Consider the following 288,358-nt stretch of genomic DNA (forward strand, 5'->3'; position numbering starts at 1 on the left):
CCCCATATCCCTTGATTCCGTTAGCCCTGAGAGCTATATTTAACTCTCTCTCTTGAATACATCAAGGTGCACTGATTACCACAAACAGGTTCTCAATATGGGCACTGCTTTCAACTAGAAATCTCATAAAATTGACCTGATGAAATCATATGTTCTTGAACAACGAGATCGTGCTAAATATAAGAACATAAGAAATAGAAACAGGGACTTGCTATCCAAGTCGCATGCTTGCTCTGCCATATGATGTGATCATGGTTGATTTAGACTTTAGACCTCAGTAAAACAGCACAGAAATAGGCCCTTCGGCCCACCGAGTCCACGCTGACCAACGATCACCCTGCACACTATCCTACGCACGAGGAACATTTTTTTTTAACAACTTACCCAGTCTCGTGCCCAGAGTCGGTGAATCGAGGACCAGAGGACATAAGGTTTAAGGTGAAGGGGAAAAGATTTACTAGGAATCACAGAGGTAACCTTTTCTCACAAAAGATGGTGTGTGTGTGTGTGGAACAAGCTGCCAGAGGTGGTAGATGAGGTTGGGACTATCCCAACGTTTAAGAAACAGTTAGACAGGCACATGGATAGGACAGGTTTGGAGGGATATGGACCAAACGTGGGCAGGTGGAACGAGTGTAGCTGGGACATGTTGGCCGGTGTGGGCAAGTTGGCCCAAAGGGCCTGTTTCCACGCTGTATCACTCTATGAATCTATGACCAAAGCCAATTAACCTACAAACCTGCACGTCTTTGGAGTGTGGGAGGAAACTGGAGCACCCGGAGAATACACACGCGGATGCTCTGATTAGGGTCAATCATTACTGGATTTACACTTACAAACCCTTTTAGGAATTTTGTTTGTTTTCTTACTCATTCTTCTATATTTCTGCAAAATGTAGACCGATACTGCTTGAGAAACCCCTCTGATGACATTCTCCCATCTCAAGAATCAGTCTGGTGAACTCTGGTATTAATATTGATTCTGACCACATCAGTCTGAAAGAAATAACTTCATCGCCTGCTGCTCAGTAGTTGGGGTGAACATTTTTCATTGATTCCTGCCAACTATTCCAATGCATCATTGTCAAACATGCTTCATTGCACTGGCAAATTCACATCAATCAATGATATGACAACTAAGTTAAGCCATCTTAAATTTAAGATTAAAAAGACAGACTTAACTGACTAGTGCAGTTTATTTCCATCTTCAAAATATCGCTCTTTGAACACCAAAGGCTGCCAAAATCAGGATCTGAGCCCTTGCTCCAAACAGGAATGCAGCAATCTCTCATCTGGGATCATGTTCAATAATTTCCAATCATTAGATGTGAAACAATTCTGTTTGTTAGAACATAGAACAATACAACACAGGAACAGGCCCTTCAGCCCTCAATGTCTGTGCCAAACACGATACCAAGTTAAACAAATCTCCTCTGGCAGCACATGATCCATATCCCTCCATTTCCTGCATATTCATGTGAGCCACTGCATATCAATTGTCAATGTGATTGATATTCAAGATGACATAATCTTGTGTAGGTAGGAACTGCAGATGCTGGTTGAAACCGGAGATAGACACAAAAAGCTGGAGTAACTCAGCGGGACAGGCAGCATCTCTGGAGGGAAGGAATGGGTGACGTTTGGGGTCGAGACCTCTGAAGAAGGGTCTCGACCCGAAACATCGCCAATTCCTCCTCTCCCAGAGATGCTGCCTGTCCCGCTGAGTTACCCCTGCTTTTTGTGTCTTTCTTTGACTTGTAATCTTTGTCCGCTCATGAATGAACAGTTCTGTTGCAGTTCGTTAGATGTTAGCTCTGAACTAGTGAAAATGTTCAGTTTGATTTGGTATCCAAAAATAGAACAGCCAGCAGCATTTTTCCATCCATCATCACAAATACGATTTAATCTGAATGTAAATAGTTGAGTTCGCTGCCCTTTCGCCTTGCATCTCCAGAGAGACACATAAGAACTGCAAATAATCAAAAAGCATAGATGAACATTTTAAATGAATGTTTTGCGACTCCGTTGACATGAATGCAGCCATGCTGAATGTTTCAGATGTGTCGGGTTTAGTTTAGAGATACAAAGAGGAAACAGGCCCTTTGGCCCACCGAGTCCACGCTGACCAGCAATCCCTGCACGCTATCACCATCCTACACACACAAGGAACAGGTTACAATTTCACCAAGCCAATTAACCCACAAACCTCTACATCTTTGGAGCTTGGGAGGAAACTGGAGCTCCCGGAGAAAACCCACGCAGATCACGGTTAGAACGCACAAACTCCGTACAGACAGTACCCGTAGTCAGGATCAAACCTGGGTCTCTGGCGCTGTGAGGCAACATCTCTACCGCTATGCCACCGTGCCACCTATTTACGTCTGGTCCGGTCTGGATATGTCTGGTGGGTGGCTGGGGGATCAGGCATGTATCTGGCTCCTGGGGTCAGCAAGTTAAGGGACATTTGTTGATATACCCACATCTGACTGTGTAAACCATGTGCTCACATTTTCCCTCTGCCTTAACAAACATACTCTGTCACACTTCATCCCACACCATGATCAGCGGTATCCATTGACTTTACACGCATATCCACATCACTTGTCGTGTCCAACCACTACCACTTCACCCCGTTAATATGCTGCGTTAATTATCTGCTTCAGGCAGCTTCTCTAAACGCGCAGAGAGGAACTGAAGATGCAGGTTTATACCAAAGCTAGACATAAACTGCTGGAGTAACTCAGCGGGTCAGGCAGCACCTCGGGAGAAAAGGAATATGTATCTTTTCGGGTTGGAAGTCTTCTTCAGACTGAAAGATAGAGAAGGTCAGAGCAAAACAGGGCCAGCAACTGATGACCTCAGGAAGGATGGAGTCCATAATAGGCCATTTTTGGCTGGGGAAGATGGGCTAACAACAGGGAGACAAGGACTTCCATTCCCACACTGACCTTTCCGTCCTGGGCCTGATCCACATGCAAATTGAGGCCGCATGCAAATTGGAGGAATAGCACGCCATATTTCGTTTGGGCAGCCTACAACCCAGTGGTATGAACATTGATTTCTCTAATTTCAAGTAACTCCTGCATTCCTAATCCCCCCCCCCCCCACCCTCCCCAACCCTAGTCGTCCTACTAGTTCCACTTCTTCCCCTGCCAGCAACGGGCCAATATGGACTCCACCCTTCCTGAGGACATCTATTACTCGTCCTGTTTTGTTCCGGCCTTTTCTATCTTTCAGTCGGAAGAATGATTCTGACCCAAAATGTCACCCATTCCTTTTTTCCAGAGATGCTGGCTGATTCACTGAGTTACTCCTGCATTTTGTGTCTCACTTCAGTAAAATGTTCAGCATCCATTAGGTAAATGTTTGTCCTTCACTTATTCACGTGTTCATTCTGACGCCATTTGTAGTTGAAAAGAGGATAGACACGGGGAAGCAGACAGAAGATCCACAGCATTTCTGATGGTCTTCATTTGAAGGGTTCCAATTATTTGTAAAACTATGTGGTTTTTAAGAATTATGGCCAAAATATTTGCCAGAGGGAACTAGGAAAGGTGAGAATGCAAATTGAGGTACTATCAGATCATCCATTATCTTACTGAATGCTAGCAGAGTCTTGCGGAACCAAATGCCATACTCATGCTCTTAATTTGTATGTTACACATGTCATGTTCATAAGTTCATAAGTTGTAGGAGCAGTATTAGGCCATTCAGCCCATCAAGTCTACTCCGTCATTCAATCATGGCTGATTTATTGTTCCCTCTCAAACCCATTCCCCTGCCTTCTCCGCATAACCCCTGACACCCGTACTAATCAAGAATCTATCAATCTCCACCTTAGAGAATCCATTGACGGCCTCCACAGCCGTCTGTGGCAATCAATTCCACAGATTCACCATCCCCATGTCATGTTCCTATGATAGACCCCAAGTGCTGGAGTAACTCAGTGGATCAGACAGCATCTCTGGAGAAAAAGGATTGGTGACATTTCGGGTCGAGACCCTTCTTCAGACCTATGTTCCGATGGATGTGTCTGAAAAAGGAAATGGGGCTTTACTGAAACGGGTTGTTAAATTTTAAACACCTCCTTGAAATGGCATTCGAACCAACTTCTGTTAATTGGCAAGAATTGTCTTCTCTAGGAAACCCATGCTGGAGATGTCATATTAATTGAAAGCCCTGGTCTTCCTCCAGAAAACTAGGCAGAACCAGTGGAAGAGAAAGGCGTCTGATGAAAAGCATTGGCCTGAAACAATTAATTCTGCTGCTTTCTCAAGGAATGCTGCCTGACCTATTGAATATTTCCAGCATTTTCTCTAGAATCTGGGGTATTTTAGACACTTTAGAATTCAAGAGATTATATAATTCAGTTTGAAATCTCCTCATTACCTCGGGTTAATAGTATAAATGACTGTGTTAATTCCCAACCCCTCTGCCCTCATGCTTGCACACTCACTAGCAAGTTGATTATATACAGGCCCAGCCAAATGCCCCCTGTTAAACTCAGAAGTGGGAGCATTGGACGAAGGGTTAAGGACATGTAGTAAATTTCTACACTGTTTACCTCTCACCATCCTCTGCCAACTAATTTTTTATTTCAGCGTTAGAAACCAATCTTCAATTATTTTGTGTGCTGCTGTTGCTGTTGATAATGCACTTGGTTTTATGTGACACCTATAGATAAAATGTTTTACTTTCAGTTGAGAACGTTGAATGTTAAATTAAAACAGAATGTGTAAAATATCTGAACAGTAAATAATAATACTATCATCCAAGCAGCTAAAGAACTGAGGATGAAGAAAAATAGAATGACTGAGAATGATCAGCCATGATCACATTGAATGGTGGTGCTGGCTCAAAGGGCCGAATGGCCTACTCCTGCACCTATTGTCTATTGTCTATTTTTGACAGGCTGGATTGGGTAAAAGAACCATTTTCCTTTACTGCTGACTCGAGCGAATCAGATGGGATTCCATGAACACTGTTACTCCTATTAATATTTATTCCTTCTTTATCACATTTTAAATATGCCAGCTTCTCTGGTGGGATTTGAGTGTATATCTAGATTAATCATTTAATTTCCCTTTAACAAAGGCAGATAAAGCTTGCGAACATAGATTTAGGGTGAGGCGTAATAGATTTAGAAAAGATCTGAAGGGGAGTGTTTCTTATCCAGAGTGGTGAGTATTGAGGAAAAACTTGAATCACCTCGACATAGAAGGCTACGGGCCAGGTGCTGGACGATGACATTAAGCTGTTGGAATTCTGTGAGGAAATTAATACAATAAACCGACCTCTTTATAATGAATAGGTGTAGGAAGGAACTGCAGATGCTGGTTTAAACCGTTGATAGACACAAAAAGCTGGATAGGCAGCATTGATTTCTCTAACTTCAAGTAACCCCGGCATTCTCTCTCTCTCTCTATCCTTCCCCCACCCAAGATGCCCTGTTGCCCTGTAAGTTGCCCTAACAATGCCCTGTTTCTTTTATCATCGTTACTTTTTTGCATCTCTTTCATTCATTATTCTTTATCTCTCTACATCATCGTCTATATCTCTCGTTTCCCTTCCCCTTGACTTTCAATCTGAAGAAGGGTCTTGACCAGAAACATTCCATCCATTCCAGTCACCCATTCCATCTCCCCAAAGATGCTGCCTGTCCCGTTGAGTTTAGCTTTTTGTGTCTATCTTCTCTTTATAATGAATTTCGGTTACAGTGGACGGACCTACCGAAATTCATTGGCATTGCCACCCCCCGACCCACACTGCCTCCCTGGTGGTTTCCAGGCAGGCTGCTGATGCCACCCCTGTAGGCACTGCCTCTCAGACTGCTTCCAGGCTGGTCCTGTTTACCATCACTGCCAGGCTGAGCTGCCGACGCAGGCTCGCACCATCACCCCGGCCACTTCCAGGCCAGATCTACTGGCACCACCAGAGAGTGATCAGCCATGATCACATTGAATGGTGGTGCTGGCTCGAAGGGCCGAATGGCCTACTCCTGCATCTATTGCCTATTGTCTATTGTCTATTGTCTATTGTCTATTGTCTATTGCCTTCCTGATGTGCCCATCTCATGTGTTCTCCATCTTAAAGTGTACATTAACATCCCTTATACTCCCTAAGGGATTTGTTTAATTCCAGCTGTCTCTACCTGACATATACCTGACAGAAGTTGTGATCAGAAAAGGATGAATTAGTGAGGGAAGGCTACACGCACAAAACAGAATATGGTTTCTATGGTTTCTATTGCTCACCGCTGTAGTCTGCTGCGTTGAGAGGACAATACCACCTACATGGAACAAAGAAAGTGGGTGAGCAAGCACCCCAGCAGCAGATTACATCACCAGCACCAGTGCGAAAAATAGTTTAGGTTGGTTTAGAGATACAGCGCGGAAACAGGCCCTATGCCCCACCGAACCCACGCCGCCCAGCGATCACCGCACACTAGCACTGTCCTACACACTAGGGCCAATTTACAATTTTTACTGGAGCCAATTAGCCTACAATCCTGTACGTCTTTTGGGTGTGGGAGGAAACCGGAGCACACGGAGAAAACCCACATGGTCACGGGAAGAACATACATACTCCGTGCAGACAGCACCCGTAGTCAGGATAGAACCCGGGTCTCTGGCACTGTAAGGCAGCAGCTCTACCGCTGCGCCACCGTGCTGCCCACATGCCCACAGAGGATTGCAGCCTACAGTCTACCTACCCCTAGCGTTAATATAATAGCAGTAGATGGAGACTAATGTTAGATCATAGAATATATAACAGTACAGCTCAGGAACCGGCCCTTCAACCCACAATGTCTGTGGCAAATATGATGCTAAATTAAACTAATATCCTCTGCCTACACATAGTCCACATCCCTCCATTCCCTGCAAATCCATGTGCCTATTGAAAAGCCTCTTAAATGCCACTATCATATCCGCCTCAAACACCAGCAGAGCATTCCAGGCATTCCAGGCATCAGCACTCACTGCTCTAAAACCTGCCCCACACCTCAATAGAGCTGCTGCCGCACAATGCCAGAAGCCCAGGTTTGATCCTGACCTTGGGTGCCATCTGTATGGAGTTTGTCTGTTCTCCCTGTGGACCGCGTGGGTTTCCTCCTGCTGCTCTGGTTTCTTCCCGTATCCCAAAGCCATGTGGGTTTGTTGGTTAATTGACCCGAGTGTGTGGGAAGTGGATGCAAACGCTGGACAACACAGAACTAGTGTGAACAGGTGATCAATGGTGGACTTGGTGTACCGAAGGGCCTGTAACCATGCAGTATCTCTAAACTAGTCTAACCTATGCCTCTCATAGTTCATGAGTTCAGAAGGGGCCCAGTATATTGCCCAAGTAAAGAGGTGAAGTTAACAGTGTCTGAATAGATTGGGGCAATGCCCAGTTGAGCTGTGAACTATTGCTGTTTTCCATAACCATCAGTGGGAAAGTGGTTAGGGTTAGGGTTAGGGTTAGGGTTTGGGTGACGTTTCGGGTCAAGACCCTTCTTCAGACTGAGAGTCAGGGGAGAGGGGGAAACAAGAGATATGAAAAGGTATATGGACCAAATGTGAGCCAATGAGACTAGCTTAGATGGGGCATGTTAGTTAGCGTGGACATGTTGGACCGAAGGTCCTGTTTCTGTGCTGTATTACTCTATGACTCAATGACTCTATAACTAATTCATGATCCGAGAAGCCCATGACATATTTTCCTATTAAGTCGAAGAGACGATTCCAAATCAGTTCATCTCTCCAAGGGCCAGAGAGAGAGCAACCAATACATGTGGTCATATGGAATTCATCTTTTTCATAGAGTGAAGTTGGAATTCCAAAAAGCATCCCCATACTCCCACATGCTTGTTCACATTGAGGGCAACAAGAAAGATTGGAGGCAAAGGTGACTAAATGAATTTCTTTCTCTTGCTGACATAACCAGAAATCCAGAAATTGAGTCATTCAATTGTGTCCAATCATGAGAGGAATAGATTGGGTAGATGCACAGTGTAGGAAAGAACTGCAGATGCTGGTTAAATCAAAGGTAGACGCAAAATGCTGGAGTAACTCAGCGGGTCAGGCAGCATCTCTGGAGAGAAGGAATGGGTGACGTTCTGGGTCGAGACCCTTCTTCAGACTGATCTTCGGACAGACTGAAGAAGGGTCTCGACCCGCAATGTCTCTCTAGGGTGCAAAGAGTCTTCTTAAGGATAGCGGAGTCAGGGGGTATGGGGAGAAGGCAGGAACGGGGTACTGATTGAGAATGATCAGCCATGATCACATTGAATGGCGGTGCTGGCTCGAAGGGCTGAATGGCCTACTCCTGCACCTATTGTCTATTGTCTATTGTCTATTGAGTCTCTTGCCCAGAGTAGGGGAATCGAGAACCAGAGGACATAGGTTTAAGGTGAAGGGGGAAAGATTTAATACGAATCTGAGGAGTAATATTCTAGGAAGCGCAAATAACGCAAAAGGTGGTGGGTGTATGTAACAAGCTGCCAGAGGAGGTAGTTGAGGCAGGGACTATCGCAATGTTTAAGAAGTAATTAGATAGGTACATGGATAGGACAGGTTTAGAGGGATCGGGCCCAAGTGGGATTAGTGTAGAATGGGATATGTTGGTCGGCATGGGCAAGTTGGGCCAAAGGGCCTGTTTACCAGGCTGTATGACTATAATTGCCATGTGTTTTTGATACCCCACTGTGAGTATACTATTCATGCCTGAGTGCATAACAACCAGAAGAAATGAAGGTTGGTTGCTATAGACTTGCAACTTTTGACAGCTATTAAGGACAGTTTGTAGCTTTGGTACAAATGTTTAGTAAAATTTGTTTAGAATATATTTAGTACAGCTATCTTTCCGATGTGATTGCTATTTGAAAAAGATGAGCTATTTAATCAGCTTTAATAACACAGGATATATTCCATTAAAGCTATCTCTTTACTCAGTAATAACAATCATTTACAAGCACTGCTCCTTCGAAATGATAGCAGAAATAGAAGGAATCTGCTGAATGAAAAAAAAACCAATTGAAATCCTTCTCTGTCAAAATTCCAAATGCCCTTTAAGTGAGATCTACTTGCGCTTCCTAGAATATTTTCCACAAATGCTGTCCTTGTTATGTTTTATCTTTGCCAGCTTGTTGTTGTTTATGCTCCCAATCACCTCTGGGGCTCACAAGAAGCCCTTGAAGGAGGAAGCTGAAGAGCTGCATCCTCTAGGAGTGCAGCAGAATGAGATAAGCAGTACTGTGCTCAGGCAAGCCTGAACTGCCTTCATTCGCAGTGCCTGATAAAAGTGAGGCAATCGAATCACTTTCCTGGCACCTACCCGGCTGCACAGTGATTCCATTTCATAATGAACTCTGTGCCGTGACTTAATAGGTTGTCATGTTGGGGGATCAGAAGTGGATTTAGACACTGATGCAATACATCCGTGAAGAGGCAGGAAAAAAACCAACAACCCATCACCTGGGCTGCAGGGAGTCCCACCGTTATCAACTGCTGAACAGTTCCTCGTCATTTCACAAATGACTGTTAGTGTGGAGAATGGAGAAAAGCAGTGGTACTGACTAAGCAGATTTAACAAGCTGCTGGAGCCAGAGTACTGCTTCATTGTAGGTTCCCGAAGATGAAAAATAGGACAATAGCTGGTTTTTCCGTCACCAAATGTTCTGCATTTCAGTTCTTAAAAAAGCGGGTAAGAAATTTTTAATGTTGTTACGATCTCTGTTGTTATTATTGTACTGTTCCCCGAAAGAGCAATTACTTCAATGTCATTGCTTTAATCTGACAGCTAAGACACTGGATCGGAATAACTGGGTTAAATATAAATGTCAGGGAATACAGTTACAAAGGCCAGTACTCTCAGATGTCAGTTAAAATTAAGGGTATGTTTTCTAAAAAAAAAAAATCGCCTCTGATGCAACACTATTTCAGAAATAGTATCATTATTTCGAACAATGTCTCCTACAGCTGATCTGTGAGAATAATTTTCCTTGTGAAATCTTTCAGAACTTCTCAGCATTAGAAGCACTTCATTTCAGGCAATCTACATCCAACTATTCAAAGGTTATAATTACATTGCAGTTTCAGTTATATTGTCCCAGGTTAATGTTGCCATTTGTGGGAACAGATCTGAAAGTAACAATTAAATGTATTTAAATTGCACCAAATGGCCTGCGGAATGTGAAGTACCGTCGAACTCTATTAAAAAGAAGCATAATGTATTAAAATAGAACATTGCCTTATCGATGACTCATGTGGAAGGTCTCATCTAATATACACTGTTGCATTCAATGTACTCTTTTCCTGCCTGTCCTTGTTTATATTTTCATCTATTGTGATGTTGCAGGTTCATGAGCTTTGGGTTTCAAACTGACACATCAATATTGCTGTAAAATGTCCATTAGTATTTTTTTTTTAAATCAGAATTTTGAATGCCTGCTGGATAGCTGGTTGCTTCTCTGAACATCATATCCATAAACTATAAATTAGCTGCACTCTGCTCAATGAATAAAATATTTAAATGATTTGTTTTTATGGCAAAACTTACATCTCATTGCCTGAGTCGACTAACTCATATTGCAGATGAAAGCAGTCGCACTTTTCTTTTTCCATGAACGAATGCTGTAAAGACTGATCAAAATTGGTATTCGCTACAATTGTAAACTCCGCAGGTTTTTTAACTACGAGGATAGATTCGATAAACTCGATGCATTTTCTTTGGAGGCTGAAGATACTGAGGTTTCTAAATTATGACAAGTCTGGATAAAGTAAGTGGGAAGGAGCTATTTCCTTCATCAGAAGGGAACAAAACCGAAGGGCATGGTCTTAAAATAATCGGTAGAAAGATTAGAATGGATATGAGTAATAGTTTTTCCCCTGAAGGTAGTAGGGGTTTGATCAGGGGTAATGGGGTTGAAGGCATGAGAATGGGGTTGAGAGGGAGAGATAGATCAGCCATGATTGAATAGTATAAGAAAATAACTGCAGATGCTGGCACAAATCGAAAGTATTTATTCACAAAATGCTGGAGTAACTCAGCAGGTCAGGCAGCATCTCAGGAGAAAAGGAATGTGTGACGTTTCGGGTCGAGACCCTTCTTCAGACTCATAATTGAATGGTGTAGTAGATGTGATGGGCCCAATGGACTAATTCCGCTCCTATCACTTATGAACTTATAACGTTGTGAAGAACTCACTGCCTGAAAGAGTGATAGATCAGGAAACCCCTTTGCATTAACACAATACTTGGACATATACTTGAAAGCAGGGCTGCATGTTGATTGCTGGACATTGGGATCAGGGTGAATGGCTCTTCTTCAGCTTGCAGTGACATGATGGACCAAATGGCTTCATTTCATACCGTATTTATCTTGTGATTCTACGAGGCATAGATAAGGTAGACAATCAGAACTTTTTCCCAGGATGGAGATATGTAATACTAGAGGGTATATCTCTAAGGTAAGAGGTGCAAAGTTTAAAGGAGAAATGTGGGGCAAGATCTTTATACAGAGGGTAGTGAATGCCTGGAACACATTATCAAGGGTGATGGTGGAGGCAGATACGATAGTGGCATTTAAGACACTTGGAAAGACAAGTGTGGATATGCAGTGAATGGAGGGGTATAGATTATGTGCAGGCAGATAAGAGTTGGTCTTGTCATCATGTTCGGTATAGACATTGTTGGCCGAAGGGCCTGTTCCTGCACTGTACTGTTCTGTATTCTATATTTTATGTTCTATATTCTATGTTCTATGGTCTTGTTGCTTTTGATTTGATCCCTTATTCCAACATCAGACAGCACCGGATGTTCGGAGCAAAGATGTTGCAGCATCTATAAATTACCTGGCGTTGTTTTGCATCAGAAATAATAGAGAATCATAGCCTTAACAGACATTTTTTTATTTTATTTCAGCACTAGCATTTAATAGCACAGAGAGAGAGATGAAGGCAATCTTATTTGAGATTATATCTTGAGGGGATTTGAAATATGTACCAACACTTCTGCAAATCAAAGTAAAATCTCATACTTATTGTAATATGCTGATTCAACAACAGATTTAATTTATTTTTTCAACATATGCTAGAGCTATGTTTTGTAATGGAAATGGTTATATGGCTGTATTTCTGTAAAATGCAACAAAACTACAACGTGCACAGTGATAGACTTGGAGGAATACACATCCACTGTGCTCTCCTACATCAACTGCTGTGTGGAGAATGTCACAGTGGACAAGGAAACAAAGATGTTCCCAAACCGGAAACCATGGATGAACAAGGAGGTACAGAATCTGTTGAGGGCACGCAACAATGCCTTTAAATCTGGTGACACTTCAGCATACAGTGTTGCCAGGTCAAACCTGAACAAAGGTATAACAAGGGCCAAAGACACCCACAGGCAATGGGTGGAAGACCACTTCAATACCACGGACACCAGAAGCATGTGGCAGGGTGTCAGGGACATCACTGACTACAAGAGCAGCCCTGCCTGTCCCCACAGCAATGTCACACTAACCAACGAGCTTAACACCTTCTTTGCCCGCTTCGAAACTGGCAACACCACCATGAGTGGAAAAACCCCAGCCGAGGCGGAGGGACAGGTCTTAAAATTGAGCACACAGGAAGTACAACGCGCTCTGCGAAGGGTCAACCCACGCAAGGCTGCAGGCCCGGATGGAGTTCAAGGAAGGGTACTTAGGGACTGTGCTGAACAACTGGCTGAGGTATTTACCTGGATCTTTAACCTGTCGTTATCTCTGGCTACGGTCCCCAAGTGCCTGAAGTCGGCTACCATAGTGCCGGTGCCGAAAAGAACAAAATTCATCAACCTGAACGACTACCGTCCGGTTGCCCTAACTCCTATAGTCATGAAGTGCTTTGAAAGGCTGGTCCTCTCACATCAAATCCAGCATCCCTGACTCACTGGACTCGCATCAATTTGCATACAGGGCAAACAGATCCACAGAGGACGCCATCTCTCTGGCTCTTCACACTGTCCTGACTCACCTGGAGAGACAGGGCACGTACGTGAGGATGCTATTCATTGACTATAGCTCTGCCTTCAACACGGTCATCCCCACCAAGCTCATCACCAAACTCCACCAGCTAGGCCTCAGCTCGTCGTTATGCGACTGGATCCTGGACTTCCTGCTGGAGCGACCGCAGGCAGTGAGAATGGGCCCGCACCTGACCTCCATTATCACCCTGAGTACCGGCACACCACAGGACTATGTTCTGAGCCCCATGCTCTACTCCCTATTCATACACGACTGTGTTCCTGCATTTGACACCAACACCATTGTCAAGTTTGCAGACGACACAACGGTGATCGGGCTGATCACCAACGGTGATGAAACACACTACAGAGCGGAGGTGCAGAACCTGGCGGACTGGTGCTCGGATAACAACCTGTCCCTAAACACCTCCAAGGAGCTGATCATCAACTTCCGAAGGTCACATAATGGGGAATACGCTTTATCAATGGGGACAGTGTGGAGAGAGTGTCTAGCTTCAAGTTTCTGGGCACACACATTTCGGAGGACCTCACATGGTCCACTAACACTGCTGCGCTGGTCAAGAACGCTCAGCAATGACTGTTCTACCTGAGAACACTGAAAAAGTCTGGTCTACCCCAACAGCTGCTGACGACCTTCTACCACTGCATCATAGAGAGCATCCTAACACATGGCATCCCTGTGTGGTATCTCAGCTGCATGGAGGCAGAGGAAAGAGCTCTTCAGCGGGTAGTCTATAGAGCTCAGAAGATTATCGGAACACAGCTAACAGCCTTGGAGGGCATCTACAACACACGATGCCTCAGAAAAGCCACCAGCATCCACAAAGACTCCTCACACCCCTGCAACAGTCTGTTCGAACTTCTACCATCTGGCAGACGCTACAAGGCCTTCTACGCCCGCACCTCCAGACTCAGGAACACCTTCATCCCCAGGGCCATAGCTGCTCTGAACCGGTCCTGCTGAGTCGGATGGTCACATCGCACAGCGACCCGGCACAGATCTACTTGCACTTTATTCTGTTTTAAAACTGTTTCTAATTTTGTTTCACTGGGTTGTCTAAATTTATGTTGATTAGCTAATTAATTTATTGCATCGTATGGGAGGCGCATTCCCAATCTCGTTGTACCCCTGTACAATGACAATAAAGATATATTGTATTGTATTGTATTGTATTGTATTGTATTGTACTGTATTGTGATACCGACTAAAAAGCACATCTTTGAATTTAAGGATTTAAGCTGCAGAAATATTTGTTTACTACAAATAATGAGCAAAATGCCAGTATCGTGTGCTACATGAATCATACTTGGCCAGAGTCGATCTCCTTAAATGCTCAGAAGCAGAGGTTGTGTCTTTTAAACTCTGAGCCAAAGTGCACGTCAATACAAGGAAAATAAATGTGTAACGTTCTCCAAAGCGATCTACAAGTGACGAGGTCAAGTAGAAAAAACTGCATGATGCATCATGGTCGCTGCCTCACGGTGTTAGTTGGATCCCATTTGGTTCCACCGTTATTCTGCACGGCAAGTTTTCAATGGTACAAGAATTTTGGGCGGCACGGTGGCGCGGCGGTAGAGTTGCTGCCTTACAGCACCAGAGTCCCAGGTTCGATCCTGACTATGGGTGCTGTCTGTACGAAGTTTGTATGTTTTTTTCCTCGTGACCCTGCGTGGGTTTCCTCCCACACTACAAAGATTTGTAGGTTAATTGGCTTGGTATAATTGTAAATTGTCTCTAGTGTGTGTAGGATAGCATTAATGTGCCGGAATCGCTGGTTGGCGCAGACTCGTTGGGCCGAAGGGCCTGTTTCCATGCGGTATCATTAAACTAAACTAATAGCTAAACTGAAGGTAGGGTTGGGAAACCCCCCCAGGCTTAGGTCTGATGTTGCTCCATGCAGACAAAGAAACAAACCATCAACGAAAATATTTTTACCAGTCAATGTGTCCTCTCAAGTGGATGGAAAAGATCCCATGACAGATTTTTTTTTTGAAGATAAACAAGGGAATTCTCCCTGGTGTCCCTGCTAATTTATGTCTCAACCAATATCTAAAAACAACTTACCCTACAAACACTGCACTGTTGTTGATAGGGTCTTGTTGTGCACAAGTTGCCAACCACATTTCAGTGTGTATACTTCAAAAGCACTTCACTGGTTAGGACTTCACCAGGTTGGGAAAGATGCTGAACAAAGGTGTGTTCATTCCTCTTTCCATTCGGGCACACCCAACATGTGGCTCAATGATTAGATTGACAATGATGCTAAAGAAGACGTGGCATTAATTCATCCATCTAATGGAGGATTTGTAAATGTCCTGAGATACCAAAAATTTTGGACAGAAGAAATAAAATCTCATAAGTTCGTAAGAAAGGTATTCAATTTTGGGAGCACTAACATGGGCAGAACCTACACAGTGAATGGTAGGTCTCTGGGGAGTGTTGTCTGGGGAGAGCAGAGTGATCTAGGAGTGCAGGTACATAGTTCCTTGAAAGTAGCATCACAGGTAGATACGGTGGTCAAAAATGCTTTTGGCACATTGGCCTTCATCAGTCAGATTATTGAATAGAGAAGTTGGGAGGTCATGTTGCAGTTGTATAAGACGTTACTGAAGCCGCATTTTGGATATTGTGTTCAGTTCCTGGCACCATGTTATGCGAAAGATGTTGTCAAGCTGGAAAGGGTGCAGAACAGATTTACGAGGATGTTGCCAGGACTAGAGGGCCTGAGCTATGGGGAAAGGTTGAGCAAGCTAGTACTCTATTCCTTGGGGCACAGGAGGATGTGGAGTGATCTTATAGAAGTGTATGAAGTCATGAGAGGAATAGATTGGGTAGGTGCAGAGTCTCTTGCCCAGAGTAGGGGAATCAAGAACCAGAGGACATGTTTAAGGTGAGGGGGGGTTTAATAGGAACCTGAGGGGTATTTTTTTACATAAAGGGTTGTGTGTACGGAACGAGCAGCCAGAGAAGGTAGTTGAGGCAGGTACTATCACAATGTTTAAGAAACATTTAGACAGGTACATGGATAGGACAGGTTTAGAGGGATATGGGCAAAACACAGGTAGGTGGGACTAGTGTCGATGGGACATGTTGGCCGACATGGGCAAGTTGGGCCAAAGGGCCTGTTCCATACTGTAAGACTCTATGAATCTATGACTAAGTCATAGCAGCAGAAGAAGGCCATTTGGTCCATTGAGTCTATTCTGCCATTCAATCATAGCTGATCGATTTTTCCCTTTCAACCCCATTCTCTTGCCTTCTCCCCTTAAGCTTTGACACCCTTTCTAATCAAGTACCTGTCAACCTCCGCTTTAAAAATACCCCAAAACCTGACGTGAATAACATGTAGCTTGTTGGTGCTCGTTTTGTTCAAGTGCCTTGAGTCAAAATGACCTCTGCAGTTCAGGGAGGAAACAGTTAGGTACCAATTTAATGAGGTGTTGAGGGGTGTGGTTTCCATCAGAGTATGAAGATAATCAAAAAACCTTGTACATCTAGGGTGACATGATCTTTCCTGCGTAAGCTCTTTTTGTTGGCATCATGAACTTGGATGTGTTTAGTGTGTCATTATCAACAATGTGGTGTAAGCTATGTACTAGATAGCGTAGGATGAGTTTTCATCTGGTAATTGCTGTCAATATAGTCAATCAATATCAATAGTCAATTGTCGTTTATTTGTCACATACACATAAATGTGTAGTGAAATGAAACATTACCTGCAGTTCAACAATAAGACCAATAAGAATAATCAATAAAAATGCAATAACACATACAATCATAAACTAACACCAAACAAAAGAAACATCCATCACAGTGAGTCTCCTCCAGTCCCCTCCTCACTGTGATGGAAGGCCAGAATGTCTTTTCTCTTCCCCTGTCGTCTTCTCCCGCGGTCAGGCTGTTGGAGTTGCCACATCGGGGCAGTCGGGGCTCCCGACATTGAAGCCCCCGCCGGGCGGAGAAAATCCTGCGGCCTATTTCAGGCCACGCCGGACGGTGAAAGGTCCGCGGTGGGCCGACCCAAGCCCCGCGATTTGGGGCGGGTGAAGACGCTGCCGCTGCCGCTGCCGGAGCTCCCGATGTCGGCCCCCATCCAGGGGCCTGCGGGCTTCCGACGTCCAGGCGCCCCGCGCCGGAGCCTCCGGAGACGAGTCGTAGCCGCTCCTGCAGCATCCGCAGGCAACCAGCACCGCAGGTGGTGAGTCCGGGCCGCGGGCTCTGCGAACCAGAGCCCCAGGTGGTCCCAGGTGCATGGCCGGTGGTAGGCCGCAGCGGGAACGGAGACACGACACAGAAACAAAGGTCGCGCCTCCGTTCGGGAGAGAGAATTTTACAGTTCCCATTCCCTCCCACCCCCCCACATAACATACAAACAATATACCATATTAAAACTACAATTCAGACAATAACAACAAAAAACACAAAAGACAAACGGACTGCAGGCAAGCCGCAGCTGCGAGGGCAGCGCTGGCTCCTCCTTTTAGTATGGACACAAATTGCAATTGCTGAGTACAGATGAGGATTTGGGTCAGGAACCCCCATTTGGACAAATACGAGGACAAGCATTTGCACAATTCTGCCTTTGTGAAGAACCCACCACAGAAAGGTGCAGATGTACAGACAAATTGCCAGTCCAGTTTAATGGTTTAGTTTAGATATACCGCATGGAAATGGGCCCTTTGGCCCACCAAGTCCACGCTGACCATTGATCACCCCGCTCACACTAGTTCTGTTATCCCACTTTTGCATCAGGCAATTTACAGAGGCCAACCAACACACAAAACCAACACTCACACAAGTTTGGGATGTGGGGGGAAACCGGAACACCGGGGGAAACCCCAGGGAGAACATGCAAACTCCACACAGACAGCACCCAAGGTCACGATCGAACCTGGATCTCTGGCACTGTGGCAGCATCTCTACCAGTCATGTCAATGTGCTGCCCCTAACATACCAAGTCTGATGAATGACATAATTTATAAAACGCCAATCAATCAAAATAAGTTAATATTTTACTGACATGTTTTTCACCAATAATTCAAAATTTAGACAATGTAGATAAATGTTCTATATTTATCGCTAACTTGCAATTACTGAAACTTGACAGTGGATGTTCGAAATCTGGCCCTCTGATTTGATACTGGTGCCAGTGCCCAAGATGGCTTCCAAGATGGCGCCCAACCCAGGCGGCTATTTGTGTGCGAGCCACAGAAGCAGATCTGCAATCACATATTACAATCGCGCCACGCTTTTAAATCTCTACTCCTACACAAAAGTTATTCCCTTATCATGTATCTATACACTGTAAATGGCTTACCTGTAATCATGTATTGTCTTTCCACTGACTGGTTACCATGCAACAAAAGCTGTCCACTCTACCTCAGTACACGTGACAATAAACTAAACTAAACTAAACATCAGACAGTCAGAACTAAGAATCCAGGCCTAAGGCGACGCGGAACCCTTGCAGTGATGTCCTATTGTTGAGATAATTGATTTCTAATTACCTCAACCATCTTCCTTCATGCAAGGTGTGACTGAGCATTGGAGTATTTTCATGATGCCCCTTGCCTCATTTTATTGCAGAGTTCCTTGATACCTCTTTCGATCAAATGCTGCCTTCGTGTCAAGGATATTCACTCTCACCTCACCTCTGGTTTTCAACTCTTTGTTTATGTTTAGACCAAAACCTGTTTGAGGCCTCGAGTGGAGTGAGAGTCCAGGTGAGATTCAGATTGAACAGATAGCATATATTTTGTGAGGACCAGTATGTAAAAACAGGGATGTAATGCAGAGGCTTTATAAGGCACTTAGAAGGCTCCGCATTTGGAATATTGTGAGCAGTTTTGGGCCCCATGTCTGAGGAAGGATGTGCTGGCATTGGAGAGAGTCCGGAGGAGGTTTACAAGAACCGATAAGTGAAAGGCCTGGATAGAGTGGATGTGGAGAGGATGTTTCCACCAGTTGGAGAGTCTAGGACCAGAGGCCTCTGGCCCAGAATTATAGGATGTACCTTTAGGAAGGAAATGAGGAGGAATTTCATTAGTCAGAGGCTGATGAATCTGTGGAATTCATTGCCACAGAAGGCTGTGGAGGCCATCAATGGATATTTTGAAGGCGGAGATTGATAAATTCTTGACTGGTATGGGTATTAGGGGTTATGGGGAGAGGGCAGGAGAATGGGGTTAGGAGGGAGAGATAGATCAGCCATGATTGAATGGCAGAATAGACCTGATGGGCTGAATGGTCTAATTCTGCACCTACAACTTGTGAACGTATGAACTTCAAGTGAGTCTCACTTGAAAGCACTTCCTACTATGTGGTCTAATGATTATGCTTGGCGGTCTTCCACTCAACAGTTCTGGCTGAAGGTCACAGCCAATGTCTTTGCACTTAAGCTGGGCAGATCCACTGCCGAGAAAGAAATTGTTCATGCAACCTCTGGCTCCTGCCAGCCATTTAAATATCCACCACGATCCTTGACTGGCTGTGGCGAGGCTGCAGGGCGTTCATTTGATCAATTGATTACGCTGTTGCTCCTCTGTGTCTATTCCAATCTGCTTTGGTGTTTAGCACTACAGATTTCTTGAGTACTAGCGTCACTGGCCAGGCATTTCACTTGCAGTCCGTGTGCTCTGTTGCTTCCAGCATTATTGAATGTCGTGATTTTTTTTCATCTCTTTCCATTCCTTCGGATTAGCAATATAAGCTGCGGATGTTTGAAAAAGTAACCAAGGTCTTCATTTAAGGAATATCAGTACTGAGATGGGGCAGGGTGGTGTTAAATATGGAATGGAATGGAAAGGAATACTTTATTGTCACCTGTGACAAGGCACAGTGAAATTCTTTGCTTGTGCCCCCAATAGCGGCCACCTACGGCGCTGACAAAATTACACAGCGGTTCCCCCACGCTGTGTAACCGGGTCCCCATTGTCTATTGTTCTCCCCCCTCAACCCCCTCCCCCCCCATTGTCCATTGTTCTTTCCATCCCCCCCCCCTCATGGCGGTCCCCCCACGCTCTCATCGACCGCCGACCCGCAGGTTGACCAACGAGGCATTGACGCCAACGCAAGGCTTCACCACCTCCGAGGCCTCACCGCTGTGAGGCTCCACCACGCCAGTAATTCTCCCCATAACCCCTAATACCCATACTAGTCAAGAATTATCAATGCGTAGGGATAAGGATTTCTATCCATTTAACTTATAATCATGAACAACCAATGTTAGATAAAGGATTACATCTGCAAAATACAGGAGCTGGTGTCTTAATTATAGAGTCATAAAGTCATAGGGTTTACAGCGTGGACCAGTCCCTTCGGCCCAACTTGCCCACACCAGCCAACATGTCCCATCTACACAAGTCTTACCTCCCTCCATTTGGTCCATATCCCTCCAAACCCTATCCTATCCATGTACCTGTCTAACGGTTTCTTAAACGTTAGGAAAGTCCCAGCCTCAACTACCTCCTCTGGCAGCTTGTTCCCTATACAAGTCAAGTCAAGTTAAGTCAAGTTTATTTGTCACATACACATACACGATGTGCAATGAAATGAAAGTGGCAATGCCTGCGGATTGTGCAAAAAAAGAATTACAGTTACAGCATATAAATTAAAGTTAATACAGAAAACACAAAATTTAGTCCCTGGAGTCCTGATGGCCTGTGGGAAGAAACTCCGTCTCATCCTCTCTGTTTTCACAGCATGACAGCGGAGGCGTTTGCCTGACCGTAGCAGCTGGAACAGTCCGTTGCTGGGGTGGCAGGGGTCCCTCATAATCTTGCTTGCTCTCGATCTACACCTCCTGATGTATAGGTCCTGCAGGGGGGGGCGGGTGTAGTTCCCATGGTGCGTTCTGCCGAACGCACTACTCTCTGCAGGGCCTTCCTGTCCTGGGCAGAGCTGTTCCCACCACCCTTTGTGTGAAAAAGTTACCCTTCAGATTCCTATTAAATCTTTTCCCCTTCACTTTGAACCTATATCTTCTGGTCATCGATTCCCCTACTCTGGGAAAGAGATTCTGTGCATCTACCCGATCTATTCCTCTCATGATTTTATACACCTCTATAAGATCGCCCCTCATCCTCCTGCGCTCCAAGCAATAGTGACCCAGCCTACTCAACCTCTCCCTATACCTCACACCCACTAGTCCTGGCAACATCCTTGTAAATCTTCTCTGAACCCTTTTAAGCTTGACAATATCTTTCCTATAACATGTTGCTCAGAACTGAACACAATATTCTAAATGCGGTCTCACCAACGCTTTATACAACTGCAACATGACCTCCCAACTTCTATACTCAATACTCTGACTGATGAAGGCCAATGTGCCAAAAGCCTTTTTGACCACCTTATCTCCCTGCTACTCGACCTTCAAGGAACCATGCACCTGCACTCCTAGATCCCTCTGCTCTACAACACTCCGCAGAGGCCTACCATTCACTGTGTAGGTCCTGCCCTTGTTAGACGTCCCAAAATGCAAAACCTCACATTTCTCTGTATTAAATTCCATCAACCATTCCTCAGCTCACCTGGCTAATCGATCAAGATCCTGCTGCAATCTTTCACAACCATCTTCACTATCTGCAAAACCACCCACTTTTGTATCATCAGCAAACTTGCTAATCTTCCTTGTATGTTCTCATCCAAATCATTGATGTAGATGACAAACATTAACGGTTCCAGCACTGAACCCTGAGGTACATCACTAATCACAGGCCTCCAGTCTGAGAAGCAACCTTCCACCATCACCCTCTGCTTCCTTCCATGGAGCCAATTTGCTATCCATTCAGCTATCTCTCCTTGGATCCCATGCGATCTAACCGTCCAGAGCAGCCTACCATGCGGAACCTTGTCAAATGCCTTACTGAAATCCATGTACACAACATCTACAGCTCTGCCCTCATCGACCTTTTTGGTTACATCTACAAAAAAGTTAATTAAAGGACTGGGGAGGGAGATGGTGCTTTAAATTAAATATATAGAGAGAGAAATCTAAAATGTTGAGGAGAGAAAAACAAGGAGGCAGTGAAGGAAAGGGATTGGGGAAAGATGACTAAATTCTGTCAGGCAGGGCCAGACTTTACAAACAACAGAGCAACAACTACTTGCATCCAGGGAAGAAAAAAATGATAAACAAATAAGTAAATAGGACTATTGACCAAAATTGTTCAGATATCAAAAAAAGTTAAATGACAAATCTAAATGTACTGTAACTTAATAAACAACGCAACCAAAATCAGGTGGATGAAGTGAATATAAACAGATACAAAATAATTGTTACCCTAATAGCATTGCTGCAGGGAGCTGAATATGCAGGGTATTTTTGCTGCTTAGGAAAGATGAGAGAAAAGCGAAGGGAGGTGGTGAGACATTTGTAATTAACGGATGAAAACAGTGTTAGCAAGACTGAATAATGCTTCAGAAAAAATCAAGGTATGGAATAAGTCTGGATGCAGCTACGAGGATCAAAGGCAGAAAAGATTGGTGGTAATTGACTATATGCTCCTAAGTGCAGTGATAATGTAGGGGATGGCAGATAAAGACTTTAATAAAGGAGGAAAAATAGAATATTAGAGTAAATTTCAAAGGAACATTAAAAAGTCATCTTTTAAAGCTTTCATGCACAAGAAAAGATGACAGGAAGGATGAGAGGGGATCTTATCAAAACATATAAGATTATTAAGGGGTTGGACACGTTAGAGGCAGGAAACATGTTCCCAATGTTGGGGGAGTCCAGAACCAGGGGCCACAGTTTAAGATTAAGGGGTAGGCCATTTAGAACGGAGATGAGGAAAAACTTTCTCAGTCAGAGAGTTGTAAATCTGTGGAATTTGCTGCCTCAGAAGGCAGTGGTGGCCAATTCTCTGAATGCATTCAAGAGAGAACTAGATAGAGCTCTTAAGGATAGCGGAGTCAGGGGGTATGGGGAGAAGGCAGGAACGGGGTACTGATTGAGAATGATCAGCCATGATCACATTGAATGGCAGTGCTGGCTCGAAGGGCCAAATGGCCTACTCCTGCACCTATTGTCTATTGCCTATTGTCTATAAATTCAAGCAAATGGAACTCAGATCCGAAGAAGGGTCTTGATCCAAAAAGTTGCCTGTCCATTCCCTCCCCAAATGCTGCCAGGCATGCTGAGTTCCTCCAGCACTGTGTGTTTTGATCTAGATTCCAGGACCTGCAGTCCCTTGGATCCCTTTGAAAGCAAATGGAAGTCTCTTACAATTAGAAATGGAAACCTTTGTAATGGGGAAAACAAAAAAAATGGTGGAGCAATTCAGCACATCGTTTAGGTCTGTCATCATTGAAGTGCAATACAAATAATTTATCAGAAAAGCTCAGGAACCATGAGCTTAATGCAAAGGAGGAATTAAGAAAGAAAGGCTGCATGGTGGCGTAGTGGAAGTTTCTGCCTCACAGCGCCAGGGACCCGAGTTCAATCCTGATTATGGGTGATGTCTATATGGTGTTTGTACATTCTCCCAGTGACCACGTGGGTTTGGTCTGGGTGCTCTGGTTTCCTCCCACACCCCAAAGACCTACAATTGTCCCTAGTGTGCAGGACAGTGCCATTGTACAAGGATCATTGGTCGACACGGACTCAGTGGGCCGAAGGGCCTGTCTCTGCGCAGTATCTCTCAACTAAACTCGTACCGTGTTAGGGAACAATACTGCTTTAAAAATGAAAGGAGTGAATACTGGCTACACCCCCAGGGGATGATAATTTGGAAATATGAATAATATAAGAAGTGCCTTTGGAAATATTGGATGCTCTGGTTTTCATCTTCCAAAATTCGATAGATCACAAAACCGATCTTACAGATTTGAGAGGGGTGATTGTAACCCCATGATATTAAAAAAAAGTAGGGGGAAAGAAAATAAATAACTGGGGGTCAAATTGCCTTGCATCAATGATAAGAAACTGTAAGTATATTATAAAGAATGTGATGTTGGGGCACTTAGAAAATATTGGTGTGGTTAGACAAAGTCCCATGCTGCTCTTCTGATGAAATGCAATGTGGATTTATGAAAGAGAATTTGTATTTGACAAACCTACTCAAGTTATTTGAGGATGTCACTGGTAGAATAGATCAGGGAGAATCAGTGCATGTCGTGTATTTGAAATCTCAGAGGCTTTTGATAAAGTCTTACTCAAGAGGTTTGTGTGCCAAAGTGAGGCATGTGCGATTGGTGGAATTATACTTGCACGGTTAGAAAATTGGTTGATAGAGTGGGAATAAGATTGGGCCATTCTCAGGGTCTCAGGGTAAGGGCCCCAGGCAGTCACCGATCAATGCTTGGGGGCCCAGCTATTCACAATGTGGACAGCAATTTGGATAAGGCAAATACATTTAATATTTATGTTGTTATAATGTTAATATTTATTAACATTTCTACATTTGTCAATGACTTGAAACAGGCTGTGATTGTGATGGGAATTGAGTGTTAATGCTGTCCTTTGGAATTGAGAATGACTCCAGTTTTGTGGGTTCTGAGGTGGATAATGCAGCCAATGTGGGACTCGCAGGGTTTTCCACAGATGGGGCAGAAGGTGGCTGCAGGACAGGCAGGTGAGAGGTTTATGAGATGGTGCTGCTCCTTCCACAGCTAACTAAGGATTTTTGTATGTTTCCAGTTCGTGGACACGCGGTTCTCAATGCCGTCCTGAATGCTCCTTCTCCAATTTGGGCAATCATGGGCCAGAGATCCTCGGCAGTCAGTGGGGATATTGCATTTCTTCAAGTAAGTTGGAGCACGCCCCTAAATCTTGTTCTCTGCTCGTCCAGTAATTTCCCCACCTCGACAGAACTCGCAGTGTTTGTTTTGGGGGCCTGGTATTGGGACTGCCTATCATAGTTGACTGGGAATAATAGGGCCTCAGTGCTGAAGATGCTGGCCTGGGTGAAGGTCTTTCCAGTAAATCTGGACCATTCTGTGGGCATGGGTTTCCTGGCATTTTTCCAGAGCACATAGATGCCTGCTGTAGGTAGCCCAGGACTTGGGAATATATGGGTATGCAGGCATCAATGCTTCAAGTAGACCTGTTGCCAGGTCTGACACTCTTGATCTTCAATTACCATTTCCCTCAACTGTTGGCACATTGAAGACGGTGGTGAGTTTGCCACAATTGCCTTTGGCTCCTGAGATGTAGTCCATGTTTTCCTGGGTCTTAGTAATGAATCTTTATTTTTGGAAGCCAGTCTGAGTCAAGGTATCAGATGTATTTTGGCATGCGGGTATTGAGGGCGTGGCCCGTCCTCTCACCTTCTTCAGTCAACGAGTGGAAGATGTGGTGGAGTTTGTGTGCGCAAAGCAAATGTCAGGTGGGAGGTTTGATGCTCATTTGGTGCAACATTGCAGCAAGAAACATTATGAAATGCATTGGGGCAATGGTGCAGCCTTGTCTTGCTACCAGCCTTCACTGCGATTGACTCTGTTGTGGATCCGTTGGGTGGTGTCATGGCTTGAATGTCATCATGGAGTGAACATAAATTGGATCTGTGTAGGAAGGAACTGCAGATGTTGGTTTATACTGAAGATAGACACAAAATTCTGGAGTAACTCAGTGGGTCAAGCAGCATCTCTGGAGAAAAGGAATAGGCGATGTTTCGGGTTGGAACACTTGTTCAGACTGATGCTCTCCGACCCACTGATTTACTGCTGCATTTTTAATCAATCTGCACATAAATTGAAGATCGATTTCTCTGGGCCACTCATTTTTGAGGAGGGTGCTCCACTATCAATGTCGAAGAAGACCATGTATATTGACTGCTGCTTTTCCCTGCATTTCTGTTGGAGTTGATGTGTGAGGAAAATCATGTCTATTGTTCCTCTAGGTGGACAAAATCCATTTTGTGATTCAGGGAGCCGCACGTCAGCCGCGGTTTGGAAGACCTTGACAATGACTTTTCCTTGTCAGACCACAGGGTGACCTCCCTTTAGTCAGCATCTTTCTGCAGATGGTAACATTTGCGCCATCTCAAGAGGTCCTTGCCACCAGTCACTGAAGGCAGATATATAGACACGATAATCTACGGAGAAGACAAGTGATACGGCATCCTTCATTACAAGAGGATTTGGAAATAGGAGGAGGTATGTTTAACTCAGCGGGACAGGCAGCATCTCTGGAGAGAAGGAATGAGCAACGTTTCAGGTCGAGACCTTTCTTCAGACTGCCTGAAGAAGGGTCTCGACCAGAAGCATCACCCATTCCTTCTCTCCAGAGATGCTACCTGTCCCGCTCAGTTACTGCAGCTTTTTTTGTCTGTCTTGGGTTTAAACCAGCATTTGCAGTTCCTTGCTACACAAGGGGTATGGTTTACTGGGCATTGGTGAGACCACAGATGGAATATCATGTGCAGTTTTTATTTTCATGTAAGCTAGAATATGCTTGATAAAGGGGAATTGCAGTAAAAACTAATTACCAGATTAATTCCTGGAACGGCAGGATTGTCAAAAGTCATCAGGTTGCCCCCAGATTCATTCATTGGAATGAGAGGGAATCTCATTGCAACTTCTAAAATCGTGACAGGGCTGGGTGGACAGGACATGTGAAGGATGTTTCCCTGGCTGGGGAGGGGTTAAAATGAGTGGGAAAACTCAGGAATGAGTGCCCCTTTCTAATGGAAGATAGACACAAAAGGCTGGAGTAACTCAGCGGGACAGGCAGCATCTCTGGAGAGGAATGGGTGACGTTTCGGGTTGAGATCCTTCTTCAGACGGTGTTTCCCTCTCCTGTACAGAATGCTACTGTCTCCTCTTCCAGAGGAAGACCCAAAGTGCTGGAGTAATTCAACAGGTCAGGCAGCATCTCAGGCAGAGTCCCAAGAAGGGTCCCAACCCGAAACATCAGCTATCCATGTTTCCCTGAGATGTTGCCCGACCTATTGAGCTACTCCTGCATTTTGTATATTTGTTTTGTAAATCAGCATTTGCCGTTCCATGTTTCCACATTCGTCTTCCAGAGACTCGGTGTGAAACTGAGTGGTTTGCAGATCCTTGGTGGTGACTGTAAAAATATCAATCCCCTTTGACCTTATCCTAGCATCGTACCTATCTGATCACAAAATGCTGGAGTAACTCAGCAGGTCAGGCAGCATCTCAGGAGAGAAGGAATGGGCGACGTTTCGGGTCGAGATCTGAGATCAACACACATATATTTCACAGACCTCACACGAAATTCATTCTTATGCAGATTAATAGGTTTTCTTGTGCAAGAATGTTTATTACCTGTAACTCTTGTAGTTATGACTACCTGCAAACGGCAACAAGGAAAGAACGTAGAACAACAAAGGAATATCAGTAGCTATTTAGTCTTTCAAACATGTTCTGCTTTCTAACAAAATCTTGGCTTATCTGTGACCAAGCACACAAACCTAACCTTTCACCAGATTCAGAAAAGGTTTTGGTTAAAATTAATCTATCAATCTCAGAATTAAAAATTCGCTATTAACCTGGCAATGTTTCCGATTTTGTGTGTCGGTTCTAAATTGTGTGCAGATGTTCCTTCACTCCTGACATATATCTTTGTCCCAGACTTACCGTAGAGCACAAAGTTGTTTATCTTTGATCATTTAGTTTTATTTAATAGCTTCAAAACCACAGTTAAATCACCTACAAGGAATACTCCAGATTTTGAAAGATTTTTTTGCGCACATCCTCGATGTTTACTTCCACTAAAATTAAAAGCACGTTAACAGTAGTTTGACTGGCACGATAGCAAATTATTCCAGCTGGTTCTGAAGCTCAAAGCCACGTCTTTTGAGGGTTACGTTTTCCCCGGCCGTATCCAGGTTCAGTGCGTTTATTGGAACTAAGTCAGAAATCAGCTCCCTTCCAGCTGCGGAATCATTCAAGAGGGAGAGCTAACACACAGCTGGGGAAAGCTGGGCCCTTATGAAAGAGCACACTCTAACCAAAACCAGACTTCCATGACTTCCCTCTTCACCTTGTCTCACTTGTTGCTATAACATGACTTCGTTTTTTTCAGGTATCTGCATCGCCCTTTTTCAGTATGTCTTTATTGTATACCACTTTCACATGATGTGGTCGGTAGTAATTTGGCAAGCTTGGTCAGAGGTGTATAAAATTATAAGAGATGTGTAGATATGTGAATGCAGGGAATCTTTAACTCCGGGTCTGGGTGGCAGCGTGGTGCAGGGGTGGTGTTGCTGCCTTAGAGACTCAGGTTCGATACTGATTTACGGGTGCCGTCTGTATGGAGTTTGTGCGTTCACCCTGTGATCAAGTGGGTTTGCTCCGTCCGGGTGATCCAATTTCCTCCCACACTCCAAAGACGTACAGGTTTGTAGCTTAATTGGCTTCAGTAAAGTTGTCAATTTTCCCTAGTGTGTAGGATAGTGCTACCTATTCCCTAGTGTGTAGGATCCGCGCCAATTTAGTGGGCGCAGATCGGTGGGCCAAAGGCTCTGTTCGTGCTGTATCTCTAAAGTCTAAAGTCTAATATCTAGGGAAATCAAGAACCAGAGCACATGGATTTGGCTTCAGTAAAGGCGAGGGGGCAAGATTTAATAGGAACCTGAGTGGCAGCCTTTTCACCTAGAGGTTGGCAGGTAGATGGAACAAGTTGCCAGAGGAGGTAATAGAAACATAGAAACACAGAAAATAGGTGCAGGAGGAGGCCATTCGGCCCTTCGAGCCAGCACCGCCATTCATTGTGATCATGGCTGATCATCCACAATCAGTAACCTGTGCCCAACTTCTCCCCATATCCCTTGATTCCACTAGTCCCCAGAGCTCTATCTAACTCTCTCATAAATTCATCCAGTGATTTGGCCTCCACTGCCCTCTGTGGCAGAGAATTCCACAAATTCACAACTCTCTGGGTGAAAAAGTTCCTTCTCACCTCAGTTTTAAATGGCCTCCCCTTTATTCTAAGACTGTGGCCCCTGGTTCTGGACTGCCCCAACATTGGGAACATTTTTCCTGCATCTAGCTTGTCCAGTCCTTTTATAATTTTATATGTCTCTATAAGATCCCCTCTCATCCTTCCAAACTCCAGTGAATACAGGCCTAGTCTTTTCAATCTTTCCTCATATGACAGTCCCGCCATCCCAGGGATCAATCTCGTGCACCTACGCTGCACTGCCTCAATTAGAAGGATGTCCTTCCTCAAATTAGGAGACCAAAACTGTACACAATTCTCCAGATGTGGTCTTACCAGGGCCCTATACAACTGCAGAAGGAGGTAGTTGGCAGTTTCTATAACAGCATTTAAAAGACACTTAGAAAGGTACATGTGTAAGAAAGCTTTAGAGGGATAGGGGCAAACAAGGAGCAAATGGGACTGTTTCGAGGGGCCATCTTGATCGGCATGGAGAAGTTGGGCCGAAGGGCCTGTTTCCCTGCTGTGTGATTCTATGACTGTTTGACTTCACTTTTATTTTGTATCTGGCTTCAATCACAACCTTTCTACTCAAGTCACCCGTAGGATGAAGCAAACTCGGGTCTGATCACTCTATAGCACGGCACATTGGAATTGCATACACTCTCCTGAGCATGTTTGTGAAACTTGCAGCACAATGGACGTAGGGTCTGCTTTTGATTACTGAGGTGGTACTAGCCAGCAACGACAGATTCAGGCTGCCTCTAGTTCCATATCATGTGATATGCTTTACATCCAAACAATGGGCAGTCGCTGGCGTTGATATCAACAGCGCACTGTTGAAATCACTGCAGTGGATGGCAGAATGGCCTTGTGTGCCAAACGTCCACGTTACCTAATGATCATCCTGCAGACAACTGTGTGCTGTTTTGCAAAGCATGTGAGAAAGCAGTGAATCACGATAAGAAATATTTCATCTCCCAGCATGTACAGACAGCTAAACACATTTTTAACCATATTTTGGTGGTGGAAATACGTGCCTTTTTTATGCCTTTTTTTTGGCAATAAATGCCTTTTTGGTAATTTTATTATGCCTATTTGCCTGCCTATTTCAGATATTTTTAGCGCCTAAACATCCTGGCTCTACTGATCACATTCAATTCCTGAAAGATCAGATATCAGGATGCTGCAAAAGACCATTTCACACACTTACACTGGTGATCAATGGAAGTACATCTACACGTATGACAGGGAGGTCTCTGAAAAGTGACGTAACGTTGATTCACAAAGGCTCATGCCAACTCGATAGAATAGTCAATGAGGGGTGAAATTACATGTGCAGAGACAGAGAGAGAGAGAGAGAGAGACGCTGATAATTTTGACGCAGAAGGAAGACAGAGGACCCCATTGTTTTTATTCTAAAAGTGCCATTCCTCACAAACTCTGGGAAAGGATTTTGTAACGTACCTTGGGGGAGGGGGAGGAGGGACACAAGGAGTGACATGGATGGGCAGAGATATATTTGCACATTTTGAATTCAATTCTTACCAGTCTTGAGCATGCTATAATTTTTAACCTGGTCCAAAATGCTCAATTTAAACTCGCTGCAACACATATCTGTGCATGGCAGCTTACAGGTATTTGCTGGCAATATTGGTGCAATATTGGTTAATGTAAACACTATTCCTTTCTTAGACACAAAGTGCTAGAGTAACGCATGGGTCAGGCAGCATCTCTGGAGAAAAAGCATGGGTGACGTTTCGGGTCGGGACCCTTCTCCAGACAGAGATACATTTCCGGAGATGTGTCCTGACCCGCTGAGTTACTCCAGCACTTTGTGTCTATCTTTGGTATAAATCAGCACCTGAAGTTCTTAGTTTCTACGATTCCTTCCTTCCTTTATTTTAGCAATCTGATTAAATTTAAACAGGCCTTCAGATGCAGCCAAGTTGCAGGTTCATTATTTTTTTTCCGTTAGTGCCACCAACAATAATTTTCAGGCTCGTGATATTTGTGCGCATGTCAACATGGTTCATTGCCTCATTCTTAATGAAGGACAGCATTCAATGCTCCATTAACATAGCTTTAGATGCTTAGGAGCAATACATGGCACAGTGCATTTAATAATAATAATAATAATAATGCATTACATTTATATAGCGCTTTTCATACACTCAAAGACGCTTTACAGGGATTTAAAGAACATAGGGAAGTGAATAAATAGATAAATAAGTAAACGAACAGAGAAAGGAGACAGAAGGTGAGGTGACCTTCAGTGGTTGAAGGCAGTACTGAACAGGTGAGACTTCAGTGATGTTTTGAATGTGGTGAGTGAGGAGGAGTCTCTGACGGTTTGGGGTAGTGAGTTCCATAGAGTGGGAGCAGCGATGGAGAAAGCCCTGTCCCCCCAGGATCTGAGTTTGGTCCGGATGGGGGGGGATAGGAGATTGGCAGCAGCAGAGCGGAGGGTGCAGGTGGGAGTGTGCCTGTGGAGGAGGTCAGTCAGGTAGGATGGGGCCAGGTTATGGAGGGCTTTGTAGGTCATGAGGAGGATTTTGTACTGGATTCTCTGGGGGATGGGGAGCCAGTGGAGTTTGTAAAGGACGGGGGTGATATGGTCACGGATCGGGGTGTGGGTGAGTAGACGGGCAGCGGAGTTTTGAATGTATTGAAGTTTACTGATGATTTTTGAGGGTGCGCAGTATGCAGTTCATTGATTCACTGGATTATGGCGAGTCCGAAAACTTGTTGGTTGTAGAAGAAGTTTATTGCAGCCGCAATATTCGAATACAGAGTTAAACAACAAGGTAAAGGACAACCATCAAAAACTTACTGTCTTCTTCGAAGACTTCGCCGAACTGAACATTTCGGGCGCCAAAAGCGCACATGACCACGCTGGCCAATCAGCGATGTCGCTCCCTGGACCAATCAGCGATGTCGCTCCCTGGACCAATCCCCATGGTCGCGTTCACACGTGACCTCGCTGGCCAATCTGAGGGTTCGACGACCTGGACCATTCTCTATGGTCGCTACATGACCCCCCCCCAGAACCCAAGGTACGGAACCTAGCAGGGAGCCGGATTTCGCGACCATAACGAGTACGGAGAGGGACAGCCTGAACCACAGGAGCCGGGGGTTCCGGACTTGGAGGAACTGCCGGAACGGGGGGTCCTGGAGGAACTGCCGGAACGGGGGGTCCTGGAGGAACTGCCGGAACGGGGGGTCCTGGACCGAGCGGAACTAACGGAGGTCGGCCTCTCCTAGGGGTTTGACCGACCAGGACTGGTTGATCCGGATCCAAGTGTGCAGGTTTGAGCCGGGACACCGAGACGAGCTCACTCTTGCCGCACATGTCTAAGGTGAAGGTAGCCGTTCCCTTACGCAAAACCCGGAACGGCCCTTGATAGACCCTCTGCAACGGGGCGCGATGGGAATCTTTTTGCAGAAAAACAAACTCGCAGTCCTTCAGGGAAGGCGGTTCATGTACCATGGGACACCCATGACGTGAAGTCGGAACTGGAGCCAGGGAGCCCACCCGTTCCCGGAGAGATGCTAACACTGATGGGACTGTAGGCAGCTGATCTGAAGGGTCTGGAAACAAATCTCCGGGTACTCGAAGTGTCGAGCCATATACCAGCTCCGCGGACGATGCACCGAGATCTAGCTTAGGAGCAGTCCGGATGCCCAAAAGAACCCAGGGGAGCTGGTCTACCCAGTCCGGGCCTTCAAGCCTTGCACTGAGGGACGCCTTAAGTTGACGGTGGAACCTTTCTACAAGTCCATTTGCCTGGGGGTGATATGCAGTAGTGGGTTGTAACTTGGAACCGTACAGTTCTGCGAGCGCGGCCCAGAGGGACGAAGTGAACTGCGGCCCTCTGTCAGTGGTAATAACTGCCGGGACCCCGAAACGAGCTACCCAATGGAGGGCCAAAGTCCTGGCACAAGACGCTGACGAAATATCAGACAATGGGAAAGCCTCTGGCCACCGGGTGAACCGAACCACCACCGTGAGGAGGTGGGTGTAGCCCCGGGAGGAAGGCAAAGGCCCGACTAAATCCACGTGGATGTGGAAAAAACGAACTGCTGGGACCTCGAAATCCTGTACGGGGGGCTGGACAAGGCGCTGGACTTTAGCGGTCTGACAGGGAACGCAGGAACGCGCCCAACCCACTACCTGTTTCCGTAGGCCATGCCAGACAAACCGAGCTGCTACCAAAGCAGAGGTGGAGCGGATGGACGGGTGCGCCAGCCCATGAATGGCATCGAAAACCCAGCGCTGAAGGGCGGGCGGTACTACCGGCCTGGGACGGGGAAGAGAAACATCGCACCAGACTTTTGTGCCTTCCGACCCACAGGCTACCTGAGCCAACTTCAATCCCGAAGTGGTGGACTGGTATGCCGAAGCGGTATCCGCTAGAAGCTGTGCCTCCGCAAGCTCCTGGGGATCCACCTCGCAGTCCACCGCCGAAATAGGGGAAAAAGCAGGTCTAGACAGGGCGTCAGCAACGGCATTAAGCTTACCCGCGACATGACGGACATCGGTGGTAAATTCGGAGATAGCAGTCAGGTGCCGCTGCTGGCGGGCCGACCATGGGTCAGACAATTTAAAAAATGCAAATGTTAATGGTTTGTGGTCCGTAAAGGCCACAAATGGGCGGCCCTCAAGGAAGTACCTGAAATGACGAACAGCTAAATAGAGGGCCAGAAGCTCTCGGTCAAATGCGCTATACTTCAGCTCAGCCGAATTTAGTTGCCGGCTGAAAAACGCCAAAGGCTGCCAATGGCCACCGACCTGCTGCTCCAAGACCCCGCCCACCGCCACGTCAGAGGCGTCAACCGTCAGGGCCGTGGGGGCGGAGGGGTTCGGGTGGACCAACATGGTGGCGTCTGCCAAGGCTGCCTTAGCTGCTGTAAAAGCCGACTCTGCGGCCGGGGACCATATCAACTCTACCGGTTTTCCCGCAAGGCACTGGAAAAGCGGGCGCATGACCCGCGCAGCTGCCGGAACGAACCGATGGTAGAAATTAACCATGCCTACGAACTCCTGTAGTCCTTTTACTGTGGTGGGCCTGGGAAATGCCCGGATAGCCTCCACCTTCTCGGGCAAAGGGGAGGCGCCGGCAGGGGTAATTCTGTGCCCTAGAAAATCAAGAGAAGGGAGGCCGAATTGACACTTGGGGGGTTGGATAATGAGCCCGTGGTCTTGGAGCCGCTGGAACACGGTCCGCAAGTGGACCTGGTGTTCCTGCACTGAGGGGCTGGCGACCAGGATGTCATCTAAATAAATAAACAAAAAGGGTAAACCCCGGCCCACACGGTCCATCAGTCGTTGGAAAGCCTGTGCCGCGTTCTTTAAACCGAAAGGCATACGCAACCATTCAAACAACCCGAACGGAGTAATCGTTGCAGTTTTCTGTATGTCCTCCGGTCGCACCGGAATCTGGTGGTATCCTCGCACCAAATCGATTTTGGAGAACACCACCGCTCCTTCCAGCCCAGACGAAAAGTCCTGTAGGTGCGGTATGGGGTAGCAATCAGCCGTGGTGACAGCATTGAGACGCCGATAATCGCCACATGGTCTCCACCCCCCAGATGCTTTGGAGACCATATGCAACGGCGAGGCCCACGGGCTGTCAGACTGACGGACAATTCCCATTTCCTCCATCTTCCTAAATTCCACCCGTGCCACCACCAGTTTGTCTGGCGGTAGTCTCCTGGCCCGAGTGAAAACGGGAGGGCCTTCGGTGCGGATGTGATGGACCACGCCGTGCTTGGCCGAAGGCGTGTCAAAACGTTGGATGAGCAGCTCTGGAAACTCCGCCAGGATCTCAGCATACGAGTCAGGGGCCGCGACGACGGCCTGGACAGTAGGGCTGGGCGGGGAGGCGATTGTCGGAGCGACGGGCTCCTCTCCGGCGGAGGGTCGGAGGTCGTTACCGCGGACATCAGGGACCAGTGAAAAAGCCCAGAGAAAATCTGCGCCCAGGATCGCTTGTCTGACGTCGGCTATGATGAATGGCCATTCGTACGTGCGGAGGCCTAACACAAGGGACATCTTTCGTATACCGAAAGTGCGAATGGGGCTGCCATTAACCGCGATGAGGGTGGGACCTGTCTTACCCGTTCTGGTTTCGAGGTCGGTCGGTGGCACTATACTGACGATGGCTGTCGTGTCCACCAAAAATTCTGTGTCCGTGAATCGATCATGGACGTAGAGGCGTCGGTTCTGGCCAATCGTAACTGTCCCTATGTACGATCGGCCGAGGCATTTCCCGCGAAGGTACAAGGTGAGCGGCAGTTGCGGGATTCGCTACCCCATCGTAGGTGATAATAGCACCAGCCGCCCTTGTGCGGATCTTTTTGGCGGGCTTTCGGAGAATTGGCGGGAGACGCGGCGCCATCTTGATGTCGCTGTGGCGTGGTCACTGATGTCGAGACCTTGTTGATCGAACCGCTTGCCTTGTTTTTAGCCGCTATGAGCGCGTCCGCTTTCGCTGCATATGCTTCGGGGTCCTTAAAAGAACAATCCGTGAGCAGCAGTCGGACATCCTCAGGAAGCTTCTCTCGGAATGCCTGTTCGAACATAAGGCAATCCGTATGCTCACCGGCTAGCATCATCATTTCGGACATGAGAACGGAAGGCCGTCGATCTCCGAGATCCGGTAGGTGCAGAAGTCTTGCAGCGCAATCATGCCTATTAAACCCGAAGGTTCGCAGTAACACTTTCTTCATGGCCTCGTACTTGTTTTCCGCAGGTGGATTAACGATGAACCGCATCACGCGTGTGGTCGTCTCCGGCGATAGAGCGCTGACGAGGTAGTAATACATCGTGGAGTCGTCCGATATCTTCTTTATATGAAATTGAGCTTCGGTGTGGATAAACCAAGATTGCGGTGAATGTGTCCAAAACAACGGAAGGTGAACGCTTACCGCGCTTAACTCCGGTGTGCCAGGCGCGGCAATCAACAACGAGGCGTCGTGTTCCTGCATAGTCGGTGATCGTCCAGATCACGTCGGGGTCACCAATATGGCGAGTCCGAAAACTTGTTGGTTGTAGAAGAAGTTTATTGCAGCCGCAATATTCGAATACAGAGTTAAACAACAAGGTAAAGGACAACCATCAAAAACTTACTGTCTTCTTCGAAGACTTCGCCGAACTGAACATTTCGGGCGCCAAAAGCACACATGACCACGCTGGCCAATCAGCGATGTCGCTCCCTGGACCAATCCCCATGGTCGCGTTCACACGTGACCTCGCTGGCCAATCTGAGGGTTCGACGACCTGGACCATTCTCTATGGTCGCTACAGGATCTCAGTTAACACCACAATGCACAGAACCAGCTGCGATCAGCACATTTCAAAGCTAAGTATAAACACATGTGACTGCCTTATGAGTGACTGCAGCACTGTGTATCTGAAACGGAAACGACTTTAGTGAGGATTTGAATTCTCGTGTATTTGTTGGCTTTGAATGCTGAGGCTCAGGTTTTTCTGAGTCACATTAGCTTAATCATTCATCGGGGATATTCCTGCCAAATAGTTTCAAGTAAAATGGTCAGTAAGTGATTTCTAGTTAAATATTTTAACATACCATTAGATTTTGTTGGACTGTTTTCTGAAATGATTTTCTGAAAGGGAAACAATTTTTCATCCTGTGGTAAATCTGGTACATTTCTGACAACAAAACCGCTCAGTACTTTGGAATGGTATTTTTTTTTCATTCACCCAGGGGATGTCAGAGTCAGTGCAGTGGGTTTTTGGTGGCAGGGTACATTATGGTTAGTGCTGTTGGCAGTGGATGAATTTCTTGTCAAATTGCCCCATTACGTTTTAGTTCCACTTGAACAAACATTTCTTCCAGTAACTCACGGAACCAACCTTTAATCGTGTGTGTGATTTGACTTTGTGTGTCAGGATAGAGTCATAGAATCATAGTCATGGAGTCATAGAATCACACAGCACGGCAACAGGCCCTTTGGCCCAATTGGTCCGTGCTGACTAAGATGTCCCATTTACCCACGTGTGGCCCATATCCTTCTAAACCTTTCCTATCAAGTATCTGTTCAAATGCCTTTTAAATGTTCTTATTTTATATGCCTCAACTACTTCATATGGCAGCTCGTTCTATACACCCACCACCCTCTCTGTGAAAAAAAATCCCCTCAGGCTCCTAATAATTTTTTCCACTCTCACCTTAAACCTAAGTTCTCAAATTCTTGATTCCCCTGCCCTGACAAAAAGACTGTGCGTTCACCTTATCTATTCCCCTCATGATTTTATACCTCCCTATAAAACCAGACCTCAGCCTCCTGTGATCCAAGGAGTAATGTCCTAGCCTGCACAAACTCTCCCTGTAGCTCAGATCCTCGAGTCTGTGCAACAACCTCCCCTTTGCTCTTTCCAGCTTAATGGTATCTTTCCTAAAGCAGCATGACCAAAACTGAACACAATGTTCTAAGTGCGGCCACAGTAGCATTTTGTGCAACAGTAACATAATATCCTGACTTCTTTACTCAATTGTGTAGAAAGGAACTGTAGATGCTGGTTTACACAGAAGATAGATACAAAATGCTGGAGTAAATCAATGGGACAGATGCTGCCAGTCCTGCTGAGTTACTTCTTTACTCAATTCCCTGCCTGATGAAGGCCAGCATGACAAGAGCCTTCTTCACTACCCTATGTATTTGGGAATTGGCTTTTAGAGAACTATATACTTGGTCTGAAGAAGGGTCTCGACCAGAAACGTCTCCCACTCCTTCTCTCCAGAGATGCTGCCTGTTCCGCTCAGTTACTCCAGCTTTTTGTGTCTATCTTTGGTTGAAACCAGCATCTGCAGTTCCTTCCTACACATTTCATGTACTATGCCTTACAGCACCCTGTAGGGCCCTGCCCTTAACTGTGAAAGTACTGCCCTGGTCTGACTTCCAAAAATGCAACTCCTCGCACTTATCTGATTTGAACTATATTTGCCATTCCTCGGCCCACTTGCCCATTTGATCAAGGTCCCATTGTAATTCTTGATAGCCAACCTCACCGCCTGTGATACCACCTATTTTAGTGTCACCAGCAAACTTACTAATCATGCCTAATACATTCTCATTCAAATCGTTAATATAGATGACAAACAGGAATGGGCCCAGAACTGATCCCTAAGGCACACCAATAAGCACAGGGCTCCAGTCCAAAAAATAATCTTCCATCACCGCTCTCTGTTTCCTATTGGGAAGCCAATTGTCTATGTAGTTAGCTAGTTCTTCTTGGAGTACACACAATCTTACTTTCCAGAGCAGCCAACTGTGCGGAACTTTATCAAAGGCCTTGCTGGTCCATATAGACTACATCTATGGCTCAGCCCTCTACAACCCTTTTGGTTAATTTTTTTAATACTCACTTAAATTTGTGAGACATGATCTCCTAAGAACCAAACCATGCTGCCTATCCCTAGTCAACCCCCGTCATTCCCAATGCATGTTTGTCTTATCCCTTAAAAATCTCTCCAGTAACTTTCCTACCACAGTTGTTAGACTTACTGGTATGTAGTTCCCAGGTTTTTCTTTGCAGGCCATCTTAATTAGAAGCCCAATCATTACCCACCCATCAATCTTCCAACTTCTCGCCCATGTTTAATGTGGGCACATATATCCCAGCCAGTGCTCCTGCAATTTCTATAGGTCCTGCTGATCTATCTTTCCCTCTCGTCCCCAATCTCCTTGAGGACATCCATCACCTTCTCGACTGTAATACAGGCTGCCCTCAAGGCATCACCATTAACTTTCCCCAAGTTCCCTCGTCTTTATGTCCTTCTCCACAGCAAAAACAGTGGAGAAATATGTTGTTGAGGACCTCATCAATCTCCTGCTGCTCCATGCACAGATGACCATTTTGGTTTGTGACTGGCCCCAGTTAACCCTTTTTCCTTCATTATAATACAATATCTCCGGATTCTTTTTAATCTTATTTGCCAGAGTGGGACCGCTGTGAAGAACAATGGGGACCCAGCGTGAGGGGGGGGGGGGGATCTCCGTAAGGGATGGTGGGAGAACAAAGGGGGGACCGGTGTGGGGGAGGGGGGGCACTCTAGTTTAGAATCCTCTGTGCAGGGGATAGGTCTGCATTCGTATGTTTGTCCGTTTGTTCCGGTGAAGGCACTGTGCACAGGGCAGCCAGCCAACAGTCGCTTGTCTTTTTCTTTTTGTTTTCACTTTTAATTTCAAGTCTTTGTGTACCTTGTGTGTTGTGACAGTCGGCAGACCAATTTCCCTCTGGGGATGAATAAAGTTTTATCTTATCTTATCTTATCTACTCCAGGGGCATCTGACTGTGCAGAGGCAGGTAATTGTTCTTCTGTATAAAACATGAGTGGGAAGGTTACCTCATAGAGGTCTTTCAATTCAGACAGATGGAGAGGTTTCCACTTCTTGGAAGCAGTGAATCTAAAGGCAATTAAAGGGAAGAAATCAAATTAAGAATTCAGAAGAACTGTCTACGTTCAGATGCTGGTGAGATGCTTAAGGGCCTGTCCCACTTTAGGCGATTTTAAGGCGACTGCCGGCGACTGTCAAAGTCGTAGCAGATCGCCGGACTTTTCTTTTACCTGACGACAATGACCACGACAATGCCGAGTCAGGTGGAGATTACACCATCTTTGGAAACATCGCGAAATTCCCACGCTGTCAATGCTTCTCCGGCGTCCTAATTTTCGCTGAAATCACTGACGAGTAGGTAAGTATTTGAGAGTTTTGAACTATAACATCTTGTATGGGTTACTTAAAAACCAAGCATCACTGTAACAAGGAATAAATTGGATTTACTTCCAGTTTACTAATAGCTGTATTAAAAAAAAAATAATTAAAGTGGTTAAGTGGATTTTTGTGAAAAGTGTGTGGGCATTCTTTGTAAATGTACGGGAGATGCATATCTGGTTTCTGGGTTGCATATCTGGGTTGGGAGCTCACCTTAAATGTAATGGCTGATGGCCATAAACATCGCAAAAATTCCCACGCTTACCTGACCGTCAAACTGTCGCCTCCAATCTACCTGTCAAATGTCCTGACGGTAAATAAATTGGTTAAACACAAGCATTTTATGGTATTTTGAAATGACTTTACTTATTTTAATATAATGTGCTTCTAAATGCATCAAAGAGAACCTAGCAAACCTGGGGACAGCATGAGACAGCGACCGCAATAAGCTACGATACCTGACGACAAGCCAGCTGTCGCCGAGAAATTTCAAACCGGATGATTTCTCAGTGACACGCTGAGATCCACTACGATTTTTGGAAGACTCCTCACGATCATGCCCGCGACACCCGGCGAACTGACGGCAACAGCCTAGTTGCCGGCAGTCGCCTTAAAATCGCCTAAAGTGGGACAGGCCCTTAAGACTTTGATTTAAAGTTTTTGATAGACTTGATAGATTTGATAGAGAGTCAGGGGTTATGTGGAAAAGGCAGGAGAATGGTGCGGAGAGGAAAAGATAGATCCGCCATGATTGAATGGCGGAGTAGGCTTGTTGGGCCAAATGGCCTAATCCTGCTCCTATTACATGAATTTATGAACTTGTGAACTTGGATAAGAGAAGATGGGAGAAAGCATGGGTGGAACAAAAGTGCTAGCGTGGATAGATTTTGGCCCGTTTCATTGCTGTGTTTTCTCTGTAATTCTAGATAGCTGTGTGTAAACACTGCTGCAGCTGAATTGCCCTCTTTTATCATCTACACAGTGAGTTGCAGCCAGAATTTTCATTAAGACGGCATTGAAACTCTTAATCATTTTCTGCTTCCTAATTTATAGTAACAGAATCCTATTGTGCCCTATTGGCAACACGGACACTGGAATCCTACGTGAAAAACAAACTGCAGAAAGAACTCGGGCAGAGGCCGGCAAGGTGGCGCAGCGGTAGCGCTACTGCCTTACAGCGCCAGAGACCCAGGTTCGATCCTGACCACGGGTGCTTGTCCGTGCGGAGTTTGTACATTCTCCGCGTTACTTTTGTGTGTTTTCTACGAGTTCTTCGGTTTCCTCCCACGCTCCAAAAAAGTACAGGTTTATAAATTAATTAGCTCGGTATAAATATAAATTCTCCCTAATGTAGGACAGCGTTAGTGTGCGGGGATCACTGGTCGTTGCGGACTCATTGGGCCGAAGGGCCTGTTTCCACCCTGTATCTCTCAACTAAATTAAACTAAACTCAGCTGGTCAGGCAGCAGATGTGGAGGGAAATGGACAGATGGCATTTTGGGTCAGAATACTTCATCCTGGCACACCACAGAGATTTGAATATAAACGATTCAGAGAGCACTGTACCCAATTTGATAAATGGTCACTAACATGGGATTTAACCCTGTTTCTCTCCTCACAGATGCTCTCTGACCAGCTGAGTATTTCCAATTTGTTTTCTTCTTACTTTAGGATTCCAGATTCTGTTTTATGTTGCTGTGGTCTGGCCCCATTTTAAGACGATAGTAAAGCTATGAATCATTGAATGTTCTACTATTTGAATTACAATTATTATCTTTCAGAAGTGTTATAATCAAAAGAAGGTGTCCCAAAGGGAAATATTTAGTATGATTCGTTCATGGTTGCAAAGTTAATTGGAAGGCACCTTTGTTGTGAAATATTCTATTATCAAGATTCTAGGTCACTAAATTGTAAGTAGCATATATTTTTGGCATTTTGATCAACTAACTGACAGAAAATGTTGATTGCACTGAGATATTTGCAACCAATTTTCTGAAATTATCCCAGTAACCGAGCTTCAGGTGCAAATTTAGATGAGCAAAGGAGTTAGAGGGAATGGCGATCATGAAATTCCGTAGGTAGGTAAGGAATTTTCTGTTATAAATCGCAGATTAATTAAAACTGATTGAGTGGATGGAGTTTGTACGTTCTCCCCGGGACCACGTGGGTTTCCTCCGGGTCCTCTGGTTTCCTCCCACATTCCAAAGGCACCCGGGTTTGTGGGTTAATAGGCCTCTGTAAAATTGGAAATTGGCCCTCGTGTGTAGGATAGTGCTAGTGTACGGGGTGATCGCTGGTCGGCATGGAGTCGATGGGCCTGTTTCCACGCTGTCTGTCTAAAGTAAGGTCTAAAGAGTGATAGGCTGTTACCACCACTATTAAGCTGAAACATACTTTGCACTGTGGCTTTTTGAATGTGTGATCTGATAAAGATGCATCGAGGGATCAGGGCTTCTGGAGCTGCTGAGAGATGCAATTTGTGCAAAACAAACAGTGGAATTGCAAAATCTCCAGCCAACTTCTGAAGTTTCATCAACTCTCACATCTGTCTATGGCCAATTTAAACATAAAACATGATTTGCCTGCCGTTGGATTTCCAAAGGATTTGAAAGGAAAACAAAAAGGATCGGAAGAAAGGATTCACATGTGGGTCCAGAAGTCAAGTTGTTTAATTGTCATTTGTACTGACAAGGCAACAATAAAATTAAATTGACAGCTGGAAGGTAAAGTGTCATGGAGGACACACGGTTTATTAATTTCGGACGAGTCTCCCTCAAATTTGTATTAGGCCCAATGCACAGGATGCCTGGCTGAGAACCCTTAGGATAGTTGATTGCCTGAGGTTGTCTTGGACATTGTATTGTATTGTACGTATTGTACCTTTATTTGTCACATGGACCGAGGCAGATTATTATTTCAATGGTGTCAGATTTGGAAAAGGGGAGGTGCAACGAGACCTGCGTGTGCTTGTACATCAGTCACTGAAAGTAAGCAGGCAGGTACAGCAAGCAAATGGCATGTTGGCGTTCAAAGCGAGTGGATTTGAGTATAGCAGCAAGGAGGTCCTACTGCAGTTGTACAGGACCCTGGTGAGACTACACCTGAAGTATTGTGTGCAGTATTGATCTCCTAATTTGAGGAAGAACATTCTTGCTATTGAGGGAGTGCAGCGTAGGTTCATCAGGTTGATTCCCGGGATGGTGGGACTGACATATGATGAAAGAATGGATAGGCTGGACTTACATTTACTGGAATGTAGAAGGATAAGAGGGGATCTTATCGACACGGTAGCGCAGCGGTAGAGTTGCTGCTTTACAGCGAATGCAGCGCCGGAGACTCAGGTTCGATCCTGACTACGGGTGCTGCACTGTAAGGAGTTTGTACGTTCTCCCCGTGACCTGCGTGGGTTTTCTCCGAGATCTTCGGTTTCATCCCACACTCCAAAGACGTACAGGTATGTAGGTTAATTGGCTGGGTAAATGTAAAATGTTTTTTAAAAATTGTCCCTAGTGGGTGTAGGATAGTGTTAATGTACGGGGATCGCTGGGCGGCACAGACTTGGAGGGCCGAAAAAGGCCTGTTTCCGGCTGTATATATATGATATGATATGATATGAAACATATAAAATTATTAAGGGATTGGACAGGCTAGATGCAGGAAAAATGTTCCCGATGTTGAGGGAGTCCAGAACCAGTGATCACAGTTTAAGAATAAGGGGTCAACCATATCGGACTGAGATGATGAAAAACATTTTTACCCAGGGAGTTGTGAATCTGTGGAATTCTCTGCCACAGAAGGCTGTGGAGGCCAAGTCAATGGATATTTTTAAGGCGAAGGTTCTTGATTAGTATGGGTGTCAGGGGTTATGGGGAGAAAGCAAGAACGGGTTGAGGGGAAAGATGGATCAGCTATAATTGAATGGCGGAGTAGGCTTGATAGGCGGAGTAGGCTAATTCACTGGATGTTTTCGAGAGAGTTAAGGTTTCAAGGTTTCAAGGTTTCAAGGTTTCAAGGTTTCAAGGTCAGTTTATTGTCAGAGATAGCTCTTAGGGCTAACGGAATCAAAGGATATGGGGAGATAGCAGGAACGGGGTACTGATTTTGGATGATCAACCATGATCATATTGAATGGCGGTACTGGCTCGAAGGGCTGAATGACCTACTCCTGCACCTATTTTCTATGTTTCTATGTGTAGTGAAATTCATTTTTGTACACAGTTCAGTACAAGTACTTTTACCACTATATATATATATTAGATAAGCATCGCGGATACAGTACAAGTGTATAGCAGTAGTGCACTGAGACAGAACACAGTGTCACCAGTTTGATGCCATTTTCAAGTCCCAGTTACTGTAAGTGCAGAGATCTTGGCCTGACCATGGTCATGAAACAGGATGCTTCCAAACGTTTTAACTTCGCTGAATGGGAACTAAGAGCACTGGCCTTTGAATTGCCTCACATAACTCAACCAAGTTAGGTTTATTTTGCAAGGTATCTTTTTCACCAGTGGATCACAGTGAACTAGGTTTGGTTTCTGCTTATCTTGGATAAAGTCAAATTATTAGCAGCTCTTCATTTGACAAATTGTTTGGGTAACATTGGGACCAAGTTAACTTGTTATTTATGGGTTTGCAGCTTTCATTGTTTCATCTGTTAAACAAATCTATTAAACTTATTGTCAAGCATCATGGACGGAAGGCAGGATGTTTTCACTAATGGGAGGGTCTGGGTCCAGAGGTGAGAGCCTCAGAATAAAATCACGTACCTATGGAAAGGAGATGAGGAGGAATTTCTTTATCAGAAGGTGGTGAATCTGTGGAATTCATTGCCACAGAAGGCTGTGGAGGCCAAGTCAATGGATATTTTTAAGGCGAAGGTTCTTGATTAGTATGGGTGTCAGGGGTTATGGGGAGAAAGCAAGAACGGATTGAGGGGAAAGATAGATCAGCTATAATTGAATGGCAGAGTAGGCTTGATAGGCCGAACGACCTAATTCTGTCTAACGTGGCTAAACTCATGAAAACCAAAGGGTACATTCATTTCACAATCCGAAGAAGGAACCCAACCTGAAACATCAACTATCCATTCCCTGCACAGATGCTGCCCGACCCGCTGAGTTACTCCAGCACTTTGCATTTCTTTGTGTCTCCTGTGTCTTCATGTCACTATGGGTGTGAGATCTCCTCTAAAATGGTGCTGCGTGATGTCTATCAAAGTCATCATTTGAATCCTTTACCCAATTATATTCCTCTTGTGTGAGCTGATATCCCACGCACATACATTATCTCTCTGCAAGTAATCTCATGATTCTGTGCTTCAGGGTTATCTAACAGCTGTGAAGCACATTACACACATTTACTTCTGTTCAGTCGAGCACTAAAGGGGAAACAATTCCATGGGCCTTCTTCCTCTCGCCTCCCACGGCTTTGGTCAAAAAGCTGTGAAAAACACCATCAATTAAGCAGACTGGCTTCTAAATGAGTTATAGATCCACTCTGTAGATCATTTCACTGACAGTGCAGTAAGGTTTAATGGGAACAGTGTGTCTAATGCAAGTTTCAGGGAGTCGCTCCTGGGAGTAACGGGAGCTCTGCCCACTTTGTTACCCAACTCAGAGGATACACAAAGTTTTCAATCGTGCATAAGTCAGACTCTGGAAAGATCAGAAATACCTCTCTGGGCCACATAAATGAATCTGAAGAAGTGTCTCGACCCGAAACGCCACCCATTCCTTCTCTCCAGAGATGCTGCCTGTCCCGCTGAGTTACTCCAGCTTTTTGTACCTATCTTCAGTTTAAACCTGCATCTGCAGTTCCTTCCTATACAGTGAATCTTGAATACTGCACTGCTGAACATTAGTATAAGATGCTGAGCCTTGCCTTTTTGGATAACAAAAAATAATCTATTTTGTTATTTCAAACAAGTACATGGGGTTTACCTTGGTGTATTGTCAAATATTCCTCCCTCCATTAACATTGCTCTTGGTAGGATCTTGCTTTGCACAAATTGACTGCTGGGCTTCAGGTATAGTGCCTTCAGGTGTAGACCAAATGTTAACGTCTGTATCATGGATAGGCGGGGGGAGGGGGGGAGAAAGAGTTGCAAAGTTAAAACAGCCAGGATTGAAGTCGATGGGAACTGCCCTCATCAATCACCACAGAAATAACACATGCACCAAATTAAGGAGTTAGTTTATTTCCACACCTTCTACACCACTTCCTTCCCTTTGAAGCATCAGCAGGTATGAAACTGGCACTAGGTTAGCATTTGACACCCCATTACATAACGGCAACACTGAGAAGCACAGCTGCATAAAATATTTATAGAGTTCCAAATGGTGCTTATCTTGGCAACATCTTTCATTTCCTTACTTCTTATGTTGTAGTAGCACGGGAGGATGAGGGTTGATCTTATAGAGGTGTATAAGATCATGACGGGAATAAGTAGCAGGGATGCACAGAGTTTTTTTTACCCAGAATAGGGGAATCAAGAACCAGAGAATATAGATTTAAGGTGAGGGGAAATATTTAATGGGAATCTGAGGGGCAACTTTTTCATACATTGGGTAGTGGATAGATGGAACGGGATGCCAGAGGAGGTAGTTGAGGCTGGGACTATCCCATCGTTTAAGAAGCAGTTAGACAGGTCTATGGATAGGACAAGTTTGGAGGGATATGGGCCAAATGCAGGCAGGTGGGACTAGTGTAGCTGGGACATGTTGGCTGGCCTGGGCAAGTTGGGCTGAAGAACCCCTTTCCATGCTGTGTGACTCTATGAATCTGCTCTGTATGAGGGGAGGTGGGGTGAGAGCAGAAATGTAGGAAATGGAGGAGATGCGGATGAGGGCTACCTCAACTACAGTGAAAGGAAAGCTGTGTAGGAAGGACCTGCAGATGCTGGTTTACAATAGACAATAGACAATAGACAATGGACAATAGACAATAGACAATAGACAATAGGTGCAGGAGTAGGCCATTCGGCCCTTCGAGCCAGCACCACCATTCAATGTGATCATGGCTAATCATTCTCAATCAATACCCCGTTCCTGCCTTCTCCCCATACCCCCTTACATCGAAGATAGACACAAAATGCTGGAGTAACTCAGTGGGTTAGGCAGCATCTCTGGAGAGAAGGAATGGGTGGCGTTTCGGGTCGAGACTAATGATACTAAGCTGGGGGGTAGTGTGAATTGTGAGGAAGATGCAATAAGGCTGCAGGGTGACTTGGACAGGTTGTGTGAGTGGGCGGATATATGGCAGATGCAGTTTAATGTAGATAAGTGTGAGGTTATTCACTTTGGAAGTAAGAATAGAAAGGCAGATTATTATCTGAATGGTGTCAAGTTAGGAAGAGGGGATGTTCAACGAGATCTGGGTGTCCTAGTGCATCAGTCACTGAAAGGAAGCATGCAATGTTGGCCTTCATAACAAGAGGAGTTGAGTATAGGAGCAAAGAGGTCCTTCTACAGTTGTACCGGGCACTGGTGAGACCGCACCTGGAGTACTGTGTGCAGTTTTGGTCTCCAAATTTGAGGAAGGATATTCTTGCTAATGAGGGCGTGCAGCGTAGGTTCACTAGGTTAATTCCCGGAATGGCGGGACTGTCGTATGTTGAAACGCTGGAGCAATTAGGCTTGTATACACTGAAATATAGAAGGATGAGGGGGGATCTTATTGAAACATATAAGATAATTAGGGGATTGGACACATTAGAGGCAGGAAACATGTTCCCAATGTTGGGGGAGTCCAGAACAAGAGGCCACAGTTTAAGAATAAAGGGTAGGCCATTTAGAACGGAGATGAGGAAGAACATTTTCAGTCAGAGAGTGGTGAAGGTGTGGAATTCTCTGCCTCAGAAGGCAGTGGAGGCCAGTTCGTTGGATGCTTTCAAGAGAGAACTGGATAGAGCTCTTAAGGATAGCGGAGTGAGGGGGTATGGGGAGAAGGCAGGAACGGGGTACTGATTGAGAGTGATCAGCCATGATCGCATTGAATGGTGGTGCTGGCTCGAAGGGCTGAATGGCCTACTCCTGCACCTATTGTCTATTGTCTATTGAGACTCTTATTCAGACAGCGGTCTATATATAAGCTCTGACTTGTAGTGAATGATCTTCTGTGCAGTAATTGCTTTGTAACAATGTAGAATGTAGAATGGGATGCAGGCACTGAGCCCTGAGCGTTCAGACCCATTGTTCATTTTTTGTTCATTTTGTCTTTTACCAAAGGTTATATGATATATATATGATATGAAAGTTACAAGTGTAACAAAAATGATAAAGCATTGCGAAATGAATGTGTTCGGCATAGATTGTACTCTCATTGTTGATTCAGCAGAGTTAGATTTTATTGCTTGCTGTATTGATCTTCCACCAGCCCTTTATGGCATTATTATGAAATGCCTTGAAATAATAGTTCATTTTTGGGAGTGCACGCAGCAATTGACGGTCATGGGTTTTTTCCAGGTTTGCGGAAATCATCATTCTTAACAGATATCTCAGCTTCGCAGGGGAACGTCCAGTCCTTTTAACTTTTTGTCCTTAGCTGTTCTGCTAACGTAGACGTGCTGGTCAGTGTGTGCTGTTTGAAGGCAGGTGTAAGATAGTCTGGGGTAGAAATGTGATATTTGCTCGCTGTGATAAATGCGAGAACATTTGGCCTTGCTTGTACTTGCACCACGCACTTTGATCTCTGTTGATTTCTCTGGAACTGAATGGCAGGAGGCAAATACAACTCACAGCCGATATTCGAACATCTATTTCCCACCCATGGAAACGTGTATCCAGAAATTCATCCCTGGGCATTCATACCAAACATGATTTATCAGTGCAAAGGACTCCTCTTTGGAAATGAATTTCAGAACAGAGTACAAATTGCAATGCACAAACATTTAGACAGGTATTTTTCCTGAATTTCCAAATGAAGAGACGTTTAGATATTAAGAAGCATTTAGACAAGTGCACGGATAGGGTAGGATTAGAGGGATATGGGCCAAATGCAGGCCGGTGGGACTAGTGTAAATGTTAGTCGGTGTAGGCAGGTTGGGTCGAAGGGCCTGTTTCCACGATGTATGACTCTATGACATTTGACTGATTGAAAAATAAGGCACGGAAACGGGTCCTTAGGGCCACCGAGTCCACACTGACCAACGTCGTTGGCAACGATCACCCGTTCACACTAGTTCTTCATTAACACACCATTCGCATCCACACCGACATACTAGGGACAATTTACAGAGGCCAATAAACCTACAAACCCGCAAGTCTTTTGGATGTGGGAAGAAACCAGAGCACCTGGAGGAGTTCCACACAGTCAAAGGGAGGAAGTGCAAACTCCACACAGTCAGCTCCTGAGCTAGGATCAAACCCTGCCACCCTGTGAAACAGCAGTTCGAATAACTGCACAACTATGCAGTTGCCAGAGAGTGAATCTCCAGGCAATAAGATCATAGAATGGCCAAACTCATCTTCAATTATTTACACCGCAGAAAAAAAACATACAGGGAAAGAAAATGGTTGAGATAAAAAGGGCAACTTTGCCTAGAAATTCATCTTTGGTCAGCGACAGTGAACGTGTTGATACAGTTGCACGCCACCTTTGACTGACCATGAATGAATTTCTTGGTGCATGTTTATATTCAAAAGGTGTACATCCTCTTGTTGGAGGCAATGGTGGCAGGAGCAGAAAATGGGCAAAGAACAAGCAAAGGGGTTTCAGTGGGGCCACTGTGATGTCAATGGGACCTTGATGCACTTTTAACTGAGTGGATGGATCACAATCGGATGTCCAACAACAAACACAGTAAACTGGTATGAATGAAAGCTGTATGTGAAGGGACTTGGCTTCTGCGGGCAGCTGCAGAGAATGCATTCTGAACTGACAGGTTTCTGGATTTATTTAGGGTTACAAGATTTAGCAGGTCCTGTACAAGGGTGCCTACACTATCTGCCAAATGACAGTTTTATTGCTGCATGCTTTACGATCAGACCATTGGTCATGCACACTCTGTTTTACTCCACATCCTCTTAAATTCAGTTTTGGTTTTAAGTTCTGGTTTACTGTTGTCACTTGTAGTGAGACACAGTGAAAAGCTTTGTTTTGCATGCTATCCAATCCAATCAGATATTAATCTACATAACATGCATAAATACATTGATCAGTCTGAAGAAGAGTCTCGTCCCGAAACGTCACCCATTACTTCTCTCCAGAGATGCTGCCTGTCCCGCTGGGTTACTCTGGCATTTCGTAAGCAGGAACTGCAGATGCTGGTTTACACCAAAGAAGAGATACAAAATGCTGGAGTAACTCAGCAGGTCAGGCAACGTCTCTGGAGAAAAGGAATGGGTGACATTTCGGCTTGAGATCCTTCATCACTCTGACCCTTCATCAAACACGTGCAATAGGTCGAGCAAAAAGGAAGATACTGTGCAGAATACAGTGTCCGACATTGTAGCGCAGCAGTTCCACACACAACGTCCAATGTCCGCAATGGGGGTACAGGTAAATTGGACAGTAGCTTGGCTTATGGAAAAACTATTCAGACGCCTGATAACAGAGGAGAAGAAACTGCGTGGGAAAGAACTACAGATGCTTTAAACCAAAGAGAGACACAGAAAGCTGGAGTAACTCTGGAGAGAAGGAATGGGTGACATTTTAATAGACAATAGACAATAGACAATAGGTGCAGGAGTAGGCCATTCAGCCCTTCGAGCCAGCACCGCCATTCAATGCGATCATGGCTGATCACTCTCAATCAGTACCCCGTTCCTGCCTTCTCCCCATACCCCCTCACTCCGCTATCCTTAAGAGCTCTATCCAACTCTCTCTTGAAAGCATCCAACGAACTGGCCTCCACTGCCTTCTGAGGCAGAGAATTCCACACCTTCACCACTCTCTGACTGAAAAAGTTCTTCCTCATCTCCGTTCTAAATGGCCTACCCCTTATTCTTAAACTGTGGCCCCTTGTTCTGGACTCCCCCAACATTGGGAACATGTTTCCTGCCTCTAATGTGTCCAATCCCAATTTTGGGTCGAGACCACTTCTTCAGCTGTTCCCTTTCTTGCAGATAAAGATGTTGTACTTGTGGTTTATTTCTCTGTTTCAAAGCTATCCTATAAAATAAGTATCAGGGACTTCTGCTTGTTGCTGCATCGTTAAGTGGGAAAAGAAGCCCTGGGGAAAATACAGAAAAGATTCAAGAAAGCTGTTTCAAAGCATGAAGCCTCACTTTTGAAAATCTGGCATTGCCATCTTTAGAGAAGGCCAAGAGTATGTTTAATAGAAGTGTTTAAAATCATGAAGGGAATAGATAAAGGGAGATTGCTGTCAGCGATGAAAGGCAGAGATTTGAGTTGAATGGCAACTGATAAAGGATGGAAGAACTGAGGGATATAGGAGTGGGGGTAGGCCACCAGGCACCTGAAGCCTGCCTACCATTCAATCTGATGGCTGATCTCTGCTGTTTAGTTTAGTTTAGAGATTAGGGTTGCCAACTGTCCTGTATTAGCCGGGACATCCTGTATTTATCGGCTAAATTGGTTTGGCCCGTATGGGACCGCCCTTGTCCTGTATTAGGCCCGGGGGAGTGCTGTAGGTCCGGAAGCTGTAGGCCCCGACGCTGTAGGCCCCGACGCTGTAGGTCCCGACAGTTTAGGTCTCGACACTCTAGGTTTCCGACATTTTAGCTCTGGACAGCGTCGTCCCGGAGGCCCGGGCGCCGCCTAACGGAAGTTGCATAGCAACCCGCCTCCCGGCCCGGGCAGCCACCATTGGTGAAGCGGGAGCACGTGGCCGCTGGCTGGGTGAGGTCACGTGGGGCACGGGGGGGGGGGGGGGAGGGTGACGTCACCTTGTCCCATATTTGGGAGTGAGATAGTTGGCACCCCTATTAGAGAAACAGTGCGGAAACAGGCCCTTCAGCCCACCGAGTACCAGTGTCATTAACCTTACCTCACTCCGTCTAAAAAAAGACCTGCGATTATCTACTTAAAACTCCAAGAAAGCTCTGCGGAGAGTAGTGCGTTCGACTGAACGCACTATGGAAACTACACTCGCCCCCCTGCTGGACCTATACATCAGGAGGTGCAGATCCAGCGCCAGCAAAATTATGGGGGACCCCTACCACCCCAGCAACGGACTGTTCCAGCTGCTACGGTCAGGCAAACGCCTCCACTGTCACGCTGTGCAAACAGAGAGGATGAGACGGAGTTTCTTCCCACAGGCCATCAGGACTGTTAACTCTCATATCACCAGGGACTAATTTGATTTACTGTATTAATTTATTTTTTGTGTTAACATTTTTTTTTCTATTCTGTTTTGTAGTTTAGCACAATGTGCAGGCATTGCCACTTTCATTTCACTGCACATCTTGTATATGTATGTGACAAATAAAGTTGACTTGACTTGACTTGATAATAGAAAAGCACCCAGCAATTAGCTGGCATGAGAGTTGAAGCATTTCTTCATACTTATTGAAACATAAAATGGTAGCGATCCCCGCATGTTACCCTACACACACACTAGGGACATTTTTTTTTACATTTACACCAAGCCAATTAACCAACAAACCCATACGTCTTTGGAGTGTGGGTGGAAATCGAAGATCTCGGAGAAAACCCACGCAGGTCACGGGGAGAACAGAGAAGCGCCCATGGTCAGGATTCGGCTTGCATCTCTAGCGCAGTAAGGCAGCAACTCTACCGCTGTGCCACCGTGCCACAGTCCTCACCTCCTCTTCCGTGCCAGTTCCCCGGCACCCTCGAACCCTCGATCTTTCAGATATTTATCTACCCAGACACGATGAGCCAATTGACTTTTCTTTTGTGCGGGGAATATTTAGTTAAACAAACCGTGGTTAGATTCTGCAAAAAGACTGTCGGTAAAAGTGACAGTTGCAGAATCCAAAGCAGTCAACAAAAGGAAAGCACATAAACATATACAATATGCAGGAGAAATAATGCAGGAATCTGTGGACAAAGCATCGGAGTGGAATTTTCTGCATTGTTCTTCAAATAAATAATGTCCCCCTCTCCTTCGTTACATACACTTCATTTACTTAAGGTGAAATTATTTCCTAACATTGAAGAAAACAAAATGGGAGTTGAACTGAATTTTTGATCTTTTTTAAATTTCAATCCTTGAGCACGGTTTTCAATCCTTGAGGAAGGTTGGAACTCCTGCGATGTAGGGAGAGCTAGATGACTGAATATAGAATTGGCTTCATGGAAGGAAGCAGGGGGTGATGGAGGAAGACTGGAGGCCTGTGACTAGTGGTGTGCCTCAGGGATTAATTAGGCGGCACGGTGGCGCAGCGGTAGAGTTGCCGCCTTACAGCGAATGCAGTGCCTGAGACTCAGGTTCGATCCTGACTACGGGCGCCGTCTGTACGGAGTTTGTACGTTCTCCCCGTGACCTGCGTGGGTTTTCTCCGAGATCTTCGGTTTCCTCCCACACTCCAAAGAGGTACAGGTATGTAGGTTAATTGGCTGGGCAAATGTAAAAATTGTCCCTAGTGGGTGTAGGATAGTGTTAGTGTGCGGGGATCGCTGGGCGGCACGGACCCGGTGGGCCGAAGGGCCTGTTTCTGCGCTGTATCTCTAAAAAAAAATCTAAAATCTAAAAAGCACCACTGACCATTTAAACTTGATGCCCTACTAAATTGCACATAGTTTGCATTACTGATTAATACAGTTACTCCCCAGCTTACTAATGTCTGACTTATGTGCAGCCTGTGCAGACAAACAAGCATTAGTTAGACTGGCAGGATGGATTTACCACCTTCAGCAGGGCTGAAGGCATCTTGTGGGAACGCGGGTTTGCATCAATATCTGAACAGTTGAGTCTTCTCCTGTTGCTCGTCTCTTCTCTTGTACATGTTGCTCTTCTGCATTTCTGACTAATGAATTCAATGAATTCATGATTCGGTGATATTTTATTGTCACATGTACAAAGGTGCAATGAAAAGCTTTGTCTTTCATACAACCCAATGAAATCATGTAGCATGTAGCAGACCGTATTGGGGCAGTACACAAGAGTTACCACGTTTTGGCACCAACAAAGTTACAAAAGTTCACCGAACAGTCCTATTTACTGCCTGCTGCCGCACTTGGCAGCAGGCCTCAAGCTGGGTTCCCACTTCATTCTCAGTGGCCCTCCTCGCTCTCCGATGACCCTCCACACTCTACGAAGGCCCTCTTTGCTCTCAACGGCCCTCTTCGCTTTCGACAGCCCTCTTCGCTCTCTGAAGGCCCTCTTCGCTCTCTCAAGGCCCTCCATGCTCTACGAAGGCCCTCTTTGCTCTCCAAAGTCCCTTTTCGCTCTAGAAAGGCCCTCCTCGCTCTCAGTGGTGGCTCGCATGTCCCTCCTCCCTCTCATGGCATAGATCCCGTCGACATCCACAGTGGGCAAGCCGGGCCTACCAGGCCCACTGAAAGGCTTGGCCCCGCTCCTTGTTGGGAACACTCTTGTGAACCCCCGTGAACCCGTGCATAAACTGCTCTGTTTACGGACAGTTCTCAGGAGTAGAACCCTGTTGTAACCTGGGGAGGACCTGGACATGAATACAGGCACCATTTTGTAGCAGTGATGACAATAACTGCTTTTATGATTTCATTATTATAGTTTAATAGTCATCTGATGAGCTGGAATGAAAATACTATTTCCTAGCATTTCTAAATTTCCTGTAAAATTGCAGTCTGTTTTGGTTTCCCATTTGACTCTTGTCCCACCAAACCTTGGATGGCCTTCACTGCATACCATGTTTTCAATGATATTAAATCTGTCTCAGTTCAACTGTATCTATTCCATTTATGCAAACATGAGTTGCTTGGGTAGCTAAGCATTAAGAAATAAGTATATTGCTCTGGGTGAATATGTGAAGTATTTGAACATCATTTGTTGCCAGGACCAAAGCTGTAAAATAAGCACATTCTGTCTTTGTAAGGGCTATTTTATTCCAACTTGAACGTTATCCTCCTTAATTTTAAGCATTCACTGTACAATCAGTTAAATTATTTGATTTGTGCAAAACTGTGGATTCTATCTAAAACCTTGGTCGCCATGGGAAAGTTGGACCAAAGGGCCTGAGTCCCTGCTGTATGACTCTATGGTTGCCCATCCATTGATCATCCTAATGAGATGGGACATCCATCCATGGGCATGCTCCTCAGATTGGATTAGTCACTCAGCCACTGTCCATTATCCTGGGTAGTTAATCTGTGGAATTCATTGCCACAGAGGGCTGTGGAGGCCAAGTCAATTGATATTTTTAAGGCAGAGATAGACAAATTCTCTGTGGTTCTTCTGCAGTTGTACAGGGCCCTAGTGAGACCGGACCTGGAGTACTGTGTGCAGTTTTGGTCTCCAAATTTGAGGAAGGATATTCTTGCTATTGAGGACGTGCAGCGTATGTTTACTAGGTTAATTCCCGGAATGGCGGGACTGTCATATGTTGAAAGACTGGAGCGACTAGGCTTGTATACACTAGAATTTAGAAGGATGAGAGGGGATCTTATCGAAACGTATAAGATTATTAAGGGGTTGGACACGTTAGAGGCAGGAAACATGTTCCCAATGTTGGGGGAGTCCAGAACCAGGGGCCACAGTTTAAGAATAAGGGGTAGGCCATTTAGAACAGAGATGAGGAAACACTTTTTCAGTCAGAGAGTTGTGAATCTGTAGAATTCTCTGCCTCAGAAGGCAGTGGAGGCCAATTCTCTGGATGCATTCAAGAGAGAGCTAGATAGAGCTCTTAAGGATAGTGGAGTCAGGGGGTATGGGGAGAAGGCAGGAACGGGGTACTGATTGAGAATGATCAGCCATGATCACATTGAATGGCGGTGCTGGCTCGAAGGGCCGAATGGCCTACTCCTGCACCTATTGTCTATTGTCTATTGTCTATTCTTGATTAGAATGGGTGTCAAGGGTTTTGGGGAGAAGGCAGGAAAATGGGATTGGGAGGCAGAGACTTGATCGAATGGCAGAGTAGACTCGATGGGCCGAATGGCCTAATTCTCCTTCTGTGAACTTGTGAACTTGTGAACTTTTGAACAGACTAGTCTCAAACGCTCCTGCCCCCACACTTCAGAGCTGATAGATCGCCCGTCCTAATCTTTTCCTGAAATTAAATGCGATTATATCATGAGCTCACAGAATTAATTGTTGAAACAAAGATTGTTGCCAAAGATTAACTTGCACTTTTCTGCACTGGTAGACTGTGAACCACATTGCACCAGGGCACTGGAACTATCCTGGCAATCTCCTTTGCAGATTCTCCCTGGCCCCAGTCTCAATCATGCTGAAATGCTGATGCGCCAATGCTCGTGATGATAACACTTGGTGTGAAACCCCTATTCCTGCAAACAAAAGGACACTAGTAGGCATAAAATGTGATATGGAGCTTGAAATTTGAATACAGACGCACAAAGCTGCAGTAACTCAGCGGGACAGGCAGCATCCCTGGAGAAAAGGAATAGGTGACGTTTCGGGACGACACCCTTCTTCAAAAGGTTTCAAAGGCAAAGGTCTTTTATTGTCACGTATACCAATTAAGGTACAGTGATATTCGAATTACCATACAGCCATACTAAAAAAAAAGCAACAAGACACACAACTACATAAAAGTTAACATAAACATCCACCACAGTGGATTCCCCACATTCCTCACTGTGATGGAAGGCAAAAAAAGCCAAACTTTTTCCCTCTTTATTCTCCCGCTGTCGGGGCAGTCGAACCATCCGATGGGGAGATAGAAGCTCCCGCAACCGGCGGTCGAACCCCCCACGCCGGGGCGATCGAAGCTCCCGCGTTGGGGTGGTCGAAGCTCCTGCGGTTGGAGCTCCCAAAGTCGGTCGCTAACCAGGGACCGCGAGCTCCACGATGTTAAAGTCCACAGGCTCCCGCGGTTGGAGCTCAGAGGTCGATCCCTGGCAAAGGGATCGCGAGCTCCGCGATATTGAAGTCCGCAGGCTCCCGCGGTTGGAGGTCGCAAATCGATCTCCAGCAAGAGGCCTCCAACTCCTCGATGTTAGGCCGCAGTGCGGACGAAGATACGATACGGAAAAAAAATATTGCATATCCGTCGAGGTCAGAGATTTTAAAAAGTTTCCCCCAACTCCCCCCACATAAAACCAGCTAAAGAACTCTAAAACATATATTTAACACACACTATTAGAACAACAACGAAGGAAGGGACAGACAGACTGTTGGCGAGGCAGCCATTGCTGGCGCCCGATGGACTGGAAGTCAGGGAAGAGGTAAAATTTGAAGAACTGCTCAATGGAAGAATATGTCAGTTATTATTTGTGTTATGCATACATGCACTCATCTATTCATAAAGTCATGTGATAGCAGCAGAATTAGGCCATTCGGCCCATCAAATCAACTCCGCCATTCAATTATGGCTGATCTATCTCTCCCTCCTAACCCCATTCTCCTGCCTTCTCCCCCAAACCCTTCACATGTGGCAATTGTACAATTGTACTCTGTGGCAAATCAATAGTTTCATTTTGTCTGCGGATAAACGAATGAAACATTTAAAACCCAATTGGTAATAAAATTGTGGCATTTGTGGAGAGAAAGCAGATTTAAAATTACAGCTTGAGAAGTTTTTTTCATCAGAACTAAGAATTTCCGCACTTTCAGTTTTATTTCGGATTTCCAGCATCTGCTGTGTTACCGTGTTGCAATTGTCAATTCCATCTTTTTTTCATGGGAGCAAATGTGGGTGGGATGCCCTTCCCACTACCCAGGCAAAGGTTCAACTATCTGCATGGTGGCACAGCGGTAGAGTTGCCGCCTTACAGTGCCAGAGACCCAGGTTCAATGCTGACTACGGGTGCTATCTGTATGGAGTTTGTACGTTTACCTCGTGACCTGCGGGGGTTTTCTCCGGGATCTCTGGTTCCTTCCCACACTCCAAAGACTTACAAGTTTTGTAGGTCAATTGGCTCGGTAAATTGTCCCTAGTGTGTGTAGGATAGTGTGTAGTGTGTGTAGGATAGTGGGGGGTTTTCCGGGGCTTGTTGGTCGGCACGGACTCGGTGGGCCGAGGGTCCTGTTTCCGCGCTGTATCTCTAAACTAAGCTAATCTGTGTCTGGTGCCAATAATTGTTTCACTTGCCTGCTTTTAAGACTGAAGAAATATGTTCCAAGTCTCCTGGTCTTGCAATCAATTAACCTTATTATTTTTGCACAGGTCAGAAAGTGGAAGAAGAGCGACAGATTCAAAGCAGAGAAAATGCTGGTAATAAAAACAGATGAGCCGGATTCCCATGTACCCAAGACGGGCAAAGCCCCTGGCCTGGCAGCTCAGTCATCCAAAGTGGAATGTCACTGTTGCCAAGGGAATACTACCCATAAGTCCACTGGATCGTGGGAACCCAAACGGAGTTCCAAGGTAAATCAGTTAAAATTATACAAAGTTATTTTTTTAAAGTGAAACTCTTCTGATTAAAACTGTTAGACTTACATTTATTTGTTCGGGATCGGAGGACCTGTTACATTTTTACCCTGCTGATAACTGCTCTCGAGACAACATTGTGGAAGAATGTTATTTTTCTCATCGGTTCAAGAGTTTGTAAACACTAAAACAGCCACATTTATTAACTATCTTCATTCCTTTGCAATGAACTCACTGTTGATTTGAAGACAGGTGAGCAGCCACTTTATTCACAACTGAGCTCAAATATAGTAAATCGAGATAAATAACAAAGTCAGTTAAAGTTGGAATGCGATCCAGTCTCTTGGCTGGTTATGATATCAGGTGATGGCGTAAAGTGGACAATAATGATTCAACCCCACATCACTTATCTCTCCCAATCTTCACCTCAATTGAAAATATTAAACGTAATTCAGGCATAATATGTAATGCACAGCAGTATAAATTGCCCTGTGAAATGCACCATCAACTTTGCTCCTCGCAGTGCATTCTCAATGTATAAGCCACTAAGAAGAAATAGTTAACTTCAATATTATCATGATATCCAGGCACTGTAACTCTGCAATACTTCCTTAATGCAATACTCCCTCAACGATCTCGTCTAGCAGCTCGTTCCATCCACCCACCACTCTTTGCGTAAAAAAAGTTACCCGTCAGGTTCCCATTAAATCTTTTCCCCCCTCACCTTAAACCTATGTCCTCTGGTTCTCGATTCTCCTACTCTGGGCAAGAGACTCTGTACGTTTACCCTCATGATTTTGTACACAGGCCAAGTCTGAACAGAAAGTAGATCCGATGACTTTGAGGCTGAGAGTGGGAACTCTGCACTACAATCTATCCTTGAAACAACCTGGAAAAGCCCTACCAACAATTTTTTTTCATAAAATAGTGTCCTCTTTTCGGTTAGGTATTATGTTATATGATTTGCTTCCGGCTTTGTTAAGTCAGCATATAGGGATGGAATTGTTCATATTGTGAGCCCCCGATCGTCAGAAGTGAATTTGGAAATTGGGGATAAAACAAAAAAAAAAGAGTTGGATAAACAATAGACAATAGACAATAGGTGCAGGAGGAGGCCATTCGGCCCTTCGAGCCAGCACCGCCATTCAATGTGATCATGGCTGATCATTCTCAATCAGTACCCCGTTCCTGCCTTCTCCCCATACCCCCTGACTCTGCTATCCTTAAGAGCTCTATCTAGCTCTCTCTTGAATGCATTCAGAGAATTGGCCTCCACTGCCTTCTGAGGCAGAGAGTTCCACAGATTCACAACTCTCTGACTGAAAAAGTGTTTCCTCATCTCAGTTCTAAAAACATTAATCATTGAGTATCTATCTGGTGGAAACTAGGGTCTCGATCCTGGGTCAGGGACCCAGCAGGGTCTGATGAAGGATCTTGACCCAAAACATAACCGATTCCTTTGATGCTGTATGTTACTCCAGCATACTGTGTCTATCTTTGGTGTCAAGTGCACAGGTCAAAAAGAGGTCTGAACCATTTCAAGGCTCTGCCTTCAATGATATAAGTGGCTGTCTTTGGACACCCCAAATGTGGGCGAAAGTTTGAGTGCCAAGACAGATAAACAAAATGATTCCCGATTGCATTTTATACCGGGATACGGAGCCCATCAGGGTACTATCGCGGTTAGCAAATACATCTCCACCTAAATAAATGAAAGCTGTGCTTTTTATTTCTTTTTTGATGGTAATTATTTTAAACTCTCAAATCCTGTCAGATTGGTCTTGTCGAGTATCGGGACATGTAACATGGAGTTCTTATTAAAGAACGGAGGAAAGCAACATCCTCTAGCTGGGTTACATTTCTTTCATGAATGTAAATTTGAAATTCCATTTAATGTGGTCGGCCACATCATTATAACCCAATGCAAGTGAAGTCTTGGACTATTACTCAAGCTTAATTGCAGAATCCTAACATTTGTTTTACACAAGCTGCTGTGATAAGATTGGAGATCTCATGAATAGTTTATTTATTGCCAAACAATTCTGGTAGTAATCTAAGTTATACTTTGAGAGAGGGGAAATATTCAGTGTGAATTCAAATGCTGATATGTATTGAAGAATCCTAATGTAAACCTGGTGCTAAATTTATCAATTATGTCATAGCGTGGAAACAGGCCTCTCGGACTGCTGACCAACATGCCCCATCTGCACTAATCCCACCTGCCTGTGTATGGCCCATATCCTTCTAAACTCCTATCCATGTGCCTGTCCAAATGCCTCTTAAATGTTATTATAGTACCTGCAACAACCATCTCCTCCAGCAGCTCGTTCCATATACCCGCCACTATTTGTGTAAAAAATCACCCCACAGGTTCCTATTAAATCTTTCCCCCCTCACCTTAAACTTATGTACACTGATTTTCGATTCCTCTGCTCTGGGCAAAAGACTGTGCGTTTACCCGATCTATTCTGCTCATCATTTTGGACAGCTGTATAAGATCACCCCTCAGTCTCCTGCACTCCAGGGAATAGTTCTAGCCTGCTCAACCTCTCCATATAGCTCAGGCTTTCGAGTCCTGGCAACAGCCTCATAAATCTTCTCTGCACCCTTTCCAGCTTGACAACATCTTTTCAATAACATCTGACCTTTCTGTCATGGGCCTCCTCCAGTGCCATAGTGAGGCCCACCGGAAATTGGAGGAACAGCACCTCATATTTCGCTTGGGCATATTTCGCTTGCAGCCCAGCGGTAAGAACATTGACTTCTCCAACTTTAGATAGTTCCTCTGCCCCACTCTTCCCCCTTTCCAGTTCTCCCTCTATCTTCCTGTCTCCACCTATATCCTTCCTTTGTCCCGCTCCCCTGACATCAGTCTGAAGAAGGGTCTCGACCCGAAACGTCACCCATTCCTTCTCTCCTGAGATGCTGCCTGACCTGCTGAGTTACTCCAGCATTTTGTGAAATAAATCTTTCCTATAACAGGTGATTAATGGCAGCAGCAAATACTTTATGAGAATGATCCCAGGAATGATTGGGTTAACATATGATGAGCGTTTGACACCACTGGGCCTGTACTCGCTGGAGTTTAGAAGGATGAGGGGGGACCTCATTGAAACTTACTGAATAGTGAAAGGCCTGGATAGAGTGGATGTGGAGAGGATGTTTCCACTAGTGGGAGAATCTAAGCCTGAGGCCATAGCCTCAGAATAAAAGGACATACCTTTAGGAAGGAGAGGAGGAGGAATTTATGTAGCCAGAGGCTGATGAATCTGTGGAATTCTTTGTCACAGAAGTGTGTGGAGGCCAACTCAATGAATATTTTTTAAGGCAGAGATTGATAGATTCTTGATTAGTACAGGTGTCAGAGATTATGAGGAGAAGGCAGGAGAATCGGCTTGAGAGGGAGAGATAGATCAGCCATGATTGAATGGCAGCGTAGACTTGATGGGCCGAATGGCCTAATTCTGCTCCTATCACTTATGAACATGTATATTTTGAAAGACTAAAGCAACACTAAAACAAAGATTTTAACAAAGATATCCTTTGACTAGCCATGTATCAGCACTTGGCTGAATGGTAACATGGAAAAAAACAGACGGCTTGGAGCTTCGTTAGGAGCTAAAATGTAAAGAATTTGGGGCTGGAATCAAGCTCACCAAATGCATCCTTTGCAACTTTAAATGGAAGCAGGAAAAGCTAATGCGATCTTGGGAAGGAGATTAGTTATATAACTTTTATGTTGATGTTGCAAGAACAATTATTTAATGCTAAAAACACCAATACATAGTGCTGGAGTAATGCAGCAACTCTGTGGAACATGGTTAGGTGACATTTCGGGTCGGAATCCTTCCTCAGACTGATTATGGGGTGGGGGGGGGGGGGGGGGGAGATATGTGGGAGTGAGGAGGGGCAGGACAAAGGTACAGTTAAAAACCTTTTGTTGCATGTTATGCAGTCAGTGAACTGACTATCCATGATTGCAATCAAGCCATCCACAGTGTGCAGATACAGGATAAAGGGAATAACATTTAATGCATGATACAGTCCAGTAAAGTTTGATTCAAGATAATTTGAAGGTCTCCAATAATGAAGATGGTAGGTCAGGACCACTCTCTAGTTAGTGATAGAATGGTTCCGTTGCCTGATAAAAGCTGAGAAGAAACTGTCCCTGAATTTGGAGGTATGTTTTTTCAAACTTCTGTACCTCTTGCCTGATGGGAGAGGGGAGAAGAGGGAATGACTGGGGTGAGTATCGTCCTTGATTATAGTTATATTAACTTCTTAATACTCTTTATGTATATATTACGGGTACGGGTGTCAGAGGTTTTGGGGAGAAGGCAGGATAATGGGGTTAGGAGGGAAAGATAAATCTGCCATGATTGAATGGTGGAGTAGACTTGATGGACTGAATGGCCTGTAACGTTGAGTGCAAGGTCAAGTCCAGTAAAGTCCGATTAAAGATACCAATAAGGTAGATGGAAGGTTAGGACCGCGCTCTCGTTGGTGAAGGAATGGTTCGGTTGCCTGATAACAGATTCCCAAGGTCGCAGAGTGGTGCAGTTAGTAGAACTGCTGCCTCACAGCTCCAGTGATCTGGGTTCAATCCAGACCTGCTGAACTGTGTGCACGAAGCTTAAATGTTATCCCTGTGACCACATGGGTTGCCTCCTGATGTTCGGGTTTCTTCCCACATCCTAAAGTAGGTGGATTGGAAGGGTTAACTTGGAACTATAAATTGCCTTATTGCCAGAGATGTTCATGGGATTAATGCAGGGTTAGTTTAAATAAATACTTGATTTTCAGTGCGGACACGGTGAACCAAAGGACCAGTCTCCATGCTCTGGGACTTTATAGCTCCATAACATTATGATATGGGCAATGGCCTACATGCCAATGGGTCAGTTTTATTGTTGAGACAGAAGGAACTGCAGATGCTCATTCATCAAAATAAACAGAGCACTGGAGTAACTCGGCAGGTCAGGCAGCATCTCTGGAGGACATGGATAAGCAAAGTTTCAGTGAAGGTGACCCGAAACATTGCCTCGTCATTTCCTCCAGAGATGCTGCCTGACCCGCTGAGTTACTCTAGAAATGTGTATGTTTTATTGTTAATGTTTTCCAGTGGGGAAATGTTGGCAGAAGCCCTTTGTTTCATGGACATTGAGTGTAAGGGTCATGTTCTTGTGTACTTAGTGAAAAAGGCATTAATGGTTCGGTTTTTGGCCTCTATTGGCCTCTGAGTGGCTTGTAGGCAGTTTGCATAATGTAATTCGATTACTGAGGTTGCGATGACCTTGATTGTGAGCCAGAGGCGACGTTAGGTTGAGCAGTAAATCATTCCACTGCAACGGGAAGCTTGGTGAAACTGTGCTGCAGTGCTGGCGAGAAGGTTTGAGGAAAATGTCGTGAGGGAAGGTGCAGCAGCTGCTCAGATTTGGATAGGATTATGGCCTGCCATTAATGGTCTAAAATAGAGTCAATCTCAGCATTATTGATTTTGGTTTATTATTGTCACGTGTTCCAAGGTACAGTGAAAAGCTTTCGAAAAGCTTACAGTGTGCTATCCAATTAAATCAGATCACACTTTACATTTAGGGTGGCACAGTGGCGCAGCGGTAGAGTTGCCGCCTTACAGCAAATGCAGCGCCGGAGACCTGGGTTCGATCCCGTCTACATGTACTGTCTGTACGGAGTTTGTACGTTCTCCCCGTGACCTGCGTGGGTCTTCTCCGAGATCTTCGGTTTCCTCCCACACTCCAAAGACGTACAGGTGTGTAGGTTAATTGGCTTGATAAATGTAAAAATTGTCCTTAGTGGGTATAGGATAGTGTCAATGTGCGGAGATCGCTGGTCGGCGCGGACCCGGTGGGCCGAAAGGGCCTGTTTCCGCGTTGTATCTCTAAACTAAACAATCAAGCCAATACACAAATGCAATGGAAAGTGCAAAGAGAAAAATACCATCATGCAGAATATTGTTCACAGCACTGTCGCGTTACAGTTCCAGAGAAAAGGTCCAATGTCTGCAATGAGGGATAAGAAGATAACTGCAGATGCTGGTAAAAACCTGCAATGAGGGAGGTGGGAAAATTGGGACTGCACCCTATTTATAGTTGGCAGATAGTCCTTCTAAATTTCTAGGCAACGTATCAGAGGTACTCTTCCGAGCCCTGTCACTTGGATTCCCCCTCACTTTGGGATAATACTATCTTGAGCTCAGATGCTGCACTTTGCAACCGGTATTAGTCATGAATTTACTTTCAATATATTTAATTGGAAGTGGAATTTGCTTTGCATGCAATTTAAAAAAAAATCCTATAGGATGTGGAAAAGATACAATAAAAGAATGTCATGTTGGAATTGTGACCCTTTGGGAGATCCTTATTTGCTTTATTTTTTGTGTTGTTCTCTATTAGCAATGTACTCAGTACTTGCAAACGATCTTACAGTGTTTACATATGTTTCTGTAAATACAGTAATTAATGAAAAGCAGAAAATTGTAAAAGGGTGTGTGGGACCAGGACAATTGGGTGGATTTTAAATCCACTCATCCAAAGCAAATTGGTTGTGTCCTGTATCGCGGTGAGGTATCTGTGCTCGTTTAATTCCTGAGCATCTCTGAATGTGATTGCTCTGTTCTAGATCCAGTATATTTTCAGCTGAATCATGAACACCCTTTGCTCCTTGAAGACTCTTTTTAAAGCTCTTTTGCCATCTTTTGACAAGATATCTTGATGTCGGTAGAAAGGAAAGCAAATGCAATGTTAGCATTCACTTTTATAGGACTAGAATATAAAAGCAAGAATATATTGCTGAGGCATTATATGGTGCTGGTCAGGCCACACTTGCAATATTGTGAGCAGTTTTCGGCCTCATATCTGAGGAAGGATGTGCTGGCATAGGAGAGGGTCCGGAGGAGGATTACGAGAATGATCCCCGGGATGATTGGGTTACTGTATAAGGAGCATTTGATAGCTTTGGGCTTGTACTCGCTGGAAATTAGAAGGACGAGGGGGGACCTCAATGAAACCTACTGAATAGTGAAAGGCCTAGATAGAGTGGACATGGAAAGGATGTGTCTAGTAATGGAACAGTCTAGAACCGGAGGGCGCACTCAGAATAAAAGGACGTACCTTTAGAATGGGGATGAGGAAGAATTTATTTTGCCAGAGGGCAGTGAATCTGTGGAATTCATTGCAACAGATGGCTGTGGAGCCCAAGTCATTGGGTATTTTTAAAGCAGAGACTGATAGGTTCTTGATTCGGAAGACCATCAAAGGTTATGGGGAGAAGGCAGGACAATGAGAGATAGAGGAAAAATAGATCAGCCATGATCGAATGGTGGAGTAGACTTGATGGGCCAAATGTCCTAATTCTACTCCTATGCCTTTTGGTCTCATGTACTCCTCTGGAGGTTTGACATCCATTTTTACTCAATAAATCCATAAAGCCTCTTGGGACATTGTTGCCATTGGTTAAAGCATGATATATTTAGAAGTTCCTGCTTTTGATTCGAGCAAGCCATTTCCCCCTCCATTCCTTGGGTCATTTTAGAGTCCAATTGATCTTTTCTCATACCCAAGAGGCTTGCCTGAATCATGCAGGAGCTGAATATTTTCCAACAGCAATGCGCCTTGACGTAGACTTCTGCCCTCCATCCTGGCTTTACTGCCCTCACTCTGGATCACCCACTTGCTGTTAGCATACAGAAGGACCACATCGTGCTTCACAATGGCCAGGCACCCCAGGTCATCCTCTCCAGTCAACTGCTCTTAAGTGAACTGCAGTTCATTTGCATTAGTGATGATAATAAAACCAGTTTCACATGCACCTGAGGGCTTCTGTTCATGAAGGTAGACACAGAGCGCTGGAGTAACTCAGCAGGTCAGGCAGCATCTCTGCAGAAAAAGGATGTGTGACGTTTCGAGTCGGGATCCTTCTTCAGTACGACATCAGAGTAACATCTTGTAAGTTTACTGCAAAATTTTGGCACTGCATAAATACCAAGCATTCTTGTGTCAAGAGTGCAAATGGGATGTGTTATTCAAATCAAGTTGATTTGAACTGAATAACATTGCACATTTTTATGGGTCTGAAGAAGGGTCCCGACCCAAAACATGAAGGGTCCCGACCCGAAACATCACCATCCCTTTTCTCCAGAAATGCTGCCTGACCTACTGAGTTACTCCAGCACTTAGCGTCTACCTTTGATGTAAACCAACATCTGCAGTTCTTTGTTTCGACATGGCTTCTGTTCATGTGCAGGTAGTGGACCCGGTGCTCACCGCAGTGCAGCTTAGTTAATTTTTAGACATTTGTTTGTTGAAAGACAAACATGGTTTGGAAACCAAGTTACTCCATGTGGAACCAACCAAGGCATTGATGGCGGGGCTGAATTCTTCGGACCTGCAGTGGAAATGAACTTGATAAAAAACACAACATTTTCACCTGTGGTGTTGAATTCCAGCATAATAAAAATATTTTAGATCTGGGCTTGAATCAGTTTAGTGACTAATAACACCAGTCTTGGTACATACTGTTCGAGCCTGGGTTTAATGGACTGGGATGAATTTTAGGAGCAAACAAATGAGCAATGGAGCTAGGCGACGTTAAGAATATTTAATAAAGTGAAACGCCGCAGGGAAAACAAATAAAACAGTATTAGCACAAGAACTGTGAATTTAATGTGTAATTGTGAGAATAATATCAAGCAAGTTTATTGCAAATCTTTGGAAGTGCATTAACACTGAACATGTGTTAAGGGTACAAAAAGTCTCGGTGTTTGTCAAATCAAGTTGATTTTGCGCTGAATAATACTGCCTACTTTAACGGGTAGTGAGGGGTGACTTAGGTTTTAGCTCGGCCTAACTCTTGAATGGAAGATCTGGGTCATTTTTACACTCCAGCCTTATTTAAAAATGCTGGTCCTGGCAACTGCAGGAACCTGGTGTCAGTCAAGCAACTGAGAACGAGCCAGTCACCTCTGGAAATGGGCGCAGGCAATCAGGTGCCTGCGGTAGTCGTAATGGACTGAGGGTGGTGAGATGGTGCAGGAGGGATGGGCAGAGTGGTGCAGGAGAGAGTGTTGGTACCGCACAGCTGCAGCAACCCAAGCTTGACCCTGATCTCCAGTGGGAAACGAGGAACGACAGATGCTGCTTTACAAAAAAAAAGACACAAAGTGCTCGAGTAACTCAGGGGGTCAGGCAGCATCTCTGTTGAGATAGATATGTGACATTTTGGGTTGGGGTCTTTCTTCAGATTGATCGTGGTCATCCTCCTTCCCTCACTCCCTCCCCCCTACAATAAGTCTGAAGAAGTGTCCTGATCCAAAACGTCACCTATCCATGTTCTCCAGGGATGCTGCCTGACCCGCTGAGTTACTTCAGCAGTTTGTGTCTTTTCCTGATCTCCAGTTGTGTCTACAAGCCATTTTCTGCATATGCTTCCATGGGTTTCCCACAGGTTCTTCCCACGTGGTAGACATAAACTGGCCACTGTAAACTAGCATTTGGTGTATGATAATGGAATAAAAGGTAAGTCAATGGGCATGTGTGAGAGAAAAATATGTTGTAGAAGTACTGAGAATAAGGCGGGGGAATTGTTCCTTGGGAGCTAGCATTCCCCAATAGCCTGAATGGCCTCCTCCACCGTGGTTATAACTAGAAGATAAAGATTTCTGCATATCAAGGAACAAAGGGTTGGTAAAAGAAAATGGTACCAAGATTAAAGATCAGCCATCCTTTTTTTTAAATGGCAGAGCAGTCATGTGGAGTCAAAAGTCCCTTATCTGCTTCTGCTTTTTTTTATACCTGAAGTTTTCATCTGTAGTTCTTCTGTCTGCAATACCAGAATTAATAGCAAATTTACTTTAAACTGCTCAGTGGCTCCATTGGAATGGAGGGAAAAGGGCAGCTAAATGTATCTTCAAATGGACCCTACTTACTGTTAACCTAGCCATTGATACTCAGTTCAGAATTGAGCTGCCTCAAAAACCTAATCACAGCACTGAAATGGGCGATGAACATAGGAGCTCATTGTCAGAGATATTGCAGATATTGATCAAGATTTTATTTAAGTACGGAACCAAAACCCAACCTCCAACATAGCCAAGGTTGTTGGGCGTTAACTGATTCTAGTTGGCATGGTGAGGGTGTGAGGGTGCGGAAAAGAGTCGCAAAGAAGTCACAATGAATGGAGGACTTGAGTTATAAGGAGAGACTGGATAGGCTAGGACTTTTTGCTCTGGATCGAAGCAGGCTGAGGGGTGACCATGTAGAGGTTCATAAGATCAAGGAGCCCTTAGATAACGTGGAAAGTCAGAGTCTTCGTCCCAGGGCGGGGAAATCTAAAACTAGAGAACACTGCTTGCAGGTGAGAAAGGAAAGATTTAAAGGGGGGCTTGAGAGGCAAGTTTTTCATGTAGAAAATGATGGGTAGGAGCTGCCAGAGGAAGCGGTCGAGGCAGGTAAAGTTATGACATTTAATAGACAATCGAATTGGTACATGGACAGGAAAGATTTAAATGGATATGGGCCAAATGCAGGTGAATGGAACTAGCTCAGGAGGGCACTTAATTCAGCATGGATAAGTTGGGCCAAACGGCCTGTTCATAACTCTTTGACTCTATGACCACACACTAAGGGTAATATATAATGGGCTTAACCTACCAATATGCCTGCCTTTGGAATGTGGGAGAAAACTGGAGCACTTGAGGAAAACCCATATAGTCACAGGGAGGACATGCAATCTCCCTGCAGACAGCACCAAAGTTAGGATTAAATCTAGGTCTCTGGCACTGTGAGACAGCAGCTCTACCAGCTGCACCACTGTATCACTGCATGCCTTCAGCATATTTAGCTGATTTTTGTTTCAATTGCATGTCATGGTTTAAGCTTACTGGTATCTGTATGGGTTAATTAAAAATAGGCAACATATAACAGAAAATGTATTGTGGCAGGGAAAGTAATGTCAAACCAAGCATTGCACATGGTTTTGGAAGAAACTCATGTGGTAAGAAGGAATGTTAAGTGAGTCCATTTTAAACATTATTCAATATAAATTGATTATTGTTAAGTCCTTAACTAAAGTTAAGGATTCATTGCTTTTTCTAACTCGCAATGCTGTTGGCACCCTGACCCTTATCTGACTGTGTGGGCTGCTTATATTTCACCCTGCTGCCATAGTTCTTGAAATTGGGGGTATCCCAATGGTCAAATAGTAACAAGATTTGATCAAAAATCATTGAAAGGAGGACATGCTTTACTGAAGCAGAATTTCAGGTGAGATAGTTATTTTCATTCTGACTTTATTTTATCATGAGTTATATAAATGTTGCTTCAAAGGTGAAAACAATTGGTGTAGGAAGGATCTGCAGATGCTGGTTTATACCGAAGATCGACACAAAATGCAGGAGTAACTCGGCGGGTCAGGCAACATCTCTGGAGAAAAGGAATAGATGATGTTTGAGGTTGGAACCCTTCTTCAAACTAACCGAATGCCGGTCTTAAGAAGGGTTCCGATCTGAAATGTCACAATTCCTTTTCTCCAGAGATGCTGCCTAATAATAATTAGTGCTTGCAAATCAACATACTGGGCAGTTATGAAAGCTCTATGAAAAGGGATCCAGTTTAAATGCATTTAATTTAACACATACTCCATATAAGCAAAACCTTTGGAGCATATAGCTTTGTCAAATGTGTAGGAAGGAACTGCAGATGCTTGTTTATACAGAAGATAAACACCAAATGCTGGAGTTACTCAATGGGTTTGGCAGCATCTCTGGAGAAAAGGGAAAGGTGACGTTTTGGGTCGAAACCCTTCTTCAGACTGAGCGTCAGGGGAGAGGGAAAATTCGCTTTGTCAAATGTTGTTCAGTAGATAGGACCCTTCCTTATGAATCCGAGGTTGTGGGTTGAGAATGCATATGTTGTAGGAGTGGAATTAGGGTCATTTGGCCCATCAAGTCTATTTCGCCTTTGAATCATGGCTGATCTATCTTTCCCTCTCAACCCCATTCTCCTGCTTTCTCCCCGTAACCCCTGATACCCTTACTAATCAAGACTCTGTCAATCTCCACCTTAAAAATAATCAATGTCGTGGCCTCCACTGCCATCTGTGGTGATGAATTCCACAGATGCACCACCCCGAGTCATGCACTAGAGTCTGGAGCACAATAATCCAGCTTGATTCTCCAATGTGACGCTATCAGAGATTCTATCTATCGAAAGTGACGAGGGCTCTCCGTTTCTTACAGAGGATATAAAATATTCTGTGATATTATTTGGATGAGGAGTAATGGAGTAATTGTGGTTCTTTTGGTCAATATTTCTTTCAATTAACATCATTAAAACAAATTCACCACATTGTTGTTTATGAGAATTTTGCGCAGATGAGCTGCATTTCCTTCCATTTAACAGTGAAGAGAGTTTAATGGTATTGGATGGATGGGGTTATAAATTGGTGGGTGGGGGGGAATGACTGTGGAGATTAATATTGGATGGAAGAGCTCCAAATATTAACAATTTGTTTTTGTGTGTTTTTGCTGCAAAAAACAGATATTTGTTTTGTTTCTGCTCCCCAAAAACAGAATTTCTTATGGTATAAAATTGGAATCTGTTAATCTCTACCTTAAAATTTTCCATTGACTTGGCCTCCTCAGCCCTCTGTGGCTTCATGTTACTTCAGACTATGCTTAATGACTCCAAACGAGGAAAATCTAACATTTGATCATTATCTTCAACAATTCTAGTTCCATACGAAGCGGTTTTTAAGAAACTCTAACAGCAAGATTGGAAATCAAATCATATTTGATGCGATATTACAGTGTGGGAGACATAGACCGCATCACTTAACTCACCTCGGAAAACCGCATACTAATCAGGAATGAAATAATTTGGAAGCACAAAGCCAAAACACTTAGAAGGAATTATTATTTAAGTCCAATAAGGAATGAGTGTCTTTAAATCATATTTTAGTGTTTCCAACAATTAATTGCAACACATGCATTCAGGCCTGGTCCGTGCTTTTATCTCAATTCACTGATGGTGCAGATCAGAAGTGCTGTAAGCGGTTTTGAAACCTCATTCTAGCCAGAGTATCTGGTCTTGATCACAATTCATGCAGCAAAGTAGCAACTGTTACTGGTTTCAGGATCTGGTGTGGATATGAGGATAACTCTCATCAATGGACAAACCAGGCACTGCCCTGCCTAAGGTCACTAGTGGCTGGACGTGAATGATCCTGATTTTTTTCTCGCCTCCAGCTCTTCCCTTCCCCCATCCCCCCCCCCTCCACCACCACCCCATACTTTGAGTCTGAAGAAGGGTCCCGGCCCGATTCTTAAGGATAGCGGAGTCAGGGGGTATGGGGAAAAGGCAGGAACGGGGTACTGATTGAGAATGATCAGCCATGATCACATTGAATGGCGGTGCTGGCTCGAAGGGCCGAATGGCCTCCTCCTGCACCTATTGTCTATTGTCTATTGAAACATGACCCATTCTTTTTCTCCAGAGATGCTGCCTGACCTGCCTCATTAGCCAACTCAGAACTGAGAAAGCTGGAGTGAAAGCAAATCTTCTTGCATCTCCATTAACTCCCAAGGAAAAAGAGCAGTGAATAGTAGAAACAAGAAACTACTGATGCTGGTTTACAAAAAAAGGCACTAAGTGTCCATTATGACCTTAAGTGCTGGAGTAACTCAGCGGGTCAGACAGCATCTCTGGAGAACATGGATAGGTGACGTTTCAGATCAAGACCCTTCTTCAGACTGATTGTGTGGGGGCAGAGGGAAAGAGAGCTGGGAGATTCAGGACACGGTGTGGCAGGAAAGGCAAGGGGAGTTTGATAGGCAAATGGATAATTGGAGCAAAGGCCAGAGATTAAAACAGAAGGATTAAAGAGTTGTGAATTGTGAAGCCGGAGAAAGGAATGTGGTGGAGGGGGAGGAGGAAGGATAGTCATAGATGGGAGCCCAGGCAGGGCAGCGGGAAGGGGGAAGGGGAGGGGACAACAAGGGTGGGGGCCGGTGTGGGGGAGAAAGAGGAGTGGAAGGGAGGATTGTTAGAGATTATCTAAAATTGGAGAGTGGTAGTGGACATGGAACAAGGCATCAAGGAGGCGGCTGAAAAGGATGAAATATTAGCAACCATCTTCACCCAAGTGCTAATGCAATGATCCATCCCCAAAATGAATTAAAAAACAAATACTGCATATTTAATCTTTACATTGTTCTTCCCGGTAGAGAAGCAAGCAATAACATCACGGGATCTAATTATTAGCAAAACACATCTATGGTGTCATTCTAGACACAGACTTTTATTCTGAAGAAAATATGCTTGTGAGTACTGTTGACAAACCTCCCAAATACATTTTTGAACAGTGAAGTCCTTTGTTCAGCTTGCAAATAACTCGGTACAAAATAAATGATTGCAGATTAACGAACTCCTGATCCAAGCATATTTTGGATTTTGGCTACAAACGGGATTTCAGTTCAACAATTTGCTGCCTATTCATCTTTACTATTCTGCGATGATTTTTTGTTGTTGTTACTCTGCATGTTGCTGATTGTAAATCTTTGGCCAAAAATTATATTTTATTATATCAAAGCTTGGGTTTCAAATTCCCCTCTTTCAAGAAAAATATTATTTTGGCAAGAATCTTCCAATCATAGTTTGTGTTGTAAAATGTCTGCCTCCAGTATTCTGGTTTTGTTCACATGACAAAAGCTGAGTTCAAAAAGTCATTTCATGACTTCTCATGCAGGCCAATACTTGACTGCTCGATCAGATGATCTTCCCTTCCCTATTTGAGAGCAATATTCCTTAGTTCCAGCTTAAAGCTTCATTTTACTAATACAGGACCTGAATTCCAGCACATCCTCTTGAGCTTGAAGGTAGACACAAAATGCTGGAGTAACTCAGCGAATCAGGCAGCATTTCTGGAGAAAAGCAATAGGTGACATTTCAGGCCGAGACACCTTCTTCAGACGTTCCCCTGAGATGCTGCTTGACTGAGTTACTCCAACATATTGTGTCGGTCTTCGGTGTAAACTAGCATTTGCAGCTCCTTCCTACACAATACTTTCAGTTTAGTTTTAGTTTAATACAGTGCAGAAACAGGCCCTTTGGCCCACCGGGTCCACACCGACCAGTGATCTTTTTTGTGTTTTGTGTTGGTTTGTGATTGTGTGTGTAATTGCTTATTTTCATTGCTCTTATTGTTGGACTGTGGGTAACGGAATTTCATCCAAAAGACTTGTTTTTTTGGATGACAATAAAGGCTATTCTGATTCTGATTCTGATCCCATATTAGCACTATCCTAGGCACACTAGGGACAATTTTTACATTGATACCAATTAACCTACAAGCCTGCTCGGTCCACATTAACCAAACTGATCTCCCAGTGGCCGAGCACTTCAACTCCCCCTCCCATTCCCAGTCTGACCTTTCTGTCATGGGCCTCCTCCAGTGCCATAGTGAGGCCCACCGGAAATTGGAGGAACAGCACCTCATATTTCGCCTGGGCAGTTTGCAGCCCAGTGGTATGAACATCGACTTCTCCAACTTTAGATAGTTCCTCTGTCCCTCCCTTCCCCTCCTCCTTCCCAGATCTCCCTCTATCTTCCTGTCTCCACCTATCTTTGTCCCGCCCCCCTGACATCAGTCTGAAGAAGGGTCTCGACCCGAAACATCACCCATTCCTTCTCTCCCGAGATGCTGCCTGACCTGCTGAGTTACTCCAGCATTTTGTGAATAAACCTACAAACCTGTACGTCTTTGGAGTGTGAGAGGAAACCAAAGTTCGCGGAGTAAACCCATGTGATCACGGGGAGAAGCTACTAACTCCATACAGCCAGGATCGAACCCAGGTCTCTGGCACTGTAAGCGCTATAAGGCAGCAACTCTACCACTGCGCCACCGTGCCGCCCTCTTGACTTTATTATCTTGAGAGGTGAAATTTGTCTTTGTAGTGTGCTGTTTCTGCTAATGCTAGAGGTTGGAATATGTTCACCTCTAAGTGTTGTGCAACTGACATTAGTGACAACTTGTGTGTTAACACATTACTGACCTTTGCCTCTGACCTTTCATGTCTGCCAGGGGCTCTTGAAAAGTCTGTGTAGTTTAGTTTATAACTTGAGCGGATCAAGAATTTGTTGGTTCACATCTTGCTGCGATACAATTTCTAAACTATATGTTATATGATACAGCAATAGAATCGCTGCGAGCTGTTCTTACATAACCCAGCCTTCAGTGGATTGCTGGAATCAAGTGTAACACTGTGCAGTCAGGCTGGTTTGACTCTCCATCATAACCTGCCTTCCAACTGATAAGGTGGGCTTCACTCATGAGGAGTTCAACGAAAATTAGTTCCTCGCTATGGCTGCCCAGTGTGATGGCAGAAATCCTGAATGCTGTTAGTGGCACATGAAAGTTAATGGCACTCTCATCACATGAAACGTGTAAGGACACTGAACCACTTCCCAATTTTCAGTTAAAAAGTCACAAAGTGACTCAACAGGTCAGGAGAACATGAATGGGCGATGCTTCAGGTTGGGACCCTTCTGCAGCCAAGGGTCCTTGACCCGAAACGTCATTTTTGCATGCCATCCAATCAAATCAGATAACACTCCATAAATACAATCAATTCAAACTCAAGTACAATCGGTTGAGCAAAGGGGAAGAGGCAGAGTGCAGAATATAGTTCTCAACATTGTAGCACACCAGTTCCATAGACACTTGATGCATAAGCATTGATGCTAGTGATGCCTGTTTTTTTTAACACGCATAATTAAGAAATGTACTGTTTTTGGCATCCATGCTTATGCTCGATATGTTCCTAAAGTGAGGGATGTGATGTGAATCTCTGCTGGGCTGTACAAATAGTGCAATGCAGTGCAAAGTGGTGATCAAGTACTCAAAACATCATATTGTCATACTGCATGGAAACAGGCCGTTCAGTCCAACTTGTGCTTGCTGACCAAGATGGTCTAATCTAAGCTAGTCTCATTTACCTGTGGTTGGTCCATATCCCTCTAAATCTTTCCTATCCATGTAACTGTCCAAGTGTCTTTGAAATGCTATTATAGTACCTGCCTCAACTACCTCCTCTGACCAGCTCATTTCATATCCCCACCACTCTGTGGAAAATTTGCCCCTCATGTTCGTGTTGAATATTGTCCCCCTCATCTTAAACGTATGTCCCCAGGTTTTTGATTCCCCTACCCTGAGTGAAACCTCCTTCATCTGACTGGATGATTCTCATCTCTCTCCTTTCCTCATGATGCTCTGTATTGTTACCAATATAAAATCACAATGAATAGCAAATCAAAAAGTTTTCCTTTAGTTTGACACTAAAAGCAAGTTCAGGATCCCACAGATAAAGAATTTCTTTGTGTAGGAAGGAACTGCAGATGCTAGTTTAAACCGAAGTTAGACACAAAATGCTGGAGTAACTCAGCAGGGCAGGCGGGCATCTCTAGAGAGAAGGAATGGGTGACGTTTCGGGTCATTTTGTGTCTAAAGTTTCTTTCATCATTTCAGCTTTAAGCAGAGTTTACACTGGAGCAGGAATAGTGATTTTCATATGATATTCTGCATAATAAAGGCAGATTATATTGTTAAAGCGATAAAGACACAACAATGAAGCAATGTGGACATTTCATGGACTGCAGAAGGAATGTTACATTGGCAGCAGGTTGTGTCTGGACAGTTATAAAGCCTAGTTGCAATTAAAACCAAAGATAATTTTATCTTTCCAGTGGACCTTGAAACCAGTGCTAGTTTTGATAAGGACAGCAAGTAACACCTGCTAAAATCTGCTAATGCAAATTTGCTGATCTGTAAAGAAATCAGCTCAGGGGCCTGCAAATATTTCCCAGTTCTGAATTTTTAAAGTTACATCAGAAGTCAGGAGGGTTTAAAGGGAGGAGAATTGCTTCCCTTTTACATTCTGAGGGAAGTCAAAGAACTATAATTCTGGAGTATTTCCAGAAGGCACGCACTAAATAGATTTTCACTGTGTCCTCAATTTAAATGTCCTATGACAGGAGCTTCTGACAGAGGCTATTCTGAACTTGAAAAGAGTAGCAGAAATAACTGTGAGAATGGAGGCAGCAGATAAAGAAATAATAGAGGTTGAATGTGGTCAAGGCATTAGTGAGAAAGCAGAGGGTGAAACATGCTGACGTTGTGCGTCATTGGGCATCACGTGAGGACGGGTTAAATTTAAATAGTTGTGGTATATAAAAGCTTGAATAATCCTGCCTCAAGTACCATGCGTTGGCCTTCTCCTGTTTGTGAACTATTAAAGGAAAGGGAACAACATCACAATTTCACTGTCAAGTAGATTGTGAGTGTCATGTGGCCACAAGACGCAGCAAGATCCATTGGCAAAACGGAGGCAGACTTCGGCCACACACGCTTATAAACCTTAATGATCCACAGAGACATGGGAAGCTTATTATACCGTGGATGCTCCTGGTTTTTATTTGTGCGGCAGATGTCGACAACAGGCAGCATGACAACAGAAGACCGGATTGCCGCATGGCCAATTTTGTGTGTTCCTTTACTTCTGGACAAAAAGGATAATGTTTCACCTCCGATTCTTCATCTCTCCATTGTGCTGGGAGGTCCTCTGTCCCAATGAAGAGTTTGTCATTCTAAACGTTTTGAAGTCAAAGCAAGCAAGAGCAGCTGTTGTCAGTTTTCCATTCCATCCCAGTTTCCATGACACAACACATACACAACCACAGCGACGCATAGATCCAACAGCTGACTGACAGCTCGGCAACTCAGCAGGATGACATGCTTGCAGAGGTTTGAAACCAGTGGCATTCCCTGCATGACCTTCCTGTATGTCAAAGTTCTATGTTAAAACATTGCATTTAAATTTCTGGAGTTCAGCATAGATTTAAAATAAGGTCAAAAGGTCATGAGGAAAAGGAGTAGAATTAGGCCATTCGGCCCATCAAGTCTACTCCGCCATTCAATCATGGCTGATCTATCTCTCCCTCCTAACCCCATTCTCCTGCCTTCTCCCCAAAACACTCTGACACCCGTACTAATCAAGAATCTATCTTTCTCTGCCTTAAAAATATCCACTGACTTGGATTCTAAAGCCTTCTGTGGCAAAGAATTCCACAGATTCACCACTCTCTGACTAAAGAAATTTCTCCTCATCTCCTTCCTAAAAGAACGTCCTTTAATTCAGAGGCTATGACCTCTAGTCCTAGACTCTCCCACATAATAGGGATTACAGAATACATAATTCAGTATTCATTGCATTAAATCTTACTTTGCAAATGATGGGTCCATATGACTGATTCCATTCAGACTTGACCTTCATTTCCTCAATTTAAACTAAATTTAGTTATGCGGAAGTGGAAGGACTTTGCAATTCCTAGCATATTGGTAAGAGGTCATTGCATTAATTCTCATGGTTCATACATCATTTAATTCTCATGGTTCATACATCATTTACAGGGTATTACACAACTAAAGAAAACAGAACGTAACCAATGTTAAAAAAAGTGGAAAATGCAAGAAATCAGCAACAGGGTGGCATGGTGGTGCAGCGGTAGAGCTACTGCCTTACAGCGCCAGAGACCTGGGTTCAATCCTGACTGGGTGCTTGACTGTGTGGAGTTTGTACGTTCTCCCCAGATCTTTGGTTTCCTCCCACACTCCAAAGATGTATAGGTTTGTAGGTTAATTGGCTTGGTGTAAATGTAAAATTGTTCATGGTGTGTGTAGGTAGGGTAGTGTTAATGTGCGGGATCGCTGGTCGGTGCGGACTCGGTGGACCTGTTTCCACGCTCTCTCTCTAAACTAAACGAAAGGTAACTGATTTTAGTGTACCAACATTTTCTTGCCTTGATTATGGAAAAGAAGGACTATTCAACAAAGAAAGCAGCGCGTTAGAGAGTAAACTGCAGCTATTCAATGATTTATCTGTGATTATCCCTTAATAAAAATCTACATAGATATTGGCTAGATCCATACTATTGCTTGGTCCCATAAACAGATTAAGGCATAAAATGGAGTTGTAGTTTTCCCATACTGACAAGTGGCATGCCCTGTACCAACGCTACCCTGCCAGGTTACAGTTAGAGGCAGTTGTGTCTCAATGTACCTTGTAGGGAAACAGTCTGTACATTTAATCATTGTCCTGGCTTTAGTGGAGAACATTGTCTATTTGTTACTAATTATAAATGTTTTATTTTGGACAGGGTCTAAAGGTTCCTATGGCATTGTGCATTAATGAAATGTCAGCTGACTGAAACCTTGGCACCACCTTAAAACAATCTGACTTTTGTTTTATTTAGAAGTCGCTTAAAAGAAGAATCTCTTTAAATAGACTATTTTAATTGGCGAAATAGACCTTATAAATATTCTCACTTGAGACTTATAATGACACCTTCCAGGTTTTAGCCATTAATTGATAAATTCTCCAACAAACCCTCCAGTCACCACAACATCACTTTCAGTCTGAAGAAGGGTCTCGACCCGAAACGTCACCCATTCCTTCTCTCCCGAGATGCTGCCTGACCTGCTGAGTTACTCCAGCATTTTGTGAATAAATCGATTTGTACCAGCATCTGCAGTTATTTTCTTATACTTTCTGTTATCTGTTTATTTCTTATTTTTTCACCTAGATGCTTGCAGAGGAAATGCAAGATAGCTTGATACACTTGAGACAGACACAGAATGCTGGAGTAACTTAGCGGGACATGCTGCATCTCTGGAGAAAAGGAATAGGTGACGTTTCGGCTCGACCCGAAACGTGAGTCTGAAGAAGGGTCTCGACCCGAAACGTCACCTATTCCTCTTCTCCAGAGATGCTGCCTGACCCACTGAGTTACTCCAGCCTTTTGCTTGCCTTCAGTTTTTAGCCAGCATCTGCACTTCCTCCCTCCACATTTCGATATACTTGAGTATTTAATTCCTAATTGCATCCCTCCAAGTTATATCATAAAGGTGGCCGTGTGTGGGTGAGTGAGACAGAGAGAGAGAGAGAGAGAGAGAGAGAGAGAGAGAGAGAGAGAGAGAGAGAGAGAGAGAGAGAGAGAGAGAGAGAGAGAGAGAGAGAGAGAGAGAGAGAGAGAGAGAGAGAGAGAGAGAGAGAGAGAGAGAGAGAGAGAGAGAGAGAGAGAGAGAGAGAGAGAGAGAGAGAGAGAGAGAGAGAGAGAGAGAGAGAGAGAGAGAGAGAGAGAGAGAGAGAGAGAGAGAGAGAGAGAGAGAGAGAGAGAGAGAGAGAGAGAGACATTCACAAGGACACAGAAAAAGAGTCAGACAGAAACAAATGTGGGTAGATGACATGACCTTAATGCTGAAACATTTAGCATCAGAGCATGCACTTGTGTACACACAGGTGGTGAGTTGGCTCTTTATCATAAGGTCATACGGAACAGGAATAGAATTAGGCCATTCGGCCCATCAATACTCTGCCATTTAATCATGGCCTATCTTTCTCTCCCTCCTAACCCCATTCCCCTGCCTTCGTCCCATAATCTGACACCTGTACTAATCAAGACACTCGTCAAGACATTATGTGGCATTTAATGCAAAAGCATGCATTTGCTTCACAAGTTACTAGAAGTGACCTGTTGGCAGGGTATTGGTGCATATGCAACCAACACTGGCAACAAGGGTGCTGTGTAAACTGCTTGTGGCGTCAGTCGATGCTTACTGCCAATTTGACTCAAATGTTGCAATTTTAGGACACAACATTCTCTCCTCTTGCACAGCTAAATATTCTTCAGTAACTCCTCCCTCTAGGCTGACCATCTACGCTTACAGTATATGGTCAAGACAGTCCTGACCTATGTCCTTCCCAATCCTGCCCTGAATTTCACCTTTTGCCCTGAAGACTATTTTGGGCCATAATTGGTGGTTGGTGTGAGCTTCTCACATTCATTGCTGGTCCATGATGCGTGTTCACCCTTATCTCAGGAGGCTCTTCCATCCAGCACTTGTGGTCTGGAGTCAGCTCCATTAGACCAGACGAGGCACTCTGTGAAGAAACTCCATCTTGTAGGTGGGGCTGGAACAAGGGCGGCACGGTGGCGCACCGGTAGAGTTGCTGCCTTACACCGAATGCAGCGCCGGAGACCCGGGTTCGATCCCGACTACGGGTGCTGTCTGTACGGAGTTTGAACGTTCTCCCCGTGACCTGCGTAGGTTTTCTCCGGGAGCTCCGGTTTCCTTCCACACTCCAAAGACGTACAGGTTTGTAGGTTAATTGGCTTGGTTAAATGTGAAAGTCGTCCCTAGTGGGTTGTACGATAGTGTTAGTGTGCGGGGATCGCTGGTCGGCGCGGACCCGGTGGGCCGTTGGGCCTGTTTCCGCGCTGTATCTCTAAACTAAACCAAGTCTTAGCTCACAACCGCTTGGAAAAACGGGGACAGTCTAGCAGGTTATGCTGCTGTCTTCACCAGCTACGTCAAAATTGTCAAAATATTGCAAAACTATCTTAGTCCTTCACTAATGTCCAATAAAGTCAGCGGAAACAATGTTTCTGAGCTAGGTTTAACCTAACGTTTATGTGGAGGAGAAACAGGACAACAGCCAACAATTTATTCACAAAATGCTGGAGTAACTCAGCAGGTCAGGCAGCATCTCGGGAGAGAAGGAATGGGCGACGTTTCCATAATGATTGGCTGCAGTTTTAGCATTTGTACACATATACATACGTACACAAATATTAGAGATTTCTCCACTAAATCATGCCCATGAGGCAGGTACTATCACAATGTTTAAAAAAACAGGTACATGGATAGGATAGGTTTAGAGGGATATGGACCAAAATACAGGCAGGTGGGACTAGTGTAGATGAGCCATGTTGGTCAGCATGGGGAAGTTGGGCCGAAGGGCCTGTCTCCACGTTATGTGACTCTATGACTAGGTGGGACTTGTGTAGATGGGGCATGTTGGCCATGGTTGGGCAAGTTGGGCCGAAGGGCCCATTTCCACGCTGTATGACTCCATGAGTCGACCACAACTGCTGTGTATCTCACATGGAATCCAGCTTGTAATGTGGAACACTGTGCTGGTGGCAGTGGCCTGAGACGGGACAAGATGGTGGGGAAAAGAGTCACTAGGTCCCACTCACACTAGCTGCACAAACTGAGAAACTACCCCCACACTTATAGCTTTAAATAACTTTGATAGCAGATGCTATAAAAAAAAGTTTATTTGCTAAGATAACCTATAACCTACTAGACTTCACTCTTGGTGGCCTATTCTGCATTAATTCCTCTTTAACTCTCTCCTGGGCTATAAAATCATTACGTGGGTGAGCACAAGCCAAGCAAAATAACTGCCAGCTCAGCTGTTGGCCCTGTTTTATTTAAACGACATGCAATGCATCTTATTTATAAAAGATAGCCACCACGCTTATCACGCCACCAGCACTATCTAAACGGATCACCAACTGCTTGCAACTTGCTTGCCAATTGAACTGTATTGGTTGTTGCTTCGATATCTAAACTGCTTGTTTTTAATTGCATCCGGAAGGTTGTAGACGTTGAGTGGCTCTGGGCTTCCACGTGGCAGATGGCTGGGCGGACTGGTTGGCAAGAGGCATTTAATCAATTATTGCAAATATATACAATACAAAACAATACCAAACAAACCCACCTCCATAATACAAAATCACCCGATTATCTAAACATTGGACTCTTAAACAACGGTATTACAATCCTTGTCAAGGATGCATTCCACCCCCCGCGGTGCCCAGCGGTCCCGGAAATCCCCCAGGGTGCCCGTGGACAGCGCGTAGTCCCTCGCTAGTATCAGGCAGGAGTGGGTTCTGGAACGTGGTCTGTTGAACTGAGAGATGACAGCAGAATCGCGTTCCACGGTGCCATTAGCAGCCCCTGAGGTGGCATTTCACTACTCTCGCTAATGTACTGCGTGGATTGCTGGACCCCTCCGACACCCTACAAAAGCCCCTCTGAGCATTGATATCCAGAGGCATAACAACAGTAACCTTACTTGCAAAATGACTAGAGGTGTCGAAAGAAACTGCAGATGCTGGCTTCTACCGAAGATAGACACAAAGTGCTGGAGTAACTCAGTGGGTCAGGCAGGTTCTCTGGAGAAAAATGAAGGGTGATGTTTTGGGTCGGGACCCTTCTTCAGAGAGTCTAAAGAATGAGTTTAGTTTAGTTTAGTTTAGAGATACGGCTCAGAAACTGGCACTTCGGCTCACCGAGTCCATGCCGACCAGTGATCCCCGCACACTAACGCTACTCTACACACACCAGGGACAATTTACAATATTTACCAAGCAAATCAGCCTACAAAACGTTACATCTTTGGAGTGTGTGAGGATACCGGAGATCCCGGAGAAAACCCACGCAGGTCACGGGGAGAATGTATAAACTCTGTACAGACAGCACCCGTAGTCAGGATTGAATCCAGGTCTCTGCTGACCCTGATATCCAAAGCCATAACAACAGTTTTGCTAACCTTACTTGACAGCAAACGGAACTTGCAAAATGACTAGAATGGGTGACATTTGGGATCAGGAACCTTCTTCAGACTCATTCTTCAGACCCTCTGAAAAAGGGTCCTTCCCCCGAAACATCACCCATCCTTTTTCTCCAGAGATGCTGCCTGACCCGCTGAGTTACTCCAGCACGCTGTCTCTATCTTCTGGCAAAATGATTGTCTAAGCTTCCACTGCACAACTCTGGCACTAGGATCTTCTTGTAAAATGTCAGAGCATTGACTATAGAGGTTGGGAGGTCATGTTGCAGTTATATAAGATGTTGGTGCAGCCACATTTAGAGTATTGTGTTCAGTTTTAGTCACCATGTTACAGAAAAGATGTTGTCAAGCTGGAAAGGGTGCAGAGGAGATTTACGAGGATGTTGCCAGGACTCGAGGGCCTGGGCTGTAGGCAGAGGTTGAGCAGGCTAGGACTTTATTCCTTGGAACGCAGGATGAGGGGTGATCATATCGAGGTGTACAAAATCATGAGAGGTATAGATCGGCTAAATGCCCACAGTTTGTGCCCAGCTTAGGGGAATCGAGAACCAGAGGACAAAGGTTTAAGGTGAGAGGGGGAATGATTTGATAGGCACCTGAGGGGTAACGTTTTCTCTCAAAGAGTGGTGGGTACATGGAACGAGCTGCCGGGGGAGGTGGTTGAGGCAGGCAACTTTTAAGATGCATTTGGACAGGTACATGGACAGGATAGGTTTAGAGGGATATGGGACAAACATAGGCAGGTGGGGCGAAGGGCCTGTTGCCACGCTGTTTGACTTTATGACTCTTATGCTGAGGTTTCAGATGTCATTATGCTGGAAAGGTTGCAGAAAATATTCACCAGGGTGTGACTCGAGGGCTTGTGTTATAAGGGTAAGATGTAATTTTGTATTGTGGCGATTAGCAGGCTGGGGTGTGACCTTATAGCAATATGCACAGTGGCGCAGCTGGTAGAGCTGCTACCTTACAGCACCAGAGACCCAGGTTCGATCCTGACCTCGGGTGCTGTCGGTGTGGAGTTTGCACGTTCTTCCTGTGACTCTGTCGGGTTTTCGCCGGGTGCTCCAGTTTCCCCTCATGGACACTAATGTCTGAGCACTAACTTTTATTTTGTAGGTATTATTGAGCATTTTTTGCGCTGTTGAATGTTGATACCTGCCAAATGCTCATTTTGTTCACGCAGATGCACCAAGTGTATTATTAATGCTTGCAGCTTGCCGTGAGTCCTCAGAGAAGAACAGCTGACCACTGTTGCCCAGAATCCAAGAGTCATAGAGGCATACAGCAGGAAAACAAGCCCGTGGGTCCAACTTGCCAGTTGAGGCCAGTTGTAGTTGAGGCCAGTTCATTGGCTATATTTAAGAGGGAGTTAGATGTGGCCCTTGTGGCTAAAGGGATCAGGGGGTATGGAAAGAAGGCAGGTACGGGATACTGAGTTGGATGATCAGCCATGATCATATTGAATGGCGGTGCAGGCTCGAAGGGCTGAATGGCCTACCCCTGCACCTATTTTCTATGTTTCTATGTTTGCCCAAGCTGACCAAGATGTCTCATCTCCACTCGTCCCACCTGCCTGCGTTTGGCCCACGTTCCTCTGAACCTTTCCTATCCATCTATCAGTCCAAATGTCTTTTAAATGTTGTTAAAGTGCCTGTCTTGCACTTGCAGCTCCTCTTGCAGCTCATTCCACACACCCACCACCGACTCTGTGCAAACGTGGCCCTTTAAATCTTGCTCCTCTCACCTTATATCTATCACTGTCCTCTGGCGCTTGACTCCCCTACTCTGGCTAAAAGACTCTGTGCATTCACCTTATCTATTCCCCTCGTGATATTATCCTCCTATGCTCCAAGGAATAAAGTCCTAGCCTGCCCAACCTAGTCCTCCAGGCAGAAGAACGAAGTTCAGTGCGGGCAGAGACTGAAGTGTTTTCACCAGAGTAGAGAGCTTTGTTAAGCCGAGACCATTTACCCGAAAGATTCAATGACATTATAGTGATAAATGATAAATTGTTCATAAATTAAGTGCAGAGGCTGGCTGATAGTGGTTTGATAACAAGGAGATTTGTTTCCTTCTTTCTAAACTGGCTAAAAGGACAATTTACATAAACAGGGAAAGCTTGTATTTATTTTAGCCGCATTCAGCACCAAAATATGTTTTAATTGAGGCATAAAGGCAGATGTTAAAAAGGGAGGGCTCAACTTGTGTCACCCCTCCTACTGAGTTTTGACCATATTAAATATTTTCTTTAAGATGACATAATCTTCCACATCCTTTTTGGCATTTAACTCGGGGTCACATTATTGGAATGAAAACACATTCACCCCGTTCTCAGAAACCGTGGGCAATTAGAAGCAACCCACCCACACAGAATCCTGACCAGACCTGGAGGGCTCAACTTAATAGCTGCGCGAAACAGGGATCAGGACACACGATCTGCTCATGCCTGTTACTTCCGATGCCCACAGCTCCTCGACGTTTGTGCTGCCTGCCGCTGTAATGATGTCAGTGTGCGGCTACTGCTAAACCGCGCTGTTCTTGGCCGCGTGCCTTCAACTTTGGGCCAACTTGTGAGCAGCCAGCACCACTTAAACCCAGCCTGTGCTCTGAAAGGAAGGGCAGGCAGTGTGGCTGCAGCAAAACGCTGGCATGTACCCGGGAGCACAGTCTAGCCAGGCACCAGAGAATGGCATAAGATGCCAGAGAGTGTGTGCTCCTTGTTATTTGTTTCTGAACTGGAGGCCTTGGTGGATGTTGTGGAGGGGAAGAGACCTGTAATCCCCTGGAGTCTGAAGACCCAGGTTAATTGGCCTCTGTAAAATTGAAAATTACTCATCCTACCTCTTCAACTTTAGACTTTGGAGGCATAATGGAGAGGGCCACCTAAACATTCCAATGTCTTCTTTTGACTTGTACACTATAGAGATACCGAGCAGAAACAGGCCCTTCGGCCCTACGAGTCCGTGCTGACCAGCAATCACACCGCACACTAGGACTATCCTACACAATACGGACAATTTACAATTTTATCAAAGCGAAACAACTTGTATGACTTTAGAGACATTTGTAACTTTGCATGGTCCAGGGGCAGATGGGAAATTCTCCAGACTGTGACAGGAACATGATGGTTTAACATGAAATTTTCTTGTGTTAAAATTGAACTGTCAGCAACTTCTCTGCAGGACATGTTTGTCTTCAAAATAACTAGGCATAGGCGGCACAATGGCGCAATGGTAGAGTTGCTGCCTTACGGCGCCAGAGACCCATGTTCGATCCTGACTACGGGTCCTGTCTGTATGGAGTTTGTAGATTCTCCCCGTGACCGCGTGGGTTTTCTCTGGGTGACAATAGACAATAGACAATAGGTGCAGGAGTAGGCCATTCGGCCCCTCGAGCCAGCACCGCCATTCAATGTGATCATGGCTGATCATTCTCAATCAGTACCCCGTTCCTGCTTTCTCCCCATACCCCCTGACTCTGCTATCCTTAAGAGCTCTATCTAGCTCTCTCTTGAATGTATTCAGAGAATTGTCCTCCACTGCCTTCTGAGGCAGAGAATTCCACAGATTCACAACTCTCTGACTGAAAATGTTTTTCCTCATCTCTGTTCTAAATGGCCTACCCCTTATTCTTAAACTGTGGCCCCTGGTTCTGGACTCCCCCAACATTGGGAACATGTTTCCTGCCTCTAACGTGTCCAACCCCTTAATAATCTTATACGTTTCGATAAGATCCCCTCTCATCCTTCCGTGCTCCGACTTCCTCCTACCATCCAAAGACATACAGGTCTGTAGGCTAAATGGCTTGGTATAATTGTCCCTGCTGCACAGGCTAGTGTTCGTGTGCGGGGATTGCTGGTCGGCGTGGACCCACTGAGCTGGTCGGCGTGGACCCTTGCGTGTCTCTAAACTAAACTAAACAAAATGAAGTTTTAATTAATGTTTAAAATGAAGGCAACAGACGACTGACAAACTCTTCCAGTGAACCTAGAAACTCCAGCATGCTTCAAATCCATTCCAGTGTACTGAGAGTGACATGAAAGTTGGTAGCTTGCCTTTGTAGCAGTTCCAGATGTTAACTGTTTTCATGCATCCAATTTAATTCAGTAGATGTGAGATTTACTGTGAACGATTTTGGTCATATCTTTCCAAATTAATCTAAAGCTGAAAAAATAATTCTTTGGAGTCAAATCTGCGAAGTCTTCTGATGATAGGTTTTCTTTTTGTGTCATCAATTGCTCTTTCCTGCCACAGGTAAAATATTCCAACTTCTCTAATACAATTGTTCTGGTTGCTTGCTTTTTTTTTTTAATGCTCCCACTTTAATTCATAGCAAAACTTAAGAGTTCCACTTACTGCACTTGTCAGTGAGTAGGTGCTCTGCTGGTTGTGCTATGGAACTGAGTTGATAAAGAAAGACCCATGTTTTAGTAGCAATAGAATAGGCAATAAACACAAAGTGCTGAAAGAACTCAGCAAATCAAGCAGCATCTGTGGTCATGGACACAAGATGTTTTGGGTTAGGACCCTTCCTGGGCTCTTTCTTTGCAAATCGTTGGGACTGAGACTGAGTAAAATTCAGCCAGGGTCCCTGCTAATGAAGGCAAGACTGAGGTAGATGGCACGTTGGAGCAGCGGTAGAGCTCCAGAGCTGTCTTACAGCTCCAGAGGCCCGGCTTCGATCCTGACTACGGGTGCTTTCTGTACGGATTTGTACGTTCTACCTGTAACCACAAGGGTTTTCCCCAGGGGCTCCGGTTTCCTCCCTCATTCAAAAGACGTGCAGGTTTGCAGGTTAATTGGCTTTGGTAACGATTGTAAATTGTCCCTAGTGTGTAGGATAGTGCTGGTGTGCGGGGATCACTGGTTGACGTGGACTCAGTGGGCCAAAGGGCCTGTTTCCGCGCTCTAGCTATAAACTAAACTAAACTAAACAACTGTCTGTTCTACCCACACACTACTACTAGGTAAAATGGACATGGCAAGACCGGCCTTTACAGTCAACTCTTCTCCTTCAATAATAACCTCCCATACACTTGTTTGGCCTCTTTAGTCTGAAGTGATCACTTATCATGTGGGACATAACAAATTGATCACATGACATTGTGCACTGAACTTGGTGGACTAACGTGGTAAGACGTGAAGGGCTCCTAATTCTTGCTTGATAATTTGCAATGCTTCATAATGTTCAATGAATTAGAAGAGTAAATGGTACAATATGATGACTTACATTGTTAATATTACTACAGGAAAAGAACCAGTGTCAAGGTGAAAACCGGAAACAGGCATCTGACAAAGTCTACACAACCAACTGCAATCCAGGTACAATTTATCTGAAGTTTATGGACATAAAGTCATAAGGTCATAAGGAATAGGAGTAGAATTAGGCCATTCAGCCCATCAAGTCTACACTGCAATTCAATCATGGCTGATCTATCTCTCCATCCTAACCCCATTCTCCTGCCTTCTCCCATTAACCTCTGACACCTGTATTAATCAAGAATCTATCTATCTCTGCATTAAAAATATCCACTGACTTGGCCTCCTCAATCCTCTGTGGCAAAGAGTTCCACAGATTCGCCACCCTCTGACTAAAGTAATTTCCCCTCATATCCTTCCTAAAAGAACGTTCTTTAATTCTGAGGCTATGCCTCTAGTCCTCGACTCTCCCACTAGTGGAAACATCCTCTCCACATCCACTCTATCCAAGCCTTTCACTATTCTAACCTCAATCCTCTTTTCAAACCTCAAATAATTAATAAACATATTTAAACCATCAACTCCCACAATCTCTGGAGCGATTGTTTCAACCAAAGCGTATATTTTAGCTATATCCAAAGAATTGATTATGCTGGATAAATTACTATCATGCGAAGAAAGCAAATGATAGCAGCAGAACCAAAAATGAATGGAGTAAACAAAGTAGGAAACCTGAAAGGTATTTCAAACTTCATTATAAAAAAATCTGAAGGCATATTTGACTGTTGTGAATCTGTTTGTAAAGTAGGATGCAGGAGTGCAGAGATTTTTTACTGGGAGTCAGTCAAGTGCTTTGTAGTTGCTTTGCATGAAGCAATACATGGGGAACAGAGGGTGGAAATGGATGAGTGAACAGGACAGAGCCGGAGTGATGGATCAGTTCCATGCTTTTCAGGAGAAAAGAGGGAGAGTGAAAGAGAGTTTCCATCCTCACATTTCAATTCTAAAGGATATATGCACCTAAATTTAAAGATTAGCTTTCACGTAACACAGTCTGACAGGAGCAGAACTTGGCCAAGGAATGCAGGGGAATCCATGTCTGCTCGTGGCCTCCAGGAATAACATAGTGGCGTAACAGTGAGGGACTAACCTCTGAAAGATGAATAATGGAGTTGGGTATCAGTGATAATTCAATGTTTGCTCAATTCCCAATGGTGGCTGTGTCCTCGGGATCTGGGCTCTTAAATCTGAAATTTCCTTTTCTATCACTGAAACTATCCTTTAATTTCCCCCCCCCCCCCACCCTTTAACACACTGTTCAAGACGTGTTTCTTTGACAAATTCTTTACTCATCTATCATATCACGTAACATCTATAGGACTCTCAGTGAGTAGATGGAAGTGATAGTGAGAAATAAAAAGGCCCAAAGAAGGTCGAGGGCCGTCCGGGGGAGTCCATGGTCTGAAGACGGGTCGTGACCCGAAAGGACACCTGTTCCTTCTATCCAGAGATACTGTCTGTCCCGCTGAGTCACTCCAGCATTTTGTGCCTATCTTCGGACTCACAATAGACAATAGGTGCAGGAGTAGGCCATTCAGCCCTTCGAGCCAGCACCGCCATTCAATGCGATCATGGCTGATCACTCTCAATCAGTACCCCGTTCCTGCCTTCTCCCCATACCCCCTCACTCCGCTATCCTTAAGAGCTCTATCCAGCTCTCTCTTGAAAGCATCCAACGAACTGGCCTCCACTGCCTTCTGAGGCAGAGAATTCCACACCTTCACCACCCTCTGACTGAAAAAGTTCTTCCTCATCTCCGTTCTAAATGGCCTACCCCTTATTCTCAAACTGTGGCCCCTTGTTCTGGACTCCCCCAACATTGGGAACATGTTATCTGCCTCTAATGTGTCCAATCCCCTAATTATCTTATATGTTTCAATAAGATCCCCCCTCATCCTTCTAAATTCCAGTGTATACAAGCCCAATCGCTCCAGCCTTTCAACATACGACAGTCCCGCCATTCCGGGAATTAACCTAGTGAACCTACGCTGCACGCCCTCCATAGCAAGAATATCCTTCCTCAAATTTGGAGACCAAAACTGCACACAGTACTCCAGGTGCGGTCTCACCAGGGCCCGGTACAACTGTAGAAGGACCTCTTTGCTCCTATACTCAACTCCTCTTGTTACGAAGGCCAACATTCCATTGGCTTTCTTCACTGCCTGCTGAACCTGCATGCTTCCTTTCATTGACTGATGCACTAGGACACCCAGATCTCGTTGAACTCCCCCTCCTCCTAACTCACGGTGAGGTTGTGTCTGATTCTGTTCCAGTGAAGAACTAAGGGCTGTTTTGCAATGATCGCGGTGCTTTTGGTGGAGAAACGATGGGCAGATGTTGGCTTAAAGCCAGCAAATTATTCACATTTGCCTTTGTCCTCCAATTTATGACACCCCTCAAAGTCCACCCCATCTCCACACAGGAAATTTACTTTGAGAAAAGGTAGGAAATGCTAGCATGAATTATACTTATAATCCAAAGTGAAATGGATTTGATAATGGAGGGGATTAATGTCATGTACGTAAACTTGGAACCATCTAAAGTCATTCCTGATTACTGCAAAATCCCGAGTGTAACATTTGGCATACATTTATAGTACCTTTTACATTCAAGGATAACCCACATTTCTTCAGGATTGATCTATTACTCTTGAGGTGTTCTCACTGTAACACAACATGAGCAATTAATTGGCTTTGATTACATTGCACATGTGTAAGTAATACTTGGGAACTGAATACTCAGTAGTTGGAAACTTAATAAGTTCTGTGATTAAACGGCCTTCATCTGTTAAATGGAGTGTTTTGTGAAGTGGTAAAGGGTTAATTAACCTTTAGTTTATTTATCTCACAAAGAAGTATAATTCGTGCTAGCATTTTCAACCTTTCAAAGTCCGACGGTTAAAAGCTATTGCAAACCCTTAAGCAGTCTCCGAGAAGGTAAAGGTGAATACCCTGCATAATTTACATTATCACTGAGAGATATGAGAAGATTAGAACCCAAGGTAAGTTGGCAAATTAGATCCAAAGTTGACTTGGTTTATAGGAGACAGAGGGTGATGGTGAAGGGTTGCTTCTGTGATAGGAAGCCTGAGATCAGAGTGCACCATGGAGATTAGTGCTGGGACTCTTGCTGTCTGTTAGGTACATTAAGGATCGGGTTAAGAATCCTTAGGAGGAGGTACACACCAATGCCTGTGCATCTGCAGTTCCTTCCAACATATATAAAAGCTCTGTCCCTCTCTTCCCCTCCCCCTTCCCAGTTCTCCCACTGTCTTCCTGTCTCCATCTATATCCTTTCTTTGTCCCGCCCCCCTGACATCAGTCTGAAGAAGGGTCTCGACCCGAAACGTCACCCATTCCCTCTCGCCTAGATGCTGCCTGACCTGCTGAGTTACTCCAGCATTTTGTGATACCTTCTAAAAGTACTTTATGGTTAGCATGAACATGATGGGCCAAAGGGCCTGTTTCTGTGCTGTGTGGCTCTATGACTCTATAACGCCAAGGCTGTAATAGGACCTAACATGCTGTTCCATTTGATAGGTAGAAGATATTTTTTACTCCTCTCTAGTTGTTTTCTTCCCTCACTCTCACAGTGGTATGTAGCTTTGAGGGTTTCAATCAAACTTTTGTTCCTTGCCCGAACAACAACATTTTACATATAGGCCAAAGCAGCCCTTGTAGGAAGAGTCTCTGTCTGCAGATGGATTGAAAACTAGAACTTAACCAGGCAACCACACACTTGCACCTCCCAACAAAACTCCCTGGCTAACAATCAGGAAAGTACGCTGACATTTTTCCCCTTTATTAATCATCTTCACTGAAGCTCACAGGAACAGCTGACGAGAGTACTCCAGCAGCATGGGACTCCTTAAATCCATCAAACTGCTCTATCCATGAGAGGTTTAGTCAACCTTTGCAATTCGGATACATACTTGCCTGATGTAAAAACATCACTAACAATTGCCATCTTACTGGAGGACTTTCTTTTTCAACCTAGAAGTGAGATTCAAAGGCAAAAGGAAATGAGTAAAAGAACGTGCTTAAAGTTGTATTCTCAAGCAGTGAAATAAAAAGGGATTTGTTCATTCTAAAAGTTTTAAAAAAAGGATAACGAGTGAAAATGAGAGTTGAGACTGAAAGAACAAAGAGAAAGCAAGCAGGTTATGGTTGATTTATTTTACTCATGTTGAGTTCTCTATTCCCTATCCCTGAGATTGTGCCTTGGGGTTAGCACTTGTGTAAATTAGTCACAAATTACTGTTAAATTTGTACAGTTTGCCCCTGTTTAACATCAAAAGTAGATGGACTTCTATCCCAACACTGTTGCATTCAGATGTCTGCCACTCTAAACTAGATATCTCACCAGGAGAAAATCCACCATATTTCTTTATACAGCATCTTAACATTAGAAAGTGCTCCAATTTATTCAGAGGGGAACCAAAATATACCATATTTCTACATGACATAGAAGAAGGCCATTTCGGCCTATTGAATCTATGTCATAAAGGGTCATAGACTCATACAGCATGGAAACAGCCCCTTCAGCCCAACTCAGCCAGGCTGATCACAGAGAAATCCCATTCCCCCCCCCACTAAATTTCCCTGTAACCTATTCTCCGAACTTACCCTTCGATCTGTCCAGATTCTACCACTCATGTTCACACTTTGAGAATCTTTACAGTGGCTAATGAACCTGTCAGTGAATGAGGTCAACTAATGAGAATAACTGCAATGGAGCAGATATATTAACGCTAAGGTTGAAGGGAGAGAGGTAAAGTGATGATGATGCTGTGTGTTGCTCTTGAGACAGGCAAAGCTTCATCGGGAAAGATGCACCATAGAAAGCTTGCTGTTAGGTTGCACCACAGCTTGGTTTAGGAACAGCTCTGCCCAGAGCACAGGAAATTGCAGAGAGTTGTAGATGCAGCCCAGTCCATCGCACAGACCTCCCACCACTGACTCCATCTACACCTCACGCTGAAGAACAGCCAAGCACGGCAGAAGGTACAGAAGCTTGAAGATATGCACCATCAGGCTCAGTAACAGCTTCTTCCCCTCTGTTATCAAGCTTCTAAACAGTCCTTTCATAAGCTAGGGTACTGTCTGATTCATCCCTATCACATTGAGGACATTGGAGTTTGGCTGTGGAACTGATGCGCTACAAAGTGCTACAAGGCTGAGAACTATATTCTGCACTCTGTATCTTCCCCTTGGCTCTATCTATTGTGTTTGATTGTTTTCATAAGTGATAGGAACAGAATTAGGCCATTCGGCCCATCAAGTGAACTCTTTGTGTATGGTCTATCTGATCTGTTTGGATAGCATGCAAAGCCAAGCTTTTAACTATTGTCAGTACATGTGACAATAATAAACTTGAACCTAAATCGCAAATCTGTCATTGTGCCAAGTGGTGCTGCGCGACTCTACTGCTAGAAGCCTGCGGTGTATATTGTCTACCTGCCAACATACTTTCTACTCTCATTGCTTAGATGTCCTCATGGCCTGGGCACTGACCAATCTGACTGAGGAGAAACACAGTTTAAGCGGTCACAAAAAAAAAACCATTGTTAGAAGCTAAAGATAAATGTAAATGAGATCTGGTAAAATTTAGACCATTCCAATTTTACGCTGAGCAAATGGATCGTTTATTGTGGCTCGATATTAATTTTTCCATCAGAAGAATGGGAATTTACTGGGGCGTTACAGTGGCGCAGCGGTAGAGTTGTTGCCTTACAAAGCCAGAGACCCGGGTTCAATCCTGACTACTGGTGCTGTCTGTACAAAGTTTGTGCGTTCTCCCTGTGACCACATGGGCCTTTCTCCGGATGCTCTGGTTTCCTCCCACACTCCAAAGACGTACAGGTTTGTAGGTTAGTTGGATTTTGTAAATTGTAAATTGTCCCTAGTGCGTCGGATAGTGCATGTGTACAGGGTGATCGCTGGTCAGTGCGGACTCGGTGGGCCGAAGAACCTGTTTCTGCGCTGTATCTCTAAAGTCTAAAAGTCTAAAGAAGACATTGGAACATTTAGGTGGCTTCTCCATTACGCCTTGATGACATTTGGATTTTTCTATATTACCAAAGCATGGCATTGGAAGTAATGCTCCTGTCCGTGTCCTATAGAATGTTTCTAGCATGCAGTTGCATGTAACGGGCATGCATTATTCTGGTCATACATGTTTGCTCTACAAGCATGATGCCAGAATGCAGGTGAAAACAATGACAATGCTTTATTAGCTGTTACATGTTGAGTTAGGTGAGTCAGAATTGGGTTTTTTTGCTTCATCAACAGTGGTTTTGAAACGATGAGTTGTCACTGCCTTAATTATAAACTTTCTTCAGTTTTGACAAGGAATTTGAAATATACTCAATTATGTGAATATGCACTTCATCGAATAGGGCACCATAGCTACAGTGAAATAAACTGCTGTTTTATGCAGCATGTGTGATATACTGGAATCTGGATACATTTTGTGATAAACCAAGAGCTTTATATAATATTTATATGATTTTGGGAGCGTACTTGTTTACAAATTTGTTGGTTGCTATGGCAGCACAGTTATCCTGCCAGCAATTACATAAATTCATCTGAGCCTTCATTGTACATATGGCGATCAGCAATATCGGGTTCAAAGAAGGATCTGACTTGATGATTTGCATCTTTATGGGGCTGCTGGATTTTAACTTTGTCATGCTAAAAAGAGGTACTTTCTTTTCTTATCGTTAATTCAGTGGGTGTGGTGGGATTAAAGTTCTAAGTTAGCAATTATGACCGTTAGTCACGTCTATCACATGGTGACATCATTTTGTTTTGAACTCAACGGCAGTGATCAAAAAAAATGAAAGGAAATGTTCACTACATATTTCTCCTGAAGCAATGCTGTGGGCTGGAGTGCCTTGCCATTGCAAGGGAATGAGTAGCCTCAGGATTCTAACCCGAGCAATTCTTTACAGGACCGCTACTTCAATTTCAACAATACAAAAGGGTTATATTGCAGATGCTGGAAATGTGAGGTTAAAAAGTAAAAACTATGGAAATACCCGGTTAACGTTTTCAAATTAATAACCTTTTATTTGCTTGGGAAATAGTTTGGAGGTGCAAGTAGAAGAAGAGAAAAGGGACGAAAAGGAGAGGACAAGTAAGAAGGCCGGTAATGGGTTGCAAAGTAGCAGAGATTAAATGACCAGAATAATGCTGGTATAAGATAATATAGATGGCAACTGGGTCAATTAAGGATCTACAGATGAAAATGGTTCAGGGATAAAACAATGTCAAGTGTAGGAAGGAACTGCAGATTTGGTTTACACCGAAGATAGGCACAAAATGCAGGAGTAACTCAGCGGAACAGGCAGCATCTCTGAGGAGAAGGAATGGGTGACGTTTCGGGTCTGAAGAAAGGTCTCGACCCGAAAGGTCACCCATTCTTTCTATCCAGAGATGTTGCCTGTCCCGCTGAGTTACTCCAGCATTTTGTGTCTACATCAAACGCCATCTCTAGAGGAAATGGAAATGCGTATAGTAGAGGAAATATTTAAAATTGTTGAATTGAATCAAGTCCAAATGCTTTAATGTGTATGTTCCAAAATTGGAGGTGTTATCCAAGCTTAAATTGATCTGACAGGACATTATGATTTGTGCCCTTGTAGGAATGTATCCAATATTACGATAGGAGGTCAAGGTTAGAGAGATCAGGATGAGAATGATATGGAAAATTAAAGTGACAAGAATCTTTGGGGGTTACATTTTGAAGAGATGGAAATTTTAAGAAACAGGTGATTACATTTTGAAGCGATGGAAATTTTAAGAAACAGAGGTGATTCGGGATTTTCACAATCTCCAGAGCAGGGGTAGAAGCTGAAAGAGCAGGTAGCCGACAGTGAAAATATAAGGCAAAGGAGACACAAAGCACAGGCACCAATCTGCTGGCAGATCTCAGTGCAACATCTTGTTTTGTTTACCACTGAAATGCGGGTGGTGCTGAATAAAATGGTTGTGAGAATATCTCAGTGTGCTGCTGCACTGCATCACCCAGAAAGGTTAGCATTGGAGCATGTCCTGGTGCAGGTGGAGGTGGAGCCAAACCTGAGCTGCACCAGGTAATTATTTTAAGTGGACTAAATGACTCCTTTGCTGCGTGTTGCTGCAGGGATGCTTGCCAGTGATATCTCACTGCCGCCTCAGACCGCAGGGAAAACAGGTGCTCCTGGCTTTTGCCACGTCGGTGTGACAAGCTTGCAGAGAAGACTGCTGGAGTGGAAGGGTCTGAAGAAGGGTCTCGACCCGAAACGTCACCCATTCCTTCTCTTCTGAGATGCTGCCTGATCTGCTGATTTACACCAGCATTTTGTGAATAAATACCTTCGATACCAGCATCTGCAGTTATTTTTTTACACTAGAGTGGTCTGTGATCACCCAGGCCTGCCATTGTACACACACACACACTGTCAGGGAAGCACAGTTAGCTGTGAACTGTGTGCTTGCCAGCATATATTCAATATCATGGTTTAACTCCACAACGCACATCTGAGTGGTGGTCTTATGTTTGTCGCACGCTCTTCGTACAAGAAATTACGGCCTGTGATGGTGCAAACATGGCGCCCAACCCAAGCGACTATCTGCGTGCTGGTCCCAGAAGTGGATCTGCAGTCATTCATTACAATCGCTCCACTCTTTTAAACCTCTACTCCAACAGCGGCATTTCTTACTCGAACTATGCTATCTGTAGAATGTGGACGGCTTAATTGTAATCATGTATAGTCTTTCCGCTGGCTGCATAGCATGCAGCAAAAGCTTTTGACAGCTCGTGGCTGCCACCACATCTCCAGCATTTCTTAGAGTAGTGACCCTTGTCTTTGGTTGTCCTTTGTTGACTCCTTGTCTTCTGGATCTGCTCTACATCTTGGAACGAGACGTTGCACTGAGATCTGCCAGCAGATCGGTGCCTGTGCTTTGTGTCTCCTTTGCCTTATCTCGGTACACGTGGCAATAAACTAAACTAAACTAAACTGAACTAAACTAAACCCACGGGGCGGCACGGTGGTGCAGCAGTAGAGTTGCTGCCTTACAGCGCCAGAGACCTGGGTTCGATCCTGGCTGTTATGTCTTTGTGCTGTAGAGTGGCTGTATACGGTTCAGAGTTCGTCAACTTGTAGATCGATTCGTCGTCCAAGTGGCTCATTGTTTCCTCTGATGAATTCGAAGCTGCCTCCTCCAAGTGGTTTGCTTTTGTCTGAGATTGTCATCTCCTCCGCTGATAGGCTCTAACAGCCTCACACTGACTCTTAGTGTGGCCCATTCCCGAGCACCTGAAGCATCTACCCTCTCGAAATTTGCACATCGCTGACTCGTGGCTGCCACCACATCTCCAGCATTTCTTAGAGTAGTGACCCTTGTCTTTGGTTGTCCTTTGTTGACTCCTCGTCTTCTGCTGTTCAGACGCCTTCCTTTGAAGCTGATTGACGGAGGTAGTATCCTCTTGAGGCCTTCCGATCTTCTGGATCTCCTCTACATCCTGTTTGGCAACCTCCATCGTTGTCGCAATATTGACTGCGTTCTCAAAGGTTAAATTTTGTGTACCCAACAATTTCCGCTGGATGTTCACATCTGCACACCCTACCGCCAATCTGTCTCTCAGCATATTCTCCAGTTCCTTGAAATTTCACCCATCACTTAACTGTCGAAGTTTTGCTAGGAACTGACGGATTGTTTCATTTGCTTGGGTGCAGGTATAGAATCGATACCTTTGCACTATTTCTGTTGGTTTTGGCGAGAAATTAGCAATTAAAGCATCCTTACGTTCCTGATACATTTTACTTGCGGGCTTAGCTGGCTGCAGCAATGCTCGTAGGGTGTGGTAACCCTTGCTTCCTAAACCTGTAAGGAGCAATGCTCTTTTCTTCTCTTCTGACGTGATATCGTTTGAAGTGAACCAAGCCTCTAAGACTTCAGTCCATTCCTCAAAAGTATAACCAGATTCTAACTGGGGCACATTCCCAATGATTGGATTAGCCATGGTTACACTATTAATACTCGGTTTCACAGCAACACTATTTAAAAGTTATCACCGTCGCTGGTCTGCTCTCGGATAGACAATAAACAATAGACAATAGGTGCAGGAGTAGGCCATTCGGCCCTTCGAGCCAGCACCACCATTCAATGTGATCATGGCTGATCATTCTCAATCGGTACCCCGTTCCTGCCTTCTCCCCATACCCCCTGACTCCGCTATCCTTAAGAGCTCTATCTAGTTCTCTCTTGAATGCATTCAGAGAATTGGCCTCCACTGCCTTCTGAGGCAGTGAATTCCACAGATTTACAACTCTCTGACTGAAAAAAGTTTTTCCTCATCTCCGTTCTAAATGGCCTACCCCTTATTCTTAAACTGTGGCCCCCGGTTCTGGACTCCCCCAACATTGGGAACATGTTTCCTGCTTCTAACGTGTCCAACCCCTTAATAATCTTACATGATACTCGGTTTCTCATCGTCGGTAGCGGTTGCTGGTGACAAAATAGCGGCGGCTGGACTTGGTCCTTGGGCTGCACGACACCTACGTCTGGTGGCTTAGCTATTACTGGCAAGCGGACACGATTGATGTTCTGCTGGCTATAGCTGCCTCTATGAGCTGCACTGCACGGCTACAGCACTGCTTGTACGGTAGGTTGCATCGAGGGATTGACGTGCACTCGGCGATCGTGCGTTCCATGTTTTCCAATTACATACCGCATCATTAACTTCATTTCGTGTAAGAAAATAACTGCAGATGCTGGTACAAATCGAAGGTATTTATTTCACAAAATGCTGGAGTAACTCAGCAGGTCAGGCAGTATCTCAGGAGAGAAGGAATGGGTGACGTTTCGGGTCGAGACCCTTCGTCACCCATTCCTTCTCTCCTGAGATGCTGCCTGACCTGCTGAGTTACTCCAGCATTTTGTGAAATAATTAACTTCATTTCGGTCGTGCGAAAACATCAAAGTGACCACAATCTGTTCCTGTTAGAGGAATGCTATCTTCGTCGCCAAATTGTTACGTCTTTGTGCTGTAATCGGACTATGAATAAAACTCGGAACACACAAGTATTTAAACGTGCCTTGGTCATGTTATCGCCATCTTGAGTCTCTCTGCGCATGCGTATAATCGCGCAAGTCATTTCATATTAAATCGTTCTCATACACAACACTGACTATGGGTGTTTCACTGTATTGAGTTTGTACGTTCTCCTTGTGACCGCGTGGGTTTTCTCTGAGATCTTCGGTTTCCTCCCACACTCCAAAGACCTACAGTTTGTAGGTTAATTGGCTTGGTGTAATTGTAAATTGTCCCTAGAGTGTGTAGGATAGTGTTAATGTGCGGGGATCGCTGGTCGGTGCGGACTCGGTGGGCCAAAGGGTCTGTTTCCGTGCTTAACTTAACTAAACTTAACTAAACTAAGTCAGTCAAAGCAAAGCATGCTCGCTTCTGACTGCAGGTGAAAGGTGCGTGGGTACCAGCAGGCCCAGGGTATTTCTCGTACAGTCTGTCCTGTCTGGGATCCCTCCACAATCCTTCTCAACACTGGAAAACCCACTGATGCGTGTAAAGGAGTTGCGGGCAAAGATAAACGACTGGCACAAAGGCTTGAGATGGACAGAGAGCCAGTCGACGGGGAGAAACGTCCATAGTGGCTGGAGTAGGCTTCCACTGTATTACAAACATACTGCCCCTGTACAATGTTGGGCCAAGAAGTCTTGAGTACATATTCAGATGGATACATTTACCTTAGATTTCCTGGATATTATAATGGTAGGAAAAGGCATGGTAGATTCCTTTGACCTGGATAAAGGAATCTACTATTATCCTCCTATAATGGTAGGACAATTATATTTAAGTGAATTGCCCAGCTGATAAGTCAAGCAACTCATCCTCCCCACAGAAAATGTGTCTCCACATTAAGGAATCCAATTTCTGTTGCAGCTTTGCTAACTGCTTGGACCAAGTCCAAATCTCACCTCATCTCTTTGCATTAAGTTTGCAACTAATTCCCAGCGTCAATTAAAGGGAAGATGAACTTCTTTGTAGAATGAGGATTGAGATTAAGAGCCCAGCTGCTTCTTTGATTGTGTTTGGCAGAGGCATCTCTCCTCTCGGTTTGACCTTTCTGTGACTCTCTTTTTGCCCCACTGCCCTCCATGGTTTGGTCGGGCCTGATCTACAGAGGTTCATGAAGATGACACACCTAACACAATCTAGAGGAAGGGTTCCGACCCAAAGCATCACCTATCCATGTTCTCCAGAGATGTTGCCTGACCCACTGAGTTAGTCCAGTACTATGTGTTATACACAAAATTCCTTCCAGCATTTGAAGTTCCTTCCATCTTCATGAAGCACAGGTTGGGCGGGGTGGTAACTTGGTGGACAATCTGGTGAACTGGGTTGCGGCAGACTTGCTGGGGACTGGAGGATTTTATGACTTGGAAAGACAAATAAAGTTCATCTCCAAGGTAGGAGGGATGGTGAAAAGGTCAGCTGTGGGACATTTGGCAGGGAGAGGGCTGAAATGTGAGATGAAATATTACTCAGGGGTGACTGGGAACATTTGGTCTGGGTAATTGAATTTCACACTCAGCCTAGTTTGATCTGGCGAAATGACTTCAGAAATCAATTAAGAGGGTGGTGAATCTGAGAATTCTTTGCCACAGAAGGCTGTGGAGGCCACTCAGTGGATATTTTTAAGGCAGAGGTAGATAAATTCTTGATTAGTACTGGTGTCAGAGGTTATGGGGAGATAGCAGGAGAATGGGGTTAGGAGGGACAGGTAGATCAGCCATGATTGAATGGCGGAGTAGACTTGATGGGCTGAATGGTCTAATTCCTATCACTTATGACCTTATTACTTTGTACTTTCCAATCTTCCCTGATAGTGTTGTGTTTGTTTCTGTGCCTGAAAAAGAAAACTTGCAGCAATATATAATGCGTCTCCCAAACTGGGCTCTTAAAACAATTTACAGCCGGGTCTAATGGAAGATCATCGAGCTGAAGCAAATAAGCGTTTTGCACAGTACAGGTTCTCTCTGACATGCTGAGTATTTCCAGCATCTGTACAATCGCAACATTTAAGAAACATTTAGACACGTACATGGATAGGATAGGTTTAAAGGGATATGGGCTAAACGCAGGCACGTGGGACTAGTATAGATGCGACATGTTGGCTGATGCGGGCGAGTTGGGCTGAAGTGTCTGTTTCCACACTGTATGACTCTACGACTCTATGACGCTGTGTAGATTTTTTTTGCTATAGCGACATGGGCATTGGATATGAAAACACACTAGGAGCCATGGTTTAGAATTGCTCAGGATTCTAACCCTGGTAGGTTGAGAGATGGGAGTGGGATAGGTGGTCTGCAGGTTTCTGATGTGACCGAGGCCTGCTGCTGGAATCCTGAGGTGCATTGCAGTTCAAAAGCAGTTTCAACCATTATACCCCAGGCACAGTCTTCTGATGGGTGGGTGTTTGCAATGAATAGGGGAAGGCGTGTGAGGAACCGAATGTGGGAAATGAGACAATACTGAAATCACTGATGCAAAGGGTACTAAGACAAGACTCAATGGATTAAATTTCAGTGAGTTAGCGAGGCATAGCAAAGAGAACGGTGTAGGAAAATAAGACAAGTGGAGTCTGGAGAGATTTGTAATTGTTTTGAATGATTGAATATATAATCTGTTGCGCTATAATGCTGAGAACTATATTCTGCACTCTGTATTTTTCCCTTCACTCTCCCTATTGTACTTGATTGTATTTGTGTATAGTATTATCGGATTTGACTGGGTAGCATGCAAAACAAAACATTTCACTGTACCTTGGTGCTCGTGACAATAATACACCTAAACCTAAACATATATATATCTATATTATCTGCTGACTATGTTTCGAAATTAAGACCAAATGTAATGTAGATGGGAAAATTATTACGCAGCTTTGAACTATTTTGAACATCTGTTTTAGTTTAGAGATACAGCATGGAACTAGGCTCTTTGACCTACTGAATCCACATCAACCATCGATCACACTAGTTCTATTGTTATCCCACTTTCGCATCCACTCCCTACAAAGTAGGGGCAACTTACAGAGGCCAAATAACCTACAAACTCACACTTCTTTGGTATGTCCAGAACCAGGGGCCACCAGAACCAGGGGCCACAGTTCTCCAGAACCAGGGGCCACAGTTTAAGAATAAGGGGTAGGCCATTTAGAACGGAGATGAGGAAAATCTTTTTCAGTCAGAGAGTTGTGAATCTGTGGAATTCTCTGCCTCAGAAGGCAGTGGAGGCCAATTCTCTGAATGCATTCAAGAGAGAGCTAGATAGAGCTCTGAAGGATAGCAGAGTCAGGGGGTATGGGGAGAAGGCAGGAACGGGGTACTGATTGAGAATGATCAGCCATGATCACATTGAATGGCGGTGCTGGCTCGAAGGGCTGAATGGCCTCCTCCTGCACCTATTGTCAATTGTCTACTGATACCGGAGCACCCGGACGAAACCCACGCCATCACAAGGAGAAAGTGCAAACTCCACACAGACGGCACCCGAGGTCAGGATCAAACCAGGGTCTCTGGCGCTGTGGGGCAGCAGCTCTACCAGCTGTGCCACTGTTTGGCTGTTGTGACTATAGAATCGTTGGGTAATTATTTTTGGCTAATCAAGGGATGGCTTCTGATTTGGCTGTTGTTTTTGATTATTTGTTATGTTTTGGAGAATGTGAGATCTGAACCTACCACCATGCTTTGTAATCTACATACACGTCAGATACACACTTTCCCACACTTGGGCGCTTTCTCACACCACTTGACTACGTCACTTTCCCACACTTTACAGACAGGTTAGACACTTTCCCATATCTCAGGGGCACATTGCCACTTTCCCAAAGAATTAGCACGAGACCAGTGGAATTATTTTCAATAAGTAATAGCTTTATTTAAGATTATTTGTAAACAAACATAAATATTGCTTCTAAGATGTACCAAATGCTGATGACAGGTAGTGTAAGAAAATAACTGCAGATGCTGGTACAAATCGAAGGCATTTATTTCACAAAATGCTGGAGTAACTCAGCAGGTCAGACAGCATCTCAGGAGAGAAGGAATGGGTGGCGTTTCGGGTCGAGACCCTTTTTCCCAGTTCTCCCTCTATCTTCCTGTCTCCATCTATATCCTTCCTTTGTCCCGCCCCCCTGACATCAGTCTGAAGAAGGGTCTCGACCCGAAACGTCACCCATTCCTTCTCTCCTGAGATGCTGCCTGACCTGCTGAGTTACTCCAGCATTTTGTGAAATAAATGCTGATGACATGTTTTTGCTGTTTATTTAAAGCCCTTAAGGTCAGGTTTAAACAAAGCCTTTGAAAGTCATGAGGTAAAAGTCTTGAGGTGGAGGGTAGTTGATTCAAATTTCTTTTGGTCTATGCTGATCTTAGCCCTAATCACATTTTATTCTTTTCATTTTCCTGTTTATGTTCATGGGGGCAACATTGTGGTGCAGCTGGTAGAGAAGCTGCCTCAGAGACCCGGGTTTCATTCTGACTTTGGGTGCTGTCTGCGTTGACTTTGCACGTTCTCCCTGGCGTGCTTTTTCTCCGGGTGCTCCAGTTTCCTCCCACACTCCAAAAATATAAAGGTCTGTAAGTTAATGGGGCTTCAGTAAAATTGTAAATTGTCCCCAATGTATAGGACAGTGTCAGTTTACGAAGTGACCACTGGTCGGCACGGACTTGGTGGGCCGAAGGGCATGTTTCCACGCTGTATCTTTAAAGTCTAAACTCAAGACTTTACATTTACTTGAAAGTGGGTAAAAGGTAATCACATTCAGAAGGACTCAAAGCTCCCAATGGTTTTACTAAGTAAATCCACTGTCTAATGTGACAAAGACAAAGTAAAATGCTCAAAACAGCAAGATATGATATGGAACGAGAGATCTTTTCTCAGAAATGTTGGTTGAGGGGGAATAGAGAATCAGGATGCTGGGCAATTCTATCCCAAAGCTATTCCAATACTGCTCCTATAATCCATTGTGTGAAACTCTGTGTCCCTATCTCAGACCGATTAACACTGATGTCACTCCCTGGAATTTTCTCCCTGAACCAACCAGATGATAACCTAAGATAGACACAAAGTGCTGGAGTAACTCAGCGGGAAAGGCAGCATCTCTGGAGAGAAGGAATAGGTGACTTTTTGGGTCGAGACCCTTCTTCAGACAATAATCTTCAGACGATAACCTAACCTCATATTACAATTTCTACATAATATTCACCACGGTGGGCTGATTTCATAGAGGAAGGGTATGTTTTAGGGCCATTCTGTCCTAGGTTTTGAAGTTGGTAGAATATCACAGCTGCCCCTTCAGAGTTGTACTCTGAAGATTTTTTTAGATTTAGATTTAGAGATACAGAGCGGAAACAGGCCCTTCGGCCCACCGAGTCCGCGCCGCCCAGCGATCCCCGCACATTAACACTATCCTACACACACTAGGGACAATTTTTACATTTACCCAGTCAATTAACCTACATACCTGTACGTCTTTGGAGTGTGGGAGGAAACCGAAGATCTCGGAGAAAACCCACGCAGGTCACGGGGAGAACGTACAAACTCCGTACAGACGGTGCCCGTAGTCAGGATCGAACCTGAGTCTTCGGCGCTGCATTCGCTGTAAGGCAGCAACTCTACCGCTGCGCCACCGTGCCGCCCTCCCGCCCACCATCTCACTAAGTGAGGGCAAGAGTTGCCATGATTGCACTAGTTCTTTGAGTATCCCTGGCTAATGTATACATTTCCTTTAAATTAATTGTGAGGAGTTAGCCAAATTCATTTGGAGTTTTGTTTGGAAACTACAATTGGATGTTGCCTAGAAAAGGAAATGAAAAATACTCTGGAAATATGTGACTGGATTATTATCATGCAGCTTCTTGCTGGTTGGCTGTTCAGTGAATGGCAGTGGAGACAAGACCACCCAAGTTGTTCATTTTACAGTGTGTCATGAAGAGAGGGTCTACTCATCTGGCTGTAGATTTGCTATGTTGCACTCATAACAATACCCTTGCACAAATTGTGGCTTTCAGGCGGAAAGTGTGTGTCTGTGTGTGTGCGTGTGTGTGTGGGGGGGGGGGATTTAAATACATTTTTTAAGCTTATAATAACATTTATTAACCTTTCAGATAATTTGCAGTACATAAAGCATAATCTATGATCTATCCTGTTGGTCATTCATTTTTACCACAAGAATGTGTCACTAAAAAGACCAGTTTACAATTGATATCCAGTGACATTGGCCATTACTGGAAGCATTTTTGATGGTTGTGAACAGTCACGGTGATTGCATATCAAACAAAAAGTATGTTTTGTAAGAATGTTGTGGGAGGTAATTGAAATGGGGAGAAAGTTCAGGCACAATTTAATAGATATTATAAGCTAGCCACGATAATAAATTTAAAAAGAGAAATACGATTGACACAAAGAAATCACTAAGAATTGATATCCGGTGACATTGAGTAACTGCTAACACTCGTTGCCTATTCTTTACTAAATCGTGAAGTGCCCACAGGAAGTATAAGGTGGGAGATCTTTAAGAACAGTACATGAATCATAGCCTTAGAATAAAGGGAAGGCCATTTAAAACTGAGGTGAGAAAAAACTTTTTCACCCAGAGAGTTGTGAATTTGTGGAATTCTCTGCCACAGAGGGCAGTGGAAGCCAAATCACTGGATGGATTTAAGAGAGAGTTAGATAGAGCTGTAGGGGCTAGTGGAATCAAGGGATATGGGAAGAAGGCAGGCAAGGTATTGATTGAGGACGATCAGCCAGGATCACAATGAATGGTGGTGCTGGCTCGAAGGGCCGAATGGCCTCCTCCTGCACCTATTTTCTATGTCTCTATGTTTCTATGTTTCTATGACATTTGCTCATTAATTTTTTCTACAAGGGGTTAATTAATGAGAAACTAAAGTTGTTTTCCAAACAATAAACTGAATTTATCATACCACTCATTCATTTCCCATATCAAAGCCTGTGCCCATCTAATCTGTTTCTTAATGATTTATTTGCGAAAAATTGTATTTCTGTTTTAAAATTTATTTTCGTGGCTAGTTTCAGCTTATAATACCTATCACATTGAGCCTAAACTTTCTCTCCATTTCAATTATCTCCCGCAACATTCTCACAGAACAAACGTTTTTTTCGATGCCCAATCACAGTGACTGTTCCCCAACCATCTAAAATTGTTTCCAGTAAAATAAAATTAGTCACACAACAAAACAAATCAAAAATAATAAACTTGCTTCCAACAACTTCCTCATCTTTTCCCCCTCCCCCTGACCCTTACACTAAAAGCACAATGCCTCCTCTGGGGCCCACAGAACTCAGCACATCCTGGACCCTGCCTGCACCTTCCATGTTATTGTGTAGCAGTGCAGACCGAAATTCAGCTGGAAACGTATAGGAATGATCAAACTATAGAGACTATATTTAGCCCGCTCAGTGGCAAACTGCATACAGATGACATTACTCGTGGGATTCAAACAGGTCACTGGTTAAATGGTGTAAGTGTGTTCTACAGATAGATTAAATCAGTTTTCAACTGCTTTCTCTCAGGCATGTCCTGAGTGAGTCTGAAATGTTTGCATTGTCTGCTGTAGCTGCAAGAAGTAACGATACAGCTGGGAGACTCTGGAGTGCTCAATTTCTTTAAACATATCAGTGAAAAAGGACGCAGCAATGAGAGAGGGTTGGCACGTCACTCTCTGCCCAGTATTAACCACAACAGGATTCATTAACGCAGAGAAGGAACTGCACATGCGGGATATATGCCAAAGGTATACCACAAAGTGCTGGAATAGCTCCGCGGGTCAGGCAGCATCTCTGGAGGAAGAAGATGGGTGACGTTTCGGGTCGGATGGGTGACGTTTCAGACGTTTGAAGAAGTGTCCCGACCCGAAACGTCGACCATCCTTTTTCTCCAGAGATGCTGCCTGACCCGCTGATTTACCCCAGCACTTTGCGTCTATCGAGGGTGAATCCCATACACATTGCACAGAGGTGATAACACCATCTCTCAGGAAGGTGTACCACAAACAAATATAGTTTGGGACATACTTACGAGCAAATAAGTTATTGACTTTAAAGGTAGAGATTGATGCGGATAGAGCAATGAGTATGGGACTTCTGTGGGGATTGGTGGATGGACCATTAGAAATAAATATGGTGGGGTGGTACATCGAGTAGGCCACTGAAGATCCGTGTGGGGAACACTGGAAATCTAGTGAGGGGGATAGATTGAGATGATCACTGGGTATCAGTGTGGGGATCACTGGAATTCAATGTGGGGGATAGATCAAGAGGATCAATGCAGATCAGTGTGGGAAATGAATGGAGATCACTGGAGATTGCTGTGAAGATCACTGCTGACCAGTGTGGGGGGTGGATCAAGGGATTCACTGGAGATCAGTCTAGAGTATAGATCGAGGTGACCATCGGGGATCAGTGCGGGGATCACTGGAAATCAGTGTGGGAATGAATTGAGGGAATCACTGGAGATCAGTGAGGGGCTGGATTGAGGAAATATCAGGATTTAAAAGACAATCGGACAGGTGCATGGATAAAAAAGTTATTAAAAGGTTGATAGGAAAGGCCTGCTGATATGGGCCATAGGCAGGTAAATGGGACTGGCCTAGATGGGGAATCCTGGTTGGCATGGGCGAGTTAGGCCGAATGGCCTTTTTCTGTGCTGTCCGACTTTTTTTTTCAATTACTCTATATGGTATATATTCAATTTTTCTCTTGCTTCACAGTAAATGTCCAACAGATTATATAAATTAGAGGGTCCGATAAGGATGGACAGTAAATCACCTAAACCTTGTTGTTCATAAGATCATGTGACATATATTTTTCAATCTGTTCAATATGATGCAAAAATGTATCTTTATTAGCAATATTGCCGGAAATATTTGTAAGAATATTGCCGGAGCTGGAAGGATTGTGTTACGATAAGAGACTGGATAGGCTAGGACTCTATTCCCTGGAGTAAAGGTTGCTGAGAAGTGCCATCAGAGGGGGCTAATAAAATCATGCGGAATATACATAGAAAATAGGTGGCCATTTGGTCCTTCGAGCCAGCACCGCCTTTCATTGTGATCATGGCTGATCATCCACAAACAGCAACCCGTGCCTGCCTTCTTCCCATATCCCTTGATTCCGCTAGCCCCTAGAGCTCTATCTAACTCGCTTTTAAATTCATCCAGTGAAATGGCCTCTACTGCCTTCTGTGGCAGAGAATTCCACAAATTTGCAACTCTCTGGGTGAAAAAGTTTTTTCTCATCTTAGTTTTAAATGGTCTCCCCTTTATTCTTAGACTGTGGCCCCTGCTTCTAGACTCGCCCAACATTGGGAACATTTTTCCTGCATCTAGCTTGTCCAGTCCTTTTATAATTTTATACATTTCTATAAGATTCCCTCGCGTCCTTCTAAATTCAATATAGACAAGGATGAACATCCTTTTTTCCCCTAGGTGGGAGAGCTTAAAACAAGAATGTATACGTTTAAAGTGAGAGGGGAAATATTTGAAGGAGTTCCGAGAGGCAATTTTTTTTCACACAGAGGGTGATGGTTATATGGAACAAGATGTTGAGGAGGTGATAGAAGTGGGTACAATCACAACAGTTTAGGGGCTGCACAGTGGCACAGCGGTAGAGTTGCTGCCTCACAGTTCTAGAGATCCGGGTTCGATCCTGAATATGTGTGCTGTCTGTATAGTGACCGCGTGGGTTTTCTCCGGGTGCTTCGGTTTCCTCCCACACTCCAAAGACGGATAAGTTTGTAGGTTATTTGGCTTTGGTAAAAAATTGTAAATTGTCCCTAATGAGTAGAATAGTGCTTGTGTACGGGGTGATCGCTGGTCAGCAAGGACTCGGTGGCCTGAAGGGCCTGCTTCCGTGTTGTATCTCCAAATTAAAGTTTAAAACCATTTGTGTAGGAAGGAACTGAAGATGCTGGTTCACACCAAAGATTGACAAAAATGCTGGATTGACTCAGCGAGTCTGGAGAAAATAGACAATAGACAATGGGTGCAGGAGGAGGCCATTCGGCCCTTCGAGCCAGCACCACCACTCAATGTGATCATGGCTGATCATTCTCAATCAGTACCCCGTTCCTGCCTTCTCCCCATACCCCCTGACTCTGCTATCCTTCAGAGCTCTATCTAGCTCTCTTTTGAATGCATTCAGAGAATTGGCCTCCACTGCCTTCTGAGGCAGAGAATTCCACAGATTCACAACTCTCTGACTGAAAAAGATTTTCCTCATCTCCGTTCTAAATGGCCTACCCCTTATTCTTAAACTGTGGCCCCTGGTTCTGGACTCCCCCAACATTGGGAACATGTTTCCTGCTTCTAACGTGTCCAACCCCTTAATAATCTTATATGTTTCGATACGATCTCCTCTCATCCTTCTAAATTCCAGTGTATACAAGCCTAGTCGCTCCAGTCTTTCAATATATGACAGTCCCGCCATTCCGGAAATTAACCTAGTAAACCTACGCTGCAAGCCCTCAGTAGCAAAAAATAGGTATAAAGAATAGGTATAGCAAAAAAAGGAATAGGAAAAGAAAAGGAAAATATTCACTTTCTCCAGAGATGCCGCCTGGCCCACTGAGTTAAAACCAGTCGGCCAGGTTTGTGGTTTGGACAGGGATACGGGCCAAATGCAGGCAAATGTGACTTGCTAAAGAAGACACAGTAGCTCAGCATGGAAGTGTTGTGCCGCAGAGCCGGGTTGTATACATGACTTATTAAGGGAAGTGTAGTATTTCCTGTGATTAACTGCTCCGGCACAAGGAAACTCGGCACAATTACAGAAAATTCCTCCTATTCGCTTACAACAAAAACAGTGGCGAGGCAGAGGGGATAAGTCAATAGTCATTTATTTGTCACATACACATAAATGTGTAGTGAAATGAAAAATTACCCGCAGTTCAACAATAAGACCAATAAGAATAATCAATAAAAATGCAATAACACATACAATCATAAACTAACACCAAACAAAAGAAACAAAAGAAACATCCATCACAGTGAGTCTCCTCCTCACTGTGATGGAAGGCTGCAAGTCACAAGTTCAGAGGGATATGGGCCAAACGCAGGTAGGTGGGACTAGCATTGACGGGAACATGTTGCCCGGTGTAGGCAAGTTGGGCCGAAGGGCCTGAATTCCACGTTGCAAGACTGGACGACTAAGTAGCACTGTGAGTGAGCTTCGCTCAGCTCCTGGCCGACTACGTTCCTCGGAGGAAACCCTTTGGTGGATGCCAGGAATTAGCAAGGGGCGCCTCCTCCTCCTCCGCCCTGGAGCTATCCGGTCTCTTGCAAGCAGTCTCAGCAAGTCCCATCCGCGTAAATCACCTCGGTGCCTCAACAGGAGGGAGTACAGGCGCCGCCAGACTTGGTGACACTCAAGTGGCCAACGCGCCTCAGCTGCTGCTAATACAATTTCCCATTTAAGTTGGAATAATTACAGCCCGCTGGCACTTCGGAAATGTTGTTTTTTTTAAAAACAGTCACTAGTAAGTGTGTGACATGTTGCGATGTGGAGGTCAAGTACATATGTTGTGGCAGTTCCGCTTTTAACCCCGTGTGATAAAGCAAACAGCCCCGTGCGTTGTGGAATTTATGGCCGACGTACAGTGTGATAAATTATCTGTACCTGTCAAGGTGTAATTCAGGGCGGTCGGACTATATATTGAAGGGCATTCCACTGAATAGTGTCTGCCAGCTCCAAGTGGATTGCTTCGCGGCCGCCCGCGAGTGGAGGCGACGATGAGAAATTTAGCAGAAAAGGCTTCATTCACAGGTTAGACGTCTCTCGCTGCTGGGAGGGTGGATTGGGCTCCTGGAGCTTCACTGTGTCGGCGTGAGAGGCGACCTTGAACAGTCCGCCTTGTGCATTGGCGAAGGAGACGCAGGTCGATATCCACCGCGCTCGCCCTGCGAGTGGCCAGTGTGGTGATCAGATAGATGGCCATTTCACTGTCGTTGTGTTGAACACCCGCTTGTAATTCAGCTGGAAGCGAGTGACATCTAACGAAGGTCACATCGATAGTCAATGTTGTAAAACACTTAGGTGCTGTACAAGAGGAGGGGAGGGGAGGGGGGGTATGTTTATTTAGACCAGGTGTGATTTGCAAATAGTTCAGACACTGAATGAAACATAGAAACATAGAAAATAGGTGCAGGAGTAGGCCATTCGGCCCTTCGAGCCTGCACCGCCATTCAATATGATCATGGCTGATCATCCAACTCAGTATCCCGTACCTGCCTTCTCTCCATACCCCCTGATCCCTTTAGCCACAATGGCCACATCTAACTCCCTCTTAAATATAGCCAATGAACTGACCTCAACTACCTTCTGTGGCAGACAATTCCACAGATTCACCACTCTCTGTGTGAAAAAAAACTTTCTCATCTCGGTCCTAAAAGATCCTTAAACTGTGACCCCTTGTTCTGGACTTCCCCAACATCGGGAACAATCTTCCTGCATCTAGCCTGTCCAACCCCTTAAGAATTTTGTAAGTTTCTATAAGATCCCCCCTCAATCTTTTAAATTCCAGCGAGTACAAACCGAGAATTAAACACAAAGCGCTGGAGGAACACAGCGGGTCAGGCAGCATCTCCGGGGGTTTTGGGCGAGACCCTTCTTCAGAAACGTCGCCTGTCCATTCCCTCCGGAGATGCTAGCGTCTGACCCGCTGGGTTTCTCCAGGACTTTGTGTTTTGTTCAAGATTCCATCATGTGGCGTTCCTGGTGTCTCAGACATTTGGCTGTTGGCTTCTTTGCATTCAGCATGTATGGTGAACAACTGCTTAGTCCAAGAAATTCAATTTTTTGTGACTTAGTTGTCAACATTTGGAACCAATGCAGAATGCAAACGTTCTGGCCCCCTATTAACCAAACACCGTTAATAAGATCACTATCACTGATTTACCTAGGTTCTTGATGTGTAGATTAATCCAGAGGTGGATTAATATTAATGTCAATCGTTGCTCAATCAGTCATTCGGTATACTGAACTGATGCTGATGACTTAACTAGTATAAGAAAATAACTGCAGATGCTGGTACAATTCAGTCTGAAGAAGGGTCTCGACACGAAACGTCACCCATTCCTTCTCTTCCGAGATGCTGCCTGACCTGCTGAGTTACTCCAGCATTTTGTGAATAAATACCTGATGAGTTAACTGGTAATGGTGAGCGTCTGACGGCACTGGGCCTGTACTCCCTGGAGTTTGGAAGGATGAAGGGGGACCTATTTGAAACTTACGAATAGTGAAAGGCCTGGATATAATTGATGTGGAGAGGACGTGGGAGAGCCTAGGACCAGTAGCCATGCCTTCGGAATAAAAGGACGTGCCTTTTGAAAAGAGTGAAGGAGGAATTTCTTTAGTCAGAGGGTGGTAAATCTGTGAAATCCATTGCCACAGAAGGCTGTGGAGACATAGAAACATAGAAACCTAGAAAATAGGTGCAGGAGTAGGCCATTCGGCCCTTCGAGCCTGCACCGCCATTCAATATGATCATGGCTGATCATCCAGCTCAGTAACCTGTACCTGCCTTCTCTCCATACCCCCTGATCCCTTTAGCCACAAGGGCCACATCTAACTCCCTTTTAAATATAGCCAATGAACTGGCCTCAACTACCTTCTGTGGCAGAGAATTCCACAGACTCACCACTCTCTGTGTGAAGAAATGTTCTCTCATCTCTGTCCTAAAAGACTTCCCCCTTATCCTTAAGCTGTGACCCCTGGTTCTGGAGACCAAGTCAATGGATCTTTTTAAGGCGGAGAGTGACAGGTTCTTGATTAGTGCGGGTGTCAGGGGTTCTGGGGAGAGGGCAGGAGAATGGGGTTAGGAGGGAGAGATAGATCAGCCACGATTGAATGGCGGAGTAGACTTGATGGGCCGAATGGCCTAATTCTGCTCCAATAACTTATGAAGTCCAGGCCGCGAAGGACTGGGCAATGTTGCATATGTTAACGCAAAGACCACGGGCAGTGGGTTTGACAAGAGAGGCTTGAGGCCGTCGGTCTTTGCTGGAGCGGTGGCGGCTCAGTGCAACCCCCGGGGGAAACGATGCTTTGGACAAACGAACTCCCACGCCAAAAAGGTGACGTTGCAGTCACTAGTCATACTTTACTGCCCTGTTTGGGGATACAGCAAATGGCCAACCACTTCGATATGAGTGATGAGAAATTGTTTCCTCTTATGACACTGAATTCTCCCACTGTGACTGCCTGCGCCATGACGCATCCCGCAGATTGAGGCGAGTTAAATCTGTTTTAAATCTGGTGAAAGTAAAAATGACTGAACTAAGTTTGCAGAATTAAAGTGGCAAGGATCCCAACACCTGCCTCTCCAACTCGCAAATGTCCCCATGTCTTACAAACCTGCCCCGAGCAGTTCTCACCAACGATAGACACAAAAATGCTGGAGTAACTCAGCGGGTCAGGCAGCATCTCTGGAGAGGAAAGGAATGGGGTCGAGACCCTTCATCAGACTATGTATCAGGGGAGGGGGCAAACTAGAGGTATGGGGAGGTACAGGGCAAAGCAGAGCCTTGCATGGATGACTCGGGGAAAAAAGTGGAGCCCACAATGGTTCACTGTTGGCTGGGGACGAGGTGATCGCGAAGGGAGACCAACGGTGAAATTAGCAAGAGGGACTGCAAGGGTTACTGCAAGGGTTACTGCAAGGGTTACTGCAAGGGTTACTGCAAGGGTTACTGCAAGGGTTACTGCAAGGGTTACTGCAAGGGTTACTGCAAGGGTTACTGCAAGGGTTACTGCAAGGGTTACTGCAAGGGTTGTGAGAGACCTCCAGCAGAGGGAGTGGGAGATGAGCAGGTGGGGGGAGCGGGGTGATATTCCCAGGAGTCTGTCACACACAGGTCGAGGGTTTTTGTTGCTACTGGCAGCTGTTGGAAGAGTGTGACGCCCGAGTTGAGGGCGAGCGTTATTGGCAGTGTGAGTCAGAGTGGCCCGGACCGGACCGCCCAGCACCGCTCCAACGCCCCCGGTCAACTCTCATGCCAGCATATATACGCGGGGTCTACCACAAAGACACTCAGTCGGCAATCTCTCTCACACGCTGAGAAAGGATCGTACAAAAGTAGTTCAGGGGAAACTCAGAACTCCAATCCCCAACAAAACGACTGGCTTGTAACCATGACTGTTAAGTCCAGCTCCTCGGCATCTATCCTGACGTACTCCAAAATGCGAGGTGTGGTCGCGATACTCACCGGTAATTTTGCCTTTTAAATCAAGTTTGCTTGATTTAATTGTACGCTTCGTATCAAGTAAAAAGTCGCAGGGGTGTTGAAAGTTACCAGAGTATGTGCTTGCCTCTAAAATTCGCTGGTTTCTAACTTTGTAAATTGGTAAATGACTTTGTAAAATTGTAAATGACCATTTAATTTCGGAAGTGAGTTGCAGAAAGTCTGACTTGATCGGGTTTTGTAACTTTTTTTCAAGTAGCCTTCTTACGCTTGTCGGGCTAAGTATTTTGATTTTATCTTTATTTTTTTTGCGCAGCTTTTATGAAGCAAAAGCGAATGGGACTGAACGATCTCATCCAGAAACTAGCAGCCTCTCACTCATACGCTTGCAAACAGTAAGTGGCGTTTTTTGTCTCCCTCTCGCCGACCACTTGTTGCATGCACTGGCGGCGGGCACTGTGTGCAGGAGTTGTCGGTAGCTGGTAGCTGACTTGAGGCGGTGGTCGTGGGGAAGGGGGGGGGGGGGGGGTTCGAGCGGGTATATGTACACGTTTGGCTGGGGGTTTGGTCTGAACGTGAGCCCCGTTTCCCAGTCAGAACTGAGCACCTGGGCCCGCACACAATAGCACGCCTGTCCGCACCGAGATATCCCCGGCTATAATCTCCCTGGGTTGAAACAAGGCTTTGTTCTTGCTGAGATAATACCCCACTCGCTGATACGCGCTGGGAGCTCGGAGTTTGCGGCCGGCCGTCGGTTCAGCCAGTAATTAATTTTCTCTTCTAAATTGTGTCTTTGAAACAGCTCAGAAGTGCCAGCTATGTTGCACGCCAGTCCGAAGGAGACCGAAACGAATGGAAACGGCCAGCCGTCACCCCCGGTGAGTTGAACCGATGTGTCGAGGATCTGATTCAGTTTTTTGTCAATTGACAGTAGGTGCAGGAGGAGGCCATTCGGCCCTTCGAGCCAGCACCGCCATTCAATGTGATCATGGCTGATCATTCTCAATCAGTACCCCGTTCCTGCCTTCTCCCCATACCCCCTGACTCCGCTATCCTTAAGAGCTCTATCCAGCTCTCTCTTGAATGCATTCAGAGAATTGGCCTCCACTGCCTTCTGAGGCAGAGAATTCCACAGATTCACAACTCTCTGACTGAAAAAGTTTTTCCTCATCTCAGTTCTAAATGGCCTACCCCTTATTCTTAAACTGTGGCCCCTTGTTCTGGACTCCCCCCAACATTGGGAACATGTTTCCTGCCTCTAACGTGTCCAACCCCTTAATAATCTTATAAGTTTCTATAAGATCTCCTCTCATCTTTCGTCCGTGGCTCTTCCCCCTGGAGCAGAGTTTAACTCGCCCTGTGATCTGATTTCTCCTACAGCCCAGCCCAACAACAGCACAGATAAACCTGGGACCGTCTTCCAACCCTCAGTAAGTATTAGTGGAGTCTATTTCATCGAGTAATCAATGGAGTTTATTTCATTGACTCTTGCTGCTTGTCGAGTGACCCCCCGGCCTTTACTAATGACTCTTTTAATTTCCTTCCCTTCAGAGCCAAACCAAGTGACTTCAACTTTCTGAAAGTCATCGGCAAAGGAAGCTTTGGAAAGGTTTGTAATCAGCATTTTTGTTTGTTAAAAAATCGATTTGGACTGTAAAATTGTCTCTTTTTTTAGCCTCGATTTTTTTTTTGCAAATGCTGACATTCCGGCTTTCCCTTCCACAGGTCCTACTGGCCAAACATAGGACTGACGACCTGTTTTATGCTGTAAAAGTCTTGCAGAAAAAAGCCATACTGAAGAAAAAGGAGGTAATAACCGCCGCTGCTCATGAGATATATATTTTTTAACGCTGTCTGCCGAAATGGGTCTTTGAAGGGATTGACACGAGCGCACAGGCTAACTGCAGCTTACCTGGACGTAAGGAATTGCAGATGCTGAAAACTTGAGCAAACCCCCCCCCCCCCCCCTCCCACAAAGTGCTGGAGTAACTGGGCGAGTCAGGCAGCGTCTCTGAAGGAGATAGACACAAGTGCTGGAGTAACAAGTGCTGGAGTAACTCAGATGGTCAGGCAGCATCTCTGGAGAAAAAGGATGGGTAATGCTTCGGATGGAAACCCTTCTTTAGCCTGAAAGTAATTGAGGGGGAGCGGGGGAGTTAGGAAAAGTCCAGAACAAATCAGGTCCGGCAACAAATGACAAGGAAAGGTGGAGGCCGTAATGGCACATTGTTGGCTGGGGAAGAGGTGAAGAAGAGGGACAGAGATAGGTGATGTTTTGGGTTGGGACCCCCCTTCAGACTGATGGTAGAGGAAGGGGGGAGGTGGGTGTACTGGAAGGAGGGTGGGACTGGTCCAGGCAAGTGACAGTTGGATCACAAAGGGAATCTGTGTAGGAAAGAACTGCAGATGCTGGTTTACACCAAAGATAGACACTAAATGTTGGAGCAACTCAGTGGGTCCGGCAGCATCTCTGGAGGAAAGGAATATGTGGCGTTTCGGCTCGAGACCCTTCATCACACTGATCGGGAGACATTGATTTGAACTTGGCCGCTCACTCTTCTGTTTCTTTGTGTCTATTTAAGGAAAAACACATCATGTCAGAGCGCAATGTCCTGCTGAAGAACGTGAAACACCCTTTCTTGGTCGGGCTCCACTACTCTTTCCAGACAGCCGACAAGCTCTACTTTGTCCTCGACTACATCAACGGAGGCGAGGTAAGCCACTCGGGACTGGCTTCAGGGCGAGATATCCCATTCCAAGTACCAGCCATCCCCGTCGCAAAGACGGGGCGAGGGGAAGGCAGGAGATCTACTATGGGATGTGAAGGACACCATTTGTTCAATTCAGTTTAGTTTATTGTCACGTGAACCGAGATACAGTGAAAAGCTTTTGCTGTTTCTTTCCACTGATTGGTGCTAACCAGTCAGCAGAAAGACAAGATATGATTACCATCGATCCATTTTACAGTGTACAGATGCATGTTAAGGGAATAACGTTTAGTGCAAGGTAAAGCCAGCAAAGTCCAATCAAGGATAGTCCGAGGGTCACCAAAGAGGTGGATAGTAGTTTAGTACTGTTCTCTAGTTGGATAGGATGATTCAGTTGCCTGATAACAACAATTTGGGATCAGTAACTCCCATTATCTAAGAAATGTAAAATCAATAGATGGGCAAGGAGTGGGGTAACTTTTCCTCTTATTGTCCATATTTCACTGGGATTCAGCTGGATTTTTTTTCCATCCATGTATATTTATTTCTTGCTCTTCTTTCCCTAGTTGTTTTATCACCTGCAACGCGAGCGTTGTTTCCTGGAACCTCGTGCCAGATTTTATGCTGCTGAGATTGCCAGTGCTCTGGGATACCTGCATTCCCTCAACATTGTTTACAGGTTGGTAAAGACTCGGCCTTAAGATAGCAGCCCTGCATGCAGAACAATTTAACCTGTGCCCTTTAACTGCTTTGAGCTAGCACATCAGTTAAGCACCAGAGTTTTGGTGGCCTCATGTTTTTAACTTTGATATTATTCAACTCACTGAGTTGTAAGACTTTGTGCTCTGTCGGATGTCAAGGTAGAACAGTGCAGCACAGGAACAGGCCCTTTGACCCACAATGTCCGTGCCAAACATGATGCCAAATTAAACTAATCTCCTCTGCCTGTATGTGATCCAAATCCCTCCATTCCATGCACATCCATGTGCCCGTCTAAAAGCGTTCGGTACATGGATAGGAATGACAGAGCTATTTAACAGTCCCAACTGCAGCCGGTCACAAAGCCCATTGCAGCCATCGCCTCCATTTTGGTTGTTCCGTGATCCGATGTCCCTCTCCAATCCCGGCCCTCTTCAGCCCTTGTTGAATGGGGTTGAGAGGGAAAGATAGATCAGCCATGATTGAATGGCGGAGTAGACTTGATGGGCCAAATGGCCTACTTCTGCTCCTATGACTTATGAACATGGACAGGAATGGTTTAGAGGGATATGGGCCAAACGTGGGAAAAGGGATTATTTTAGATGAGGCATCTCGGTTAACATGGATGAGTTGGGCTGAAGGGCCTTTTGTGCCTCTTTGACTCTTAATTAACACTGTCGTATCCACTTACCACCACCCTGAGTGTATTCTAAGTATCCATTACCCTCTGTAAAAGAAAAACATGCCCTGCACATCTTTAAACTTTGCCCCAAACACTTTAAAACAATGCCCTCTTGTCTTTAACATTTCCACCTAGGAAAAACAGTTTTGAATGTCTACCCTATCTCTGGATGTTGATGTGAATGGATTGTAAGCATCTCTCTACATGTGTTTTATTCTGCAGAGATTTAAAGCCTGAGAATATCTTACTTGATCGCCAGGGCCACATTGTTCTAACTGATTTCGGCCTATGTAAAGAGAACATTGAATCAAATGACACGACATGCACTTTCTGTGGCACACCAGAGGTAGGTGTAACATGAAGTGTTTTTATGGGTTCCTTTCTTTGCTACCCCAACCCTCATTTTTGTTTTGGGTGACATTTTGAGTCAATAACATGTTTAGCTTCCAATTACTGCCACCATTGCTGAGCTTGTGGCAGAGAGGGAGGGTAGGGGGAGGAGGGGGTGGGGGGAGAGAGAGAGTACAATGTAAGATGAATGAGATGGGTATGTTGCCAATGGGCCTGTGGCCCCTCTTACGACTGTAGTTTCTTTATTTTTCCCCGTTGTGGTCAAGATCAGTGCTGGACCAGCTGTATTGATTTAGCATTGTGGTTTTCCTTTTGCTGTCAAATGTGGATCTCCCCCGGTTTTGAGGAAAGATCTGATACAGTAGTATTAGCAGCTGTGTACACACTCCAGCCTACACACAATTGCTGTATTTGTTTCTGTTGGTATCATGTAGCAGGGGACAGCAGAACTAGGATCCAATGTGGACACAACGCTCTTTAAAGTGGTTCTTTTTAACTAAACATGAAAGCATTAACCAGCACATGGCCGGCAAAGTGGTCCAGTGGTAGAGACCCAGATCAATCCTGACTATAGGGGGGGTGCTGTCTGTGCGGAGTTTGTACGTCCCCAGTGACCGCGTGGGTTTGCTCCAGTTTCCACCCACGTTCCCAAGACCTGCAAGTTTATGGGTAAATTGGCTTCTGCTAATTGCCCCCAGTGCATAGGATGCGAAAGTGGGATATCATAGAACTAGTGTATGGGTGATCGATGCATGGATTCAGTGGGCCGAAGGGCCTATTTCCACACTGTATCTCTAAACTAAACATGGTTAGAGAAGATTCCACTGTCTTTATCGTGATTAATTTGTTTATTCCTTCTCATTGTTAAAAAAAAAAATCATCTAATGTTGCCTTTATGTTTCTTGTCTTACAGTACTTGGCTCCTGAGGTTTTGCACAAGCAGCCCTATGACCGGACGGTTGACTGGTGGTGTCTGGGTGCCGTTCTCTATGAGATGCTGTATGGATTGGTGAGTCTCATGAGTGCACTATTAAGCAAAAATAAAGATGCTTCTTTCAGTTAGACATTTTGGATTATTATAAATTATAATAACGTTTGCTCTCTGCTTTGACGCAGCCTCCATTCTACAGCAGGAACACGGCTGAAATGTACGACAATATTCTGAACAAACCACTACTGTTGAAGCCGAACATCTCCAATGCGGCCAGAGATTTGCTGGAGGGCTTGCTGCAAAAAAACCGAACAAAGCGAATGGGTGCAAAGGAAGACTTTGTACGTAAACCGTTATTTCTTTTGGCCAAATTGTTTTCCTTTTGGGATAGTTTCGGGATTAAGGGAAGCATCTTTTGTGAATCATTAATAATGATGAAAATCCGTTTACACACAGATTACCCTATATTCCTTTTATTTTACATGATCTAGTTATGCTCATCCTGAATTATATCAAAATAAACATACTAGATAATTTCAGGAAGCAAATTTTAAACCGTACCAGTTGTGCTCCTACATTTTAAAAACCTGACATTGGAACTAGGTAGCTTTAGACAGACAAAACTTTCTTCTGTTGAAGCTCTTTTGGCTTGACTGTATTATACTCTTTCCACAGATGGACATCAAGGCTCACATCTTCTTTTCTCCAATAAACTGGATTGACCTCAATGCTAAGAAATTGACACCTCCATTTAACCCCAATGTGGTAAGTTACTAGCTGCTCTCTGAACTGCTTCATAATAATAGAAACATAGAAACTAGGTGCAAGAGTAGGTGATTCAGCCCTTTGAGTCAGCACCACCATTCAATATGATCATGGCTGATCATCCAAAATCAGTACCCCGTTCCTGCTTACTCCCCTTGATTCCATTAGCCCTAAGAGCTCGATCTAACTTTCTCCTGAATAGATATGTGTAATTCTTGATTAGTACGGTGTCAGGGGTTATGGGGAGAAAGCAGGAGAATGGGGTTGAGGGGGAAAGATAGATCAGCCATGATTGAATGGTGGAGTAGACTTGATGGGCCTATTGGCTTAATATTCTGCTCCAATAACTTATGAACTTATGATTTACACAAATAAATCAGATCTTGTTTGTAATTTCCCTTTTAAATGTGAGGAATTATTTAAAGAATAAATGCCAGGATTGTAATTTTATTTTCTGTAAATTATTATTCCAGAGTGGACCTTCTGACCTGCAGCACTTTGACCCAGAGTTCACAGAGGAACCTGTTCCAAACTCAATTGGCCGATCCCCTGATGCTGCTCTGATGTCTGCTAGTGTTAAGGAAGCTTCGGAAGCTTTTCTGGGATTTTCCTATGCTCCACCCATGGACTCCTTCCTGTAGTGAATATTCAAAATGAGTTATCTGATGGTGGTTTACCTCAGCTGAGATCTCTTTTGGATTTACTGCGAAATGGGACTTATTGGAAGGAAAATTACGCATATCATTGGCAGCTGCCTGGCCTTCAATTCCATTTCTGACACGATGTTGGAAGTCTTCAAGGAACACTGGTCGCCCAGTGTGATGGGGAGAAGGCACTGGGGTGGCGCTGTGCGGCTGCACACTGGAAGAAAGTCCATCTATCAAAGGGGATGCAATAAGAACCTGCTATCATCCCATTATTTCAAGATTCTTCATTTCCACCTGACTTGAAAAAGGGTGATGGTTATCCGAAGACTGTTGCTTCAGCTACATGTGCCTTTTGCAATGAGAAAGGTTGCAGGCATTGAAGTGGTCACGTTCAAGTGTTATCCCACAACATGCGGAAATGTGAACACCAGTGGAAGTTTGGTTTTGGTGACAGCCGACGAACTTAATATTCGTTCATTGGTTTCAACTTTGACTTTGGGAGATTTTGTTTGATGCAGCAGGGACTAGGAAGATTAGTTGAATTGTAGATATTATCCCACTAACTTAATCTCTCTCTTCCTCCCTCTCCAAAGTACATTATAGAAAACCACATGTGCAAGCAAGCGGGGGTCATGCATGCAGACACATACTCTCACACATGAACATGTGCACATACATGTGTGTGTGTGTGTGTGTGAGCACACGGGCACATACTCGGATACAAATGCGAACATGTAAACACGTGCACAATCTGAAATGGTTCACTACGTTATGCTTGAATCATTGCTGCTATAGGTAGAATTATGAATTTTGTTTCTAGGACCAAAATGCCCTAAATGTGGAGTCTTGTCTTATAACTTCCAACTGGCTTGTGTGTGCTAGAAATCCCATTTGTGCATAAATTATTATTTTTTGTCTTCATTACATTCCAGACTTAAATGGTTGTCTCATTTCAGCTGCGCATATGTAAAGAAATCTGTATGATGTGATCTAGTTTTAATGTGTATATTTAAGACATTACCAATAATGTAAATGGTTTTACTGTATAATAGACTATAATTTTAATTTGTTTTGAAATGTACACATTCCTGAACTAAAGTTGCATTTGCAATAAAGTAAAACTATTTAAAAAAATATGTTCTTCCCGAGTTTTGTAGTGAAGTGTAATTACTGTTTAAAGTTTCAATGCACTCATAATGCTTTATTCAAACAATAGTCAGAAGCAAGTTGGCTAGATATGCTCATGGCTAACAAATCCACATATTACATAGAAACATAGAAAGTAGGTGCAGGAGTAGGCCATTCGGCCCTTCGAGCCTGCTAGTGCTAGGATGGTTGATAATACGGCCTTGGAGGTACATAGAAGGAATTGGAGTCATAGAGTGATACAGTGTGGAAACAGGCCCTTCGGCCCAACCTGCCCACACCGGCCAACATGTCCCAGCTCCACTAATCCCACCTGATTTAGTCCATATCCCTCTAAATCTGTCCTATCCATGCACCTGTCTAACTGTTTCTTAAATGTTGGGATAGTCTCAGCCTCAGCTACCTCCTCTGGCAGCTTGTTCCATACATCCACCACCCTTTGGTGAAGAAGTTGCCCCTCAGATTCCTGTTAAATCTCCTTTCCCCTTCAAATTAAACCTATGTCCTCTGGTCCTCGATTCACCTACACTAGGCAAGGGACTCTGTGCATCTACCCAATCTATTCCTCTCATGATTTTATACATTTGATGGAGGTGCATTAAAAACTTTAGCTACTTGTAATGATGAACACAACACCATTGAAGTTTGCAACAATAAAATCAGTGGTTCACAATGTTTCTTTGGGGGAGGAAATGTGCTGTCATGCGCTCAGGCCCATGACTCCAGATGCAACTATGTGATTGATTTTCAATGGGAACAGCAAGCTACTCAGTTCAGGGACAGATAGGGGTGGGTGAAAGTGCAGAACTTTCTTAGCAGTTACCAACTACACTAGTCCTACCTGCCTGCATTTGGCCCATATCCCACAAAACCTTTCCCATCCACGTACCCGTCTAAATGTTTCTTAAACAATGCAATAGTACCTGCCTCAACTTCCTCCTCAGGAAGCTCATTCCATACACCCACCACCCTTTGTGTAAAAAAGTGACCCCTAAGGTACCTATTAAATCTCCCCCCCCACCTGAAACCTATGTCCTCTGGTTCTCGATTCCCTTACTCTAGGCAAGAGACTCTGGGACAGATACGGACAGTTTTCAGTTTCGATGGGACCGTTTGCTATAGAAAAAGGGTAAGAGGAGAGACTCAAGAAAATTTCCAATTTAAGGTAGAATATTGTCATATTACATGTGAATGAGAACTGGCCCTTTGCAATATTTACTTTCCAGATGCATGAAGTTGTACAGCCACGTCGATCCACGTGGGAGTAGATGTGCTTATCTCAGCAATAATGAATACCCTCAGAGATATTGAGCTATGTTGTCTAGTGTTGGAGCTTTCTGCTAATTATCAACCAAAATATTGCAAACACAAAAGTAAAGTTGTGATCACAACTTTCAATTGACTGCCAATGTGTTAAACGCAGCATCTCGGAGTACTTCAGAATAGTGGAATAGCAAAGTAGAAATATCAGTGTAAACAAAGTCACTCAAGAAGAGAATAGTAGGAAATTGGGAGTGTGCGTGGGATGGTTGGAATTTTGGAATTCCTTCGTGGTCTCACTTTACATAAATGAAAGTCCAGTCTTCAGATTTATTTACCGAGCATATTTGGAACCAATGATAAACATTGCAATGAACCAGATTCCACAATGCCGCCTTTGATCAGCCCAACTGGTTGTAGACTAATAAATGTACCTTTGTTAACCTTTGGCTTAAGAGCTTCTGTACTATTGGGTTAACAAGTCAGATGACACATGGTCTGATCATGGGATAATCCACTGGTATATCAAACTTCTTTAATCAAAACGATGAGGAGAAACCTGTAAAAGCCTCCACAGTTTAAATGTTTATTTACAACCAATATCAGATGATTTGTCTTATCATATTTTCTATGGATCTATTTCTCCTTGAATCATAGTTGTGTACACATCATTTATAACACCTATGCCCGATCATAAATAATGAGATTCGATTGGCAACAGTAGAGTTGCTGCCTTACAGCGCCAGAGATTCAGGTTCTGTCTGGGTGCTGTCTGTACGGAGTTTGTACGTTCTCCCTGGGACTGCTTGGGTTTTCTCCAAGCGCTCCAGTTTTCTACCACACTCCAAAGCCACACACGTTTGTAGGTTAATTGGCTTTGGTAAAAAAAAATGGAAATTGTCCCTTGTGTGTAGGCCAGTGTTAGTGGACAGGGATCACTGGTCGGCACGGACTCGGTGGGCCAAAGGGCCTGTTTCCACACTGTATCTCTAAACTGAACGAAACAAAACTAATGATATAGATTTTCGCTTAGAAAATGGTGGGTGCCAAGAGGGCACTGCAGAAGGTGGTGGTGAAGGCAGATACAATAGTGCCATTTAAGAGGCTTTTAGGTAGGCACATGGATATAGAAACATAGAAAATAGGTGCAGGAGTAGGCCATTCGGCCCTTCGAGCCTGCACCGCCATTCAATATGATCATGGCTGATCATTCAGCTCAGTAGCCTGTACCTGCCTTCTCTCCATACCCCCTGATCCCTTTAGCAAAAAGGGCCACATCTAACTCCCTCTTAAATATAGCCAATGAACTGGCCTCAACTACCTTCTGTGGCAGAGAATTCCACAGACTCACCACTCTCTGTGTGAAGAAATGTTTTCTCATCTCAGTCCTAAAAGACTTCCCCCTTATCCTTAAGCTGTGACCCCTGGTTCTGGACTCCCCCAACATCGGGAACAATCTTCCCGCATCTAGCCTCTCCAACCCCTTAAGAATTTTATATGTTTCTATAAGATCCCCCCTCAGTCTTCTAAATTCCAGCGAGTACAAGCCCAGTCTATCTAGTCTTTCCTCATATGTAAGTCCCGCCATCCCAGGGATCAATCTGGTGAACCTTCTCTGTACTCCCTCTAAGGCAAGAACGTCTTTCCTCAGGTTAGGAGACCAAAACTGCACACAATACTCCAGGTGCGGTCTCACCAAGGCCCTGTACAACTGCAGCAGAACCTCCCTGCTCCTAAACTCAAATCCTCTTGCTATGAATGCCAACATACCATTCGCTTTCTTCACTGCCTGCTGCACCTGCATGCTTGCTTTCAATGACTGGTGCACCATGACACCCAGGTCACGTTGCATCTCCCCTTCTCCCAATCGGTCACCATTCAGGTAATACTCTGCTTTCCTGTTCTTGCCGCCAAAGTGGATAACCTCACATTTATCCACATTATATTGCATCTGCCATGCATTTGCCCACTCGCCTAATCTATCCAAGTCACTCTGCAGCCTCCTAGCATCCTCCTCGCAGCTAACACTGCCACCCAGCTTCGTGTCATCTGCAAACTTAGAGATGTTGCATTCAATTCCCTCGTCCAAATCATTAATATACACTGTAAATAACTGGGGTCCCAGCACTGAGCCTTGCGGTACCCCACTAGTCACTGCCTGCCATTCCGAAAAGGACCCGTTTATTCCTACTCTTTGCTTCCTGTCCGCCAACCAATTTTCTATCCACCTCAACACTGAACCCTCAATACCGTGTGCTTTAAGTTTGTACACCAATCTCCTATGTGGGACCTTGTCGAAGGCCTTCTGAAAGTCCAGATATAACACATCGACTGGTTCTCCCTTATCCACTCTACTAGTTACATCCTCGAAAAATTCTATAAGATTCGTCAGACATGATTTGCCTTTGGTAAATCCATGATGACTTTGTCCGATGATTTCACCACTTTCCAAATGTAATGCTATCACATCTTTAATAACTGACTCTAGCATTTTCCCCACTACCGATGTAGGGAATGGAAGGATTTAGGCAGAGGAGATTAGTTTAACTTGGCATTGTGTTTGGCACGGACATTATGGGCTGAAGGGTCTATCCTTGCACAGTACTGTTCCTTGTTCTATGTTTTCGTTGCCCTTGGGCAGACCGAGGAGAAACCTTTTACTTCATGTAAGTGCACCGACCTCTGGATTCACAGATGGGCACCAGAGTGAATACTACTGCTAAAGCATATGAAAATGTTACTGTGCAGATAAAGTCTCACAAAACATAAGAATACTCTGAAATGTATGGTTTTGGATAATCACACGGAGAACAATACCCAAGAAGCACTTAAGGGCAAGAACATAAATGAAGGTGGGGGGGGGGGGAGAAATTACTAGTAAGATAGGATGATATGAAGTGAAGTGGAAGGCTATGGAGGCCGTCAATGGATATTTTTACGGCAGCGATAGGTAGATTTTTGACCATATTACCTTATGAGGCATGTGTGACATACCTTTGGACCAGTACGGACCTTTGGGCTGAATGGCCTATTTCTGTGTCGGAAATCCTTGGCAATATGTATTCTGGTGCGTAATTGCTTACATTAGTTTTATTAAGATCATCTGCCATGAATTGTGCTTTTTCACAATTAAAATTCCGATAAACAAATGAGAAAACTGCTGTGTCTTTGAGTAAAAATAAAACTGCTGTGTCTTTGAGTAAAAATAAAACTGAAAACATTGACTTTCATCCGATTGGATCTTCCTTGGTGGAACATAAAAGCTGCCTTTCCCAAAATTTTAAGCCATTGGTTTGTAAAATCAAGTCTTTTTGTTATTTCTGACATGTGTGACAAGTTAATAGAAGCAGGTTTCTTTCTTTTGGAATTTGATCTGAATGTAAGGCTGTCCATTGAGGAAGTCCCATCTGCAGCCTGCTTCAAAAATACCGCAAGCAGAAAATACCCTGAAAATCGGCAGATAACAAAAATTTTGGCCAATAAGCAATCAATCTATGAAAACTAATTTTGCAGTATTTGCTTTTAATTTTATTTCAAAATGCCCTCATTATTTAAACTGCTATGCTTTATGAACCCCATTTAAATCAGCAAAGCTTGTTATTAGAACATATTAAAATATAACTTCAATACTTGTTTCGTGTCTTACAAAGGAAAATAGTAATTGGTCTCTTCCAACAACAGATAGATTCATTTAATTTATTAGCATTTTGGACAGGTCAAGCCTATGGAAAACTTATAATTGTTCAGTAGCTGCTTTAAATGTAAAAGTAAACTTAACAAATGTAATTAACCATTTTTATCTCAAGAGTAAGCATAGAAACAGAGAAACAACGAAAATAGGTGCAGGAGTAGACCATTCGGCCCTTTGAGTAGATATGATAATAGTCATAGTTATATAGCACAGAACCAGACCCTTCAGCCCAATTCACCTATGCCTATGAATGTGCCTATCAAGACCTAGTCCCATTTGCCTGCACTGGCCCCATATATCGCTAAACCTTTCCTATCCATCAATCTAAATGTTTTTGAAATGTTATAATTGTACCTGCCTCTACCACTTCCTGACAGCTTGTTCCATATATCCACCATAATAGACTAAATTAATTTGAATCTCCTCGGCAAATCCATAAGATATAAGTCTGAGGTTCTACCACAACTCAACACCTTCCTGGCCTGATGAATTCCAAAGATTTAAAACCCTTGAGTGAATGTATCTCTTATTACAGTCCCATGTGGTTCACTTCTCATCCAAAGACGATATTGTCTTGTCCATGATTCACTAGAGAGTGAACAATGTGAATGTCATTCTGTGGTTTGACAGTTGATCTTCAAAGTGCTGGAGTAGCTCAGCAGGTCAGGCTGCATCCCTGGGGAACATGAATAGGTGACGTTTCGGGTCTAAATCCTTCTTCAGACTGAATGAACGAATGAATGAATGAACGAATAAGTTTATTGGCCAAGTATGTGCATATACAAGGAATGTGCCTTGGTGCTCCGCTCACAAATGACAACACAAACATAGTTAACAATGAAGAATGAATTGAAGAATAAATAAGAAGAGTCCCAACCTGAAACATCACCTATCCATGTTCTCCAGGGATGGTGCTTGACCTGCTGAGTTACTCCAGCACCTTGCATCTTTTTGTGTAAACCAGCATCTGCTGTTCCTTGTTTCTACTAATAAGATTATCTTTGACTATCAGTCAAGAAAAGGATTTGCACTTTCACTCTAAGTTCCTCAACCTCACTGTATTATCATTATATTCTTACAATGACTTTGAAAAATATAAACTTTAATTTTAATTTGTGAAATTAAAAGTACAATAGCGATTAAACAATTTTAAAAAATAGCGAACATCAATGTACATTAGTTGGTAGCAAATGGTAATTTTTCCCCGAGCTAATACCGCCATCTTGTGGTTTACAATGTTCACATTGCACACCTCCTTCCAAAGTACGCGCAATTATTTTTTGCGAATGTTGGAAATCTAGAGCAAAACAGAAAATGCTGCAAATACCTCTGTTGTTCTAGTGTCATCATCTAGCCCCATCAGAGATCTTGTGTGCAACTCTATGAGCGTCTGTTGTAGCCTTTTCAATTCTGATGAGGGGGGTCTTCAAACTGATTCATTAACTTTGATTTGCTTCTCATAGAAGTGGCCCGACCTATTGAGTGGGTTTTTTCCCCCCAACATTTTCTGCTTTAGCTATCAGATGTATTGTGGGTGTGAGACCCAGAGCCAGCAATTTTGGCGTTCTAGTAGATTTAATAGTAATGGTATGGGAGCTATCATTGTTTATTACCGTTTCTATTTGGTAACATGATTGAAAGATTCTTGATTTAAACTTTGATCTGTGCTCTACGTCAACTAGGCCCAGGAGCCGTCGGAGAGGTGGCAGCGACTGGGACAGCGTCCGTGCGGTGAGTTTATAACCCGAGCGCGAGGCTTTGTTCCACAGAGGCCCAGGAGCCGTTGGAGAGGTGGGAGCGACCACTCTCTGCAACGTTCCATTAGCGCGTCACACTTGAAAAAAGGAGCAGCTGATTGGTGAGTAAGCGGGAGGGAGCAGCTGATTGGTGAGTAAGCGGGAGCAGCTGATTGGTGAGTAAGCGGGAGGGAGCAGCTGATTGGTGAGTAAGCGGGAGGGAGCAGCTGATTGGTGAGTAAGCGGGAGGGAGCAGCTGATTGGTGAGTAAGCGGGAGGGAGCAGCTGATTGGTGAGTAAGCGGGAGGGAGCAGCTGATTGGTGAGTAAGCGGGACGGAGCAGCTGATTGGTGTGTAACCCCAGGTTTGTATTTCTGCTTTCTGATAGCACTTTGAGTTACGGGTTCTGGGTTTTTTAGATAAAGGTACCGCTTAAAAGGATCACTATTTTTAAATAGGGAGTGTGCTGATTTGATTTAATTTAAGGGATTTGAGTTAATATAAAGGGTAAGCCATGTGTCAGCTGAGATCGGCCCCCGTGGTTTGCTCATAGAAACATAGAAAATAGGTGCAGGAGTAGGCCATTCGGCCCTTCGAGCCTGCACCGCCATTCAATATGATCATGGCTGACCATCCAGCTCAGTAGCCTGTACCTGCCTTCTCTCCATACCCCCTGATCCCTTTAACAAAAAGGGCCACATCTAACTCCCTCTTAAATATAGCCAATGAACTGGCCTCAACTACCTTCTGTGGCAGAGAATTCCACAGACTCACCACTCTCTGTGTGAAGAAATGTTTTCTCATCTCGGTCCTAAAAGACTTCCCCCTTATCCTTAAGCTGTGACCCCTGGTTCTGGACTCCCCCAACATCGGGAACAATCTTCCAGCATCTAACCTCTCCAACCCCTTAAGAATTTTATATGTTTCTATAAGATCCCCCCTCAGTCTTCTAAATTCCAGCGAGTACAAGCTGTGGGAAATCAGGGATACTGACGGTGTCCCTGATGACTACGTGTGCAGGAAGTGTGTCCAGCTGCAGCTCATGGTAGACCGCATTGAACGGTTGGAGCTGCGGTTGGATTCATTCCGGAGCATCCGCGATGCGGAGAAAGTCGTGAATAGCACGTTTAGTGAGTTGGCCACACCACAGGTAAAGGTTAAGCAGACAAAAAAGGAAAGGGTGGCCACTAGCCAGCGTAGCATAAAGAAGGTAGTGCAGGAGTCCCCTGCGGTCATCTCCCTCCTAAACAGATATACCATTTTGGATACTGTTGGGGGAGATGCCTCATCAGGGGAAGGCAGCAGCAGCCAAGTTCATGGCACCGTGGGTGGCTCTGCGGCAAAGGAGGGGAGGAAAAAGAGTGGAAGGGCTATAATGATAGGGGATTCGATTGTAAGGGGAATAGATAGGCGTTTCTGCGGTCGCAAACGAGACTCCAGGATGGTATGTTGCCTCCCTGGTGCAAGGGTCAGGGATGTCTCAGAGTGGCTGCAGAACATTCTGGAAGGAGAGGGTGAACAGCCAGTTGTCGTGGTGCACATTGGCACCAATGATATAGGTACAAAACGGGATGAGGTCCTACAAGGTGAATTTAGGGAGCTAGGAGATAAACTTAAAAGTAGGACCTCAAAGGTAATAATCTCTGGATTACTACCAGTGCCACGTGCTGGTCAGAGTAGAAATAGGAGGATATTACAGATGAATACGTGGCTTGAAAAATGTTGTAAGGGGGAGGGATTCAAATTTCTAGGACATTGGAACCAGTTCTGGGGGAGGTGGGACCAGTACAAACAGAACGGTCTGCACCTGGGCTGGAATGGAACCAATGTCCTTGGGGGAGTGTTTGCTAGTGCTGTCGGGGAGGATTTAAACTAATATGGCAGGGGGATGGGAACAAGAGCAGAGAGACAGAGGGGTATAAAGTGAGGGTAGAAACAATAGGTAGCAAGGTGAAAAGTAAAGGTGGCAGGCAGACAAATCCAGGGCAAAAATCAAAAAGGACCACTTTGCAACATAATTATATAAGGGGCAAGAGTGTTATAAAAACAAGCCTGAAGGCTTTGTGTCTCAATGAAAGGAGTATTCGGAATAAGGTGGATGAATTAAATGTGGAGATAGTTATTAATGATTATGATATAGTTGGGATTACGGAGACATGGCTCCAGGGTGACCAAGGTTGGGAGCTCAACATCCAGGGATATTCTATTTTCAGGCGGGATAGACAGAAAGGAAAAGGAGGTGGGGTAGCGTTGCTGGTTAGAGAGGAGATTAACGCAATGGAAAGGAAGGACATTAGCTCGGAGGATGTGGAATCGATATGGGTAGAGCTGCGAAACACTAAGGGGCAGAAAACGCTAGTTTACAGGCCACCTAACAGCAGTAGTGAGGTTGGGGATGGCATCAAGCAGGAAATTAGAAATGCATGCACCAAAGGTGCAGCAGTTATAATGGGTGACTTCAATCTACATATAGATTGGGTGAACCAAACTGGCAGGGGTGCTGAGGAAGAGAATTTCTTGGAATGTGTGCGAGATGGTTTTCTAAACCAACATGTCGAGGAACCAACGAGAGAGCAGGCCATTCTAGACTGGGTATTGAGTAATAAGGAAGGGTTAGTTAGCAGTCTTGTTGTGCGAGGCCCCTTGGGCAAGAGTGATCATAATATGGTGGAGTTCTTCATAAGGATGGAGAGTGACAAAGTCAATACAGAAACAAGTGTTCTGAACTTAAAGAAAGGTAACTTTGAGGGTATGAGGCGTGAATTGTCCAAGATAGACTGGCAATTGATGCTGAAAGGGTTGACGGTGGACATGCAATGGAAGGCATTTAAAGGTCGCATGGATGAACTACAACAAGTGTTCATCCCAGTTTGGCAAAAGAACAAACCAGGAAAGGTAGTGCATCCGTGGCTAACAAGGGAAATCAAGGATAGTATTAAAACAAAAGATGAAGCATACAGATTAGCCAGAAAAAGTAGCATACCAGAGGACTGGGAGAAATTCAGAGTCCAGCAGAGGAGGACAAAGGGCTTAATTAGGAAAGGGAAAATAGATTATGAGGGAAGACTGGCAAGGAACATAAAAACTGACTGCAAAAGCTTTTATAGATATGTGAAGAGAAAAAAATTAGTTAAGACAAATGTAGGTCCCTTGCAGTCGGAAACAGGTGAATTGATCATAGGGAACAAGGAGATGGCAGACCAATTGAACAAATACTTTGGTTCTGTCTTCACTAAGGAAGACATAAACCGTCTGCCGGAAATAGCGGGGGACCGGGGGTTTAATGAGATGGAGGAACTGAGGGAAATCCAGGTTAGTCGGGAAGTGGTGTTAGGTGAATTAAATGGATTAAAGGCAGATAAATCCCCAGGGCCAGATAGGCTGCATCCCAGAGTGCTTAAGGAAGTAGCCTCAGAAATAGTGGATGCATTAGTGATAATTTTTCAAAACTACTTAGATTCTGGAGTAGTTCCTGAGGACTGGAGGGTAGCTAATGTAACCCCACTTTTTAAAAAGGGAGGGAGAGAGAAAACGGGGAATTATAGACCAGTTAGCCTAACATCGGTAGTGGGGGAAATGCTAGATTCAGTTATTAAAGATGTGATAGCATCACATTTGGAAAGTGGTGAAATCATCGGACAAAGTCAGCATGGATTTACAAAAGGCAAATCATGTCTGACGAATCTTATAGAATTTTTCGAGGATGTAACTAGTAGAGTGGATAAGGGAGAACCAGTCGATGTGTTATATCTGGACTTTCAGAAGGCCTTCGACAAGGTCCCACATAGGAGATTGGTGTACAAACTTAAAGCACACGGTATTGAGGGTTCAGTGTTAAGGTGGATAGAAAATTGGTTGGCGGACAGGAAGCAAAGAGTAGGAATAAACGGGTCCTTTTCGGAATGGCAGGCAGTGACTAGTGGGGTACCGCAAGGCTCAGTGCTGGGACCCCAGTTATTTACAGTGTATATTAATGATTTGGACGAGGGAATTGAATGCAACATCTCTAAGTTTGCGGATGACGAGAAGCTGGGTGGCAGTGTTAGCTGCGAGGAGGATGCTAGGAGGATGCAGAGTGACTTGGATAGATTAGGCGAGTGGGCAAATGCATGGCAGATGCAATATAATGTGGATAAATGTGAGGTTATCCACTTTGGCGGCAAGAACAGTAAAGCAGAGTATTACCTGAATGGTGAACGATTAGGAGAAGGGGAGATGCAACGTGACCTGGGTGTCATGGTGCACCAGTCATTGAAAGCAAGCGTGCAGGTGCAGCAGGCAGTGAAGAAAGCGAATGGTATGTTGGCATTCATAGCAAGAGAATTTGAGTTTAGGAGCAGGGAGGTTCTACTGCAGTTGTACAGGGCCTTGGTGCGACCGCACCTGGAGTATTGTGTGCAGTTTTGGTCTCCTAATCTGAGGAAAGACGTTCTTGCCTTAGAGGGAGTACAGAGAAGGTTCACTAGATTGATCACTGGGATGGCGGGACTTTCATATGAAGAAAGACTGGATAGACTAGGCTTGTACTCGCTGGAATTTAGAAGACTGAGGGGGGATCTTATAGAAACGTAGAAAATTCTTAAGGGGTTGGAGAGGCAAGATGCGGGAAGATTGTTCCCGATGTTGGGGGAGTCCAGAACCAGGGGTCACAGCTTAAGGATAAGGGGGAAGTCTTTTAGGACCGAGATGAGAAAACATTTCTTCACACAGAGAGTGGTGAGTCTGTGGAATTCTCTGCCACAGAAGGTAGTTGAGGCCAGTTCATTGGCTATATTTAAGAGGGAGTTAGATGTGGCCCTTTTTGCTAAAGGGATCAGGGGGTATGGAGAGAAGGCAGGTACAGGTTACTGAGCTGGATGATCAGCCATGATCATATTGAATGGCGGTGCAGGCTCGAAGGCCGAATGGCCTACTCCTGCACCTATATTCTATGTTTAGGTTAATTATGGTCACACGTACCGAGTTATAATGAAAAGTTTTATTTTGCATGCTATTCAATACTATATATAAATGTAATTAAGCCAAACTCAAGCACAATAGGTAGAGCAAAGGGAGAGATACAGCTTGCAGAATATAGTTCCCAGCATTTAGATTTAGAGATACAACGCAGAAACAGGCCCTTCGGCCCACCGGGTCTGCGCCGCCCAGCGATCCCCGCACATTAACACTATCCTACACACACTAGGGACAATTTTTACATTTGCCCAGCCAATTAACCTACATACCTGTATGTCTTTGGAGTGTGGGAGGAAACCGAAGATCTCGGAGAAAACCCACGCAGGTCACGGGGAGAACGTACAAACTCCGCACAAATGGCGCCCGTAGTCAGGATTGAACCCGAGTCTCCGGCGCTGCATTTGCTGTAAGGCAGCAACTCTACCACTGCGCCACCGCGCCGCCCATTGTAGCACACCAGTTGCAGAGATAAAGTTCAATGTCTTCAATGGGGGAGAGGTGAATCGGACAGTCGCCTAACGTATGAAAGGACCGTTCAGAAGTCTGAGAAGTCTGATAAAAGAGGAGAGGAAACTGTTCCTGAATCTGGTGGCGTTCAAGCTTCTGTATCTTCTGCTCGGTGGGAGTAGGGAGAAGGATGAATGACTAGTGTGGGACAAGTCTTTGCTGATGGGGCTGTTTTTCCAAGTCAGTGTAGATGGAGTCAATGGTGGGGATTCTGGTCTGTATGATGGACTAGGATACATCCACAGCTCTGCAATTTCTTGTGGTCTTGGGCACTGTTCCCAACCTAAGCTATGATGCAACCTGACAATATGCTTTTTATGGAGTATCTGTAGAAATTTATAAGTCATTGGAGATATTTTGAATTTCCACAGTCTCCTGAGGAAGTAGAAGTGTTGGTGTCACTTGTAGCAGGTAGGACAGCGGGATAGTTAACCCAGGAGTGACCATTTCTGTTTTTAGATATTGCTTTTAAATTCTCAGTTGTAGCCATTTAGCACTGCAGCTTTTGGTGAAAGTACTCATTAAAAATACTTTTGGATAGGCATATGTATATGCAGGGATTGGAGGGATGTGAATTATGCAGGCAGTAGTTCTGTAGTTCCTTGTGTCTAAATAGGGTGGATTTGTCTGATTGTCCAATCCTACACATTGATATCTCCCAAAACTGATCTGAAATATTAAAAGAGTTTCCCTCTCCATGGCTGCAACCTGACCTGCTGAGCATTTACAATTATATATTTTTGTTGAAATTTCATATCACCATCAACAGCAAGGGACTGATGCACAATGGTGCAGCGGTGGAGTTGCTGCCTTGCAGTGCAAGAGACCTGGGTCCAATCTTCACTACGGGTGCTGTCTGTACGGAGTTTAAACATTCTCCCTGAGACCGCATGGGTTTTTCCGGGTGCTACCGGTTTCCTCCCACACTCTGAAGATGTATAGGTTTGTAGGTTAATTGGCTTTGGTAAAATTGTAAATGGCCCCTAGTGTGCGTGGGATAGTGTTAGCGTGTGGGGATCGCTGGTCCGCGCAGACTCAGTGGGCCGAAGGGCCGAAGGGCCTGTTTCCATGCTGTATCTCTAAACTAAACTAAATCAGCAGCGTGTGGCGGCTCCCAAGGGTCGGGCCATACCACTACCGACCCCTCGGCACGGGAATGGACCGGTCCAGGGGGGCGGCCCTTTGCTATGGTTATAAAGGACGAGGTTTTGGGCGCGATTTCACTCTGGCAAACTTGACCGGTCTAGCAAAAGTATTAAATTCAAACCTCCCGAAATACCCGGCTCCTCGCCTTTTAACGCGCCACAAGCGCATTGTTTTTGCGCAAATGAACGAGAAATTGTAGACAGCCAGCCTGAGTCCACAAGAAATACAAGAAACTTTTTCACAGAGAGAGTTGTGAATTTGTGGAATTCTCTGCCACAGAGGGCAGTGGAGGCCAATTCGCTGGATGAATTTAAAAGAGGGTTAGATAGAGCTCTACGGTCTAATGGAATCAAGGGATATGGGGAGAAGGCAGGCACAGGTTTCTGACTAGATGATCAGCCATGATCACAATGAATGATGGTGCTGGATCGAAGGGCAAAATGGCCTCCTCCTGCACCTATTTTCTGTTTCTAAAGAGCGAGTGCTGCTTCCTGCAAATAAACACATCCATAAAATGATGACTTCTAATTAATGTTCGTCCTCACAACTGCTGCATGTAACATTTTCAAAATACGAGAGTAAAATGTGCGAGGTGCACGTCTTTAAGTATGAATAGTAAATGTTTCATTCAATGATTTTAGTCAGTACCCCATCAGTATGAAATGGCAACATCACTGCCTCCTCAATAACCAACAGCATGGGAGCACCTCAAGACAATATGCTCAGTCCCCTGCTCTGCTCACTCTACACCCATGGCTGTGTAGCCAGATACTGCTCCAACGATGTTGCTGGATGAATAATGGTAATGCTGAGTCATAGGACAGGAGGGTGATTGAAAATCCGATTGAATGGTGCCAGAACAAGAAACGTGCTCTCAATGACAGCAAGACCAAGGAGGTGATTGTTGACTTCAGAATAGGAAAGCTGATGATCCACAAATCTGTCTTCATCAACAGGATGGCGATGGAGAGAGTTAACAGCTTCAAGTTCCTGGGCGTGCATACCTCTGAGGATCTGTCCTAGGCCCAACACTTGGATACCATCACAAAGAAACTTCAGCATGCCTCTATTTATTTACAAGATTGAGGAGATTTGGTCTATCAATGAACACTCTATTGAACTTCTACAGGTGTATGGGAGAGTGCATGCGCAAGAAGAAGGGTCTCAACCCAAAACGTCACCCATTCCTTCTCTCCAGAGATGCTGCCTGCCCCTGATTCAGCGACTTGAATGCAAAGGAACAAAGGAGGCTACAGAGAGAGGTAGACGTTGCCCAGTCCCATCGCATGTACTGATCTCCCACCATCAAAAGGGTCCACAGGAGATGCTGCCTCAAAAAGACAGCCACTTTCATCAAAGACCCACACCACTCTGGCATGACCCTCATCTTACTATTACATCGGAAAGGAGGTGCAGGAGCCTGAAAACCGTGTCCCAGGTTCAAGAATAGTTTCCTCCCAGTATCTGTTAGGCTCTTGAACACTACACAACACTGAATTACAGCAACTATGATATTATTTGGATTGTGTATTTGAATGTACTATGGACTTCAGTTTTTGCTCTATTGCGGTTATTAATTTATTGCATTTTTGATTATTAGATATTTATCTGTGTGTTATTACATTTGCATGCCTGTTAAGTTGCGCCAAGGAAGAATTGCATTATTGTGTTGTCGGTACAGATGACAATTAAACACTCTTGACTCTCTCACTTTGCATTAAAGTTCAGCTTGGAGACTGAAAATGCTCAGTTTAGTGAATAACTGAAATATCATATTAGCACCATCTAGTGGACACCGTATAGAATAAACTGAGTGAAAGACCTTGGTAATACATTAATGCACTGCTCAATCTTTTCCAAAGGCATAATTTAACACAATGTGACTCCCCTCTTGCCTCCCCTAGACCTTTTTTATTTTAGGGTATGTAAAATATCAATATATAAATATGAGCCAAAGATACCCACAAATTGTTATTAAACGATCAGAGGTTCAGCATTGTGAGGGCCCTAGAGACTCTTTCGTTGTGCTCACCTTCAAGAAGATAATTGCTTGAGACAACAACAGAGGGTTTTCACAGATTCATTGTAGTTTTTTAGTTGTTGCAAGATGGAAACAGGCCCTTCGGTCCGCTGAGTCTGCGCCGACCAATGATTACCCGTTCACTACTTCTTTGTTATCTAATTTTCGCATCCTACACACAGGGGGAAATCTACAGGAGCCAATTAACCTACAAACCTGCAAGTCTTTGGAATGCGGGAAGAACCCGGAGCACCAGGAGAAATCCCATGCAGTCACAGGGAGAACGTACAAACTCCGTACAGACAGCACCCATAGTCAGGATCGAACCTGTGCCTCTGCCGCTGTAAGGCAGCAACTCTACCGCTGTGCCACTGTGCTGCCCTGATGTCTGCCACAGGGATTATCGTTGATGTATGGCCCGGTGAATTCTTCTCTGTTAAAGTCAAACGCTGATGGTTGGATCTCAGCTGCCATTACAACCAGTTATGCTTTGTAGTATTCTGCTGTCCACCACAGTCTACTGTGTGTACTGTGTAATATTACAGACAGCACCTTCTGGATAGGGTTCACTGCTACAAATTCTACTTTTTAAAAACTCATTCATGGATATCACAGCTATACTGGTGTTTAGTTACCATCTCTAATTGTCCCTGAACTGAGGAGCCGTTAAGAGTGGATCACATTGAACGGTCTGGTCAACATTCAATTAGACCAGGTCAGAATAGCAGATTTCCTTAGAACATAGAACAGTCTAGCACTGCAACAGACCCTTCATCTAAAAATGTTCGTACCTGCCATGATGCCAGGTTAAACTAATCTCAGTCAGCATATGAGTCATATCCCACCATTCCTTGCACATCCATGTGCCTATTTAAAAATCTCTATACATGCCACTATTGTATCTACCTCCACCACCACCCTTGGCAGTACGTTTCAGGCACCCACCGCTCTCTGTGCAAAACACTTCCTCCATATATCCCCTTTAAATTTTGCCCCTCTCACCTTGAAGCTATGCCCTTAAGTCTTTGGCATTCGTGACCATTAGTGAACCAGATGGGTTTTCATAACAACCCAGTAGTTCCCTGGCTATGGTTACTGAAATCAGCTATTTGTTTCAACTTAGTGTTTCATTAGATTACTTGACTTTAAATTCCCAGCCTGCCACAGTGGGATTCAAGTTCATATCTCTGGGTAGGAAAAAAAACTGCAGATGCCGGTTTAAATCGAAGGTAGACACAAAATGCTGGAGTAACTCAGCGGGTCAGGCAGCATCTCGGGAGAGAAGGAATGGGTGACGTTTCGGGTCGAGACCATTCTTCAGACTGAAGAAGGGTCTTGACCCGAAACGTCACCCATTCCTTCTCTCCCCAGATGCTGCCTGACCTGCTGAGTTACTCCAGCATTTTGTGTCTACCATCATATCTCTGGGTCATTGGACCAGAACTCTAGCTGCTTTCCTTCTCCATTGGCAATCCTTTAGGTTCAGAGACAACTTGTTTTCACTCCGGTTCTGTGGGTACTGAGGTGACTGATGAGGTCAATGTGAGACTCAGAGTCTTTGGCACCCATAGGTCAAGAGGAAACCTTAGGGCAGGCTGGTGAATGGGCAGGTTCATAGAACAGCACAGCACAGGAACAGGCCCTTCAGTCCACAATGACTGTGCAGAACATGATGCTTAGGTGAACTAATCTCATCCGTATGCATATGATCCATTCCCTACAATGAGATTGTGAGATGGTACGCTTCTTCTGTAATTTATAGTGATTTTGTGTGCTCCCGATACATGGATTTGAGTTTTTTCATGCCATCCTGAAATTTCCTTTTCTGAGCAGTAGTGGGTCAGGAATTCTGAGAAACTGGTGGAGATGAGACATGTTTTTAAGGAGCTTTTGAGGATGACTTGAATATTTTCTTCGGTCCAACTGGTAACTCTTCCTGTGACAATGTCACACTTGCCACGCCTCCAGACTCTTGAGACTCTTTCCACACTCCTCCCCTGAGCTATTAGGAGTTACACGTGCATTTAATCTGCTCCCCTAATCTATCACTTGGTATAAATAACTGAGATCATCACCAATTGGGTGCTGACTAATCAGTTTTGCATTCTGTCAGTTTGATGGCAGTTCTGAGTTCCGAGGGTTCCAGGTCTATAAGCTTTTGGTTGCATTCGCATTTGGATTTTGGGGTTTCAGCACTTCTCGGTGAGCCTGCATTCGAGTCCTACCCATTTCTGAGCCTGCTGACAGACAAAGCTCAGAGTTGTGTGCATGTTTCAATAGTTCAGTTCAGTTTAGTCTATTGTCACGTGTACTGAGGTACAATGAAAAGCTTTTGATGTGTGCTATCCAGTCAGTGGAAAAACAATACATGATTAAAATCAAGCCACTTGCAGTGTACAGATACGTGATCTATTGCAAGGTAATGCCAGTAAAGTCTGATCAAAGATAGTCCGAGGTGATCAAAGATAATCTGGTGTTCAGCATGTGCCTAAAGTGGTCTGTCCAACATAATCAACTGGGGCCTGAATGGTAGGAATGCTGGCATGAGAGAGGACAATTCAGTTCTTTATCCTGCCCAAGCACTTAGCCAATTTTGCAGAGACAGCATTGGTGATGTTTTGGAGATGCCTTGATATGCCTGCTGTAAGAAATCTGTGTCTCAAAGTATACAGGAGGGCAGGGGTCAGTTCCACCTGATCAACCATGAGTTTTGTGACAGAGTTGAGGTCGACCAGACTTTCCTCAGACTAGACGGGGGATGTGCTTGTGTGTTGGAGATGGTAATGACATTGAAAAATAAAGTAGTGGTGGTAGAGAGACCTGGGTTTGACCCTGAACTCAGGTGCTGTCTGTGTGGAATTTGCATGTTCTCCCTGGTTACCGTGTAGGTTCCTTCTGGTGCTATCACATCCCAAAGGTACGCGGATTTGTAGGTTAATTGGCCTCTGTAAATTGTTCCCTGGAGTGTAGGGAGTGGTTTTGAAAGTGAGATAACATAGAACTGTATCTACTGTAATTTACATACAAGAACTGTATTTTGTGTGGTATCACTAACGTCTAAAGTTTTAAGTCTAATCTAGTGTGAGTGGATGATTGATGGTCAGCATGGCCTGTTTCTATGCTGTATATCTAAATTAAAACTAAACACAGGGCCTCAGAAGGCAGTGGAGGCCAATTCTCTGAATGCATTCAAGAGAGAGCTAGATAGAGCTCTTAAGGATAGTGGAGTCAGGGGGTTTGGGGAGAAGGCAGGAACGGGGTACTGATTGGGAATGATCAGCCATGATCACATTGAATGGCGGTGCTGGCTCGAAGGGCCGAATGGCCTCCTCCTGCACCTATTGCCTATTGTCTATATCACTGGCATTGTTCGAAACCTGTGCAGTGAATGGGAGGATGGGGAGGGGACCTTAGTGCTTCCATAACTGTGCGCATCTTCAGGAAAGAAGACATCTTGGAAATGTCCCCAGGTGTAAATGTCACCTTCTAGTGAACAACTTCTATAAAGCATTTGATTGCTTTAATGCACAGACATCTTCAAACTGCCACCCAGAATTTATGTTCAAGTCATAGGAGCAGAATCGGATCATTCGGCCCATCAAGTCTACTCTGCCATTCAATCATAGAAGATGATTGTGAAGGTCATAGAAGATAGAACTGATCAAGGAGTTTGTGGACTGGTGCCAGCTGAACTGCCTCCGGATCAACACGGGGAAAACCAGGGAGATGGTGGTAGATTTCTGCAGGCGCAGCCAGGTCCCCCCGAAACCAGTGAACATCCAGGGAATGGACATTGAGAGGGTGGATTCTTATAAGTACCTGGGTGTCTACCTCAACAATAAACTGGACTGGACTGAAAACACCGATGCGCTAAACAGAAAGGGCCAGAGCAGACTTTATCTGCTAAGGAGACTCAGATCCTTTGGAGTGCAGGGGACACTCCTAAGGACCTTCTACAACAGGTGGTGGCATCGGCCATTTTCTATGGAGTGGTCTGCTGGAGCAGCAGCATCTCAGTGGCGGATGAGAAGAGACTCGACAAGCTGGTCAGGAAGGCCAGCTCTGTGCTGGGTTGCCCCCTCGACAGTGCAGGTGGTGGGAGAGAGGAGGATGATGGCAAAACTAACATCGCTGCTGGACAACGACTCCCACCCCATGCAGGACACTGTCACTGCACTGAGTAGCTCCTTCAGTGACAGACTCCTTCACCCCAAGTGCGTGAAGGAGAGATATAGGAGGTCCTTCCTTCCCGCTGCTGTGAGACTGCACAACCAGCACTGCTCCCAGCAGACGAGTCAACAATAACAGCTAAGAACACACAGAAAACTGATGACAATTTATGTATCTTGTATTTATAATGAATGATCTCTTGTTCTCTTGCTATCCACTTTGCTGCTGTAACACAGTAAATTTCCCCGGTGTGAGACGAATAAAGGAATATATTATTATTATTAAGATCTATCTTTCCCTCTCAACCCCATTCTCCTGCCTTCTCCCCATAACCCCTGACACCCGTACCAATCAAGAATTTGTCAATCTCTGCTTAAAATGGTGATCGAGATTTTGTAGCTATGGTGGTATTGACATAGGCTTATAAACAAAGCCATTTTCAAAAGGAGTGCTAACACTTCTACATCCAAGAGGAGAAGAACTGTAATAAAGAAAAGGAATGTAATAAAGAAAATATAACTTCTTGAGCAAAACACAAAGTGCTGGAGGAAGAAGGTCTGCCCATTTTCCCCCACAGATGCTGCCCGATCTATTGAGTTCCTCCTATAGTTGGTGTTAGGCATATGATCCAGCATCTGCAGTTCCTTGTATCCTCAAACATAACTTCTTTCCTTCTCGGAGTTTTTCTTAGTTCCACATCTTTCACAATACTTTTATTTTGGAGCTGAGACATAACATATCTGTGTTATAAAGTGCGTTGATGTTTACTAAAGAACGAGAGCAGCACAGTGGCATAGCGGTAGAGTTGCTGCCTTATAGCGCCAGGGACCCACGTTCGATCCTGATTCTGGGTGCTTGTCTGTACAGAGCTTGTACGTTCTCCCATGACCTGCATGGGTTTTCCCTGGGATCTCCGGTTTCCTCCCACATTCCAAAGACATACAGGTTTGCAGGCAAATTGGCTTGGTAAAATTATAAATTGCCCCTAAGTGTGTGTAGGATAGTGTTAATGTGTGGGGATCACTGGTTGGCACAGACTCTGTTCAGGGGGTATGGAGAGAAGGCAGGTACGGGATACTGAGTTGGATGATCAGCCATGATCATATTGAATGGCGGTGCAGGGCCGAATGGCCTACTCCTGCACCTATTTTCTATGTTTTCTATGTTTTCTATGACTCGGTGGGCCGAAGGGCCTGTTTCTAAGGGCCGAAGGGCCTGTCTAGATGGCGGGACTTTCATATGAAGAAAGACTGGATAGACTAGGCTTGTACTCGCTGGAATTTAGAAGACTGAGGGGGGATCTTATAGAAATATATAAAATTCTTAAGGGGTTGGAGAGGCTAGATGCGGGAAGATTGTTCCCGATGTTGGGGGAGTCCAGAACCAGGGGTCACAGCTTAAGGATAAGGGGGAAGTCTTTTAGGACCGAGGTGAGAAAACATTTCTTCACACAGAGAGTGGTGAATCTGTGGAATTCTCTGCCACAGAAGGTAGTTGAGGCCAGTTCATTGGCTATATTTAAGAGGGAGTTAGATGTGGCCCTTGTGGCTAAAGGGATCAGGGGGTATGGAGAGATGGCAGGTACAGGTTACTGAGCTGGATGATCAGCCATGATCATATTGAATGGCGGTGCAGGCTCGAAGGGCCGAATGGCCTACTCCTGCACCTATTTTCTATGTTTCTGCGCTGCATCTCTAAACTAAATTAAACTCTGATGTCCCCGAGTGGAAAGCATCATCTTGCAAGCAGATGTAGCCGAGATGGTGAAATTGAGAGTAGGGTGGGAAGTGGTGTTGTCAAGACAACTGTGGGAGTCAGTGGGTTTGTAGTAGACATAATTTGATAGTCTGACCCCTGTGATGGAGAGAGAGATATTGAGAAAGGGGATCCTGCAGTTCCTTGTGTCTGCTGCTTTTACTTGATCTGAGGCTCGTGTTGTCGACCTCCCCATGGTGAGCCCTGTCAACTGACCTCAGTCAGGCGAACGACAACAAACAGAGTCGGCAGAAGCAGAAGCAGCTTCATAACTTCTGCTGCCTCAAACGCAAGAAGAGAAGAAGACTTGATCTAGCCCACCTGTGATTCAAGAACTATTGCAGTTCTCTGAGCACAAATTCAGGAATGGCCAAGCAAACCTCTCAGTTCAAGGACAGTTGGGAATAGGCAGCAACAGTTGGCCTTGTCAGGAAATGATCGTGACTCTTTGATTGCATTAAAAATATTTGCTCGGTCAATTTGGCTTTAGGAAACTATTAAGGTACCTGAATATTTATCCAATAAGATCAGGCAGATTTCCAAGGCAAACATAAAGCAGATTTCCGAGGCTGCCAGTCACAGAGTCAAGTGGTGGTGCCTGTGGCTTAGGAATTTATGTCCATGCACTAAAAGCACTTACTGACTTTATCTTGATTATCAACTAATCCTTTGCGTTGTAGGTGATATTGCTGTCCTTCAATCTCTTGCCATTGGCAATGACTTGCAACCTTACACTTGGATTGTGCTTTTGAACAGTGGACTTGTTAACACATTTTGCACAATTTCCCACACATTCCCCAGTTAGATCCTTGATTTCCTCATCATCAGACCTCAATCAACCCATCCACCATCAGGCTTTTGAACCACACTGCACAATCACAGCGGTAGAGTTGCTGTCTTACAGTGCCAGAGATCCGGGTTCAATCCTGACTATGGATGATGCTGTTTGTATGGAGTTAGAACCTCCTCCCTGTGACCGCGTGGGTTTTCTCCGGCTGCTACGGTTTCCTCTCACTTACCAAAGACGTGCATGTTTGTAGCTTAATTGGCTTCTGTAAATTGTGTAGGATAACACGAGTGTATGGGTGATCGTTGGTCAGTGTGGACTCGATGGGATGAAGGGCCTGTTTCCACGTTGGATCACTAAACTAAACCGTAACCACAACCTTACCTCAAGGCTGAACTGCTGTGGACTCGGTGTAAATTTGCACTATATACTTCAGCCTGCGTTATTATGGTATACAGATGGGCGGTAAGGTGGCACAGCGGTAGAGTTGCGCCCTTATGGAGCTTGCAGCGCCGGAGAACTAGGTTTGATCCCGACCATGGGTGCAGTCTGTACGGAGTTTGTATGTTCCCCACGTGACCTCGTGGGTTTTCTCTGAGATCTTTGGTTTCCTCCCACACTCCAAAGACGTACAGGCTTGTAGGCTAATTGGCTTCGTACACATGTCAATTGTCCCAAGTGTGTGTAGGATAGTGTTGGTGTGCGGGGATCGCTGATCGGCGCGGACTCAGTGGGCCAGCGGGCCTGTTTCCGCGTTGTATTTCTAAAAATAAAAGATAATTTATTGAATTATTATATAATGCGTATTCATCTGTTGTGCTGTTGCATTGACGCGCCTACAGTATGAAGCTGCAGTGCTCCTTTCCTGATGCATGTGACAATTGACTTGACCCTTGATATTATGCATAACTGGGTAAGAAGGGAATCTTTCTATTTTGGTAAAACATTTGGTCCTGGGATGGAAAGGTGTCAATGGCGACACCAGCAGAGACATGGCGTGCTCAACGTGCTGATAATGCTGATCTAATTTCACATGGCGTTTTGGATCCAGCTGTAATATATGAAAAGGAGTGAGTGCTGTGGAATTATTACTCTGGAGGGGTTGCATTTTCTTTTTAAGTCTAGCAGGAGGCTATATGGTTAAATAGTGAAAGCAGGTTCTCTGGAGTTTGATTGTAAATTACATATTACCATTATTTAAACTTGCCTGGAGGTAGCAAAGTAATTAATTCACTAGTCTATTGATGTGAAGATATGAGTCTGAATCCCACCACAACAGCTGACAATTAAAAATTAAATAAATAGAGTCATAGAGTGATACAGTGTGGAAACGGGCCCTTTGGCCCAGCTTGCCACACTGGCCAACATGACCCAGCAACACTAGTCCCACCTGCCCGTGTTTGGTGCCTATTCCTCCAAACCTGTCTTATCCATGTACCTGTCTAACTGTTTCTTAAATGTTGGGATAGTCCCAGCCTCAACTACCTCCTCTGGCAGCTTGTCCCATACACCCACCGCCCTTTGTGGAATTTCAATGCGGTTCTCTGTAATAGTCACTGTGATACTGCCAAAAACATTGGTTCAGCAGTGACCTTCAGGAGCGGAAATCTGCCATCCTTACCCTGTCTAACCTATATATGATTCAGAGCTACCAATTTGGTTGACTCTTCTTTGAAGTGGACCAAAACGGCAATGAGGGATGGGGAAAAAATGTTGTATTGTCTGAAATATCCATAGCCTGTGGAACCAAAATGTGCAAAATGAGGTTTAACATTCAATCAATGACCGGATGCAATTTTTAGAGGAAAGTACTTGGAGCCTCCCACAGTTCACTTTTACAGATGTATCTGGTATTTGACTGGCTAGTGTTTAGGTAGAGTATATCAGGGATCAAATGAAAGAGCACATGGGTTCACCCAGGTCCTTGGTCAATTGCCACCGGGTGGCGCCACAACAGCCGCCTCGCCAATAGTCTGTCTTGTCCATTTTTTCCTATATTGTTTTTTAGTATGTGTTAAATGTATGTTTTAGTGTTCTTTAGCTTTGTTTTATGTGTTTATGTGGGGGGTGGAGGGGGTGGGGTTGTGGGAAACTTTTTTTAATCTCCTACCTCGACGGAGATGCAATTTTTTTTCCCCCCGTATTGTAACTCCATCAGCACGGCGGCCTGTTGCTGAGGATCGACTTTGGGAGCTCCAACCGCGGGAGCCTGTGGTCTTTAATCATATCATATCATATATATACAGCCGGAAACAGGCCTTTTCGGCCCTCCAAGTCCGTGCCGCCCAGCGATCCCCGTACATTAACACTATCCTACACCCACTAGGGACAATTTTTACATTTACCCAGCCAATTAACCTACATACCTGTACGTCTTTGGAGTGTGGGAGGAAACCGAAGATCTCGGAGAAAACCCACGCAGGTCACGGGGAGAACGTACAAACTCCTTACAGTGCAGCACCCGTAGTCAGGATCGAACCTGAGTCTCCGGCGCTGCATTCGCTGTATAGCAGCAACTCTACCGCTGCGCTACCGTGCCGCCCCTTAGATGCCAGCTTCTTAAGGCAGTGCCTTGTGCAGGGAGGTCCGTGCATGTGATGGATCGGGCTGAGTCCACCACTATCTGCAGCCTCTTGTGATCCTGTGCATTAGAATTTAGTTTAGTTTATTGTCACGTGTACGGAGGTACAGTGAAAAGCTTTTTTGTTGTGTGCTATCCAGTGGAAAGACTCTAGGCTGCGACACAACAAGTTGGGTTACTTTCTATAAAGGTTAATTAGAATTATCTTTGAAAGACAAGGTGCCAACTCTCCACTACTGACTGGCCAATAAAAACAAGCATGAGGTCTCCTGACTTCCCCTTTCGATAGTTTACAATTAGTTCCCCGGTCTTGTTGACATTGGGCGAGAGGTTGTTGGTGTAGCACTGCCCGACCAAGTGTTTTGTCTCTTTCTTGGGCACTGACATCACCACCCATGATTCTGCTGACTACAGTGATGTCATTGCTGAATTGGCAGGTGGCATTGGAGCTGTGCCAAGAAAAAGCAAGTTCTCCCTGATAATTGTTTGAATTTTCTCTGGAGTCTCTGGTTTCCTCCCACATCCCCGTGATATTCTAGTAGGTTGAATGGCATGTTGCCCATTTTGTAAGTACGTGGCTGGAGTTGACGAGCATTTGAGAGAGAATATGTGGAGGAGTTATAACTGGCAATTGGGGGCGGCATGTGGCGCAGTTGTAGAGTTGCTGCCTTGCAGTGCCAGAGGCCTGGGTTCTATACACACCTCAGGTGCTCTCCGTACGGAGTTTGTACGTTCGCCCTGTGACTACGCGGGGTTTATCCGGGCGCTCTGGTTTCCGCCCACGCTCCAAAGATGTACAGATTAGTAGGTTAATTGGCTTCGATAAAATTGTAAATTGTCTCTGGTGTGTAGGATATTGAAATGTTGACCTTTAAGGCCCACTTTAATATTTAATTGCGACTTGGCACATAACCCTCCTAACGTATGCAACAACCAGTGATGGTGATTATACATCAAGACACAGATACAGATAGGCTAGTGCAAATGTACGGGGATCGCAGGTCGGTGCAGACTCGTTGTGCCGAAGGGCCTGTTTCCATGCTATATCTTTAAAGTAAACTGAAGGAAAGAAAGAATAATAAAAGGATAGTTTACATTTTCCTCAGCATTTAATGTCTCATCCAAACATGGTACATCTAGGTGTGCATTGCAGTGGTGAGGGAATGTTAGTGCTCATATACCTCTGGTGGGACATTAGCCCTTAATCTCAGACCCTAAGTACTTGACCGCTCGTCAGAAGAATGGAAGCAAAAGGTAATCCTCCCATTTCTGGCAGCACCTTTACTACCACCCGGGTAAAATGTAACAGCCCCTGAAACAATAACATAAAATAGATTGTAGAAACAAGGAACAGCAGACGCCGGTTTACACAAAAGGACACAGTACTGGAGTAACTCGACCGATCAGGCAGCATCTCTGGCGAACATGGATAATTGATGTTTCGTGTCAGGACTCTTCTTGAGACAGATTCTCTGCCTTCAGTCTGAAGAAAGGTTCTGACGTTAAATAGAGTATCTGGTACTTATTTCCTTGCTGTTTGTGAGAGCTTACTGAATGCAAAGTTGCTATTGCTTCTTACTTATCCACCGTGGGTACACTTGAGACGTACTTTATTGACTGCCGGTTGTTCTGTATAGATGAACAAAGACAACACACTAACAAATGCCTCTCTTTCCTTGCTTTCTTTCTTTAGCCAAGAAGTACAAGCATTAGAATTTCTCCCATTAATCTTTCAAGGCTTCCAGCCCTGGAACCTCTTTTCCCGTGCATTCCCATTCCCTTTAGATTTTAAAAGTTTCCCTGTAATACAATGTCAGTTTTTATCAGTTATAATATGCATTAAAATAGTGATTTTGTTTGCAAGAGCTATGCATTCATTCTCTTCAAAAATCTGATTTGTCAAAATCAATTGCTTGCATGCAAAGGTCACCTTTAATGTTTTGATTAAAGAATTATCTGTAATTAATATTTACACTTTTTATACCATTTGTTTCACTGAAGTTCCGATTGACATGAAGTGATTGCTGATCAAATACAACCCCGCCTTAATTTGTTATATAAACACTTTCTGAAAAATTGGCAGTGTCCATTGGTGTCGAGAAACGTGCAACTTCTGAAAGAGTGTGAATGGTCTCAGAGAATCATATCAGAAAGGTATTTAAAAAAATTCTGCTTGGCTATGGGCTTGGCTGTTAAAGTGGGGATGCTGTGGTAACTATTGTGTAGGAAAGAGCTGCAGATGCTGGTTTAAATCGAAGGTGGACACAAAATGCTGGAGTAACTCAGCGGGTCAGGCAGCATCTCTGGAGAGAAGGAATAGGTTTCTTTTGTGTTTGGCACTGGTGAGTAATATATATCCGACAATGTAGGCGTTGTATCAGCTTTAATCAGGAGCGATGTAGGCAGCACTGTAGAAGTGCTTTGTCCTAGTTGGGATCAGCTGATGATTTTGAGTTTAGTTTAGAGATACAGCGCGGAAACAGGGCCATCGGCTCACCGGGTCCGCGCCGACCAGCAATCCCCACACACTAGGGACAGTTTACCAAGCCAATTAACCTGGAAACATGTACGCTTTGGAGTGTGGGAGGAAACCAAAGGTCTCGGAGAAAACCCATGCAGGTCAGGGGGACAAAAGTACGAACTCTGTCCAGACAGAACCCATAGTTGGGATCAAACCCAGGTCTCTGGCGCTGTAAGGCCGCAACTCTACCGCTAATGATGCTGAATAAAATAAAGCAGTCAGGTGGAAAATACAAGAGGTGGAATGTGGAGGAGCTAGATGGTGAGCAGAAACTGAGAAGAAGATGTGAGCAAAGACCCAGATACTCAGTAATATAGAAACAAGGAACTGCAGATGCTGGTTTCCAAACAAAAACACAAAGTGCCAGAGTAACTCACTGGGTCAGGCATCATCTCTGGAGAATATGAATAGGTGAGGTTTCAGTTTGAGACCCTTCTTCAGGTTGATCCCAGTAATGTTTGAAATTGTCCTAAAAGTTTTTTTTAATTTGCCTGTTGTGTGAATAGACAGAGAGAGAGAGGGGGGTTTTATGTTTGACTAAATCATGCATTTAAGAGTAGCACCCAAAGCAAGTTAGCTTAGAGGAAACATTTTTGATGAAATCAATATTATTCAGCTCCTTCGCAACTGAGTTGAGAACTTAACTTTTGAGACTTTTGAGCTGTGCTTGACATTTGCTGATAAATGTACTGCATAAAGCTGTTGTGTGTTCAATGTTGGTTAGTCTGTTTCTCAGACCAGCGATGAAATCTATCGGTATCGTTCAGGGCTTTAAGATTCTACCAGCGTATAATGTAGAAATCACTATTCCATTGAAGCTTATCCATGCATTATTTTCCTTATTATTCACAATACAAAGTTTCCTTGGAGTTATTTGACTGTATTAAGAATGCATATTTATCTTTATTTAATAAATGTTCTGAAAGGAGGTTACACATGTTTAAAAAAAATGTTTCCAAGGTCAATCTTGTGATTCAAGATTGTACAAGTTGTATGTGTGGTAAAGGTGACAGCTGGTATTTGTACTTCAAGTGACATTGAAAAGTTAAATACACTTGATTATCATGATTAGTTCAATTTTTCATGCAACTCAATAATTTTGTTGTTCGATTAATACTGCGTTCTTGAATTGTGCTTAAATGGAATGTTCTGACACAACAAAATCTGTTATTCACAACTTTTTATAAAATCAGAAGAGTTTCTTGTAGTCAGTGTCTCTCAGTAAAGAAGCACAAAGAATGGATCTGACACTAACCCCGATCACTTTTCAATGATGTTTATTGGGAAGTTGATTGTGAAATATTGGTTGAGAATTAGAATGGGCTCCATTGTCAAGCACTCTTTAGGAAATATTAAGCTTGCAACTTATTTTCTTTCTAATGTTGATGGGTAGAAACAAATAACTGCAGATGGCGGTTGATACGCACAAGGCCACATTGCTGGAGTAACTCAGCAGGTCAGGCAGCATCTCTGGAGAACATGGATAGGTGACGTTTTGGGTCAAGACTCTTCAGACTGAAGGCAGGGCGGGCGGGGGTGGGGGGGTGAGGGAGGTCAGTACACATGATGGATCAGGCAGCGTTCACTTTTTGTAATCTCCTTCATTCCTGGAACTTCTGAACCAGGCTGTGATGCAACCAGTCTATAATGTTCATAATTTCATAAGTGATAGGAGCACAATTAGGCAATTCGGCCCATCATCTACTCCTCCATTCAACCATGGCTGATCATGTCTCCCTCCTAACCCCATTCTCCTGCCTTCTCCCATAACCCCTGACACCCATATAATGGTCAAATCAATGCTAGGAAAGTGAGATACAAAACTGGTACGGCTCACCATTTGAAATTGCTGAGTCAGTTTTAAACTCCAATGGGCTGCAACAGGCCAGTTAGAAGAAACGGTTCCTGAATCTTGTGTGGGGATTTGTCGGAACAATATAGAAGGCCTCGCCATTTCATTAAAGCTCCTAATTATAAACAAAATAAACAATGGTGTTCTTTGAACGTTGTGCAGTAAATTTATATCAGAAATCAAAGTAAGGATGGGGATTTGTACGGAACCATAGACCATTCTTGATGAATATCAACTCGCAGTTGCTTCTGAACTGGATAGTGTACAGGGTGATTACTGGTTGGTTCGGACTCGGTGGGCTGAAGGGCCTGTTCCTGCGCTGTATTTCTAAAGTCTAAAGTAAAGTCTCAAGTCTAAACATTGATTAGGCTTGTATACACTGAAATTTAGAAGGATGAGAGGAGATCTTATCGAAACGTATAAGATTATTAAGGGGTTGGACACGTTAGAGGCAGGAAACATGTTCCCAATGTTGGGGGAGTCCAGAACCAGGGGCCACAGTTTAAGAATAAGGGGTAGGCCATTTAGAACTGAGATGAAGAAAAACTTTTTCAGTCAGAGAGTTGTGAATCTGTGGAATTCTCTGCCTCAGAAGCCAGTGGAGGCCAATTCTCTGAATGCATTCAAGAGAGAGCTAGATAGAGCTCTTAAGGATAGCGGAGTCAGGGGGTATGGGGAGAAGGCAGGAACGGGGTACTGATTGAGAATGATCAGCCATGATCACATTGAATGGCGGTGCTGGCTCGAAGGGCCAAATGGCCTCCTCCTGCACCTATTGTCTATTGTGTAACATGAACTCTGTCTTTCTTTCTTTACAATTATCGCAGTTAGTTTTATTTCAGAATTCCAGCAACTGTTCTGTACATGGTCGTGTTCCAGAAGATTGTTTTCTCCTTTTACTTTACTTTTTTGAATTGGCCTCCACTGCCTTCTGAGGCAGAGAATTCCACAGATTCACAACTCCCTGACTGAAAATGTTTTTCCTCATCTCAGTTCTAAATGGCCTACCCCTTATTCTTAAACTGTGGCCCCTTGTTCTGGACTCCCCCAACATTGGGAACATGTTTACACGCACAATTTGCCTGCTAGACGTCGCATGGTTCCTCCCACACCTTCAACATCCACATGTCTGATTTATTGTTGGTTATCTTTCATCTTAATTTGAAACTTTGTTCTGTCAGCTCCAATGATTTCCTTGGGTTATGCGTTGCACTCACATTCTCCTCCATTTACTTACTTTGTTCTGAGTGTGGATGTTGCTGACAGTGACAGCAGTTATTGACAATCCTTAATCATCGCTGAACTGATGAGCCACTTAGACAATAGACAATAGACAATAGGTGCAGGAGTAGGCCATTCAGCCCTTCGAGCCAGCACCGCCATTCAATGCGATCATGGCTGATCACTCTCAATCAGTACCCCGTTCCTGCCTTCTCCCCATACCCCCTCACTCCGCTATCCTTAAGAGCTCTATCCAGCTCTCTCTTGAAAGCATCCAACGAACTGGCCTCCACTGCCTTCTGAGGCAGAGAATTCCACACCTTCACCACTCTCTGACTGAAAAAGTTCTTCCTCATCTCCGTTCTAAATGGCCTACCCCTTATTCTTAAACTGTGGCCCCTTGTTCTGGACTCCCCCAACATTGGGAACATGTTTCCTGCCTCTAATGTGTCCAATCCCCTAATTATCTTATATGTTTCAATAAGATCCCCCCTCATCCTTCTAAATTCCAGTGTATACAAGCCCAATTGCTCCAGCCTTTCAACATACGACAGTCCCGCCATTCCGGGAATTAACCTAGTGAACCTACGCTGCACGCCCTCCATAGCAAGAATATCCTTCCACAAATTTGGAGACCAAAACTGCACACAGTACTCCAGGTGCGGTCTCACCAGGGCCCGGTACAACTGTAGAAGGACCTCTTTGCTCCTATACTCAACTCCTCTTGTTACGAAGGCCAACATTCCATTGGCTTTCTTCACTGCCTGCTGTACCTGCATGCTTCCTTTCATTGACTGATGCACTAGGACACCCAGATCTCGTTGAACTCCCCCTCCTCCTAACTTGACACCATTCAGATAATAATCTGCCTTTCTATTCTTACTTCCAAAGTGAATAACCTCACACTTATCTACATTAAACTGCATCTGCCATTTATCCGCCCACTCACACAACCTATCCAAGTCACCCTGCCGCCTTATTGCATCTTCCTCACAATTCACACTACCCCCCAGCTTAGTATCATCTGCAAATTTGCTAATGGTACTTTTAATCCCTTCGTCTAAGTCATTAATGTATATCGTAAATAGCTGGGGTCCCAGCACCGAACCTTGCGGTACCCCACTGGTCACTGCCTCCCATTCCGAAAGGGACCCATTTATCCCCACTCTTTGCTTTCTGTCTGTCAACCAATTTTCTATCCATGTCAGTACCCTACCCCCAATACCATGTGCCCTAATTTTGCCCACTAATCTCCTGTGTGGGACCTTGTCGAAGGCTTTCTGAAAGTCGAGGTACACCACATCCACTGACTCTCCCTTGTCAATTTTCCTAGTTACATCCTCAAAAAATTCCAGTAGATTTGTCAAGCATGATTTCCCCTTCGTAAATCCATGCTGACTCGGAATGATCCCGTTACTGCTATCCAAATGCTCAGCAATTTCGTCTTTTATAATTGACTCCAGCATCTTCCCCACCACTGATGTCAGACTAACTGGTCTATAATTACCCGTTTTCTCTCTCCCTCCTTTCTTAAAAAGTGGGGTAACATTTGCTATCCTCCAATCCACCGGAACTGATCCTGAATCTATAGAACATTGAAAAATGATCTCCAATGCTTCCACTATTTCTAGAGCCACCTCCTTAAGTACCCTGGGATGCAGACCATCAGGCCCTGGGGATTTATCAGCCTTCAGTCCCATCAGTCTACCCAAAACCATTTCCTGCCTAATGTGGATTTCCTTCAGTTCCTCCATCACCCTAGGTTCTCCGACCCCTAGAACATTTGGGAGATTGTGTGTATCTTCCTCAGTGAAGACAGATCCAAAGTAACGGTTTAACTCGTCTGCCATTTCTTTGTTCCCCATAATAAATTCCCCTGTTTCTGTCTTCAAGGGACCCACATTTGCCTTGACTATTTTTTTCCTCTTCACGTACCTAAAAAAACTTTTGCTATCCTCCTTTATATTATTGGCTAGTTTACCCTCGTACCTCATCTTTTCTCCCCATATTGCCTTTTTAGTTAACTTTTGTTGCTCTTTAAAAGAGTCCCAATCCTCTGTCTTCCCACTCTTCTTTGCCATGTTATACTTCCTCTCCTTAATTTTTATGCTGTCCCTGACTTCCCTTGTCAGCCACAGGTGTCTCTTACTCCCCTTAGAGTCTTTCCGCCTCTTTGGAATAAATTGATCCTGCAACCTCTGCATTATTCCCAGGAATACCTGCCATTGCTGTTCTACCGTCTTCCCTGCTAGGGCCTCCTTCCAGTCAATTTTGGCCAGCTCCTGCCTCATGCCTCCGTAATCCCCTTTGCTATACTGTAATACCGACACTTCCGATTTTCCCTTCTGCCTTTCCATTTGCAGAGTAAAACTTATCATGTTGTGATCACTGCCTCCTAATGGCTCTTTTACCTCTAGTCCCCTTATCAGATCAGGATCATTACACAACACTAAATCCAGAATTGCCTTCTCCCTGGTAGGCTCCAGTACAAGCTGTTCTAAGAATCCATCTCGAAGGCACTCTACAAACTCTCTTTCCTGGGGTCCATTTCCAACCTGATTTTCCCAGTCTACCTGCATGTTGAAATCTCCCATAACCACCGTAGCATTACATTTTTGACACGCCAATTTTATCTCCTGATTCAACTTGCACCCTATGTCGAGGCTACTGTTTGGGGGCCTATAGATAACTCCCATTAGGGTCTTTTTACCCTTACAATTTCTTAGGAATTAACTACACGGGAGGGTTGGTTTTCACAATACAAGCCAGAACGGGCAGTACCGGATGAGTTTTTAAAACAACCTGGCTGTTTTCTGGTTACTGAGACTAGATTGAATTCCAGAATTTATTATATTTTATTACATGAACTTAAATGTTACCGTCTATCCCATTGGAGATCTTTAATCGGACTTTACTGGATTTTATTTAGCGCTAAGCGTTATTCCCTTTATCCTGTATCTGTACACTATGGACGCTTGATTGAAATCTTGTAGATAGACGCAAAATACTGGAGTAACAGGCAGCATCTCTGGAGAGAAGGAATGGGTGATGTTTCGGGGCGAGACCCTTCTTCAGACTTGTATAGTCTTTCCAGTGACTGGACAGCACACAACATAAAAAGCTTTTCACTGTGCCTCAGTACACGTGACAATAAACTAAATTAATTCATACATGTGCTTCTGTATCAATGATCCCAAACTCGGGCTGCTAGTCCAGTAACCTAACCACTATGCCACAGCAGCATCTACGTGCTAACTACTTTAAGTTAAACTTCCATGCTTTTTGTGCCATTTGAATGCGGAGATTGATATTCTTGATTAGTAAGGGTGTCAAAGGTTACAGGGAGAGATAGATCAGCCATGATTAAATGGTGGAGTAGACTCGATGGGCTGAATGGTCTAATTATTAAAATGGAGGCTGGATATCAGCTGAGCCCCAGATAAACACAAAGGTCTCCCCACAATCTGCAGGACTTATGTAATTCCGTAAATTTCAGTTTTAGTTTAGAGATACCACATAGAAACAGACCTAGGCACACCAAGTCCATGCCCAATTAATTATTGATCACACTAATCCCTCTTTCTCATCCACTCCCTACACGTTAGGGGCAATTTTGCAATGGCAAATTAACTTACAAACCCGTGCATCTTTGGGAAGAGGGAGGAAATGGGTGCATCAAGAGAAAACCCAATGGTTACAGGGAGAACGTGCAATCTTCACGCAGGCAGCACCCGAAGTCAGGATCGAACTCAGTTCTCTGGCACTGACTGACAGCAACTCTACCAGCTGTGTCACCGTGCCACCTCACTCTCAACAATTAGATTTGATAGCATAATTATTTCAAAGGCACCTCTTGTTTGGAGAGCGTTAGCAAACATCCTGAGGTGTTTTATTGAACAATTCCCAGTTTGTGTTTAACATATTTTTCAAGGCAGTTGTTTTGTAATATTTCAGCATGATTACTCTTTCATTGTTATCTGCCATTTACAAAGTATTTTCCATTTTCCCCCAGAAAGAATCGCAAAAGTCATCTCACGGTTTGAATCAAACCGTTTGATAATCCACTTTTTTTATGTAGACGTGACTGTCAATGGCAAACCATGTGTTTATTTTCAGTCTTCAATGGCCCTTGAACTAAATGGCTCCCTTATCTATTTCAAAGGATATTTAAAGCTCTAATATATTGAAATGGATTTTGAATGGCGCATGAGTCAGATTGCCTATTATATTGTTAACATTATTGTGACAGCAGGATTTTCATCTGCGTACATTTAATTATTTGACTAAATTAAAATTTCCCAAATACTGTGGTAGAATTTGAATTTGAATACATCCTGGAACAGAACAAAGTAGTTAGTTCCTAATTCACGCCTAATGACTTTAATCTGTACAATGTAAGAGGAGGATATATAAATTATCATTTTACAATAGACAATAGGTGCAGGAGGAGGCCATTCGGCCCTTCGAGCCAGCACCACCATTCAATGTGATCCTGGCTGATCATTCTCAATCAGTGCCCCGTTCCTGCCTTCTCCCCATACCCCCTGACTCCACTATCCTTAAGAGCTTTATCTAGCTCTCTCTTGAAAGCATTCAGAGAATTGGCCTCCACCGCCTTCTGAGGCAGTGAATTCCACAGATTTACAACTTTCTGACTGAAAAAGTTTTTCCGTTCTCCGTTCTAAATGGCCTACCCCTTATTCTTAAACTGTGGCTCCTGGTTCTGGACTCCCCCAACATTGGGAACATGTTTCCTGCCTCTAACGTGTCCAACCCCTTAATAATCATATATGTTTCAATAAGATCCCCTCTCATCCTTCTAAATTCCAGTGTATACAAGCCTAGTCGCTCCAGTCTTTCAACATACGACAGTCCCGCCATTCCGGGAATTAACCTAGTGAACCTACACTGCACGCCCTCAATAGCAAAAATATCCTTCCTCAAACTTGGAGACCAAAACTGCACACAGTGCTCCAGGTGCGGTCTTACTAAGGCCCTGTACAACTGCAGAAGGACCTCTTTGGTCCTATACTCAACTCCTCTTGTTATGAAGGCCAACATTCCATTGCCTTTCTTCACTGCCTGCTGTACCTGCATGCTTCCTTTCAGTGACTGATGCACTAGGACACCCAGATCTCGTTGTACGTCCCCTTTTCCTAATTTGACACCATTCAGATAATAATCTGCCTTCCTATTCTTACCACCAAAGTGAATAACCTCATATTTATCCACATTAAACTGCATCTGCCATGCATCCATCCACTCACACAACCTGTCCAAGTCACCCTGGAACCTCATAGCATCTTCCTCACAGTTCACACTGCCACCCAGCTTTGTGTCATCTGCAAATTTGTTAATGTTACTTTTAATCCCTTCATCCAAGTCATTAATGTATATTGTAAATAGCTGTGGTCCCAGCTTCAGAGCTGGATAAATAAAACTTGCTTTTGAAGAGGCTAGATTTTCCTTTGCAAGATAAACTCTGAAACCAGTGATTATTGATTTTCTCCTGTGTATCTGCAGTCTGTGCTGAGCTGGATTTTTGAATTAAACCATTAAGTTGTAGGTTTTATTTTAATCATTAGTAACACAAAAGGTGAGAATAAAATCTTATCGGTGGATTGAGGCCAAGACACACATGTTTCTTCATGATTAATGGCTGTATCATTTCAGTTCCAGAACCTGCATCCGGTCGTGATGCCTAGTCGTGACCCAAAACCTTGGCATACACCTTTTGCCTCGACAGAAGCTGCTTGATCCACTGAGTTATTCCAGAGTTCTGCTCTTTGCCAGACGTAGTGGAATTCGTGCTGACTTTATTGATCTTAGTGCTGGAGGTTGTGAGTTTAGGACATTCTGCCAGAGTAGCCAAAGGAAATAATGGTAGTGCATTTTGTCGATGGTATACATTGCAGCAACTATGCAGTATTTGATGGATACCTATTTTAAATATGTAAAATGGTGGATGGCGGCACTTATAACGTGTGCTCTTTGTTCTGAATATATTTAGTTGTGGAGAACCATTGGAGCTGCACTCATCCGGGCAAATCGTTTTCCATCACACTTCTAATGGGATTTGTAGAGGCTTTGAGGTGTCAGGATAGAGCTCCCCACTTGTAGGATGCCCAGTCTTTGGCCTTCTCTTGTAGCATTAGTATTATACGGTTGGTCCATTTGAGGTTTTAGTTAAGGTTACTTGTAGGATGTTGACGGAACTTTAGTAAGGCCTTTTAAATGTCATGGGGAGATGTTTAGACTCTGGCTGGAGGTGGTCTTTGCATGGCACTTAACAGATGATAGTGGGTTTTTTTAAGCAGGCGGAGTAGTGGGAGGTTAAATATGCCTACGAATACCTCTGCCAGTTGATCCACACAGGTCCCGAGAACGCGCGGCCAGGGACTCCACCAGGACTAATTGCTTTCCGTGAATTCACTCTTGAGGAAAGCTGATCAAGCTTCTACCATGGTAACCATTGATACAGGCACACCCAAGACTGGCGGAACAGTCAGTCAGTCAGTGGCATTTCACCACTGACCTGATGTTCAAAGGGGCCTCGAATGCATTGTGCTCATCGGGGACGGACCCGTTGTTGCCAGCGATAGATACTGCATGCCTTCATTTTGTAGAGAAGTATAGTTTTGTAGCACACAAGTCTTATCACAATCTATGGGTATCTATGTCATTGCCTCGGATCTTGAAATCCCTCTTGGCGTTCTTAATGGCTCTGCGAATGGTCGTAGATAGATTTTTTCAATGCTGCTCGGGATTGTTCGACTCAAATGCTGCAGGCTTCCAGAAGCGTATAGACAGGTACATGTTGTGATGTAATTAAAGTAAAGGGGGAGATGTGATGTAAGTAAAGTAAAGGGAGAGATGTGATGTATATGTGATGTAAATGCCAGTGCCCCCTTGAGGCCAAGAGCAGAAGCTGGCCAATGGGCTTGTGTGATTAGTGATTATTTTCCAATGTTCTATAGATTCCGGGTCAGTTCCTGTGGATTGAAGGGTAGCTAATGTTATCCCACTTTTCAAGAAAGGAGGGAGAGAGAAAACAGGAAATTATAGACCAGTTAGTCTGACATCAGTGGTGGGGGTGATGCTGGAGTCAATTATAAAAGACGAAATTGCGGAGCATTTGGATAGCAGTAACAGGATCGTTCCGAGTCAGCATGGATTTACGAAGGGGAAATCATGCTTGACTAATCTACTGGAGTTTTTTGAGGATGTAACTAGGAAAATTGACAGGGGAGTGCCGGTGGATGTGGTGTACCTCGACTTTCAGAAAGCCTTCGACAAGGTCCCACATAGGAGATTGGTGGGCAAAATTAGAGCACATGGTATTGGAGGTAGGGTACTGTCATGGATAGAAAGTTGGTTGACAGACAAAAAGCAAAGGGTGGGGATAAATGGGTCCCTTTCAGAATAGCAGGCAGTCACTAGTGGGGTACCGCAAGGCTCGGTGTTGGGACCGCAGCTATTTACAATATACATCAATGACTTGGATGAAGGGATTAAAAGTACCATTAGCAAATTTGCCGATGATACAAAGCTAGATGACAGTGTGAACTGTGAGGAAGATGCTATGAGGTTGCAGGGTGACTTGGACAGGTTGTGTGAGTGGGCGGATGCATGGCAGATGCAGTTTAATGTGGATAAGTGTGAGGTTATCCACTTTGGTGGTAAGAATAGGAAGGCAGATTATTATTTGAATGGTGTCAAGTTAGGAAAAGGGGACGTACAACGTGATCTGGGTGTCTTAGTGCATCAGTCACTGAAAGGAAGCATGCAGGTACAGCAGGCAGTGAAGAAAGCCAATGGAATGTTGGCATTCATAACGAGAGGAGTTGAGTATAGGAGCAAAGAGGTCCTTCTGCAGTTGTACAGGGCCCAAGTGAAACCGCACCTGGAGTACTGTGTGCAGTTTTGGTCTCCAAATTTGAGGAAGGATATTCTTGCTATTGAGGGCGTGCAGCGTAGGTTTACTAGGTTAATTCCCGGAATGGCGGGACTGTCATATGTTGGAAGACTAGAGCGACTAGGTTTGTATACACTGGAATTTAGAAGGATGAGAGGGGATCTTATCGAAACGTATAAGATTATTAAGGGGTTGGACATGTTAGAGGCAGGAAACATGTTCCCAATGTTGGGGGAGTCCAGAACCAGGGGCCACAGTTTAAGAATAAGGGGTAGGCCATTTAGAACAGAGATGAGGAAAAACTTTTTTAGTCAGAGAGTTGTGAATCTGTGGAATTCTCTGCCTCAGAGGGCAGTGGATGCCAATTCTCTGAATACATTCAAGAGAGAGCTAGATAGAGCTCTTAAGGATAGCGGAGTCAGGGGGTATGGGGAGAAAGCAGGAACGGGGTACTGATTGAGAATGATCAGCCATGATGACATTGAATGGTGGTGCTGGCTCGAAGGGCCGAATGGCCTACTCCTGCACCTATTGTCTATTGTCTATTGTCTATTGCCTTGTGACTGAGGTCAGATGACCTTCTAGGGCCAATGGGCTTGTGCCTTGTGACTGAGGTCAGGTGACCTTCTAGAAGTTTCCTGGTGAAGGATCAGTAATAAAATCTTCTTACAAGATGTCGGGCGTATATTCATTGTGCTGGCCACAACAGGGTCATAAAAGACATTACATGGTGTCAGAAATAAAAAGCAACTAAAGAAAAGAATGTCTGGACTCAAGCCACCGGGACCACTCTCCCTGCAAGGGAACTTGGCCAAGAATTATAAGGACTGGATAAGGGCATTCCAGCTGTACGAGACGGCAACAGAGACAGAGACAGAGTCAGAGTCAGAGTCAGAGTCAGAGACAGAGACAGAGACAGAGACAGAGACAGAGACAGAGTCAGAGACAGTGACAGAGTCAGAGTCAGAGACAGAGACAGAGACAGAGTCAGAGACAGAGACAGAGACAGAGACAGAGTCAGAGACAGTGACAGAGTCAGAGTCAGAGTCAGAGTCAGAGTCAGAGACAGAGTCAGAGTCAGAGACAGAGACAGAGTCAGAGTCAGAGACAGAGACAGAGACAGAGACAGAGTCAGAGACAGAGACAGAGACAGAGACAGAGACAGAGACAGAGTCAGAGTCAGAGACAGAGTCAGAGTCAGAGACAGAGTCAGAGTCAGAGTCAGAGACAGAGACAGAGACGGAGACAGAGTCAGAGACAGAGACAGAGACAGAGACAGAGACAGTGACAGAGTCAGAGTCAGAGACAGAGACAGAGTCAGAGACAGAGTCAGAGACAGAGTCAGAGTCAGAGTCAGAGACAGAGTCAGAGACAGAGTCAGAGTCAGAGTCAGAGACAGAGACAGAGACAGAGACAGAGTCAGAGACAGAGACAGAGACAGTGACAGAGACAGAGACAGTGACAGAGACAGAGACAGACAGTGACAGAGTCAGAGTCAGAGACAGAGTCAGAGACAGAGTCAGAGTCAGAGTCAGAGACAGAGTCAGAGTCAGAGTCAGATACAGATACAGAGACAGAGACAGAGTCAGAGACAGAGACAGAGTCAGAGTCAAAGTGTCGGGTCCCTGCCGGCAGGGCGACTGCGGGGATGAGTTCCAGGAAGAACCTGAGCCGTTTCTGGGAGTGGGAGAGAAAGATCGTGTGCGTGAGCAGGAACTGTTGTACTTCGTGGTCCGGTACCTGTTGTACCTTTAGTGACTCTGGACGGACCACAAGTACACGTGTATAAAAGGTTACAATGCTGGAGCTCAACTCCAGGCTGTTTATTCCGTGGTCATCTGGATCCAGAGTGACCACCCAATCACACCAACCTCTTATATACGCATTCCTGCACATGCAAACAAAGTAGTCCTTGGGATACACAACGTAGTCCCAGGCAATATCACAACATCCCCCTTGTCTTATAAAAGAAATATATATATATATATATGTAACAACAAACTCTAAACACAAACGTTTTTTTGAAACACCATAAAACATTAACAAATATCAACAGTAACGTGCAGGTTTCTTACTGGCACGTCCCGAGCGTGTCACATAATCCCCATCATCATTACGGGCCGGTCGTTCCTCCGCTTCACATTGGGTCTCAACCCTATCGCTGTCTGGGGGGACACAATGGGGACCAACCCCTGGCTTCTCCAGTGGAAGATCTCTCAACTGCACTCGATTCCTCCTGAACCGATTTCCATTCGGCGTCTCAATAATGTAAGACCTTGACTGGGGTTCGTCGCAGACCGATCTCACTTCTGCTGGAACCCAGACCTGATTCGCTCTATCCAGAACCCGGACCTTCTGTCCAGCGTGCAATGGCAACAAGTCATGTCTCTTGACCGAACTGTCAAACTGTGCCTTCATATTCTGCTTACGCTCCTCAAGTCGCTCAAAGGTCCTCTGCCCTTCGTATGCCTTGTTCATGTCAAGGTTCATGGGGAGAGGCGTCCGAATCTGTCTTCCAAACATCATCTCCGCCGGTGACGGTAACTTGGAATCAATCGGTGTAGTGCGCAAGTTGAGTAAAGCTGCTGCTACACTCTGTCTTGTTGCCAAGGACTTCTTGATAACAGACTTCACCGTTCGTACCATGCGCTCAGCCAGCCCATTCGACTGAGGGTACCTAGGCGACGACGTTGTATGGGTGATTCCCCATTGCTTGCACATGGACTGGAAAGCTTCACCCACAAATTGTGGACCATTGTCGGAGATGATCTCCGTCGGTGCTCCTAGCAGACCAAACATTACAGTCACCATATTAGCAACCATGGCACTCGTGGTGCTAGTCAGTCGGTTCACCACCGGAAACTTGGAATGGTAATCCACCATGACAAGATATTGAACGTTGTCAATTTCAAACATGTCCATTGCTATTTTGGTCCAAGGTGTGACTGGTATCTCATGTGGCATGAGTGTTTCCCTCATTTGCTCTGGCATGTGCATCTGGCACGGACTACACCTTCGGACAAGGTCATCAATGTGTTGGTTCATGTTGGGCCAATAGACCATTTGTCTCGCTAGAAGTCTCGTCTTCTCAATGCCTTGGTGGCCAACATGAAGTTGCTGCAATACATCCTGTCTCATCGACTCAGGAATGACTACTTGCCGTCCTTTGAAAATGGCCCCATTTGACATGCCCAACTCATCTCGAAAAGACCAGTAGGGCCGCAGGTCGGTAGGTATCTCCTGTAGGGTCGCCGGCCATCCGGAATGGACATACTGCATAACCCTATGCAGTATAGGGTCACGACAAGTTTCTGTCTGCAGCTCCACCCTTTTGAGTTTGCCGAAGTGTATCAAGTCGACACCTAGCGTGTCCTCGATGTTGTCGAAGAAGATGCTCTCTACGTGTACATCGAGATCTATGCTCTCTGTCTTCTCCGGATTGGGCAGCCTGCTGAGAGTGTCAGCAATGATCATCTCAGCCCCAGGTCTGTGCTCTATGGTGAAGTTGTATCCTTGCACCTTGATGAGCAACCGCTGCAGTCGGGGTGGGGCACTCGTGAGTAGTTTGCCGCAGATAGTGACAAGAGGCTTGTGATCAGTCAGCACCTTAAAATCCCGCCCAAATAGGTACGTATGAAACCTTGTGATGCCAAAAACCAATGCAAGGGTCTCGCGTTCAATATTGGAGTAGTTGGACTGGCATGAAGACAGTGCCTTCGAAGCGTACGCAACAGGCCGTCCTTCCTGCGAAAGGCATGCTCCCACTCCTTTCACTGACGCATCTACCTCAAGGGTGACAGGAGCATCAGGGCGATAGTACTGGAGGACAGATTCCCCCTGTATGCAGCTCTTCAGGTTACAGAACGCCGTTTGGTGGTCTTCTTGCCACAAGAATGGGACATCTTTCTTCAGCAAATCCCTCAAAATGGCGACCAGGTCAGCATACTTTGGGATGTAGGGCGATAAAAAATTCATCATCCCCAGGAACCGTTGTAAATCTTCCTTATCTTGTGGTGTTGGCATCTTATGAATGTCCTGCACCTTACCAAGGTCTGGCCGAATGCCTGTGTCTGAATACATTGTCCCGAAGAAGTTGATGGAGTTAGGCTTCACTACGCACTTAGCACTGTTGAAAGCTAGTCCTTCCCGGGACGCTGCCTCTAACAGCTTCTGTAGATTATAATCATGTTCTTGCGCTGTGGATCCCACTATGACAATATCATCCGCAATGCAGACGCATCCAGGAACCTGTTCTATGATCGTGTCCATACGCTGCTGGAATATATCCTGACTCACCGACAAACCGAAAGGCAACCTCCTGTAGCAATACCTGCCAAAAGGCGTGCGGAACGTGGTAAGTTCCTGGCTAGCCTCATCAAGTCGGACAGACCAATAACCCGCTTTAGCATCGAGTTTGGAGAACAATTTCCCATTGGCAAAAGCCGGATTGATCTCCTCAAGTGTCTGGATCTTGTGCGGGCAACGTTTGAGACTTGCATTCAAACGCTTCGGGTCTAGGCATACCCTGATTGACCCATCCTTCTTAACGGAGGTGGTTATTGAACTGCACCAGTCCGTATGGTGAGTCACCTTTCGGATGACTCCATCATCTTCCATCTTGTCCAACTCAGCCCGCAACTTGTCTTTGAGATGGATACTACATTTCCTTGGCGCATCAATGTGTGGTGTGGCCTGCTCCTTGAGATGAAGGGTGGCTGGCCCCTTGAAGTTGCCAATCCGATCAAACTGATTAGGCCACCTCTTCATTAGGTCCCCCACCGAGTTGAAACTGTCTTGCTCCTTCCGAGCATCTGATGGGTGCTCCTCTGTTCCCATAGCATGTATCGTGACAACCTGAAGTTGCTTAATACCTGGGAGGCCTATGACAGCGGATCCTGCCACGTCTACCACGACAAATTCCTGAGGACACCACATCGACCCTTGGTATCGGCACGAAACGGATATAGTTCCAACACACATGATTTCTGTCCCATTATATGCTGTCAGACGGACTTTGCATGGTCGTAGGTGCTGCTTGTATTTGTCATTGGGATACATGTCTCGTATGATCCGAAGGGGAAGAGTATTTCCTCCAGCCCCGGTGTCTATCTTCACCTTCAGTCGATGTTGCCCCTTCATTAACGGGCATTTGATGTTCAACACCGCAAATGCCTCATCACCCATTGGAGGCATCCTGTCCATACCTGAAATGGTGATATTATGGAAACACATATCCGATCCTTCCTCTTGACTGTCACAGCACGATGCATCACCATCATGGGACTGCTGCTGCACCTCGTCAACTCGCTTGTATTTGCCCCTGGACCATTTAGATGGGCGCACAGGATCCACTTTATTCCTACAGCATTTTGCCCAATGCCCTTTCTTGCCACACTTCTTGCATGTGTCGCGATACGCCGGGCATTGCCTGGGCTTATGAAACAAATCACAGTAGCCACAAGGGTTTTGTCTCTCATCCTGCGACTTCTGTTTCGTCGACCCTCGTGTCTTGACAGCATCAATATGGCTAGACCCGGTCTCTAAAGGGGCGTGGACGTGATTACCAACTCCATGACTCTGTCAGTGAGCTCCTGCTCAGTGAAGTCACACTGGAGACTTTTTTCGCAACACCGGGTCACAAACTGAGCAAGCAACTCCCCCGGCTTCTGGCGATACCGCATCAACTCCAACCTGTGGACCCTGAAATTTACCTTCGTCCTCAGCTGGTCCTCAAAAAATGCCCATATGCACTCCGGTTTGCTCCGATCCTCCACACTCAGACCTGACGCATTCAAACGACGAAGTCCTTCCACTCCCAAAGCGATTTTTATCTTCGTGGCCTGCTTAGATTCCGATGCAACTTCTAAGTCTTCCAGGCACAGTTGCAACCTTTCCTTGAACAGGGAGAACTCAGTGGGGATGTCCAGCACTTGCCAGTTCATTTCAGGTAACCGAGACATATTATTTGCACTATATGGCGGAAACACGGTAACTTGAACAATTATAAACAAAACCAAAAACAACCGTATCACAGGACCCCAACCCTTGCTATCAGCAAATCTATAGCACTATATGCATTCACAGAAATAAACATACATATACCATAGTATCAAATGCAAACAGTAATCTTGCAGTATTACACACAGATAAGCACACAAAGCAATGTCCAAATCTTCCCTTCAAGAAGCAGACTGGCCGTGTAGATCAGCGTAGCGTAGGCTCTAGATGGGTGAAGGTCGCTGCTCCACTGTGATGATCTGCCTCGCAACGATGGGCTCGCAACGATGGGCCCGCAACGATGGGCTCGCAACGATGGGCTCGCAACGATGGGCTCGCAACGATGGGCTCGCAACGATGGGCCCGCAACGATGGGCTCGCAACGATGGGCTCGCAACGATGGGCTCGCAACGATGGGCTCGCAACGATGGGCCCGCAACGATGGGCTCGCAACGATGGGCTCGCAACGATGGGCTCGCAACGATGCAGCTCCCAGCTGCTGTAACCGCGTTGCGATCGGGCCTCGACTGCGGTGCGCGTTGGCCCCGCCCACAGATGCTCCCGGCCGCTGCTGCTCAGTCGACGCGTGCTGCCGCTGCCTCGGGCCCAGGGCCTTCCCGACTCACCGGTCGCCGCGCCTGGGGAAAGATGCAGTGCCTCGACCTTACCGGTCGTCGCGCCTCCGTGGGTGGTCGGTCCCTCCGGTCGCCGAACTCCCCCGCGATGTCGGGTCTCACCGGTCCCTGTCGGTGACGGTGTCGTCGTCGGTGTGGGCCTTCACACACCTCCCTCAGCAGCTTGCAACGTCCCGTCGGCAGCTCAGCGCTCGCTGACTACAGATCAGGTAAGTGCACATACACGGTAGGCCCTGTCGAGAGGCAATCCAGCGTCCCGTACGAGCTGGAAACTACTCTTTATTTCTGTTTCTTTCCCCTATGGCACTAGTTTAATTATTTTCGTAGTATAATTTTCACCAAAAACTTTTTTTTAAAATTAATTTTTTTAATGACTTGTGAACCTTTTCCGCTTGGGTTTCTCTTTACCTTTCTAGGCAAATCACCAAACCGCTGCCACCATGTTGTACTTCGTGGTCCGGTACCTGTTGTACCTTTAGTGACTCTGGACGGACCACAAGTACACGTGTATAAAAGGTTACAATGCTGGAGCTCAACTCCAGGCTGTTTATTCCGTGGTCATCTGGATCCAGAGTGACCGCCTAATCACACCAACCTCTTATATACGCATTCCTGCACATGCAAACAAAGTAGTCCTTGGGATACACAAAGTAGTCCCAGGCAATATCACAACAGGAACTACGCCGAGCAGGCCCAGGAGCTGGGGAACCCGGTGCCGGGCAGCGAGCCACTATTCTTCCTCAAGCCTCCCAGCGCCTACCTGCGAGAGGGCTCCCCGCTGCGCCTGCCCCACTACGCATACAACATAAACACGACACAGAACGGGTTGGAAATGCGACTTGCACGAGAAGTGGGCGATTGTCCAAACCCCCGGCACGGCTTGTAATTAAAGTAAAGGGGGAGATGTGATGTAAGTAAAGTAAAGGGAGAGATGTGATGTATATGTGATGTAAATGCCAGTGCCCCCTTGAGGTCAAGAGCAGAAGCTGGCCAATGGGCTTGTGCCTTGTGACTGAGGTCAGGTGACCTTCTAGAAGTTTCCTGGTGAAGGATCAGTAATAAAATCTTCTTACAAGATGTCGGGCGTATATTCATTGTGCTAGCCACAACAGGGTCTTACAGAGGACATTACACATGTGTTGTAGTCCGTGTCCTATTAACAGAGTAGTCAGACAACCAAAATCATTTAACCTCTTTATTCTACTCACCCAGGTGGGAGAGAGCCTAGATACCGGAGCGTTCAGAAACGCTCAGGCAGCCAGTGTAGCCTCTCTCCCTGAAAGCTTACATGTACACACCTTTTATACCCTAAATACATGTGCCAGTATTTTTCCATTGCTGCCTTATATGGCAAGTTTACAATGTCCTATAAATCTTTATGTGTCTTTCGGGACCTCCGTGTCCGTCGTGTCCATAGTGACCTCTTCTTTCTTGGTAACAACGGGCAGTCCATATGGCAAGATGTTCTTCGTAACCTTATATTACATTATATGGCAAGATGTTCTTCGTAACACTTCAAAGCTTGCTGATATCAGAGGATACGATAAGCCATAAACCGCGCTTCCATGCTGACAACAGGATGCCCCAGGAATAATCCGAGCTGGAGCTTTTACACTCCTGCAATAAAACCCACATAGCTGCATTCGTAATGTTAAGCCCTTACACATGGATAGGATAGGTTTAGCGGGATATGGACCAAATGTAGGCAGGTGGGGACTAGTGTAGATGGGGAATGGTCAGCTCAGGCAAATTGGGCCAAATGGCCCGTTTTTACGCTATATGATTCTGTGACTTAGACTACACCTGGGATTGGAACTCATGGTTAGACAATAGACAATAGATGCAGGAGGAGGCCATTCGGCCCTTCAAGCCAGCACTGCCATTGAAAGTGATCATGGCTGATCATTCTCAATCAGTACCCCGTTCCTGCCTTCTCCCCATACTCCCTGACTCCGCTATCCTTAAGAGCTCTATCTAGCTCTCTCTTGAATGCATTACAGGGTTTCTGTTTGGAAAATACACTTATCGTCTTTGGTGCATGGTCCTCTGAGAACTGGCTGATAAAGTCTGTGACAGCAGGTTAGCCACAGATTCCTTGAATACGGACCAGCCCATCAACTCAAAGCAGTCTCATCTAAATATTTTGGATTTGCTTGGATTAAACTCCATCTGCCATTTCTCCGCCCACATCCATAGCTGATTTATATCCTGGTGTGTATCGTTTGCCTTCCTCACAGTCCGCAAAGATAAGCAATCTTGGTGTCACCTGAAAACTTACCAATACTTTAGCACATTAGCATCACCATATTCTTTCACCTCCTTCTACATATTTTCGAGGATGTTGCCAGGATTAAAAGGTCTGAGCTATAGGCAGAGGTTGAGTGGGCTGGGACTCTATTCCTTGGAGTGCAGGAGAATGAGGGGTAATCTTATAGAGCTATATAAAATCATGAGGAATAGATCATGAAGATGCACATCGTCTCTTCCCCAGGGTAGATAAATCGAGGACCAAAGGACATAGGTTTGGCGTGAAGCAAAAAAGATTTTATAGGAATCTGAGGGATAACTTTTTCACACAAACGGTGGTGGGTGCATGGAACAAGCTGCCAGAGGAGATAGTTGAGGCTGGGACTATCCCAACATTTAAGAAACATTTAGACAGGTACATGGATAGGACAGGTTTGGAGGGATATGGAACAAAAGCGGGCAGGTGGGACATGTTGGCCGGTGAGGGCAAGTTGGTCGAAAGGGCCTGTTTCCACACTGTATCACTCTATGACGATGTCCTTTCTTTGAATCTTACTGATGCCAACCTCCACCTTCCCATCACTCCCAATTTGTGACCTACAACTCTGGTTCCCATCCCCCTGCCTCTCTAGTTTAAACCCTCCTCGGTAGTACCAGCAATCTTCCCAGCAAGGATATTGGTCCCCTCTAGTTCAGATGCAACCTGTCCCTCTTTGACAGGCCACCTCTGCTCCGGCTGATATCCCAATTGTCTAAAAATCTGAAGGTGCAGCTGAACACACATGCTGCAGGTGTAGTCCTCAGGGGCACTGAGGACTACACTTAAATCCCCCTGACGTCCAACATTCTGCAAGCACAACATTCAAATATTCCACCTGCCATCTCAATAACACCAAAACCAACAAAGAATTATAAGTTTATAAATTCCAGGAGCATAATTAAGCCATTCAGCCCATCAAGTCTACTCCACCATTCAATCATGGCTGATCTATCTTTCCCTCTCAACCCCATTCTCCTGCCTTCACCCCTACCCCTGACACCCTTATATTACATTACATGGCCTCCTCCTGCACCTATTGTCTATTGTCTATTATACAGAAAAACAGACTGTAGCTTCACCTGCCATTACCCTCTCCACAGTACTTCTCACCAAACCCTTACGAGTCATCACCTCCATGCTGCACTTTTCCACAACACAGCCTCTCCTCCAACATGGCTGATCCGCTCACCCAGTCCTGCCTTTTATTGGCTGCTGAGTCTCATCCTCCTTTCTTACCAGAAGCTTCTTGAGCCATCGCCTCAGTGCTGCACATTCCCTCATCACAGCACTTAAGCCTCGTGAGCCAGCAACCCTTAAGCCATCGCCTCCGTGCTGCACTTTCCCTCAACACAGCACTGATTAGTATCCAAACTTAAAGCACACGGTATTGTGGGTTCAGTATTGATGTGGATAGAGAACTGGCTGGCAGACAGGAAGCAAAGAGTAGGAATAAACGGGTCCTTTTCAGAATGGCAGGCAGTGACTAGTGGGGTACCGCAAGGCTCAGTGTTGGGACCCCAGCTATTTACAATATATATTAATGATTTGGACGAGGGAATTGAATGCAACATCTCCAAGTTTGCGGATGACACGAAGCTGGGGGGCAGTGTTAGCTGTGAGGAGGATGCTAGGAGGCTGCAACGTGACTTGGAGCACGCCATGATCATATTGAATGGTGGTGCAGGCTCGAAGGGCTGAATGGCCTACTCCTGCACCTATTTTCTATGTTTCTATGTTTCTATCAACCCTTCAGCCCATCATCAGAAGCTTCTTGAGCCATCGCCTCAGTTCTGCACATTCCCTCAACACAGCACTTAAGCCTCATGAGCCATCAATCCTTAAGCCATCGCCTCCGGGCTGCGCTTTCCCTCATCACAGCACTTAAGCCTCATGATCCATCGCCTCCACGCTGTGCTTTCTCTCAGCATGACAGCAGGATAGACATTGGCAGCAGAAGTGATGAAATATTTCAGTTCTTAGTGAGTGCAAGAAGTGGCAATGATGCAGTTGTGAAAGAGGTGAGGGAGGGTGCGAGTTTGGACAAATACTGCCCCAAATATCCAGTTAAAAAGACAGATGTAGCCTGGCCCCACGTCAGTGGCAATAGCTGCAGCATTGATCTGGAGATGAAGGAGAAGCCGTTCAATATGACGCCAGCGAAAATGAAGAAAGCCGAACATGCAGCATCTGCAATGTTTTGATTTTCAGAACTAGAGTCGTGTTCTATTATCAAAACAAGGCTATGGGTGGAGCTTTAAACATTGGCTGGGTATGAACGGGGCCATCATTAATGGTTCAGTAGTTAGTTTATTGCCACGTGTACCAAGCCTTGGTACAAGGTACAGTGAAATACCTTGTTTGCACACAGATCAGCAAGAGTATCCTTGTACATAAGCATAATCACCCCCGGTTAGTGCAGAATGTACAGAACAGCCCACTGAGTCCATATGCAAGAGATGCCACTTTGGCACCATTTTACAGTCCCATTTGCAGCCGTTGCCTCCATTCTGGTCGTCCCGCCAACCCAGGTCCCTCTCCGGCCCTTGTTGAGGTCGATCATTGCACAGTCCACTTGATTTTCCATTAATGTGTAATTAGGTGTTCTCTCACTATGTCCTGGAGATCATTGCTTCTCCATTTGCCCATCTGCTGGCTGCTGTATGAGATCTGGCCCTGCAGTTCTCAATGAGGAAAGTTTACTCTTAACCCGGCAAGTTCTCTCACCGTCATTTACTTTAGCCTCTCCTTGTTTTGCATTCCCTTTTTGATGTAGTTAGTGCAAGGTAGCTGTAGCAACAAAGGTGGCGTGGCGCCAGGTGTAATCTACACTCAAATCGAAGCAGGAAGTGTGACAGCCTGTAAAATCTCGGTTGAAATTATAATACCCTTTGAAATTCAAACCAGTTGATTTACGGCCGAAACGTTTGCAGTGCTCAAGTGAAAGTGCCTTCTTCTAAGCTCCTGAACAGCAAGGAGATGAGGTGACCGACAGGTAAAGAATTTATCTGTAGTAACTGATTCATTTGTTATGGCTTGAAGTGCAATCTCATCGTGTTGCTGTCAGTAAACGAGGAAGAAATAGAATGGAGTTTGAAGGTAGCAAACTATTTCGGTAGGTGTGGTCAGGAACAAAGACGCAGGGCTTTATATTTAAGCTGTGCAAGTCAGTAAGCAGCAGAAACTCATACTTTTTTTTACCAGTAGGTCGTGGAATAGAGTTAATGATTTACAGAGGTGCAATCCAGCTCATAAGTGTGCAGTAATATATGAAAAATGAGCACCGTACAGATAGTTGACGTTTGGGGGGTGAAATACTTTTGGTGTTCCTTTAACTCGTAAGGCAGGTGGAATGCAGTATTTCAAGTTTAGAACTAATTTGTTTTATTAAGGCACCCTTAAATGCAAATCAGTTGCATGTTTCTGTTCCAGAAGGGTTGATATGGACACAAGGATACCACAGGAATGTTGACCAATGCTCATTTAAAAAACGACAAAGGTTGCTTAAAGAACAACATGGCATTTTCTTGTTGTAGGAAGGAACTGCAGATGCTGGTTTAAACTGGAGAGACACACACAATGCTGGAGAAACTAACTCAGCGGAACAGGCAGCATCTCTGGAGAGAAGAAATGGGTGACGTTTCGGGTCGAGACCCTTCTTCAGACTGAGAGTTCGTGGAGGGGGAGATACAAAGATAAGGAAGTGTAAGGTGTGAGAAGGAGACATCAAAGGGGGTGAAAATCAAGGAGAATGTAGAATAGGTCATTGTTAGCTAGGTCAAGGTAACAACAAAGCAAACAGATAAAATGTAATCAGGGACAGTCAGACCTACCTGATCTCCTACATGGGTGAGATCAAGCGCCGGCTCAGCGATCGTTTCGCTGAACACCTCCGCTCAGTCCACCTAAACCAGGGGTTCCCAACCTTTATCGTCCCGTTTGCCCCTGGCAACTTTTCGAAAGTAAATTTACCCCCACCCCGTTTTGTTCAGTAATTTGAGTTTACACTTCTACAATGGGGAAATTTTAAAGCACTGTTTTTAACATTATTATTTGAAGTTCAAATAACAATAATAATAGCACATAACAATGTTATTTCACTTATTTATGAACAACTAACGATGAACAGATACCAGAGCCAAACACAGTATACCAGACCCAAACACAGTCAGTCAATGAGAACACATCAAACAACATTTCTACCTCGAAACTGAATTGTTTTAAAATTATAATTGGAAAAAAAAGTACAAATCCAGAATCAACAAATTTACCCCTGTAAATTTACCCCAGCTTGGGAACCCTTGACCTAAACCTATTTGATCTCCCGGTTGCTAAACACTTTTACTCCGCCTTCCATTCCCGCACAGACCTTTCTGTCCTGGGCCTCCTCCATTGTCAGAGTGAGGCCCAGTGCAAATTGGAGGACAACACCTCATATTTCGCTTGGGCAGCTTACACCCCAGCGGTATGAATATTGACATCTCTACCTTCAAATATTTGCAATATCAAATTGCCTCAGATCACTTTCAAATAATCCCGGGTGCAAAATGCTTCTGAAGCAAAGCTGCTTGCCTGATTTTGGTTGTCTGAAGCTGCTCCATGATGTCAGGAAGATGCATTTCATATTTTTACATTGTGCCTCTGTATAGGCAGATTAAGAAGCATATCTTTTATTTTGTTCTTCAGAGCAAATTGTAGCAGTGAACATGGAGTCAGAATTTGAGTTGCAAATTGAGTCCAAGTCAACCGAGAATCAAAATGATCTTGAATTTTCTAAATCTGACCAGCCTATGCCTCAGAAAGGTAAGAGTTTTGTAGTACATTCCTTAAAATCGTCCTATCACCGTTATTTTTCTCTCTACTGAACCAAATACCCATCCCTTCCCCAACTCCTACTTTAGATTAGTTTAGTTTGATTTAGAGATACAGCGCGGAAACAGGCCCTTCAACCCACCAAGACCGCGTCGACCAGCGATCCCCGCACACCAGCACTATCCTACACACGCTAGGGACAATTTACAATTCTACCAAGCCAATTAATCTTCAAACCTGTGCGTCTTTGGATTGTGGGAGGAAACTGGAGATCCCGGAGAAAACCCACGCAGGTCATGCGGAGAACGTAGAAACTCTGTACAGATAAGCACTCGTAGTCAGGATCCAACCCGGGTCTCTGGCACTGTGAGGCAGCAACTCTACTATTGCGCCATCATGTCGCCTATGCTCTTCTTAATCTCATCTATAGACAAACTAACTTTACCCGAAGATTTCCCAAATTTCTTTTTGTCTTGTCTCTAAAGTCTCAAAGTAATGCATGCTTAAAGTACCTAAATTTGGGTGGAAACCTAATTCATTTTGAAATGATGTATTTATCATCAATTATCATGCAAATACATTGAGTACTATACATTGGCATACATAAATTGCTTTACCAATATGAATGATCAGTTTAATTTTATTATTGTTAATGTTTTGCCTGGTTTTGGTAGAGAATACACTGGTGCAGTTCCTCGTGACATTAAATAAGTCCTCTCTCTTTGGATTAATTGGCCCAGTTTTGACTGCCTTGAGTTTTGTCAATGACTTGTCTTTTTTTCTAGGATCATTCAACTTTATCCTCCTTTCTGCATCCGCAATTGCTTCCATAAGTGGACTTCTCTTTGGCTATGAGCTTGCAAACATTTCAGGAGCTCTTCTGCAACTGACCATCGATTTCCAGCTTACCTGCGGGATGCAAGAAGTAATTGTCAGTGCAATCTTAATTGGAGGCACAATGGGTTCCTTTATTGGTGGTAACATCATTGATCGATGGGAAAGAAGGATAGGAATCGTTCTAACAACTTTGTGTTTTCTAATGGGCAATGTCATTATGACTTCATCTACTTCCTATGCAATACTCATTCTGGGTCGCATCATTGTGGGAATTGCTACAACCTCAGGTGTATTCTCAGCATGCATTTATCTGTCGGAGATTGCACCGTTCAACAAAAGAGGCTTGTTGGTTTCTCTGATTGAATTACAGATTGTTACCGGAGTTTTATTGGCATATGCTGTTAATTATGCTTTCGCTAACGTCTCGAAAGGTTGGCGATGGATGTTTGGTATTAATCTCATTCCAGCTGTGCTGCAACTCGTTGGTGTGTTCTTTCTTCCACCAAGTCCTCGCTTTATGATTAAGAAAGGCTACGATGAAAAGGCAAGTCTCATCCTGAAGAAAATCAGATCCTATTCCAATGTTGACGATGAACTGACCACCATAAAATCTTCCTTGAGCAATGAAAGAAGTTATACATTTCTGGACTTATTTCGGACAAAGGAAAACATAAGACGCCGACTGGGCATGGGATTTGGTTTGGTTATATTCTTGCAAGCTTCTGGCCAACCAAATGTTTTGTATTATGCATCAACTATCTTAAGAACAGTTGGGTTTGCAAGTGATAAATCGGCGACATTAGCTACAGTAAGTATTGGGCTGGTGAAAGTGTTCAGCACATTTACAGCAATGGTCCTCATCGATCGAATAGGACGCAAAGCATTTCTTTACATTGGAAGTATTGGTATAACTGTAATGTTGATTATTCTGGCAATGGTAGTGCATAAAATTCCGTTGCAATTCAAGGATATCTGCCATACGCCCAATTATACTGATCATCAGCAAAATAATGTCACGTTTACAATCCCAGGATATAATTCAACAACTCCCACTGTCTTTGCATCAAAGGCACATGTTGGTTCATCTGAAACTAGACACTCTCCAATTACGGAACAAAATAACATGGGAAATGCAACAATGTCCGTGAACAATAGAGATGGGACGGAACAAATCTCTCCTTTGTTGAAATGGCTGTCCCTTGCTTGCCTCCTTACATATATTGCTGCCTATTCAATAAGTTTTGGACCAGGTAAATATCACTGTGTCAAAATTAATCTGCATGGATGATGTTTTTGGTGGAAACTTGATAAACTGTATTCTCAGTTCCGTTTAGTTTATTGTCACGTTTTGTATCAGGTGCATTGTCAGATACAGTGAAAAGCTTTTGTTGCGTGCTCTCCAGTCAGCAGAAAGACAATACATGATTACAATTGAGCCATTTACAGTGTATAAGGTAATAATGTTTAGTGCAAGGTAAAGCCAGCAAAGTCCGATCAAAGATAGTCCAAGGGTCACCAAAGAGGCAGGGTTATGGTAGGATGATTCGGTTGCCTGATAACAGCTGGGAAGAAGTTATCCCTGAATCTTGAGGTGTGTGTTTTCACGCCTGATGGGAAAGGGGAGAAGAGGGAGTGGCCGGTGAGATTGGTCATTAATTATGCTGCTGGCCTTGCCAAGGCAGCATGAGGTATAAATGGAGTCAATAGAAGGGAGGTTGGTTTGTGTGATAGTCTGGGTTGCATCCACAATTCGCTGCAATTTCTTGCTGTCTTGGATGGAGCGGTTTCCAAACCAAGCTGTGATGCATCCTGATAAAATACTGCAGAAGTTGGTGAGAGTTGTAGCCGACATGCCAAACTTGCTAAGCCTTCTAGAGTTACAGTTTAGAGTTAGAGTTCTTTAGTTAGAGTTAGAATTCTTTACAATTCTAGTTGGTTAAATGTATTGTAATATAATGTTGACTTCATTGTCGTGTTGATGAATTGTGCTCCATTTGCACTGAAGGTTTGACATCCGCTGATGCCTTTTCACTCATGCTAACATGATGTGCTGTTAAATTTGTAAAATGATTGTCTTTGAACAGTATTTAAGGTTTTTTTCTGTCTTTAATTACAGTGGCGTGGGTACTGCTGAGTGAACTATTTCCACTCGGGATAAAAGGCAGAGCTGTGGCTTTCATAGGAAGCCTGAATTGGGCTTTGAACCTGCTCATTGCTTTAACCTTTTTGTCCATGACAGGTAAAGAAAGAAAAATTAATTATCGGATGGCCTGAGATTATAACGTAGACAATAAGTGTGATAGTTTGAAATTTTAATTGTACAGTATTGGTTTGCAAATCACTTCCCCAGACCAGCAAAATGGAATTATGTTTATGTAGTGCCCTTGATTGTTCATCCCTCCATCATGGAGGACTGGACCAATGCTGTTTTCCAATAGAAGAATCAACAAAAACAAAAGCATTAGATTGAGTGTAATGGCAATAGAGTTCAGTTTTTAGTACACCACTGATGTACAGTGAAAAGCTTTTGTTGCGTGCTAACCAGTCAGCGGAAATACAATACATGATTCCAATCGAGCCATTCACAGTGAACAGATACGTGATAAGGGAATAACGTTTAGTGCAAGGTAAAGCCAGTAAAGTCCGATCAAAGATAGTCCGAGGGTCCCCAATGAGGTAGATAGCAGTTCAGGACTGCTCTCTGGTTGCAGCAAGATGGCTCAGTTGCCTGATAACAGCGTGGGAGGAACTGAGCGGATCAAGCAGCATCTGTTGAGGGAATGGGCAGATGATGTTTTGTGTCAGGCCCCTTCTTTAGTCTGATTGGAGTGGGCGGATGGGGGAGGGAGAAAGCAGGAAAAGAAAGGTGGGGTGGACAAAACTTGGCAAGTGATGTCAGATATGGGAAGAAGAGGAGGCCTGAAATGTAAAGGTGAAGGGAGGGATATGATGGGGAGGAGAAAGGGGGAATAAAAGGGAAATGCCGGACTCGGAGATGAGCGTATGGAGGAGGGGAAAGGATGTGGGTGATGGTGGGAGAATTGTGTGTGTATGGGTGTGAGGAGCTCGGGGGGGGGGCGGGGGGATTAGAAAGGGGTAGGACGGTATTGCACTCCCACCCCATTTCTCCTTTCCAGCTTTCTTCCCCCTCCTCCCTCCACTCCAATCAGTCTGAAGAAGGGTCCCCGAATCAAAACATCCTTTCCCTTCACAGATGCTGCTTGACCCCCACTGAGTTCCTCCAACACTTTATGTCCTGCTCAAGATTCCAGCACGCAAAGTTTCCTATGTCTCCATATAATTTAGTATTGTCAGCAGGCTTGGAAATATGACATTCGGTCCCCTCAGACACATTGTTGATAAAGATTGTGAATATTGGAGAACAAGCACTGATTCCAATGGCAGCCCACAATTCACAGCCACCCAGCTGGAGAAGGAGTGAAATTATTCCTTTGCTCTCTGTCCAATAGCCAGTTCTGAATCCATGCCTGTATATTACCCCCAATTTGCATGTGCTCTGACCTTGTTGGCTAATCTCTTGTGTGGAACTTTATCGAACAATTTCGTAAAATTGAAATACATCACTGCTGTTCCTTATCTATTTTACCAGTCACATCCTCAGAGAACACGGTAAATTCAGTGATAAATATTGCCACACTTTTCCAGCCGTTATGTAATGACATCCTTCATTATAGATCCCAGCATTTCCCCCACCATTGATAAAAGCTAATTGGTCAGTACTACCCTGATTTCCCTCTCCCTCCTTTCTTAAATAGTGGAATAACATTTGCCATCCTCCAATCCACAGGAACAATTGAAAGCCAAGAGAACTTTGGAAGATGATATTCAAAGCATCCACTCGTCATAAAACATCCCCAGCAAAAAACACCGTGCTGGTGGAACTAGCAGACCAGGCAGCATTTGTGCAGGGAATTGGACAGTATATTTTGGTTTCCAAGCCTACGTCAGAATGATGAAGGGTCCCAACCCCTTAATGCGGCCTGTCCTATTTCCTCCACAGATGCTGCCTGGCCTGTTGAGTTTCGCCAGCACTTTATTTTTTGCTCAAGATTCCAGCATCTACAGTTTCTTGTGTCACTATTAAACATTCCCAGTAGTTTCCAAAGTTCTGTGTTAACATACTTTAAGGTAATTTCAGGTAACTCTCCACTCCAAACATTCAACCATGTATTAGAAACAAGGAACTGCAGATGCCGGTTTTACAAAAAAGACACAAAGTGCTGCAGTACCTCAGCGGGTCAGGCAGCATCCCTGGAGAACAGGGATAGCTGACGTTTTAGATTGGGACCCATCTTCAGACGGAATCTGAAATTGCTATTGCAAATTTGCTTTAGACTTGCATAAAATATAAAATAGTTTTTCATTTCAATTAAAGCTCCACAAAATCCAGGTTTCTACTGCAATTTTGGGGGAGGGGGTAGTGGGGGGAAGGGGGGAGGGGAGGGTGCTAGACCAATGCAGGAGAGGTTTGGGCCCAACGGGTCCACCATTTACTAGTTTGTAATACCTACCAAAATCTAGAATTGTCTAATATCCCTTAAAAAAAAAGCGGCACACTAATATTTTGAACATTCAGGGATCATAATAACAAATCAATGTTTGTTTTTTAACAGATCCGGAACACGGTGTACTTTGATAAATCATGCTTATTCCATTGTGACAACTCAGTAGATTTGTTGCAAGGAACTGATTGACTTTCCTGTCCAGCTCATGTTACCAAATGAGATCTTGGCTGAGTGACCCAAAAATGTTTTTTTCCCTCCAACTGCAAAGCCAAATGTAAATGTCAGATAAGCTGGGACATAGAGTTATTTTATTACAAAATTGGCATTTACAATGATATAAATTTTCTGCTCTTGGCTTTCAAAGGTACGCCAAGAATATATGTAGATGGACAATTATTCAGAGATGCACCACAATTCCTCTGCACCATCCCTTTCATTTCTCATTAAATGGTTATCCTGATCAGACAAAATCCTCCAGTCAATAGCTGAATGGATGTGTGGAAAGAACACTTCATGCTTCCTTTCATGATCCTTGAAATACTGCCTTTTGAAATCCCTGGGGGAATTATCATTCTTCAATATTACAATTTTATAATCAGTTCAGAGGCTGTCTGAACTTGTTTATTGTGGCAGGCCATCAAAGTGCACAGCATCTCCATCCACACTTTTGCAGTACACCTGATGGAGTAGCTGATCCCTTCCTGTGGAAGCTTTCTGCCTGCAAATTGGCCACCATGTACACTGAATTACAATTAATTAATTTCCCTTAAAAATTACTTAATTTGCTCTAAAGTGCTTTTTGATTAACTGAAATCCAGCCAGTGCTATTTGAAGTTAGTTTTAGTTGTTTTTCTTGTTTGCATATGCATTTGTGATCCAGGTGTCACGGCCCCTTATCAGCTTTATGGCGAATAAAAGTCTTGCCTTGGCAGAGGTAAATGTGAATGAAAGGGAGACACAAGAAACTGCAGAGACTGGAATCTTGAGAGCAAAAGACAAAGTGCTGGAGTAATTCAAAGAGCCAGGCAGCACCTGGGAAGGGAATGGACAGGCAGCGTATTGGGACCCTTCTTTAGACTCAATGCCAAAACTTTGCCTGTCCATTCTTTCCCCAGACGCTGCCTGATCCACTGAGTTCCACCAGCACTTTGTGTGTGACAGGGAACTAGAAATGCGAGGCAATGCTATCATATTGCATTGAAATATCTCCAAACTCTTGATTCAGTGAATTTTGGTTTGGGACACACTTGGCTTCTCACTGAAGAATATTTGTCTTTGCACTTCAAAAAAATATTTTAGTATTTTAAGTGCTTTGAGGCATTTAACCACGATAAGACAGTACTGAATCTAAACTTCCAACATCTGCATTTATAAAGGTTACATCTGGATCAGTTCATTTGCATTTGAAGGGGATCTGGGTCCAAGCCACTCACTCAACTATTCATTGAGCCCACTCTCCCAAAGGTCTGTGGATGTTTGACTCAAATGGATCTCCCAAGACTGACAATAATTTATTTTGGATGATGAACTGCTCGGGATGAACTAGCAGGTTAATGGAGCTGTGAGACAAGCCAGTCGTAAGCTTGGTGGATTGGGCCCAAAGGGCTGAGTGATCCACATTTTATGCTCTTGTCAATAAAAGATTCATTAACTGGCATGAATTAATTATTTGTTCAAAAGATTTTTAAAAACACTGCAAGTTACCTTTAAAACTCCTTGAAAGAGAAGTTAAAGGTGAATTTACACCATAACAGTCACTCGTGTGTGATAAATTGCAATTTTAAAAGAATATATCGTTTGTATTGTTTATTTGTTCCAGATTATCTTGGGCTGACGTGGATGTTTCTGATTTATGCCTTGCTGAGTTTTGTCGGGCTGTTTTTTATCATTTTCTTTATACCCGAGACTAAAGGTCAGACTTTAGAGGACATATCAGAAAAACTAACCAATGGGTAAGTTGATATGAAATTCTAAACTTATAAATTGAGTGCAGCACATGTAAACCAGCCTTGGGATTGGCTGATACCTTTTGCACGGGTAGAGAAGAGGTCAGTAACATTTGCACCACAATAATACTAGGTAACGTCCGTCTCTTTAGTTTAGTTTATTATTGTCACATGTACCGAGGTACAGTGAAACGCTTTTGTTTGTGTGCTGTCGAGGGTGGCACAGTGGTGCACGCGGTACAGTTGCTGGCTTTCAACAGAGACCCAGATTCGATCCTGACAACTGGTGCTGACTGTACGGAGTTTGTACGATCTTCTCCATGACCTGCGTGGGTTTTCTTAAGGACGTCGGGTTCCTCCCACACTACAAAGATACACGGGTTTGGAGGCTAATTGGCTTGGTATAATTGTAAATTGGCCCCAGTGTGTGTAGGATAGTGTTAGTGTATGGGGATCGCTGGTCGGTGTGGACTCGGTGGGCCGAAGAAGCTATTTCCCTGCTTAAGGATAGCGGAGTCAGGGGGTATGGGAGGAATGGGGTACTGATTGAGAATGATCAGCCATGATCACATTGAATGGCGGTGCTGGCTCGAAGAGCCGAATGGCCTACTCCTGCACCTATTGTCTATTGTACCTCTAAACTAAACTAAACGGTCAGAGAAAAGTATACATGAATACAATTAAGCTCTCCACAGTGCATAGATAAGGGATAAAGGGCACAACATTCATTGCAAGATATAACATTAAAGTCCGATTAAGGATAGTTCAATGGTCTCCAATGAGGTAGATGGGAGGTCAGGACTGCACTCTCGCCAATGAGTGGACCGTTCAGTTGCCTGATAACAGCTGGGAAGAAACTGTTGCTGTATCTGGAGGACTGTGTTTCCAAACATCTGTACCTCTTGCCCGATGGGAGAGGGGAGAAGATTGAGTGACCAAGGTGAGACTTGTCCTTGATTATGCCGGCAGCCTTGCCGAGGCAGTGTGAAGTGTAGATGATGGTAACTCTCAGTCAAGAGAATGCAACAACCCACCTTTGACATTCAGTGTCATGACCATTGTCAAGTTCCTCACATTCATATACTTATGGATCACCAGTGACCAGAGGCTCTGCTGAACTAGTTGCATGGATGCGCTTACAAACACAGGTCAGAATATGGATATCTTAATTTCTCAATGGCAATTAGAGATGGACAGCAAATACACATCACAAAAAATAATTCAATACAAGAAATCTCTTGGTATATCACTTTAATCTTTTCTAGACCACGGTTAATTAAACTTTGCTAGCAAATTAGTTGTAGAATTGCAGATTATTTGTAGCCTAGTTCTGAGCTGGTTATTCACTCGTCCATATGTGAGAAAGAAAAGAAACATATCCGAAATAATAAAGTGTGGCCTTAATAGCAATGATGATGAATTTGGCTGACCAGAGACACATTATCTGCTCATGGCTTTAGCACATATCTTCTCAGGTGGCAACCTGACTCATCTGAAACATCCTCTACTACCATCAGTGCTGCTCCCTCATTATTTAGTTTAGTTTAGAGATACAGCAAAGAAACAGGCCCACCGAGTCCACGCCGACCAGCGATTCCTGCATAGTAACACTATCCTACACACACTAGGGACGTTACAATTTTACCAAGTCAATTAGTCTGCAAACCTGTACGTTTTTGGACTGCAGGAGGAAACCGGAGCACCCGGACAAAACCCACACAGGTCATGTGGAGAACGTACAAATTTCATACAGACAGCACCCGTAGTTAGGATCAAACCTGGGTCTCTGCCACTGTAAGGCTGCAACTCTACCACTGTGCCGCCCACCGAACGATTGGAATGATCTTGGAATGTTTGTTTCCAATCTGATGGCAGTGAAGTAAAGCTTTAAGTTTATACTTGCCTATGACAAGTGAATAATAATTATAACAAGCTATATTCTCATTAGAAAAAAATACTTTACAATTCAACATGTTCTTCTTTCGTATATGTTAGTCTATCCATAATTATTTTCAGTTAATGGGTTCATGACGACATACTTTCAATCTGGCTTACTTTAAACAAAAGTAACCGATTGAGAAATCTTTGCCCTAGTTTGTCACCCAGAATACACATATTAATATAAGGGAGAAGAAGAATTTATGACTGAAAGGACAAATTTCAACTTGAATTCTCACAAGCATGAAATTTTAATAATCTTTCAGGTACCAGATAACTGGAGCTTGCTGTTTGACTGAACGTATATCGAGACTGCTCCCAGAACGATTTTGGAAACGCAAAGTTGGTGAGCACTTCATCTGGGCTACTGATATCCAATACCACACAGATGGGTTGGAGAACTATTTTGATGATAGTAGTTTGTAATACACAGTTCAAAATCTATATTTTTTAAAGTATTATTGCACTAATCTTCTAATGTTCTGTTTTCATTCATAATTGTTAATGAATTCTCATTTATTCTGAAGGAATGGTCTGCAAATATTGGTGGATGATATTTGTTGACAGTCATAGAAATTTGCAGCACAGAAATAGACCCTTCATCCCAAATCGTTCGCGCTGACCAAGATGCCTCATCTAAGCCGTTCAATTTGCCTATGTTTGGCCCATATCTCTCTAAACATTTCCTATCCATCAGCCTATCCAAATGTATTTTAAATGTTGTTATTGTATATGCCTCAACTACATCTTCTGGTGGCTTGTTCCATATACCACACCACCCTCTGTGTGAAATAATTTCCCTCAGGTTTCTATTAAATTTTCCACTCATTTTAAACCTAAGCCCTCTAAAAAACCCCATAGAAAATAGGTGCAGGAGGAGGCCATTTGGCCCTTGGAGCCAGCACCGCCATTCATTGTGATCGTGGCTGTTCATCCACAATCAGTAACCTGTGCCTGCCTTCTCCCCATATCCCTTGATTCCACTAGCCCCTAGAGCTCTATCTAACTCTCTTTTAAATTCATCCAGTAAATCGGCCTCCACTGCCTTCTGTGGCAGAGAATTCCACAGATTCACAACTCTCTGGGTCTTCTTCTTTCATGTCCATCATCCATGTTTCAAATGTTACATCACTGTCATCGTCCGTCCTGATAAGGGCACAAGCTTCCGGCGACAATCAGTGGGAGCCATCACTTCTACAATAGATAATGGTGGTAGCAGAATTAGCTCAGGACACTTCCAGTTTCCAGCCCTCGTGGTCGCTTCTGCTGTGGGGCCAACTCTCTGGGTTAAAATGTTTTTTCTCACCTCAGTTTTAAATGGCCTCCCCTTTATTATTAGACTGTGGCCCCTGGTTCTGGACTCCACTAACATTGGAAACATTTTACTGCATCTGGTTTGTCCAGTCCTTTCATAATTTTATACATCTCTACAAGATCCCCTCTTATCCTTCTAAACAGTGAATACAAGCCCAGTCTTTCCAATCTTTCATCATATAACAGTCCCGCCATCCCCGGGGTTAACCTTGTGAATTTACGCTGCACTGCCTCTATAGCAAGGACGTCCTTCCTCAAATTAGGAGATCAAAACAGCACACAATACTCCAGATGTGGTCTCACCAGGGCCCTATACAACAGCAGAAGGACCTCTTTACTCCTATACTCAAATCCTCTTGTTATGAAGTCCAACATGCCATTAGCTTTCTTCACTGCCTGCTGTACCTGCACGCTTACTTTCAGTGACTGGTGTACAATGACACCCAGGTCTCGTTGCACTTCCCCTTTACCTAATCTGACACCATTGAGATAATAATCTGCCTCCTTGTTCTTGTCGCCAAAGTGGAATACCTCACATTTATCTACATTATACTGCATCTGCCATGCATCTGCCCAATCACTCAACCTGTCTAAGTCACCCTGCAACCTCCTAGCAACCTCTTTGCAGTTCACACTGCCACCCAGCTTTGTGTCATCTGCAAACTTGCTAGTGTTGCTTCTAATTCCATCATCAAATTGTGGCGCGTCGAGAGAGGCCCGAAATAAAGGCAAGAAGCCGGGTATTTTGGGGCGTTATGGTTTATTACACGGTTATCAGACGGGTCGAGTCTCCCGGAATGGCTTCGTGCCCAAAACCTTGTCCTTATATACGTAGTACCGGACCGCCCCCCTGGACTGGTCCATTCCCGTGCCGAGGGGTCGGTAGTGGTATGGCCCGACCCTTGGGAGCCGCCACAGAACTTAGAGAGAGGTTGGGCAGGTTTGGACTTTATTCCTTGGAGCACAGGAAGATGAGGGGTGAAATTGTGGAGGTGTGTAAGATCATGAGGGGAGATGCACGGAGTCTTTTACCCAGAATAAGAAAGTCAAGAACCGAAGGATATAATGGTGAAAGAGGAAACATTCAATAGGATCCTGAGGGGAGGCCTTTTCGCACAGTGGGTGGTGGGTACAAGAAACGAGCTGCCAGAGGAGGTAATTGAGCTAAGTACTATAACAACATTTAAAAGACATTTGGACAGGTACTTGGATAGGAAAGGTTTCGAGGGAAATGGCCAAAAGCGGTCCGGTGGAACAAGTGTAGATGGGGCTTCTTGGTCGGTGTGGGCATCTTGGGCCAAAGGGCATGAATCCGTGCTGTGTGACTCTATGTTGCCCAAAGCAAATGCACTACAGTGTGCTTAAGAGTTTCCAAACTAAACGATCCAGTTGGGCACATTCTTATATCTGTTCAGTGCACATGCTCTCTGGCAGAACATAACTCATTTATCTCATCTCAGTCCAGAGAGTTCAGGTGCATTTTCGCAAGGGCCAAAGTATTTGACATTTATGGCTATTGCCGTCATTGATGGAGTTTAATCTGCTGAATCTATAATGCGCTCAACTGTGGAGCACCAGTCCCTGTTTGTTCAGCTAGAACTAGTCTTTCAGCTGATGGGTTACCTGAACCATGCTCTGAAGGTTTTCGGCATTATCGACAGGAATAGCCCTCGGGTTATACCAGTGTGTCATGTTCCCTGACGACTACCTAGATTATTGTAAAAGTTGACTGACTGAGATACATGATGGTTTTTAAATGTGCTGCAGTGTTGACTTTGTTGTAATCTTTCATCATCGGCACTTCACCAATAAAGAACCTCTTGGTTAATTGTAAACTGCAACCCCCAACCCTAAACTTTCTCAACTGCAACCATTTCCATCTCTCCAACCTTCTCACCCCTCTCGTATTAACAGCAGACAGCAACTGAACGATCAATTCCTTCCCAGGAGGTAAGTTCATAGGTTGATTATTTAAACAATATGATGTGGCTGGGAGCTTCACAGTTAGCTTGTCATCTCAACGAAGGTGTGGATTAAACCAAATGAAAGGTAACTACTATCAGAGCTCCATTTAACGTGCCAAGTAAGTGCTTCATTTTGATCTCCAACTGAGTTCCTCATCATCATGGATGTCTGTCATCAATCAATTCAATGCACTGTCAAGCAGAAACCTAGGACACTTTGTCAGTTCTGGAGTTCCTGAACAATGTAGCTCAATGTTTCAAGCCAAACTTTTTCAGCAGATACTTCCACATCACGACCAAAGTACAAATTAGCCCGGATATGTAATGCTGACTACCAAAAGCAGCATTTCCAATCCGGCCATTTATCAGTCTACCATTGTTTTTCAGCCAAACAATTGAAGGTATTTTAGACTCTTACTTGTCAGTAGCTTGCTTAATGGTTGCGTTTTGCCTGGGCTAGTTGACTCGAGATTTTACTTAGTTGAAGTATGGACAAAGCAACATCTGCAGTAAGTTGTGAATGGATCCCTGGGCACCATGGGAAGAATTTAAGATGGACACAAAATGGTGGAGTAACTCAGAGAGTCAGGCAGCATCTCTGGAGAAAAGGAATAGGTGACGTTTTGGGTCGAGACCCTTCTTCGGACTCCTGAAAGAGAGTCCTGGAGGAATTTAACATGGTTCATCATTAAAGAGCCTTAATAAAACTTGAAGTCAAACGGAAAATGTGAAAAATGTTCCACGAGAAGATCTACCTGGCTGGTTGCGGCTACCTCAGGCTATTCAGCACAGACCCAACAGAATATTGCACTGGTCCTGCGGGACATTGTCCTAGGTCCAGCAGTCTTCAGATGTTTTATCAATGACCCTTTCTCCATAGTCAGCAGTGGGAATACTTGCTGCTATTGTATAGAGTTTAGTTCTGCATGCAATGAAGCAGTCTGCTCCATTATGCAGCAAGTTCGAGACAACGTTCCGAACTGGACTGATAAGTATCATTCATGTCACACAGTGCTGAGCTGTGAGCATTTCCAGCAAGAGTGACTCTAACATCCTTGAGGTCACCGTTGTGTGCAGAAACATTCAAAATGGGAATCCCCAAAGTTAAAACTGATCTGTCGTGCTTTGCCGATAAAACAATTAAATCGATCAAAATACTTTAAGCTGTCAATTTTTCTCTTGGCAAATGAAAAATGTGCTCGCAAAACTAAAACGATCAAGAAATTAAAATTTCTCCAACATGGGTGGACTTATTGTATTGAGTGATTTTAGTATCCTCTCACCTCAAATGGCCATGCTTCAACGGTGATGTGGCTACACGCTCTAGTCTAGTGAGTGTTACTGCATGCTGAGCATCTGTAGCAATCCTTCACTACAAAGTACTTCCACTGACATGACCATTCATGGGTGTTGTTTTCTATTCGAGAAAGACTTTCAAACAGATTGGAGGATGAATTATCGAAAGATTCACTTTTGGACTGGTTTCCTTTAAACTTGAACAGCTTTTCTGTTATGGAGCGCCAAGTGAGAGTGGACCTGTGAGTAACAGCAGCTGTGGTTTATTTGCTTTCCTTTCTGTCAGTGAAAACTGTTTATCTTTTTCACCAGTCAAAGGTTTGAAACTCAATCATCATGCTTTTTCCATTTTTGGGGTAAGTGAAAGAAAGAAAGATTTACATTTAAACACTGTGTTCCATGCCGTGGAACACATCTGCCAGCGCTTTTCATCCAGAACTTACTTTCGAAATCTAGTTTTACTGGCAAACACATCGTGCGACTCACAAAGGTTTATGAATAATTGATCGTTTATCCAATTTTGCTGGTGATGGTTGAGAGGTACTTGGCGACATACAGCATCCACTCATTCGAGCGACACAAAATGCTGGAGTAACTCAGCGGGACAGGCAGCATCCCTGGAGAGGACTGGGTGACGTTTCGGGCCGAGACCCTTCTTCAGACTAGAGTCAGGGGAAAGGGAAACGAGAGATATAGATGGTGATATCGAGAGGTATAGAACAAATTAATGAAAGAGATGCAAAAAAAGTAATGATAATAAAGGAAACAGGCCCTTGTTAGATGTTTGCTAGGTGAGAACGAGAAGCTGGTGCGACTTGGGTGGGGGAGAGATGGGGAGAGAGAGGGAATGCAGGGGTTACTTGAAGTTAGAGAAATCAAAAATCATACCACTGGGTTGTAAGCTGCCCAAGCGAAATATGAGATGCTGTTCCTCCATTTTCCACTCATTTGAGTTCAGTTCCTTACTTTTCCATTTTGTACGTTCATGCGGATGGGTAGATGGTGGGTGTGGGGGGGGGGGGAGGGGGGGCTTCCGATACCTCATCCAAAAGACAACAGTTTTGGCATCGCACCACTCTCGATGACCACCAAACTGTTAACCATAATATCCTAAAGCAGGATTTGTGCCCTCAAATTCCAGTGAAAGTAACAGTCTTGATCCAAGATGAACCTATAAATTTAGAACTCAAATATTCATTATCATTTCATGAATTGACTTCTTTATTTTTATGTCAATTTATGTTCTGTGAACGCTGCTGAAACTGCAAGACATTAAAATTGCACTAATTGCTTTGCTGCACATTAAAGGCTGTGGATGAGTTAGATTGAAGGTTGAAGTGCAGTGGCAAGAACCCGGTTGATGTGAAAAGAGGCAGGTCCATTCTTCAGTTCACATCTTCCTCCATTTTGTTCCAACCCCCTCTGTATTTTCTAGTAATCTCTAATTCTGGCAGATTATATAATATATCCAGATCTATCACAAGACCAGAGCAGAAAGATAACTGATTAAAATTCACCCAGATACCAGCAGCAATATTGTTTATCGACCCATCTGCATTTCTCTGCATGTGTATCAATATGCCCTTCATTGAGAACCCCATTGCCCTGACTGTTCACGAAGTGAGCTGCAAGGTTCATGAGCATGTTACCCCGGAGACTATCCATTGCCATTCCAACAAGGTTGCCCACTTCCATTGAACTTGATGAGATGTTTGGCCATGATGTCACATGTGCCCTGGTCATGATGAATCTATTTCATGGACAAAATTTGTAAAGAGACAACTTGCATTACGTGCCAAATAGAATAAATTGTTCATTTTTTAAAAGTTATATTTTCATGAACGATGTTGTTTTAAAAGAGCAGCCTCTGGAAGAAAAGAATACTATTGTTCAAAATTTGGAATGAATTGTAAATTTCCTAGAGCTACAGTTAGGAGGCGGGATTCCTGGCAGGAGGATAGTCCATTTCTTGTGGCTTCAAAGGAGCCAAATTTCAGAAGATTAGTTCAATGTACAAACTAGACTAAATTGTGCATTTCATTCACACCACAATTTATGAACTTACACACTCTGGTATTTGCCCAGAGGTGCAATGATGCTAAAGTTCACTGAGGCCCAGGTCGAGTGCAAGTTCTTTTTATACCTTACTTGGCCCGTGATGGGAAAAAGATAGGAACCAGACAGGCGGCTTCGTCCATTGAATTTTGTTGAAGAATGCTGTGTGGAATCATCTTAATATTACAAAGACACAGAAGTGTTATGACCAGCAACACATTTGTATTATCTTATAACACCCTAGATGATTTTATAATCCCTAGGTGCACCAATTTTTAAAAGATTAATAAAACGTGTGTTTCGGTTTCTCTTGTGCATATTTGCGTTTCTGTCCCCATTATCGCTGCTTTCCTGTGGACTATGGTCTCAAATTTTCTTCTGTAAATTGGTTCTCAATGGTACTATTTCAATACTTATATATGTTGGCAGAAATTATTTTCATCTGTATATAGTATCTCTGAAAATCCAATATCGATTGGATAACATGTAAAGCTAGGCTTTTCACTATACATCAGTACACGTGACAATAATTAACCTAACCTAACCCATGGTAAAACAGTAATTCACTATCCCAATTTAAGTCTCCAAATCAGAGTGGGATTTCAAACTGTAACTTTCTGACTATAAAGCTAAGAATGGCATCAAATCAACTGAGCATTGGTTGTTAGAATAGAAAGGCACAGAGGGATGCCATTTAGCCCATTGTGACTGAGTTGAGATTTTTAAAATTCATTATTCCATCCCTCTGCATCACTGTAATGTTTATTTCTTCAACCTATTTATCGGGTTCCATTGGAAAGCTATTACTGCATCAGGTTCCATCATACAACAAGAGTGAAATCCGGATCAGAAATATTTGTTACTCATAGATTTTTTTCCCCCTTGAATTTTTTTGTTGTTGTTGTCAATAACCATTCCTTATTGACTCCTCAGTTTTTTATAAAAGTTTCATTCTTTTTACTCTATTTAAACACTTTATGATTGAATATTTCTCTATGAAATATCCTTTTAACATCGCCTCACATTTCTCTGCATTAAAAATCATCCGCTGCGCATCTACCCATTCAACACCCTTTTTATATCCTGCTGCGACTGATATGTTTTTGGATCATAAACAGATTGCTGGAGGAACTCAGCAGGACAGGCAGCATTTGTGGAGGCAGAAGGATGGTCGATGTGTCGGGTTAATACACTATATCAGGACCGAGAATGTAAAGGGGATATAGGTGAGTAGTGAGAGGCAGGGACTGGCAAGCAGTAAGTAGGTAGAACCAGGTGGGGGAGGAGGAGGGGGCAGAGTAGGGTCTCCTTTCCCCTTCCCCAACTAGTACCATTTGCTTTCCATCCCTCCCTTAGCAGGTCCACTTAATAAGCCTTACTGATCAGATTCCAGCATCTGCAGCTTCTTCTGTTACCTCTGATCACCTTCAGGCCTCTGTCTCTACCTCCACCTCCTCTCCACCATCGGTTCCATCTGACCCATTTCTTCTCTCCCCATGTCTCTACTTATCACCCACTATCTTTGTCTACCAACTCTATTCCTCCTCCTCCCCCACCCAGTTTCATCTGCTCATCATCCCCTTCCTCACCTGGTTCCACCTATCGCCTTCCTTACCGCTCCCTCTCACCTCATTGTACTGCCTATCTTCCCTCTACACTCCCAGTCCTGTTGTTGTGTCTCGACTGAAAACCATCCCTGCGTGACCCGCTGAGTACCTCCAGCAGGATGTAAATAGGTTGTGGGATATGCAAATGTATAGCAGTTTAACTCAGGAAATGTGTGGCAATGTATTTTGGTAGTAGGAATGAGGGAAAATAGTACAGAATAAAGACTATTGTTCTAAATGGGGTGGGGAGCAGGCAGATCTGGCATATGTGTACAGAAACCATTGAAAGTGGCAGGGCAGATTGAGAAAGCAGTTAATGAGGCATAAATAAGTTTGGATTTACCATGCTAAGTCTTTATAAAACTGAACCTTCAGAGTGGTTCATCCTCAACTGGATTATTTTTCACTTTTGCTTCCTTTTTCTTTCTCTTTCTCTTTATCTCTCTCATAATCCTATATCTCCTTCCCTCTGTTATGACATTTATACATAATTAAATATTCCAACTTTGACCCCGATTTTTACTCGATGTAGTCACCAGGATTCTGATTGGGTAAGGAGATATGTAAATAGGGTAACCATTGGTTACGTATGGAGGGCACACCTCCATTTTGGCTTGCCAATTATCACCTAACACAATAGTTCTAACCGAGATAAAATCCAGACCAATATGTAATCAGTTTTGTGTAGCAGGGCTTGAAGTACAAACTTTTGACTGTGAACCATTCTCCACAGCTGGCATCTTGTTAGTCCCTTGGTAGATTCAATATCTATGTCCCAAGCACTGTCAATGTAGACAAAATGAAGCTCTCATGTCACACAGTAATCAATACAAGCGCGTTAGCACTTGCATGCTTATCTTAAGCTGCCATTGCCCGTCCTCTGGCTTTCACTGTTATGAATCTTTAGGGTTAGAGGCAGTCGGTGATGTCTCTCTGATTTCCATCTCTGAGCTGATGGAGACTAACTCGTAACTTAAACTGCAGTTGCATCGAAGCGAGAAAAAAAACTTGCATTATGCGAAGACAAGAGTCCACAGGAGAATGCAGGTTGATCTCCATACAGTGAAAGTATCCAGCAGAGCAGAATGTAAAGTGGCAGAAGGGAATAGCACTGGGGAACAGGTAGCAAATGAAGCAGTTCTGGCTTTTCACGCTCCACACTGATAAGCAATGTCCTCTGGCTCAGGCAAACAGGGTGATTAAAGTTGTTGTACTAATTTCTGCAACTCTATTCTTCACCTAGATGAAAGTTTATTTGAGAACATGGAGGAAGATTTAGACTCGGCACTTTGACTGCACCTCTGCAGCACTGCCTAAGGCACACTTGTTCCATCATTTCCAAGTACCTGGTCACAGAGAAGCATCCTGATGATGGACACCGGTAATGGGGATGGTTACTTTCATAGCAATACACAACTCACAAGAGGCCAAATGGAAAAGGAGTTACAAGAAGAGCAGAAGGTTTTAAACTACAGTTGTTTGTGAAAATTGAATTCATAAACTACTTTTCAAAATAAACTATTTCTGGCCAGTGTGTTGGCGAGACTATCACCAGCATGAGAAGAAACATTAAGATGTCTACTTAGTATAGAAACTTCTGGGTGAATGCAAATTAGGGAAAATGCTGAGAGGTGACTTCATCATTGATCATTCTGGACTAACTTGCTTCCGAACTGACGTGGTTGACTGAGAGGGCTTGAGGACCTTCCGTGAGCAAAGTTGAGATATGCACAAAGATTACTGAAATCTAGCCTATTGAACTATACCCTGTGGTCAACAAACACCAGAGGGTGTAGCCCAATGCTTTCTCCATCATTGCTGGGGACTTCAACAAGGCGAGCTTGAAGAGGACACTTCAAGCTATCATCAGCTTGTCCCCTTCAGCACCGGAGGATCAAACAATTCCGACCACTGCTACTCCACCATCAGCGACGCTGATTGCCTCCATTCCACACCACTTGAAATCCCTGTGATCTCAGTCTCCGAGGCCGGCGTCAGAAAATCCTTCATGAGAATGAACCCTTGAAAGGTGTGCCTGACCACATACCGACCCACGTCAATTTGCCTACTTCCATAACAGATTGAAGGCGGATGCGATCTCGCTGGCTCTCCACTCTGCGCTGGATCAATGGTTACCACAGGAACATGTACATCAGACTGTTCATTGAATACAGCTTGGCATTCAACACCATCATCTCTTTTGAATTCATTATCAAACTCAGAGGATTGGATCCCAAATCAAGTCAAGTCGAGTTTATTGTCCTGTGCACAAGTACGGGTGAGGTACAGGTACAACGAAAATCTTGCCCACAGCAGCATCCCACGCACATACACATAGGCAACATACAAAACCATAAATTATACATACATTCTATCAGGGAGTGAAAAGAAAAGGACAGCAAATATAAAAACAAGATATTACTGCGAAACACAACTGTAAAACAAGTCCATGGTACTGCAGGAGGCGGTCCACAATGTTCCATTGTTGAGGTTTGTGCAGATCAATTTAAGAACCTGACGGATGGAAGAAAGTAATCGTTCTTGAACCTGGTGGTGTGAGACTACAGATAGTGGGATTCATTGCTGATAGGTGCCACACTCCATCAGTAGCGCCTCATGTAGATGGTTTTGATGGTGGAGAGAGCTATGCCCATGATGGACTGGGCTGTCCATCACCCTCTGCAGCCACTTGCATTCCTGTGCGTTGTAATTGCCATGTCAAGCCCTGATGCAATAGTCAAAATACATTCCACAGTACATCTGTAGAAGTTTGTTAGAATATTCGGAGACATGCAGAACCCCTTTAAACTTCTAAGAATGTGGAGGCACTGGTATGCCGTCCTTGTGATTACATTGGTGCACTGGGCCCAAGAAAGGCCATCTGAATTTAAAGCTTCTAACTCTCTCCACCACTGACCCACCAATGTAAACTGGCACATGTTCTCCTCATGTCCCCTTTCTGAAGTGAACGATTGACGTTGAGCAAAAGGTTGTTGTTTTGGTCCCATTCAACCAAGTGTTCCATCTCTCCCCTGTACGGTAACTCATCACCACCTGTGATTCAGCCAACAACAATGGTAGTATCGCATTGGAGTTGTCCTTAGCCACACAGTCATGGATGTAAAAAGGGTGGAGAGGTGGGCGAAGAAGGCAGCCTTGAAGTGTACCACCTCTCTACGCAATTGGATCCTCGTCTTCCTCATCGGTAGACCTCAATCAATATGGATTGGCAACCACACCCTCCTCACTGACCATCTGCACTGGGGTATCACAGAGCTGCATGCACAGTTCTCTGCACCACTCTGCCTATACCTATGACTGTGTAGCCAGACACAACTCCATCACTATCTTTAAATATGCTGACAACACCACGTGTAGGAAAGAACTGCAGATGCTGGTTTAAATCGAAGGTAGACACAAAATGCTGGAGTAACAGCGGGACGGGCAGCATCTCTGGAGAGAAGGAATGAGTGACGTATTGGGCCGAGACCCTTCTTCAGTCTGAAGAAGGGTCTCGACCCGAAACGTCACCCATTCCTTTTCTCCAGAGATGCTGCCTGTCCTGCTGAGTTACTCCAGCATTTTGTATCTACCTGACACCATAGTTGAATGAATAATAGATTATGAGTACAGGAGAGAGATTGGCAACCCGGGTGAGTTGCGCCATAACAACAATCTTGCACTCAGTGTTAGCAAGACTAAGCAGCTGATTGTTTAAACGGGGCTGGAAAAAGTGGTGGAACTTGCCCACAGATACTGACAACCCCACTATCGAGGGGATCTGTAGGAAACACTGCCTCAATAGGCAGCTAATATCATCAAAGACCCACACCATCCTGACTGTGTTCTCTTCTTACTGCTACCATCGGGTAGAAAGTACAAGAACCTGTGAACTGTGACCTCCAAGTTCAAAAAAGGCTTCTTCCCAGCAACCATCAGGTTCTTGAATCACCCTCACAAACTTAACCACAACCCTACCTCAACACTGAACCACTAATGACTCTGCCCTGCTATGGTTGCTCCGTGTACTTTGGCGTTTGTATTATCATGTTGCTTGTTTACTTTAAATAATTGTTATTTTCTGGGATATTTATTTGTTGCTGTTGTCGCATCGAATGTGCCTGTGAAACTGCAGCAGGTAAGACTGATTGTTCCGGCTCATACCCGTGCATATATCAAATAAACTCTTGACCTTTGTTGATTTTAGTAATATACTAGACCAAGTGGACCGTTGGGCCCAAACCTCTCCTGCATTGGTGCAGCACCCACTCCTCCACCCCCCCTCCCCTCTGCCCCCCCTCCCCCCTCCCATCCCTCCTCCCCTCCTCCACCACTCGTCCCTCCACTCCCCCTCCCCCTTCCACTCCCCCCACTCCATCCCCCTCAAACGGCACGGTGGCGCAGCAGTAGAGTTGCTGCTTTACAGCGAATGCAGCGCCGGAGACTCAGGTTCGATCCTGACTACGGGTGCCGTCAGTACGGAGTTTGTACATTCTCCCCGTGACCTGCGTGGGTTTTCTCCGAGATCTTCGGTTTCCTCCCACACCCCAAAGACGTACAGGTATGTAGGTTAATTGACTAGGTAAATGTAAAAATTGTTCCTAGTGTGTGTAGGATAGTGTTAATGTGCGGGGATCGCTGGGCGGCGCGGACTCGGTGGGCCGAAGGGCCTGTTTCCGCACTGTATCTCTAAATCTAAAAAAAAATCTAAAAATCCCCCGCTTATCCTCCCTCCTCCCCCCCCCCCCCCCCTCCCTAGGAGATAGATTTAAACTTTAAAATGTGAATAAGTTAAAAAATATAACACCGATATAACACCAAAGGGACGACGGTGAGTAAGGTGGACCTAAAATTGTCGCACTATCGTGTACCGTTTTGGCTGTAGTTCAGGAACAAACAAACAAGAGTTTTAGTATATAGATAGATACTAGACGACTCGTGGACCCGTTGCGTCCCTGTTGTGGGGCCGGGAGTGGGCGAGGGGGGAGAGGAAAGGGGAGAGGGAGCCACTTACCCCGGCCCCGGGCAGACATCACGACAGCCTGCAGCAGGATAGCGGCCGCCGGGCCGGTAACTCCCCCAACTGCGCACTCGTGGATACCGGGCCCGGCAGCCCTCTCACAATTGCGCAGGCGCAGCTGCCTAGCCTGGAAAGTGGGAGCGCACTACGCAGACACGGCTGCCGGGCCGTTGAAACTCCCGCGGGGCGGGGGTGGCGGCGAGGGGGGAGAGGAAAGGGGAGAGGGAGCCGCTCACCCTGGCCTCGGGTGGCCATCACGGCGGCCAGCAGCAGGAGAGCGGACAAAATGCGCTGCCCCATGTTTGTCCCCATGATTGTCCCCATGAAGGTCAGAAGAGTCCGCATCAAAGAGGATCTGACATGGGCAACGCACATTGCCGCACTGGTGGGCAAGGCAAAGCAGCGCCTTTACCACCTTAGACAGCTGAGGAAATTCAGAGTGTCTCTGAGGATCCTTCATTGCTTCTACTCTGGGGCTGTAGAGAGCATCCTGTCCGGCAACATTACAGTCTGGTTTGGGAACAGCTCTGCCCAGGACAGGATGGCCCTGCAGAGAGTAGTGCGTTCGGCAGAACGCACCATGGGAACTACACTAGCCCCCCTGCAGGACCTATACATCAGGAGGTGTAGATCGAGAGCAAGCAAGATTATGAGGGACCCCTGCCACCCCAGCAATGGACTGTTCCAGAACACTCCTATTAGATTAAAATGGTGGTTTATTTTATGGGGGATGTCTCCGAAATACAGCCAAAACGGTACATGAGAGCGCAAAAGTTTGACACTGCACACCGCAGGCCAATGGTGAGTAAGGTGCCCCTAAAATTGTTGTGCTATCGTGTACCGTTTTGGCTGTATTTCGGGAACATACGTACACCTATATATATATACATACAAGATGAGAGTTTTAGTAATCTACCAGACCAAGTGGATCCGTTGGGCCCAAACCTCTCCTGCATTAGTACAGCACCCTCTCCTTTCCCACTCCCCCTCCCCCCTCCCCCCCTCCCCTCTCCCCACTCCCCCTCTCCCCCCCTTCCCCTCTCCCCCCTTCCCCCCACTCCATCCCCACCCCCCCCCCTCTCTAGGAGATAGATTTTAATTTATAATGTGAACAAAATTTAAAAATGCAACACCGATTTCAATGAAACTTCTTCCATTAGCACCAAAGGGATGACTGTGAGTAAGGTGGGCCTAAAATTGTCGTGCTATCGTGTACCATTTTGGCTGTAGTTCAGGAACAAACAAACAAACGAGAGTTTTAGTATATAGATATAGATAAACAATGTGAATGAAATTGTAGGTCAATTAATAAATTTGCGAATTATATGAAAGTTGAAGTTGCAGATAGTGAGGAAGGTAGTCAATGAACACAACAGAATATAGCCCATTTCAAAATTTGCATGGAGAAAAAAGGTTAGGGTATGGTTTTTGTCTCTGGAGCACGAGATCGAGGGATCAAGTCAAGTCAAGTCAAGTTTATTTGCCACATGCACATACACGATGTGCAGTGAAATGAAAGTGGCAATGCCTGCGGATTTTGCACAAAAAAGAATTACAGTTACAGCATATAAATAAAGTTAATACAGAGAAGACAAAATTTAGTCCCTGGAGTTATAAAATTTAACAGTCCTGATGGCCTGTGGGAAGAAACTCCGTCTCATCCTCTCCATTTTCACAGCGTGACAACGGAGGCGTTTGCCTGACCATAGCATCTGGAACAGTCCATTGCTGGGGTGGCAGGGGTCCCTCATAATCTTGCTTGCTTTCGATCTACACCTCCTGATGTATAGGTCCTGCAGGGGGGCTAGTGTAGTTCCCATGGTGCGTTCTGCCGAACGCACTACTCTCTGCAGGGCCATCCTGTCCTGGGCAGAGCTGTTCCCAAACCAGACTGTAATGTTGCCGGACAGGATGCTCTCTACAGCCCCAGAGTAGAAGCAATGAAGGATCCTCAGAGACACTCTGAATTTCCTCAGCTGTCTAAGGTGGTAAAGGCGCTGCTTTGCCTTGCCCACCAGTGCGGCAATGTGCGTTGCCCATGTCAGATCCTCTTTGATGCGGACTCCCAAGTATTTAAAACTGCTCACCCTATCCACAGTAGACCCAATGAAATGAGCTTGTTTTTTCCCCCCAGGGTAGTGGAGTCTAAAACCAGAAGGCACAGCTTGAAGGTGAAAGGGGAAAAATTTAAAGGGGGCCTGAGAGCCAAACCTTTCACAGAATGTGATGGGTATGGACAATGAGCTGCCAGACGCAGCTGTAGGAACAGTGTACTGCTGAGTTACTCTGGCATTTTGTATCTATCTTCAGTGTACCGCTGAGTTACTCCAACATTTTGTGTCTATCCGGTGCAAACCAGAATCTGCAGCTCCTTCCTACATATTTATCGGATATTTGGACAGGTACATGGATGGGAGTGACGAAGAGGGATATGAACCAAATGCAGGCAAATGGGACTAACTAGTTAGGCAAGTTGGTTGGCATGGATGAATTGGACCGAAGGGCCGATTTCCCTGCTGAATGACTCTATGATCGTAAATGGCAGATGGTGTATAATCCTAACAAGTATGAACTGTTGGATTTTGGGAGGTCAGTACAAGAGAAATGTACCTGCATATAGTAAATGCCAGGACCCTTTGGAGCATGGAAGTGCAGAGGGATCTCTGGATTCAAGTTCATAGCTCCCAGAAAGTGACAACCAAAGTGGATTGGGAGGTAAAAAACATGTATTACATGCTTGCCTTCATCATTTGGGGCAATAACTGTCAAAGTTGGCAAGTCATGCTGGTTCATTAAATCACCGGAGAGGGTGCAGAAGTGGTCCATCGTGATGTTGCCTGCATTGGAGAATATTAGCTGGAAGGAGTTTGGATAAACTTGGATTGTTTTCTATGAAGTATCGGCGGCTGATGGGGGTAATCTGATAAAAGTATACACAATTATGAGAGGCATTAATAGGGTAAATAGTCAAAATCTTTTTCCCTAGGTGGAAAATGCGAAATACTGGAGTGCATAGGTTTAAGGTGAGAGGGGGAACTTTTTTTACACAGGAAATGGTAAGTACCTAGAACACACTGCCAGGGCTGGTGGTAGAAGCAGATGTGACATTCATGCTTAAGATGCATTTAGACATGCACTTGTAATAGATGGATATGGAGCATGAGCAGGCAAATGGGATTAATTAAATTTGGCACCATGATCGGCAGACATGGTGGCTTGAAGAGCCTGTTCTTGTGCTGAGCAGGCAAATGGGATTAATTAAATTGGGCACCATGATCGGCAAACATGGTGGCTTGAAGAGCCTGTTCTTGTGCTGTACTCTCCTACACTCTATGATCAGATAAAACTAACCTATCTTCTTGCATTTGAGGTAGCAGAAATTATGTAACGCCCTTCTGATACAAGATCATCCAGGTGCTATTGAGGGCGTGCAGCGTAGGTTTACTAGGTTAATTCCCGGAATGATCAGATAAAACTAACCTATCTTCTTCTTGCGTTTGAGGCAGCAGAAATTATGTAACGCCCTTCAGCCATTGTAGCCAGTGCAATGTGCTGTTGTCGAGGGACGTGAGGTCTACCCCTCCACCAGGGGGACGGAGGACAGTGCAGTCGAAAATGACGTGCTGCGCTGTTTGCTGGTCTACTCCACACATGCAGGCTGCTAATGAACGCAACCTCCAACGATGCATGTTGGCGTTGAACCGGCCGACCCCTGTACAGAGCCGGTTCAGGGCGACCCACTCTTTGCGGGGCATGTCCGAGCCGGGTGGGGCTGTGGTGTTTGGTGCGACAGTGAATTGAGGAGGTTGCGATGTCTGTTCCCAGCTGGTTCTCCATGCTCCTAGTATGTTGAAACTGGAGCCACAGAGGGTCGCTGCGTGACGGGAGAAAGGGCGACGAGATGACAGGCGTTGAGGTCCCAGTTGCTGTGAATCCTGGGCGAGGTGGTGCAAAGGATGTTTGGCGTCCGATGGGGCCTTGCACACCAGCCTATGAGTGAAGAACTCTCTGCGAATCTTGATGAGTGCGATACCTGCGAGCACCAGCAGGAGATCCGTCGGAGTAGGGCGTAGGCAGCCAGTGATGATCTGCATGGTGTCATTGAGGGTGGCGTCTAGCTTGCTGGTATGAGCGCTGCGGCACCATGCTGGGGCGGCATACTCAGCGGCGCTGTACACAAGTGCAAGAGCACTACTTCGAAGAGTAGATGTCCTGGCGCCCCATGACGATCCGGCCAAGCAACGCAGGAGGTTGTTCCGTGCCGAGACTTTAGCACGGAGAGCTTCAAGGTGTTGCTTGTAGGTCAGCTGCCGATCTAGTTTCACCCCGTGGTATGTAGGAAATGGGTTGTAGGGTAGGGGTGACCCATTGAGGGTGACGGTTAGCTGGCGTTGAGCTTCCTTGTTGTTCAGGTGAAAGGCCGTTGTGGTGGTTTTTGCCAAACTCAGTTTTAGTCTCCAGGTCTTAAGGTATCCCGCGACAAGTTCCATATCCGCCGAGAGCATATCCTCAACATTTGACCAACTTCTGTCCAAGTGCAGTAGGGCCAAGTCATCTGCGTATCCATACTGGTGCGAGGTCGTGCGTGGTAGATCGCTGATGTAGAGGTTGAAGAGCATGGGGGCCAGTACCGAGCCTTGAGGGACTCCGTTTCTCATGTTGTCGACCTCCCCGTGGTGAGCCTTGTCAACTGACCTCAGTCAGGCGAACGACAACAAACAGAGACAGCAGAAGCAGAAAAACCAGTTTGCAGCCCAAATGCAACCTCAGTCGCTGCAGCTTGGCACGCCCTTCTTAGGGCGGGCACCTTTCGGATGTCGAGCCGGCTGGCATCACCCTGCTGCAGCTGAATGCGGAAGGCCTCACCAAGGCAAAGACCACCATCATTGAACATCTGCCACAGACCCAACTAACCTATATTATCTGACATCATGTCTGTGTCTTTTAAAGGGAGCTGATCTCAGACTAGAAGTGTCACACAGTTGAGATGGGGAAGTCCAAAGTGAGCCAGGACTACTCACTGTCCCCCATGATGCATTCACTGTTTCCTTTATGGAATGGAAGCAAGGAAGGAATCATTACAAACTTGGCTGCAGATAGGCATGGGTGTGTGGGAAACGGGCGCAAAGGAATGCACAAGGGTGGTTAGTCAATGCAGAACGCAAGGTGCTGGAGTAACTCAGCGGTTCAGGCAGCATCTCTAGAGAACATGGATGGGCAATATTTCAGGTTGTGACCCTTCTTCAGACTGACAGAATTTTACACTGATTGGAACTTTAAATATTCATGGCAAGTTGATTTTCTTGATTCTCTGGCTTGGATGCTGAGAGAATGTTTCCACTAGTGGGAGAGTCTAGGACCAGAGGACAGAACCTCAGAATAAAAAAAATGCACCTTTAGAAAGGAGAGGAGGAGGAATTTCTTTAGTCAGAGGGTGGCAAATCTATGGAGTTCATTGCCACAGATGGCTGTGGAGGCCAAGTCATTGGGTATTTTTAAGGTGGGGATTTACAGATTCTTGATTAGTAAGGGTGTCGAGTTATGGTAGAAGGCAGGAGAATGGGTTGAAAGGAAAAGATAGATCAGTCATGATTGAATGGCGGAGTAGACTTGATGGCCCGAATGGCCTAATTCTGCTCCGATGACTTATGAACTTCTGAGCCTCAGGTTTCATGCTGAAGTGAATACTGAAATCATCAGCAGAAAAGGGATGGTTGCAAGGGAACATGGTTCCTCTGAGGATTCAAATTTTTCTGGTTTCATTATCGGTTTTGAATGGTGAACATGCTGGGAAATGGGACTTACTAGTTAGGAAACTTGGTTGGCATGGACAAATTGGACCAAACGACCCATTTCCCAGCTGAATAACTCTCTGACCCTAAATGGCAGATGGTGCATAATCCAAACAGGTATGAACAAGTTGCATTTTAGGAGGTATATAGTAAATGGCTCTGTATCCTATCCTGGGGCAGGATACAGAGGCACCGTCTGTCATCACCATCGACGACTATGAACTCGCTGCCATCCATAAGTTCATGCACCTCGGCTCCACCATCACCGACAACCTCTCCTTGGACACAGAGATTGACAAGAGGATCGGGAAGGCAGCTACAACTCTCGCTCGCCTCACAACTCGAGTGTGGACCAATCCAAAGCTGACAGTGAAGACAAAGATAGCAGTCTACAACGCCTGTGTCAACAGCACGCTGCTGTACGGCAGTGAGACATGGACTACATATTGCCAGACTGGAGAGAAGACTCAACACCTTCCACTTTAGAAGCATCCGCTGTATCTTGGTTATATCCTGGCAAGACAGAGTGTCCAACGCCGAGATTCTGTCTGGCGCTGGCCTTCCGAGTATGTACACTCTACTCAGGCAGCGCAGGCTGTGATGGCTGGGCCATGTCCACCGCATGGAGGATGGCCGTATTCCAAACGACATCCTCTATGGAGAGCTAATATCTGGGAGGAGAACCATCGGCCGCCCCCAGCCATGTTACAAGGATGTCTGCAAGAGAGATTTGAAGGTGCACGACATCGATTTGGAGTCCTGGGAGAGCCTTGCAGCTGACCATAGGAGGTGGAGAGGTGCCCTGAACCAACATCTCAAAACAGGGGAAGAGAAACTGATGAACGCAGCGGCAGAAAAGCGGGCACGGAGAAAGGAGCGCAGCAACTTCAACAGACCAGGGTCCACACACAAATGTGACCTTTGCGACAGAGACTGTCACTCCCGCATTGGTCTCTTCAGCCACAAGCGACGCTGCTCTAGCCGAGGTGTGGAGCAAGCAGCCAACTAGGACGCATCACCCATGGTCAGCCATGACCGAGGGGGCCTAAGAAAGGAAGTAAATGGCAAGACACTTTGGAGCATGGAAGTACAGAGGGATCTTGGGATGCAAGTCCATCGCTCCCTGAAAGTGACAACCAATGGGAATCGTTTTCCCAGAATGGAAAAATGAAATACTAAAGAAGATAGCTTGAAGGCAAGCAGGGCAAGGTTTAAAGATGTGCAGAACAAGTGTTTTACACAGCGGGTGGTGAGTGGCTGTAACGCGTGCCAGGGGTGGTGGGTGAAGCAGATGTTAGTGGTATTTAGAAGACTTGGATAAGCATGTGGATATGCAGGGAATGGAGTAATATTAGTTACGTGCAGGTAGATAAGTGATGGTCTTGGCATCATGTTTTGCAGACATTGTGGGTCCCAGGGCCTTTTCTTGTGCAGTACTGTTGTACGTTCTATTTGTGCTCTCATCTACATAGGAGAACTGAAATGCAAATTGGGCAACCACATTGCAGAAAGCCTGTCTGTCTGGTCTGCTTATAATGTTGCTTTAATTCATTATTCCAATCCCATTTCTGTCTTTGACTTACTGTAATGTTCCACTATGGCATGAAATAAGCTTAAGGAACAACAGTACCTCATCTCTGTCTTGCAATATGCAGACCTGGGAATCAATATTGATTTTGATAATTTCAGATAACCAGCCCGTTCTGATACAAGATCTGACCCGTTCTGATACAAGATCATCCAGGTGCTATTGAGTGCGTGCAGCGTAGGTTTACTAGGTTAATTCCCGGAATGGCGGGACTGTCATATGTTGAAAGACTGGAGCGACTAGGCTTGTATACACTGGAATTTAGAAGGATGAGAGGAGATCTTATCGAAACGTATAAGATTATTATGGGGTTGGACACGTTAAGAGGCAGGAAACATGTTCCCAATGTTGAGGGAGTCCAGAACAAGGGGCCACAGTTTAAGAATAAGGGGTAGGCCATTTAGAACAGAGATGAGGAAAAACTTTTTCAATCAGAGAGTTGTGAATCTGTGAAATTCTCTCCCTCAGAAGACAGTGGAGGCCAATTCTTTGAATGCATTCAAGAGAGAGCTAGATAGAGCTCTTAAAGATAGCGGAGTCAGGGGGTATGGGGAGAAGGCAGGAACGGGGTACTGATTGAGAATGATCAGCCATGATCACATTGAATGGCGGTGCTGGCTCGAAGGGCCGAATGGCCTCCTCCTGCACCTATTGTCTATTGTGTAACATGAACTCTGTCTTTCTTTCTTTACAATTATCGCAGTTAGTTTTATTTCAGAATTCCAGCAACTGTTCTGTACATGGTCGCGTTCCAGAAGATTGTTTTCTCCTTTTACTTTACTTTTTTCAATCACCTGTTAGCAACTCAACTCCGAAAGCAGTGTGCCATCTGGATAACCTTGTTATCCACCTAATCACAGGTGTACGTCTTTTACTAGATAGAGCTCTTAAGGATAGCGGAGTCAGGGGGTATGGGATTGAGAATGATCAGCCATGATCACATTGAATGGTGGTGCTGGCTCGAAGGGCCGAATGGCCTACTCCTGCACCTATTGTCTATTGTCTCCATTCTCAACTCTTTTGTACATTAATGCAAATTTTATTTTTAACTTTTCCAGTTCTGACAGAAGGCTGTCGACAGGAAACACTAACACTGTCTCTCTCTCTCTCTCCACGAAATGCTGCCTGACTTGCTGAATATTGCCAGTAGATTCAGATTTCTTAACATCGACACTTTTCTGATTTTAATTTGAAGTTAATACAAAATGGCGAATCAGCAATCACACTGACTCCAGCAATTCAAGACTACAGGAATCAATTTTTTTATCTGACAAGTTCTCAGAATGGGTCCTTGTGTGTTGCCATGCGTTTGGTGACATTTTTTGGAATAACACCAAGATCACACATCAATCCAACAAGACTGGTTTAGAAAAAAAAAAAATTTGAATGAAGAGCAAGAGAAGAACTAAAAGAAATTGACTCAATTAAATTAAAAGGAAAAGATGGAGGAAAATAAAATAAGGTGGGGATTTACAGATTCTTGATTAGTAAGGGTGTCGAGTTATGGTAGAAGGCAGGAGAATGGGTTGAAAGGAAAAGATAGATCAGTCATGATTGAATGGCGGAGTAGACTTGATGGCCCGAATGGCCTAATTCTGCTCCGATGACTTATGAACTTCTGAGCCTCAGGTTTCATGCTGAAGTGAATACTGAAATCATCAGCAGAAAAGGGATGGTTGCAAGGGAACATGGTTCCTCTGAGGATTCAAATTTTTCTGGTTTCATTATCGGTTTTGAATGGTGAACATGCTGGGAAATGGGACTTACTAGTTAGGAAACTTGGTTGGCATGGACAAATTGGACCAAACGACCCATTTCCCAGCTGAATAACTCTCTGACCCTAAATGGCAGATGGTGCATAATCCAAACAGGTATGAACAAGTTGCATTTTAGGAGGTATATAGTAAATGGCTCTGTATCCTATCCTGGGGCAGGATACAGAGGCACCGTCTGTCATCACCATCGACGACTATGAACTCGCTGCCATCCATAAGTTCATGCACCTCGGCTCCACCATCACCGACAACCTCTCCTTGGACACAGAGATTGACAAGAGGATCGGGAAGGCAGCTACAACTCTCGCTCGCCTCACAACTCGAGTGTGGACCAATCCAAAGCTGACAGTGAAGACAAAGATAGCAGTCTACAACGCCTGTGTCAACAGCACGCTGCTCTACGGCAGTGAGACATGGACTACATATTGCCAGACTGGAGAGAAGACTCAACACCTTCCACTTTAGAAGCATCCGCCGAATCCTGGGTATATCCTGGCAAGACAGAGTGTCCAACGCCGAGATTCTGTCTGGCGCTGGCCTTCCGAGTATGTACACTCTACTCAGGCAGCGCAGGCTGCAGTGGCTGGGCCATGTCCACCGCATGGAGGATGGCCATATTCCAAACGACATCCTCTATGGAGAGCTAACATCTGGGAGGAGAACCATCGGCCGCCCCCAGCCATGTTACAAGGATGTCTGCAAGAGAGATTTGAAGGTGCACGACATCGATTTGGAGTCCTGGGAGAGCCTTGCAGCTGACCATAGGAGGTGGAGAGGTGCCCTGAATCAACATCTCAAAACAGGGGAAGAGAAACTGATGAACGCAGCGGCAGAAAAGCGGGCACGGAGAAAGGAGCGCAGCAACTTCAACAGACCAGGGTCCACACACAAATGTGACCTTTGCGACAGAGACTGTCACTCCCGCATTGGTCTCTTCAGCCACAAGCGACGCTGCTCTAGCCGAGGTGTGGAGCAAGCAGCCAACTAGGACGCATCACCCATGGTCAGCCATGACCGAGGGGGCCTAAGAAAGGAAGTAAATGGCAAGACACTTTGGAGCATGGAAGTACAGAGGGATCTTGGGATGCAAGTCCATCGCTCCCTGAAAGTGACAACCAATGGGAATCGTTTTCCCAGAATGGAAAAATGAAATACTAAAGAAGATAGCTTGAAGGCAAGCAGGGCAAGGTTTAAAGATGTGCAGAACAAGTGTTTTACACAGCGGGTGGTGAGTGGCTGTAACGCGTGCCAGGGGTGGTGGGTGAAGCAGATGTTAGTGGTATTTAGAAGACTTGGATAAGCATGTGGATATGCAGGGAATGGAGTAATATTAGTTACGTGCAGGTAGATAAGTGATGGTCTCGGCATCATGTTTTGCAGACATTGTGGGTCCCAGGGCCTTTTCTTGTGCAGTACTGTTGTACGTTCTATTTGTGCTCTCATCTACATAGGAGAACTGAAATGCAAATTGGGCAACCACATTGCAGAAAGCCTGTCTGTCTGGTCTGCTTATAATGTTGCTTTAATTCATTATTCCAATCCCATTTCTGTCTTTGACTTACTGTAATGTTCCACTATGGCATGAAATAAGCTTAAGGAACAACAGTACCTCATCTCTGTCTTGCAATATGCAGACCTGGGAATCAATATTGATTTTGATAATTTCAGATAACCAGCCCGTTCTGATACAAGATCTGACCCGTTCTGATACAAGATCATCCAGGTGCTATTGAGTGCGTGCAGCGTAGGTTTACTAGGTTAATTCCCGGAATGGCGGGACTGTCATATGTTGAAAGACTGGAGCGACTAGGCTTGTATACACTGGAATTTAGAAGGATGAGAGGAGATCTTATCGAAACGTATAAGATTATTATGGGGTTGGACACGTTAAGAGGCAGGAAACATGTTCCCAATGTTGAGGGAGTCCAGAACAAGGGGCCACAGTTTAAGAATAAGGGGTAGGCCATTTAGAACAGAGATGAGGAAAAACTTTTTCAATCAGAGAGTTGTGAATCTGTGAAATTCTCTCCCTCAGAAGACAGTGGAGGCCAATTCTTTGAATGCATTCAAGAGAGAGCTAGATAGAGCTCTTAAAGATAGCGGAGTCAGGGGGTATGGGGAGAAGGCAGGAACGGGGTACTGATTGAGAATGATCAGCCATGATCACATTGAATGGCGGTGCTGGCTCGAAGGGCCGAATGGCCTCCTCCTGCACCTATTGTCTATTGTGTAACATGAACTCTGTCTTTCTTTCTTTACAATTATCGCAGTTAGTTTTATTTCAGAATTCCAGCAACTGTTCTGTACATGGTCGCGTTCCAGAAGATTGTTTTCTCCTTTTACTTTACTTTTTTCAATCACCTGTTAGCAACTCAACTCCGAAAGCAGTGTGCCATCTGGATAACCTTGTTATCCACCTAATCACAGGTGTACGTCTTTTACTAGATAGAGCTCTTAAGGATAGCGGAGTCAGGGGGTATGGGATTGAGAATGATCAGCCATGATCACATTGAATGGTGGTGCTGGCTCGAAGGGCCGAATGGCCTACTCCTGCACCTATTGTCTATTGTCTCCATTCTCAACTCTTTTGTACATTAATGCAAATTTTATTTTTAACTTTTCCAGTTCTGACAGAAGGCTGTCGACAGGAAACACTAACACTGTCTCTCTCTCTCTCCACGAAATGTTGCCTGACTTGCTGAATATTGCCAGTAGATTCAGATTTCTTAACATCGACACTTTTCTGATTTTAATTTGAAGTTAATACAAAATGGCGAATCAGCAATCACACTGACTCCAGCAATTCAAGACTACAGGAATCAATTTTTTTATCTGACAAGTTCTCAGAATGGGTCCTTGTGTGTTGCCATGCGTTTGGTGACATTTTTTGGAATAACACCAAGATCACACATCAATCCAACAAGACTGGTTTAGAAAAAAAAAAAATTTGAATGAAGAGCAAGAGAAGAACTAAAAGAAATTGACTCAATTAAATTAAAGGAAAAGATGGAGGAAAATAAAATAACACAAGAGCAAAACAGCGAGTGGAAGCTGAGATGAGCAAAGGATTAAAAGTACTATTTATGAATGCGCAAAGTATAAGAAGTAAAGTGGAAGAGCTTGAGGTTCAGTTAGAGATTGGTAGGTATGACATTGTGGGAATTACAGAGACGTGGCTGCAGAAGGATCAAGACTGGGAACTGAATATTCAGGGTTATACGTCCTATAGAAAGGACAGGCAGGTGGGCAGAAGAGGTGGGGTAGCTCTGTTGGTGAGGGATGGAATTCAGTCCCTTGCGAGGGTGACATTGGGATTGACGATGTAGAGTCACTGTGGATGGAGTTGAGGAATTGTAAAGGTACGAAAACACTAATGGGAATTATCTAGACCCCCAAACTAGCCTGGATATAGGGTGTAAGTTGCAGCGGGAGTTAACATTGGCATGTAACAAAGGTAATGTCACTGTAGTTATGGGGGATTTCAATATGCAGGTAGACTGGGAAAATCAGGTTGGCTCTGGACCCCAAGAAAGGGAGTTTGTAGAGTGCCTCCGAGATGGATTCTTAGAGCAGCTTGTACTGGAGCCTAGCAGAGAGAAGGCAATTCTCGATTTGGTGTTGTCCAATGAACCAGATTTAATAAGGGAACTCAAGGTAAAGGTAGTGACCATAATATGATTAGTTTTAATCTGCGATTTGAGAGGAAGAAGGTTAAACCAGGAATGTCAGTGTTGCAGTTGAACAAAGGGCACTATGAAGGCACGAGGAGCTGGCCACGGTCGAATGGAAATGGATTTTAACAGGAATGACGGTGGAACAGCAATGGCAGGAATTTCTGGGCATAATCCAGAAGATCACTTCATTCCAAAGAGGGAGAAAGATTCTAAGGGGAGTAAGTGGCAACCGTGTCTGACAAGAGAAGTTAGAGATGGAATAAAACTAAAAGAAAAAATGTATAAGATAGCAAAGAGTAGCGGGAAGCCGGCGGATTGGGCAACTTTCAAAGGACAACAGAATATAGCAAAAAAGGCAATACGGGTTAAAAAGATGAGGTACGAAGCAAAGCTGGCCAAGAATATAAAGGACAGTAAAAGCTTCTTTAGGTATGTTAAGAAAAAAAGATTAGTAAAGACATTTTCCAATGTTCAATAGATTCAGGATCAGATCCTGTGGATTGAGGGTAGGTAAAGGAACAAGAGAGAAAATGGGGGATTATAGACCAGTTAGTCTGACATCGGTGGTGGGGAAGATGCTGGAGTCAATTATTAAAGAGGTAATAACGGCGCATTTAGATAGCGGTAACAGGATTGGTCCAAGTCAGCATGGATTTATGAAGGGGAAATCCTGCTTGACCAATCTTCTGGAATTTTTTGAGGATGTGACAGGTAAAATGGACGAAGGAGAGCCAGTGGATGTAGTGTATCTAGACTTTAAGAAAGCCTTTGATAAAGTACCACACGGGAGGTTGGTGAGCAAAATTAGAGCACATGGTATTGGGGGTAGGGTATTGACAAGGATAGAAAATTGGTTGGCAGACAGGAAGCAAAGAGTAGGAATAAATGGGTCTTTTTCAGAATGGCAGGCAGTGGAGAGTGGAGTGCCGCAAGGCTCGGTGCCGGGGCCGCAACTATTTACAATATATATTAATGATTTGGATGATGGAATTAGAAGTAAAGGCCTGTCCCACTTAGGCGATCTTTTTGGCGACTGTCAAAGTCGTAGCAGATCGCTGAACTTTTCTTTTACCCGACGACAATGACCACAATAATGCCGAGTCAGGTCGAGATTACAGCGTCTTCTGAAACAGAAAATCGCGAAAATTCCCACGCTGCCAATGCTTCACCGGCATCCTGATTTTCGCTCCGGGTTACTTAAAAACCAAGCTTCACGGTAACAAGGAATAAACTGGATTTATTTCCAGTTTACTAATAGCTGTATTAAAAAAAATTTAAGTGGTTCAGTGGATTTTTGTGAAAAGTGTGTGGGCATTCTTTGAAAATGTAAGGGAGATGTATACCTGGTTTCTGGGTTGCATATCTGGGTTTGGAGCCCACTTTAAATGTAATGGCTGATGGCCATAAACATCGCGAAAATTCCCAAGCTTACCTGACCGTCAAACGGTCGTCTCCAATCTACCTGTCAAATGTCCTGACGGTAAATAAATTGGTTAAACACGAGCATTTTATGGTATTTTGAAATGACTTTACTTATTTTAATATTATGTGCTTCTAAATGTAAATTAAGGGAACCTATCAAACCTGGGGACAGCGACTGCAATAAGCTACGATGCCTGGCGACAAGCCAGCTGTCGCCGAGAGATTTCAAACCGTTTGATTTCTCGGCGACGCGCCGAGATCCACTACGATCTTTGGAAGACTCCTCACGATCATGCCCGCGACACCCCGGCGAACGTTCAGCGACAGCCTAGTCGCCGGTAGTCGCCTTAAAATCGCCTAAAGTGGGACAGGCCCTTAACACTAGCAAGTTTGCGGATGGGTGGGCTAGTTTGTGGAGAAAGATTAAACAGATTGGGTCTGGAGAGGGTCCAGAAGAGGTTTACAAGAATGATCCTGGGAATGAGTGTGTTAAAATACGATGAGCGCTCAACGGCACTGGGCCTGTACTGGCTGGAGTGTAGAAGAATGAGAGGGGGACCTCATTGAAACGTACATAATGGGCTTGGATAGAGTGGATGTGGAGATGATGTTTCCACTAGTGGGAGAGTCTAGGTCATAGCCTCAGAATTAAAGGACATTCCTTTAGGAAGATGAGGAATTTCTTTAGAGGGTGGTGAACGTGTGAAATTCTTTGCCATAGAAGGCTGTGAAGACCGTCAATGGATATACTTAAGGCAGAGATAGATTCTTGATTAGTATGTGTGAGGTGTTATGGGGAGAAGGCAGGAGAGGAGTATGGGGTTAGGATAGATCAGCCATGATTGAATGGTAGAGTAGACAATGGGCTGAAGGGCCTAATTCTGCTCCTATCACTTATAACCTTATGCATTCAAAGGAGTTTAAAAGAGCGAGAGGCAATCTTATTGAAACATATAGTCTTATGGGGCTTGACAGTGTAAATGCTGGAAAGATGTGGAAGTCCAGCACTAGCAATCAGTCTCAGAATAAAGGGGGCAGAAGTAGCAACTATTTTACATTGGAATGGGTAATAATTTAATCTCTTCAAAGTAGTTTATGGAACTTTGCCCCAGAAAGCTATGGAGGTAGAACCATATTCAAAGTTGAGATTGTATTTTAAATGGCAAGGGAATGACTTAGACCAACTACAATCTTATTGAATGATGTAGATGATCCAGGGGCTCAAAAAGGGCAACTGCAAGTCTGATACTTCCCCTAGATGGGGTTGGCCAAAACTGGGGAGTTACAATATCAACTTGAGTGGTCAGCTGTTTAAGACTTATCGATGTCCTCACCTGGAGGGCAATAAATCAATTAAATTCTAAACTAAAGAGGGCAGTGGAGGCTCAGTTGGTGAGTACATTCAAAACAGAATGAAGATTCCTGAGTATTAAGAGAATGAACGGATTTAAGAAAGCAGTGTATGGATGGTTTGGCCATGATCAAATTGAATGGAGAAATAAGCATGAGTTGGCATATAGTCCGCTTCTTCTACTTGTAGATGAGTCAGGTCTAACATAACAATATTACCTTCTCTTTCTCCCCTAATAGAAATTACACAGGTTTTGTTTTTACAACAGCCAATTTACAGTACATCTGCTGTACTGAAGTCGAATGGTCCTTAAGTGGCACCAACCAAATGAAGGAACTTTCTTCAGCTTTAGCAACCTGCAGATGATACTAAGCTGGGGGGTAGTGTGAATTGTGAGGAAGATGCAATAAGGCTACAGGGTGACTTGGACAGGTTGTGTGAGTGGGCGGATACATGGCAGATGCAGTTTAATGTAGATAAGTGTGAGGTTATTCACTTTGGAAGTAAGAATAGAAAGGCAGATTATTATCTGAATGGTGTCAAGTTAGGAGGAGGGGGAGTTCAACGAGATCTGGGTGCTAGTGCATCAGCCAATGAAAGGAAGCATGCAGGTACAGCAGGCAGTGAAGAAAGCCAATGGAATGTTGGCCTTCGTAACAAGAGGAGTTGAGTATAGGAGCAAAGAGGTCCTACAGTTGTACCGGGCCCTGGTGAGACCGCACCTGGAGTACTGTGTGCAGTTTTGGTCTCCAAATTTGAGGAAGGATATTCTTGCTGTGGAGGGCGTGCAGCATAGGTTCACTAGGTTAATTCCCGGAATGGCGGGACTGTCGTATGTTGAAAGGCTGGAGCGATTGGGCTTGTATACACTGGAATTTAGAAGGATGAGGGGGGATCTTATTGAAACATATAAGATAATTAGGGGATTGGACACAATAGAGGCAGGATACATGTTCCCAATGTTGGGGGAGTCCAGAACAAGGGGCCACAGTTTAAGAATAAGGGGTAGGCCATTTAGAACGGAGATGAGGAAGAACTTTTTCAGTCAGAGAGTGGTGAAGGTGTGGAATTCTCTGCCTCAGAAGGCAGTGGAGGCCAGTTCGTTGGATGCTTTCAAGAGAGAGCTGGATAGAGCTCTTAAGGATAGCGGAGTGAGGGTATGGGGAGAAGGCAGGAACGGGGTACTGATTGAGAGTGATCAGCCATGATCGCATTGAATGGCGGTGCTGGCTCGAAGGGCTGAATGGCCTACTCCTGCACCTATTGTCTATTGCTTCCAAAATGAAGTGGCACAAAACATTATTTCAATGTTTCTGTACCCTTGGTAAATATGTACATTCCATTTCAGATATCACATGTCCAGTTACTCTTATTCTTTTTAAACAGCTAGACTAATGATTATAAGATGTCCTAATTCACCTTTGCCAATTGAGTGGAGTTCAAAACATTGAAATTCCAGAATATTTAAATTTAACATCTTACATTCCCAATTAATTTAGCATTATTACTGTTAACCTTGTGAAAGATTCCAATTAATATAGACTATATAGCAAGTACATGTATTCAGATCCCAGACCACCAGTGAAAATTCCAGAATGCCATTTATTAAAGTGGAATTTAACATGGAGTCACACCCTTATATTTATCTTACTTATCACGAAGAGGCCCAGAGCTCCCTCAGTTAAAGTTTGGCAGAGGAGAAATCCCACTGTGGCTAATTTATTAATTGCAAAAAATAATTTAGATATCCTATTCCTGACTTGCATCTAGAAACTGTGCTCAGTCAGGAATTGTAGGACATCTGTCCTCTGAGTTATCATAATCCACCGCTCTCCACGTTATCAATGGCTTGTGTGCACGTCTTCCCTACAAAAATTTCATGTTGCAATTTCTTGATCAAACTTTATCTCAATATATCTTAATGTTACCCTATTTTCAAATTTTCACTCGCGATCTAGTTTTTATTACCCACTAGCAAAAGCAGGAAATGGTAACATATATAAACATTTGGCTGGTAAGGCCAAATACTTAATGTTGGCTGTTATGGCTCTGGTAAAGGTGATATTGAACTGGCTTGAACCACTGCTGCTTGCATGTTGATGTACAGAAGCATTGCTGGGCAGGGAGTGGCAACATTTTGATTTGGCCGCAGTAGAAACAATATTTCCAAATCTGGAAAATTTGTAACTTGGATGGGAGTTTGCAGTCCTTACTCTGTAAGGTAGAAATTACTTAACCGAGTGGGATTGTTGAAGAACTGTTGTCTGCATATCTTGTAGGCCTCTAGGGTAATCCATTTTGCAATAGTTCCAATGGTTGCTAATCATGCAATCTATTTAATCTTGAATGGTGCTGTGCTTCTTGATTAGTTTAGCATTGTACCGATCCAGATAGGTGGAAGCATTCCGTAATACTCCTATTCTGTGCTGAGTGGATGGTCGAAAATATAAAAGCACCATGAAAAAGCCATTAACCAAAGAGTCAAAGTGAAGAGATGCAATATCAGTTATCATGGGGCCAAGACTGAGCACAGGTTCAAGTGCTCCAGCATGAGAGAATACACTGTTTTCTAGATAGATAGAGCTCTTAAGGATAGCAGAGTCAGGGGGTATGGGGAGAAGGCAGGAACGGGGTACTGATTGAGAATGATCAACTACGATCACATTGAATGGCGGTGCTGGCTCAAAGGGCCGAATGTCCTCCTCCTGCACCTATTGTCTAGTCTCACGAGCTGAGGTATTGCAAACAGAACTGAGCACAAAAAGTCCCCAATTCTGATGAAGTTGTATCAACCATTAATTGATGGCAATCCCATTGACATCAGCCCGTGAATAAGCTGGCTGAAACTGGGATTTCGCTGGATGACTTGTTTCCAGCAATCTTTTCCCTAGCACTCAGTTGGACTTTAGCTTATAATGTATTCTTCAAACATTCAATGACTTCAATTTTAGTCAGGCTTTTTGATTCACATTTTAAAATGGGGTTGTAAATAAACCGGACCATTCACATTGTACGTACAGGATGATTTCTGCTGTTTGGGTACAGCAATTTTTTAGAATATTGTCCAAAGATTGTAACATGAAAGTGGTCTTCTATAAATTGATTCAAATTTCATTATGTAAATATTCTGTTTATCTAAATGCAATGAGCAAACAATTTAGTATGTCAATTAATTGTACAGTACAAATCTAATTCACATGGAAATCCAAGTTAACAATTACTTCCATTTTCCCTGTTAGAGCACAGGCATCAATAAGCGCATATATCACAGGCATACAAAAATACAACAGAATTCTTTGAAATAATTAGTCTTGCGGATGGCATCATGAAACGTTGTCATGACTTTGTTGAACGTCAGTTGATCTGTTTTCATTGGAGGACCATGCCATTCTTACCAATCCATGCTTTTGATAGGCAGTGCATTTCCTTCCATGCAGGCCAATTCTGATCAGCTGCCATAGCCAATTTTTATTTCCCTTAAAAATAAATCGTGTACCTAGGCTTTTGTTTATCCCAGGCAAATAAAACTGAAACTCATCCATCGAAATATATTCCAACAAAGCAGGTTTGACACTTTCATCTTAATGAAGTGCTCATAAATCTTGCAGACCTTGCACCTGAAAGTTTCAAAACAATCAAAAACACATTTTCCGAGTAGATTTAGACGTTGTCCTGAATTTACAGATTTACATAGGAAAGTTACAAGTTTTCTATGAAAAACGTCTACTAACTCAACTACATTTTAGCAACATAAGCACTTGGTCTTTGCGGTACATAATTGTCTTATCCCACCTTAATTTCAAAAGGAAAGGTGATTTCCAAGATATGGCATAAAAGTACTTCCAACTATTGGCAATTGTAATGAAAACAGAACATCTAAGCAAGAATGCTGATAGATTTTGAAGTGACTATTTACATGACAGATGCACTCTGTCGTTCAACATAACCCTTTGAGACCAAGGAAGCCTTGTTACACAAAATAACCAACAACCATAAAAGTTAAGATTACATTTATTGTATGAATAGTGTAAATTGGTATGTTACAATTGTGTACATCCATCTACTTCAACTTTGTGGAGAACTGGAAATTTACAAAACAAAACATAATTGTTCTATAAAACAGAAAAAAAAATGCTATTCAAAAGTGCTTTCCAATACTCAAAGGATTATGTTCAAGTAAATTTGGATTCTAATTTATGCGCTGTATAATTTGAAATTTTTGCTTGCAGATTACATGAAATTGCAATGATAAAAGGTGACATTGTTTGAAGTTCAATGGAATATTCTTTGTTTCAAACAGGTAGCATTCGTGAGGATAGATAGCCAAGGAACAGGAGTTTGGCTGGAAATAGGGATGCAGAGCCAATGACCAGATTCACTGCTACAATGCAGCGTGCTTTCCAATGTAGAAGCCTCTCATTTTGTTTGAACATCCAATTTATTGATCTAAAATCTTGTTCTCATTATAAATAAAATCTGATGAAATACTGACAATGTCATACTTTATTATGCAGAGCAGAGCCAAACTACTAAATTTTCCAGTCGAAACTGTGGACGGACATTAACTAAGATCCAATTTTTTTAAAAGCAACTTTTGCTAAAAAGTTGCATTAAGAACTTCAGAACAATGCTATGCATCATAAAGCATTTCTTTTCAAGTAAAACTGGGTGTAAAAAAAAATCTCGCTGGTAATAGTTGCAGCAATTCTTTTTGGAGTATGAAAGATTCATAACTCAAAAGTTACACTGATCAGTTTGTAGCAAATTATAAATGATAAACACCTGGAACTCACCAATAGTGAGATTCACTTTATTGAAAAGGCATGAGGCTCCTGGTATAAGTTTAAATTAACTTCTGCAGCATTATGGGCTATATAGTTTATTCCCAATTCTTTTTTTCTAATACAGAAAATGTTTCCTAAGTAACTACTTTAAAATCTTAATGCAATACTTTGTTTTGATAATATTTCCAATGGTTGATATACAGTATGCATCACACCATGTAACTATTTTAATAAAACTAATTTACAGTGCCTTTTAGGATCCATTTGATGATGCTGTATATGAAGTTTTTTTTTTAGCTTTAGCTGATCAATTTTAAAAATCAAGATCAACAAGCAGCCATGCAAACATTTAACTGATTTTCAAAACCCTAAAATTGAGGAAAGGTTTGATGCACTAGCTTTTCTAATTAATAGGATACAATTATGATTCCAAATTTAGAAACCTTCCATTTTCATAAACTCGCCAAATATGCATTCCTTTAAAAAATAAACATCAAATTCACATTTACCTGAATTTAAAATAATTTGGACATCCACAATCGTTTCTTGGGAGGACCCGTTATAGTCAAAATAGCTTTCACAAATAATATTTAGAATTTACCAATGAATGTAAATTTTGTAACATTTGTAAATTCTTCAATAAATTATGACTTATAGCAGGGTTCTTACTTAAAATTAAATACACCTCTATTAATTGTATTTAAACACTATAACCAAATGAACAACATTGGTGGCATCTTTGGTTTTCATATACAGCATAACGTTTTTTTTTTTAAAAAGACCTCACAATAAAACACTAAGCTCAACCAGAAAAAATGGTTCAACTTTAAATGTAGTGCACATTTTACAATCCTGTTCCCTTACTGCAGACTATAAGGAGGGCTCTCCTAAGAAAAACAGCAGCATCATGTCATGTAAACAGTTCACAATATAAACAATATTAACATCCCAATATGAATACATTTGCCTTGTGTTCATATATTCTCAGTCTCTCATTTGCTGTATGTCCATTCCTGGAATAGTTATATGGTAAACCGCCTCTGTAGCCATCTATTCAGAGCCACTAAGGTGGTCCCGTAATAGGAATGGTTATTTGATCGTCTTTCTAGACTCAAAAATCAATGGATAGGCTTGTTCCACTGCTGTTGCAACAAACTGTATGCAGGGTGCTAGGAATCAGGGGAAAAAAAAGTTAAAGATAAATTAGACTTCACAGTAATCAGAGTGTAATGTTATCAGTAATTAAGATGTTTTCTTTTACATATATTAGTTCAATGTTGCTTATTTTGATGTCATTTCCATGAACATAATGTGGGTTTAGAATATCACCAGGCAGATAATCTCACGGATGCAGTCCAAGTGTCTTGTATATTGGGGCATTCCAATACTGCTCAATATACCACACAAGTACATAACAATATGTACATTCTCATGTAATCTAAACCAGATAACCATGCTTCTGTTATATGCCTTTTTTATTCTTTTTATTCAAAAACTGGAACGAAAACAAAATGGGGGGTGAATCTGTGGAATTCATTGTCACAGATGGCTGTGGAGGCCAAGTCAACGGATATTTTTAAGGCGGATATTGACAAATCCTTGATCAGTTTGGGTGTCAGGGATTATGGGGCGAAGGCAGGCCAATGGAGTTGAGAGGTAAAAATAAATCAGCATGATTAACTGGCAGAGTAAACGTGATGGGCCGAATGGCCTTATTCTGCTCCTAGAACTTATGAACAATGGGTAAATGAGTAGGTGTTTCAATTAAACTGCTTTACCACACCATACCAACAGAGAGCCCAAAAATTAAATTAACCTCATTTCAGTCACACAACAAAACAATTCCTATTTCTAGTAAATGGTGAAAATATTGTAAGTAATAATTTATTTTGCCACACCTTTGTTTCAACATTTTGAGTGACCACTGTTATTTATTTTAATGCTTTATACTCAGTGAAATTAGGCAACTATAAATTTGGACCTCAAAATGCTTCTGTCTAAGTCTTGTGATTTTAGTTATTAGTTTAGAGATAGAGCGCGGAAACAGGCCCTTCGGCCCACCGTCTGCACCGACCAGTGATCCGTGCACGCTAACACTACCCAACACAGACTTGGCATTGGCAGAGATTTGGCACATTTTTCATGGGCGCAACCCATATACTCAGCTCTGCTGCTCATCCCACAAATGCATGTTACTTACAAATGTGGCACCATTTAAAAGGGAAATAAACAGGCTTTCCAATGGTATAAGATTTATTGCCAAGAAGCATTGTTACAACAAATAAATAATCTACCAAACACAAATTTCCTTACTTTTTGTGCTATGTTTATTAACTCCCCCTCCCAAACGGACCTTTCTGTCCTGGACCTCCACCACTGTTACGAGTGAGGCCCAACGCAAATTGTAGGAACAGCTTACATCCGAGCGGTATAAATATTAATTTCTCTAACTTCAAGTAACCTTTGCTTTCCACCATGATCCCAGGAATGAGTGGGTTAATATATGATGAGCATTTGATGGCACTGGGCCTGTAGTCGCTGAAGTTTAGAAGAATGAGGGGGGAAGTTTAGAAGAATGAGGCAGGAAATGGTGTTGGGTAGACTGATGGGACTGAAGGCTGATAAATCCCCAGGGCCTGATGGTCTGCATCCCAGGGTACTTAAAGAGGTGGCTCTAGAAATTGTGGACGTATTGGTGATCATTTTCCAATGTTCTATAGATTCAGGATCAGTTCCCGTGGATTGGAGGGTAGCTAATGTTATCTCACTTTTTAAGAAAGGAGGGAGAGAGAAAACGGGAAATTATAGACCAGTTAGTCTGATATCAGTGGTGGGGAAGCTGCTGGAGTCAATTATAAAAGACAAAATTGCAGAGCATTTGGATAGCAGTAACAGGATCGTTCCGAACCAGCATGGATTTACGAAGTGGAAATCTTGTTTGACTAATCTTCTGGAATTTTTTGAGGATGTAACTAGGAAAATTAACAGGGGAGAGCCGGTGGATGTGGTGTGCCTCTACTTTCAGAAAGTCTTCGACAAGGTCCCACATAGGAGATTAGTGGACAAAATCAGAGCACATGGTATTGGGGGTAGGGTACTGACATGGATAGAAAGTTGGTTGGCAGACAGAAAGCAAAGAGTGGGGATAAATGGGTCCCTTTCAGAATGGCAAGCAGTGACTAATGGGGTACCGCAAGGCTCGGTGCTGGGACCGCAGCTATTTACAATATACATTAATGACTTGGTTGAAGGGATTAAAAGTATAATCAGCAAATTTGCAGATGATACAAAGCTGGGTGGTAGTGTGAACTGTGAGGAAGATGCTATGAGGTTGCAGGGTGACTTGAACAGGTTGTGTGAGTGGGCAGATGCAGTTTAATATGAATAAGTGTGAGGCTATCCACTCCGGTAGTAAGAATAGGAAGGCAGATTATTATCTGAATGGTGTCAAGTTAGGAAAAGGGGACGTACAACGTGATCTGGGTGTCTTAGTGCATCAGTCACTGAAAGGAAGCATGCAGGTACAGCAGGCAGTGAAGAAAGCAAGAGTTGAGTATAGGAGCAAAGAGGTCCTTCTACAGTTGTACAGGGCCCTAGTGAGACCGCACCTGGAGTACTGCGTGCAGTTTTGGTCTCCAAATTTGAGGAAGGATATTCTTGCTATTGAGGGCGCGCAGCGTAGGTTTACTAGGTTAATTCCAGGAATGGCGGGACTGTCGTATGATGAAAGACTGGAGCGACTAGGCTTGTACACCATGGAATTTAGAAGGATGAGAGGAGATCTTATTGAAACATAAGACTATTAAGGGGTTGGGCACGTTAGAGGCAGGAAACATGCTCCCAATGTTGGGGGAGTCCAGAACCAGGGGCCACAGTTTAAGAATAAAGGGTAGGCCATTTAGAACAGAGATGAGGAAAAACTTTTTCAGTCAGAAAGTTGTAAATCTGTGGAATTCTCTACCTCAGAAGGCAGTGGAGGCCAATTCTCTAAATGCTTTCAAAAGAGAGCGAGAGCTCTTAAGGAAATCCGGAGTCTGGGGGTATGGGGAGAAGGCAGGAACAGGGTACTGATTGAGAATGATCAGCATTGATCACATTGAATGGTGGTGCTGGCTCGAAGGACCGAATGGCCTACTCCTGCACCTATTGTCTATTGACCTCATTGAAACTTACCGAATAGTGAAAGACTTGGATAGAGTGGATGTGGAGAGGATGTTTCCACTAGTGGGAGAGTCTAGGACAAAAGGTTACAGCCTCAGAATTAAAGGATGTTCCTTTAGGAAGGAGATGAGGAGGAATTTCTTTTAGTCAGAGGGTGGTGAATCTGTGGAATTCTTTGCCACAGAAGGCTGTGGAGGAAAAGGCAGTGGATATTTTTAAGGCATAGATAGTTTCTTTATTAGTACTGGTGTCAGGGGTTATGGGGAGAAGGCAGGAGAATGGTTAGGAGGGATAGATTAGCCATGATTGAATGGCAGTAGACTTGATGGGCCGAATGGCCTAATTCTTCTATCACTTATGACGAGAGAAATTGAGGCACTGGTCAGGTGAAAGGAGGCATGGGCGACATATAGGCAGCTGGGTTCCAGTGTCCCGATTAATTTTATTGATTGTATGCCTCCTTGTCACCTTCCCCTCAGCTACCAATGAAGCATTCTACATTTCCTTATCATCGTCTGCTTTGATCTGTCGTTTTCACACCTTACCCGTCCATAGCTCTAGACTCTCCCTCCCCTGACTCAGTCTGAAAAAGGATCTCGACCCAAAACATCATCCATTCCTCTCCAGAGATGCTACCAGTCAGGCCGAGTTACTCCAGCATTTTGTGCCTGACTTCAATATCAGTCTGAAGAAGGAACCCAGCCCCAAACATTTTCTGTCCATTCCCTGCACCCAATTCTTCCAAAACTTTGTGTTTAGGTAAGTAGGGAAGCTCCCGGACGAGCGCAGCTCAGCCGTGTGGGAGCGGAGCCGCGACAGAAAGGACACTCCCAGAAGCTGACACGAACGTGAGCGAGACCGGTGGCCGAAGTGACCGCCGAGAGAACAAAGACCCAATGGACAGCGGCAGCTGGAAGCCCTGAAGACTAGAGGCACGGTGGCGCAGCGGTAGAGTTGCTGCCTTACAGCGAATGCAGCACCGGAGACTCGGGTTCGATCCTGACTACGGGCGCCATCTGTATGGAGTTTGTACGTTCTCCCCGTGACCTGTGTGGGTTTTCTCCAAGGTCTTCGGTTTCCTCCCACACTCCAAAGACGTACAGATTTGTAGGTTAATTGACTGGGTAAATGTTTAAAAAAAATTGTCCCTGGTGTGTGTAGGATAGTGTTAATGTGCGGGGATCGCTGGGCGGCGCGGACTTAGTGTGCCGAAGAGCCTGTTTCCGCGCTGTATCTCTAAATCTAAATCTAGAGAATAGAGAGAGCCACTGGCAGCGATGACTGAGCTACTCTCTCGTCCTCCGGGACCTCACCTATAGCTACATGAATGACCTAATGAATCCAATTGCAAGTTTTGAAAAAACAGTTTGCACATTCAAATAATGATTTCCCAAAGAAGAGAAAGATGTAAAAGAAGTTGGTAACAACTGTCGCTGATATAAATGTGGGATGTGTAGACACACCTGCTATTTATTCACAAAATACTGGAGTAACTCAGCAGGTCAGGCAGCATTTCAAGAGAGAAGGAACATCACCCATTCCTCTCCAGAGATGCTGCCTGATCCACTGAGTTACTCCAGCATTTTGTGAATAAATACCTTCGATTTGTACCAGCATCTGCAGTTATTTTCTTAGACATACCTGTTATTGTTATACTGCCCGTTGAAAAGATTTGAAGTGTAGCTTTTAATGCTTTAATTCTGTAAGATGCTGCCGGATGAAGTTCTGGCTCATAGCTATAAGAAAAGCAAAAACTTGCATATATAACTAATTAAAATTACAATGGATTAAAATGAAATCGGAACACTCAAGACCAGGAATCATTGATAAAAAATGCTACAAAGTTTAAATATAAACAAAATCTGGAAATGCAAAACATGTCTGCCATCATTTAATGGAATATTTTTACCCCCAAAATTGACAATTTTCTATCTAATTGATCAACTGCAGTTGATCATATGGGGCTGCAACTGGGGACTGGGAATGCGGCCAGAGGCATTTATCGAGGCGCTGTAGTCTCGATGCTTCCTGGATCGCTGCCTCGCGGGTCGGAGTCTGAGTCGGTAGAGCGGCCGCCGGAGCACACGGCTGTGGCCCGGGTCGGCACCATGGAGGCGTAAAATGAGGTATCAACAGCGATGAGGCCTCGCGACGATGGGGCCTCGGTAGTGGTGAAGCCCCGCGCCAGCGGCCATGCCTCATGGGTCGACCCTTGGTCAATGAGAGCGTGGAAGACCACTGTGGGGGAGGGAGGGGATGAACAATGGAGGACCCGGCATGGGGGGACCGCCATGAGGGAGGTGGGGGGAGATCAATTGGGGGGGGGGGGAACACAAGGGACAATGGGGACCCGGCGTGGGGAACAGCTGAGGGGGGGGGGGAGAACAAAAGGGGGAGCCAGTGTGCTTGGTAACTTTGTCATCGCCGTAGGTGGCTGCTATTTGTATACATAGTGTATGCGAGCAACGAATTTGACTGTGCCTAGTCACATGTGACAATAAAGTATTCCTATTTACTCCCAATAATTTTGTTTTCTTGTTGGTTATTTTTAATAACTTTTATATTCATACCTTGCTATTGGACGATTCTTTTTGGTGAATTCTGGTAGCCTTATTTCAAATGGCATTGTACATACAGCCAGAACGTTGACAACTTTATAGCCAGCAAACTTTACCTTTGGAATGAAGACAAGTTTTATATTTTCATACGTTTCTCTTATATTCATGCCTGGCAATAAATTATCCAGCTACAAATGCAGTTAGTATATTTGTCATTTGGACACTGGTTTTCCATCTTTGTTCTATGCGTTAATACACAATGTATTTTTTAATAACAAATGACTCAGAATAAACTTGCAAAAAGACAGTTAAGGTTGTTGGGCCAAATGTCGCAGAGTGTAGACTATTGCCTCACAGTGCCAGAGACCCAGGTTTGATCCCGACCTTGGGTGCTGTCTGTGGAGTTGCACATTGTCTCCGTGACTGCATAGGTTTCCACCAGGTGCTCTGGTTTCTTTTGGAGGCGAAAGAGGGATAACACAGAACTCGTGTGAGTGGTTGGTCTGTGGTCAGTGCTGACTCGGTGGCCCGAAGGGCCAGTTTCCATGCTGCATCTTTCAAATCAGGGTTGGACAAAATTATTCTTAAAAGTGCAGTAATAGATGATTTGGTGGTAATTTGCTCAAAACATCCATTATCAAAACCATTTTGATGAAAGCAAAATTTGTAGAAAAAAAGAGAAAGCTCATTTTGAGGAATATTCTCACCCTCCCTGGTCCTCCACACTTCCAATATTTCAGTGGTTCCCACCTTCAAGGTTTAGGGTCTCCATATTTCTTTTAATTTCTTTAATTCTACTTCCTTCAGTGCACCCTCCAATCATCAGATATGTTTTGCTAGCATCACTTTTAAATTCACGTGGCAACACCCGTACAACCTTCCTCCCTTTACCAAAACTTCCATGAGACTTGAACTTAAATAATTAGTATGAAATAAAATTTTAAAATGCTGTTATTCGTATCTGTATTATTCTGAAGAGAGCATTTGGCAAGCAATTCCTCAGAACAGCGAGCTGAGAACCATGAAAATATAAGCCAAGCTGACCAGAGACTAGTGCACGATCTGAAGTCAGCACTAGCTGGGCAACACATCCATCTGAGCTCACAGGTAGTTACACTATGGCAAGAATCTGAGTAGTGACAAAAGAACAGGTCCATCGATAAGTGATTGAATATCTAACACAAGTACTAATCTAGGAAAAGAGAATAAAGGAAAGGCAGACTGAATGCAGTCAAGGTTTTTCTCCCCTGCCTCATTTGGAGGATTGCATTTAAAACATTCCCTCAACTCATTATCCTTCGAGGTCATTAGGATTGGTCTTCCCACCTCGCTGTGTATTGTGTCAAAACACAATACATTCCTAGGTTAGACCAGGGGTACACCAACCACCCCCTCATCAGCAAGCGAGAGCGGAGATAACAGGCCTGATGGACAGCAGTGAAGAGCCCCGACAGAAGACAACGAAGCCTGCATGGCCCACAGCCAGCAAAGGCCTACTTTGAGCACACAATCCTGAGGGACACCAGTATTGAGAGTCAAGGTGGAAGAAATATTATAAATTCAAACCTTCCAAGGTCTGCCGGTCAGGCAATCCAGAAGCCAGTTGCTGATGGAGGTTCTAGTCGAAAGTCCAAAGGTTTAGGAAAGAGCTTATTCACTATCTGTGTTGGAGGCTCAGCTGCAGTCAATAAATAGCACCCTAACATATATTTTCTTACTCTGTGATCTCGAACTGAACGTAGTGCAAGTGAAATGGCATTCTCCATGGATCTATCTTTCCTGCACACAAATTACAAGGATCTAGATTGTTCAGAAGACCGGCACAAATGTGTGCCTCCATCAGCAACTGGCTTCTTGATTGCCTGACCAGCAGACCTTGGAAGGTTTGAATTTACAACATTTCTGCCACCTTGACTCTCAATACTGGTGTCCCTCAGGATTGTGTGCTCAAAGTAGGCCTTTGCTGGCTGTGGTCCATGCAGGCTTCGTTGTCTTCTGTCGGGGCTCTTCACTGCTGTCCATCAGGACTGTTATCTCCGCTCTCGCTTGCTGATGAGGGGGTGGTACCTTTGATTTTTGATACCTTCGATTTGTACCAGCATCTGCAGTTATTTTTCTACAAGAGTTATGCCAATGTTATATTGCACCTTCAAATAAACGATTAACTTCAAATGAAACGTTGTGGAGATCTCTGTTGTTGATTGTTTGCGTATGAGAAAATATCGTTCCACCTATCCTATGTCAACGGCAGCTTGGATAAGCAGGTCGAGAAACTGGCCGTAATAATTAGTGTAGTCGAGTTGGTTAATACTCAGTAGGCTAAGAACCTGATTCTATGCGTTCTCTCTCTCTCTCTGTGACTCCAGTATCTTGCTGTCAAAAAAATTATTTCCTTTTTTGCAACCAACGAATATTTGGCATGTACATCATTTTCTTTAAAAATATGTACATGTCTGCACCTTCCAAGTTCTTTATGTGCTGTACAGCAGTAATTTATTTATCTAATTTTGCTGAATGAGGACTTGCTGGCAAGGCCAGCATTTATTGCCTATTCCCAATAAGGACGTATATAATAATCATAAAATGAAAACCAACCAAACCTCAAGGTCTTATTTTTGTACTTCAAAGTGAAAATAAATGATAGCCAATGCTGTAACTTAACATAGAAAACCAGGTGCAGGAGTAGGCCATTCAGCTCTTCAAGCCAGCACCGCCATTCAATATGATCATGGCTGATCATCTAAAATCTACCCCATTCCTGCTTTTTCCCCCATATCCCTTAATTCGTTTAGCCCCAAGAGGTAAATCTAACTCTCTCTTGAAAACATCCAGCGAATTGGCCTCCACTGCCTTCTGTGGCAGAGAATTCCAGAGATTCACAACTCTGGACAAAGATGTTTTCCCTCATCTCAGTCTTAAATGGCCTACCCCTTATTCATAAACTGTGACCTCTGGTTCTGGACTTCCCCAACATCAGGAAAATGTTTCCTGCATCTAGCCTGTCCAATCCCTTAATAATTTTATATGTTTCGAAAGGATCCTCTCTCATTCTTCTAAATACCAGTGAATACAAGCCCAGTCGACCCATTCTTTCATCATATGTCAGTCCCGCCATACCCGGAATTAACCTGGTGAACTTACGCTGCACTCCCTCAATAGCAATGATGTCCTTCCTCAAATTAGGAGACCAAAATTGCACACAATACTCCAGGGGCGGTCTCACCAGGGACCTGTACAACTGCAATAGGACCTCCTTGCTCCTAAACTCAAATCCTCTCGCAATGAAGGCCAACATGCCATTAGCTTTCTTCACTGCCTGCTGTACCTGCATGCTTACTTTCAGTGACTGATGTACAAGCACACCCAGGTCTCGTTATACCTCTCTTTTTTCTAATCTGACACATAGAAAATTCAGATAATTTTCACCATTCAGATAATAATCTGCCTTCCTCTTCTTGCCACCAAAGTGGATAACCTCACATTTAACCACATTATACTGCATCTGCCATGCTTCTGCCCACTCACACAACCTGTCCAAGTCACCCTGCAGCCTCATAGCATCCTCCGCAAAATTGGAGATGTCACATTTAATTCCCTTGTCTAAATCGTTAATATATATTGTAAATAACTGGGGTCCCAGCACTGAGTCTTGCGGCACCACACTAGTCACTACCTGCCATTCTGAAAAGGACCTATTAATTCCTATTCTTTGCTTCCTGTCTGCCAACCAGTGCTCTATCCATGTCAATACCCTACCCCCAATACCATGTGCTCTAATTTTGCACACTAATCTCGTGTGGGATCTTGTCAAAGGGTTTTTGAAAATCCAGATACACACCCACTGGTTCTCCTTTATCCATTCTACTTGTTACATCCTCAAAATATTCCAGAAGACTAGTCAAGCACGATTTCCCCTTCATAAATCCATGCTGACTTTGACAATCGACTCAACCATGTTCCCCACTACCGATGCAAGGCTAACTGGTCTATAATTCTCCATTTTCTCTCTACTTCCTAACCCCAATTCTCCCGCTTTCGCCCCATAATCCCAGACGCGTACTGATCAAGAATCCATCTCTGCTTTAAAAACATCCATTGACTTGGCGCACACAGCCTTCCGTGGCAAGGAATTCCACAGATTCACCACCCTCTGTCTAAAGAAATTCCTTCTCATCTCCTTCCTGGACCTCTAGTCCTAGACTCTCCCAATAGCAGAAACAGTGTTTCGTGTCGAGACCCTTCTTCAGAGTGAGAGTCAGGGGAAAGTGAAAAGAGATGTAGACTGATATAGAGATATAGAACAAATGAATGAAAGATATGCAACAAAAAAAAAAAGATGATAAAGGAAATAGGCCATTATTAGCTGTGTGCTAGGTGAGAACGAGTACAGACAATGAGACTCAACAAGATGACTTTGAAGTTAGTACGACTTGGGTGGGGGAGGGATGGAGAGAGAGGGAATGCAAGAGTTACTGGAAGTTAGAGAAATCAATATTTATGCCACTGGGCTGTAAGCTGCCCAAACAAAATACGTGATGCTGTTCCTCCAATTTGCGTTTGGCCTCACTCTGACAACGGAGGAGGCCGAGGACAGAAAGGTCAGTATGGAAAAGGGATGGGGAATTAAAGTGTTTGGCAACCGGGAAATCAGGTATGTCCACGCAGACTGGGCGAGGGTGTTCAGCGAAACGATAGCCCAGTCTACATTTAGTCCAGACCTTGAACTATGGATACAGTAGATGAGGTTGGAGGAGGTTCAAGTGAATCTCTGCCTAACCTCAAAGGATTATCGGGGTCCCGTGACAGTGTTGAGTGAGGAGGTATAGGGACAGATGTTGCATCTCCTGTGGTTGCAGGAGAAGGTACCTGGGGAGTGGGTGGTTTGGGCGGGAAGGGATGAGTTCACCAGGGAGTTGCGGAGGGAACGGTCTCTACAGAAGGTGGAAAGGGGTGGAGATAGGAAGATGTGACTAATGGTGGGATCTGTTGGAGCGAAAATGTTGGAGGATTGTGTGTTGTATGCGACGGTTGATGTGGTGAAAGGCAAGGACAAGGGGACTCTGCCCTTGTTGCGACTAGGGGGAGGGGGAGCAAGGGCAGAGCTGCGGGGGTACCGATGATACACGTGTGATGGCCTCATTTATGATGGAAATGGGGCACCCCCAACCCCTAAAGAATCAGGACATCTTGGATGTCCTGGTATGGAACACCTCATCTTGATGCAGATGCGGCGTAGATGGAAGAATTGGGAGTTGTGGATAAAGTTTTTGCAGGAGGTCGGGTCGGAAGAAGTGTAGTCTAGATAGTTGTGGGAGTCAATAGGTTTATAATAGACAAGCACAAGTGTGCCCGTTGGGCCCGTCCTCGTAAGGTTTCCATTGTAACCGGGAGGGGAGTGGGGGGGAGGGAAGGGGAAGGGAGGGAGGTGTGGAGGGGGGAAGGGAGGGGGGGAGGGGAGAGGAGAGGGGAGGGGGGAAGGGTGGAGGGAGGGGGACCTCCCCTTTTCCCAGTACCCCTCTTTCCCCGTTGGGCCCGTCCTCGTAGGGTTTCCATTGTAACCGGGAGGAGGGGAGGGAGGGAAGGGGGAGGGAGGGAGGAGGGTGTGGAGGGAGGAGGGTAGGGGGAGGGGGGAGGAAGGGAGGAGGGAGGTGTGGAGGGGGGAGGGGAGGGGGGACCTCCCCTTTTCCCAGTACCCCTCTTTCCCCGTCCTCGTAGGGTTTCCATTGTAACCGGGAGGAGGGGAGGGAGGGAAGGGGGAGGGAGGGAGGTGTGGAGGGAGGAGGGGAGGGTGATGGGGGGAGGGGAGGGGGAAGGGGGGGAGGGAGAGGGGTAAGGGGGGAGGTGGAGGGAGGGGGGAGGGAGGGAGGGGGACCTCCCCTTTTCCCAGTTCCCCTCTTTCCCCGTTGGGCCCGTCCTCGTAGGGTTTCCTTTGTAACCGGGAGGAGGGGAGGGAGGGAAGGGGGAGGGAGGGAGGAGGGAGGTGTGGAGGGAGGAGGGGAGGGGGAGGGAGGGGAGGGGGAAGGGAGAGGGGAGGGATGGGGGTGGGGAAGGAGGGGGGTGGGGGGGAGGGGGAGGGAGGGGGCCCGTCCCCGTAGGGTTTCCATTGTAACCAGGAGGGGGGGAGGGAGGGTGGAAAGAGCATCCCTCTCCCCATCAGAACTGCCCCCTCCATCGACTCCTTTAAGTCCAGGCTCAAAATCTATTTCTACTCCCTAGCGTTTGAGGCTCATTGAGGAGGCGCTGTGAACTGTTTGCGTGCTACTGTACGTTTCATTTTTTTCCTAATCAGATGTACAGCACTTTGGTCAACATGGGTTGTTTTTAAATGTGCTATACAAATAAAATTGACTTGACTTGACAGCTTTTCGCAACAATGTAGCATTGTGACGTCACACGCTGAATACCGCGGGGGGGGAAGGGGGGTCAGCTCGAGTTCATCTCACAGGGGCATTGTGACATCACAATGAAGATTAATCCACACCGCAGCGCCCCCCTTCTGTCAAAAAATCGATAAACCAGGGGGGGGCAGTGCTTTAAAACCTCTGTAACTTAAAAAATATACGAACAAATTAATTGAAAATATCGCGGCCGGTCAGCCGGGAGGTTGGTGATTAAGGCGGTGCAAAAACCGTGGCGCTACGGGTCACCGTTTTGCCGAAATCAGCCGACACCAGTGAAATATATATACATACAAGATCTGAGTTTTAGTAATATACTAGAACAAGTGTGCCCGTTGGAAGCGGGCCCTTTGGGCCCGTCCCCACTCCCCCCATTCTCTCCTCCCCCAGCCCTACTCTTACCCGTTTTGTGATGACAGATGTTGCGGTATTTGTTGAGGGGGGAGAGAGTGAGTTGGGAGGGGGGGGGTGGTTTGCGGGGAGATGTTCTCCCGGTTTTTGGAGAGAGGAGAGAAGCAAGGGGAGAGAGGAGAGGTGTGCCGGTGATGGCGGGCTTGCTCCGCTAACGGCGTCCATTGTTTTTGTGCGTGCGAGGATATTCCGCGCATGCGTGTTGAGTACTGAGTGTGGAGATTCCGCGCATGCGTACTGAGCACTGCCGGACCGCAGCGCCCCCCTTCTGTCAAAACTTCGATAAATGAGGGGGGGCAGCGCCTTTAGACCTCTGTAACTTACAAAATATGCGTCCGAATTAAATAAAAATATCATTTTGCAGCAGCGAACCGCATGCTGATTAAGGCGGTACAAAAATCGTGGCGCTGCGGTTTACCATTTTGCCGGAATTGCCTTCAGCCGACATCAGTGGAATATATATACAAAAACGTTACAAGATCTGAGTTTTAGTAGTATATAGACTAGCACAAGTGTGCCCGTTGGGCCCGTCCTCGTAGGGTTTCCATTGTAACCGGGAGGGGAGTGGGGGGGAGGGAGGGAGGAGGGAGGTGTGGAGGGGGGAGGGGAGGGGGGAGGGGGAAGGGAGGGGGGAGGGAGGGGGGAGGGAGAGGGGTAGGGGGGGAGGGGGAGGGGTAGGGGGGGAGGGGGAGGGAGACCTCCCCTTTTCCCAGTACCCCGTTGGGCCCGTCCTCGTAGGGTTCCCATTGTAACCGGGAGGAGGGGAGGGAGGGAAGGGGGAGGGAAGGGAGGAGGGAGGTGGGGAGGGAGGGGACGAGGGGACGAGGGGGAGGGAGAGGGGAGGGAGGGGGTAGGGAGGGGGACCTCCCCTTTTCCCAGTACCCCTTTCCCCGTTGGGCCCGTCCTCGTAGGGTTTCCATTGTAACCGGGAGGAGGGGAGGGAGGGAAGGGGGAGGAAGGGAGGAGGGAGGTGTGGAGGGAGGAGGGGAGGGGGAGAGAGGGGGGGAGGGGTGGGGGAAGGGGGGAGGGAGAGTGGAGGGAGGGGGGTAGGGGGGAGGGAGGGAGGGGGACCTCCCCTTTTCCCAGTTCCCCTCTTTCCCCGTTGGGCCCGTCCTCGTAGGGTTTCCATTGTAACCGGGAGGACGGGAGGGAGGGAAGGGGGAGGGAGGGAGGAGGGAGGTGTGGAGGGAGGAGGGGGAGGGAGGGGGAAGGGGGAGGGAGAGGGGAGGGAGGGGGGTAGGGGGAGGGGAGGAGGAGGGGGACCTCCCCTTTTCCCAGTACCCCTCTTTCCCCGTTGGGCCCGTCCTCGTAGGGTTTCCTTTGTAACCGGGAGGAGGGGAGGGAGGGAAGGGGGATGGAGGGAGGCGGGAGGTGTGGAGGGAGGAGGGGAGGGAGAGGGGAGGGAGGGGGCCCGTCCCCGTAGGGTTTCCATTGTAACCGGAAGGGAGGGAGGGAGGGTGGAAAGAGCATCCCTCTCCCCATCAGAACTGCCCCCTCCATCGACTCCTTTAAGTCCAGGCTGAAAATCTATTTCTACTCCCTAGCGTTTGAGGCTCATTGAGGAGGCGCTGTGAACTGTTTGCGTGCTACTGTACGTTTCATTTTTTTCCTTAGTACCTAATCAGATGTACAGCACTTTGGTCAACGTGGGTTGTTTTTAAATGTGCTATACAAATAAAATTGACTTGACTTGACAGCTTTTCGCAACAATGTAGCATTGTGACGTCACACACTGAATACCGCGGGGGGGGGGAAGGGGGGTCAGCTCGAGTTCATCTCACAGAGGCATTGTGACATCACAATGAAGATTAATCCGCACCGCAGCGCCCCCCTTGTCAAAAAACGATAAATCAGGGGGGGCAGTGCTTTAAAACCTCTGTAACTTAAAAAATATACGAACAAATTAATTGATAATATCGCGGCCGGTCAGCCGGGAGGTTGGTGATTAAGGCGGTGCAAAAACCGTGGCGCTACGGTTCACCGTTTTGCCGAAATTGCCGAAATCAGCCGACACCAGTGAAATATATATACATACAAGATCTGAGTTTTAGTAATATACTAGACAAAGTGGGCCCGTTGGGCCCATTCCCCACTCCCCCATTCTCTCGTCCCCCATCCCCACTCTTACTCTCCCCTTTGGCCCGTCCTCTTAGGGTTTCCATTGTATCCGGGAGGGGGTGAGGGAGTGAAGGGGGGAGGGGTGGAGAGGGAGGTTTGGGGGAGGGAGGTGTGGAGTGATCGAGGGGGAGGGAGTGGTGGAGGGAGGGATGTGTTGAGGATGGAGGGGGGAGGGAGGGGGGGAGGGTGATGAGAGATGGGGTGGTATTTGTGGAGGGAGGGAGGGGGGGGGGAGAGAGGGGGGGAGGGAGGGATGGGTGAGAGGTGAGGGATATGGACCTCCCCTTTTCCCAGTACCCCTCTTTCCCCACCACCAAGTCCCCTCCGCACGACCCCTGTTGTCCCATTCCCCATTATCAGCCCCCCCCCCCCATTTTCTCTCCCCCAGACACACTCTTAGCATCAGTTAAAGGCCCGGGGGGGGGGGGTGCGGGGGATCGGATCAGTGAATAGTCCGGTTGGGGGGGGGGGGTGGGGGGCTGCGGGAGATCGCATCATTCAAAGGCCCGGGGGGGGGTGGGATAGCGGGGAGATGTTCTCCCGGGTGTGGGAGAGAGGAGAGAAGCAAGGGGAGAGAAGCAAGGGGAGAGAGGAGACGTGATCCGGTGATCGCGGGCTGGCGCCGCTAACGGCGTCCATTGTTTTGGTGCGAGTGAGATGCCGAGCATGCGTGCTGAGTACAGAGTGAGGAGATTCCGCGCATGCGTACTGAGCACAGCCGCACCGCAGCGCCCCCCTTCTGTCAAAACTTCGATAAATGAGGGGGGGCAGCACTTTTAAACCTCTGAAACTTAAAAAATATGCGACCGAATTAAATAAAAACATCATTTTCCAGCAGCGAACCGCGTGGTGATTAAGGCGGTACAAAAATCGTGGCGCTACGGTTCACCGTTTTGCCGCAATTGCCGTAATTCAGCCGACACAGTGATATATACATACAAGATCTGAGTTTTAATAGTATACTAGAACAAGTGTGCCCGTTCAAAGCGGGCCCGTTGGGCCCGTCCCCACACCCCCCATTTTCTCCTCCCCCAGCCCCACTCTTACTCTCCCCACACTCTCCCCTTGGGCGGAGTCCCACTCCCCGGTCCCCATTCTCAGTCCCCCCCCATTTTCTCTCCCCCAGACATACTCTTAGCATCATTTTGGGAGAGAGGAGAGAAGCAAGGGGAGAGAGGAGAGGTGCCACGCTGAAAGCCAATAAATCAATAGGAGGGGGTTTGTGCGAGTTTTTTGACGTCACACGCTGAAGGCAATTGAAGAAACGGCTTTCAGTGAAACGTCCGGGGGGGGGGGGGGGTGCGGGAGATCGCATCATTCAAAGGCCCGGGGGAGGGGGGGATAGCGGGGAGATGTTCTCCCGGGTGTGGGAGAGAGGAGAGAAGCAAAGGGAGAGAGGAGAGGTGAGCCGGTGATCGCGGGCTGGCGCCGCTAACGGCGTCCATTGTTTTGGTGCGAGTGAGGAGATGCCGCGCATGCGTGTTGAGTACTGAGTGAGGAGATTCCGCGCATGCGTACTGAGCACTGCCGGACCGCAGCGCCCCCCTTCTGTCAAAACTTCGATAAATGAGGGGGGGCAGCACCTTTAGACCTCTGTAACTTAAAAAATATGCGTCCGAATTAAATAAAAATATCATTTTCCAGCAGCGAACCGCATGCTGATTAAGGCGGTTCAAAAATCGTGGCGCTACGGTTCACCGTTTTGCCGGAATTGCCTTCAGCCGACATCAGTGGAATATATATACAAACATCGCTTCAAGATCTGAGTTTTAGTAGTATACTAGAACAAGTGTGCCCGTTCAAAGCGGGCCCTTTGGGCCCGTCCCCACACCTCCCATTTTCTCCTCCCCCAGCCCCTCTTACTCTCCCCACACCCTCCCCTTGGGCGGTGAGGTAGTGGTGGAGGGAGGGAGGTGTTGAGGATGGACCCGGCGGGGGGGGATAGCGGGGAGGCCCGTCCCCACACCCCCCATTCTCTCTCCCCCAGACACACTCTTAGCATCAGTTAAAGGCCCGGGGTGGGGGGGGGGTGTGCGGGTGATCGGATCTGTGAAAAGTCCGGTGGGGGGGGGCTTCGGGAGATCTCATCATTCAAAGGCCCGGGGGGGGGGGGGGGGGGGGGATAGCGGGGAGATGTTCTCCCGGGTGTGGGAGAGAGGAGAGAAGCAAGGGGAGAGAGGAGAGGTGAGCCGGTGATCGCTGGCTTGCGCCGCTAACGGCGTCCATTGTTTTTGTGCGAGTGAGGAGATGCCGCGCATGCGTGCTGAGTACAGAGTGAGGAGATTCCGCGCATGCGTACTGAGCACAGCCGGACCGCAGCGCCCCCCTTCTGTCAAAACTTCGATAAATGAGGGGGGGCAGCACCTTTAGACCTCTGTAACTTTAAAAATATGCGTCCGAAATAAATAAAAATACCATTTTCCAGCAGCGAACCGCATGCTGATTAAGGCGGTTCAAAAATCGTGGCGCAACGGTTAACCGTTTTGCCGGAATTGCCGTATTCAGCCGACATCAGTGGAATATATATACAACGCTACAAGATCAGAGTTTTAGTAGTATATAGATAGATAGACTAGCAAAGAGGGCCCGTTGGGCCCGTCCCCACACCCCCCATTTTCTCCTCCCCCTTCCCCACTCTTACTCTCCCCACACCATGGATTGAGGTTTGGAGAAGGGAATGGGGGAAGAAAGGGGGGGGAAGGTGAGGAGAGATGGGGGGGGCGAGGTGTGGAGGGGGGAGGGAGCTTGGGGGGAGAGAGAGGGGGTGAGGGGGGGAGGTGAGGATGGAGTGAGGGTTGAGAGGGGAGGGAGGGGGACCTCCCCTTTTCCCAGTCAGCTCTAGCTCATCTCACAGGGGTATTGTGACGTCACACACTGAAGGCCTTCAATAAAAGGCTTAGAAAAAAAAGTTTTATCTTTTAAACCTCTTTAACTTAAACAATATACGACCGAATTAAATAAAAATATCATTTTCTAGTAGCTATCTGCGTTGTGATTAAGGTGGTGCAAAAATTGTGGCGCTACGGTTTACCGTTTTTCCGACATCAGCCGACATCAGTGAAATATATATACATACAAGATCTGAGTTTTAATAGTATACTAGAACAAGTGTGCCCGTTCTATGCGGGCCCGTTGGGCCCGTCCCCACACCCCCCCATTCTCTCTCCCCCAGACACACTCTTAGCATCAGTTAAAGGCCCGGGGGGGGGGGGGGGGGGTGGTGCTGGTGTTCGGATCTGTGAAAAGTCCGGTGGGGGGGGGGCTTCGGGAGATCTCATCATTCAAAGGCCCGGGGGGGGGGGGGGGGGGGGATAGCGGGGAGATGTTCTCCCGGGTGTGGGAGAGAGGAGAGAAGCAAGGGGAGAGAGGAGAGGTGAGCCGGTGATCGCGGGCTTGCGCCGCTAACGGCGTCCATTGTTTTGTTGCGAGTGAGGAGATGCCGCGCATGCGTGCTGAGTACAGAGTGAGGAGATTCCGCGCATGCGTACTGAGCACTGCCGGACCGCAGCGCCCCCCTTCTGTCAAAACTTCGATAAATGAGGGGGGGCAGCACATTTAGACCTCTGTAACTTAAAAAATATGCGTCCGAATTAAATAAAAATATCATTTTCCAGCAGCGAACCGCATGCTGATTAAGGCAGTTCAAAAATCGTGGCGCTACGGTTCACCGTTTTGCCGGAATTGCCGTATTCAGCCGACATCAGTGGAATATATATACAACGCTACAAGATCTGAATTTTAGTAGTATATAGATAGATAGATAGATGTCAGTCAATAGTCTATCGCCTGTGAGATCAAGAAAGGGGAGGGAGGTGTCGGAGCTGGTCCAAGTGAATTTGAGTGCAGGGTGGAAATTGGTGAAGTTGATGAAGTCCACGACTTCTGCATGGGTTCAGGAGGTAGTACCAATGCAGTCGTCAATGTAAAAAGAGATAAAGTTCTGGAATAGGGCCAGTGTACGCCTGAAACAGGGATTGTTCAACATACCCCTCAAAGAGGCAGGCATAGCTGGGGCCCATGCGTGTGCCCATAGCTATGCCTTTGATTTGGAGGATGTGGGAGGAATCAAAGAAGAATGGGCAGCTTGCAACCCAGTGGTATGAATATTGATTTCTCTAACCCTTGCATTCACTCTCTTCATCCCTCTCCCACCCAAGTCATACCAGTTTCAAAGTCGTCTTGTTGAGTCTCATTGTTTGTACTCGTTCTCACCTAGCACACAGCTAACAATGGCCTGTTTCCTTTATCATTGTTACTTGTTTGCATATCTTTCATTCATTTGTTCTATATTTCTCATCACCATCTATGTCTCTCGTTTCCCTTTCCCCTAACTCCCACTCTGAAGAAGGGTCTCGACCCAAAGCGTCACCTATTCCTTTTCTCCAGAGATGTTGTCTGACCCGCTGAGTTACTCCGGACTGATGTCTTTCTTCAGTTTAAATCAGCATTCTCAGTTCCTTCCTACAGATTACAATTAGAGTTACTTCCATTTATTAGAAAGGTTTTAATTCTAGTTGAAAGTGTAGATGCCAACTTATTCAAAAAACAGAAACTCAAATCCTTAACTGAAATGATCTGCAATCAGCTCAACACTTAATGTTCTACAGAAATAGCAGCAAATAGAGTTACCTGAAAACCCAGTTTCTGCAGAACACGGGCTAATCTTCGAGCACCAGTTTTTGCATCTTCTTCACTAAATTGTAATTTACAGAAAAAGATTGTATCACATATTAGAGCCCCAATGTAAGTCACATAGGAATTCTTTAACAATAGAATGTGCAAAGACACCATATTGCTGAAATCTCATGATCAAACAAAAAACAGACATCAAGTCACATGGGGGTTCAGTTGGTCACCCATTATGAATTCATTCATAAGGAAATATGTACAAAATGCATTTTTGTCTTCACCTGCTCTATATCCTCATCAACAGTGAACTTCACCCGCTGTTCCTAACACCAGGAGACTGCAGATAGGAATGTATGGTGTGAACATAGCAACTAAATACCCACATCAATTACTTCATGTGATAGCCAAAACACAAGGTACCCTGTAACACTTAATGCTCCCTTGTGACTAAGTTGTTTTCACCAGAATATTAATATATACAAATTCCTAGCAGAAATGTTAGTACTCTGACAATTACTTACATATATTTGGAAGGGGCAGGTAGTAGTTCCTCTGCCTATGATGTTGAAAAAATGTAATTCAGTCAATTACATAATTCTGGATTTTTCTGTTACAAATGATCAACATGGAACTACTAGACTGTTAGGGATGAAAATCTGCTATCCCACATACAACTTCAGCAATGTTTTTTTCTGTTGGTATTTATGCAATGAGCATTACTGACAAGGATAGCTTTTAAAGCCCAAACCTAATTGCCTTTGAGGTGTTAGTGAGCTTCGTCTTGAACCAAAGGCATTTTGTACATAATATTTCCATCTAAATGAATTCAATAGCGAAATTCAGATGTTGTATGTAACTGTACCCCAACAAGAATCTGTTCCCCGGTCTCATTTGACAATGTCAGCTTTTTAATGTGATCATTAGATGTCAGTGATTTGTTGTGTCTAGATAATTCCAACATTTAGACAAGGACAATGGAGGATCAATGATATCCCAAGTCAGTACAATGTGTGGCTCATGGGGACTTATGGCATTCCAAACCTTTGCTATTCTAGTCCATGATTGTATAGGTGACAGATTTGAAAGGTGTTGCCAAAAATAGACTAACTAATTAAATGCAATGACATTGTTGAGTGCCAATATTAACAGTGAGTAAATATTTAGGATGGTGGCTGGGATGTTAATCATGAAGGTTGCTTTGCACTAGATCGGGTCAAGTTACTCGAGTATTGTTGGCAGATGCATCCATACAGTTCAAAGGCGAGTATTCCATCTCACCATCGATATTGCATGCAAACGATAAAATGACGGAAAAGTCAGGAGGTTACCACAGGATACTCAATCTCTTTTGCAGCCACAGTATTATGAGTATATCAATGGAGGACTCACTGACCGTAATACAATAAAGTTAAGGTCAGGTAGATTTGATTCTTTCTTGCAGGAAATGTATATTTGCTGGAAATTGGGGAACAACACTACTTATCTTTCTACGCAAGCATGAGCCATTCCACTTTCTAAGGATTTGCAAACACAATTGAACATCAGCAACATCTCCAGCTCTGGCCTTATTGAGGACAGATGAAGCAGTTAAAACTTACTGGCTTTAGCACAGAGTTTGAAAAACAAGTGCAGTAACGTCCTGGGATTGTGACGATTGATATCCAACAGCCACTATCATCTTTAGTAGCTGGTGTATAGTTTGACTGTAGGAAGGATGTAATTAGGCTAGAGAATGCAAAAAATGTTGCATTCTCAAGGACTTAAGTTGTAAGAAGAGATTGATTAGGCTGGGACTGTTCCTTGGAGCATAGGAGGCCGAGGGTTAACCAAATAGAGGTTTATAAAATCATGAGGGCCAGAGATAAGATGAATTGTCACATCTCATTTCCAGGGTGACAGTGTCTAAAACTGGATGACATAGATTTAAGGTGAGAGCAATAATTTAAAAGGAACTCGAGGGGCAGGTTTTGCCAATTAGAAGGTAGTGGGTATATGGAACCAGCTTCCACAGGAAGTGAGAGGTGGGTATTAAAAGATATCTGGGTAGATATATAGAAAGATTTAGGGGTTTACTGGCTAAATGGGCCTAGCTCTGGAAGACACCTTGGCTAGTACAGACAAGTTGGTCCAAAGGCCTTGTTTCCCTGCTGTGTAACTCTAACTCTATCGAATGACTCAATTTCATCATGGATACTTGCAAACTACATTTGGTAAAATTTTGTCCGAATGTCAAGGGAGTCACTCATTGCCTACTGCCACAACAGGTCCATGGGCGATGCCATCGCCCTAGCCCTACACTAAACCCTGGAACACATCCCTAAGAAAAAATACCTACGCCAGACTCCTATTCATAGACTACAGCTCTGCCTTTAATACCATTATTCCATTCAACTGTGTACAACTACAATTCAATTTTCAAATTTGCAGACGACACCACCATATCAAATCAGATGGATATCTAATAATGATGAGACAGAGTACAGGGAGGAGATCGAGAACCTTGTGTCTTGGTGTTGAGACAACAACCTTTCAATGTCAACAAGACAAAGGAGATAAAAAAATGATCGACTTTAGGAAGCGAAGCAGTACACAAACCCCAGTTTGTAGTGAATGGTGCCGAAGAAGATAGTTGAAAACTTCAAATTCCTAGGAGTCAATATCACCAACAACTATTACGAAAAGCTTCTTGCAAGATTAGTTAACCAAAGTTCTTACCTTGTAGCTCCAGTGCATATAATTTTCCCTGAAGACCAAATTGTTGCCGTTATCCTGGGTTTCCTCAGTTTCATTAACACCTTCTGCAAACAATTATAACAAAATATTAGCGATATGGTGCCTCAGTCAAAGAACTCCTGCTATGTTTAACGCAAACATAAATATACACTTTAATTCAATCAGGATCATGAGTGTACAAAACTGACATCTGCCAATCTTGGAAATTCTTGCATATAACGAGTCTCTAAATATGATCTGTTTTTGACTGTGCAGAACACTTCTCATTTGATATTAAATCACCATGAATTATAGTGTAATTCTGATTTATCCAATAATTTTAAGCACTTAGCTATTAACTTATTCTCAAAATGTTATACATCTAATCATTTTTGCTGGATGCAATTTTTGCCTAATTAAGAGTAGGTTTGGATTAAGGTTTCAGATTTTAATATTTTATTGATTTTGTTACTACAATAAGCACAATTGCTAATTAAAAACAGTTACATCAATATTTTGCAAGCGAGAATTTAAACTACATGCAAAACACTTACTAAAATGAATATGGTAAATAAATTTAAAAGGTTTTGAGGATCTGTGCCTGCAAAATAAACAAACAGTTCCATAGAATGAAATGAAGAAGGAAGATGGTCTTGTATTAAAAAGGAAATTGAAGTAGGCCACTGATTCCCTCAGCCTTCAATGAAATATTCGACCCTACTTTCAATTTATATCTCTTGGCATTCTTACCATTTTTAAATGTATTCACCCATGAAACTTTCAATTGACTCAGCATGCTGAACCACAGAGGGGTTAACAATTACAGATTCCTATCATCCATGGCGTGAAAAATTGCTTGCTCGTATCATTCCAAAAAGCTTCAGTTGCAATTTAAAATTATATTCTCTTGTTTATGATGGACTTGGAGAAGTCGCCCATTTGATACATCAAACTCTTTATAATTTTAAATATATGAATTAGATTATTTCACAATCCTTAAAACTTAGAAGTTAAATATTTCCTCATAATGTAACCTTAAGCCTCAAGAACATTCTGATGAATTTACCAATGTATTTTTCCTGCAGCATGCTAAGAACTGAACACAGTTCAATGAAAGGTAATAATGAATAACAGATATTTCACTTTTGTCAAAAATTATTAGCCTATGGTTACATTATAAATTTTAAGCTGCCATTTAACAAGTGCATTCCTCATGCATTCTAACTAGAGGGTATATTACAAACCATTAGCACGCACCACACAATTATAATATATAATTAAATGTATCTGCATCTGTAAAACTAGTACCACAGATGATGGAATTCAAATAGTTTTCTCAAAAGTGTGGAAAAAAAACATGAAGCAAGCTAATCTTTAGATTTGAGTAAAAATAAGTGAAAGAATAAGGACATTAGAAACTAGCAAGAGCAATCGAGTCAGTTGTACCATAGAAACAACCACTTTATCTATGCTGACCATCATGCCAATCCACAACAATCCCAATCACCTGCATTCATTCCAAATCCCCCTATGCCTTTCTCATTCAAGTACCTGCCTCAAAGCCTTTTAAATATTGCCTATCCATTTCCTTCCACAGATGCTGCTTAACCCATTGAGTTTCCCCAGCAGTTTGTTTTTTGCTTTGAGTTCATCAGCCTTATTTGTGAGACTTCTCGCATTAAAGTAAATATAGTTTAGATTTTAGAACTTTCTTGCTCCTTGTCTGCCTCTGGGCTTGCTTGCTCCTGGAGCATCCTCTAAGAGTTTCAATATTGACACACAAGGAATAAGCACAGGATCATCCCTTTGGTGTACCTGCATAAAAGGTGTTCAGTTATATGATGTGGCTAGAATGGAATGGAGGAAGCAAAGAGGAAAATAACTCAAAAATTAAGAACCACTGGAAGGAAGTTTCAAGCTCAGATTGGTGTAATCAGTTGCCGCAGTACACATCGCAACACGATAAACTACATATGGTCTTACTTGAGAACAAGTAACAAACAAAAATTCAATCTTGTTAACAATACCCCAATCAGCCAACTCTCAATCACTCCATTTGGATTTTTGCAAAATTTCACCAAGTGATATTCACTTATCAGCTGTCAGGCTTTGTAGCACCCACACCTCTTTCAGCTTTCTCCCCACAACTACAACTAGTCTGAAGAAGCGTCTCAACCCAAAACATCACCTATCCATGTCCTCCAGAGATGCTGCCTGGCTTGTTGAGTCTTCTTTTGTGTCCATCATCTATGTTTCAAATGTTCGGCCAGGCTCTTGCAGTGGACAGCCTTCTCGTTTGCCATCGCTAAATCTTCCAGGCAGTATTGTTCACCAAGAAGTGGGCATCTTAGTAGGACTGGCATTGATTGTACAGATGTTCCACATTCACATTCTGTGTCTGCCGCATCTGCATAGCCCCATTTGCTCATATTGGTCTTGCATCGGCCCATCTCTGTACGAAGCCTATTGAGGGACTTCCAGTCACACCTGTGACCAGGTGGTAGCTGTTCCTTGGTTGGGATTGGCAGCTTTTCGTGGTGGTGGGTTTCACTGCGTTTCTTTTCACACAAGGCTTGTTGAGTTACTCCAACGCTTTGTTTTAATTTTTAAAAAAGAATCAATGAGCCCTGGACTAAATTTGAAGTCAATGGGCACTGTGGAAAACGCTCAAAAGGCTGGAGTCATGGAAGATGACTGTGATTGTCAGAGATCAATCAATCTAGATCAAGGATATCATAGCAGGAATTCCTCAGGGCTATGTCTATGGGCCAACTATGCTCATCCATGACCTTCCTTCCATCTTAAGGTCAGAATTGGAGATGTTTGCCAAGATTGCAATGTCCAACTTCAGATGCAATGGTTCACCGGGAGGCAGTTTGCTTGTTCCTTTTAAACACATTGGTCCCCGTTTTGTGGGCAGCTCTCAAATACATTGGCCCTGTTTTGTGTGATTCCTATAAACACAGTAGATTCACTGGAAAATGTATTGCATGTGAATTAAAAGTGTGTTGGGTACTAAGTAATATCCAACAGTCCTCCAGCGAATTAAGCAATAAATGCAACCTTTATTGAAGTGTAGGAAAATAACTGCAGATGCTGGTACAAATCGAAGGTATCACAAAAAGCTGGAGTAACTCAGCGGGTCAGGCAGCATCTCAGGAGAGAAGGAATGGGTGACGTTTTGGGTCGAGACCCTTCTTCAGTGAATCACTTTGGAATTCAGAAACTTTGAAAAATAACATTAAAATATATATCCAATCCTTGTAAAGTAATATACCACTTTATTGCAGTATTAAGAATGTCAGATGGTTTCCTGCAAGGAATACAATGGATTGGCACAAACTAGAACTTACCCCAACATCTCTTTTGTAGATCACGTTTGTTCCTTCCAGTGCAATCTTGCGCAGATTTAAATGGCATCTTGTTTTAAAGACACAGACTACATTTGTTATCAAAATATCCAGTGCAACATCATTGTCTGGTTCCATGGGTATGGCTTGTTATCCAACTGACCAACAGACTGCATACCATCTAGATAGTGCTGCACTAAAGTAGAACAACATGTTAATTTGACACGTTTTTAAAATGATGCACATCAAAGTAATAAACATCCACTTCTTAACAGGTGAGAGAAATGTGAGGTGTTGCATTTTGGAAAGTCTAACATGGGCAGGACCTACACAGTGAATGTTAGGGCCCTGGAGAGTGTTGTAGAGCAGAGGGAACTAGGAGTGCAGGTGCATAGTTCCTTGAAGGTGGAGTCGCAGGTAAAAAGGGCTGGGCAGCACATTGGCCTTCATCAGTTAGAGTATTGAGAATAAAACTTGGGAGGTCAAATTGCAGTTGTACAAGACATTGGCGAGACCGCATTTAGAGTATTGTGTTCAGATCTGGGCACCATGTTATTGGAAAGGGTACAGAGAAGATTTACAAAGATGTTGCCAGGACTAGAGGGTGATAGGGAGAGGTTAGGTAGGTTGGGACTCTATTCCTTGGAGCACAGGAGGATGAGGGGTGATCTGATAGAGGTGTATAAAATGAGAGGAATAGATCGGGTAGATGCACGGTCTCTTGCCCAGAGTAGACGAATCAAGGACCAGAGGACATAGGTTTAAGATGAAAGGGAAAAGATTTAATAAGAATTTGAGGGGTAACATGTTCACACAAAGGGTGGTGGATGTATGGAACAAGCTGCCAGAGGATGTAGTTGAGGCAGGGACTATCTCAACGATTAAGAAACAGTTAGACTGGTACATGGATAGGACAGTTTGGAGGGACATGGACCAAACGTAGGCAGGTGGGACCAGTATAGCTGGGACATGTTGGCCATTGTGGGCAAGTTCACAGCAGCGCAAATCAAAATGATAATATTCTGGTAATGCACTTAAGACAATGAATAGAAAAATACTCACCATGGTCAGTTGGGCAGCCAATTCTTAATGTCTGAGTGAAAGGCAAATGTAAACAACGTCCAGCTGAAAGCAAATCTGAAAATGAAATAATCAATTTAGTTTACCAGTACGTTTTATGTTTGATAAATAAAAATGCACTACAAATAATGTGTGCATTTACAGAAATCATAATAAGAAGAATCTCGCTGCAATAGACGCTTGAATACCAGTTTGAGTACCAAAAAATGTTGTCCTATTGCTACGTTTAAGAAACAGGTACATGGATAGGACAGGTTTAGAGGGATATGGGCCAAACGCAGGCATGTGGGACTAGTGCAGATGGGACATTGGTCGGTGTGGGCAAGTTGGGCTGTAGGGCCTGTTTCCACCTTGCATGACTCTCTGAGTAATAGAAATAGAGACATCTTTAAACTAGCAGAGAAAAAGAAAATCAGTTAGGTAAATGTATAGATACGAGATTAATTTGGTAAATCATGTACTCGAGTACTCTGGGATGCAGACCATCAGGCCCTGGGGAATTATCTGCCTTCAGTCCCAGAAGTTTACCTAACACCATTTCCTGTCTAATGTGGATTCCCTTCAGTTGCTCCTTCCCACTACATCCCCGGTCCCCTAGTATTTCTGGGAGATTGTTTGTGTCTTCCTTAGTGAAGGAAGAACCAAAGTACTTGTTTTACAGGTCTGCCATTTCCTTGTTTCCCCATTATAAATTCACCTGTTTATGACAATACTCAAGGGACATACATGTGTCTTCACTAATCTTTTCCTCTTCACCTATCTACAGACTGGGAACTTCCTGTTACAAATTATAAAAGCTTATCTCTCCATATTTACTGCAGTGTCAATTAATTACTCACCTATACACCTTGGATCATAAAAGGCCATGGCTTACGATCTTTGTTATTATTTCAGATCACTAAGGAGTATATCATACAAAAATCATGTGATTTGACGTCACCCACTGGTATCTTGCTTTCGTATTTTAGAAATTCCATCCTATCACGAGTGGTAAAAATTTCAGCCCTCAGCTCAGATTAGTGCCTGCTTTCTGGCCCCACAATGGGCAGCGATAGGATGCCATAATATCCCTCCCCCTTTGCCCTCACCTGCATGCATTTTTATATGGTGACAACACTTCAATTGCACTGACCCACTTTCCAATGGGCAGTGGGTACATGAGATGGCAGTTGCAAACGCAGGCTGCAGTTACTGCCTGCCAGAGCATACATTAGATTTTAATGCCTCTTAAGGAATAGGTGACGTTTCAGGTCAAAACCCTTCTTCAGTCAGTCTGAAGAAGGATCTCGACCTAAAACTTAAGCTATTCCTTATCTCCGGAGATGCTGCCTGGCCCACTGAGTTACTCCAGCTTTTTGTGTCTATCTTCAAAATAATATCACTATCTTCTCAGGTCTACCCCCCCCCCCTCCCTCCAATCCATCTTGTGACCTTAATTACATTCATCTGGCTCTTTCGGCCAGACCACATTGCTCGCATGGCCAACATTAGAATCCCGAAACAGAAATATATGACCTAGGTGCAGGAGCAGATCACTTGGCCACTCAACCCTGTTCCCTCATTTGAGATCATCACGGCTGGCATGACTTTAACCAGCACTCATTTTTCCGATCTACTCAATTACCTTTCACCCACTCACTTATCAGGAACCTACAGATTTTATTTTCAGGATATTCACTCTTTCACTACCACTCAGATGCTGCCTGACCAACTGAGATACTTCAGCATTTTGTGTCTTTCCTTGCCAAATATTATTCCTGGCGTTCAATCACCATGGCTGTTTCTTTCCTGAGCCTTAAACAGCTCATAGAAACATAGCTCCTGCTCATAGAAACATAGCTCCTACTTTTGTAATTCAGGTAATGGGAAACTGCATACGATTTGCTTTGCAATACTTCTGATATGGCACCATAAACACGCAAGCTTTCTTTCATTAAAACGCTAGAAACATTCAGTTTCAGTGGACACAGCAACAGAGTCAATGCAACAGGTCCAGGACCTGACAAAATCTTTGATTTGAAACAATAACCATTTTTTCTTTCCACATATTTTGCTTGACCAGAGGGCAATAGAGAATTGTTCCCTAACAGTGCCAGAGACCAAGGTTTGACTCTGACCTCGGGCGCTATCTGTACAGAGGCTGTGCATTCTTACTGTGACCATGTAGGTTTTATCCGGGTGCTCTGCTTTCCTCCCATACTCCAAAGACCTACACGTTTGTAGGTTAATTGACTTCGGTAAAAATAAAATTGTAAATTGTCCCTAGTGTGTAGAATACTGCTAGGGTATGGGGTGATCGCTGGTCAGTGTGGAGGTGGTGGGCCAAAGTGCCTGTGACCCCACTATATCTCTAAAGTCTAAAAAGTGTTTCCAGCATTTTGTGCTTTTATTATGTATACATTGCACACTTATTGAATGAGATATTGGTTTAAAAACAGTAATAAAAATGTATACTAAAACAACCTTTCAACATATTTAAATAACTTGCATGCCAAACATGCAAAACTAATTAATGTAGCAGGAATCTTGCCATAATTTAATTACAAGAAGTTATGAGATACAGAAACAAAGGCTATGCTACAGCACATTTGATTCACTTCTGCATCAATTCTTTCCTGGAACAATCCAAATTTAATTCCACTATTCTGCACAAGCCTTAGTCTGGATTCCAACAACCTGTGTGTGGATGGCCTAAATTTGCACAGTGAAATCCAATCTCTTAAACCATTGATGACATCAGAATTTGCAGTTTTGCAGAAACACTATCTATTGCTTGGTATCAATTCAAGGGATTTCTGGCATTAGCCTATCATATCCGCAGAGATAGATTAAAGGAAGCAAAAAAAATGCAAGAGTTTTAATGGAGATTAGCCGGGCGTGGACCCGTTGGGCCCAAATCTCTCCGGCAACCCTCTGTCCAAACCTCTCCTCTGGGCCCGGCAACCCTCCCCCAACTGACGACACTCACCCACTCCATCCCCCTTACAACTCCCCCGGGGCCGGGCGAGAGGAAGCCACTCACCACGACCCCGGGCGACAATCGCGGCGGCCAGCAGCAGGAGAGCTCTCGTCATCCCCACTCATTGGCCGCCACTCCTGTCAGTCGGGCAGGTCCTGCCCCCTCCAAGCGGCAACCCTCCCCCAACTGCACACGCGCGGATCTAGCAGCCATGTTGCGCAAGTATTAGATCAACAGCCCCAACTGCACAGACGCGGACACGTAAGTTCTGATCAAGGCTTGTGGGGTGCTCCCGGTCAGCAGCGGCGAGTACCTATCGACAGCGGTCCGAGGAGGGATAACCCACAAACCGGTGACAGGGTATTGGGCGGCCAAGGCTCATCAATGCACGAGAGCAACGAAAGCTATCCAGTCTGGTTCGAAACAACTGCGGGAAGACGACAAGCCGGTGGAGGGAGCATGATGCACTGGGCAATGTTCTGCTGGGAAACCCTGGGTCCGGCCATTCATGTGGACGTCAACTTGACATGTGTCACCTACCTAAACATCGTTGCAGACCAGGTATACCCCTTCATGGCAATGGTATTCCCTGATGGCAGTAGCCTCTTTCAGCAGGAAAATGCGCCCTGCCACACTGCACACATTGTTCGGGAATGGTTTGGGGAACATGATGAAGTATTCACGGTGTTGCCCTGGCTTCCAAATTCTCCAGATATCAATCCGATTGAGCATCTGTAGGATGTGCCGGATCGACAAGTCCGATCCACGGCGGCTCCACCTCACAACTAACAGGACTTGAAGGATCTGCTGCTAATGTTTTGGTGCCAGATACCACAGGACATCTTCAGGGGTTTTGTCGAGTCCATGCCTCGGTGGGTCGGCACTGTTTTGGCGGCACATGGAGGACCAACAGCATATTAGGCAGGTGGTCATAATGTTTTGGCTGACAGGTGTATACAGGATTAATGTAAAAGCTGAAATGCCATGTTTTAAAATTATTCATGGGGTATTTACAATGCACATGTAATTAAATGCACTAAACACAAAGTGCTGGAGGATGCCTGACTCACCGAGTTCCTCCAGCATTGCTTTGCTCCAGATTGCAGCATCTGCAGTTCCTGGTGTCTCCAGATATAATGTTATTTTTCTGGATAGAATTATTTACCTAGCAATAATAGCGGTTTAGCACACATCTAAAATGTGGACACATCTTACAATAAAGCAGACAATTTGGAGCAGGTTTAGTGCACGTCATGTCAGTTCATGCCATTTTCCATAATTGATCGGAAAGTTGCTATCAGACTAAAGAAAGCTGAATAACTACAGAGCTGTCTGTATTAAAACAAACAGGCACGGAAACACAAATTTTACAATCAATCTTGAATAATAATGCTGGTATATGTACTTCCACACTGAGTCTGTATTTCTGTCATTTAATGTTTCAAACTGCACTGCTTACAATACTGTCTCAACTTTTCACCTTGAAAATTTTGGATATTTAACCCGTCATCCCACTACCCGACTGCCTTATATATAGCAATCCATTCTAAGTCAACATATTCAAATTATAGTAATGTCCTAAGATCTAACTATCATCTCTAGTCTGTCTCACAAGTAGATCAATAATTTGGATTAAATTGCATGTGTTTCAGCATTAGCTAACAATAAGAAACTTCAAGTGCCTTCTGGAAATCCATAGAAATTACTTTCATGACCACATTCCTGTTCAGTGTCTTAATGAAATGAAAAATACAGTTTGGAAACAGGCACTTCAGCCCAAATCCACGCTGATGATTAATCACATGAAGGATATGTGCAACGTATGTGTAGGAAAGAACTGCAGATGCTATTTAAATCAAAAGTAGACACAAAATGCTGGAGGAACTCAGCGGGACATGCAGCATCCCTGGAGAGAAAGAAGGGGTGACGTTTCCAGTCAAAACCCTTCTTCAGACATGTCTTTTTCAGCGTACATCTTTGTTATAAACTCAGACTTGTGGGTGTGTGGATCCCACTATCACGGTTGGTAGTGGCGGCGGCAGATAAGATATTGCCATTTAAGAGACTTTTAGATTGGTATATGGATATTGCTGAAAATTTAAGAAAATAGATCATGCAGAAGAGCCTTGCTTGGCATTATGTTCAGCACAAACAATGTGGACCAAAGGCCTGTTCCTGTGCTTTACTGTTCAATGCTCTTGTTCATGCAAATGCAAGTTTCTCAACTATTTTACAAACCTCAAGCCATCCTATTTTAAGCATTTGATCTATTTTAGTGCTGTTATTTTGTTTATTTCTGATATTTTGCTTGATTTCATATTTCATATTTCATAAACACTCTAGTACTAATAAAAAATTCAATATGAAATGCTTACATGTGTTCTCACTCCAGAGATGCTCTAGCATTGCCAACATTAAGGCATTTGACAAGGTAGGCCGCTCTGGAAGGATAGATCGCATCAGATCCAAGGAGAGATAGCTGTCTGGATAGAAAATTGGCTTCATGGAAGGAAGCAGAAGGTGATGGTGGACGGTTGCTTTTCAGACTGAAGGCCTATGCCTCAGAGTTTGGTGCTGGGCCCATTACTGTTTGTCATCTATATCAATGTTTGGATGAGAACGTACAAGGCACAATTAGCAAGTTTGCAAATGACACTAAAGTGGATGGTATGTATATTGTGAGGATGGTTGTCAAAAATTGCAGCAGGATCGTGATCGGATGGGCAGGTGGGCTAAGGAATGGTTGATGGAAGAAGTGCAAGGTGTTGCATTTTGGGATGTCTAACAGGGGCAGGACCTACACAGTGAATGGCAGGGCACTGGAGTGTGTTGCAGAGCAGAGGGATCATATGCGATAGGAGTAGAATTAGGCCATTCGGCCCATCAAGTCTATTCCACTATTCAATCATGGCTGATATATCTCTCCCTCCTAACCTCATTCTCCTGCCCTCTCCTCATAACCTCTGACACATAGGATCTAGGAGTAGAGGTACATAGTTCCATGAAAGTTGCATCACATGTAGATAGGGTGGTCTAAAAGGCTTTTGGCATTTTGGCCTTCATCTGTCAGAGCACTCAGTATAGAAGTTGGAAGGTCATGTTACAGTTATACAAGACATTGGTGAGGCCACACATAGAGTATTGTGTTCAGTTTTGGTCACCAAATCAAGCTGGAAAGGGTGCAGGGACCATTTACAAGGATGTTTGCCAGGAATTGAGGGCCTGGGCTATAGAGAGAGTTTGAGCAGGCTAGGTTTATTCCTTGGAGCCCAGGAGGGGTGATGTTGTAGAAGTGTACAAGATCATGAGAGGGATAGATTAGGTAAACGCAGAGAGTCTTTGGCCCAGAGTAGGGGAATCAAGAACCAGAAGACATAAATTTAAGGTGAGGTGGGGGATTCAATAGGAATCCGAGGGGCAACTTTATTTTTACACCAAGGGTGGTAGGTATAGAGAACAAGGGGCTGGAGAAGGTAGTTGAGGCAGGTATTACCATAACACTTAAGATACATTTGTAAAGGTACATGGATAGGATGTGTATTGGGGGATATGAACCAAGTGAGGCTAGTCTAGATGGACCATGTTGGTTGGCAGGTTTGGCAAAAGGGCCTGCTTCCATGTTGTATGACTCTATAACATCAGGAAAGTTGTTGCCTTACAGTGAATGCAGCGCCGGAGACCCGGGTTTGATCCCGACTACGGGTGCTGTCTGTACGGCGTTTGTACGTTCTCCCAGTGACCTGCATGGGGTTTCTCCGAGATCTTCGGTTTCCTCCCACACTCCAAAGATGTACAGGTTTGTAGGTTAATTGGCATGGTATATATAAAATTGTCCCTAGTGGGTATAGGATAGTGTTAATGTGCGGGTATCGCTGGTCAGCAGGGACCTGGTGGGCCGAAAGAGCCCGTTTCCACGCTGTATCTCTAAACCTTCAGGCTTCCTTCGCTTCTGGTGCACTAAAGGTACATTTGACCACTATGTGATTTCTGTATACACTGCCTCATGTTACATCCAATACTGTAGACTTATCATGTCTTGCCTCTATTGACAGCTGACCATTACTCCCTATGTATAGAAATATAGATGTGCATATATTCATATATTAGCACCAGCCATCCTTGATAACGTTGAAGGCCCGCCACATGGTGTTAACATGTCACATGAAATAATTCAAAATTCAGTAACAATCATCCACACTTGGTGCACAGTAACAAAATTTTAAAAAATAGATGAATTTCTGAAGCAAATGTTTCTCAGTAATGGCCAAGAAAACAAAATAAATGTAAATTGAAACTGAATCCCAACTCACACAATGGTTCCATTCAAAATGAGGACAATATCAGCTTAGGATAGGATGTGATGGGCCAGATGCTTTTTTTGTATTTCATAAATAAATACCCATGTCAGTTGACCATAGAGTTAATAAAAAAGTCACTACAACCACCTAACAACTCAAATCATTTTAAATTGTCACCAGTTGCAAAATGATTTGAGATACCTGTACAAGACCAAAATATGTTAAACTGTTGATAATAGTCACCTTACAATAGAGGGACCATTCCCACACGATGTACACATGGACAAATGCTTTCATATAGCAAGTCTTTCCATCAATAAAGTAATGGAAAGGGAAAAATTATGGTCATCGATATCACTCGCTTGAATTACCTATAGCACAAGACTTGCCTTTGGCAGGTGGAGCACTTTTATCAGCCATACATCAACCACCGATTGGTGTTTCCGTCATTTCTAAAGTGCAAGTTCTCTTAATCAGCAACTTTATGTGGTGCAACAAAGATCGACTTGAAGACAATCAACTCCAACATGGTTTTAGTGTCCTGCACACGCCAACTCATGAAGTCATTTAGCCATCAACACCATGAAGTCATTTAGCCTTCACGCGAAGATAATAACCATAGAGACGATGCAAACTAGGCAGCATTGTCCATTGAGAGCAATCGTTTACTGGCTTCCTCAATTACCTGATGCAGTACAACACAGAAACACGCCTAACCCATCGCATCAATAGGCAAACATTCACTTCTCGAAAGAAGCACCCTTACGTGTCTTACCCCGTGATCCCATGCAACAAAAAAAGAACTGCAAGGTTACACGGCGGGGACGCGAAAGGCGAAGCAACAAGGCTGGGCCACAACAAAGAGGCCGGGTCGGTGCGGTTACAACATGCGGCGCGGATGCACGGTCCAGCTCCCCGGCGAAAGGGTCAACTGATCAGCCGGCGAGTCCGGAGGAGCATCGCTGCAGACGATCATGCAACAACCTCCCCCCCTCCCCGTCCCGGTAACGACCCGAGCGGGCTGCCTGGCTGAGGGCGACAACTCACCGGCAAGCGGCGACGCGGGGAACCTAGCCGAGCCTGGTCCTCGACGGCGGACAGAGCCGGGAGGGGAAGGAAAGACGAGGCGAGGCCGAGGAGGGGACGAATGATGCGGACTCCAGCCGGAGGGCTCGGCGCCACTCTCCCTCTCCAGCCCGGTCCGAGGATGCTCCCGACGCAGGGCCCGGGATGGCGGACGAGCGAGCTATTATTGCCACAAAAGTGCCTCAGGAAGGCCTCGGCCTCGGCCTCGGCTCTGAGCTGAGCCGGCCCAGTCCCCGGGGGCGGGAGACTCGGTGGAGTGTCGGGGAGTGTGAGGAGGGCGCCGCTCGGTCTGGTCAGGCCTGGTCTAGTCTGGACTCTCCTCTTGCTGCTGGGGGTGGCAGTGGGGTGGCGAGGGGTCGCCGCTTGGCGGTTTAACGGTCGGCCGCCAGCGTTCCGACTCTTGTTACTCTTCAAGCACGCAGCGGGACCCGGAAGCGCCAAGGCGCTGTCTGACCGGCAGCTCGGCTCGCCAATCGGGGGAGGCGGCCGAGCCGAGGGGCCAATGGCAGCGGCCGGTGGGCGGTACTTCCGGTCGGGGGCTGGGGTTTGGCGGGCGGGCGCTCGCGCACCCGCGGCAGTCCAGTCAGGTGCCGCTGGCGAGCGGAGCGGAAAGAGAGAGAATGAGAGTAAGAAGTGGAAGGAGAACAGGTTAGCATTCCTCGAGATCAACACAAAATGCTGGAGTGACTCGATCCAGGCAGCATCTCTGGATAGCACTCCCATTGATCAGGACGCCCCAGTGGCCTTACAACACACAAATGGTGAAGGCATTGATTGGCATCTGAATACACAGCAGAAGGAGCGGTGTATCTTGCAGACTGATTATCTCAGCGAAAAGATCCAAACCTACCCGTTTTAAGAGTCCCTGGGCTCCACGTTGGTCTTATCAGTCACCACGAATTCCCCTACCCGGTGTTTGTACATTCATCATATCCCCATTCAACTCTTATCAGATCACCCCTCAACGTCCTGCTTTCCAAAGAATAAAGACCTAGCTTGCCCAATCTCCCTCAATAGCTCATCTCAAGGCCTGGCAACATCTTCATAAATCTTACCTGCACTTTTCAGCTTAATGACATCCTATACAGCAAGGTGACCAAAACTGAACACAGTGTCCATCCTCCAACAGTTCATCAATGTCTTGTACAACAGCATCATAACATCCCAACTTATATACCCTGACTGATGAAGGCCAATGTGCCAAAAGCCTTCTTGACCACCCTATCTACCATTTCCAGGGAACTAAGCACCTGAACTAGATCTCGCTGTTCCTCGACACTCCTGGACCCTGCCATTCACTAAAGTTCCTGCCTTGCCCTGACTTCCCAAAATGAAATGCCTTGCACTTATTTGCATTAAACTCTATTGCCCAGTTGATCAAGAGTGTGCTGTATTTTTTGATAACCATCTTCACTACGATACCCCCCCCCCCCCTTTAGGGTCATCTTCAAACTTACTAATCATGGCTTGAACATTCTCATCCAAATCATTGCTATAAAACACAAACAGCAATGGGTCTGGCACTAATCCCTGAGGCACACCACTCGAATATAGGCCTCCAATCCAAGAAGGACTCTTCAAACACCACCTTCTGCTTCCTTCCATGAAGCCGATTCTCTATCCAGTGGACTTGATCTCCCTCGATCCTATGCAATCTAACCTAGAACAGCCTACCATGTGGACCCTTATCCAAGGCCTTGCTGAAGTCCTTATAGACAACGTTTACGGCCTTGCCCTGATCAACCTTTTTGGTTACCTCTTCAAAAAAACTCATTCGTAAAACAAGATCTTCCACGTACAAATCCATGCTATCTTTGATCAGTGTCTGTCTATCCACGTGCATCTATATCTTAACCCTGAGAATCTTCTGCAGTAATCCACCTACCACTGCTCATTGGTTTATTATTCTGAGGATTTTCCTCTCCAGCCCTTCTTAAATAGTGGCACAACATTAGCCACCATCGACGCATCTGGCACCTCACCCATGTCTAATAATTCATATATCACAGTCAAGTTTTCTGCAATTCCTCTTCTAGCTTCCCACAGCGTCCTTGAATATATCTGATCATACCCGGGAGATTTATCTACCTTCATACAGCCTAGGACATCCAGTACCTCCTTGATCATAATACCATCTGTGCCCAAAAGCAGGAACGGGGTACTGATTGAGAATGATCAGCCATGATCACATTGAATGGCGGTGCTGGCTCGAAGGGCCGAATGGCCTACTCCTGCACCTATTGTCTATTGTTTATCTCCATTAACTGTCCAAACTTCCGAAGCCTTCATGTTTTTCTCCACAGTAAATACAGCAGAGAAATATTAATTGAGGACCTTGCTCATCTCCTGCGAGCTCCACACATTGGTTTCTGAGTAACCCATCTTTCCCTTAATGTACATAAAATCTTTTTGAATACCTCTTAATTTTTTTCTGCTAGTGTTATCTCCTGCCCTCTTAACTTCCTTCTTAAATATGCTCATCAGTCCAATAATTTCCAGGGATACACTTGAACCCAGCTGCTTATATCTGGCCCATGCCTCCTTCTTTTACTAAACCAGAGACCCAATTTCTCTTGTCATCCATGGTTCCTTACTCCCAGCTGCCTTGCCCTACACTCTAGCAGGAACATGCATGCCTTGACCTCTCAGCATCACACTTTTAAAAGCATCCCACTTTCCTGATGTCCTTTTTGCCGCGAACATCCTACTCCAATCAACTTCAACAAGTTCCTGTCTAATCACTTTCTAGAATTACACACCAGCATTCACAGATAGACAATAGACAATGGGTGCAGGAGTAGGCCATTCGGCCCTTCGAGCCAGCACCACCATTCAATGCGATCATGGCTGATCATTCTCAATCAGTACCCCGTTCCTGCCTTCTCCCCATACCTCCTGACTCCGCTATCCTTAAGAGCTCTATCTAGCTCTCTCGAATGTATTCAGAAACTTGGCCTCCACTGCCTTCTGAGGCAGTGAATTCCACAGATTTACATCTCTCTGACTGAAAAAGTTTTTCCTCATCTCCGTTCTAAATGGCCTACCCCTTATTCTTAAACTGTGGCCCCTGGTTCTGGACTCCCCCGACATTGGGAACATGTTTCCTGCCTCGAACGTGTCCAACCCCTTAATAATCTTATATGTTTTGATAAGATCCCCTCTCATTCTTCTAAATTCCAGTGTATACAAGCCTAGCTGCTCCAGTCTTTCAACATACGACAGTCCCGCCATTCCGGGAATTAACCTAGTAAACCTACGCTGCACGCCCTCAATAGCAAGAATATCCTTCCTCAAATTTGGAGACCAAAACTGCACACAGTACTCCAGGTGTGGTCTCACTAGGGCCCTATACAACTGCAGAAGGACCTCTTTGCTCCCATACTCAACTCCTCTTGTTATGAACGCCAACATTCGATTGGCTTTCTTCACTGCCTGCTGTACCTGCATGCTTACTTTCAGTGACTGATGCACTAGGATACCAAGATCTCGTTGTACGTCCCCTTTTCCTAACTTGACACCATTCAGATAATAATCTGCCTTCTTATTCTTACCACCAAAGTGGATAATCTCACACTTATCCACATTAAACTGCATCTGCCATGCATCCGCCCACTCACACAACCTGTCCAAGTCACCCTGCAACCTCATAGCATCTTCCTCACACCTCACACTACCACCCCGCTTTGTATCATCTGCAAATTTACTAATGATCATCTGCAAATCTATATGATCTATATGAATGTTATTGCATTATTAATTCATATTATGTGCTTTGTTGATTTAACTAAGGAAAAATGGAGAAATTGAATAGGATGAAAGTAAAGCATAGGAACTCAAATGTTCAAGGTGGTAAATTCACCCGTGTAGATGAAACGAATCATAGTCATAGAGTGATACTGTGTGGAAACAGGCCCTTCGGCCCAACTTGCCCACACCGGCCAAAAATGTCCCAGCTACACTAGTCCCACCTGCCCACATTTGGTCCATTTCCCTCCAAACCAGTCATATCCATGTAGGATAGGATAGATTTCCTTGGTCAATTGGATCCTTGATCACTGGGAAATTTAATGATGGAATTAAAGAGTCATAAATGCACATAGAAACTGTCTCTTACTCCACTGATACCATCCCTCAAAGATCTAAGGAAATTAATCCAGAATGAATATGGCAGAGGGATCTGAGAATTGGGGAAATGATGTTACAAATGTATTAAAAAAAAGAAAAATAAACTAGATGTCAGCCTAACTGGATAATGCAGCATCCAATAATTGTCACTAGTCAGTACATTGGTCAATGAATGGCAACATCTATATACTAATACTCTTGTTTGTTTGTTTGTTCCTGAGCTACAGCCAAAATGGTACACGATAGCACGACAATTTTAGGCCCACCTTACTCACCGTCATCACTTTGGTACAAATGGAAGAAGTTTAAATGAAATCAGTGTTATATTTTTTTAAGTTATTCACATTTTAAAGTTTAAATCTACTGCGGAGGGAGGGAGGGAGGGGTAGGTGGAGGGAGGGGGGAGGGAGGGAGGATAAGGGGGGTTGAGGGGGATGGAGTGGGGGAGAGGGGAAGGGGGGTGGAGGGGGGAGGGAGGGGGGATAAGTGGGAGGGGAGGGAGGGGGGAGGGGATGGGAGGGAGTGGGAGGGAGTGGGGGAGTGGGGGAGGAGAGGGTGCTGCACCAATGCAGGAGAGGTTTGGGCCCAACGGGTCCACTTGGTCTAGTAGATTTGTTAAAATTGTGTCGAGTAAACTTGAATGAGCTCTGAAAAATTACCAAAAACATTTGGTCTGCGTGCTGTTATCTTTATCCACTTCCAAAGGAATTTTATAAAGTTCCACATGATAGATTTGTTACCAAAGTGAAACTCGGGGATTAAGGTGAAACTCAGCATGGAAGCAAAATTGGCTGCGGGACAAAAAGCAGAGAGCAGTAGTGAACAATCGTTCAGAGAAGAGAGGAAGTGAGGAAGAGAGCAAGGAGGTCCTACTGCTGTTCTACAGTGCCCTGGTGAGACTGCACCTGGAGTATTGCGTGCAATTTTGGAGGTCATTATTGCTATTGAGGGAGTGCAACGTAGGTTCACCGGGTTAATTCCCGGAATGGCGGGACTGACATATGATGAAGGAATGGGTCGACTGGGCTTGTATTCACTGGAATTTAGAGGGATGAGACTGTGTCTTATAGAAACATTTAACATTCTTAAAGGATTGGACAGGCTAGATGCAGGAAAAAAATTCCCAATGTTGGGGGAAGTCCAGAACCAGGGGTTACAGTTTAAAAATAAGGGGTAGGCCATTTAGGACTGAGATGAGGAAAAACTTTTTCACCCAGAGAGTTATGAATCTGTGGAATTCTCTACCACTGAAGGCAGTGGAGGCCAATTCACTGGATGTTTTCAAGAGAGAGTTAGATTTAGCTCTTATGGCCAAAGGAATCAAGGGATATGGGGAGAAAACAGGAACGGGGTACTGATTTTAGATGATCAACCATGATCATATTGAATGGTGGTGCTGGCTCGAAGGGCCGAATGGTCTACTGCACCTATTTTTCTATGGTTCTATATATGTTGGACCTCATGAAGTGTTGCTCTTGAGGCTATTTGCTTTGTGACATATTAATAACTAAGACATGTGCATAGAATGCTCAATTTCAATTTTTGCAGACTAAATAAAGCTTGGAAATATAGGAGAGGAGGATATGAACTCATGAAATAACCAGACATATGGCAAATTAATTTAATACAAGGAAGTGTGAAGTGATTCATTTCAATCAGAAGAATAAATTAAATGATGCAGTTTTAAAAGACATGTAGGAACTTGGAAAACTCAGGCTCATATATATAAATCTGTATGTGGCAGGACAAACTAATGAGGTCAACCCCATGAATGAAGAATCCTGGGCATAAATACACAAAAGTTAAATTACCTCACACATGATAAAGGCCAGTAAGAGTCTAAATAAATCCTATCTCCTAACAACCAGACCACTGGCCTCATATACTATTCTATACTTGCCTCCCAAGAATTCATATCAATCAGCATTTCCCCAAAACAACCATTTGTGCCACCACACTTACCATTATTTCAATACCTATATGCACATCATCCACCCCTGTCCTAGCCACATTTTCTGTTCCCCTGGAAGCATCTGTAGTTCTCACAGTTGTCTCATTAGCCTCTTCAGAACGCATAAAACAGGAATGGAAGCCAAATCTCCTTAATCTGAAAGGGACTGCCGAAGAACAGAATAAAATGAAATTAATGTTCATAGCCCCAAGATGGCAGTAGTGAGTAAGGGATGTTACTGTGCAAAAGTGGGAGATCAGTGTAGTTTGAGTTCCAAGGCAGACACAAAATGCTGGAGTAACTCAGCGGGACAGGCAGCATCTCTGGAGAGAAGGAATAGGTGACGTTTCGGGTCGAGACCCTTCTTCAGACATACAAAGTTTGAGTTCCAATTGTATTAAGCATTTTTATGCATCAAAACATCACTGATAATTCACCAATCCAACAATCACAATCAATCATCCTTGAAAAACTGTGGTATGGGAGTGGAATTATGTAACTAAGTGATTTGAAGTTTCTTTCTTCTGAATTCCTGAGCAAGCACTGTGGACAATAGACAATAGACAATAGGTGCAGGAGGAGGCCATTCGGCCCTTCGAGCCAGCACAGCCATTCAATGTGATCATGGCTGATCATTCTCAATCAGTACCCCGCTCCTGCCTTCTCCCCATACCCCCTGATTCCGCTATCCTTAAGAGCTCTATCAAGCTCTCTCTTGAATGCATTCCGAGAATTGGCCTCCACTGCCTTATGAGGTAGAGAATTCCACAGATTCACAACTCTCTTGACTGAAAAAGTTTTTCCTCTTCTCAGTTCTAAATGGCCTACCCCTTATTCTTAAACTGTGGCCCCTGGTTCTGGACTCCCCCAACATTGGGAACGTTTCCTGCCTCTAACGTGTCCAACCCCTTAATAATCTTATAAGTTTCGATAAGATCTCTCATCCTTCTAGGAGAGGAGATCTTATTTTAGATCTTGAGGGATCTAATAAATGTGCTTTCACTATCTCGTCATTATCATCCTCCTGATCGCCACAGTTGAGAAGGAAGCATAGCAGAGTTTGCATGATGTTATATCACCAATTATAATCTGCTGAAAGTCAGAATGTTAGTTGATCCTGGTCGCACTTTCTGTGGTTCAGGCCATTTATATAGTTGCATCATGTTCCAATTTGTAACATGACTAAATAAAAAAATGAATGATATATCTTATTCAATTAAAAACCACATGCACAGAGTAGAGATGAAAAGAGATAAGCTACATCTGAAAAACTGGGGTGTAAGTAAAGAATGATCTATATTTTCCCACTGTCCCATCCGCTCCCTACACCCTAGCGGCAATTTACAGAGGCAATGAACCTACATCTTTGGGATGTGGGAGGAAACTGGAGCACCCGGAGAAATCCCACGTGGTCACAGGTGTGAAAATAGTAGGACATGGAATCCAGACAGTGAAGGTAAAGCTGGTAAAGTTAGTCTTTTGGGACTCAGATACTGGGATCTGGGAGGCATATTGTGCAGAATCACAGTGAGGTTGGTCTCAATGGTTGGTTTCCATTTGGAGTGCAATGGTGAGGGAACTGACAGGCTCAAATTTGTTTCCTCAAATCTAAAAACAAGCCATGGACTCGTAACACCATGCCAGCAGGATTTAGTCGATTAACTCAATAAAAATGAAATCAATTGCTGCTCCAAAAGCATTTTCTACTAAATATTTTAACCAATGTTTATTAATAAAATGAAGGATTTTAAAAAGTAGCTACTTTCATTGAATGTGGACACTTTTATATTCATTTCGTGAGATATTGCCCATTCATTGTATGTTGCAGCTTTCAACTGTTAAAAGGACCTAAATCAACGATTCAGTAGTGACATTTACTTTATAAGTATAACGTTAAATAAATCTATCAAATGTTCGGCAGGGTTCTGAATAATTTAGTGGGAATCGGAAATTTTCCATCTGCTCAGTGCAACTCCACGGGAGGTCCATAAGTGGAGTCGTTTTTTTAAATGGTGGAAAGGATCATTTTGTTTGTGAGGGGATAAATAAATTTCTTTTGTGCAACATTCTACTCTGAAAATGCTCCATATGCACAGAATGTGCAAACTACGAGGAGATGGGGAGAAAGCAGGAGAATGGGCTTCAGAGGGAAAGATTGATCAGCCAGGATTGAATAGCGGGGTAGACTCGATGGGCCAAATGGCCTAATTTTGCTCCTTTGATTTATGAAATTATGAAATGTAAACAAAGCCATTTATATACATGGAGAAACAAGGAACTACAGATGCTGGTTTATAAATAAAGGCACAAAGTGATGAAGTCCTCACCGGGTCCAGCAGCATCTCTGGGGAACATGGATAGGTGACGTTTCAGATCGGAACCTTTCTTATGAAGTTTTGGGTCAGGATCCTAGCAGTCCTTCCAGGTGAGACAGCGGTTCCAATACACCTCCAACCTCATCAGCTGCATCCGGTGTTCCCGGACATGGACGAATCCAAGTGTAAACTCGATCTGCCAGTTGTTAACCATTTTAACTCCTCTTCCCATTTCCATACTGATCTTTCTCTCGTGGGCCTCATCCATTGACAGAGGTAGGTCACACACAAACTGGAGGAACAATACTTCATATTCAGCTTGGGTAGCTTACAACCCAATGGTAGGAACATTGAATTCTCATGAGCATTGAATTTAAGTAACTACAAACCGTCCCCTTCTCACTTAGTCATGGAGTGATAGAGTGATACAGCGTGGAAACAGGCCTTTGGCCCAACTTTCTCACACCGGCCAACGTGTCCCAGCTACACTCGTTCCACTTGCCTGCGTTCCACTTCCCTCTAAACCTGTCCTATCCTGTCTAACTGTTTCTTAAATGTTGGGCTAGTCCCAGTCTCAACTACTTCCTCTGGCAGCTTGTTCCATACACCCAACACCCTTTGTGTGATAAAATTACTCCTTAGATTCCTACCAAATCTTTTCCCCTTCACCATAAACCTAAGTCCTTTAGTCCTCGATTCACCTACTCTGGGCAAGAGACTGTGCAACACTTCATGAGGTCCAACATATATAGAACCATAGATCTCTATAAGATCACCTCTCATCCTCCTGTGCTTCAAGGAATAGAGTCCCAGCCTCCTCAACCTCTCGCTATTGCTCAAACCCTCTAGTCCTGGCAACATCCTTGTAAATCTCTGAAATCTTTCCAGCTTGACAACATCTTTCCTATAACATGGTGCCCAGAATTGAAGACTATACTCTAAATGGGGTCTCACCAATGTCTTATACAAATGCAATATGACCTCTCAACTTCTATACTCAATACTCTGATTGACAGCCAAAGTGCCAAAAGCCTTGTGACCACCTTATCTACCTGCGACTCCACCTTCAAGGAACCATGCACTTGCATTCCTAGATCCCTCTGCTCTACAACACTCCCCAAAGTCCTAACATTCACTGTGTAGGTCGTGCCCATGTTAGACTTTCCAAAATTCAACACCTCACATTTCTCTGTATTAAATTCTCAATTAACCATTTCTCAGCCCACTAGGCCAATCGATCAAGATCCTGCTGCAATTTTTCACAACCATCTTCATTATCTGCAAAATCACCCACTTTTGTATCATCAGCAAACTTGCTAATTTTGCCATATATGTTCTCATCCAAATCATTGAAGTAGATGACAAACAGTAGTGGGCCCAGCACCGAACCCTGAGGCACACGATTAGTCACAGCTACTTCTCCCTCCTCCCTCTCCCCTGTGCCCCACCTGGACTCGCACCTATTCACCTCCTCCATCTCCCCTTCCACCTACATTCCTTCCTCTAGATTCTCAATTCACAACTCTTCAATCCTTTTGTCTCACATCTTCTGTGTTTTCATCTCTGGAGTTTGCCCTCCAACTGCCAGTCAAAACCCCCTTTCATTTGCATCAATCTATTACCTGCCAGGCTTTTCCCGCCCCTCCTCTTTTCCAGCATCCCCCCCCCCCCTCCCCCCCCCCCCCCTGCAATCGGTATGAAGAATGGTCCCGACCCAAAATTTCACCTTGCTATGGAGGGCGTGCAGCGTAGGTTCACTAGGTTAATTCCCGGAATGGCGGGACTGTCGTATGTTGAAAGGCTGGAGCGATTGGGCTTGTATACACTGGAATTTAGAAGGATGAGGGGGGATCTTATTGAAACATATAAGATAATTAGGGGATTGGACACATTAGAGGCAGGAAACATGTTCCCAATGTTGGGGGAGTCCAGAACAAGGGGCCACAGTTTAAGAATAAGGGGTAGGCCATTTAGAACGGAGATGAGGAAGAACTTTTTCAGTCAGAGAGTGGTGAAGGTGTGGAATTCTCTGCCTCAGAAGGCAGTGGAGGCCAGTTCGTTGGATGCTTTCAAGAGAGAGCTGGATAGAGCTCTTAAGGATAGCGGAGTGAGGGGGTATGGGGAGAAGGCAGGAACGGGGTACTGATTGAGAGTGATCAGCCATGATCGCATTGAATGGCGGTGCTGGCTCGAAGGGCTGAATGGCCTACTCCTGCACCTATTGTCTATTGTCTATTGTCTTGTTAGCAGTCTTGTTGTGCGAGGCCCCTTGGGCAAGAGTGATCATAATATGGTGTAGTTCTTCATTAGGATGGAGAGTGACAAAGTCGATACAGAAACAAGTGTTCTGAACTTAAAGAAAGGTAACTTTGAGGGTATGAGGCGTGAATTGTCCAAGATAGACTGGCGATTGATGCTGAAAGGGTTGACGGTGGACATGCAATGGAAGGCATTTAAAGGTCGCATGGATGAACTACAACAAGTGTTCATCCCAGTTTGGCAAAAGAACAAACCAGGAAAGGTAGTGCATCCGTGGCTAACAAGGGAAATCAAGGATAGTATTAAAACAAAAGATGAAGCATACAGATTAGTCAGAAAAAGTAGCATACCAGAGGACTGGGAGAAATTCAGAGTCCAGCAGAGGAGGACAAAGGGCTTAATTAGGAAAGGGAAAATAGATTATGAGGAAAAACTGGCAAGGAACATAAAAACAGACTGCAAAAGCTTTAATAGATATGTCAAGAGGAAAAGATTAGTTAAGGCAAATGTAGGTCCCTTGCAGTCGGAAACAGATGAATTGATCATAGGGAACAAGGAGATGGCAGACCAATTGAACAAATACTTTGGTTCTGTCTTCACTAAGGAAGACATAAACCGTCTGCCGGAAATAGCGGGGGACCGGGGGTCTAATGAGATGGAGGAACTGAGGGAAATCCAGGTTAGTCGGGAAGTGGTGTTAGGTAAATTAAATGGATTAAAGGCAGATAAATCCCCAGGGCCAGATAGGCTGCATCCCAGAGTGCTTAAGGAAGTAGCCTCAGAAATAGTGGATGCATTAGTGATAATTTTTCAAAACTCTTTAGATTCTGGAGTAGTTCCTGAGGACTGGAGGGTAGCTAATGTAACCCCACTTTTTAAAAAGGGAGGGAGAGAGAAAACGGGGAATTATAGACCAGTTAGCCTAACATCGGTAGTGGGGAAAATGCTAGAGTCAGTTATTAAAGATGTGATAGCATTACATTTGGAAAGTGGTGATATCATCGGACAAAGTCAGCATGGATTTACCAAAGGCAAATCATGTCTGACGAATCTTATAGAATTTTTCGAGGATGTAACTAGTAGAGTGGATAAGGGAGAACCAGTCGATGTGTTATATCTGGACTTTCAGAAGGCCTTCGACAAGGTCCCACATAGGAGATTGGTGCACAAACTTAAAGCACACGATATTGAGGGTTCAGTGTTGAGGTGGATAGAAAATTGGTTGGCGGACAGGAAGCAAAGAGTAGGAATAAACGGGACCTTTTCGGAATGGCAGGCAGTGACTAGTGGGGTACCGCAAGGCTCAGTGCTGGGACCCTAGTTATTTACAGTGTATATTAATGATTTGGACGAGGGAATTGAATGCAACATCTCTAAGTTTGCGGATGACACGAAGCTGGGTGGCAGTGTTAGCTGCGAGGAGGATGCTAGGGGGCTGCAGAGTGACTTGGATAGATTAGGCGAGTGGGCAAATGCATGGCAGATGCAATATAGTGTGGATAAATGTGAGGTTATCCACTTTGGCGGCAAGAACAGGAAAGCAGAGTATTACCTGAATGGTGACCGATTGGGAGAAGGGGAGATGCAACGGGACCTGGGTGTCATGGTGCACCAGTCATTGAAAGCAAGCATGCAGGTGCAGCAGGCAGTGAAGAAAGCGAATGGTATGTTGGCATTCATAGCAAGAGGATTTGAGTTTAGGAGCAGGGAGGTTCTGCTGCAGTTGTACAGGGCCTTGGTGAGACCGCACCTGGAGTATTGTGTGCAGTTTTGGTCTCCTAACCTGAGGAAAGACGTTCTTGCCTTAGAGGGAGTACAGAGAAGGTTCACCAGATTGATCCCTGGGATGGCGGGACTTACATATGAGGAAAGACTGGATAGACTGGGCTTGTACTCGCTGGAATTTAGAAGACTGAGGGGGGATCTTATAGAAACATATAAAATTCTTAAGGGGTTGGAGAGGCTAGATGCGGGAAGATTGTTCCCGATGTTGGGGGAGTCCAGAACCAGGGGTCACAGCTTAAGGATAAGGGGGAAGTCTTTTAGGACCGAGATGAGAAAACATTTCTTCACACAGAGAGTGGTAAGTCTGTGGAATTCTCTGCCACAGAAGGTAGTTGAGGCCAGTTCATTGACTATATTTAAGAGGGAGTTAGATGTGGCCCTTTTTGCTAAAGGGATCAGGGGGTATGGAGAGAAGGCAGGTACAGGCTACTGAGCTGAATGATCAGCCATGATCATATTGAATGGCGGTGCAGGCTCGAAGGGCCGAATGGCCTACTCCTGCACCTATTTTCTATGTTTCTATGTCTATATCCACCATTGATGCTGCCTCACCCACTGAGTTAATCCAGCACTTTGTGCTATTTGTACACATTATTGGATCCAGCATTAATTCCAAAGAGACAGAAAGCTTTAGTGAAGGAGCTCTTAAAACCAATATAAAATCCTAGAATAGAAATCACTGGTCCTGGGTATTTGACACACTTTTGTGCACTTATTTACATTATCACAGTTATTCCTTTAGCATTAACTTTGGTTCTTGGCCTTGATTCAGTTCTTGAGGATGTCCAGAAATTATTTATTTATCGTGGGATATAGTCATCACTGACACACCACTCTGGAACATAGAATTGTACAGACCCTTTGGCCCACAATGTCTGTGCCGAACACAATGCAAAGTTAAACTAAACCTCTGCCTCCACATAATCCATATTCTTCCATTCCTCTCGACCTGAAACATCACCCTTTCCTTCTCTCCAGAGATGCTGCTAAGTTATTCCAGTATTTTGTGTCTATCTGCAGTTCTTTCCTATACATTCTTCCATTCCTTGATTGTTTGTGCACTCTCAATTATTTCCGCAAACGTCTGGGTTTACTTTGTGGACCATTTATGGTTCAATTAAAATTTCTGGGATTTTACAAGAAGCCAAAGAAACACCTTCATACTTTATATTGGAATTAGTGTTTATTTTTTTCCTCCTTATCGTGATAGTGGTGGAAAATAAACAGTTGAAGAATAAATAAATGAAACATCTGGTCACAATACGTTAGTTGTAATTACATAGAACATAGAACAGTTCGAGCCCAGGAACAAGCCCATCGGCCCACAATAATTGTTCCGAACATAATACCTAGTTCTTGAATAGTAACAGTTTAAGCTGAGTAACCAACCTGATATTACTAGTGCACATCAGATTTGTGACTTAATAGTTTAGTTTATTTAGTTTTTGGTGCATGCTAACAAGTCAGCGGAAAGACACTAGATGTTTACACTCGAGCCATTCAGAATGTACAGATACATGAGAAAGGGAATAATGCAAATAACGTTTAGTGCAAGATAAATCCAGTAAAATTCCGATCAAAGATAGTGGAGGGTCTCCAATGAAGTAGATAGTAGTTCAGGTCTGCTCTCTAGTTGTGGTAGGATGGTTCAGTTGCCTGATAACAGTTGGGAAGAAACTGTCCCTAAATCTGGAGGTGTATGTTTTCACACTTCTATACCTTTTGCCCGATGGTAGGAGAAGAGGGAGTGTCCAGGGTGCGACACATCCTTGATTATGCTGCTGGCCTTGCCGAGGCAGCGTGAAGTATAAATTGAGTGGAAGGGAGGTTGGTTTGTGTGATAGTCTGGGCTGCGTCCACAACACTCTGAAATTTCTTGGGGTCGTGGATGGAGCTGTTCCCAAACCATGCTGTGATGCATCCTGATAAAATGCTTTCTACGATGCGTCTGTAGAAGTTGGCAAGAGTTATTGGGGACATACCGGACTTCCTAAGCCTTCTAAGGAAGTAGAGGTGTTGGTGTGCTTTCTTGGCTATTACTTCAATATGGGTGGTCCAGGAGAAGTTGTTGCTAAAATATTACAAGGGCAAAGTTTGGCTGAGGATGTGCCCTGCACCGTATTTAGTTGAACACTGATTAGGTGGCGATGTATTAGGCCGAATGGCCTGATTCTGCTCCTAGAACTTATGAACTCTTTGTTTTTTCTGCACCACTCAATGTCCTACTATTGATTTATTCCATTCAGGGAATAATTCAGTTTATAAAATTACTTAACCCGCATCCTGTTCTTTAATTTAGATCCGAGCCTACATTAGAATCTTGACGTATTCAGTGGAACTTCAGGAAGAATATTCGAAAACAAGCTGGGTAAGAGAGGGAGGGAAAACCAGAAGAGATTAGTCCTTGTACAAACAGGGGGAGAGGATCAGTAACGTGCGTGTTACTGGAGCTCAGCTTTTGGGGAGGGCTTGTTGCATTGTGAGTTGAGCAGGTCATCAGCTTGTGCTTTGAGTTAAAATGCCTGGACACAAGTACAGGGCGAAAATAAAGGTGAAACACAGGGAAAGCAAATGAAGTATATAAATCATGGTTAGGCAAAGCTATTTTCACCACTGAGCATTAAAGGTTTGCCAGGAGAAAACAACAACTTGTGGTGGACTTCAGGAAAGAGGGGAGGTATGGCAGAGGCAAGGCGTTGGGGATGGCACAATTATAAATGTATAAATTGAAGGAAATTCAAAGATATCTTAAAATGTAGATTTATAAGGAAATATTATTGTTGAAATCATCTCATCTGGAACTGGTTTAATTTTCATCAAAATATAATCATAAATTTGCTGGAATTTTTTTACTTCACTGATATTGGTTTTACAGCTTTATGTTTGTAGAGATTTGCAAAGCCACATTTGTTTTGATGACTAAGAAAATAACTGCAGATGCTGGTACAAATCAAAGGTATTTATTCACAAAATGCTGCAGTAACTCAGCAGGTCAGGCAGCATCTCAGGAGAGAAGGAATGGGTGACGTTTTGGGTCGAGACCCTTCTCCAGACTGAAAGCCTTTGCACGAGTTAAAATGCCTGGACACAGGTACAGGGCGAAAGTAAAGGTGAAACACAGGGAAAGCAAATGAAGTAAAAGCTGAAGGTGTTTTGATGGGTAATACCTAAACAGAAATATAACAGTTTTCACAGTAAGGTAGAGTCACAGAGCTGTATAAACACAGAAATGTGCCCGACAGCCCACCTTTGTGACTGCCCAAGATTTTTTTACCCTTGGATTCTTTCTGATCTCCATCCACTCTATCTCTGAGATGTCCTGGACCATGAGTTGCATCACTCATCCTTTTCCCCATTGCCTCCAAAGCAATAATTGGCAAACTTTCATTCCTAGCCCTTGTGTTAGTTGAAAACATTATGGTCTCCTCCCGTGACATGACCACCTTACCCAGAAGGTTCTCAACCCGCAACTTCACCCATTCCTTCTATCTCGAGATGTTGCCTGCCCCGCTGAGTTACTCCAGCATTTTGTGTCTATGTTCACCATATCTGCCATTTTCATTGACAATTTAAAAGAGTGCAGGAAAGTGGAATTCTGAAATAAAAGCAGAAAATGCTGGAAACACTCTGCAGAATCTGTGGAGATTTCGTTTTAGTTTAGAGATACTATATGGAAAATGCCCCTCAGCCCACTGAGTCCTCGCCGACCATCGATCAACCGTTCAGACTAGTTCTGTTATCCTACTTTCCTATCCACTCCCTACACACAAGAGACAATTTCCAGAGGCCAACTAACCTACAAATCTGCACATCCTTGGGATATGGTAAGAAACCGGAGGAATAAAGTCAACAACTGACCATCAGCAACAAGGAAGCTGAAGGGCTTTATGCTGCATGCCTTTAGAAACAGAATCTGTTTACAAGAAAGATCCCAGTAATGATTGGGTTAACGTATGATGAGTATTTGGCAGTTCCAGGCCTATACTCACTGGAGTTTAGAAGAATGAGGGTGGATTTCATTGAAACTTACTGAATAATGAAAGGACTAGATAGAGTGGATGTGGACAGGATATTTCTACTAGTGTGTGAGTCTAGGACCAGAGGGCACAGCCTCAGAATAATAGGATGAGGCTTTTGAAAGGAGGTGAAGAGGAATTTCTTTAGCGAGAGGGTGGTGAATCTGTGGAATTCATTGCCACAGACAGCTGTTAAGGTCAAGTGGGTATTTTTAAAGCATAGATTGACAGATTCTTGATTAGTACGGGTGTCAAAGGTTATGGGGAGAAGGCAAAGAATGGGGCTGTGAGGGAAAGATACATCAGCCTTGATTGAATGGCAGAGCAGAATTGATGGGCCGAATGGTCGAATTTGGTGTTGTGAACACAGATTGGGTGAGTGCTCTGCACAACACTGCCTGTCATTTCACTTCTCCGTCCCACTCCGATCTCTCTTTATTTGGCCTCCTACCCTGTCCTTACAAAGCCCAAGGCAAGGTTGAGGAGTAGTGATTCATCTTCTTACAGAGCATGTAACAACTTTCCAGAATCAATATTGATTTACTACTATTTCAGATAACAAGATTTTCAGTTTGCATCGAAACAGTCCATTTCAAATATTATTTTAAATTTTAAACAAGGCAAACAAAATTACTGGAGGAGAGTTATTTATTAGTTTGGAACCACTTTCTTTTGTTTTGATAAGTGTTCAGTTTTGATTTCCACACGTCCACAATCCTTGGACAGGTCGAAAGGGAACGGATATTTTTGGTAACTATTCGGGTTGTTCTCTATCCGTCTCTCTAGCCATCATCACCGCATTTCCCTATTGCTTGGAGCTCCTAGTAGTCAGGGACCATCTGCAAAGTTCCCCTCCTCTTGGTGTACAAATTACATTTGACTGCAATTTGGGAGTTGGAATTAAAACACAGCAAAGACACCCTTAGACCTGCGCCGGTTTGGCTGTGCCAATATCCATTCTTGCTTTCTGCCTTCACTTCATATCCTCACAAATAACGGGGTTATTATTTCAAGATATTCCAAGGGTCCCGACCCAAAACGTCACCGATCCATTTTCTTCAGAGATGCTGCCTGACCCGCTGAGTTACTCCAACACTTCGTGTCTATCTTTCCTTTAAAATTACTTGTGTTTGTTCTTTGTTACATCTTTGATCAGTGTTAATCCAGTGCCATGTGGATCAAAGACAGATAAAGGAGAAATTAATCTTAAAAAAAAATTAAATACAGTGATAGACAAAATTCTTAGCCACCATTCAACCCATGAATGAATTAGGTGGTGCGATTAAAATGCTACCAAGCGGAAGACACTTGAACTGATCTGTCATTTATAGATTTTGCTTTATTTATTCTACTTTATTATTTCAAGATTTTGTATAATTCCATATAATGTCCTTTCAATCTTTGAAAAATCAGTAGATATTAGAAATGTGCAATTAATACAGAAAATGCACTTTCCTTGATGGAAAGAATGCAGAAATGAGGATGTTTCCAGGATTTGAGGACCTGAGCTACAAGGAGATGTTGGACAGTCTCGGACTTTATTCCTTGGAGTGCAGGAGGATGAGGGGTGATCTTATGAGGTGGATATTGATCATGGGGGGAATAGATAGAGTCTTTTACAGAGAAATCTGAGACTTTTACCTAGAGAAACCTGAGGGGGACCTTTTTCACATTGAGGGTGGTTGGTATATGGAATGAGCTGCCAGAGGAGGTAGTTGAGGCAGATACTTTAACAACATTTAAAAGACACATGGACATGGATAGGAATGGTTTAGAGGGATTTGGGCCAAATCTGGGCAGGAGCGATTAGTTTAGATGTTCATAAAACATTCAGTTGATGGATTAGTGAGGGAAATTAGAGAAGGAGAAACCAATGAAAATGACATGATAAAGTTTTGAAATGCAGGTCAGTGTTGCTGCTGAATCCTGAAATCACAAGAAGAATGCTGACAACATAACAGTTCACGCAGTGTATGTTTAGAGAGAGCTGGTATCATACGTCGACAACTTTACACCACAACTGGACAGTACTGATATCAATAGATAAAGCTATCTGAATTTGTTGAATTCATTAGGCACTGAGGGCTACAATGAAGAAGTGTTGTTCCTTCAGCTCATCTAAAATGTCACTGGAACAGTACGGGAGGTCGCTGCCAGATAAGTCAAAGTGGGATTGGAATGGCGAATTGAAGTCAGGAGACCACGCACCTGCTTTCATTGGTGCTTCAGCAGTGGAGAGAGACATGCTTCAAATTACTGGCATCTCGAATGGCCTGTTGTGGGGCCAGGTACGCAAAATGTCATCATGAAGAAGACGCAGCAGCGCCCCTACTTTCTTGGAAGTTTAAAGTGATTCGGCATGTACTGAATACTCTAACAAACTTCTACAGGTGAAATGTAGAAAATATCCTGACTAGTTTCACACAAAGGGTGGTGGGTGTATGGAACAAGCTGCCCGAGGAGGTAGTTGAGGCAGGGAATATCCCAACGTTTAAGAAGCAGTTAGACAGGTACATGGATAGGACAAGTTTGGAGGGATATGGACCAAATGCTGGCAGGTGGGACTAATGCAGCTGGAACATGTTGGCCGGTGTGGGCAAGTTGAGCCGAAGGGCCTGTTTCCACATTGTATCTCTCTATGACTCTATGACTCCAGTTGTGTCAACATATAAAAGTTGGGATGTTACGTTACAGTTGTACAAGACGTTGTTGAAGCTGCATTCGGATTATCGTGTTGAGTTTCGGTCACCCTTCTATAGGAAGGATGTTGTTAAACTGGAAAGAGTACAGAGAAAATTTATGAGGATGTTGCCCAGACTTGAGGGCTTGAGCTGTAGTGAAAGGTTGGGCTGGCTAGGACTATATTCCTTGGAGCGCAGGAGGATAAGGAGCCCTTCACTACAGCTCAAGCCCTCAAGTCTGGGCAACATCCTCATAAATCTTCTCTGCACTCTTTCCAGTTTAACAACATCCCTCCTATAGAAGGGTGACCGAAACTCATCACGATAATCCGAATGCAGCTTCAACAAAGTCTTGTACAACTGTAATGTAACATCCCAACTTTTATATGCTGACTGATGAAAGCCAATTTTCTGAAAGCCATCTTGATTACCCTACTCACCTGTGTTGCCACTTTCAAGGAATTATGTACCTGCACTCCTAGATCCATCTGCTTTACAATGAAATAGCTAGTGGTGGGATCCTGTTGGAAGTAGCGAAAATGTCCCTGCAAACGCAGGAGATGCAACACCTGTCCCTATACCTCCTCCCTTGACTCCATCAAAGGAACCCGACAGTTCTTTCAGGTGAGTCGGAGGTTCACTTGCACCTCCTCCAACCTCATTTACTGTGTCCGCTGTTCCAGGTGTGGACTCCTATATATATATATCGGCAAGACCATGTGCAGGCTCGGCAATCGTTGTGCTGAACAGCTCCGCTGAGTCTGCCTAGGCCTACGTGATCTCCCGGTTGTCAAACACTTTAAATCCCCCTCCCATTCCCATTCTGACCTTTCTATCCTGGGCCTCCTCAACTGTCAGAGTGAAACCCAACGCAAATTGGAGGAGCAGCACCTCATATTTCATAGGCAGCTTACAACCCAGCGGTATGAACATTGATTTCTCTAACTTCAAGTAACCCTTGCTTGCCCTCTCTCTCCGTCACCGCCCCACCCCAGTTCTCTGACTTGTTTCACTGTCCTGACTAATTTTACTGATTGAATGCCTCCTTGTCACTTTCCCCTCAGATTCTACATTCCCATATCATTATCTGCTTTGATCTGTCATTTTCACACTTCACCATTCCATATCTCTAGACTCCTTCTCCCCCCACTCTCTGTCTGAAGAAGGATCTCTATCTGAAACATCAAAACATCATCCATTCCTTCTCTCCAGAGCTGCAGCTACTCCAGCATTTTGTGTATATCTTCTGCCATCACATTTGTTAGGCTCATTGGTCTATACTTCCCAGGCTTTTCCTTGAAGCCCTTCTTAAATGGAAGCACAACATGAGCCGCCCTCCAATCATCCGGCAACTCACCCATATCTAATGATGATTTATATATCTCAGCCAGGTGACCTACAATTTCTTCTCTATGTCTTCCCTCAGTGCCCTTGGATATATATGAATAGGCCCGGGAGATCTATTCACCTTCATAGGTTTTAGTTCATCCAGCACCTCTTTGACCATAATATGGACTGTCCCCAAGACATCTTCATTAACTGTCCCAAGTTCCCCAGTCTTCATGTGTTTCTCCATGGTAAAAACGGATGAGAAATACTTATTGGGGACCCTACCCATCTCCTGCTGCTCCACACAGCGATGATCCCCTCCCATTGGTTTCTGAGGGGCCCGATTCTCTCTCTAGTTACCCTCTTTCCCTTATAAGATCTCTTTGGATTTACCTTAATATTATCTGCCCGAGCTATCACTATTCAGTAAGTTTCAATGAGGTCCCCCTTCATCCTTCTGCACTCCAGTGAGGACGGGTCCAGTGCTTATCGTATGTTAACCCAAGCTTTCCTGGCATCTTCTCTGCCCTTGTGGCTAGTGTGTAGATAGGGTTGGTCCAATTCTACTGAATGCCTTTTCCAAGATGCTGATTGCAGTGAAGTGATTGACGGTGGTAGATTTGCTGATAGCAATGATTTAAAGTTCAGGATAAAATTGCTGGAGTTTCTCCTGTTTGAGTTTGGCGTTCATGAACATTTATGTGGCTTAAATTACTTCTATCCTCTGTCAGCCATGGCCTGAATGTTATCTGTGCCTTGCAGCCTGATACATGCTGGATTATTACTTCTGTTAGGTATGATATACAGCATGATAAGAATCTTTTTCTATTGAATTATATGTGTTGTGCTTGAAGCTGTTGGCTACTGCCCATCATGGAGAACATTTGTGATGTGCACAGTGCATGCATCCAATGAGACTGGTGGCAAGAGTACAGAACATTATTTGTTAGCCTCATTTGTTCATTTTAATAATAAGACGTCATGAATAGATTTATTACTTTAATAAATATACTACAATTAAATAAAACACTCGAAAATCAATTTAAAATATAATGCTTTAACACTTATATTTTAGCAATCCTCTTTGCGCTGGACCACTTGGACAACAGGAACACATACATAAGTTCATTAGTTCATAAGCCATAGCAGCAGAAGTAGGCCATTCAGCCCATCGAGTCTATTCTGCAATTTAATCATGGCTGATCGGGCCCCTCAGGGGGTATGGGGAGAAGGCAGGAACGGGGTACTAATTGTGAACGATCAGCCATGATTACATTGAATCGATGATTACATTTAATTGCTGGCTCGAAGGGCCGAATGGCCTACTCCTGCACCTATTGTCTACTGTCTATTGTCTGATCTATCTTTCCCTTTCAACCCCATTCTGCCTTCTCCCCATGACCCTTAAAATCCATGCTAATCAAGAATGTCAATCTCCATCTTAAAAATACCCAATGACAGCCTCCACAGCTGTTTGTAGTAATGAATTCCACAGATTCACCACCCTCTGACTAAAGAACTTCCTCCTCATCTCCTTTCTAAAGGTGCGTCCTTTTATTCTGAGGCTAGGGCCTCTGGTTCTAGACTCTCCCACTAGTGTAAACATCCTCTCCGCATCCAGGCCTTTCACTACTTGGTAAGTTTTAATGAAGTCCCCCTTCATCCTTCTAAACTCCAGTGAGTGCAGGCCCAGCACTGTCACTCATCATACGTTAACCCAGCTATCCCCAATATCATTCTCGTAAACCTCCTGTGGACCCTTTCCAACGCCAGCACATCCAGTACGTCAAGCTATAGGTAATTCACTACAGCTTGGTGTTCAACATCTCAGTCCTTTAAAATGCATCATCAAACTCAGAAAATGGAGTCACTTATGTATATAACAAACCACAGAGGTCCCAACAGTCTGAAGAAGGGTCTCGACCCGAAACGTCGCCCATTCCTTCTCTCCTGAGATGCTGCCTGACCTGCTGAGTTACTCCAGCATTTTGTGAATAAATAGAGGTCCCAGCAGCGATCACTGCGGAACAACACTTGTCACCGTAGTCCAGTCACTCTCCACCTCTGCCCTTTGTCTTCCGTGGCCAAGGATATTTTGAACTTAACCTGCCAAGTCTTCTTGGATCCCATGCATCTTAATCTTTTGGAGCAGTCTAAGAATGGCCTCTCCCACGCAAAGCCATGGTTTACCAAATGCAAATAAATTGTAACCTTAACAATGTTCATCAATAGTTTCAATACCACTGATGTAACGCTCACCAGCCTATAATATGCTGGAATATCTCTATTTACCATCTTATACAACTGAACAACATTCTCAAAACTCTTGAAAAATGTAATATCCTCAATAATTCCAAGGAAGCATCAAATGGGAGAAGGAGCATTTGTGAACCACTAATCTATGCATGGGAGCACACCAAAGCCCAGAGTAACCAGCAGATGGAGCTCATTGTCTCCTAAACCTCCCATCCACATTTTGCCCTGTCAAAGCCCTAACTTGGCAAAGTCTGCGAATCCCACAATGGCCTCATCATTTACCCTAGACACCACTGAACTGGAGAAGGAATTCATGCATAGAAATTCTTCCTTGATTCTATGAGACAAATATGAAAAGTAATGGGTAAGGAATGTTGATTTACTGAGAGTGAAGAATCACCTAATGTGTAATAACTTGTCCCTTCAATTTCAAACCAGCAGAGGAAAGACTTGTGCCATGTGTGGGATGACAATGATGTGAGAGTGGGGGTGGGGTGGATGGAGACAGGAGTCCATGTGATGTAATGTGCAAAAATAGATCAAGACAGATATGGCAAATTTGCTTGAGGAGCGATACAGGAAACAATCCAGGCCTCACCATTCTTGCACAAAACCCATTCCGATTTCTGGGCATCTAGCAGACAGCCTCTCAGCAATAATGCAGCTCCTTCTTTCAGTTTGCAGGTAACAAAATCATAGAAACTACAACCACAACAGATTGTAAATTGTGACTGGGCATTTTACTGATGTGATCACAGATTGGAGTTAACACTTCCCTGAAATCCATGAAGGATTATGGAATTTGCAAATTCTCGAATCTATTCAGTGACATGAATGTGCAGGAGTATTCTGCTTCTGGCGATTATTCTTACAATAGCTGCAGATGATCCTAGTCCTATTTCAAAGCACTATCTTTGGGAGCTCTACAAAAATCACATTATCACAGCAGGAAGTAGTTCTGTTTTACTCTGGAGGTAAACAGTGTGGATTGCTTTGGAGGCTGAGGTGCACGTGGCAAGTACTATAGCAAGTGGTCAGTGCAGTTAACTTGACTTACGACCTTTATCCCATTTTCTTCAGAACGCTGGAAATACTTGAGTTGCAACTCCATCGTATTTGTAGGCTGATTGCTGCGTTAGCTTTTGATATACAAGTTAATTCAATCCCAGTGTTGGCTACTGTTCTGAATGCTCCGAATACAAAAAAAAAAGCGTTTTTGTTGCTCATGTGTTGTCTGCCTCATCTTGACCCTTTCTGGGATGTTTACATCACGGAGAAATCCATCATGTATGAGATCTTCTAATGGAACAAATCCCCCCACCCTTGGCAAAGACCTTCATCCTAACAGTTCAAATATAAATATTTAGTGATGAATGATACATGTTTATTGAGCAGCGAGCAAGGACCCGAGTTGTTATACTTACCATGTCCATGGAAAATGTGGGGGCTGATGTTGTGCCAGCCATCGGAAGTTGTTAAGCAATTCTACAGACCAGTCTTCTATTTCATCCCTTCTTCCCATGTTCCGAGGAGTTCTTGGTGAAGGTTACGAGCTGGTCCACAGAGATGAATTGCTGACTCTCCTATTTTTTGCAGTGTCTCTCATGGCTGAATTAATAGCCTTGCTGGGTGTCAGCCAAAGGTTACAGGCCCCTTGAAATATTCCAGGAAAAAATGTCCTCATCAAATTTGGAGCTTCTCATTAGTAACTCAAGAGTTGTCTAATCTACAAAATAAATGTGAATAACTATTTTACGGAGACAGTTCAAGCCAGTGTTCAACTCCCGAGGGGTGTTATTAAAATACATGCTTTACAAAAGGCATTTTAATTTCTTTGTACTTGTTCTAAGCTTATTGGGTGAAAGGAAGAATGTATATTTAAGCAAGACTTACAGAGTAGCACATGTTGAGGGTTTCATCATAAATTTAGAAAACAGGAAGGTAGCATCTGACCTGTTGGGTGTCTTACAGCTCTGAAACACATTGTAAAGAATTTTATGTTCTGCAAGAGAAGATATATTAAAAAAATGATGAACTTTTGGTTTGCTTCACTCCAAGACAAGGTCTGGCTTTGCAGCTAAGCATTGAGCAGGGTCTGGCTGGAATAGGAATTGGCAACAGCCAAAGTGTCATAGCGTGGGTAGCGGAAGGGTTGTCACTGAAGTTTGATATCCTAACAAAGTGATTTGTTGTAACATGATTCATAGCAGAACAATGCACAGTTTAATTCGATGTTTGGGAGGGATCCACACACTGTCTGGTGTATGTGTTAGTCTTGCAATGTAGCCATTTACAGGCACAAATAATTCTGCATGTAATGACCATTTGATCTAAATTATTAACAATAGACAATAGGTGCAGGAGTAGGCCATTCAGCCCTTCGAGCCAGCACCACCATTCAATGTGATCATGGCTGATCATTCTCAATCAGTACCCCGTTCCTGCCTTCTCCCCATACCCCTTGACTCCACTATGCTTAAGAGCTCTATCTAGCTCTCTGTTGAAAGCATTCAGAGAACTGGCCTCCACTGCCTTCTGAGGCAGAGAATTCCACAGATTTACAACTCTCTGACTGAAAAAGCTTTTCCTCATCTCTGTTCTAAATGGCCTACCCCTTATTCTTCAACTGTGGCCCCTGGCTCTGGACTCCCCCAACATTGGGAACATGTTTTCTGCCTCTAACGTGTCCCACCCCTTAATAATCTTATATGTTTCAATAAGATCCCCTCTCATCCTTCTAAATTCCAGTGTATATAAGCCTAGTCGCTCCAGTCTTTCAACATACGACAGTCCCGCCATTCCGGGAATTAACCTAGTAAACCTACGCTACACGCCGTCAATAGCAAGAATATCCTTCCTCAAATTTGGAGACCAAAACTGCACACAGTACTCCAGGTGCGGTCTCACTAGGGCCCTGTACAACTGTAGAAGGACCTCTTTGCTCCTCTACTCAACTCTTGTTATGAAGGCCAACATTCCATTGGCTTTCTTCACTACCTGCTGTACCTGCATGCTTCCTTTCAGTGACGTTCACCAAAGCTGCACAAACCTTCCAAGTAAATGTCTGTAGTAATTGTTTAATTGGGGCGGATGAGTGTGATAAAGACAGAAAATGCTGGAAAATCTCAGCAGATCAGGCAGCATCTTTAGAATGAGAATCAGATCTGGCGTTGCACGTGTGTAATCTGTGCCCATTGATATATGAATACAATTACCTTGAAGGGCTTGGCTGAAGGAAGGCTTTCTCCTAGGTGAGTACAGTTCGGGAGGTTTAAAAATGAGCGCCAAGAGTTAGCCCGGGGCAATGACCTTGAAGGTAGCAGCGGAGCAGCAGCGAGTGAGTGGATTGGCTGAGACATCCTAATTAGTTGTCTGGATAATTGACTTGATTAGATAAAATTAAGTTCAGGTCTAGGGGAGCGGCCTGTTGGGAGCGGCCTCGTTGATGTAAGGCAGCTTCCAATGTTCTCTCGACTCTGGATCAGTTCCTGTGGACTAGAGGGTAGCCAATGAAACTCCGCTTTTTAAGAAAGGAGGGAGAGAGAAAACAGGGAATTATAGACCAGTTAGCCTTACATTGGTAGTGGGGGAGATGCTGGAGTTGATTATTAAAGCTGCCAAAGCAGCGCATTTGGAAAGCAGTGACAGGATCGGTCAAAGTCAGCATGCATTTATGAAAGGGAAATCATGCTTGACTAATCTTTTGGAACTTTTTGAGGATGTAACAAGTAGAATAGATAAGGGAGATCCAGTGGATGTGGTGTATCCTGGTGTTATAGCATAAGTACTTTGTGTTTTAATTGTAATTTACCAGTGATGCAGACACGCTGATCATTTTAAACTGCATTATATTATCAAAGCATCTTTGATACTTTCACCAAACTTCACATTTCCCACTTATGGTGCTGTGATCTTGGCTCTGCCGGTGCTCCTCAGAGATACAAGCACCTTCAACAGTATTGATGTGCTGGGTGATCTTGGGGTCCAAGTCCATAACTCCCTGAAAGTGGCAACACAAGAGTGGTAAAGAAGGCATGTTATGCTTGTTTTCATCAGTCAGGGCATTGCATATCAGATTCAGTAAGTCATGATGCAGCTCCATAGGACTTTGGTTAGGCCGCATTTGGAGTATTGCGTGCAGTTCTGGTCGCCAATCACAGGACGGATGTGGAGGCTTTGGAGAGGGAGCAGAGGAGTTCACCAGAATGCTGCCTGGATTAGAGGGTTTCAGCTGCAAGGAGAGGTTGGATACACCTGTTTCTCTGGAATGTCCAACATCACAAGGACAACTAAGAAAGGGCAATAAATGCTGGCCATGTCTGCGACACTTAGATCCAACAAGATTTCTTAAAAACCTGAATATAGTCACAATATACTGCTTTCAGGTAATCTATCACTATTTGGCTATCTATCATTCTTATGCTATTAACAATTTTATTTGTCATACACTTGTGAATTATTACCTTGATTATTCCCAGGATGTGTATCACCTAATGGCAATTAAAGTGGAAAATAAATATTACTGAAAAACTACAATGAATCACCATGAAAAATACAAAAAAAAAGTTGGCAATGAGTTTAAAGCTGTAGTCAAGTCTCTGGGGTCTTTGCTGACATTCTCAAACTGTTTCATCTTCCTTCCCACAGTTTATGATGTTATCAGATCTACTCAGTTGAATTACAGCCTTGAAAGTCTCTGCTATTCATCAATGATCCTGTACACAGTGAACGTTTCCATGAAGTACAGAAAAAATAAATGTCTTGTATAAATGTGAATTGATTGTACATTATGGAGAAACAACTGCTGCAGTTCAAAAAAGCAGATGCAATAGTACCTCAAAGTATCTGACAGTGTTTTTGTATTGATTCTTTCGCGAAGAAATTTAGCACTCTGGAAGGGTCATCAATCATTCATGAACATGGCCTGACTGGCCATGATGAAGGAAGGTGAACCTAAGTTACTTTGCTGGCTGCTGCATCACTCTCCGCCCAAGATCAATGAAGGAGGACCCTCCAAACTTTACTGCAATTGGGCATTGATTATTCTGCAGCCAAAGCAAATCAAACATGATGCCTTCAGTGATGTCCAGGTGACATTTGCACCCTGAATCAGGAGCTAGTTGGCATCAGCTGAGTAAATGGACATTACCCAAGAAATGTCAAAGGAAGATTATATATTAGATTTCATGAGAGACAGAAAAAACAGATTTTGTTATGTTGCACTAGTAGTTTCGTTTCAACTGGAATTTACATTTTAACTACTTCAATGTAATTAGTTGCTGCTCTGTTTACAATAGTTGCATTGTCCTTTTGCTGAAGTTGCCCTTTGAAAGATGAATAGATTGGAAACTATCCAGGTACTTAAATAATGCAGTTGCTTAGCTTTCATGATTAAAGTTTTTATGTATTACATTATTATTCAATGCCAAATAATTTTATTTGGACAGGAAGGCATTTGAGAAGTAGGAGTATTTTATTTATTTCAAATATACAAGGACAGTTCTTGGATGATTTGGACTATTCAAGTATTTATAACAGTGGAAGCTTTGTTCTCTGCTTAAGAGTGATATAGCCATGGTTTCATTTATGATCTTTCATGTGGCCAGCAGTTGACATTTGGGGTTAGGTTTGAGATAGTCTAACCCTTGAGGGAGATGGGGAAGGGTTCTCTGTTTATTTTTAGCAGGGGAACCGCAGGCCAACTAATTAAAGGAGGATATATTAGCTCTCTATTAGAATTTACCAAATTGCAATATTTTAATTTTGCCTCTCTTCCACAAGTTTGCTTAATCTTCTATTCATACAAAATGATTCACCATCTGATTCTCATTTACAGCAATATATCTTATAGGTTTTTTTGCATTTAATTGTAAGCTGAGTTAAGGTGGCATCTCAGATGCTTGAGCCCATCATGTTCTGCATCAGAGAAAACCAATTTTGTGAATGGTCAGATTGTGTGGAATCCCCATAAAGCCATCATGTTCATGTTAATTAAGTCAGGAGCAGAATTAGGCCATTCGGCCCATCTAGTTTACTCTGCCATTCAATCATGGCTGATCTAATGTTACAGATGTTCATACATCTATATACTAAAACTCTTGTTTGTTTGTTTGTTCCTGAACTACAGCCAAAACGGTACACGATAGTGTGACAATTTTAGGCCCACCTTACTCACAGTCGTCTCTTTGGTGCTAACAGAAGAAGTTTCATTGAAATCGGTGTTATATTTTTTAAGTTATTCACATTTTAAAGTTTAACTATCTCTTAGGGAGGAAGGGGGAGGGGAGAGAGGGGAGGAGGGAGGATAAGGGGGGTTGAAGGGGATGGAGTGGGGGGAAGGGGAGGGGGGGAGGAGGGGGGAGGAAGGGGAGAGGGGAAGGGGATGGGGAGGGGGGAGGAGAGGATGCTGCACCAATGCAGGAGAGGTTTGGGCCCAACAGGTCCACGGTCTAGTTTCATATAATGTTGAGGGGGGACATGATAGAAGTACATAAAATGATGAGAGGCATAGGCGGGATAGATATAAATATTTTCCCAGGGTAAATGTCAAATATTAGAGGACATAGGTTTAGAGTGCAAGAGAGGAAGTTTAAAGGGGATATACATGGCAAGATTTTAACACAGAGAATTTGTCGGTGCCTGAAATGCGATGTCAGGGCATGTGGTGAAAGTAGATATGATACCATTCTTTACAAGGCAGTTAGACAAACATGAACAATAAGCTAATTGGGGGATATAGACCATGTGCAGGCAGATGTATAGTTTAACTTGGCCTCATGGTATGCACAGATATTGTGGGCTAAAAAGGGCCTGTCTTTGTGTTATACTGTTCTATGTTCAGGTCCTTCAAATAGATGTTGAGGAACCATGGTTGTTGTATTCAAGGTCCAGTGGCCAGCTTGAGAGGCCTTAAGCCCCTGTCCCACTTAGGCGATTTTTTAGGCGACTGCAGGTGACTAGGCTGTCGCCACACAGTCGCCGGGGTGTCCCTACAAGGTCGTGTGTAGTCTCCAAAGAGTCGTAGCGTTTTTCTGGTCGCTGCTGGATTTTGAAATGTTTAAAAAATTTTGGCGACTGTTGGTTTGACGCCAATGAACGTAGCTTGACGTCTCCTGATGTAGATGCTGTCGTAGGTTGTCGCCAGGTTGTCACCAGGTGACGTAGGTTGTCACTGGTGCTGACTTCGGTGAATTCCGTTGGCGACTACCTACGTCAACCTACGTCAACCGGCGACAGGTACCGGCGCCCAAACCGGAGGCCAAATTGACATGAATTGTCTTCAGTTGTCGCCTACAGGGTCGTAACTTGTTGTAGCTTGTCGCAGGTGGATGTAGGTTGACTTCAGTTGTCGTAGGTTGTCGCCTGCGTGGTCGTAGGTTGTCGTAGGCGCGGTCGTAGGTGGACGTCCTAAGTTGCGATGATTGGGTCGCCGGTTGTCGGTAGCTTGACGCCAACTAGGTGGCAGGTTGTTGTAGCTTGTCGTAGTCATTGTCGTGGGGAGGGGGTCCAGTCTCCAGCAGTCGCCTAAAAAATCGCCTAAGTGGGACAAGGTCTTTATAATAGCAGCAACACCTAACACCAACAAACACCAACAGAGTCTTCAAAGAGCAAATATGCTTCCACTTGTCCTCTGACACACAACAAAGGATAAGGTCTCCCTGAAGTATGGACATCTCCCGAGCATAGACACTTATTCATAGACACAGCTTATCACAATACTCAAGCTTTCTTATCCTTAAAAAAACTTAAGAACAAGTTAATAATCTCAGGTTTCATGTGGTACATGGCGACGGAGTGTTCTTACATTTACGTATTCCTGGGAACGGAATGAAAATATTGACTTTAAGTAAAATTTGAAAATTAGAAGATAACTTTTAAGGGAGTTAGTTGTAGGTCTGTGCTCGGGAATTTACTAAAATTCCATCTTCAGAGGACGAGAAAGTGATAAATGTGAGGCAATCCCTTGAAATATATTAATAAAGTAACAGTAGGTTGGAAGGCAAATCCAATTGAGCTTGCAAAACATGCTTTTATTCACAAAATGCTGGAGTAACTCAGCAGTTCAGGCAGCATCTCGGGAGAGAAGGAATGGGTGACGTTTCGGGTCGAGACCCTTCTTGCAAAACATGCTTATGAGTTGTGAAGTTGTTAACTTCCTGGGGCAGTAACTACAGTTCTGAACCACTGATTCACTCATCCCACCATGGAATCTGAGGAATTTAAATTTAAATAAATTGTGATTTAATAAAAAAGCTGGCCTTGGTAATAGGAACTACAAAACTATCAGATGATATTAAAAAAAACACTTGGTTCATGAATATCCTGTGGGGAAGATAATATCCCATCTTTATCCTGTGGCCAGTGAGTGAGCCCAGACCACCAGTGTCATTGACTCTTAACTGCCTCCTCAGTTCAGAGGTAATTAGGAGAAAATATGAAATGGTGGCAATACCAGTGATGTTCACATCCTATGAACAAATGAAAAGCAGTTAACCTTACCTCAGTTGAGGGAAATGGACAGACAACAATTCAGGATGGGACCCTTCTTCAGACTGAAGATATCTGACCATTTCCATCTACACATGCTACCTAACCCACTGAGTTCCTCAAGCACTCTGCTTTTGTTCAAGTTTACAGAATTTCATAAATTCATAAGCTCTAGGAGCAGATTTAGGCCATTCGGCCCATTAAGTCTACTCCACCATTCAATCATGGCTGATCTATCTATCTCTCTCAACCCCCTTCTGCCTTCTCCCGATAACCATTGCCACCCTTAGTAATCATTTGCAGTCTCTCCTTGTTTTGAGTTTCCAGCTATTTCTATATTCAACATTATCTTGTTTTGAGTTTCCAGCTATTTCAATATTTTGCTTTTGAAGTGGAAATATAGACATTAGCAATCATGGGTGCAATTTAACTCACTAGCTGGGATGCCCGATCGGGAACTAATTAATAATTGATCTGACAAGTGAAATAAATATTAATTTTAAGTTGAAAAAACAAAATATGCAAAAAGGAAAGGTGTCATGGAGATCGGAACCAACGCTGCTATCAAGTGATGGTTCAAACTTAATGAGAATATTAAAGTGATTTGAAGGAGAAATCAACCGAAACAAACAAAAAATGTACAATTCTTTTCATAAACATAATCATAATCGTAATTTATTAGCCATGTTTTGCAACATACAAAAAAGCAACAAGACACACAACTACATAAAAATTTGACATAAATATCCACCACAGCGGCTCCTCAACATTCCCCACTGTGATGGAAGGCAATAAAGTCTTATTTTCTTTCCTCCTTTCCACCCACAGTTTGGAGAGTTGAACCATCTGCAGCCGGAGATTGAGCTCCCACGTCAGGGCGGTCTAAGCTCCTGCATCGGGACGGTCGAAACTCCTGCGGCTTAGTTCCCGAAATCGGTCCCTATCCTGGGACCACGAGCTCCACGATGTTAAAGTACGCAGCTCCCGCAGGTTGGAGCACCAAAGGCCCACCCCTGGCAAAGGGATCACCCACTCCGACATGTTAAAGTCCGCAGGCTCCACGGTTTTGGAGCTCTTGAAGTCCCAAACAAGAGGCCGCCAACTCCACGATGTTAGGCCGCAGTGCAGGCGGAGATACAACACGAAAAAAGTCACATCTCCGTCGAGGGAAGAGATAAAAAACATTTCCACCACCCCCCACAAATACAAAAACAAAAGACAAACTAAAACATCCATTTTACAACAAACTAAAAGCACAAAGAATGAAAAAACGAAGACAGACTGTTGGCGAGGCAGCCATTGGAAGCTCAGTCGAAGTGTGAAGAACAAAATAGAGAACATAAAGCATTTCTTAAGGACATCCCAAAACACTTTGCACCCAGTAAAGTACTTTGTTGTGCAATTAGTGTTACACTTAATGGAAGCTGTAAATTACAGCACATAAACTGTTAAGTGAAATTAGAAAAGAAATAACTGGAAAAAGAAAATTTAGAAACTAAAACAACTGAAACCAAGTGGAAGGAAATCATTTCTGATTCTCTTTTTCATCAAAATGTTCAATCAATTGGCTATGTACACCTTCCTTACAATAGCAACTAATGTGCTTCATATCATGTGTCTCTTTAAATATTGTAAAGGAGTATCACGGCAAGAAACGTAGGAGTAGCATATACTGTGGTTGCTTAAAAAGTTGAAAGGTTTGTTTCACATGCCAAAGTTAATGAACGAGTGAAAGATCAATGAACATTGTTTTCCTCATGCATTCAGTTTTGAGCTGATTATTATTGTTCGTCCTGTGATAAATCATTATGACGTTGCTCAAAGTAAAAGGGAGGGTAGCTTATATATTTACTGTTATTGAATATAAACTAGGACATTTCCTGTGCACAGAATCGAGTCCTGCACAAGACATTGGCTAAGTAACAGTATTGGTTCTTTTTGTCATCTTGGAGCAAATTGTAGAAGAGATTCTGGAACCATGTATATATTGGAAGTTCAGTCTAAGTCTGAAGTGGTGTATCTACCCAAAACATTGCCAATCCATGTCCTCCAGAGATGCTGCCTGGCCCACTGAGTAACTTTAGCACTTCGTGTTTTATGTATCACAAAAGTTCATTCTTGGTAATTAGCATTAAACTTTCTATATTTAAATCTGTACAATGAAGACTTTAGACCTTGAGACTTTAGAGATACAGGGCGGAAACAGGCTCTTCGGCCCACTGCGTCCGCACCAACCAGCGATGACCCCAAACACTAGCACTATCCTACACACTAGGGACCATTTACAATTTAACCAAAGCCAATTAACCTACAAACTTGTCCTTCTTTGGAGTGTGGGAGGAAACCGGAGCGCCAGGAGAAAACTCCCACGGTCACAGGGAGAATGTACAAACTTCGTACAGATAGCACCAGTCGTCAGGATTGAACCTGGGTCTCTGGCGCTGTAAGGCAGCAACTCTACTGCTATGCCACTGTGCCGCCCCTATGTCAATGGAATAGAAACATAGAAACATAAAAAATAGGCCATTCGGCCCTTCAAGCCAGCACCGCCATTCAATATGATCATGGCTGATCATCCAAAATCAGTACCCCGTTCCTGCTTTTTCCCCATATCCCTTGATTCCATTAGGCCTAAGAGCTAAATCTAACTCTCACTTGAAAACATTCTGTGATTTGGCCTCCACTGCCTTCTGTGACAGCGAATTCCACAGATTCACAACTCTGGGTGAAAAAGTTTTTCCTCATTTCAGTCCTAAAAGGCCTACCCCTTATTCTTAAACTGTACTTCAGAGGAGGAAAACAAAGTGGTTACGTTACTATACAATATGTCAGAACCGTTAGTCGGGTTTCAATTCTTTGACATAAATGCAGATAATGCTAAAAATACTCAGCAGGTCAGGCAGCATCGGTGGACAGAGAAACTAAATGACTGTTTCAGGTCAATGACCTCTCATCATTGCTTTTAAAGTTATTTAATTCCAATTTTCTCTTTGTCGCTCTTTGCTGACCTGTCGAGTATTCCCAGATTTTTATTTTTCTGTTTGTATTTCCGATTTCCAACATCTGAAGCCATTTTGAACATGGGGTTAGTGGTCTGAGACTTTATGTTCCAGGGCTGTTTATTTTAACAAAATAGAGAAGATTTAATACAATCTAATAACAGTATTCTGAATTTTTGACGGAGCCTAAAATGATGGCTTCAAAAACTGTTTCTCCATAAGGAACGTTACGTAAAACAAGAAAATCTATACATATCAGAAGTGAACCATCCTAACAACAACTGGAGAGCAGTGCTGAACTACCTATCTACCTCATTGGATACCCTTGGGCTAACTTCGATCGCACTTTACTGGACTTTATCTTGCACTAAATGTTATTCACATTTTTCCCTTTATCATGTACACTGTAGGTGCCTCGATTGTAATCATGTATTGTCTTTCCGCTGACTGGTCAGCACGCAACAAAAGCTTTTCACTGTACCTCAGTACACGTGACAATAAACTCAACTAAACTAAGTGGGCTTCAAGTTCAGGCACAAGTCAGCAACTACAAATAGATTTCAATATTCATCCAGCATTGGAGAATGCACCTGCGATCCTCCTAGGACTGAATCACAGATGTAACGCATCTGTAATCCTCTGTTGTAACTCTTGAGAGTTACATCAAACAGGAAGTTGGAAAGCAGCAAGATTCTATTAGTGCAACTTTACTGAAAATGTGTGACTTGCTAGACATTATCCATTAATCACTTAAAAATAGGTCAAACTGCTGTTTTTTCAGTAGAGTTGGAATTTCTGGTTCATTAGTTCATACATCAGGCACTAATTACATCATCTGCCATCAAGCCACAGGAACAGATTATAAACTGTAGTGTGTCAGTGCGGTAAAAATCTCATAGCTCACTGAATAATCTTCCTTCAATTCTGAAATAATAGAATTGTTAAAGCACAAAAGGAAGTTATTTGGCCCATTGCATCTCTGCTGGCTTTAAAAGTGAACATTTTAAGGCAAACTAATTTGTAAACCAAATCATATGTGCAGGGCCAAATCTGCACTTATCAAGACATTTAAAAATTTAAAAGACAATTTATAAACTGGAGGCAGCAATTTCTTTCTTAAACAAAACTAATGGATATGGGAAAGAGGAAGGACAGTTTTAGAAATGCTACCATGTATCCTCATTTTTTAGTTGTGTGCCATGTCCTTGAACTTCTATTAAAAATAAACTAGCATTAAAGAAAATTGACCTGTGGTTTTTTTTTTTGGACCCCCATGCGCATGATCTACAAATACACCTGGGCATATTAGACTTTAGGCCTGAAACAGGCCTTTCACCCCTCCGAGTCTGCACCAAACAGAGATCAATCTGTATACTATCCTACATTCTAGGGACAATTTACAATTTTACCAAAGGTAATTAACCTGCAAACCTGTACGTCTTTGGAGTGTGGGAGGAAACTGGAGCACACAGAAACCCCACGCGGTCACAGGGAGAATGTACAAATTCCATACAGTTAGCATCCGTAGTGAGGATCGAACCTGAGTTTCTGGCTCTGTAAGGCAGCAACCCCAGCACTGCACCAGCGTGCTGCCCCCTTTTTTAAAAATACAAGGACAAAGTATTCAGTGGTGCTCAACAGAGGTCACCTCTTTTCATTGCATGTGCACGCATCGCTCATTCAGAACACATGCAACTTCTATTTTGGCTCATTAAAGGAGC

General features: G+C 44.4%; 3 protein-coding genes across 6 annotated transcripts; 2 read left to right on the top strand and 1 right to left on the bottom strand.

The window, feature by feature from the left end:
• The first annotated feature begins 9,232 nt into the window (after positions 1–9,232).
• On the top strand, positions 9,233–121,868 carry sgk1 (serum/glucocorticoid regulated kinase 1). 4 transcript variants are annotated; one of them, XM_078399761.1, is made up of 16 exons: positions 9,233–9,683; positions 24,643–24,749; positions 57,786–57,986; positions 87,728–87,800; positions 114,327–114,405; positions 114,813–114,888; positions 115,391–115,440; positions 115,562–115,619; positions 115,736–115,819; positions 116,593–116,724; positions 117,285–117,397; positions 118,322–118,445; positions 119,364–119,459; positions 119,567–119,722; positions 120,057–120,146; positions 120,620–121,868. In XM_078399761.1, the coding sequence occupies exons 1-16, from the start codon at positions 9,653–9,655 to the stop codon at positions 120,785–120,787; spliced, it is 1,638 nt and encodes a 545-aa protein (XP_078255887.1). In that variant the 5' UTR covers positions 9,233–9,652; the 3' UTR covers positions 120,788–121,868. The 4 variants fall into 4 exon arrangements, with proteins under 4 accessions (XP_078255887.1, XP_078255889.1, XP_078255890.1 ...); XM_078399763.1 differs by lacking the exon at positions 24,643–24,749 and having other exon boundaries at positions 9,235–9,683; positions 120,620–121,867; XM_078399764.1 differs by lacking the exons at positions 9,233–9,683; positions 24,643–24,749; positions 57,786–57,986; positions 87,728–87,800 and adding an exon at positions 113,854–114,036 and having other exon boundaries at positions 120,620–121,867.
• A 6,562-nt stretch (positions 121,869–128,430) lies between these two features.
• Positions 128,431–183,503, top strand: slc2a12 (solute carrier family 2 member 12). Its single transcript, XM_078400220.1, has 8 exons — positions 128,431–128,477; positions 128,573–128,621; positions 137,438–137,666; positions 173,660–173,776; positions 174,571–175,872; positions 176,739–176,861; positions 180,968–181,100; positions 183,299–183,503. Exons 4-8 carry the CDS (start codon positions 173,680–173,682, stop codon positions 183,456–183,458), a joined length of 1,815 nt encoding a protein of 604 aa, XP_078256346.1. The 5' UTR covers positions 128,431–128,477; positions 128,573–128,621; positions 137,438–137,666; positions 173,660–173,679; the 3' UTR covers positions 183,459–183,503.
• Positions 183,504–213,531: 30,028 nt separating this feature from the next.
• Positions 213,532–252,869, bottom strand: tbpl1 (TBP-like 1). Its single transcript, XM_078399766.1, has 8 exons — positions 252,396–252,869; positions 244,074–244,148; positions 243,015–243,207; positions 239,665–239,747; positions 236,950–237,013; positions 223,406–223,509; positions 222,477–222,571; positions 213,532–217,843 (listed from the first exon to the last, which is right to left on the bottom strand). Exons 3-8 carry the CDS (start codon positions 243,147–243,149, stop codon positions 217,764–217,766), a joined length of 561 nt encoding a protein of 186 aa, XP_078255892.1. The 5' UTR covers positions 243,150–243,207; positions 244,074–244,148; positions 252,396–252,869; the 3' UTR covers positions 213,532–217,763.
• Positions 252,870–288,358: the final 35,489 nt, after the last annotated feature.

The sequence above is a fragment of the Rhinoraja longicauda genome, chromosome 5, assembly GCF_053455715.1.
Source record: "Rhinoraja longicauda isolate Sanriku21f chromosome 5, sRhiLon1.1, whole genome shotgun sequence".
Lineage (NCBI taxonomy): Eukaryota > Metazoa > Chordata > Chondrichthyes > Rajiformes > Arhynchobatidae > Rhinoraja > Rhinoraja longicauda.

Coding starts and splice junctions, on each gene's coding strand:
- sgk1 (XM_078399761.1), top strand. CDS start 9,653: ATGTTCTGCATTTCAGTTCTTAAAAAAGCGG. Junction 9,684..24,642: donor TTCAGTTCTTAAAAAAGCGG/GTAAGAAATTTT, acceptor GTATGTTTCCAG/TTCGTGGACACGCGGTTCTC. Junction 24,750..57,785: donor GGGATATTGCATTTCTTCAA/GTAAGTTGGAGC, acceptor ATTTTTGCACAG/GTCAGAAAGTGGAAGAAGAG.
- slc2a12 (XM_078400220.1), top strand. CDS start 173,680: ATGGAGTCAGAATTTGAGTTGCAAATTGAGTCCAAGTCAACCGAGAAT. Junction 176,862..180,967: donor AACCTTTTTGTCCATGACAG/GTAAAGAAAGAA, acceptor TATTTGTTCCAG/ATTATCTTGGGCTGACGTGG. Junction 181,101..183,298: donor TCAGAAAAACTAACCAATGG/GTAAGTTGATAT, acceptor ATAATCTTTCAG/GTACCAGATAACTGGAGCTT.
- tbpl1 (XM_078399766.1), bottom strand. CDS start 243,149: ATGGAACCAGACAATGATGTTGCACTGGATATTTTGATAACAAATGTA. Junction 222,572..223,405: donor AAGAATCGTCCAATAGCAAG/GTATGAATATAA, acceptor CTTTTCTTATAG/CTATGAGCCAGAACTTCATC. Junction 217,844..222,476: donor GGGCAGTATAACAATAACAG/GTATGTCTAAGA, acceptor CCTGATTCCTAG/CACCCTGCATACAGTTTGTT.